Raw genomic sequence first — 251030 nt, 5'->3', positions numbered from 1 at the left:
ATCAATCAAAGAAACATAAAGAGCAAAGAAGGTCATTTGACAGTAAAGCCCACGAAATTCTCCTTCCTCTGGCCGCCATACCCGATGACCAACACATGTGCATTGCCTTCAATAGAACCACACTGACTAGCAATCGTTAACAAGAAAGGTGGGAAATAAAACAGTTAATGATCATATAATTTGTACATTTCAGTGGCCAGCTTGATATCACCTTTCTTAAATTGTTAATTCCAAGTTTCCTAAAAATGAATGCATCCCTTTGTGGTGATTATTGTGGTGATGGCTGTGTCAGTCATGGCTCTGGTCAAAACGATGTCACAAAATCACAAGAGTGAGGACAAACAACTGTGGATTTATCAGGTAGTCCGGTAAAGATGTTCGATGGCCGTGTCAGGAGATTTAAGAGGAATGTTTTCACCACAGCTGCTAAAAAGCTGTGATTTGACATCCCTTTCTTTGCCCACAGCACAGTGGAGGTGCTTGTCTGAGTACTTAGTAACCTCACAGCAACAGCTTGAACCTGCAGCTGCGAAGCACATAAACAGACACCAGTGGTGACAAATCATCTACCTGGAACTGTGGCGGCAGGGGTGAGAACAGGAACGGCGGCGTCCTCTCCTCCTGACAGCGAGCTGTCACTTGTCATCTCTCTAAGCCGAGCAATATACAGTACATAGCCAATCTGCTAATACTGCTCAGTGGAATAATCAGAGCGAGGGCGACGCACCTCATAAAGGTGTGGAAGCTGTAACTGAGCACAGGCCTGATTCATCCTTTTACCTCATGAAATGTTTCAGTTCCTATGGACTTGTGCGGGAAGATGCAGCCTGCGAGTTTGTCCAATCTATAGTGCAGTGGGCTGTGAAGTGTTTATCACTCCAGTTTTTTATCTTCACCCATGCTGCTGTAGTTAAAGTATAGCCAGTTGGAGCCTGATGCTTCACAGCAGAGAGGTTGGCAGGCGTTCTGGCAGGGTGTTAGTTTTATATTGAGTGCAACCGGAAACCCATTAATTAGTGCACCCAGTGGTTTACTTGCCAGGCCTTGTAGGAACAACCGGAGTTGTTCTGCTGTTATTTGGAGGAGGCCCAAATCGGCATCATACAGTCTTGATTCTCCCGTTAAATATTGCGATTCTGAAATCTTTCTCTTCCTGCAGTAATAATTTAAAGGACCATGCCCATTTTCTTCCATGTTTCTTGTCACTATCTACAGAGCTGATGCTGTATAATTTATAATAATGCTCACCTTCTCCAAAGCAAGCAGAGAGTGCAAGTCTGTGTTCAGCTAACACGCTGTCTGGCACTTGGTGGCAAACAAAAGCCAGGTCTGCCAACTCAAACAAGCCTGAGGTATCTGCATGGTGAGCTTCATCAATCTAAGGAAGGGAAGTCAATGACGGTCTGGAAACACAACCAAAAGAGAGGTAAAAGGCAGCGACAGCTGTACAGGATCAACGGATTCGATTTTTTTTATTTTTTTATTTTTTAAGGAAAAAAAGATTTGCTGAGTAAGACTAAACCACGTGTCAGAAGTGAAGATTACATCTATTGCTTTAATAATAACAAGAAGAGAACATATTTAAATGAAATCTAAGCTTTTCTAAAAGCCCGTCCTGTTAGTGGCTGCACCTTTTTTTTAAAAATGTCAACTGTGCATGATGAGTGGCACAAGGGAAAAGGCCAGAAGATAAAATAAATAAAAGTACATATAGATTCAATGGTTCATGAATATTAATCAGATTTAATAATGTTATGTGGGCTTACTTGAAGCAATGTACGTTCTATAAACTGACAGGAAGTTGCTTTAATTGACCCCCACAACCGTTATACATGACGATAATAACACTGTAATAAAAAAAAAGCAAAACGTCGGACCTCATCCGCTGACTGGCCAACCAAAACCCCTCACGAAGTCTGTGCAGCACAGAGAAGTACTCATGGGACAACAGCAACCCTGAAAACTGGCCTCATTAATTCTAAATGAGGTTATACACAATAACTAGGCTATTCCCACAGCAAACTTAAATCACAAAAAATCTTTCCCTCTGTGTCTCCACTCCTTACGTGTGACAATAAATAAGCAGTCCTAATTCACGTGTCCCCAAATAATTGTGTAATTCATTCCCAACCGGTAACCACTTCCCCCATTAGATGTCAGCCACTAACCTAAATCTTTCCTTATCACGTCTTCAGTGTTCTTCATCCGTTCCTGGCCGTTGACTGGCATTGATTTCTAGCCACTGGCATTTTTTCATTCCTCACTACTGATCTCCATCCATTCTTAGCCAATTACCTTCATCTATTCATTGCAACTTACCATCAGTGACCATCATCCAGTCCTTGGTATTGACCTCCACTCATTCTTAGCCATTGACTCCAACCCAATCTTTTCCAGCGACCTCTCTACTTCATCCATCGATCTCCAGCTGCCACTATTCACGTATATACTGATAACTTCCATCCATGCATGGTCTCTGACATCCATTCCTTTCTTCTGACAGCCAGTCAGCTTCATCCTTCATCCTACCTTGCCATGAATTGGAAGAGTAGTTTCATTCCCCAAACAAATAAAAATCACAGCCACTAAGTCAACCAGAGAGTTCTGTATTCCCACAGGATGGCCAGTGGGAAGAAATATTATAATTGTAACTGGTCAGGATGTCTATGTACTCTGTCTTTTTATGATAAAACATGTATGAAGTTGTGTATCCTTATCTATAAAATATCTTGGAGGAAACATATGTTATAGCATAGAATGCAATCATCTCTCATTGACTTTCTTCCAATTTCCCTGTGAGGACAAATGCTTCATTTCTGTTGCACTTATGCCAATGGGGTAAGATAGGCAGGCAGTCTGTCAGTGCATCTTCCAGAGCTGGCTCTTTGCCAAAGACTACTTCATATTCCCAGGCCTTTTTGCTGAGGACAATTTGGAACATGGTGTCCTGGTTCCTGGCCAACACACTGACTGATGCTGATTCACTTCTACTGACCTCCAGTAAGACAGGCAGCGGCGGTATCCAATGCTGAAACTGTTGAGACTGAGAATGGCATTTCTATGGATACCCTTCACATCAGTAAGTCACGGAAATAATATATTATTCAAATTATTTATGTGGTGATGGATTTTGCAAATTCTACAGCGCTCCCTTGGGAAGGTCATTTGTGCGTGTCTAGCAAGCCAGGTTTATGCATATTTCTCAAAGTCACCTACACTGTGTAATATTGGATTCACGGTAGGAACATTTGGCCTTTTACCTGTAACACCATTTCGAGTCTATTAGTTAATGGTCATGAGGCTGTGAATCTTTAAGATTACTGACACATTCAAAGGATTACCATAACGTAAGTATTTATTTATAAACTTTGAATATTACATATTTTCCTTTGATAAGGCAGATTATATGAACTCCAGAAAGATGATGCTAATGTAAAACATTCCAGCTCTCATAATGGCATACATTTACAGTGAACTCGTATAATTAATAACACTGAATTTCTATTCAGCCCACTATGATGTGATATGAAGGATCATAAAAGAAAAAAAGATTGGCTTGAACTGAAGCCCTCTGTTGGAAGGATTCTCAATTTATTACATTTCAGAGAATACATTAAAAATACTCATAAATAAAAATACTGTATTAGCGCAAAAACATACTATCTGACACGTTAAAGAAAAAAATCTTATGTGCATAACTACAGCAAAAAAGTCTTGCATCTTGTCAGGCTAACTAGAGCTACCTACAGATGTCTAACAGACATTGGAGGACGGTACTTTCTGCAAATATGCTAAGTCACTTAATTCAAGGAAAGAATACTATGCAAACAAATAAGCTATTTCTATAGCCTATATGCAGCTTTGCACTGCCTAACAGCACCACAACATCCATTATAGTCTAACTACATACTGGTAGTGTGTCAGAGGACATGCCAAGGCAGATCAGCCAGTCATTAGGGTCTGTATTGTGTCATCAACTCTTAACAATTGAACACAACTCTGTGTCACATCCCAGGGACAATTTAAAGTTTAAAGATCTTTGAGGTTTAAACAATGTTTTAGGCTTGGAAAGAAGAAGAGGTCCAAAAGTCAAAGCAGGCAATAACTTTATACAATCCCATAAAGAGTTATTGGTTGGCTAAATACTAGTTTAAGATGAAGGAGTGTGACCACATTGCTAACCTACAGACGGGTGACAAATGAAAGGAAAAACCAACTAAAATGGCCTCAGGAAGTTGCGGAGCCACCATGTGCTGCCAGAACAGCATCAACGAGCCTTGGCATTGTTTAGACCACTCTCTGGAGCTCTGCTGGAGGGAAAGAGCACCATTCTTCCTAAAGATATTCCTTCATTTGGCATTCTGACTATGGCGGTGGAGACGGCTGTCTAACACGTTGGTGTTAAGACAGCCGTCCCAAATCTCCCATAGCTGTTCAGTAGGGATTAGATCGGGTGACTGTCATTGTTCATGCTTCACATCGTTTTCACGCTCGTCAAACCATTCAGTGGCTGCTCATGCTCTTTGAGTAAGACTGCTAACCTGGACGAGACCCCTTCATCACGGGATAAAGGTGATCACTCAGAACAACCCTGATTTGATAGGTGGTGACCCTTCCCTCTCAGGTGACAAGTGGCCCCAAAGCATGCCAGCAAAAAGGGCCCCCCTCCCCCCAACGTCATAACAGAGCCACTGGATCCCCCTTCCTCTGACGGAGATGAGTCATCTGACCATATCACTCTTTTCCTCATCTGTGTGGAGCCTTACTGATGGTTTATGCACCACCGAACTCTCAAATGGGCATTTATCTTGGTAATGGGGGGATTATGTGCTGCCCTCAGTACATCCCTCTCTGTGGCTGTCTACAGACGGTTCTTGCTGAAGTCTGATCACGTCCTGCATTGACAGTCTCGCTCACCCGAGGCAGAGCAGCCGTCCCGCCTCTCCCTCTATATTGCACTAATGCACTAACGTCGCCATCCTCACCACCTGTTCCTACTGAAACTCCAACCAGCCGAGCTGTCTCTCTGACATCTGTGACACAGAATCTGAACCGACTAGGTCTGCTCGTCGCTTTTTAGAGCCCGGAGGTGAATTGAGGAGAAACGTCTGCATTCCTGAAGCGTCTCCGTTCATTTGTTGGGGTTTTTCCTTTAAAGTGTCGCCCATCTGCTGTGTGCCGCTGTAGTACTACTAACCTTTAGGCCTACTACTCTGCATTTACTATTTTTACATGTTTTCCTGCTGTTTCTAAGTCTACAAGCAGCAGAGGTGGGTGTGGGAGTTCTTTGTGCCTTATTGCTTTTCCTGTTAATTCCACAGTCTCATTCCCTGAAGTTGCACTAAGTTAGCAGTCCACAGGAACCGCCTCGTGCGGCGCCCGTTCGTCCTCCGCCTCGCCGCCGTCCGAGCTCCGGCGCGCGGGCTTCTCTTCACATCTCACCGGCCGGACGATGACGCACGGCCTCGCGGGCTCCCCGCTCGCCCCGGCGCGCGCGGGGCTGCGACTGTCGCGCTCGTATTCCTCCTGCGCGCGCTGGATCTTCCGATTCCGGAGCTTCCTCTTATGGAAGTGGAACGTTGCCAGGGAAACGAGGACGATCCCCGCGAGCACCGCCACCAGCACGAGGAGCGCGAGGGCGGAGGAGAAAGGCGGAAGGAGGCTGAGCTGCTCGGCGCAGGTGCCGTTGTTGGCCTGGAGAGCCCCGTTGCAGCGGTGCAGCGGCACCGGCAGTCCCGAGGCCTCGGCGCTTCTGGCTGTCATCCGGTCCGGCTTCCCCGTCCACGTCTGTCTCTCTGACCCCCAGTACCCTTCGTGCTCTCCGGGCTCAGCGCGGCGACACCGGCCCGCGCATGTGGTTACCTGCACCGGAGAGAAGACACATGACACTCACTGCTCCAGCTCCAGAGGAGACAGCCCCCCCCCCCCCCCCCCCCCCACCTCCACCATCACAAACCCCCATTTACTGACCCCGGCTGCTGAACACAAAGCAACGCGCCCCCTTTCAAACAGTCTCACTGATCCACCGGCTTCATGCTGCTGCTCCGTTAGATAAACGGAAGATCAGATACCAGCCAGGCACAAAAGGCTCCGCCGTCCACCGGAGCCTCACAGGCCTGTAAGATGTTACCCGGGACACGCAGCAGCGTTTAGGACCGGAGAGTCAGCTTTACGCAGAGGATCACGCAGCATCTGTCACATCGCAAGCCCCTTAGAGCCCGTTTCAGTAAAATCAGGAAAAGAAACACGGGCTTACCTGATGAAATAGTCAGTGTGGGGAAGTCCGTGAGTGGAGAGCCGATGTGTAAACGGGAAAACTGGATCTGGGTGACGTATTTCATACACTGTGATGCTGCTGCTGATGCTGAGCTCCGATCATCCAGGTCTGCCGCAATCCGCTCAGCGTGCATCCGGGACAGGTAGATTAGATGCTGTAAGCAAAAGAGGGGATAGAGTAAAAAAAAAAAAAAAAGCCTCCCAGTGTATCAAAGTGTGTTTGAAGAAAGGCGATTACAATAAGAGCCGTGTCTCTGGTTTTCCTTGAAATCCGTCCCTCCTCCGGTCATCCGCTGCTCCACTCAGCATCTGAATGAAGAGCTGCGGCTGCATTAAAGGTCCCGTATACCAGTCAGCTGGCAGGGCTGTGTTTTCTTTTTCCCTCCTTCTTTTTCAGATGGATTCAGTGTATTACAACGCCCCCCCATGTGGCATTATAATTGCTATATTCATAAACGAAAAATAGGAATTTCTACTTCATTGAATAAACAGAAGTGAAATTTGTTTCAATATGTCACCCTCATAACCATTAGTAACCACTGGCATTCCTGAGGGTGTGGCCAGTCAAATGCTGCAAACATGATATTCAGAATATTCAGCTTAATATTAAGCCATGCCTTAATTTGGGCCAAACTAGTGTAGGAATGTCAATGATGAACCTTTTCCTCAGAATCTAAGAAAATTAAAGTTAAGTAATAAATGCCTATTCACCATAACCACATCTTGTCTTGATAGGTATTTAGTTTGAAAGGCATGAGGGATCAGACATCAGTGTATCTATTACAAATTTACAGCAAATATTAATATTTGCAGTAAACAAAGCCAAAGCCAATGGTGCCTTTGAAAAGCCAAGCTGTCAGAGTAACCTACACCAGCTATTCTGAATACATGCTGTAAATTGGATATTGTTTAAGTTTTTCTAAAGCAGCTTCACAAGAGCTTAGCCTTTGTTGAACTCCATTAAAACGTCAGACTGTCTCAAACAGACATCACAGTTGGAAAAAGCTACTACAGTCTAGGCCGTTTTCTCATTTCCAGCCAGAATTTACTCAAGATCAAACTGTGGATTTTTTTGGCTTGATGATGATGAGTGATCTACTACTTGATAACGGTCCTCAGAGACTTAAGTCATGACATTCAGTGGCCTGTTGAATAAGTAACATGGCACTGTTAAGCAATTGGCTTCTCATTCAATCTAATGAAGGCAATGTCTATCTTATCTCTTATTTTTACAGAAGAGATTCAATGTAGTGGTAAAAAGTCATTTGAAATAATGAAAACCAGTGATTTAGATCGCCACTAAACTGTGCTCAGCTCCTCTCTCACTGGAAGATTACTGCAGGCAGTGTGGCATGCGCTCCAAATATAGAAGTGTGGGTGAAGGAGATCAGAGTGAAGTGAGGAGACGTTTCTACAATGAGGACACACCTTGACCTGCTGAGGGCTTAAAGTCAGTGACATCACCTTCCTCTCCATTTTGAGCTGTTATGACTGAGCATATCTGCAGTAGCTGATTTTCTCCATGTCATGTAAAGACGACATACTGAAAGGTTGCTCCTTCTGATGGACTATGTCTTATTTCCTCGTGCTGCATTGCACAGAGTAAGGTGGGGGGTTCACAGCTGTAAAATGTTAAAACATTTTTGGTGACCTGCAGGACCTGTGCTCTTTCTGTGCAGTCGACATATTGTCCCTGTATCTGCAAGGGTTCCCTCCAGGTTCTCTAGCTTCTCCCCACAAAATAACTGGTGTGAACAGAGAAATACACAGGAAAAATGATCTTCATCTTTTCATCTTTTTATGAACTGTATTGATTTCATGTAGGAGCCAACAAATTGTAATACAACATGCATCCTGCATGTTAGCTGTAACCAGACCAGCATGTTAACAACTGCAGCCCCCTCTCTTGGATTCATGTGAAATTGACCATTTCATTATCACGGGGACGTGCCAACAACACATTCATCTTCAATGAAAATTCGCCACAGGTTTCACTGCAGTACAATCCAGAATCATCACACATGCATGGCAGATTATCTTGTGACATGAACATCTTATGCTCACTTTACTTCGAGACTATCACGCTGACACAGGCTGCTGTTACTTTCCAAAGCAGGAAAATCTTATTCTTTTTTTAAATTCTTTTAAAATATTTTTGAGTTATAGCACATGGATGTATGTTTGTTATTGTATTGCCCCCTGAGCTCCCCACCTATTACGTTTATATACAATAATACTATATAATTATTATACCATTATAAGTCATGATTTGCAAACACATCTGATGATCTGTAAACCTCCTTAACTCAGACAAAATGTTCAGGATTGTTTTCCATCATCTTACCTTTACCTGAAGCAGCACAGCCCCATTAGCACATTACTTTCACTCAGGATGGGGAGGTGCTGTTAGGTGTTATCCTCTGGGAACATTGAATATCTGTGCAAAATGTCTTGGCAATCATCCTACAGCTAGAAACAAAAGCTATTGAAAAAAACAAGATTGTGCGCTTAAGGTTTCTTTAAACCTCCCTATTACTGTTGAGAACTGAATCTTTGGGTAGTCATCATCCATTGTTCAGGTTCTCCTCCAGACATTTACACAATGGAAGAAATACTCTGTTAAGATCACTATTTTAGTTAGCATGGTGAGGAGGGCATGGAACTCAGTTGTGTGTTTAAGCCTCAGTCAAGAGTTTATTGCGACTTTTTAAAGAAATATTAGACTGCTAAGCATAGTTGGATCTCAAGCACCTCTATATCCTCAATGGAAATGGAAGACACGTGATCCCTTTTTCTCCTCAAGTCCACCACCAAATAGTTGGCCCTGGTGATACTGAGCTGTGGGTGACTCATTGCACACCTCTGGACAACCCTGTTCACAACACTACTGTATTCAGCCTCTTGATCCTTGCTGAATTACACTGAAGGATCATTGTTAAACCTACCAACCATTTTACAGGAATGTCTCCTCTCTGACTTTTGATAAATGTAAGGATACTTAGATTTGTATAAAATTCTCCACCATTTTTTTGCACAATTAGTAAGAATGAGATTATTTAAGGACCGTGACCACTACAGGGCGATACAATATAAAACATATAAAATTGTAAAGCTTAAGTAACACGGAATATATCAGAAATTAAATCAGAATGCAGTTGTGATATCTGTCTTGTGTGTCCTAGCAGGCAACATATGATGACACAATAATAAGCTTGTTGGTGATTTGATCCCTTGCTCCAAACCATGTTTCAAATTGCCTGTACCAACTGTACCATTGTTATATGAGTGAGCAAATACGGTAGAAATGCTCCACGTTTAGATAGAAAGCCAAATGTGGCTTGTCCTTTAAGTCAGTGTGGATGGTGAAGTGTTATGAAGTTATCACTTTGAAACACTGTTTGCAGCAGCCTCAAACTGTCAGCAGGGAGTTCAGAGAAATGCTGCCCTATAGTAATGTAAGAAGATTTTTCCCCCCAGTGTCTTAGTTTAAGCAGATTACAATGTATGTAGCACAAAGTTGAAAACACTCACTTATTTAATCACAAAAAGGACACTGTGTGCTGTTTTACATTGGCAACACAGAGTGTCTAAGATTTTTACAGTAATTTCCCCAGTTCCGCTTGTGGACATACTCCATCACCAACGGGGCTTCATGAAAAATGAATGGCCTTAGAGGGAATGAGGGTCCTTAGATGATGAACTCACTGTAGATAATGTAGAAGTGCATACTGAAAGATTTATATAAACTATTCATGCACAGTTTAAAGCAGGGCATATGTTTGGGGGCTGTTAAACGGAGAGTGATTATAGCACTTATTTTAATATTCATACATGTCCATTAAACTGCCCAGGTCAAATGGACCCATATTGGATTGGAGACTGAACAGCAACCACAGAGGAGCCACTGTTACTCATTTTCATAACCTAGAAATAAATGAAATTATTTCCATTTTTATAAAATTTTCAAAGCAAAGGCATTCCGGCGCCCTAGGGTTGAATAAACTCAATATAAGATATAAAAACAGGCTACAGAAAACAAGTAGATGCATTTCCTGGCAAGCCTTGGTTTGCTACTGTGACAGAGAGCATTCAAGTTGAAACAAAGAAATAGTCCAAGGTCTTTGAAATTAAATTAAAGTTGCTCAGGGTATAATCCAGCCATATCAAGCAAAACAATTATTTATGTTGAATGTGCAAATGAAGATAATGGCGCAAATGTTTAGAGTTTCACTTTGAATTGGTGTTAACACTCGTGAAAAGTGACAGACAGTGATGGAGTAGTTGTGTAAAGAATTAAAAAAAAAAAAAAAAAGAAAAAAGTTTAAACCCTGTCCAATTTCACACCTCTGCACACTGTACACCTCCTGCTCAGCCCCTAACAGCAGTTGGTTTATCAGTGCTTTTTCACTGCCTGCTGGGGCTGGAAGCAAAGTTGATGAAAGAGTGAACCACAGTAAAGCTGTCAACTATAAAACCAAAACAACAACCTGAAAGCTGCTTAAACACCCCATCGAGGAGAGGCGAGACACAGAGTTACAGTAAGCTGTAATTCTCTGTTGGTTTTCACAACCAAACAATTTTTCCCACCACATGGTAATTTGATCGATTGTTAATATAAAAATATTGACTATTGCAGCTTGAATGGATCTCGACAGGATTATTTGGATACTAAAAGTTCATAAATACTTATACTTAAGATGATTAACAACTTCATTATAAACCCAAAGTCTGGCTGCAGCCACATCTTCTCTGTCTGAATGACACTGTACATCATGTGTCTGCATATTATTGAGCCTATTCTCCAGCGCCAGGCTGTTCTGACTGCAGCTTGTGTTAATCAGGATTATTAACTGTAATGAGAGGGGCTTGTGGGCCAAAATGCTTAACATATTGATATACACACTGCTGCCCATTCAGTGTGTGTGTGTGTGTGTGTGGATTTGTGTGACGTTATGCATCCTATGAAGGAACTGATATCTTTAAAGCTGCAGGCCATCTTCAGGCAGGAGCAATCTTCTTAATATTCATTCCACACACAGACCACGGCTTTCTCTGCAAGTATCTGTCAGCAGAATTTCTAATGAAATGCACAAAGACCAGTTTGCCATGCATGCACTCAAGCATGCACACGCACAGACACAAACACACGCGCACAAGACACAAACCAACTTTCCTTTCGTGCACTACAGAATTGGATTTAGCAAAAAATGAATGAGCATCCTGCACACACAGAGAGGAAACGTCTGGGATGAATTGATTTTCCCTTGTTCCTAATGATTGCTCTGTCCCCAAGCAATAGTGTGTGATGAAGTGTGTGTATTTAACGTAAAGATCTGACAGTGTTGTATTTTAAATGAAAACATACAACCTCCTTGGATGGTCCCTTGTGAATAAAGGTAAGTGGCTTGAAAGCAATTAATGTGGACTACTTAGTTCTCTAAAATTATTTTGACTTTACTGGATCGTAAAGTCTGCCAGCAGTAGTAGTAATTAGAGTGGAGTTAGAGACAGGAAACGTGGAAAAGGTGAAGGTTGTGAGCACATGCCACTGTCACTTGTTAAAGTCAATGTTGACAGGGAGAAGCCGTACAATGACCAAAATCTTTTCCAATTTCCATAAGGGTGGGGAAGAGGTGCTTGGAAATAGACTTGAAACAATGTGAACCTGTTCCTTAAATTGCTATTGATGGTTTGTCTGAGATGTGCTGATCGAGCTCAGTATTGACGAGCTCTCCAGTTGATTGGTTACACACATTTCTCAATATTTCTTCAATACCCCCTCACACAGTCCTCTGAACCAACTCATAGCCCTGCATGATAGTGACGCAGGCAAGACGTTAATACGTATGACAGCATGACCTAATTTCCCCAGATCTTTAACAACAAGGAGGCTCAGAAGACCATTAAAAAACATTCACTGCCTTTGGTTTACCGAACACCTTACCAAAAGGGTGATCGATCCAGGATTCCCACCTGCCTTCAAAGGTGTCTTGCCTAAGTCTGTAATCAATATAGATATATAATGTGTAAAATGACAATTGCGACATTGTGTAAGTGCTCACTTAGAGTGATTATCTCCTCAATGTGCTGCTCTCAGCTCCATAGATTTACTGTTATGGCTCTAAAAGAATGATTATGCTTGTGTGTACAGCTAGATGTGTAAATAGATAAGTACAAACTAAAATGATTGCTCCATTAATATACATAATAAGTCTGTGTTTTGTTTACAACTTGTCCCTTTGTGGCCAAAAACAAAGGAGAGATTGTAGGTCTGAATCAAATATTAACTTTTCTCGGAAATCAAATCTTGAATGGTCTCTCCGAAAAGGTCTTCATGGTGTTGCACACACACTGTGTTGAACATCTGTATTTATACACCTCACCAATCATTGTGTGTAATTGGTGGACTACTGAGATGATTTATTTTGGATGAGGCTGCTCAAGGTCTGACAATGCTGTCCACAAGAGAAAAGCCACGAATTCAGTAAGCAGGCATTAGTAGTCAGTTGTATTTATTTAATGAAAGTTCAAATTCGTATGAACAGCCTTCATTTCACAGTTTGCTCACTGACATGTTATTGATCTTTCCTTAAACTGGTGGATGGCACGTCAATAGCAGTTCACTTTTTACACACACCCCAAGGCATTATGAGCATTTTCGGGGCTGTTTCCATTTACACGCTAGTCCATATGAATAAAACCCACACCTTGCTCAGCAGTGATCACACCCACAGTTGATGAACAATTCTGTTCCTAAGCAACTGATCCTCTCTGAGTTGAGTTTGCATGTTGTCTGTGATTCCTCCAGGCACTCCACTTTCCTCCCACAGTCCACTGACAGCTGAGCCGGAGTGAATATTTTAAAGTGCCCCAATGTGTGTTTGTGGGTGGTCTGATAAAGCGGGTGAATATCTATAGGTGAGGGTCAAAAGGCTCCATCTCTCAGAGACAAAATAAATGTGGGCTGGTGAACGCATTTTCATGTTGGCCTCTTTTAGCAATTGTTCCAGTGTTAATGCATCTACAAAATAAGCAAGCAGGCTTTATATTGCATGTATATTCCTGAGTGGTTTGTACAGAAAAAGGAGGCTCAAATGGCTTTGGAAACCTCCCGTCCTTGAGAAATTCTCTCTCCTAAAAATGTGTAAAACCCTGACACTTCCCCTTAGAGGTTACAGAGTCCAATACGTGCCACCATAATGAAACTTTCTGAGGAAAGTCAGCCTGGCTCTGTAGAGTCCCTTACAATGGAACAGAAAACTCATCTTTTTTCCTTAATTTTTAATCAATTGTCCAATCTTTCTTCTTCTTCTTTTTTTTTTTTTTTGCTTTCTACTTCAGCAGAGTGGACAAAAACAAAAGCTATTGGAAAAACGGTAGTAAAACTTTAGAGGAGGGCCAAAATAAGTCAAACTCTCTCATACTATGTACTGGTTCTATGTACTGGTTATCAGCAGGATACAATACTGAAAAAACTCAACTCTAAAACATGAGAGTAGCTACTAAGAAATTATAGCCCACGACCCTCCATCTAAATCACACTATGAAGGCACCCTTGGAGTGTGGGTGTAATTGAGCTCCTTTTCTCCTACGCACCTCAATAACCTTTTGTTAATGCATAAAACTTCACATATTACGTTAGCTAGTCATGATTAGGATCATGATTTAGATGTGGGCCTAAACAAAATTTTTTAACCAGCATTTGCAAAACCCCTTTTTCCTCCCCTAAAATGTCCAGCCTACTCTCTTGTTTCTCTTGTTTCATTTTCTTTTCTTCCACTAGTTGGAACAATTATCTGCACTGTATTCATATAATGAAACAAATGAAGTGGTAAATTTTCAAGCTGTGTTACTGTCAGACAACATATCGGTGTCTACTGAACCTGTGTATTTGGTGTAAATATGAAATGTAATTAATTCATTCATCCATCAAATCCTTCCTTGCATGGCAGGTTTCATTTTGGCAAGAAAACCCATTGTTCTTGCTCTCAAATTCCAAAACTATGTGCACAAATTACTAATTTGTGCCAATGAATGATTTAATTTGTCCACATGATTTAACTGATGGGATGTGTTCTCTCTGTATTACTCATATGAGAGGAGAAGGGGATGGGGGGGGGGCAGGCTTTTTGTAATTGAAACACTGCCCATTAAAATGTCTGTACACGTCCCAACCTGTGTGGCAGTCTGGCCTGAAGGTGGGATCAGCAGCTCCTGACCAAAGTATAGGACAGAGGGACAGATGGAGCAAGGGACTGTCACAATCCCGAGGGCAAGGACAGGACAGGACAGGATAATTCCAGATGTGTTTTGGTTTTGTGCTCTGAGAGTTTGGTCCTTTTCCTTTTCTAATGGTCAGTGTTGTGGTGACATCCCCTGTTTGTCCTCTTGTTGGCATTCCTCTCCTGTCTTGAGCCTGGAGTCTTTCCATCCCACTCTTGCTCCCTCCTTCCCTCTCTCCACTATCAATTATGTTAACAGCAGCCTGAAGCTTCATCCTAGCATGTTGCTCCATTTTGTGACAGGAAGCCTTTCTGCTGTTAGTTTATGGCCTCCTGCTACATTATTGCACTGCACTGGTAATAGAGCTTACTCTCTATTCTACTCCAGGCTTTGCCCTGCAATCCAATTTGTCTTTCCAACACTACGCTTTTTCTGGTGACAATGAAGTATGTTTATGGCCATGCTGATGTCATCACATTTCTGTTTGTCCCTCATCTCCCAGGGTACAGCTTACCAGAAAATGAATTATACAACACAACGGAAAGTATGGATGTTCTGCAGTCAACTTGAAGCCAATTTCCTCTTGCATGACTTGGCTTATGTTTCTAGTTGGCTACACAACTGGGGATGATCTGCCCACATCCTTTAGAACTGATGTTTTTGCCTTCTCCGCTCATGTTAATTATATATTACCAATAAGAAACTGGTGTATTCGTGTTGTGTGTCAACTTTAGCCTTGAATGGCACCAGAGCCAAAAATAACACAAGCATTCCTACATAATTGTTACTCATATTTGAAGCCCTATATATTGTATACTCGCACACAATGTGACCCCATTGGTGAGCCACAGCCTTGAATCATTCATTGATTTACGTAAAGAGCTCAGACTGAAATATGTCAGGCAGGCAGTACTCATGCATGCAGTCGGGGGCTTTGAGCTTCCCACCGGCATAGTGCGAAGCGACTGGTGTTGTGCCTCTCTGTTTGCTTGGACATGGTGTTGGGGCTGCTCAGCTCAAGACATTTCTGTACATTTGAAATATTTAGCTAAACATTTTTTTCCATCATGCTGAAAATTGTGCTTAGAGGGATCTTTTCAAATCCATCACATGTTCATTGGAGCCCTGAAAAGCAAACCAAAGCCGCCATATTGATTTACTAGTTTAAGACAAGGTAATGCACAGCAGTTTTGGGTAATGAAATCAATCTGCTACAGTCTTAACTTCCAAACTTAGTCTCAGTGTTGTCAGTACAGAATTCTTAAATTGCTTCCCAAGACAGTGTTTTCTTGCTGAACGGCAGTTTGGTATGAAACATGAAATGAAATTTAATTTAAACAACTATCAGATATATCATTAAAATGCTCAAGCTTCTTCTTCTGGTCTTTCATGCAAACACATTTATTCTGTTACTATATATTTAATCTCATTTTTATTTTCATTACCACAATCAGCGATCAGTAATATGTGATTACAATTTCAAAACAAACTGAAGAATATACATTTACATAATATAAAGTATGAAAAAGCCATACGTCATTTTCTTCTAGCATATTTACAGGATGCATTTCAAAGACTTTTGACTATGCATCTAATTAGGATTCTATTAATCTAAGAAGCTCTAATTTAACAATATTTTACATACAATATAATATAATATACCAAGAATACACACCTATCAGATACTGTATCGCTTATATGTTTATATGATATTTTTCTGTATTATTTTGTTTCCTTTTTTTCTTCTTTTTTCATTAAATTGCTTCCTTGCCTTGGCTTGTCTTTTGTTCTCAAGTGAAATGTGATCTCCCACCCCCCTGCACATCTTTAGGGCTGTGGGATTGATGCACACTAGTATTTTATTCTGAAGTATTCCAGCGTTCAATTGAGGCTTTTGTTCTGAAGGTGCACTGCGGCCGGCGGAAGTGACGGATGTATGACGTGCTAGGAGGTCCGGTCTGGCTCGGTAGCTAAACTTTCGGTTTTCTTCGGGAAATCAGCGTTCATGGCGACGTTTTTTGGTGAGGTTTTGTCGGCGTACTCTCGGGCCGTGGAAGAAGAGGAAGACGACCTCGATGAAAACGAAGAGGACGAGCAAATCCGCGAAGAGCTGGCGCGAAAGAGGTAGAATTAGCGATAGCCGGCTAGCATGAATAGACAGGAAGTGAACAGTAAATTCAGAAAGCATGGAGCACAACGCAAGATAAATCACATTAATTAAGGAAGACTAAACTGCTAAATATCTGTTAGAGAGCTATTTAAACGTGGATTCCTGTTTTTTATTTTAGAAACAGTTTTGCCACCATTACAGTCATCGGTCTGCTCTTGTCTGTCATCATTACACACGACATTTACTACAATTATCATGGCAGATTAAACTGTATTTATCATAACAAAAACTGTAAATGAATGACATTCATACCAATTCCTACAGGTTTAAAATAAATATATGGTAAAGTGCAATGTTTCAAACTAATGTTAAAAGTTGAGGGGATCCATAAATCGCCTAAAACGTTAAGCTGGACCGTTATAATTTTTAATCATGGAAAAATTTATATTGGAATAAAAACATCAGCAAGTATCTACTTATTATGAAATGAGAATGTCAATATATAAGATCAAAATGTGTAGAGAACTACTCAGCCGGTGTCTCGTGTGATTTCCTGATTCCCGTTGCTCGTGTTTGCAGCACAGTCCTGAAGTTTTTCTGGCCTTCCAGTTGACTGTACTTTGTCAGAATGAGTTCAGTAAAAACCTTAAAAGTATACTTGCACTCAGTTTTCCTCCTGCTCTAACCCACATCATTGTTCATCAGGGAGGTTCATCTGCATTGGAGCTCTGAAGTTTCTGAATCGCTAAAAACTGGAAACAAGTTGCAGTGTACAGACTTCATCCTTGCTGTTGGAGATAATGCTGCTGGTAAGTGTCCTACAAATCCCTCAAGCAGCACACTCTGAGATATTGTAGATCAAAATGATCAAGATAAGAGGATGTGCAGGGAATATATATCAGTTAATATTATATATAGAACTTTTTAATCATAATCTGTTTAGTGCACTGCTGTATATAAATATCAGATTTAAATTAGACACACAATTAATATAAATAAACTCCAATATTCTGCATCTTCAAGATTTATTATATTCAATAGTGATAGTGTCACTCTATCTGTATAAATTGTTAGTCATCCACTCTTTATTAACTGTTTTCGGAAAAATTAAATGTGTTTCTTGATAAATGATTAATAGTGTTTTTTAACATCCCACACTTGTAGAAAACATATTGTAAGCACAGTTATTTCACAGCATTCATACCGTTGTTACAAATGTAAATGTGGCTTTGAATACAGGCTTTTGATTTTGCCAGTTGGTACAGTTGTGCCCCCTGCAGGTCAGTGAGGAACAGTATAATTTTTTCCATAGAAAATCAAAATAATGAAAGATGCCATAATTCGATACAGCTTCACATTGCTTTATATCTTGAACAGTCTGAAAGCTAAACATGTTTAGTTCACCCTAAAATGAGACAGAAAGAAACAGAAAGTCCTTACAGTAAAGGCTGAAACCAATTCATGTTCTCAATGTTTTTTCAGACAGAAATTACTGTCATGAATCACAAAAGTGAAGTCATTTCACAAAGTGAAATATGAAAAGAAAAAAACATGTTGGTGGAAACTAAGAGGATCTGTCTTCATAGGGTTTCTGTCAGTGTACTTTCTCTCCTCTGAAAAGTGGGATGAAGTTGGACATGCATCACTGTGGAATGAGAGGAGCCGGTCTGTAACTGGGCAAAGCAGTGAGGAGTCGGCATGTGTTTTCTACAGACACAAGGACAACCCATCAGTAAGTGACACACTGAGCAGAATACCTGAGGACATTACTTCAGAGTGTGTTTGCTATTTCATTCATCTCCCAGAAGGCACTAGTTTGTTGTAAACGCAATAATCATTCAGTTTAATGTGTTGACTACTGATCTTATAACCCTAAATCTAACTAAATGTAAAAGAGCATGGCGATGGCTATGCTTATTTCATCATCATGCTACAAACCTGCAGCAGATAAAATAAAATGGGTCATAAATTTATGGAGAAATATAAGAAATGTTTCTTGACAGAAACAATTAATGTGTTGAAACCACCTAAATCATGACATCAGTCAAACACTATTTCGGTGTTACGTCTACTGTGTCTCATTTTATAAATGGCCACATTATGTGTAACTGATGTGCTAGACTAACATTTGCATATTGATGCATTTCAAGAATAAAACATGAAGCCCCACTCCAGCTCTAAAAGTTGGAAAGTAGGCCATGACACACAGGATTAATGAGCCTTGGTAATCCGCCTTCTCAGCATTTCTCAGATAAACTGTCAGAAGACAGAGCTATAACTGACCAGGCTGATGAGTGCAGGGGTGTATGGGGTTATTTTCTATCAGCCTACTGTCATTTGCATGCAGTTTTATCTACATAGTGAATAGTTGTGTTGCACCAGGCTGCTGAGGAAGATTCCAATTATTTTATTTTATTTATTTTTACATTTCATCTTCTCTTGCCCTGACCTGGTTGCAAAGATTTCAGCTGAAAGACCATGCTTTTTATACATTTAAAGTATCTTTGGAGTGTGGATATAGTAACAGTCATCCATTCATTGAAACACTGCTGATATACTGAAGGACATGATATCAAAACCCAGAAATATGGCACAACTAATTTATTCAATTAGTCAATTGAGAGAAAATGAATCGGTATTGATTTTGGCAGTATATTTATGAAATTATTAACATTTACTTTTTGAGCATATATAGAACGATCAACTGATTACCTCATTAGGAGAAGAATCAATAATGAAATGAGCAGCTTATCTTTTATATGCATTTTAGTCAATGTGGGTTCCACTAGTTGGAGAATGATAAAATTGTTTATTTGTATTTATATATTCAGATATTAATCCATAATCATGCTGCATTTCATCCAAGTGTTCAGTTGAAAAATTTAACAGATGGTCATCTGAGTGATTTTTTTTTTTTTTTTTTTGCTGATGTGGCTGTGGTCCGTCTGTCCTCAACACAACCTCACAGCTTGTTTTCAATATACCACAACACTTTGGGCACCATGCACCACATGCCAATACCACACAGTCAGGCAAAACAAATGTCATCTCAGGAAAAACTATTTTTGGAAAGCATGCTTGAGCTGTTAATCCTGTAAAAATAGAACTCCTTTTCTTTGACGTACACTACAGAGACACAGTTTTGTCTTTGATGCATGAATGTTGAATAAAATGTCTCTTCCATTCTTTTCCTTGAAGGTTTTGATATGCCTAGTGCTTCAGTACATTGCAGAAGACCAGCTTTTTCAGTGGACGACAAAGGTATGTTAAATAAAATCATTTGGTTGGTTCTGTGATGACACTTTGTTACTATAAAGAGAAGTGTAGAGTTTTCCCTTCTTATAGCAGATTTGCATACACAGTGTTTCTTCTTACATTTATGAGACACAACCATCAGCAAAACAGTGCATGATCATATTATACACAGAAAAATTGTCCTTTACAAAATTATTAGTGTTTCTTGCTCAGGAAAATGTAGCGGCTTCACTGTCAACAGCCAAATTCCCACTTCATCTGCACTCAGTGGACACCTTATGCTTGTACACCAGCTTGCAAATATCTGATTAGGGAATTGTGTAGCAGAATCTCTGACTAGAAAAGTCATTTTAATTGACTTTGAGCATTGATTGCTGATGCCAGACAAGTTGGGTTTAGTCCCTCAGAAACTGCTGATCTCCTGTGTTTTCAGACATCAGTCGTTAATGTGACAATAGGCCTCAGTGAACAAATTTGCAGCAGCTGTGTGATGTCAACATGAGCCAGGATCTCTAATGCATGTTTCCAGCTCCTTGAATTCACACTACCAGGGATACAGGCTGATTTTGGGGCAAAGGGGAGTTCTCAGCCTCATTGTCTTATCACATAATAAGATTACAATGATCAAAGTCAAACATGCAGGTATTCTTCAGGGAGATCAATATGGTAAAAGTGAAGCTGTGTTGGACTGATCATCTGTGTCTATGTGTCTTGTAGGTTTTTGACTGTCTGCAGCATAGAGAGCTGACTTTGACTGTGCTGTCAGACAGCTCTGTGGCAGAGTACAAGACAGCAGACTATCTGTGTAGTAGCTCTGCTCCCTTCCTACGCTCTCTGCATACCAGCACTTTCAGTGGTCAGCTTGTCTGCCAGTCACTGGAGCAACCCAACATTGTCACTGGGCTTCCAGCTGCAGGTACTACGATTGTTTTACATTGGACAAACTCCTGTTGGAAACTGGCAATAATATTAGTACAACCTTAAAAAGTTTAAATTCAATGATAATATGATGATGTTGTGCATACAAGTTTAACCACAACCAATTTATAAATTGTTGTATGAGTGGACCTGAGTGGAGTTAATTGAGTGTGTCATTGACTCTTTTATTATCTGCTCCAAGTTTTTGATGCTGTTAAAGGTTAATAGTGAAGCAAGACAACCTGAAGGAAGTTCCAAAAAGGCTTTGAAATCTGTGTTTTCACTAACACTAATCCAGAAAAGATTACATTGCAGACAGTTCACTCATATGCAATGGCTGCTTTCTATGACTTAATGAACCAATAATTAATGCAAGCTGCAAATCCAGCTTTTAGCCAGGATTGATTCTCTACTCTTCCTTGAGCAACAGTTTCAGCCCCAAATTGCTTCTTGTGTGTGTGTATGTGTGTGTGTGTGTGTATGTGGGGAAAAAATTTGAAGTAGCTGACTGAATCACCTCGTCCCAACACTGACTGAAAAGGCTTTTATCCTGATTTGCAAATTTTCTTGCCTTTGCATTTTGGCAGCCAGGATAACCTCAGCAGAAGGAACTTAAGCCCTCATCACAAATGAGTGGCAGGTTACACACCTCACGTCAAACTGTCTGGTCTTCTTTCATTGTAGATTTGATTGATAACTTTGCATTCCATTTTGCATTTTGTCTTTCATCAGTACTGAACCACTGCCAGGTCCACCAAATCGCCGCTGTTGTTTACCAGTGTTACAGTGATGTCATCGGCCCTGACACCGTCACCATGGAGACCTACCAACGCGCACTAACCAAGACTGGGAAGTTTGTACAGGTGAGGTGCTTTTATTTTTATTTTATGATGGTTGTTAAAACGGTTGGACTGGTCAGAAAGAGGAAGAGAGGAGATGCTCTACTCGTTTAAAGTTTGCTAGTTATGTAAAGTGAGTAAAAGATAACCACAATAGCTGGCATCTTGAAAGAATTGTGTTGTTTCTGGCCACTACCAAGACAGCCCTTTTCCATCAATGCAAATCTAGTACTGGTTTTCGTTTGTTGCCTGTAGTGGTTTCAACCTTAAGAAGTCCGGTCATAATTAGGATTCACAAAAACAGAAGTGAACACTTCAGGCCAAATGTAAACTGGGAGTTAGTTTTTAATTCTCCCATTGTGTTCCTAGGAAGGGAAGCATGTAAAATTGACTTTGTATGAAAGGACCAGATATTTTAAAGGTGATTGAATTTGTTACTAATGCTTTTCCTGAGAGCTTTGTAGAGCCTCTCCAACCTTTCATCTGTCAACTTTTACTTTCATATCATGAGGTGGGTTGTGGCTGGAACAGCAACAAGCTTTGACACATTAATGCAATATTGGGTTGCTGTGTGTGCTGCACTTACTATTATATAGCCCTCTAAGAGTCAAGAGTTGTTATGAACAAAAGGACAGGGCCTGAGAAAGAAGCCTGTCCTGGCAAATTTTAAATTTCTGTACAATATAACATTTGAGTACTTTAATGTCACCTAACATAATAATGAGTAAACTGAATGAGGCCTTATTGAATCACTATTAATACACACCCGAATCACTATTCTGATTTCTAACATTTCATTCTCCTGCATTTTTTCTCCCTTCAGTTGTTCTCATCACCGAGCACAGATGTCCTCCGCAAGTTCATCAAAACCACCGACATCCAGAGTAATCTTTATATCTAAACATGATGTTTTTGTGCACTTAGTTGTGCATGTTAATTCTGTTTCCTGTCCTTGAATACTTTACATTTTTTAAAATAAAGAAATATGGTATGCAAAGCCTTTGGTTAATGTTTATTCACATTTTACTGCTTATCTGTTTTCTGGGTTATGGAGCCAATCCCAGCCCACATTGAACGAGGGTGGGGTCACCCTGGACAGGTCACCTGTCCATCACAGGGCCAACATACAAAGACCAACAACCACTCACACTCAGACCTACGGACAATTTAGCGTCACCAATCAACCTAAACATTTGTATCTTTGGACGGCAGGACGAAACCCATGCAAGCACGGGGAGAACATGCAAACTCCACACCTGGGACCTGGGAATTGAAACAACGATCTTGTTGTTGTGGGGCAACAGTGCTAACCACTATGCCACCGTGCTGTCTGGTTTAATATTTAGTGTTTAATTTATACATTACCCTAACCCTCATTATTTACCATTACCATTATTACCATCCATGTCATGGTGATGCTACAACAGGTCTATTGTTTTTTGTAATTTTGTACTGATCAACAATTATATTTTTCCAAAGGAAATATGCATTTTTGCAAGGCTAACATAAATATAATTCTGCTGATGAAAAAGATAAAAGATGAAAAGATATCAGATCCAGCTGTTAAAATCACCAAAAGCTTGATACTGTATCTTAAATATTTGTCCACAAAGCATCAAAAACACATCAGTGAGACACACCATTAAATTGGGTGTCATGCTTCAGTACATTCAACCCTACAAACTCCATCTCTCTGCTATGAACTGACTGGAGCATTAAATGTGTATTCACCTGAAAGTAGTCCCCAACAGATGCACAACTCATTCCTACTTCTGTCATGCTTGCTTAAATCTAGTGTTCAGCTTTTTAACAAAAATATGTTTGCTTTTCGTCCATCTTGAAGATTTATATTTTCAAAAGGAACAAATAGTCAGGAGTTAGAAAGGCTTAGGAGATGGTAAAAATGTTTTTGACATTTGTTCTAAATGCAGAATGACACACATCTAGAGGATTCTGTCTTTGGTAGAAAACAACAACAAAACAACTTGATTCCTTTACATCATTTATATTCAGGAGAGAAATCAGCAAGGAATGGAAATCATTTTCTTACTATACAGCAGCATTTCAGCTGTATTCATGTTTCTACCATTGTAAGGGTTACATACATATCCCAACGAGAAACATAGCTAGCACTGGGAATGTGCAATGAAAGAACTGATGTAAAAATACATATTTATTATTAATATGTGTTTATTGTAACTATGCAGTGCATATTGCATAGTGAAGTGTTGATTAATGTCCTCAAAGGCACTAACACAAAAACAAAAAGACAAACGGAGTCCCGCCGTGTCCTCCCGGCCTGCTCGGGGCAGTCATGAGCCGGAAAACCACACAAAGTTACAGAAAAAGAAACAAGCGAGCGAAACTTAAACAGACCAGTTGATGTTTGCCGTGTGTGATTGTTCCTGACAGGGATTTGACTGTTATTTTCCCTTTTTAATTGTTAAATTGGCAGTAAGTGTCGTTTGTACCATCGAAGAAGATACTTTAGCTCCGTGTTAGCACTGCAACGTTAGCCCCTTTACGACTATGAGCGCTAGCCGGGTTGTAGCTTCTACCTACGGCCGGGACCAAGTGTCGGTCCACCGGGGCAGGAAACCCCGGGGCCCCGGAGCCAACAAGGTGCTGGCTGAGAGGAACCAGGCGGTGGTGGCGGTGGGAGCCTGGGTGGAAAACGGAGCAGACTTCTCGGAGCACCCATCAGTAAGTCTGGGGATTTAATGCTAATGGTCGGAGCTAGTTGTATTTGTGTTGCCGGTGTGTTAACCGATTCGGTTCCCCCCAAGTTCCTGTTCCCCTTTACGCTGATTTACCGCTGAGTCGTGCGTAGTTGCTAAGTTACCGTGCGTACTTAAGGAAGAAGCACAAATAGAAACACAGCTGGGTGTACGGAAAGCGAAATGGAAAAAGCCAATGTGTAGGTTACTGGTGTGTTATTTATTATATAACAAAATAAATTGAGAATGCATTTGTTCGGCCATTCTCTGTCAATCTTTGTGTAAATGGATGCTTGCTAGCATATCTGTGCGAGAGTAGCCTACGTTAAGTAAACCTCACTGCCGGATCACTGACACTACGACTGCTAGCTAACTGGTTAGCATGCTCGACTGACGAATTGATGACATTATTTTTGACGTATAACGTTACTATAGCTTATCATTCATTTGGAAACGGGCGGAGCGCCTGCGAATGACATATTTCTGCTGCTTGGAAATACCCACCGGATAGTGTCCATATTTTTCATAATTCACGAACTCGTTGAACACAAATTTGTCAATTTATATATCAACTTTGAGCCCTTTGGGAAACTGGGTTGGGAATTGGGTTATGTCCTGGGTTAGTTCCAAGTAAGTGCATGATTTATACGTAAGTCATTGATCCATTCACTGAACACTTAAAATATTTTTTCCCTGAAAGCCTACACATCATCTGTTATCTCTTGCACGGCATGCAAGAGGAGAAAGGAAGAGACGGAGAGGGCTCCAACTGCAGTCAGGCCACAGAGAAAGTGGCATGGGGGGCAGAGGAATTTATTTAACTCGTTGGCTTTATTTCTGCACAAAGATATTGACCGCAAATGTAGAAGAAGTACTCCACCGGGACCGGGTTAATGTTTTGTGTGTGTGCAGGCAGACAGATCGGTATTCTGTGATTAGGAGTTGGACCTTTTTGTTGTAATTTGTGTTCCAGGTAATAATACGGCCACGATGTATAATGTAGAATGACCTGATCGTTATGGAGAAATAATCCAGGTAGGATGAGGATTATACATCGTGGCCGTATTCTTAACTGGAACACGTACAGACATATCTTGGCCGTATTATTACCTGGTGTGTATCACCACGTGTCTTCTTTAAGTACGCACGGTAACATAGCACCTACGCACGATTCAGCAGTAAATCAGCGTAAAGGGGAACCGAATTGGTTGACAGACCGGGCAGCGCAGACCGTGAACGGAGATTATCACCGAGCTGGCTGAGTTTAATCTTGTTTTGTTGACAGGAGCTTTTCTTTGCTCAAGTGCTGCATGTAAAAACAAACAAACAAACAAACACTAAAACCCTTTAAATGTCTTCAAGTGCTGCAGTTATACACAAAAACAGGAACTGACACTAAACAGTTATCACCCTGTTCTTACATCGTGTTATAAATCAGACTCTTATTAGACCATCGAGGACAACAATCAGTGTTTCTGTACCTGTAATTATTACTGTTTTTCTAACACTTGATCACAAGTGCTGTTTCAGTCAACACTGTAATTTATATGAAAGTTACATAGACAGTGGGGGAATTGCATTGTATGCTCTTTAGAGTGGCTTCAGAAAATATCGTTTTCATTTCTTTTTGCTTTTATTTTAATATTAGGTTTAATATTTAGTAGATAATAGGGCAGTTCCTTACTCTCCGTTTTAAGTCCAGGAATCTATCAAATATTAAACCATATCATCTCCAATTTACGAAAGTTTGCTGTCGCTCAGTTCAGTTTTCCCAAACTCATCCCCTGGTTTGGGCTTTGTCCTGGGGCTGAGTCAGACACATGGCCCTTTGCTGCATATCCTCCCCTCCTTCCCTCTCTCAACAACCTGTCTCATGATGTGATCAAGGTGAAAAATGTCAGATAACATAATGACGTCTAGTGCTTTGGCATTGAAATTGAAATGATTGGGCATACACTTCTTACAGACCCTTTCTGCCTAATTTGAAAGAACACAGGCGGATCTGCCACTTAAAACGGGATAAATCCAGACTTGTAGAGACTCACCCAAAAATATGCAAATCTTAATGGAAGTACTTAATGAACATCTGAGTGCTTTTCTAAATGAAGGACCAGAGCTAAGTCTTTTATCTGTTATTCAGCATAGCTTGATGGGCTCAGATGACAATTGTAATCTTTTTTAGGATTAACTCAAGAACATAAATTGTAAGAAACTGAAGTAATTTCAATACTTTAAAGGAACTATTTATAAGGCCCTAGTGCAAATACTACCTCATTACCCCTGCTTTATGTAATTACAGTAATTACAATGTCAAGTCACAAGATATATTAACATTAGCTGAACCCACATGTTCAAACCAAGTTGTAAGGAACTGCTTTTAGACAAAGACAGACTCACTTTTAAAAACATTTGGAACAAAACTTCTGATTTAGATTTTCTGTTGAATTTGTAAGTTAAGAGTTCCCAATTGTATATTGGTTGAAATTTATAAAGAACACAAACAGAAAGCCTTGGTATAAATTCTTCTTTTTCTTTTTTTTTTATTGTGTGACCAGTTCAAATGTAGGCAGATTGGAGTGGCTGATTCTTCCAAGCTGCATGAATTTAGACTGCTGATTGTAGTGTAGTCAGTCTTCCCATGTTTTGCTCCAGGCTCTTGCTTCATTAACTGAGGAGCTTCAGGCAGAAAGAAGGAGAGACAATGAAGAGAGCCTTCGACGATTTCAAGATGAGGTACGCCACCGTGTGGCGCAACGAACCCAAATCTTCAAGAAGAGACAGCAGCCTCAGGTAGAACAAATTATTGTAACATTATTTTTAAATTCTTAATAATAAAAGACCTGTCTGTTCCTATTAATAGAGCTATCAAATTATGAATAATTACATTCAGTGCAGTGTAAATTAAAATGTTTTCACAATTTCCTTATTCCTTAAATCGTATCGTTCAATCAACCATTCAAAGATTTATCAGATCATCACATTACTTTGATGTAAAACAGAAAACGAGCAAATATTCACTTAAAAAAAAGGTGTGGATTCGGCATTCTTATGTTGGCCATTTCACTTTCATATCCAGGTGAAACCTGACAGGATCCCACAACAACGGTATTACCAGCCTGTGCTTGCTGGTGAGAAGGCAACATTTGAGGGAGCCACTGTTCGACAGGTGATTGAGGGCAACTCTCATGAGGTAAAGAGTGTTTTACTTAACATTGACACCCCTAGGCATTTGCAAATATATTTAAGAAGAACCTTTAGCTAAAACTAATATTATAATTTGTTCACTGATGGTATTTCAATCTTCCAGAAACAGTATTAATGAAATCGTTTTATCAGATTAGTACTTTTTGGATTTATTGAGCTTAATATCATGATATAGACCAAAAGGCCACCAGTGTATTGACATATACCTTTGTGTACTATTTTCTTTGCTGCAACAGTGTAAGCAGGCCCCTTTCCTTTGTTAACGTGACAATGACCTTGCACAAAGTCAGTCCATCAAGAAATAGTCTTGGACCCATTGAACAGCAACACTCACTGCCAACTCAACTTTATCATCCAGTGCTGTGGTGTCTGAATAGAAGCAAATCCTTTGCAGTACAGTCTGAACCCATAAGAGTGGAAGATTTTATAGTAGCAAATTAATGCCTAGAATCTGAGAAAACATGTTTTCTATAATATCATATATAGGTGTAATGCTTTGTTTTATTTGAGCTAGTCAGAAGCTGCGGCTTCATTGCATTATTTACTCAGTAGAGAGCACAATACCAGAGAGCAGAATAACCAGAAGTATTTATCAAGATGGTGGTGTTAGGAGATTATCACTTAACCATAGAAATATTGTTCTTAGCTCTACAAAATATCAAAAGTTGCCCAGGAACCAAGAGAGGCTGCTGAGGTCTGAGTTGTCAATCATCCCCTTGGGATGTACAGTCAGCTCATATGGCCCTACTTACGTCTGTACCTGCGGTGCGTTTTTTTTTGTTTTGGTCACTGAGATTAATTCCATTGTTCCCTTCAGTGAGTGATAAAATAATGTGACAGTGATTAATCGGGATGGTTATTTATTTCCACACTTTTCCAGTGCAGTGAAGGCATGAGGCAGGTCAGACTCAGGCTGGCTGCCTGTCAGATGACTCCACATGGGGAAGTGATGACAAATCTTCCTGGAGGCAAATGGAACATCTCTCCAACCAGTCAAGTGAGCTCCTGTGCCTCACATTAGTTCCTCCTTTTTATAAATGCATTTTTCTTATTTCTTATAATTATGTACATTATTAGAAATAATTAATATGAAATAATGAAAGTAATCTTCCTCTGCACCCAACAGAAAGTTACATCTCACAGGCTTAGAGCAGAGCAGGATATGGAAGAGGAGGATGATCTTCATGGGGAGGAAGAGGAAGATGAAGGAGATTCTCAGTTCTTCAGCTGTCCACATGAATGTCCACTCGTTGAGCAAAAGGTTATTTTATATGCAGAATGCAGCATAGACACTTTTCATTACAGTTGACTTTTTTCTTTAAAAACCCCAGAGGCTTCTGTGAACTCAGGTCACTTGCAGACTTTTCTTACACAGTGTTTTTTTTTTTCCCTAACTTGATAGTCCATGTTAGGACCCAGGGGTTTTTCTAAAGTTAAAAGCCTTGTGCTGTCTTTCTGCATGTGTGTTGATAGTTCATACCATACTTTGCACTTAGTATGGCCCCAAATGAACTGAAAAGCATGAATCTTCTTCAGCCATTGATAATGCACTCTCACAGTTCAGAGTTTAATTAGGAGTTTGGAAACTGGGGCAAGAGTTTATAATACAAATAATGACATTATGGAAGTGTTCAAGGAGTAATAATTTCCAATTCCTCTGAAATCTTGTGAGGCAGCCCACAAACAGTTCAGTTTTTTCCATTCTTAATTTAGCTGCACCCTAACCAAAAAGCAGAGTGGTTAGGAATGTTTCTGTGTTGGTGTTTTGTTTTTTTTTTCCAGGAAAGTGATTGACCTTCCAGATGTAATTGGGTCTAACCAAAGTGCCCAGGGATCAAGAGGCTGCTGCTTTGTATTTTAAATTTGATCAGTGATTGCTGCATTCTCTGTTTTGCATAGTTTGCAAGTATTATTAGTTCTTCATCCCAAAAATGGCTATAGCCAATCTGTACAATTCATAAATTGTAGCTGAAGCATCTGTGTAGGATAAGGGAAAGAAAAGTAATAGCTGGTACGATTTCAACCATAAGTTAGATTTATTACTGGGTACTTATAAAAAACTATGGTGCTTGTTCATAGTAATTGACAAAACATGTAACAGTGGTGACCAGTTGCGACCTATCAGGGTTTGGCCATGCAGAAAATACTTGTTAGTATCAGTTCTTCTATGAGGTGTCCATTGGAACATTATAGGGTTTCAGCAGGTTCAAACCTCTGATTCCATCATGACTGTTGATATGTTTCAGGTGGTTGGATGTGTGTGGGATACTGAGAAATCGCATCCAGCTCTGAAGCCCAGCTTCAGAGACCCACAAATCCTGTGGCCCCTGTATGACCAGGACGAACTGAAAAGACAGGTAGCTCTTCATCTTCATAAACTTTTGACTTTCCTTGTTGAGACTCTGTTGATTCAGATGTTACAGACACATTTTTCTCTGCAGCGTCAGTCTCAGTTCCTGATGCATCGCCGTCATTTTATGAATATGGAGCGAGAACAAGTGAAGGAAAACAAGCAGAACAGGAAGCACCTGAAGAGAACAGCAAGGTGACAAGACCACAGCAATTTCTTCTGTATCTCTTCCTTTCGTATGTGAATGTACTGTAAAACATACTGTGAAATGTTTCTATGCAGAAATCAGCGCGAATTCAGCTCATTGTAATTAATATACAATATTAAAATGTGGCCAGTATCACTTCGTTAATCCAAAATATGGCTCAATACTATGTAATTTTGCTAACTCCAACATATGGTCTGTAAGAATAATGTACAGACTAACTTAAAGACTGACATATGAATGCAAATTATATGTGATCATTTAGCCTCTGAAATCTTTCTTTGTGCTTGTCCTCACCGAAGGATCAAAGCAGAGAGAGAACAGATTCGCCTGGAGGAAGAGAGAAAGTTGGAAAGGGTTCAGCAGCTTGCAGATGCCAGACAGAAGTTGGCAGAGAGGGAGCTACTAATTCAGCAGCGTCTGAAGCTTGAGGAGGATGAGAGAGCTGCAGAGCTACAGAAGAGAAAAAAGGTGGAGAAAGGAAAAATAGCTACAAGGTAACAAGATTAACTGGCGATTACGCATATGCAACATATGGTGAGACAGAAAGTAACAAGGGGCAAATCTTTTCAGTGTTGAACTACATCAGTGGTATAGTAATTCTGATTTATAATATCTCTTTGAAAGATGCTTATGTAAAAAAACTTGACAGAGGAGATACAAAAAACGTTCATAGTTCTGTCTGGTTTGGCCTGAAAGGTTTGAGTAGAAATTGTGTCAGAACAAAACAGACCCACAGGATTTGATATCAACACGAATTTTCCAGCTACTGCTGTTATATTTATTTGCTGATCACAACCCGTAAAGAGAGCAATCTAGATCTGAAGAATATACAGAACCATGTTGAATGTGGTGACACATATGTTAACATGAGTCCTGGATTTTTCGTGATACATCAGAGAGTGAAAAGGAAAAAAATCTGAGTTGTGTTGATGTTCTCCATTCTGCCACTTGTAATTTGGTAAACTCCCAAGAAAAAGTGAATGGAGAGAGTGAAATGTAGCTATGAGATTTGTAGTATGGTACTAAATGACTCTTTTTTTCTTGTTTTCATGTACATGTTGTATATACAATACAATATATTATTAGATTTTGTACTCTTTCATGTTTATGAATCTAGTGATGAGCTCTTTTTTGTTTAGCTCTTTGTGAACACCAGAGAAGAAACATGAACCCATAAGATTCAGGATAATGCAACATGAGTTGCTGTTTTCAATTTTCCCCATTCAGGTACATATAGTCCTGGTGATGCAAGATGATTTGACCAGAAAGGTCCAATAAATTAGAGCCATGACAGTCCATAGTCTGTTTTGTTTTAGTATAAACACGAGCCACACCAAAACTAAATGTAACAATGTAGGACAGGGTAAATCAAACTACAGGTAAACCTTAAACAAAGTGTAAGACTTAAATAGGCAGCATTTAACTCTCTGCAGGTTCATTGAGGGTCTGAGAGCTCAGATGAAAGAGCGACTGTCACAGGAAAAACTGGAGCTCCCCCCCCTCTGCTGTTGTGCGTCCTCGTTCTGGGATTCCCATCCTGACACCTGTGCCAACAACTGTGTCTTCCATAACAATCCCAAAGGTACTGCACACACTGCCTGACTCTCTGCACACACTAATATTGAGTTTCACTGGAATTATACATGAAACATTAAAAAACACATTTGTCTCTTCTGCAGCTTATGCCCAGGCGCTACATTCAACAATGCTAAATTTGGATTTGCGGTAATGAAGCTGGAAACTGCGGTTGAAATTAGCAGGTAGAAATTTGAATTGAAGAGAACTATACAGTCATAACTTTGATCATCCTTAGATTTCGCAATTTGATACAAGCAGGCTCACAATTTCACTCATCCTCTGATATATTGGCACAGAACCTGCCTCAAACATCATTGTCAGTTCATAACTTCCTTTGCACACATCTAATTACCTGAAAAAACAACAGAAAAACATTTCTTGATTGGTGATGAGCAGATGCTAGACTGGTAAGTTACTCAACTATTGTTGTTAAAGTGGTCAACATTATTCCTGCAACACTAGCATGCTAGCATTTTCCCTGTTAAAATGTTCAAGTATATTGATGTTGTACCGCTATTCCCATGCAGAAAATCACAACCACTAACATAACCTTAACCTTTTTGATACAATTTGACTCTGAAATAACTTTTATTTATTAGCAATTAAGGATTTGACCTTTAGGATACTATCTACATTTAATTTAATTAATTAATTAACCAGTTTATAAAATAAAGCCTCAGGGAAGTCTGATCATGTCTAAACCTTCATGAACATGTTTATTAAAAAAAAAAAAAAAAATAGACTCAATTGTTCTATCATTTTAATTAATGAACTGACATTTTAGTTTTGACAGATATGGTTCTGAAGGACTGCCGTGTTCACTATAGGAATATCTTCCCATAGTTATTTATTATTTAATGAAATTACCTTTGTATTCTAAATGCTTATAGTTATTGAATCTGCATTATTTTAATACTCACTAGTACTGCATGTAATCACATTGTTGTACAGTGGGTTTTGTACACTGGCTATATTTGTGTGTGTGTGTGTTACATGCTGGTCATTTGAAGTCTATAAAGATTTAAAAATTATGGATTGAAAGAGTCAGTTGTCTATTTATTATACTTTAGACGAATTGATTTACATCACAGTAAATTCATCATTTACCACTGTTCAGAAATTTGATAGGTCTGTACTGCATTACCCTTTACTAACATTTCAAATTAAAAGCACAGATGATATCCATCATGACATTAACAAATGAAAAATAATCTAATGGCATGCTTTAGGATATGATAATAGTGCGATAAACTGTATCTCATACAGTAAACAGGCTTGAAATCAAACCATGTTTATTTAGCTGCTCTGGTGGAGTTTAGATGATACATTTTAGCCAGTAATATGCTGTACTTAAAATTTTCCCATTTATTTCATTAAAGTTAGGCTGAAATACTTGTTATCAAATTAATCATAATATGACAGTCAGCGAACCCTGATGTTGGAAACCACTGGAGAATAAAATTGAATTGAAAAAAAAAAAGATTAAATTTGGCACACTCAGTTTAAAACTGAATGTGTAGACTTTATTCTGCTAAGCAGTTCAAACATTGTTCATTTTTTGGGATGCCTTCCGAGGTGTGACCTGGTGTTCAAACTCCTAAAATATGCTGCCCAAAAGCCCAAAAGTGGCCCATCTGTGGGCCATGTAAACACCTCAGAGAGGTTACAGACTTTGAACCAGTAGGTCACATGGTTTGGAAGATATTGAAGCAAAAAAAAATTTAACTAATTAAAAATATAGAGGGATTTAATTTTTTTAAATTCTAGTAATAACTAAACTAACATCCAAAGTTGCGCAGTCTCAGCTCCATTGAGCCGATGTGTTATTGTTGTTGACAGTGAACCTATAGTGTGTGTCGTCCATTAATCTGGGCTGTAATCCGCATCGGATCCGGTCTGGATCGGGATCGGTGGTCTGTACCGGCTGTCTGGTGGCTGTTTCCGGTTTTTCCGGTTGGGGCTCACGTCACGGCGGAGGGGCAGAGTCACGTGGCCACCGGCAGGCTGCGTCTGGAAAAGCGCCAGGAATAAACGCGTTGGTCTAATAATAAGTGTTAGCTTTTTTCTGCTCATGGCCGGCTCTCCCGCTCGGCCCTTATAAACTCTGCCGCCCAGCATGGAGCAGTGCCGGCTCTTCACGGACTCCGTCTCCCACCACGAAGCGAAGCGGCTGCGGCTCGGCTCCCGCAGCACTTAGCGTCTCCCGGAGCTTCATCCGCCACATACCGACCCACCCAGGTCTGTTTGACCCGCTGTCTGCCCTCCACAAGCCGGTTACAACAACAACACCCGGCCCTTCACTGTAACTACTGCAGCGCCTCGACTGTGCCACACCTGGAGGACATGCGTGGAAAAACACTGCAAGAGATTTAAACTGTACCAGCTGTTGAAAAGATCCACTTATTATTAATTCATTCATTTATTTATTTTTCAAATTTTTTGCTACAAACATGAGTTCGGCTCTGGCTCCAGGGATACGGCTCCTCACGTCGTTCTCTCGGGATAGCTGGTAAGTGGTCGGCTGAGGCCCGGGGAGCTGCCGCCTTATCGCCCCGCTGTCAATGATTGTCCGAGCCGCGCTGATAAACACATTCTGCGCATTTACACGGTGCCACTGAAACCCGATGGGTCTTCATACGAGTCCCTCGTTTTATCTTAAAAAGCCCGTTCCCTCCATTACGGCCGGTTTCTGCTGCGTTAATAAAAAAAAAACCCACAACAACAGAAGCAGTCATTTCGGAGCTTCCTCTTTTATCGACACAGATTTGATCTTTAAAGAATCGATGCGGTCGTCGACATTTTCAGAGAATTTAGCAACACGGGGGAGACTTTATTTTAATAACTTCTCAGACTGCTGGCTGAGCTGGTTTTTAGTGTTGTGTTACTGTGCGGGTTGTTAAGTCTGTATAAACTGGTACCTACACACAGGTTACAACCATCAGACAACGTTGGTAAGAAAAAAGACTGAGAATTTAAAAAGAAAGGATCATTTTTTATTATTCACCAGTACATCAGGTTTATAGAGCCCCAGAACATAATTTACAGCAAGTTGTCTTGGCATTGATCCCCCCCCCCCCCTTTAGCAAACATATAGATTATTGGTACACTTGTTGTTCCTTCAATAGTCCATACTAGTCCAGCAGTCAACTGCTTATACTAATGGATAGGTTGTGTTAATTGAAACTCTCTCTGTCATATCTTGAGTCCATGTGATAAAAAACACAATGTAGAGTTAATGAAAACTGACACTGAGGAGTCATTACCTTCGGATATACCATAACTACAAAGTGCCAGTCTGTCAGGAACACTGTCCGATCGAATTCAAACCAATAACACATGCAGTAACACATATTTCACATAGATCATATTGTTGCTATATCACATTTTACCAGATGTTATTTAGCTGATACTGTGACTTCCACCAATGCATTGGTATCATTATTCAGTCCTTAATAATGAACACAGTTGATTCATGCTTGCAGCTGGTTCCTCATGTTTACGGTGATGTTGGGTGTTTAAATTGAACGCATTCACTTATTTTTAGTAAACATCTTTGTTCCAATCATTCATCTGCAGGTATCGCAGTTTCATTCTCCTCCTCACCTTCCTCTTCTACACAGCCTACCACCTGTCAAGGAAACCCATCAGCATTGTTAAGGTGACTGGAACAATTAATTTCCTTTTCACATACAGATTTCTAGAGGATTTTTTCGTGAACACATTAATCTTGTCTCATTGTTGCTCCTCTTTTGTTTCTTATCTCTTTAGGTACATAGTAGAGTTAAAAAAAGAAAGAAAGAAAGAAACCAGAGAGTAAAGACATTCAGGCTTCCCGGTTAGAGTCCCATTCATCTGCCATTTAATTTTTATTTGGTGCGTTAGACATCATTTCTGCCTTAACAATCCTTCTTCCAATCATTTGATGTCTTTCAAGGTCAAAGACAAGTAAATCTGGAGTCAGGAGACACAAACAAATGTTTGTGGTAGATTTTCTGTCGACTTTCCAAGTCTGTAATTCTAAAGGAGCTTCAACATTTTGAATGAAGTTGTCACTACAACAAAAGATAAACCTCTTTGAAACGTACAAAAAGTAAACAAAAGGGCTTATGCTCTGTACCTGTATATCTCTGCTTATCTGTACGGATTGAACTGGTAGTCACAAACAGGCCCGTGAGAGATGATATTGCACGACCGCTGCGCAGCATTAATGTTTGTTTGTTTGTTTTGTTTTGTTTTTTTTTTTGTATCAAATGCTCTTCATCCTTTGTCATTGCTTCTTACGCTGGTGAAAAACATTTTAGTGGTTCAGAGTCTAGGTAATGATTGCTATAACTATGGTATAATATTTTAGGGTACTCTTGTAGATTGACAGAAGTCAGTTTTTGTTTTTTTTTTTGCAAATAAGTTATTTTGAGTTAAAATAGGAATTTGTATTAAAACAAATACACATCATTAATCAATTACTTTTTTCACAAATTTTTCTCTGTTCAGAGTGAGCTGCACAGAAACTGTTCCACGGTCATTCGGCCAGCTGACCTCAACATAACCAATAATGCTACCTGGTGTGACTGGGCGCCCTTTGGTAAGTGCTTGTCTTCTTGTTGTCAAAATTCAAAAGAGGTTACAGCTTAAAGGTTTCATCATGCAAGTTAACACCTTGCATAATTAACAAACCCAGACTGCAGAGAATGGTGGTGCAAAAACATGGTTAGTTAGCAGCCATTTTTAAAACTCAAAGTTTTGCTCACATCTAAAGCAGTCAGTATAAAATAGGTGAGAAGACCACTACTAACTGAAAAGGCAGTATAAATAGAATACTATGTACACTATGCTATACACAACACACACTGCGTTGTGTGTAGAAAGTGGTACAGAATTGGGACACAGTTCTCTCAAGTCACTCATGCCGAGAGACCATTTGTATAAGTGAGCCATACTTGTGTATTAAGGAAGTAAGACAGTAAGTGGGTTTGTGTTTAAGTATAAACCAACTAAATTACAAATTATTTTCCAAATATTGATTTCAAATTCTTACAATATATATTAGTATCAAGTTATCGGACACCAGGGAGTAGGAAAGCATAATTCTTCAGTGGTGTGTAAGAAAATTAGAGGGAGCTAATCATTTTATGTCTTCTCTCTAGACCAAGACAACTACCAGGCACTGTTCGGGGTTTTGGATAACTGTTTCCTGGTTGCCTATGCCATCGGCATGTTTTTCAGGTAGGTATATGCTGTGGTTGGTGCTTGAGTGTTTTTGTCTACATTGACTCATAATTAATTTCTTGTGTTCACAGTGGGATATTTGGAGAGCGCCTACCTCTGCGGTACTACCTGAGTGTCGGGATGCTGTCGAGTGGACTGTTCACTTCTCTGTTTGGCCTCGGCTTCTATTGGAACATACACTCATTAGGTTACTACGCTTTCATCCAGGTAAACGCACAACATTACTAACTTCTGGCATAGAAGGCAACTTTGACAGCCTGCTCCTGGCTATAATAAATATGATTAGGGGCTGTAATTTTAGCCACTCAGCTGTATAGTACTCTAGATGGAACAAATTTGTGGACACTCTAAAGCACCCTTTGGACTGATCATGACCATTACCAGCACTATAAAGCAAAGTTGGACACATTGGTTTCTGTTTTGTTTGAATGAGAATATTGAGAATGTGAAGTTCTTGTTGCTGTTTTCACTCATAAATCACCAGACTAAAAATGATTTATCAGATACGTGTCACGGAGTAGCAGTAAACATGGCAATAAACCATTGAAAAACAGTTTTGATAGACATCAGGGAGTAGCACACTGATTGTAATCTTTTGCTTGTTTGCAAGAATTCTCCATAAAGAATATATTCAGATTTGCAGAATAACTGATAACGCATGACGTATATTTAGCTTTTTTTAAATCTAGAATATAATATAATATAGAATCAAATTTCAAATGCACATCTACATCCACATCTAAAGCTCACTAATTAACATGTTAAACTTTAATCTGTGAACAAAGACAATTATTAAAACATCACCTGAGGCAAACAGCAGACGAGCTGTGACTATGAGCTTCTGTCACCCCAGCTTAAAAACCATAAGCGAATGCTGCGTTCAGGACTACTTCTGAAAACCTGCTCTGTTGTCAGGGACTGAATCCTGTTAAAACGAATAAGTTTCGCTATACTCTTATTCATGATTCATTTTAATTCCCCTCCAAATCAATTCCTTTATTCATGTAAATTACAAATGAAAATTAATTTAAAGTTAGCATGTGTTCTAGAAAGCTGTCCTTTTGGGCTGACAGCAGATTCACATCCTGTCTTTGAATTTAGAAATTAGGCTTTCAACCCATCAAGGCACTTTGCATATAGAGCAGGTCTAGACCAAACTCTTTATAAAATGATTATAAAATGATGACCCAAAAGATCCCCCCATGAGCAAGCACTTTTAACCCTGTGCAGAATTAGGAAAAGTTGAGCTGCTACCTGTCATCCATTTTGGCAAAACAACAAAATCATATGAGCAGAAAAAGAGAGAAGCACAGAGATCAGCTTGGCTGTTTATTGCTAAGTCATCACCAAGTGTGCAGCCATAAGGAAAACACACTAGCCATGTTTCATCGTTCACTTGCTGCCACAGGAAATGAACGATGGTCCCCTTGTGGATACACACTCGTGCCTCAGTATAAATAGAGGCACTGTCAGAGGACTTTTGTTTCACTTCAGTTTTAGTTTTAGTGATGGTTCAATTTGACCAGTAATAACTCCACCTTTACGCTGAGAGTCAGAGTTTGTTGCTGCAGTGACTTAAAGATAGGAATCAAGCTCAGACCTCTCACCTTTCACAGTGAGATATCAGTCATGTAAGAGCTGGATCCCTCAGGAAACCCGTTTTGGATATCGTCTACTAACCGTTATCACGTTATCATAACGTATCACAATACAGTGGACATTTTTTGTGAATACTTTCCAAATTCAAAGTGATTTCTACAAAGTGCTTGTTCCCTCTAATCCACAGACTCAAACCCAAATGCATTCAATATCCAGTCATATGAAGCAGATAAAAAGCAGCTCATTAATGTAATGCTTTCTTGTAGCTCTGAAGTGCCAGAGGAGTTTCATGCCATCACATGGCCCTTCCCTGTGACCAGATCCACATGTAAATTTGCAATGATAATTTCTTGCTATAAATAATAAGTCAAAATGAAACCAATTAGATTTGTAAAATGTTTTGTAAATACAAAATGTTGTATTTGATATAAAATCAAAAAAGGAGGGCAAAGACTGAAGTGCTGCCTTTAACAGTTCACATATTCTATTGATGAACAAACCTTCCTTGTACCCAGTTACAGTTGCAGAGTGATATCGGTCAGCCTTCTAGGTTAAACTAGTTGAGCATCTGTAGGCTGTAAAAACACAGAGATCTCATGGTAGCTTAGTCAGGCTCTGCTCATAGATATCACATGACTCACTGCTGCATCATATGACTCCAGGCATGTATCTGGGTTTTATAGGTTTGGTGTGGGAATGTCGACAAGCCCTGAAAACTGGCCCCAGCTTATTCTCCTTTAGATGTAGAATGTATACCAGGGATGGACACCTTCATGCATACATTAACACGGGCTGGTGTCTCCCTCTGTTTGCTTCGCTCTGCAGGTTATGAACGGGCTGGTGCAGACCACCGGTTGGCCAGCAGTGGTAGCTTGTGTCGGCAACTGGTTTGGAAAGGGGAAGTGAGTATCAAAGCGCAGTCCTGCTGACTGTGCGGTATTAGATGTCTTTTTTGTAGTCATACTCACACCATTTTGTCCATTTCCCTAAATCCGAACTGCTCATTTTAATGATACGTGGAAGCTGAAATTCAGGTAACAATGGTTTCTAACAAAGTGGAAATACAGGTACATGAGTTTGAGAGCACTGGACTTTGTAAACACCAGTCCCACACCTATCTGAACTAGTGCCACCCTTTTCACTGATTGGTCCACAGCCACTGATGGTGTTTACTTGGATTAATCACACAACCTGTTACTGTGCAGTGCAGTAACCTGGGCCCTGCTGTCTGTGTTCGCACAAAGTCGGCCAGATTAAAAATATAATTTCTGTGTTTTTAGAATTCAAATTCATTTCCTGAATTTATGACTATTTGTTTTTATACATTTCTTTTAGAGCAGAGGTGTCCAAATCCGGTCCTGGAGGGCCACTGTCCTGCATGTTTTAGATGTTTCCTGCTCCAACACACCTGATTCAAATGAGTGGCTCCTGATCAGACTTCAGCAGAGCTTGATGACGAGCTGATCCTTTGAATCAGGTGTGTTAGAGCAGGAAACATCTAAAACATGCAGGACAGTGGCCCTCCAGGACCGGATTTGGACAGCTCCGTTTTAGAGGCTAATAGTGAATTAATCATTGATCATTAAAGGAATTAAAAGGAACATTTTGGGAAACACATTTACACTTCAGTTAGATTGTGCCATGTCTGATTTTGTCTGAGAGTTTTTAGAACCCTCAGACCATATTTCGTAAGCAACAGTCATAGTCTAATTTTCCCACTTTGTTTGTGTTTTGATCTTCAGGCGTGGATTCATCATGGGTGTGTGGAACTCCCACACCTCTGTGGGAAACATCTTGGGCTCCCTTATTGCAGGAGTCTTTGTTTCCTCTGCGTGGGGAATGTCTTTCATTGTCCCAGGGATCATCATCGCCTCCACTGGCATCCTGTGCTTCTTCTTCCTTGTTGAGAGTGAGTTTCTGCTCATCACAGACACCAGCACACCACACTCCACTGGGGGACAACACACACATTTTTGTCCTGGAAGTTGTTTGCAGTGTCATTAAATGTAAAGGTTAAGGTCAAACTGAGCTACAGAACAGTTGCCCTGTGTAACCTAAACTCTCCCTGGCCTGGCAGCAGAAGGCAGAAGGCCGCAAACACACTTTTGTCCCCTTGTGTCCTCAAAAGTATCATACCTGCTATATCTGGGCTACTGTGCCTGACTAACAATTCTGCTTCTGCTGTGCAACACGCGTCAGTAAATGATGTGAGCCTACAAAGTGGTTAGTACAAATACTGGAAAGTTTGATATTGGCCAAACAAAATTTTTATGTTATCTTTTTGTTGATTGATAAACATTTATATATTATTTGTTTTGAATTAATCAAATCTAAAATCCCCAAATACACAATTTTTGGTGTAGATGCTGAATATATATGAGGATTAAAATTGTATGAAACTGAATAATTATTTTCTGTTGATTAGATCATCAATTCAAAGCCAGATAAATAAATCAGTTATTAACTGCTTTCCACATTAGAGCTGTGAATGTGTAATTTATCTTAACTTAAAATCTGGAAGCTGGAACATTAAAATCTCCACATTTTACATTTGTTGCCATGTAATCACCTTACAAGTAAAGTTTCAATGTTGTGTTGAAGCTCTTAGTTGCTGTAGAAAGACTTATCTTTCCCTCTCTGTCTTTGACAGAACCTGAAGATGTAAACTGCACTCCACCTCAGCACCATGTGAGTTACCTCATCAGTTATCTTCATTAGTCCATAACGGCGCGGGCTGTGCTCATGTAAGTGTGTTTGTGTGTCAGAATGATCAGGATAGTGGTGAAGCGGAGCCTCTTTTACAGAACCATGCCGTCAACACCAGTAACGGTGCCATCTCCACCGAACCTCAGGAGGTCGTTGAAGACCACACAGAGGCCATTAGCTTCTGTGGTGCTCTGAGTATACCTGTGAGTAAGGACGTGTTTAATCTGTTTGATGTCTAAATGTCTGCTTTGTTTGATTTGTTTCAAACAGCTATCGCAGTAACTGTCATTTTTTTGTTGTTTCTAAACACTACAGTAATGATGATTATGTGTTTACTGCTCTGAATTTGTACAGTATTTTGAGGTTTTTCTTTTTCTTTTAAAATGGCTGCACATGCCCCAACACTGTATCAGGAGTAATGAAATGGACTAAATGTGTCAAATACATAATCCTCAGTTAGATTCTCAACCTTTTTTACTTCTTGTTTGAATTTACCGATTCTTAAACCATTGTTTTAGTCCTTTACATTGTATTTTACAGATTTTGTGTCATAAGACAGCATTCATTATTTCTCATTGTGTTGTAACATTAACTGTGGAGTTGAATGGCTTCATTCTTCTCTCTTTACTTACTGTCTTTCAGTATATTCACTGTAAACTGTAGGAAAACACTTGACCATGTTTTTGTTTTGTCTCATATAGGGAGTGGTTGAGTTCTCTCTCTGTCTGCTGTTCGCCAAGCTTGTCAGCTACACTTTCCTGTACTGGCTTCCTCTCTACATTTCAAATGTTGGTCAGTGTTTACTTACACACTTTTTTGTTTGTCCTATGGATATGATATCAGATAAAACACTTTCGTCCACACCATTTAAAGCAGTGGTCACCAACCTTTATGAGCCCAAGATCCCTGACCTTGGCCCCGAACAAAGGCAAGATATACTAATTGAAAGTGTCAAGAAGAAAAAGCCCAAAATACTGCCACCTCAAGGCCTTTAATTTATTCCAGCTCTGGTATGAATGGTATGCTAATCAGGTCTTTTGCTTTCAAGACTTTATATCACACAATAAACATTAATTTGCATTAATTTCATTCCAACACAAGGAATAAAGGAATGTGGCGTATTTTCTGAATTATGTTCATAGGGATGGAAGAAAAATCTCCACATTTTGGGATAATCAGGTCACATATAGCAAGATTGATAAGAATTAAATGTGAAGCGTATGAACCTACTCTGTGAGTTTGGAGGCGTCACATACATATACACTTGTCTTTAACTAATTTAAAAATAAATTCTTCTTCCCATTCTGGCTGAAAATCTTTTGCTGACCCTCAGCCATGTTACTTAGCAAATGCAGCCTCTACACTGTTGCATAAAAGCTGAAACCTGCTTCTCTTCTCTCATCGGTCAAAATAATTGTACCTCTTTTTAATCTTATTTGTCACGCTCACGCTGCTATGATAACATGACAGCTGATTCAAAAGAGAGAAAGGGACTAACAAAATGCTAGAAAAATCAATCAGGCAAAAGGTGATTGTATACTATATATAGTGAGTTATATTGATTTACAGTATTATGAAAAGATAATGTGAGTTTTGTTTTTCATTTTCAGCACATTTTGAGGCCAAAGAGGCAGGAGACATGTCAACACTGTTTGATGTGGGAGGAATTATGGGTAAGCTCGGACACTGGACCGGTCATATGATGTAAAAGAAAGTTGGAAAGAAACTGTTTATGAAAGAAAAGAAAAACAAATGTGTAGTTAACCTGAGAGCTATTTCATCTATTGTCTTTTACAATTTTAATTTGTCACTGTGATGATGCTGACAGGAAGATGCAATGTGATTGGAGATATTTTGTGTGTGCAGGTGGGATTATGGCAGGGCTTGTGTCCGACTACACTGGTGGGAGAGCGACAACTTGCTGTATTATGCTGATTGCTGCTGCCCCCATGGTGAGTGTCACCTTACAGACGGCATAATAAGAACAATTTTCAACAGAGCAATAAGTGTTTTCTTTGTAGTTGTTTTCATGAATGTGCGACGTTGCTGATTGATGTTTCATGTTCTAGCTTTTCCTCTATAATTCCATTGGACAAAGGAACCTCGGTACTACAATTGGTAAGACTCCTTTACTAACTTTTTTCCCTCTTAAACATCTTTACATGGTACTTTGTCAATGCCTACACGGTTCACTATAAAGGTCAATTGCTCAGCTGTGCGATATATTGCTATTTGAAATTTATATTTGAGTAATTGTTATATTTGAAAAAGTGACGTTCATAGACCAGGCTAACAGAGAAAAGTGGGATTTTTTTTTTATTTTTTATTTTCATGTCGGATGTCAAACATGATTAAATTAAAATATATACAGTAACAAATTACTCCTAATCTCTCAACATACAAAGACATACAAAGACATTGTGTGCATATTGCCACTTATTTTATTCATTCAAAACTGGAGCATGAGTTGTTGACAAGTTTTATGTGCTTAACTGTCCGGGCGCCGACTCCTTCATACGGCATTAATATCTCGCTCAAAACAAACAAATTGGTCACCACATAAGATGGATGTAGATCCTATGTTTTGTCCTTATGCTATTTTAGGTTGTGCCTATCATATCATTGTCTCTGAAAAAAGTGGTCCTCAAAATGAAAAGAAAATGAGTTGTGTACTATGAGAAATGAATGTCAGTACTGAAAAGTGGATTTTCATTAGAAACAAGTGTCCTTTTTACTTTTATCTTTACGCAGGTATGCTGCTGGTGTGTGGAGGCCTGGTGAACGGCCCATACGCTCTAATCACTACTGCTGTATCAGCTGACCTGGTAAGCATCATGGGAAAAATGTAAAACATGAAATAATCATTCAACATAAGCAACAAAACATTTCCTTTGTGATATGTTTGCTTTAATAGGGAACACATGAGAGTCTGAGAGGAAACTCCAGAGCGCTCTCAACAGTGACAGCAATTATCGACGGGACTGGTTCCATAGGTATGTGTCAACTTTATCAGCAGTTCTGATTGTGCTGGACCGTACTATCACATCTGAAGATTTAACTGATTGATGAAGTTGCAGCTGCAGAGATGTTAGTATTTTGCTCGTTTTTAAAATCAAAGGATATTAGTTACATTCTACATTCTGTTTGGTCAGTGTGATACTGAAGAAAGAAACTCCGACGCTTCACTTCACAATACTACCATTTTAATAATTACTTACCTTCTCCCTCCTTCAGCATTTAACATTTGGCTTGTCTGTGTAAATGTGTTGGAAGTTGTTGATGTTACATATTAAAAGGCGTCAGTGTTTTAATGTTGTTCTCTCTGCAGGAGCTGCATTGGGTCCTCTGTTAGCTGGTCTGATCTCTCCTACTGGATGGAACAATGTCTTCTACATGCTCATCACCGCCGATATCTTGGCCTGTCTGGTCAGAAACACAACTTTCTCTTTTCTCACATCACTTTAATCTCCAACAACAAAGCAGTTTATCGCTGCAGTTTGTCCCAGTCATACATTTCATTGTTGAATCGTTTTGGTTGATGGTGTTCCTGAATTCGGGTAACGACACTCTGACTGACAGATTGTTTGCTTCCCTTCAGTTTTTGTCCAGACTTGTTTACAAGGAAGCTCAGGGTTGGTGTGGACGGGCTCCTCGCGTCAGGGGGTCAGTACTTTTTTTCTCCATTTTTATTGCCTTGCTGTGTTCGTCAAACTTTATCATCATTAATATTAATCTTAAGAAGTCCCTTGAGTTTTAATGCATATTTTTCAACTGGACCTTGGTTAGGATAGCCATGGTAACCACAGTAAAGAATGCTGGTCAATGTTGATTTTTAACCAAACAATTACATTTGATTTATTCCACAACTAAACAAACTGAAAGCAATTATAACTTTTTTAATACTTTTTATTTACTTAACTTTACTATTTATTGCAGGTTCAAAGAATTCTGAATCACTAAACTGGGATCAAATCACATATATGAGGGAACATCCTGAAACTGACCTCACTGTACAGCGGACAACCTCTATCCTTCCATTGTGGCTGAATGAAAACTAAACCATCAGTGGAAGACTCAGGCACTCAACTAACCATTGAAGCCTTCTTATTGTAAAGCAGAAAGAAATGTTGGCTTTATAGAGCCGAAAGCTTTTTTATGACTAATCTCATTCCACTGTTTTCTTATTCTTTTATCATTAAAGTGTACTGTGCCTTTTCTTAATTTAGTGTCTTCCTCTTCAATCCTGCATACTCACAGTACTCAGCAAAATATTACTTCACATGATGGTTGGATAGCACTTACAGTTTGGTCTGAGACTAGACTTGACTGACTATTTCATTTAAGATTTAACTGTGTTTACAGTAGTTCAACATTCATGGGTATGCAGAATGAGCCAAATGAAAGTTATTGTTTTGATGCCTGATAAAATGATAATATCTAAAAAAGAGTGTCTTTGCAGTCTTCGTGGACGCGGTTATGAAAATCCAAAAAATGTGACTTCTTGTATGAGAGGTAAAATGAGAAGTGGCGTACACTTTTAGCTTTTGTACACTGAATTTTTAAAAAGGCAAAAATGTCTTGATAGAAGAATACAGCTGGATATTGTGTTAATTTTTTTTAGCTCAAGTATAAGTTCTGAATACTTTCTCTACCACTGCTGTTATATATAAGTATGTTCCAGCCTAACAATCTTGAGTGTGTCAGATTTGAGGTAATATCCAGATCTGCCCTCACATACAGTACAGGCCAAAAGTTTGGACACACTTTCCTGTTCATTTGAATGACAAGGTGTGTCCAAACTTTTGTGTACACAATCTCAATCTCAACACAATGATTTTTTTAAATCAATTTTTACTTTGAAATATATTATTTTCAGTGACTTTGGTGTTAAAAAGTATTAGTAATAGTAATGCCATACCAGACGATACTAACAAATGAAAAAAAAAAAAAAAAAAGTCAAACCCAGGACTTATGTGTTGTGTTTAATGACAGTAAATACAAGTCGATTAGGGTCCCTGGAGTTCGAAATGAAAACAAATAATTCCCTGACACACATGGACTTTTGGCACTGTAACAAAGTTGAATCTCTACCAGCTTCAGTTACACCAGTAAGAAATGTATAATTGACTTGGAAAAAGTAACAGTTGTAACATAAAACATTGTAATTACAGTGGTTAGGTGTTTTATTTGCTCAGGTTTGTACCAGTGCAAAATGTTTCTCTAAAATAAAATATACAAAGGACACTCAAAGCAGAAGTTAGTTTAACAAAGATAACTAAAAAAAAAAAAAAAAAAGCAAACAGTAGTAAGACATTGGCCCAAAGTCTGAAAGGCAGTTTTGTGATTTTCTGCATAAAACAGAACATGAATAAGCAGAAAATCAAACAGGCCCAGAACCACATGAACAGGGGCTGTGGGCTGAACCAGCAGAAGTCAACATTTTCTAACATGCAGATTAAAGGAGAAGTCTGACGATGTTTTATTCTTATATCCTTCCTCTTAACAAGCCTGATGAAAAGCTATGCATTTCTAATTCAACTGAGCCACAGAGCTTCATTTCTTTCCAAAAAGGTTTTTAGGTACAATGAGCAGTGGAAACAATCCCATAGTCAGACTCAAGGGTGGGTTTACACGTTTGAGGCTCCAGTTTAATGAACAGAACATGAACGAGAGCAACATCATGGCTATTTTCATCTAATCCCAGCAGCTATCCATTTGGCTTTGGTTAACTGTTGTTTGAGGCCCTTGAAACTTGGTTTGAAATTTGAAGTTTTTCTGTCTGAAACAATTTTTTGAAGAACAAAAACACATCAATAGTTATGAAGAGTTAAACAAACAACGCAACAAACAAAAGTCCAAACTAACTTGTTTTGTTAGAACTGCATGGGTGTAGATTAGATTTGAACCATAAAACTGTAGTTTTAAAATCAACCTCAACAGTTTCGACATTACCAGGAAACTGTGTATGTCATTTTCCAAGATTTGTTACTTCATCATCCATTCCTAACAGTGAAAATAGCAACACCTCATCATGTTGACTGCTCAGATCTGGGAACATAACAGCAACATCACTGAACAAGAAGTCAGATCAGACCAGTTTGGTTAAAAACAAAAGCTCAAGGTTTGACAAACTTGCTTAGAAGAGAGAATGATAAAAAAAAAAAAAAAAAAAAAAATCATGACTGTTGTAAATAAACATTGCAACTGCCTGGTTCAACATTAAGACCCTATGTATGTCATAATAACATCCACACAGTTTTCTATTTCCATCAGGCCTTTGTCGATAAAATGTAACGATTCCTCTCATTTTAACTATTATGCTGATTAAAGTGAGGTTACAAACCCCAAAATATCTTAATTATCCTTTAAAGATCTACAATGACCAAATCAAAAGCCTGCAAAACTGCCCACTGATGGAATAACTGTCAGTAAAAAACACTTTGCCACCAGCTATGAAAATTCTCTTTAATCCCATTTGACTGCATATTTATTTAGACAGGCTAGCAGTACGCAATGAAGCTTTACATCAAAATAACTAACAATATCAACATAAAAACACAGCAACAACAGATTATGGAAGACGGTGTAGGGAAAAGTTTTGCACATGATCTTAGTGAAACCAAACTTGAATCCTTTTGTACTCAAAGAGACATTTAGAGTCTTGACAGCTAAAAATCCAAACGATGAGTTTATGGGAATGAGCAGAAGAACTCCCGCCAGTGTTTCTCTTATCTCTCATTGTGTGCTTTTCTGTGTGCAGCTGAACTGAGCAGACTGAAGAGTCACAAGAACGCAAATCAAACAGCTCGACGCCCTAAAGACGTGTGAGAACTTGACTGTTGACAGATTTGTGGCGCGTTGCAGTCCCGGCTTCTGCTGCTGGTTTGTCTCACGGGTCCATTAGTCGTTTAGCCTGAAGGTGTAACCCTGTTCATAACAGGCATATTTTTCCAAAAAAAAAAAAAGAAAAAAAAAAAAAAGCTAGAAGAGCTTCGTATGGTACAGTTCAGGTTCATTATCAGTGATATGCAGCCGGATTCCATGTGCGGTACCAGGAGCTGAAAGGCCAGAGGGAGGATCACAGGATTATTTACTCAGAAAAATAATCGGAACAGTAAACTTAACCTCTTGCAGTAAATAACTCTTTATTATTTTAAGAAATAGTCCAACAATTTAGAAAATATTCTCCTGTGGTTTAGGGTTCGAGTTACATGAGAAGACAGATACTGCTTACAAGGCTGTCCTGGTGCTTGATGCAAATCAGCTCTCTTTTGCACTTATTTCCATACAGAGTCAATGCATTGGAGGTGCTGGTGAGTGGATTTTGTTACTGGATTTAGTGTGCATTTATTGTACTATATTACTCGTTTATCTGCAGCAGTCTTATTAAATCATATATAATAATAATAATGTCTCCTAAAGCTCAGCGCTGTAATACCTCTCTGTAGTGCCATTTGAAGTAACCATTGCCAGCCTGCAATTGCTCTCATTAGACCTGTATTTTGTATTTATGTTTTTTTCTATAATCTACTGGCTACTATTATTGTTTTTTCATCTGCAATGAATAAAAGTCCAGATGTATGATTCTAACTCGATTTAAGAAAGAAAGCGACTAAATGAAGTTGACAAAGTGTTGAACCGTTCCTTCAGTTTGGCAGGTCGGAAATGCATCATGTTGGAACAAACTGCAAGCTGAAAGGCTACCAGTAAGAGAGACATCAGCCTGTGGAGGTGGGAGGTGAAAGTGTCTTACCTTGGTGTGCTGTAGGAAACCGGATTGGCCTGAGACGTTAAAGAGGCGGAGGCTACGGACAGGCTGTTGGGGGAAGTTTCACGGCTTGCACTGTTCGGAGAGGAATTTGACGAAACTGAAAGGAAAAGGTCAAATATTTGCTTCACATCCACACACATATATATATATATATATATATATTCTTATGTTTTGGAATCATATGCAAATTAGTGCTGGACTGTAAACTAAGGCTTGAAATTGTTGCTGCGTGATTAGTAGGTGAATGTAGGAAACAAAACTTGCCTCCACCTGAAGTCAGAGGGCTGTAGGATCTGGATGTTGAAGCCTGAAACATGATAAAAATACTTGAGGTAAAACATAATATGCATTTCAACACTACAACCTATTTGCTATACAACCAGCAATTGTTGCAAATGGCTCTTCAATTATTAATTTCATGAGCCTAGGTGGCTCAGTGCCCCCAGATCTGTTTTTCCATCTGCTGCCATAACATAAATAATTAAAAGGTCATAAGGTCTCTCCTTCAGTGTGAAAAAACCTTATATCTAGATAAATTATTAGAATTTTTTTTTTTTAAGCAATTTTGTGGAGTGGGCTTTTTTTCCTGAGTGGGATGAGAAAACGGTGACACTTGCAGAAAAAATTGCAGTATTTGTTATAAGTCTAACATCTCCAGTGATGACATTGTAATAAAATTCCCATATTTTACAACAAAAAAAGTGGTTGGAAACCACATCAATAACATGCGTGTGTGGTTAAAAAAAAAAAAAATGTAGATAAACTGTAGGTGAGAGAGACAAGCTCACCATCCTGGAGTTGTAGCTGTGTGATTTGACAGGTAAACTGGCCACTGGACAGAAGATCCTCTTTTCTTTCTGACGCCGATTACAGAACCAGACTCGAACCACCTCCTTCTCCATGGACAGCTGCTCGGAGATCAGAGTTATCTCCTCAGAGTTGGGCTTGGGGTTCTGAAAAACAAACGGGTTCATGACTCCATCCTTTACAGATCTGTACAGAAAGGTTAAGGAATCTATGTTCATCATTGCATCTTTCGTTTGGGCCGCACACACAATTAGGTGAGCATCCAGAACTAAAGTTTTAAGAGTAAAATATATTTTGTTGTTTTATTATATTAATACAAAAATGCAGAGTTTCTATATAAAAAAAGTCTAAAGCATAAAAAGATTCACTGACTCACATCAAGGAACCGTTTCTCCAGAGTCATCTTGATGTTCGTTTCAATGCTCGTCCTCTTTTTCCGTTTGCGTCCGTAGCCCTCCATCAGTGGTGGCAGAGCGGTGGGGTTGCTCATCGCATCAGAAGGGGAGTTCTCTAATTGAAAAAAAAAAAAAAAAAATGGATGCAATATGCATATTTCCTATCAATTTTCAGCAGCATTTACGCGACTTGAGGGCAGCACGGTGGAATGTTTTGTGGAAAGTTTGCTTATCTTCACCCCACCTGTGCGAGTTCCCTCCAGTTACTCTGGTTTCCGGAGACATGCACGTGTGGGTTAACTGATCTCAATCGTCCGGAGGCGTGAGTGCGTGTGAGTGTGATTGTTTGTCTATATATGCTCACATATATCAGCCCTGAGATAGACTGGTGGCCTCTCCGGGGTGTACCTCACTCCTCACCCAGAAAGTTAGCTGGGATTAACACACAGCACCCCCTTCCAACCAAACAGATAAATGACTGAAAATAACTGAATCAACAAATTGGTTGCAGCTGCAGTACATAATAATATTTCATTAGTCATTTGTTCGGATGAGAGGGGGATGTGGGGCGATGTAGGGGGCTTCTGGAGAAAACAGAAAAACCTGCTTCTTTTATTGTATAAAATTTCCATTATCTTCAATTGTTACTGACGAATATGTGTATTTATCTGTCCACCCATTTAACATCAAATAACACATTCCTCATAATTGATGATACTGAAAATCAGGCCAATGTCTAGATTGAATTATTCATCATATCTTGGCATATTAGTTAAAATTTCTCGGTTTCTCTTCCTAAGATTCTACTTAGATTCTACTTATAATAATAATAATAATATAAAAAATAAAAATGCACCTGCGTCACTCAGCCATTTCTCCAGAAGAGGTTTGAGCTTGCACATGTTTTTGAAGCTGAGGTTTAGAGCCTCAAAGCGAGAGATTGTGGTCTGGCTGAAATCATTGCCATACAGTTTTCCCATTGCAAGGCCAACATCTCCCTGTAGAAGAACACACGGAGATATATCATCATCTTTCCATGGAAAAAACCAAAGGAGAGCTGAGCCCAAAACACTTGATCAGTTGAACTAATAAAAATAAAATCTTAATTCAAAGTGTATGAATTAGCTTTTTTCCCCAGGGTTTCCAACCACATTTCCTAGTCATCCATCAGACACAGTCTGTCTGAAATGATGTAGTATCGCTGCTGGTCCAGCGTGAGAAACAAACATTTACCCCAAAATAGATCTGAAAGTCCTATCACTGCAAACATGAAGCCATCTTTATAAAAAAATAAATAAATAATAATAATAAAAACCCTGACAGCTCTCTGAGAGTTAGTCAATCTGCATTTTTTTTTCAACATAAATTTTGGAGCCAAGAAAAAGCAGCACCAAATGCACAGCAGAAAAAAAAAAAACATTTATCTATCATACCCATTCAGCTGGGCGGATCTGAAAACAAAGTGGCATTGCTGCAGGTGCAATGTGGCAACAAACAAGCAGAAGAGTTTACAGCAACAGTTGAACCGTTTTATTTAAAACCTAAGGTTCATAGTCAGTTATCCCTCACTCCACAGAAAAACTCTCTGAGCACGACTACAGCAAGAGCAGTCGACTCAGACATTGTGGGATATTAAACCTTCGTTCCTGCAAGCCAGGTTTTGCTACAGTAAATAAAACCAAAGTCAATCTGCTTCATGTGGACGGAGTGTCCTTTTAACATAAGCAAGCACCCACACAAAACTGTCATCACATTTTTGTTCAGACGGTGCTGATTCCTGATTGGCGTGTGGATGTGAATGCATCAGTATTTGATCGCTGCCCATTTCACAGGGATTTGAAAAAAAAAAAAAAAAAAAACCCACAAATACTGAAAAATGTCACGTGATCTCAGACCAAAAACGTGTTCATGTGAGACCATATGCCGTAGAAGGAAGTTAGATTTATTTTATTTTATTTATTTCTTTATTTTTCAGTTTTTAAGGCCAGTGTCTTTCCTCCTCTAAATTACCTGAGTGAAGCCCAGTTTGATGCGTCTTTGTTTGAAAGCTTTTGCGAATTGTTCCAGTTCCTCCAGATCACTGGGTTCCTCCTGCGGGGGTAATGACATGTGTTTGGGCATCTGAAGGTGAGACATGTCCACGTGGTTCTCCATAGATGATCCTGCCAGACCAGAGCGACTCATAGCCTGGTTCAAACATTACCAAAAAGCAAAAGAAATCAGACACTTTCCACACGCTCATTACATCCATTTTGATATTAAACATACTCATTATATCTGCCATCCCTTACATAACGTGACTTTTTGCAACATATAACACTACACAGATGTGTGAATAGAGAGGAGTGGTCTGAACTCACCTGTGGAGTAAGAGCCAGTCCAGGCTGGTGCTGGAGAAGACCACTTTGACTCTGACTAGGAAGGGACAGTAAGTTCTGCTGCAGAAGAGCTGCAAAGGAAAAAGGGATGATGCTGATCAATTATCTGCTTGCACCAACAAAATTCTCACATATTGTTACAAACTGCAAGCAAACAAGGTGCAAAATGAAAAATGTACAGCTTTGGAGGTGCTGGAAGGTTCGCTCTTTTTTTACTTTACACAAAAGCAGGCTCGTTATTTTGCAATGCTAGTCTGGACTAACAGCTTCATTACTCCAGCTCTGCGAAGAAGTTGCAGTTAAATGGATAAATATCAAGACGTTTGAACCATTTCTGCCTTCAATCACTGAAATGAATTCCCACAGCAGATCTTCTGTATTGAGTCAGTGGAGGGAATGTAAGACTCCACCTTGGTGACTGCTGGGACTCTGGGAGAGCAGAAAGGAGGAGGAGGACGAAAGGTGAGACGGTGGCATCAGGACCAGCTGCTGCATGGTGTGAAGAGAGGTGAGCTCCTGGAGCGAAACCAAACACAGAAGAAGAATAAGGTCGATTAAAATGTTACTTGCCCACGGAGCCATCTCCAATCACAACTCTTTCTTTCACGTCATAAAGTGAAGTTAGCAGGTTTGCATGAAATAATTAAGGTGTACAAGTGACAGACGGTGTTTCTTTGTTATTTGGTATTTGGACTTTTCCCTTTCAGTAATTTTACACTGTTGTATGCTGTATTTGTGGCGATCGTCTCTGAAGAAAGGCTCTTTTACCCTGAGGAGACAGGCTCAGATGTAAAGTAACATGGCAGTCTGTCTTACCCCAGTCAGCTGACCCCCATGCACTGGAGTGCTCTGTGTCAGGTGACATGTCTTCAGAGAGGAAACTGTATGATGTGAGTCGTTGACGTCCTCAGTCTTTATCTAAACCATCGAAAGCACAAGTACTCAGCATTAACTTAATCTTTCTTAGGAACAAATTCAATTATTTCTTTTTAAAGAACATAATCGGTTTTTTTTAGCACCAGCATTTTTCTTTGTGCTTTCTTTATCTAGTGCTCATGAGAGATTATTGGAAAACCTGAATATATATATTCTTACATTGATGAATATTAACATTAAATGATGAGAACATAAAATAATAATTCGTTTTAAGAGTCACAAATACATTAATATACAAGTCTGTGGCTGATTTGTATCAGTTTCACACAAATGCCTACACGTAAGTGAGACAACACACACACACACACACACTAGCTCCAGGACCAGTTTGGTCACTAAATATTACACAAAGAGTGACAGAAAGGGAGGACTCCTTCCCTTCCCTTGGGCAAGCCAGTATGCAAATTTCCCTCCCCCTCTCCCCACTTGCTGCAACCCCTCAACCCCTGAAAGCGATGGCACTTCCTGAAAGCATGAGCTCCAAAGAAAGGTACAAAATCAATGTTTGGAGAAGTATCCAAATAGCTGCAAACCATTTGTGGTGTTTTGAAAGCGGTGTCAGTCATTATTGACGGATTCTGGGGCAGGCAGGGAATTTTTCCTAAGGATGTTAACCATCTAAAAGTCAGTTAAACTTTTGGAAGGTTAACAGCCTTAGTCTCTTAGTCTTAAGTGTAAAGGTACACTTCATTTCTTTTACATGGCTCTGGGGTATTTATATTTCAACAGAGCTTCTCTGTTAAACCTTTGAAGAATAAACACGTGAACTTTTCTGGTATTTGTTATCCTCAGTAGATAAGTGATCCCAACAAATATTGTCTATATGCTGAGGTCCTCAACGCCAGAACTCCATTTAAAAAAAACTGAACCGTCTTTCACCATTCCTGTAGTTCTACCACTTCAGACTGTTAAAAGCCGTTAAACTGAATAAAGTAAAAAAAAAAACAAAAAAAGCATAGTGAGTTTTTGGTTAACCTTTTTGTCACCCCAAACATAGGGGTGAATTGAAACTTATTTGAGTCACCTTTACTGTCCCTAAAAACAACTGTAAAATTATAGAGCCTTATTGATCTTAAATACAAGCAAGACATAAAAAACTGATGGTGGCAAATGGTGTTAAAACAGGGCTATAAGTCAGATCATGTTCTTGCCAAGAATTAAGAAGTGAATTTAATCCATGTGTGTCCTTCAAAGCCATTCATCACAGGTGGACCGTTCTTTCTACAGAGGGAATGCGGCCAAAACACATTAAGGACGCACTCTGATCTGATCTGATCGCTCAGACCACATGCAGAGGAGATCTGGTCACATTCCCTGAGCAAATGTGTCCTGAGTGAATGCGACACTCAAGAACTGTCTACTCAACTGAAGCTGAAGTATGTATTCATTTCATTGGTAATTTCATATCGTCCGAAAGTCTTGAAAACCCTCGAGATAACTTGATTTCTCTTTCTTTTCTCTCTTTTACATTTTTGGCAGATTAGACACAGGAAGTGCGTTGTGGAAAACACCAACATTGTTGGTCTGTACAAACAGAAAGGGCAAACATGTCCATTTGCATATAAAGCAGGAAAGTGAGATCTGATAACAAATGGTCTCAGAGACACAGAGAGAGGAGTATTCTAACGCCAGATGTTAAAAGACTAATAGCTATGCGTGAACAGCCCAAACAAATTTAGTAAACAGGAAGAGCAAAAAGATCATTATAGTTCACAATTAGAAATGTAAATGTCATTAATGCAAATTCTTATTCATTATTATGAACTCATTATTTGGCCACGGAAAGTTGTTATAAAGTCTGTTACTCACTTGTCGATTAAAGTCGATTCCGTTTTGCTCTGGATGTCAGAAAAGAGAGAGAGAGAGAGAGATTCACGTTATGAAAATGATGTTGTATGACAACTAGGAAAAAAAAAATCAATAAAAATCATACTCCACCTGTTAGCATACAATATTAGCTGCACATGCTTTTAATAGTAAATCTTTCTCTTTGTTTAGAGTGAATCAGTAGATCACCATTTATTATTTTAGAATAGATTGAAAGAAAACCAGTAAAAAGTAGCTAGTAGAAGAAACAAGCCAGCCTTTTTCTGCCTTTGGCTGCAATTCTCACTCTTTTTACTTATTGATGGACAAAATACATGACTGACCTGTCTCTCAACGATAATCTTTCATTATCTTACTTTTTTTCATTTAACAATTCTCGAGTTAATCAATTAAATGGTAACCAAGTTAAACTATAATGAATATAAGCATTAGAGTCAGTCATATGTTAAATATTTTTAAAAACTGGCTGCAACTAAGCGCCCGTAAAATACTTTGCTCTTGTAGTGACATTGTATGTGCATTTTGCTACTTGAGGAACATTTTTAATAAAGGATTTCTTCTCATAATAGGACCTTTTACAATGTGTTATGACTTGACAATGGATTTTTCTCACAGAGAGTTGTGTCCATAAAAAAACACTATTGAGAAGTTAAAGAGGCGCCATTTTCCTTCTTCAACATGCAATATTTGGTAGTGGAGGGTATGTGGAGAGGATGGGGAGGTGAACTGATAAAGGAGAAGAGTTCATAAAGCTTGCATGATTTGAATGTCAAATGGGGCTTTTGGGAGTGTGTGTATGAGAGAGAGGCAGTGCGCTGCTGGAGACACACAATGCAAATGTACCTATAACCCCCGCACACTCCACTCCACATTCCCACCCCCACCTGGACACACACACACACACACACACGCCCTCCTCATCACCTAACTATGGTACTGCTCTCCCAGAGCACAACTAGCTTTACAGCCAAACTTCCAGTATGGAAATGACCAAGTCATGCAAATCAGCCCTGAGCACAGGAAGCCTGTATTAAAGCTCTGTCTAATACTGAGACACAAAATGTTGTTTGCAGCGCTGTAGAAATTCTCAATTTCATCTAGTCATCTAACGCATTACAGCTGTTATCTGTTCTGTGCGATAGATATTTGACAAAATATCGATGAAATGCACCAAAATAGTTTGGTCTGATATAATCTCTTTGGCACTCATTAGTGAGTTAGTCTTCAGGGCTGAATATGACATTTGGAACAGTCACTGTACATGGAGACACGCAGTTATGATACGAAAAAAAAATAAAAGTCACAGTTTTTTTTTTTTGTATTAAGTGTTGCTGCTAATCTCTATTTTGCCTGTCTGTGCTGCAAAACCACAAACCTGTTGGTTTCTTGTGAATACATCTTAAGTAATTTCCTAAAACTGCAGAGCACTGGGGTTTTTAGCAAACTCTATTCAAACAAAATTGACTATGCTGAGTGAAGGATCAGTACACAGCCAGTATTTACAGCAGCAAGCTAGTGTATATGGTCAAAAATGAAGCACAGCATGTTTATGATAATGTAGGAAGAGATTAGCAGTGTGCTTTGAGAAGTACGGAGAAGAGCAGTGCTGTTGGATGGCACAGAGGAATCAGATGTCAGTAGCTATCAGGCTTTGGCTCAACAGGACCTGAGCGTGAGGGTCTCTCAATGATCTGTCTCATATGAGACTTGCTCTTCTGTTTCCTTTGAGAATTACATCATATGACAATAATGTTCATCATCAGCGTCCTCATACTAAAGTTAATGACTTGTTTGCATTACAAGATTCAGTTAGAACACGCCATGTACTCAAAGCCTGATACTGTTGCTATAGAGAAGAGGACAGAGGAAGATTTAGAGCACAGGCTCTCCAGTTTTTCATTCTGGCTTGGTCACATGTTCGAAGCTGAACTACCGAAATATTTTGTGAGTGGTGACTATCACTTTGATCAGTTGAATACTCAGTTTTCTGTGAAAATTGTTGCTGTTTTATTGAGAAGAAAGAACGAAGCTATTCTATTCTCTATTAAAATAGTCTCTTCTGAATCACCACTGTCTAAGAAAATACACAGTTGATGGTGTATTGCACACCAGTAAAATGAAAGTGAATTGATCATCCACAATCGCCTGTGGATAATCAAACAAAAGCTGGAATAGAAACAGTAAGACTTAATGTTTTTTATGTTAATTTTGGTTGTTCAGAGAACCACAGGCTCGAGTCCGTTCAGCCCCATTATATTGGATGGAACCATAAATGTCAGACAGAGATATCTCCAAACACAGACGCATAAAACTGAAAATATCTGGACTTAAAAGACACCTGCAGAGGTAAAGGAAAGTATCAATATTTTTAATTATCCATGAGTCGATCAATCATTAAAATGAATAAAGGTAAGTATTCCAAAAAAATGGAGTGTGACATGACTGCTGATAAGAGCTGCATCGGGCAAAATGCTATACCTGGTTGCACAAGTACTGCTGGTCGTATGTTTGCAAAAACATACACTTTCAGAACTTCCATGAAACAAAGCTCATCACTTCTCTCACACAGACATTGTCTAAAGAAAAGTTCCACATTTTCTGTTGCTTGTTCCTGGTTTTGTTTTGTTGCTGGTTGCTGTCCTCAGCCCCCAGGCAGCAAGCAAACAGCCTCAGCATCCAACTGCCACAATGTCTACACATGCAGGCACACACGCTTTCAGAAAAATGGAAAATGCTGCTGCCGTAGACTTTATTTTCACCACACCTGATGTCAGTGTGAGGAATGACGTGTTGTTGTTTAAAACAAATCAGATGGAGAATCTGTGAAAACTTGGACGTGAAAACAGCGGCAAGGATTCTACTCTAAAACTTGATGGAAATTACAGCATCAAACATCCCTGAGCAGTCATAAACCTGGAGCTAAAACCTCCTCACGAACTAAGACTTTTTTAATTTTTCACTGGCACCCCTGAGCCAGCAAATATCCTCTCAAATAATCCAGGCTATATAGTTTGTCATTTTTACGGCTTTTCCAGAGATCTTTTAAACATTATAAACTGACGCACAAGTAAGCTTTGTATGGTACTCTTGATGATGAAACTCATATAAAATTATCCAATAGAGTAACAAATCAAATAAAAACTAAGCAAATGAACCTTTAATTGCTTTAAAATCTAAGCGCAATAAGCAAACTCTTCCCATTAAACTGCATCACTGCATCACCAGCAGTGAGAGAATAAATACAGACACTTGTTTTGTGAGTCCTATCTACTGAACTTATCTGCTTGTTAAGATGAACTGTCTGTCTTAATGTGCATGACGATAATGATGATGAAATGTTCTTACCTGTCTGTTCAGCTGGAGCCTCCGACTGTTCCACCATGTCTGTGCTCATCTTAATATCTGTAATGATAAATACAGCTGATTTTCCTACAGGATTATAACTTTACCAGGACAATGAAGCACTCAGGCAACCCAGGAAAATGATCTTGAGTTTATTCTAATGTGCCCTCCCCTCCACACACACAAACCAGTACCTAGTGATTCCTAGTAGTAATATTCATAAGACAGGCAGATATATCCATAAAGCACCATCAGAGACATGGCATGCAACACATGAGCACTTGCTAAAACATTAAGTGGTGATAATATTAAAAAGCAATTGATGAGCCAGTTTTGGAGAAGCGACCGACCTCAGGTGAAAAGTATGTCAAGTTCCAGTTCTTGTCCGTGTCACAAATTATTCAGAAAGAAGCTTGTGTTCGTATAAAAAGTTTTGGAAATCCACAGCTGGCCATCTGCATTTTCCTAAGTGGAGAAACGTTCACTTCTGCAGCAGCACACCCCACACCCACTGATGGGCTGATTTGCATTTGTCTCTGTGCGTCCTATCGAGCTTCAGACTGTTTGCATAAAACAACAATGGGGTACTGCCTGTGTGTGAGTCCATACCAAAAGACTGAGTAGGGTCCTCAAACTACTTTGAATAACAAGATAATGTGTAGTGATGGGTAGAGCAAGGTTATTTTGACATATCAAGTTATTTGACACAGTAAATAAAAATGATGGAATGAAAGTCAAGTTACTTGTACATTGTGGAAAACATGTTAAGATTGACACATCCAGTTCACACACATCCTATTTGCAACAGAACTGGTAAAAAAAAATCATCTCTTGAGTCATAAATATTAAATTGTATTTTGATGCCTATATTCATGTAACCTTCATCAAAAGCAGCAGCTATGCCCAACAAACATCTTCCATTAATTTGATTACGTCTTAATTAATGTATTTTCCAAGGACTAACGTTGAATTTTTTATTTCTGTGTTTGATTGTGTTGTCCTGGTATATGAACCTCGTTTTCCCTTAATCATTAGTGCTAGCCCATATGCAGCTGAGTTGAGTTCAACTAGACTAATCTAAACACAGAAAACAAAACAAACTGAGAAACATAAACCAGCGTTTAATATATATATATATATATATTTGTTTTACTTTTTTGTAAATGGATTTTGTAGTTGTATTCGTCATTAATTGATTGATTAGCTCCTGCTGCTGTCGAGTATCAGACGGATAAATCAAAGAGTTAAAATTGAAATCAGTTCGCTTTCATAGAAAACTAGCTTATGATCATTTCGGTTCATTAAAATATACTTCATCAAGAATCTGTTATATTTTCTTTTATCATTTTCTGCCTGTTCAATTACCGGTTTACTCCGAACGAGACCTCATCCGGGCCACACGAGGGCGGAAGTGCCTTAAAGTGTGCCTGGTGAGCGTGCAGCAATGAGAGGCGTAGAAGAAGAGGAGGAGCTCTGTGATTGGTGATTGCTAGGGGACGGACGGCTTCAGAGCAGGCGCCCCCGCTGCAGCTTCAACTCCGGGCGAAAACACCAGCCTTCCTCCATCCCCTGTAGACCGTCGTGCCAGGCTTTCCTTCGCCCCACCGAGCCGAGCTTTACCTCAGCCCGTGGATGTAGCTAAGGCGGCGGACGCCCCCTGCGCTGTCCGCTCGGAGCCGCCGAAGATAATGAAGCAGCCTGTCTGTGGGCTCCGACCGTTTGTCCATCAGGTGTGACGGACCGACCCGAGCCAGGAGAGGTGAGGGAGCCGTCCTGCTAAAGCCAGCCTGCTAGCTGGCAGCATCTTCCATATCAGTGTTTGCTGTTTTCCGAGCCCACCCCGCACGTTTGTATCGACACAACATAAACGCTAAGCTGCAGGAGGTTCGCTGTCAGCCTGCCTGCTGATGCTGGGCCTCGCACTGTTGGCTGCCACCGACCACACAAGCTAGCGGTGATGACAGCACCTTTAGGTGCTCAGCAGCTGCGATATAGCAAATATTCACCTTAACCAGAGCTTCTCTTCAAGGAACAGACACAGATATCACACCCCCCCCCCCCCTTTCTTTGACTACTAATTATGTCCACATCAAGAGAAAGTCCCGCAGATGTTATTTCATCAGCCGTTCAAGTACATTCATAAAATCAGGTCATGTGCAGATAACAGTGAAAGTACTCGACCCAGAAAAAAAAATCAGTGATTGTCATTAGGATTACTCAAATGCATGTTAGATTAATAGAAAACCAAGATTTAACTGTGTAACTTTTTTTTATCACATGCAAAACAAGACAAAATGGATTCATGCCCATCACAGTGACTCAGTGTCTGCACATGTTGATCGACATTTAAAAAACTAAATTTATAAAAAAAATTAATCATGTGATCTAGAAGTAAAGCAGAAAATCTTGCCAGGTTAGAAGCTGGAACCATCAAATTTTGGTCATTTGTATCAGAAAACAATCAACAGCATTTATTCAATTGGTAATTGATCATCTGACAAACGCAAATGTTTATTAATAAAAATGCTAAAATATTTACATTAAAAATAGTTTTGAGCATGAGCAATGAAGCACATTCAAAAACCAGGTGAAAAACTATTAAAAAAAATTAAAAATCATGCCACCATTTTTTTTCCTTACCAACCAGGCAAGTTTGAATTCAGATCTTTATGATATGAAATGTTCTAAGTGATCAATTGATTAATTAATTTTGTGGGGCTTACTAAGATAGTTTCGTTTTTTTGGTTGTGAGCATTTTCTGGATTTGTATGTGTGTTTTATGAAAGTGAAGTTAACATTTCTCACAGTTTTCTTGCGTCATGTATGCACAAATTACATTGACAGGCCAGCCTGTAATGAAAATATTTTTGTTGCTATTGCAGAAAGAAAACCTCTGTTATCAAACAAAAGAATGATGAGGTTTTTGTCAAAAAGTTTGAAACTTAGAATTTTTAATTTAAAAGCACTAATAAAAACTGTGTCTTATTACTTCTCTTCTCAGATAACTGGCTACAACTTCATTGATTTGTCCTCTTAGATCAAGAACGTCAAACTGGCTGACATGGATGAACAAAGTGTTGAGGTATGCTTGATACTCATCAGTCTTTGCAGCCGGGGATCCTCAATGTTTACAGCTGCTTGTTGCTCTAAAAGCTGGACAGTGGATGAAATGTTGAGACCAGTGAGTCAGTTGGGTCTGTAAAATAGTCAGAGATCCTCATCCCACATCTCTAAAGTCACATTAATGCATATGTGGTGTGTTGCAATGGTCCAGTGCTGATGTGTCCATGTAAATATATGCAAATTTGTTGGACTTTTCAGCTCAGAGGTCAGCCAGCTGCTAAAGCCGACTGCACTGCCATTAAAGAGTCGATTAACTGTGTGTGTGTGTGTGTGTGTGTGTGTGTGTGTGTGTGTGTGTGTGTGTGTGTGTGTGTGTGTGTGTGAGTAACTATACAGAAATATATCATGTTCATTTGGAACTAAACTAAAAAGCATAAGATAGAAGAAAAATAAAGATTCATCAGTTTCGTTTTCATATTTTGAGTTTTGAACTCCTACTACTTTAGTGTTGTGCTTCTTGTTGTGCTTCTCTCTAGTGTTTGGTCATTTTCCATAGCACAATGATAAAAAAAAAAAAGGTTCAGATTGATGGGGTCATCATTATTTTATGCATTTTTTTAATTACAAATCTGATCAAGTGAGCTCACTCAAGAGCTGTACTGCACTAGCCCCCATGCTCCCTGTGCATTTACCAATATTGCATTAGGCCAATAACAAATAAGGAAGAAAAAAAAAAATTATGCATTTGTCCCAAAACCACACACCAACCAAGCCACAGCATGCCATTTATCTCTCATGATGATATAAAGGAGACAGCACTAAACCTCACCAAACTGTTTAGTCAGTTATACAATATTGTTGATCTCTTGCCAAAAGCATAATTTATTGAAATAACATTTTGTGATGAGAGTATCTGTTGATTCTGATGAGGTTGAAAAGTAAGATTATTATCTAACAAAATTTCCAGGCTTCTATGCAAATGAGAAACATCAGTTTCAGCATCATTATGCATGCGTCTGGCAGGAAGATGTAGGATTGTGTTTCTTTAAAGATAGATTGTACCCTTGTTGGGAAACCTTGGGAGTTGGGAAAGAGCCATGTGCAAACAAAATGTAATATTCTGTTTAAAAATGGATATGGGTTTGTTATAATCCTGTTTTACTCAATGCTTATCAAGTACAACACAAGCCACTATAATCCATTAAGAAGACTTAATCATACCTGTAAAAACTCAAATGATTGGTGAGTTTTTACTGACACTGTCCAAGTGGTGTTGACCGGTGCATCTGGTGGTGTCTGCAGCTGTAATGACTTGTCATTTTGTCTTCTGTTCCTCTGCAGAGCATTGCCGAAGTTTTTCGTTGTTTCATTTGCATGGAGAAACTGAGGGATGCTCGCCTCTGTCCACACTGCTCCAAACTCTGCTGCTTCAGCTGCATACGAGTAAGAAGATGGTCTTCTCACAGCACATTGCATTTAATTGTTGTGTTTCAGTGTCAGTTTTGATCATCATGGGACTTGGTAATAATGAGAGTATTCCTGGATGCATCTGAAACAGGACCATATTTATTAAATAATGGCAGTGCTTGTGCACTGATTTACATTAAAGATACAATTATAATTCAAATTTCTATTTTGACAGCGATGGTTGACAGAGCAGAGAGCCCAGTGTCCACATTGTCGGTAAGCTGCAGCTAGCAAATGTCTGCAATCCTCCACACCACCTGACAGTGAAAAAATGATCAAAATTCCTTTAAAGACCTGCACACTGTTATTTATCTACCACCCACACAGACACATTCTCTAGCATTACAATTTAGATATAAACAACGTTTAGAAAACATAAATTAAGGTCATTTCTGCTGTGAGGTGTTATTAGGTAAGGTACAGAAACGTTTGTGCCCTCTTCTACACACAGTGCTCCGCTCCAGCTTAGGGAGCTGGTCAACTGTCGCTGGGCAGAGGAAGTCACCCAGCAGTTGGACACCCTGCAGCTCTGCAGCCTCACCAAGCATGAAGACAATGACAAGGACAAGTGAGCACCATCAACTGCTGTCACTCTGTCAAACTGCAAAGTGAAAGTGATAAACATATATGTTTTCTTATATAAGAGGGAATGATTAACATGATGCTCAGGTGCTGCTCAGGTGTTCAGGTGTTGTCCTGTCAGCAAAGGAATTCTGTATGACCCATATAACTATATATTTCATCAAGGAGAGTCATTTTTTATTTCAGAGAGATTGAGTTATGTTATAATGAATGTTGAAACGTTTTAAAAGCTTTCTCTTTCTCACTGATGAAACTTTTGTTGGATGGACACAGATGTGAGAACCACCATGAGAAGCTAAGTGTTTTCTGCTGGACCTGTAAGAAATGCATCTGCCATCAGTGTGCTCTGTGGGGAGGCATGGTAATGTTTAATTTTTTTTTGTCTCAAGATTACAGTTTGCATGCAAATTCACAAATACCCTGTAACTTAAATAATCACTTAAAATGAACAAGTTCACACTTATGGACATGTGGGGCTGTATTTCCAGAAAATATGTTTTTCAAGCAGGCAATTAAAACGAAAATATCGAAAAATGTCCATCTTAGCTTCCTAATGTCCAAGGTGCATTCCTTGCTTTGCCACAAAATGCACAATATTCAATTTCCAATTGTATAAAACTGGGACAATTTGCAAATCTTTAGATTGAAAATGGCAACATAAAGTAACTGGTGTGTTTGTTGTTTGCAGCATGGTGGCCACACCTTCAGGCCTCTGGTTGAGATCTATGAACAGCATGTGACCAAGGTGAAGGAGGAGGTTGCCAAACTTCGCCGCCGCCTCATGGAGCTTATCAGTCTGGTGCAGGAAGTGGTGAGGACTGCGCGTTGCTTTTTTACAAGATATGTCAAAATCTAAAAGACCAATGGCATTTATTGGGTAAATTCATTTTCCTCAAAGGATGAGACATTTATCTTAAGGACACTATCAGACGGACACAACTTTCTGTAGTCTTATCCTAAAATTCAAAATCTCTTCTGTAAGATTTTTTTGTCACTTTATCTTAAATACACAAACTGGCTGATAACTCTAGCAATTTCTTGAGAGGAGGTGTGCATCCATGAGTTTCAATCACTAACACAATTGATGCCCTCATGCATGATTAACAGAAAAGTAAAAATAATGATATATCAAAGCACTTGTATGGGCATTTAGAAAATGCTAAGGCAGCTGTCAGTGACACAGATGTAAAGACAGAATGATTTGTCAGATTGGCTACAAAAAAGTCTTATTCTTAAAGTAAAGCTGTCCATAATAAAATGGGAGGCAGGCATGATTAGTGACAGCAACTTGCACTTTCACAAGGCAGCTGTCAGCCTGAAAGTTTATTTTTTTGTAACACATTGCATATCAACTCAAATTAAATTGCTATTATTCCTCAATAAAACACATGATTTACCACACAGTCAGACAACAGGTTTCAACCTTGACTTAAATTCATTAGGAAATTGCTGAAAGCGATGAATTGTCTTCAAACACTCAATTGTGCTGCCTAAGAGCAAATCTCATATGAGACCCAGTGTCTCATAATCTATGTGGTTTCCATTGAGTTTGCTTATTTCAAACAGCAGTGATAAAGAAGAATCAACAGCACAGGGTTAAATGAAGCTAGAGAGATCATGCATTTACATTTTCTGCTTTTGAGAGACAACAGTGTAAAAAACACTTGTCACCAAACTGCATGTCACTAAATGTCAATAAAATAAGAAAAAAAAAAAAAAAAAGAACAATTTTTATTTAGCATCATGAGGCAGCTCAGGAAATACATTCCTTTCATAAAAGTGCACGTCTGAGTGATAGATTTTTAATTTTGTTTCAGAAAATATTAAGTATAGGTTGTATGACTGTTGTATGGATTACATCCACTAGATGGAAATAGCATGTTAATATTTCATTCAAGACTTGATGTCTGGTCAAATAAACAAAAACCTTGTTGTTGTTGTGTGTGCATGCGTGTGTATGTGTGTGTTTACTGAGTCAGGAGCGAAACGTAGAGGCTGTCAGGGGAGCGAAGGACGAGAGAGTGAGAGAGATCCGAAACGCAGTGGAAATGATGATCGCTCGTCTGGACAACCAACTCAAGAACAAGCTCATCACCCTCATGGGTAGGACTCAAGGACACACCACTGTCAGAACGTAGCTGTAGCTGTCATTATTAAACATGTTTGATTGTTGAATGAAACACAGTTTTTACTTGAATAATTGAAGTAAGTAAATGTTTATGATGCTTAATAGATAAAAACTAAAAAACACATTGTCCAAGCACAGTGATAATGAGACCAGCTGTCCCTTTGTAGATTTCTATCTGTGCCAGCTGCACACTCAGTATGGGACCAGTGATGATTTGAAATTAAACCAAAAAGCACAAAGGTGCTCAATGCTGTGCAAGCATGTGGCTTGTTCTGTAAATGTCATCTAATGACAACTGTAAATATAACCTAAAAGACCATTTGTGACAAAAACACCACTATAACAGATCAACGTAACTATGATTGTTGACTATCCGATGTCTAAGAAGGGCACTTGTTGGCGTAAGATGTCGTAACTGGCACTCAAATGTGCCTGAAGGTCGAGAAACCAACAAACTATACAGACTCCTTGCTGAAAGCTTTGACATGCTTTTTATAGCAATGGGTAATATACACATAAAATATTTATCTGGACTGAGTGAATGCATGGACTCACTGCCCACATACACAACTTTCGCCCATACACACACACACTCACGCTCACTAACCTCGGTCAGAGCTGACATTCAGTACAGATATGCTGAAAATAGAAATGCGGTCCTCCCCACCAGGCCAGAAGACGTCCTTGACCCAGGAGACAGAGCTGCTGGAGTCGCTCCTGCAGGAGGTGGAGCATCAGGTTGGTAGTCTGCAGCACCACAACCCTTTTTCAATTAACTGTACAACATATTATTGTTCACTCTCTTTTTTTTTTTTTTTTTTAATCGAAGACATTTAGTGGCATGTGTTAAGATTGATAAAACAAGTGATAAACATGTAGCTAAAAAGTGAAAACAGTCTAGCTCTGTCCAAACTGACACTCATTGACATGTTACTCTAAGGGCTAAAAAAACAACAATTCAAGGTTATGTGGCAGATTATTCTGCCAACACAATGGGCCGCTATCAATGTTTTAGCTGTGTGTTGGGGGCTAAAAATTATGATTATGATTATGATTTTAATGTTTGTGTGTGTTGAACAGCTTCACTCATGCAGTAAAAGTGAACTTATCTCCAAGAGCCCAGAAATCCTGCTCATGTTCCAGCAGGTCCATCGGAAACCCATGCAGTCCTTCGTCACCACGCCTGTCCCACCAGACTTCACCAGGTAATCAGCTGTAGGAAAGGTCAACTTAAGTCTCATTGTCCAAAAGGTGTGTAACAAAGTATAATGATCACATTTAATGAATATTATCATTAATAGTTATTTTTATTATTTTTGATTAATCTGCTTATTATTATGAATTCTGATACAGAGGAAAAGGCCTTCAGCATGCCTTGTGTATAATTATCCTTATATGTGTTTCAGTGAGCTGGTTCCTGCTTATGACTCCAGCACTTTTGTTCTAGTCAACTTCAGGTAAAGTCTCCCTTAGGTTTTATTTAGCCTTAGCTGCAGCAGATAATATAAATAAAAAATAGCCCCGCTGGAATTTTAGTTTTTTCCGCCGTGTTTGTATGTGTGTATTCGTAAATAATTTAATTAAGTTTTCTGTTGTGATCATAGATTCAGACAACTCTTTCAATCTTTAAACAACATCTTCAAGGGGCATTTACACCAAAGATTCACAATAAGTTTTGGACTGTGGCAGAGAAAAGCTACAGTAGTGGAAACAGGCCCATTTATTTTTGAAATGTTTTCAGAACTGTTCTCACAAGTCAATCCCTTTTCCCTTCATACAAAATGAGCTAGACCATGGAGACCAAATTAAACAATTTATATAAAAAGTCAGGCCTTTATGAAACAATACTGACCTTTGTCACATTGTCTGGATGTTTGCGCCTAAGTCTTTTTATTTATTTATTTATTTTTTGCCTCTTAAGTAATGCTGCAACTATGGCAAGTACCCCACTGTCACTGCCGCATCTCTCATGACTGAAAGATTAGGGTCTGCTGGTTGTAGACAAAGAAGTTAGGGAGCATGTTGAGGTAGTTCCAACCACCACTAAGTTTCAAACAATTGGAGGGACCCAGCAGCATCCCAAAAGATAAAACATGACAGGAGGAGAGTGGAAAACACTAAACAGAATGTTGCTGCCCTCACTTTCTTGAAAAATGACTTATTTCCAACACAGCATCTTAGTGTTGTTAGAGCTACCTTGTTATTCAAAAGTTTTGATACCCGTTTGTTTTTTGTGTGTTTTTAGCACCCTGAGGCAGAGGGCTGACCCAGTGTATAGTCCTCCTCTACAGATATCTGGGCTCTGTTGGAGACTTAAAGTTTACCCAGTGAGTAAAGCGTATTGTCTCACATCTCTCCCATGCCGAATTCTATCCAACATTTAGGAAACCGATTGATCTCTTTTATCCATCAGTGATGCTACAGTCAGTGGCCTGTTAGCTCAGTAGGGGTGCTATGCTAAAATTTGCTCTTCACATGAGCATTTCTGGTTTGCTTGTGGCCCCTGTAGAGGAGCGTAGTTTCTGCAAAAAAAAAAATTGCCTACAGGAATGGTTGCATGGGTGCACTGTGAGTCGCTGTTAGCTGCTACCCACCACACACTGTTAAAAGAAATAATGTTTTTTTTGCTGCACGTGCTTTCTCTTGAATTGTATGTTTTCAGGATGGTAATGGCGTGGTCCGTGGAAACTACCTGTCTGTATTCTTGGAACTTTCTGCGGGACTTCCTGAAACATCAAAGTATGATGAACACACACATATACCTACATTTATGATAAATATTTCTCTTTCTATGAGCTTCCTTTTCAGCTAAACTGCCTTTTTAATTTCTCTCATGCTGTCAATCACCAGCCACTCTATTAAATTAGATAAGTGTCTAAACACAAGATTAGTGTCCTTAGGAGACAGGGAGCGTCACAGTTAATCCAGTGTTAAATGATTACTTCTGCTTACATTTCAAATGACACAGGAAGTATTCACCATGCATAGTTTTTTTTAAGTGGAGCCAGGAGATTCTGTTCAGACTGAGCAAAACTTGGATATATGCAGTTGTATAGGAGCATGTTTGTGGTTGGGGTATTACACAAACTCAGATGCTTTCTGCTCCTGACAATTCTAATGGTACAGCTTCCCCCTGATGTAATCTTGATTCTGTGCAGGTATGAGTACCGTGTGGAGATGGTCCACCAGGCCTCCAGCGACCCAACCAAAAACATAATTCGGGAGTTTGCTTCAGACTTTGAGGTTGGTGAATGCTGGGGCTATAACCGCTTCTTCAGACTGGACCTTCTGGCCAGTGAGGGCTACTTGAACATGCAGACTGACACACTGGTCCTCTGGTAGGCTCTCGAGCACCTTCATTATCCTGTGACACCTGTTCACACTGTGACTGTGTAGAAAACGGCAGGTCTGTCATTGATTTTCATATGTGCCCTACAGCTACCAGGTTCGCTCACCTACCTTCTTCCAGAAGTGCAGAGACCAGTACTGGTACATCAGCCAACTGGAGTCGGCACAGAGCGGCCACATACAGCAAATCAACAACCTTAAAGAGGTAGTGTGTCTGTGCATCTGTCTCTGGATTGGTCATCACATCTAAACTCCTGGTACACAAACTTGTGTTGTGCATCCAAACATTGTTTGAACACTTTGGTTGTGGTGCTCAAGTAAACCATATGCCACCAATTTTAGGAGCTGCAACCTGGAAATGTATCATGTTTGCTGCTTTTCACTTCAAAAATCAATAATCAAATATCCTGGGCTGATCAATCAGTCGTCCTAATGGATTAACATTTCTGCATTCAGAGACTTGCCATTGAGCTTTTTCGCCGTCAAACATCACGTAGCTCCTCGCCTCCTGACCTCAGGCTCGCTGCAGGCACCACAGCCTCTGAAAGAGATCCCCGCTCAGTGAAGAGTGATGAAGACATCCAGGCCACTTTGACCAACACTAAAAAGGGCGAAGAAGAGGAGAGGACCCAGCAGGATGACTCTAATGTAAGGATGGCACATACTGTACCAGAGTGAGATAGCAGCTAATTTGTATCTTTTATGAGGGAACCTGCCAAATGTTTATTATTTGGTAAATCAGACATACTTCTATTGGTCATTGGTTTGTGGTTCAGTCAGTTGCACATCTGTGAAAAAGAAATAATACCAATAGTGTCCAATAGCCGGATTTCAGTTGCTTGGTTGGCAGGTAGCTGACAAAAATACTTTGTTGAACATAATACTATGAAATAGCTCATGGTTATACCTATCAAAATCAATTATTAGGATATTTTACTGAAGTCTATCACATATTTTTGTAGGTTAAAGAAATATGGTAGCAGCGTGAGGCTGTGCCTGTTACCCTATGGAGATTTCTGTCTCCCACAAAGTCTTGAGCTTGATTAGATGATAGTGTCCATCTGTTGTTCAGGAGCTGTCTGACGGTGATTTGGAGGTGGACTGTCTGACAGAAGAGGAGGTGAACCCACTGGATGGCAGCAGCACCTCAGGGAGCTCAACAGCCACCAGCAACACAGAGGAGAATGACATAGATGAGGAGACTATGTGAGCAAAATTTCTAACTTTCTCTTTTGCTAAAGTATTGTTGACATTACAGAAAACTAAATAATTTTTTGCTATGACACTTAACAATTATATGTTAAGTAGTTACTAGAACAGAAATTTTCTTTACCAAGCTGCAGCAGAGGAATAGTAACACAGGAGACTTACCTGCCTACAAATCATCATAAAATGTTCTAAAATAAAATTCAACAGCTCCATATTTCCTGAATACTTTCTGTATTTTGTGTATATCTTCACAGGTCAGGAGAGAATGATGTAGACTTCATTGGGAACCTGGAGACAGAGGAAGGCGAGCTTCCTGATGACTTGGCCGGAGCCTCAGGTGCAGTTTATACAACAGTATACATTTATTTTCATGATTTATTACTGAATATACTTTATGTAAATCCTGCAGCTAACAGCTTTACCGTTCCTGTGTAGGAATAGATTTAAGTGTTTACCTATGCAGAGGTGATCTGTCTCTCTTCTTATTACCAGATAGCAGGCCTCACTAGTCACCATAATTCAATGACACTTGGTGGAAAGTTTGGCTTTGGGTCAAGGAATAGGGTCCAAATTATAGCCTCAGGGGCCTGTGTGACATAAATTGTTTAAGTTGGTCTCCATGGTCTAGCTCGAACCCATCAATTTGTGTAAATACATTTTTTTTTACTGCCATAATATTGTCATTTATTGGGAGGTATCCACAATTTGGTTCATGAATCTTGAAAAGTGACACATGAGTGTAAGGTTGCTTTAATGCATTTCAGAGGTCAAGTCAAATCTATCAGTTCACTTCCATTTAAGCTCAAAGCAAACAGTGAATCACTCGTAAGGAAGTGAACAGGAGAACTCTCCAGCCACACATGCTTTACCCTGGCGTCTATTGGAAGTAGTTTTATGAAACTATTTACATTTCTGTTAAATATCTCAAAATAAAATTTTCCTTTGGGGAGTTGAATGGACCATTCTTCTAAAGGAACAGCAGAACTGCTTATTCTGATTTTCATCATTAAATTTGTCAGTTTCTCAGAAACTAACTTGACATCTCTAATTTGTCCAAATAAAACACACAGAGACAAAACGTTGCAAATGTTTGCCTTTGTAAACCTGGAACCATTGAATGTTAAAATGTTCTGCCACAGATATAGGCCTTTTTCTGTAAATATTTAGGGCAAATAAAAGCCTCAGCCACTATTTGACAAATTTACAGAATCAAGTCTATTTGTGCCGTATGACAACTGAATAACTGAAACATAGTGATGTGATGGTGTGCCTCGAAGGCGCTTGTTCAGTGTTTGGCTGTGTTGGTGTTGAAAGGCATGAAGAGGATGAGTCACTGTTGGTGCAGTGGACCCCTTGCAGCGTGCTGATATAGAAACACTTGGTGTCTCTATTTGTACATGTGTGGGGAGGTTATGTGCATTCACTCTGTTAGAAATAAGAGCCAAGCTCAACAAAATACTGCTGCACATCTTTTATTTCCTGCAGTGTAATTTTATTATTAATGCCAATTTAGCCTTGCAAGGCCATCTTAAATCTGTTTATTTATTTAGTAGTAAAATAGCTGAAACTCTTACTTGAAGAACTGAAGCATCCTTTTTGCTTCCTGGCGTGCATCCTGTCATGCTGAACATGACAAATGTTTAATCACAAAAAGGTTTAATTCCTTGTTAAATAGACACAGAATACATCATAAAAATATATTTGCATCATCTCACCATATTAGCTTTTGACAAATAAATTAATTGGTAAGAATATAGACCTACATAACTAAAAACAGTAAATCAATTACCAATAGACACTGTAAATAATGAAACTTGTTTTAATTAACTTTGTATAGAAATTTTTGGAGTGAGAATTTGGCTGATTTTTTTACTGCAGTATTGTAGAAGATAAATTATTATCAAAATCATACCATATTATTAAAATTTCCACTATTTATTTATCGATTGATTGATTGTGCCATGGAAGTTTGAAAATTCAATTAGGTCAAAGCTATATCCATGGCTGCTCTCTCAGGTCTATGGTTTTTCATAGTCCCCATAATGAACATTGCCCCTGCTAGCTGTTCCATCAGTGTATGTGTGTGCTGTATGGATATATGAATGAATGGTTGAGTGGTAATTATTATAAATTTCTTTGAGCAGTTAATGAGATCATATAAGGGCCGTATAAGTGCAGACCACTTACTATAATTGTGCATCCACCTGCTTTTTCTGCAGGTGGATCCAGCTCGGTTGGGCGTTCGTCACATCGCAGTGCTACTGCTGCTGCTCGTAATGCGAGTACTAGCAGAGCTGCTGCTTGCGGTGCTGTTGGGTCAAGCAGCAACAGCCTCCTGGAGATTGACCCAGTCATCCTGATCCAGCTGCTGGACCTGAAAGAGCGCAGCAGCGTGGAGTCTCTGTGGGGGCTTCAGCCTCGGCCCCCTGTGTCTCTCCTGCACAGCCAAGGTCTGTAAACACAGCTCTCAACTCAGTAACAACAAATCATTGCAGCTAAACTGAGAATCAATACTGAAAATCCCACACAGAGATATTCTTTTGGAGGTTCTACAGCAACTATATAAGGCTTGTCTTTAAATGGGACACACTGACAATGCTTTTTTTTTTTTTTTTTCCACTACCCGACAGATTTCTAAAAATGCTAATACATTTTTAATTAAAATTCTCTACAGGGATTGTGACCAGACATTAGAGACATTATATATCTGTTCTGCTGTAGCAGGTTTGTCATGTGTATGTTTAGTGAATGGGTAGTAGTTAGAAAACAATGGGCAAAACACAAAATATCTATTTTTCCTTTCTTCTCTCCTCCAGCTCATCCTCACTCAAGGAAAGAACGAGAGCGGCGTCCTCAGGTGGTGAGGCGATCAGCTCCGGATTCAGGGGTCCTTATCCGTCTCAAGGCTCAGATGGCAGAGGTCCGCAGCAAGATGTCTGATGTCAAGAGCCAAGTACTAGAGGCTCGAGGGTCGGCAGAGCCCAGGCCTGGCCCATCAGGGACCTTCAGTGTGGAGGAGGTTCCCTCTCACCATCCTGATTCAGAGTTGTCAGCATGCCGTAAACCCAGTGAGCTGGACCTTCTTGGGAGAGCAGCCTCAGCGCGGTCCAGACCTTGCCGCCCTGGTGAGAACAGCCACACTGTTAATACTAAAGTTAAATACTAAAGTTTCTGAAGTAGCAATGCTACAGTGATGTTATAATTTTTGTTGAACTGTACATGAATACCAGATAGGCTTCACAATTCACATTTAACCCCTTTTATGATCTAACTACCTTCATGTCAAACCATCGGCATAGTTTTCATATACTTTCTTTTTGTAAGACCTAACTGAATAGGTTTGTTTGGATGAAATTTTAAAAAAGACCTAAAAATGCAAAGCTGTGTAAACATGGCTTCTAGAAAGCATCCCACTGATGACTTCTTACGTTCTCCTATTATCACTATACAATTATAATAATGACACTTAATTTTGACTGTGAAATCGTATAATATTAATTATTAGCACTGAGTTTGTCGCATTTCGGTGCCTCCATTCTCCAGTCACAGCTGCTCCTGCAGCAGTCAGCACTGAACATTTTGCCACTGGAGAACAGACACCACAACCATTGTTGCTTGTTTATCACTATAAAACTGTGGAGACACATTAAAAGGTGCAAAAATACATTTTCTGAATGCAGTGTAAGTCTGAGTTACCTGGGCACTATACTTTGTATTACAGATGTCTGTTATTGCAGTGGTCAGATCAGGATAGCTTTGATAACAGCGTATTTGTTTGCTTTTTGTTTGTGTGTGCAGCCAGGAAGTCTCTCTCCCCCGTCCTGGACAGCAGTAGTTCCCTGGTTGTGAAGAAGAGGAGTCCAGAAGACATGGTGAAAGACCTGAGAGGAGCTGAAGCTGCCCCAGAGCTGACCCTGCATCCTGCAGATGGACTGGGAGGTGCAGAGGGTCAGCAGTTGATTAACTTTGGTTATTAGTGAATTTGCATGCCTTTTTTTTTTTTTTTTTTTTTGTGTGTGTGTGTGTGGTGGGACTTTGTTGAGGCAGCAGAAAAAAGCCATAAATACAACATCAAATAAAATCTTTTAATATAGCCCCATAAAGTAACTTTAAGGCACTTTACATCTAGAGCAGGTCTGGGCCAAACTCTTTATAGAATTATTAAAAAAAATGGAGATGAAATGTCACCTCAATCATCACCTTAATCATCCAGAAAAATCTGCTGGACCTGCTGTAGTTTGTGCTTTTCCACAGACACCTTAGAAAAAGGTCTGAGTCTTTAGCTCCTGAATTTGTCTGCTTGATGCTTTTGACTGGAATAATTATACAGAATTGTTTTCCCAGTTTAGTTACTCAAATCGTCTGCAATGGGCTTGGCTGAAAGGTTGGGATTTGGGACACAGTTAGGCGCTAAGTGTACTTACCTGGATGAGGGAACTACTTAAATTTGAAGGCTCTCCATAGAGGAGCTTAAAATATACTGTTCCAATAACATCAACTTCACCTTGCATTACCTTTGTCCTGTTCCTCTGTGGTTTAAATAGTTCCTGAGGCTCTGATGACTGGTCTATGATAAATTGTAGGGTTTTTTTTATGTTCACTGTATGTCTTCTCTCTAAAATACTTTGACATTGTCAACATTTTACAATTTTTCATTTTTAACACTTGGCTTATACTTATATATTGTGCATAGTTCACAACTTTCTACACTGGAATCAAATGCATCCATGTTTAATACAAGTCAAAATATTATATGGATGAGCTACATGTGTTTTATTGTGTGGCTTTGTTCTTCTCCCTACTTCAGGAGTGCTGAAGGCTGATGGCACCCAGGGCCCCCTCCTCTCCCTTGGTGGCTCCTCATCAGAGCAGGCCTCCATCTCCAAGCAACAGTACTCAATAGAGCAGCAACTGCATGGGACCTCTGGTCCAAAGGATGACATCTTCTCCTTGGGGGGGCCAAGCTACATGACTGCCAGCAAAAACTGTAGCAGTAGGACCCTCGGGTGCGTCTGAGCTTCAGCATACAGAAAATGTAGCCGACAGCTGTGTTGCTCAAACCACAACATGTCTCATGTCTTACAACTCTTTCATTTCTTTTTAACACAGGGCGACTATGTTAGACTGTGAATCTGAAAGCTCAGGAACCTCCCACCAGTCTCTGCTGGAGGGAACCTCAGCACACTCACAGTCAAATGAAGGTCAGTCTGCCTGTTTCTTCAATTATGGAGCAGTCAGCCACGACACTGTATTGTTAATGCATTTAAGACTTTTTGTTGAAATACTGGAGATTTAACAAACCTGAGAAGTGCTTCTATAGAAAAATGTATGCTTTTTATGCTTAGTGTTTTCACTGTTGTTGTGGATTAGTTATTTATTTAAAATAATATTAATATTATTATTTGCTCTTTTTGGGAAGAGATGTTTGTTTTCATAACTTTTCATTCGAAAAATTGTCTTTTATAGATAAAGTTTATTAAATAATATTCAGTTGAAGAGCAGATAGCTACAGTGGTCTCATCCTGTCTTGTCTTATTCTGTCTTTAGATCAGGCGGCATCTGTCATCGTGGCAGCAACAAGCAGTGACAGTGACACTGAGGATGAGGCCCTGCAGAGCAACAACTCTCGCTATGACAACCAGACTCCTCCCTGTGGTAACACACACAAACGGCTAAGACACATCCACCAGCAGCCAGTTTCAAGTTTTGGTGGAAAAAAAATACATATCAAAACAATGTCAAATGCTAAGGACAAAAATCTTGCAGTGCCGCTATAGCTATGACTTTGGTTTAGAAACCTGACACAGAATACAGCGGTGAACCAGTGTCATGATACAGATAAAAACATAAACTACAAATAGTAACTGCATTTCATGTTTCTGTCTTGTCTGTGTCTGGAACCTGTTTACACTGCTGGACAGCTGCTTCTCTGTTAATGAGCAGCTGTCAACTCGGGGTCCAATATTCAGCTCTAATTTCTAAACATGACAGTTGAGCAGCATCTATGACGTTTCTCTGTTAGTGCCTGTTTTTATTTATCTTTTCCATTTACTCATTGGCACTATATTAACTTTTGTACAGCCTGACAAAGACTTTAGGGCCATGACTTTCTTTGGCCCATTCTATAAACTGTGTTACACAAAAAAATAGTTTGACAGGTAAAATTGGGATAATTTCCATACCCAGATCTTATATGCTTTATGCACTAATAAGGAACATATTTCTGCTCTTCTTTGTTCCAGGAGATCAGCTTCTGTCTGATGACATGAGTCTCCCTGCTGACCGATGATTTCCACTCAGCCAGTCAGACCTGGCAACCCACTGCGTTATGCTCAGTGATGCAATAAATGGCCAGAGACGACACAATGTGCTAGTCACACAGATCTTTAGAGTAGAAGCTCCTTTTTTTTGTTTCTTTTCTTTTTTGCGTGAAATCAAAGTGAAGACAGTTCAATAGCCTGATAGTTTGATCACTTCTTATTCCAGAAACAGGAACCTTTATTTACTTTTCAGATGACAGACAAACATCAAAGTCATTAATATTGTGTGAATCAACTGAAACTCACTCTTAAAGAGAGACAACCAAAATTTCAATTTCTTGCCAAGGTGGACTTTAATGGTATCTCTGTCTACACTCAGTGTCTCAACTTCATGTTAAACTCAGAAGTTCCATTTCTTGTTATCAAATTTCATGGATGCAAACACTTTTGCTTCTGTCTTGGTCAGTAAAATACATCAAAGGAAAACATAACACCCACACAGGCATTTGTGCAATGACTAAATCTTTAAAGCTGTTTAGGGCATAAAAATTCGTTGTCTATCTTGTTACTTTTATTTTGTAAAGCTGACTGATAACATTTTACTTGGACTACACAGCACTGAATCACTTGAGCATGAATCTGTTACCTTCAGTGTGTGAATGCTTTTGTAAGCTTGACTGAGCCTACAAGTCTGAGGATAAATTGTACATAATCTGTAACCTGTCGATAAGAGCCTAGTGTTTTATAAATGCGTTTAGTTGTTTACTTTTGGCTTCATTTCGACCTCTCAGTTTCCATCCTGTCCCTGGTGCTGGTGCCTGAAAGACTTAAATCGTTCCACCAACATTTAGTTTCAGAGACACCACAGATTTTCCATTGCATTAAGTCACTGCTTCCTCTCCTCCAGCAGCTTCTCTTTGGTAGAACAGCTACCGTGCTGCTTTTTTAAACCTCACAGATCCTAACCATGGTCTTACAGGAGCTTTGACATCCCTGACTGAGGGCACAATTATTCATCATTATTATGGTTTTCATTAGTACTGGTGTTGATGGAAAATACTTTTTTACTTTCTGGAGGAGTTGGATGAAACGACTGATGCTGTTGTCATATCTTTACACTAAATATAAACTTCCAGCAGCCTGTGATCTTAACAGAGACTGGAAACAGGCAGGGACAGATATTTTAGCTTAGCTGTGTCCAAAGTAAACAACCTGCATCTGCTCCTCTCCTCAGATCCTACAGTGTTGACATGGAGGTACAGTTTCTCAGTCAGACTGGAAGTTAACACTAATCGAACAGGGCTGCTCCCTGCACATGGAAACTTTGAAGTATGTCACTCGTTTTCCATTTGCTGTCAAATTGAAAAACACCTGGAATGTGACTTTTTCACAGCAGAGTAGGAAAAGTACTGCTGACTGACGCAGTTTCATTTATAACCTGTGCCGGTGAACCAGCACGAACAAAGCCCAAGACTCTGAAACTCAAGGAGATAAATTAAGTGTTCAGCTATAAAATAAGTTACTAGTTTAGTCTGGTTTGATCCACCAAAGGCCAGCTGTGGTCTGTAGCTGCTTCTGCTCGTCATATGTTCTGTTTCACCTCAGTTCTGCTGATCAAAGAGCAAACATGTCAAAGGCTGCTGCAAAACAGTGCTCACATGATGAGTGTGAAACACTAATACCTTACTGTGTTAAAGCTGAGGTAAAGAACTAAAGAACATTCTCGAGCAACTTTTCTTCACTTTGCAGTACTATTGATTAAGTCCGACCTGCACCCTGTCCTTTTATTGAGCCACGTTTTATTTTGAAGGCCCCGAATGCTTTTGATCAAATAAATCACATTAGATTATTTCCCTTTAGTTTGCACTGTAAATATCTCGGCGTATAAACTTGCTCTACATGTGCCTGGAAGTGCATGGCTTTATTGGCTGGACTGAAGTGGAAGGAATTCTTGTTTGCACATCAACATGTCAGCTCAAACACAAACATGAACATGATGTTTGAAATGTTTTCACCTCTACAGTTCTGCTGATCATGTGAGTCTGACCCTTTGTTATTATTGCTTCCACTTTCTGCTTGTTGGGTCAAAAGTTGCTTTTGTTTTTAACATTCACAAACTGCACTCTGCATTATTTGTGTAATAAATAAATATGTTTTCTGATCCATGAAGTGACCATGTTCATGTCTCCTGTGTTACAGCACTTTGTAGAGTGATTTTGAAGATCAAAATATTCTACTCATTATAAGGAACTAACCATTTCAGATTGGTGTAGCTGCATTATAATATTAGATTAATCATTGATGCAGGACCTGATGTCCCTGATGGTTGTGATAATGAGGAGCTAAATGGCGCCCACACGTCTCTGGGCACTGGACGCCACCCAACGTCCAACAGTCAGGAAGAAGCAGGTCAACGGTTAGTTAAACAGCAAAGTGATTTAAAAAAAAAAAAACAAAAAAACTGATGGCTCAAGAGCACAAACGAAAAGCAATTTACATTATTTTCCTACTGGGGGGGCACAGATAGCCAGCCAGACTCACAACCATAAAAAGGATCAGCAGCCACAGAGAAAGGCTGTGTCCTCTGACAGGTTGTCTTATCTGTCCTTACCTGTTCATTACACAGATTTCATATTCATATTTCAAATTTTGTTCTTATTTACTCATTTTAAGACAACCATCCACACCACCACCATTAATACCCACACAGCCACACTTTCCCTAAATGCTTGTCCTGAATCAAGTCAAACCCCTTTTTGTTTCTTTGTTTCCGTCTCATCCTTGGATTTTGATCTTGCTGTTTCTCCTCCGAGCCCAAACTGTGATGGAGAGAATAAAGCCAGGCAATTATGAGTGAGGTGAAATGATGAGTCTTTTTATAGAAAGAAAGTGGAGGACTGTTCACTTTTTGTAAAACAGTTTATGTAACAGCAGACAGCGCTGCTCCACATGAAAGGTCTGTTACAGCATCACATCACTCCTCACACTGTGTGGCTTCTGGCATTTCGCTCTGCTGCAGGAGAACAATTTGTTCAGGTTTCCTGTTCACCTCCACATAAGAAAAACACAACATTCCTTCTGTGTGCTTTGGAGCTGTTTGGCCAACTGTCTTTATTTGTATATGATTTAATCTAATATTTGTCTTTGTGAAATTTTGCACAAATTGACCTTCTTGGATTTCAAACAGCATTATGATGTTTTAGATATAAGATAGTAACCTAAATGGAAAAATGACTAATGCTGATGTTTACTAACACTGTCAGATAAAGGTAATGGCCCAAAAAGTGCATTTCCATCTGAAATATGTGGACACCAGGTCCTAGGAGGTTATGTCATTTTGAAAATGACTGTACATAGAGGGTTGAGTGGTAGCAGACTGAAGGTTCACTCATTTTCTCATTTTATATTAAAATCACAACCATTTTTTCCTGAACCTTTCTAAAACTACCCCTGTGGGAAAACCAGGCGCACCAGACGTTCCTACAATGAACACAGACCAGAAAATGGAGGAAAAAAAATAAGGCATCAGCCAAAGACTTGGTCTAATCTTTATATACATGATTATTAGTCACCAGTTACGATACACATATTATATTTACTACAGGAACACAGATAATACAGGTACTCAATGTGTCTTTTACTGTTGTTGTTGTTTTTTTGTTTTTTTCTTTTAAACCTATCCTGCATGTTGACTAAGAGCCAATCATTGGGTTTGTCTTCAGGCCCAGAGGACAAAAAGGAGAGGATGGCTGGCTCAAACCAGCTTCAGTCCTCAATGATCATATCCCCCTCATCAGCACTGGCCACTGGCCTACATTTGAACAGAGTGGATCGAAGTTAATCTAAACTTTTCTACAGACTTAAATCCAAACTCCAGGCAGGCTTTTGCGAATGTACACAGATGTCCAAATTGCTGAGGATTGCCCAACAACTGAAATTTCCACAGCTTTCTTTTAAAGAAATAAATGTCACATTCACTTTCCCACAACAATCCAAATTGATCAGGTTCGGCTTTTAAACTCAAACTGCTTGGCCACACACTTGGCCTCCTTTAAATCACACTGCTGTGATTTAAAGGAGGTCCCTGTTTCACAAGGAAAAGGTGAATTCACTTCTTTTAGGAAGTGCACTGGTCTTCACCACAGGCAGTGTGTTATGAGTCATAATCCTACTCTTCATGGGAAAAGTGAATGGGAAATTGACTTCCCAAACTCCGCATTTATGCTCTGTGACCTTTCAAGTATGGCTGACAGAACTATGTTTTGTTGCATCCTCAGCGGAAGACAAACCCTCAGAGAGCCTTTTATGCAACGTCATTATTGCTTACAGAGAAAAAGAAGAAGCTTTTCTGTGTACACAGACACACAGTGCAGATTCATGGAGGGCCCTATAGTTAGACAGAGATTAAGGGAGAGAAGATCTGAACTTCTGCTTGCTTTGATCATCGGGACAGGGAGATATCCGACTCAAAGGAACCTTAACTGCAGGCAGCAGAGTGTGAGCCTGTGAGAGTTTCTCAAGCTTAGGTAGAGGATTTACCACGAGGAATGACGGTGAACATTTTTACTGTTCACACAGTGACGACTTCTGGCAATTTCCACGGTGACAGCTAACAGCGTTGAACAAATACACTCGGCCTGGGTGAAGGTTTTGGTGACTGCAACCCATGGATCCTGGTCACTGAGCACTTTAGTGGTACATCCTTCCTTGAAGTGCAGAAAGCACAACGTCAGACCTGACGTGGAGCCACGTCGGTGATTTAAGAACCGAAGCAGTGAATCACAGGGGGAAGAGAACTACTGCTGCGATGCTCAGAAGCTCTGAGACATGGCCACAAGTACGACACGCCTCATCAGTTCATACAGAGCAGGTTTCCATGAGAGGACAAAGATGTCACTGTTACAAATCGATACAACAAATCAAAAATGGATTTCGTTTGGTCATGACATCATCTCATCATCACACACCAAAAACAAAGATCTTGTAATAATGACAAATGTGTTATCATGACAAAGCATCTCTTGATAAGACAAAAGGAAATCATGCGATAATAATAAATCATGCGATGGTTTGGACTGAAGAGACTCAATATGTTTTAATCAAATCTTCTATGGGTGGATGGTAACAATTTTTGGTTTTCAATGTTATTCTTGACGGACAGCGAAGGCATTGCCATGAAATGTGTCAGAGAAACGAATGAATTTTAATGTAGGTGACCTTTCAGTCTACTTCAATTCACTTTGTGTGTTAAGTGAAAGTTACCTTCAGGATATGACCTATAACAGCTCAATACTAAATATTATCACTCTTGTGCAACTTGTTTTCTTTTCTTTTTGGCAAAAATGACTTCAGTGTCACTGTGAAGAGAACACATTAATGTGGGGTTTTGAGCAGTTCTATGAAAATTATTAATAATTGTTCCCAGAACTCAGCAGTTGGCTCAAACGAGGACAATATGACCAAAATTGTACAGATTTTTTTGTTTCTTTTTGTTTTTTTGTTTTTTTTTTTGTTCTAGAAACACAATAACTAGATATGGTGTCCACCATATTAATTCACTAAATAAATTTTAACATGTAAACACTCAATTTCTATGCAGAACTGTTACTGTATGATGGCTATGTTGTTATACAGAAGCAAATATCTTATGAGAGTATATTACTAATGAAAATATCAAACTTTTACTAGCTTGTTTATTGAAATGAATGCCTCCAGCTATTCACAGAAAGTTATCTTGTGAAGGATACAGAAATACAGAGTGTCACGTCCATTTATAACAAGAAATGAAACTGTCAGCACCTTTTGATTTTGAACCATCCACTTCCAGCTCTCATGATAACAACTTTACCCTCCTAGCCAACAGGAGGAAATTACAAAATTTAGATAACTGAATGATTAGTTGTTGTTTTATTGGTGAAGAATGGCAGACTTGTTTCATTAGAACAACTTTGATTTCATTCCCAGATTTTCAGAAAGTAAATAAAGAATGACAAGAACCTGACAAAGGTCAGCTCTATAATTAATGTCTTCCATGTAAAGATTCCTGATATCAGTTGAATTGAAATCTTTGTCATTATAACAAGATCCTGTGAAAACGTTAATTCTGAATGTGGCACTTTTGCTTCTCTACAGTTTACTGCCCTGTATGATCTGTGTTGATCTAAACCACAATCTCAACAAGAGAGCGGCTCAAACTGAGGCCCAAATCCGAATCAACCCTCTCTACTCATCTAACACCTGCAGAGCTGGAATAAAAACCTATAAACTACTGATATAATCTGATTGGCAAAATGTTTTTTAAGGCTGATACTGATTTTTAAAAAAAAAATGAAAAAAGAAGAAACAAACAAACCCAAAACAACAGATTGGAGATGCAGTACTTTAAGCTAATAATATATTTTTTTTTTATGGATGTGCGTATTTCCCGAGATTTTTATCCATGAATTGGTGAGCGGGTGAGTTAGTTAGGCCATGAGAGGACACCTTGTAAATCCTCAAGCAGCTGAGTGAGCTGACTGATTCACATCCTCACCTCCACCTCTGCCTGATGGTAGGAGACTGTGACAGTTAAAATCTGATGGGCCTCATGGAGAATGGATTAAAACCATTGATTTACAGGACGGCAGTATTATATGTACACTCCTCCAGCACTCGCTCAACCCACAATTAGTAACCTTAAAACACACACACATCCATGGCTGAGTGAAAAGGTAAAATGACTGATTTTCAGTCAGACTGGTACTTTTCCTGTTTTCTTCAGGTGTCAGTATCAACCAGCGTTTCTAGAGGCGACGCCTGCAGATACTTCCACAAAGGGATCCAATGGCTTTAGTTTGTTGAGCGTCTTGACAGTACATTCCTCTTCACTTGATGCCCCGAAGAACAACCTCCCTCTCAAAAAAAGATCAACCCCCCCCCCAAAAAAAAAAAAAAAGAAATACCACCTCATGTTGACCTACTTCACTGAGGACTTTAAGGGACATGAGGTACATTCTGCTCCACTAACAGTCTGATGTTCGTCACTTCTCAGTCCACAGGAGGGTTACAGGAGGCTCTGAGGTGGGTCCCTGTCTACCGGCGGGACTGAGAGAGGAGGCGATGACCCTCTGTGTCAAAGCTGACGGATAAATCAGCCGACTGGTCCAGGAGAGTGGAGGCCTGAGCGACCCAGTTATCACTATCATCGTGCCATTTGGAAATTTACTGCATCAACCAAAGAATGGAGGATGACAATGTCTGGGAATGTTGGGACATATTCCACTCAAGGTAAAGTTCGGTAAAACCCACCCCTGAATAAAGACTGTCCAATCACAGCTTAGCAACGGCACAGCATAGTGACCATGTGTTTGTTCGCACAAGAAAAAGGCGCCGGGGAAAGGTTAAAGACTTTGTGTGCAAGCTCTTACATAAGCTGCAAATGTACTGTATCATGCTTAGAGTAATATTAACAGCTAAATAACTCCAGTTATTGATCTTTACCTGAGATCTCATTACATCAGTCAACCATGTCAGTTATTCTTCATTTTAAGAGACAGACAATAAAGCAAAACTGTCAAACGCTGCGTTTTTTCCATAAGCTAAGGATCCAAACAGTCAAACAGCAAAGGGTAATAATTGTCTGATTTTTATCTCAGGTGTCAGAAAGTAAGCTGTGTAAGACTGAGCAATGCTCTTCTACAGGGCTCATCATGTCTCCTGCAGAGGAAGCTAACTTTCGGCTTGAGACTTGTAAGATTGGCCCCAGATCTTTAGCTGATACTCCATGCGTTGACTCTTTAAACACTTGAACTGCATCAGCTTCAGAAACTCATTATATCCAGTTTGTGAAAATAAGACATATCATGATATGATATTGACAGTTGTCATTTCAGCTGCAAAAGTAAGGTGTTGATGATCAGCTATGAAGAGCTGCTTTTGAGAAATCGAGGATCGATTGTTGTAAAAAAAAAAAAAAAAAGACCATGAATTTAGTGTAATGTGACCAAAGGCCAGATAAGTGAGTGACTGAGGGGGGTGGAGCTTAGCTAACATCAAATGTGCACACATGGAAAATATAGAAGTAAGAAGGTGAAAGTATGTTAAGGATCTTATAGTGTGAAAGTGACCTATGGATTTTAAGGAGTAGATAGTTTACTGTTATTGAGCAGGGTTAGATATAGTAAAGATATAGTGTAGATATAAGATATAGTGTATTTCACAGAGTTACAAATTGAATGACAGATGTGTTTCCACTGATCAGTTTCGCCAAGCTCGCTGTTGGTTTGCGTCCCATCAGCTTTAGAGGTTGATATGGATATAAAATGGTGCCATTATTGTATCATATTAATCAAGGGGAGGGGTAATATTTGATCATTGCACAGTTGAGTTGAATCGTGATTAGCAATTAGCTTAAAGAGGACTTCAAGAGTTAGGTTATGGTTCTTCAGTCAGGCGTTGGAGAGTGGCAGAAAGACGGAGTATGCTACGACTGAAGCGGAATCAGCAGTGTCAGAGAGTGGGCACATCCAATTAGGAAGGTACTGCGGCAGCGTGAGATCACACTGGGACGGCGATGACTGGCGTGCTGGCTGAATAATGTTGTTGCTGTAACGCAACAATGTTATTTCGAGTAGAAAACTTATCTCATGTTTATTCAAATGACTCCGAATATTAAAGGAGTTTTTGAGAAGACCACATTAGTGTACTTCTGAAAAATGTGCAACTACTCATCTGAAAGCAGAAGCCAGGCCTTTCCATAGCGGTGATATTAACCCACAATTTAATGAGTGAATGTGTGTGTGAGGGGAAAAGGCTTTAGTTCATATGGAAGGCACGTATTCTGCAGCGTTCGACTATCCTGGTCTGACATTGAACGGCTGTGCATTCATCAAGCCTGCTGTTCGAAGGGGGTTAGTGTAAAGGTAAATAAACTTTGCAGTAATAGCAAGTGTAACAAAAACATGAATACCCCTCCCCAAAGAAACCCATTATCCCAGGAGCATCTCCCCCATCTGGAATAATAGACTGCATGAAGCATTTATTCAGGTAAATGACTGCTAATCTTTTATAATCCCATGTTAAGTGCTTTTATCTGTAGACAAATAGTTGCTGGATAATGGCTGGGTCATTGACTTCATATTAGAGGGCAGAACATCATGTGCAGTTAGTCCCAGAAACCAGCAGCGACAATGTTCCAGCCTCCTCTATGAACTTTATTCATTCACCACCGAAGCATCGCTGAGAGGACAAAGAGGCGGGCTCGGCCATCAGAGCTTAACATAATGCTCAGTCGCTTGACAGTCCAGACAGTCTTAAGATGAAAGATAACGGATGGCTTTTATCATTTCGCCCTGTATTTATACGCAGGCAACATAAAATAGGAGGAAAGGGAAAGGCTAAACGTGAGTGATCAGATATGCAACTTTTTTTCACTTGCTGGTGAGGCGAAAATGCTGTCCGTCCTCTTTGATGCAGAGAAAAATATTGAAAAATGCATCAAGGGGGCCGTTTAGGTGATGATACACAAAAGTTACGTGTGTGCTATTTTTAGGTTTGTTATGGGACCTATTTCCTCCATTGAAGGGAAAACTTAATGTACCTCCGCTCTCATACTTGGGATGCCATTTAAAGTTTATGATAACAGTTTGGCTAATTAAGACATAATTTGCCAGGTTCCTAAATCTTGAATTTAATTTTTGATGTTCTTCTGATTCATGCTCACAGTGACACATTCAGCTGCAACACGAGGGTGTAAAGTTAAAATTCACATTGTTTTGGCCAAGTCGTGTATCTCCTCACTTCTGTAGGTTTAAAAATTGATAGATTTCGTCTTCCTGGTTGTCCTGAAGAGGAATAACAAAACTCTTCTTTCCCTGCAATAATCCATATCTTCTGTCTAAAGAAACTGCCAAGATTGTGGAGCGACTAAGCATCTAAGTAAACTTTAACAAGCGTTCGGATGAATGAAAATGAACCGCACTTTTTTCCTCTACACTGTCTCATTCATCCTTGTTGAAGAAGTGAAGTCACACAGCTCAACGTGGGTGTGACGTTTTCGTCTTTCACTGAAACGTGTTTGAATCTATATTTGCCCCCTCGTGTTGTTTTCAGATAAGCATCGGTTTCATTTCACATTCAGTCTGAACGCATCTGCACCTCCAGTTCTAACTTTGTGGTGACTGACTGATGATCACGGTGGCAAAGATGCAGTTTCAGGCATTTCTTCCAGCACTAAGGAGCAGGCCTTGTGCTCAGAGGGCCAGCTTACATCTGAAAACAATTCGGCTTAGTACAGAGGGCACCACTCTTCTGACAGAGACTCAATAATCACGTAACAACTGCAGGAGCCACAACTACCTACTATCAAAGAAAGACGTGTTGTTGAAGGCAGAGGTGGGTGGGTGGGCTGGGGGGAGCAGGAGTGGGAGCAGGACTCAATAAATGGAGGAGTTGGTTTGGTTTGGGTCACTTCTTCAGATGGTGGCATCATAGGGCAACTGAGCCACCGCCACTCCAGGCTTCCGGTTGGAGTAGCGCTGCACGTTGGGCAGCAGGTGGCCAGATGTTGACAGGCCTAGCAGCTCCCTGGATCTGCCTGGCCACCTCCGGCTCCATGCGCGACTACCGTAACCAGGTCTGCGGCTTCGTCTCACTGCCTGGCCTAACAGCATGGCTGTCTGTGGCCAGAGTGGGTCCGTGAAGCTAGAGATGCTGGCCTCCTGAAAAGGGATACAGGACCTGCGCCTCAGTGGGCGTTCTTCTTGGTAGATGTGGGGGGGTGTGAAGAGGTTGGGGCTAACGTTGGAGCAGGGCAGCCATGAGCCCCGGATCAGGGAGATGCGGCCCTCCAGCGACGGCCCCAGCAAGCTGAGACTAGTTCTGTCCGTGAACGAGTCCGTTCGGTCTTCATAGCCGAGGTCAGCAGGGGCAGAGCACTGCTGTAGGGGCCACCCTCCGCGACCCTTCCCCCCAATGTCCGCAGTGCTGCCTCCCTCACCACCATCCCGCTCTGCCCTAACTACCTCGTCTTCCTCCTCCTCTTCCTCTTGCTCCTCCTCTTCCACCTCGGCTTCCTCCTCCTCCTCCTCCACCTCTCCCTCCACCACTCCCTCTTCCTCGTCCTCGGTGCTCGTAGGTGGTGGGGAGCGTGGATCCCGCAAGAAGACCACTATCACAGTGATATTATCACTAGATCCCGCGTCACGGGCAGAGGCCACCAGCTTGTGCGCCACCATCGAGGTGTCTCCGGCGTTCTCCTGGAGATGATCACTCACTACCCGCACCGCCTCATCTGGACCCACTGTATCCCAGAAGCCATCACAGGCCAGAATCAAGTAGTCTTCTGAACCGTCCAGTGGGAAGATGTTATGGTCTGCATCACCACAGATGTAGGGTTTATGCTCTGAGTCCCCTGTTAACACAGGCAACAGATTAGCCAGCAGTCAAAGAGGCAAAAGCTTTCACCCTGCAACAAAACTTGAAGAAGTTAAAGAAGTGAACTGTTAGTCAGCAGTCAAACCGGTTTTAAGTTTTCTGGGCAAACAATAATGAATAGTGTGCCAAGTTTTCGTATTCTATTCATTTAGTTTTTCAGATACTTAAATTTCCATGAACCCTTTTTGTCCAGAAAAAACACGAATAACAAGAATAAATATCACCGTGTATGAATATAGCATGCTGATTTGGTAGTTTACCTATTGCTCTGGACACAGACAGACTGCCATTGACCCTCCATGTGCCGAACCAGATCACACAGCCGCCCAAAGCCTCGATTCTCTGTTTCTCATCCTATGCAGAGACACAGAGCACAATGGGCTTTAGTGGTTGGTCATCATACTGATGATTTTCACATAATGCACAACTAGATCCTGCATAATACAACCCAGTGCAATCCGTCTGCCTCCCTTTTACACCTAAATGCAGGTGGTGATGCCACAGACCGTCAACTAAAAATGTGAATGTGATTTTTGTGCCATAACAAAACAACCAAACAAGAGCATCAAATCATTGCTTCAAGTTGAAATAATAAAAAAAAAAGAAGAAAAATTTATACCACGTCATTGTCATTATGGAAAACCAGGCGTGTTTATTCATAAGTTCACTGCTGATATGATTTATTTGACAGTTGATTTAAAAAAAAAAAGCCACATTCAATTCTCCCATCCTGCAAACAGCAGAAATGATTGTATGATGTTCCATTAAAACTGACCAAGATAAATACATAGAAAAGTCCAGGACTTATTTCCACTGTGATCTTCTTGAAATGTCAGGAAAAAACTTTTCCCCGAATGGCTGCTTATTAGATTTTCTTTATTTAGAAATAACAGACGTTTTCAATGAGAATCCAGGGGATACTGGAAATACACCAAAATTTCCAACAACCTGATGTGAAAGGGAAGTCCCTGATTTTAAACATGACTTTATCTACGTGGAATAAATGAAAGTTTTATTTTGGCCTGGTTCTGCTACTAATCCGTATTTGTTTAACTGAACCTGTTTTTATGTGGTGATCAGATAAATTCAAGACAAACTACTGTTCTTTGGAAATGCATGTTGCAAATTTTGTGAATATGAAAATGACACTATATAATGTTTAAAAAATACCAGCCGCAGCCGTAATTCTTCATCTTAATCCAGTATGCATATGGTGTATAGCCGTGGGTGAATGTGTAAATGTTCACCTCTCTGTCTGGTTTATGTGGTTTCATCAGCTCCACAACTTGTCCTCTCCTGACCAGGATGACCTGGGAATCTCCCAGCCAGGCCACATGCAAAGTCTGTCCCCGGAGGAAGGTCACCACACCTGTGGTGCCACAGCGCAGGTTCTGCCAAAAACAGATACTCATTACAAGCATCCAGCGCGCAGCAAGCAGCAGCTGCATCATCGTTCACACAAGAATTTTTTACTGGATCAAGGTTGTAATTTTGCTAAAACCTTGACCTTAACCGCATCTCCAAGACTCTCAACTGATCATCACCTCTGAACATTGTTGGGCTGCGTTAGAAAACATCTGTGTGGGCACAAGAGAGGAAGCTCCAAATAATTATTGAATCTTAAGTCCAGGAGGAGCAATGAGGATTCTAACCTGAGTGTGCAACAGCGGACGCTTGGAAAGTAGTGTAATAGAGGGTGTAAAGTTAAGGTTCACATTCACAAAGCAACAAAATGTGTTTTTGGGGGCTCTGAGCTATCCAGCCCTTATATAACAGGAGTGAGTGCAATGTCTGTTTCCTAAGCAGGATGTTGTTTCCAGTGTGATTTATCAGATTTATCTTCGCCGGCAGTCATTATCTTTGTGTGGCATCAAAAACCATGAGACTGTAACTAAAAGCAGCTGAAATTACTTTCCTTTGTCTGTGGTAAAGATCTCAGACAAGCACATCTAACTGGTAGAAGACCTGACAGTGGACCCCAAACACACAGCTGATCTGTCCTGGAAACACCTTGTGATCCCTCAGATGTAGCTGGACTATTTTGCTGCCGCTGCTTGCATTATTTTACTCAACCTGCTACCACCATGATCTGACCAGGTAGGCAGCTCAAAATAGACGGATGAATGTAGCTGTGCGTGTATTATGTAGTACTATGTATGTAGTACAGTGCTGACAACAGCAAATGCAGCAGATGTAGCAGTAAGCGAATAATAGTAGGATTAGTAAATAAATGTGACTTTATTATCAAGAGAGATTATGACAGTTTAAAACAGGTCAGTGCTTTACTGCATAATAACATTAAAAGGCTATGGCTCTTTGCCAATGTAGTTACCTCCCGTGAGGCTTTCTTCACAAAGCGTTCATCAGTGAGTTTGAAGGCCCTGCGGAGTGCGTCGCCGGGGTCCTGTCTTAAGGACTCCTGACGAGCTAAGTTGACGTGAAGGTGATTGGCGGCATAAATGGCAGCATCCACACCACCGTGACCATCAAACACAGCAAAGAAAGCCTGTTCTTCCTGATCCTGAAAGACATTACATGTCAGTCATCGGACGGCTCCTTCCACCGAAACTACTCCATCTTTGCAAAATAGTTGCTGATTGTAAATTGTGACTTTGATGCACTGATAGCCCAAAAAAAATGAAAAAAAGACAAATTTAACAATGTTGGATGGGAGATTGAAACCATCAGAAATTCAGTCCGCTACATTGTAAAGGCAGCCTGTCATGCTGCCATCTGCTCACGAAGCGCAGGGAGTGTGACGTTGTGTCTACCTGAACATTGAACAGCGTGTTGAAGTCAGGGATGATGACGTGCTTGTCCTCCATCTTACGCCTCATGTTCTTGATGGCGTGGATGGAAGTTTCATAGTATGGCTGTGGACGGCAGCGGAAGGGAAACTCCTTCAGCCAGAGGACGCACATCTCAAACAGTCTGTTAAACACCAGCCGGGCCAGCTTCACAGCTTCCATTTCTAACACACACACACACACAGACACACAGACACACACACTTTTACATGTCAGATACGTACAAAAAAATGATTTCATTTTACTTCAGCTGTAACTCAGGTCAATCTACCACCCAAAGTTTCTGCTTAATTTTTCTGCTGTGTCAAAAATTGAACTGTAAAAAGTCCCCATTCCCAAAGGAAATTATGACATTGTGAATAGTAAAAGCCCCAAGGACGTGTTATACTTCTACAGAGAGGCAGATGAAACAAACCCGCATTGAGACATTGCACTGGGTTACAGAAGTGAGTGGAGCAGAAACTGTGCCCGGAGGTGCAATTTAGGCTGCAGCTCTCAGTAATAACCAAGACGCAGACTGTGAGTCCATGGGTGTGACCTACTAATGTTAGCTGCAGGTATAATAGTCTATCCTGTCTTGCTGTTGTCTTGTCTCTTGCTCTGCTCTCAAGGTAAGTGAGTCAGAGAAGAACCAGCTGGAGCTAGAGTGTCCCATTTCCTCCATTCACTCTCACCCCTCCACCTTGTGAAAGTACGGAAACACGAAACAGTGTGGCCCACTACAAAACTTCACAGTGTCAACTGGCTGCCCAGTCCTTCCCCTGTAATGCACCAAATGGAGATATATCAGAGCTGAATCTGAGATAAACAGTGACCCACAACATCCTACAAACAGCTGAAGCAAGAAAAAACAGCAAGTGTGCGGTGAGGCAGCATCGAACAAAAAGTGATCAGCTGCTACACAGCACAAAAACCCTTAAGTTTGAGAGGGCATGTGAGCTTTAACAGTTGATTGGAATCAACACATGTTGCAGAACCAGTTGAAAATCTAAGGAGAAAATGATGAAGAGCTGAAAAATAGGTTAACTGTGACACGACATGTCAGATGTCAGAGTTTTTGGTTGCATTTACAAATGCAGATGAAGTCAAGTTGTTGGCTAATCCTCCGGAGTCTGTCTATGAATTTGTAAATCCACGGACTAGATTTACATATTTACTGCAACACAACTTGATTTGTATTAGCAAGAAACATTTACAATATATAATCCATATCTGAAAACCATTTAAATCATGTGGAATAAAAGTCATGTTAAATGTAAATAGACTGATGTGTAATCCAGTATGTTTCATAATGTTTGTTGTTGTATGTTTTTTTTTTTATTGTCACGGAGTAATTGAACATTTCAATAGGTCATTTGCATTCACTTACTCTTCATTCATTTAAAAAAAAAAAAAAATCAGACCACTGCATACTGCTGAACATTTGTTGGTAACAATTTTCAACAGTGGATTAATACACATTGAGTGTACTTGTGGGTATTTCCAGCATGGCAGGAAGCGTTAAAATAAACTTTTCATTATGATGAGTGACCTCTTTCAGATTACATATAATCCTTTGATCAATTGCAAAAATACAGATTAGAGCCACTTTAAAAGATGACTGCTGACTATAATACCCACACTGTATTTTACACAAAAACTTTCACCAATTGAGCATTATCTAAGTCTTCAGTCTAAAACCCCTTCATGTTCAGTGTTGTTGGTGTATTTACAAAGCAAACGAATAGCCCTGGTTTACCACTGTAATGAAAACATCATGACCATTTTAATGGAACTCCGTTGGCCCATGTTGGATGTGGTATATCCTGGTTTATGCTTTCTGCCCTCTGGTGGTCAAATACCACCTAATGCAGCTTTGTGGGGAGAACTGGGACAAAGCCCTGGTGGTTACATGCATGTGTATGTATGTGTGTGGGATGAAGTGAGATAGAGACCTCATTTTTCTGTACCTCTATGTGAGTGAGTGAAAGGGAGGGTGCAGTCCCATGGGCCCCCCCCACCCCCCACCCCCAACTGCCGAGGACTCACGTGGTAGTGGGTCAGCTCCATCTTCTACAGCTTTAATAAGGTGGTGGATGGAAAGGTCAGCCTTCAGGACGCTGTCTGCTGTGGCTCTGGCCAAGGCTGCAGCCAGGGAGCACGGACAGTTACTGTGGTAAACAGAGACGGCACAGTAAGGAAGGGGACAGAAATTAAAATCATATTGCAATAATCAGCTGTGGAAATAATCAGAGTGCTCTATGTAGATATACTGCAGGTCCACAAAACACAAAGGTATTTGGCCGTAAACCGGAGCACATCCAAATATAATTTTCACCAGGTGACGGTAACAGAAGATCAGGGTGTTACTGACATTATTTCTATGCAAATTTTATTGAAAGCCATCAAGTATTTATCAAAGAATTTTCCTTGCACCACAAATGTGAACTGAAGTCAATGGGATACATCATTTGGGATCAACTGACCTTTGACTCTCCTGTGTTTCTAAATTAAAAATCAGAGGATCCCCAGAGTCAGTGGGCTTCGTCTTCTGGAGACCATCAATATCTGCACTAAATGTTATTGCAATCCATCAAATAGCTGTCAAGCTATTTCAGCCAGGACTGAACAGCTGATCGATGAAAACTGCCTTGGTCAATATTTGCAGAATGGCTAGAAAAGAAAATCAGCAAATGCCTGATCCAGTTTTAAGTAGAAGTATTTGCTGCTAGAATATTAAAATACTGAAACAGCTCTGTTTGAATGTAGAAGTAGATCATCGCATCTGTCCAGAGCTGTGTGGGATCTGTGTTAAAGGAGGAGCGTGTCCTCTAAAGGTTAAGGTGCAGTAAGAAGAAGGAGGAGGGAGAGTAGGTAGAGAAGGGGGGGGGGGGTCGTTTGAAGGACTGAAGTCCTTCTGTACATGACTCACTAAGATAAATAGGCCACCTCCAGATGCAGGTAACCATGGTAACCCAACTTCTGGCTGCTCTTCATCACACTCAAATTAAGTTACACCTGAGCTGAACTGATGTTAGAATAATGGCATCTTGATTCGGGAAGGGGGGCCAAAGTGCCGCGGAAGATTATTATTACAAATCCGTCAGCTTTAAAATTCCTTGACAAAGGCGTTTGGATGTTCTGCAGCCTGTCCAATCATCGACTCTTCATATCTGTCCAATGGCAGAAGATTTACCTGCTAAAGTTAATACTTTGGTTCTGGCCTCCGTCCATTTATTCAACCGTGTAACCCATAACGATTCAGAATGGAGCTGTGTACCGGCCAAATCCTCACAGACATTCTCTGAAATGTTCAGTGCAACAATAAGTTGTTAGATAATGAGATGCTGCGCACTTGAAACTGTTTAATTTGCACTAATGAACGAACTGGGGTTGGCTGAGTACAACACAGGGACATCGTCAACAATTAAATACCCGAACTAAATGTGAAAGCACCTCTGTGACTTTTATGTTCAATGACATGGGCTCAATCAATGAAAAGCCAAATGCTGGTTTATTTCAGAGGATTGTGAGGATTTCAAATTCAGCTTCTGGCTTTATTATCCAAGTGCAGTGGCTCTAACCCTGTGTGTATTATTTTGCACTTGTACTTGTGCAGCACTTTATTAAACAACACCATCAAACCTTGTGTGTAATTGTAGAGAAGCTCTGACATGACCCGGGTTTCATAAATCCTCCATGTTTCTCTTCCCAGGGCAAAAATAGCAAAAGTTCAAATACATAAAATAAAGCTATCACCCAAACATTATGTCAAAACACAGTCTTGCTTTGCGTTTAGGAATGTCAGCAATAAACTGAGGGTCACTGTAGTCTCTGCCCCCGAATACGTCTTAATTCTGTCAGTCGGTGCCTCTCCATGCCACCAACACATTACAAATGATGATCATAGTTACATGAATTGCTCATTACGCCTGGAAACTGGACTGATGTATCCACATTTTCTCTAAACAGGTTCAATCTCTGCTCTTTTAAACAATGAAGTCAGTCAGACAGTAAGACCCAATTTAATGCTATTAAAACAAACTGAGACAACCAAAGTTGATCAGAGATTTATTAAAATAATGATAAATAGATGGTGCTTGTATATTTATCTTTGACGTAGAAAAGGTCAAAGGTTTGGCTTCCTGCTGGTTAGCTGTTTTTAATGAATACAAAGTAAACCTCCACCTGTACGTTAGCGCACAGTGGGAAGTGGCAGGCTGCTGCCTAAGGCACGCTCAGGTAGGGGAAGCGCAGAAGAAGCACCCATGGCAGACTTCAGGTGACACCTCTCTGGATCTGCTTGTTGCCTTCAGTTGGCGTCAACATGTCTCCCGGCAGCGCTGTCAGAGTCATCTTTGATTTCTCTGGTGCCTTTCGCCCAATAGAAGAGAAGCTGCATGCTGCAGGAGGCCTTAACAATCTCCTGACATCCTGACACACCGACAAACCACAGGCTGCGAAACTGCAGGGATTTACATCGGCGACTGTCAGTACAACTGTCATCTGCAGAGGCTGTAGCAGTGGAGGATAGGAACACAAAAACCTGGTGGACTACTACGTGGTGTATTGTGGCAAGACCAACAGCTGTTAAAGAAGGACAAAGACCACGAAACAAAACACAACCCTTGAAGACCGGGGAGGAGGGGAGAGGTACGGGTGTGTCGAAATTTGTTCCGACAACAGACTCCACAGGAAAAGCAATGCAGCGGCTTGTTGACAAGAAGGGACAGAACAGATTCGGCTTCTTGAACTATCCAAAAAATGTCTGTAAAGGTTTAAACCGATTCTTTCGTCTGCTATTTTATTATCAGGAATATTTGTATCCAGTCCTGCAATTCCTCTCCTCTCTTAGAAAGTACTTTTTCATCCGGTCCTTGATTTTGTTCTCGAACTGGGTCAAGGGCTACAACCGTCAGGGACAGAGTAGTTAAAGCATGGCCCCATAAAACAGTAACCATAGCAACCTCTTGTGTAAACGTCTCCTTGAAAATGTGGCAGCTGTATTGGTGAAATATCTTGCTCCCCTTCTTAAAAGGCTCTGTCAAGGCGTTATGTAACAAATCTGCATGAAGTGAATTTTCACAGGACAACCTTGTGCTTTTCACCGGGAAACGTTTTCTACAGACCATCTGATACAGATGAAGCAGCTGTTTGTTTCCCCATCTCATGTACTGGAAAGGACTTCTGCAGTCTCTCTAAATCGGCCAGATAAGGCACACAGCACGAGGATATGAGCATTGTTTTAATGTATCCCTTAGGGTTCAGCCTTTAAGTGCATTTCTGATCTGTTATGAAGCGTCCAGACCTCTCAGATGGTCTGGGACAGATCTGGTTACTGTTTTCAGAGGTCTGCTACAACTCTCATCTTGTTTTAATCAGGGCCCGAAACAATTCTAGCTGCCACTAGATTATATTTTGGTGTATTAACAAAGACTGTTTGTTCAGACTTTGCACTACATGTTCTTGTTCTATATTATCACCCTCTAATATTCTACTTTGTTTCCATGACCTCTTTTAAAAAATATTTAAGTATCTTTTCTAGGGTCTTGCATATTGTGTAAGCTATTGGTTTGACCCCATGTATGAGGGAGTTTGTCTGAGGGCATCTCATGGTCTAAAAAGTATGATCATATTTGATATTGTTTTATTGTAACTATCAATAAAATAATTGTCTGAGCAGCATTTTCCTGGTTAAACTGGTCCAATTTATTGATTCGTTGAGACCAGAGGCTCCGGAGATTCACCAGATAAAAAATAAGAAAAAACAAAAAACAACAAACATAAAACTGTGTTTTATGCTTTTAAAAAAAAAAAAAAAAAAAAAAACTTTTTCGAGGGAAACATCTCAAATCACAGTTTTTTACAAAAACGAAACAAATCCAAGAGTTGGCCGGTTTGATAAAATGTTGTGGTTTCTATGAACAGTTTATGCTTTTTTTTTTAAATGATAATGATGTTTAATGATGCAATGGCATCTCATGTCAGATGAACGTGGAGGTAATTCTATTTCCCAGTTAAATGCTCTGAAGGGGACCATGGAAGTACAATACTCAGTTACACTTCACCTGCGAAAAACAACGTAAATGAGAGTGAAAAGAGATAAAAGACAAAATGAAAACAGAGAGACCAAAGAAGATGGAGATCAGCACTGACAGTATTTGGGTTTGCTCCTCATCAGTGTCCTCCCTCCATGTTTCCATTCATAGAAACCCCCCCCCCCCCCCCCCCCCGCCCGCTCTCTCTCTCCTTGCTCACTCTTTCCAGAACTGACAGCCTGGTGGGGGTGGATGCTGAGCTGAGGAGCTCTGATTGGCTGCAGGTCACACAGGACAACGCACGGTGCACCAATGACAGCTTCCGGTGGCTTGTGCATCACAGTGAGGTCATGTGGAGCGGAGGAGGATTAAAGAGCTTAATCTCACTTCACACCATCACACTGCAACAGCACAGCTCACAAAAAAAAATGACCAGCGCTGGTTACATTGGCGGTCCAAAGTGTTAATTCGTAGTAAAGCACACAAGATGTTCCTTTTGCACAGAAGTGTGCTTTTCTTCTGCCTGTCGCTTTTGAAATGAACAAATAAAGCACATTTACATATATACATCTACATACAAGTCTTCTGCTGCAGTTTGATAAAAGCTGAATAACAGCAGCATTTCAGCTGATATTTCTGACATGGCTTATTCTTTGCATTGTTAAGGTTGAAAATGATGATTTGGGATGACTGCACAGCGCCAATTATACGTGATCTGCAGGTATTAAGTGATAAATATTTAGCATTTTAAACCTGCAAATTCCACTTTTGTTGACTGGAGCATTTTACTTTGATCACACTGCTGCTTTCGAGAGGGAGCAGGGAGCAGGTGTTATTTGTCCAAAGGAAATAAACTGGTGTGTATGAGCAGTCAATAAAAGAAAACAATACCTGAAGTGACTTCTGGATTTTGCTGTTTTCACCTCTGATTAAAAGGTCTGGAATTGTTTCACAGGAGTAACATGAGTCTTCTGGAGCTTTTAGATGTGCTAAAGCTTCACACTCCCTTTTTGAGAGTTGCAAAAACTAATCTCTACAAATGACACATTTTTCTTTTAGTGATTGCTGTTCTAAATATTTTTCTATTTTTGTCTTTGTTGTGTGTTTTGACACTTTGTCCAAATTCAAGTTTTATTCCTTTTGACGTCACATGATTTACCATTGGTGGTGTGGCGGTAACAGCATGTTCTCCTGCCGCCTGTGTGGATTCATCCCCCAAAAGATACATGTTGAGGTTAATGCACAAAGGAGGAGTTGGAATGGTTGTGTGTCTTTGTTTTGTCTATATATCAGTCCAACCAGTCCAGGGTGTGCATTGCCCCATGTCAGCATACCGAGGACTCTATTGTCTCTGGGCATAACTCTAAGCTCTACTGGTTATCTCTGCTAAACCACACCTAAACTCCTGCAACAAGGGGGTTGCAGCAAAAAACACTGTTCCAATGTAAGTGAGCCACTAACAAAATCTGAAACTCCAAAAGGATGGTGCGGATAAAAACAAATAAAAACCTTTGGTCATGTAGAAACTGAGGCTGGAATGAGAACTGGTACTGGAAAGCATTACTAGTGCTTGTAGTACTCTCCCACTCTCATGTGTGAAAATGTGGTGGGAAGAACAGTAGGAACACCTTTATAAAAAAATAAAAAATAAAAATCCCTGTTCCCAGAGTCCAAGGTGATGCCTTCAAATGCCTTCAAACCAAAAGAAAAAATGTCGACTACAACACAATGGAAGACTTGCTTTATCGTTCATGATGGCTATTAACATAACCCCCACCTTAGTGTTGGTGCAGTTTAGAGCTGAAAATGTGGATATGCTGTAGTCAGCGGTGATTACTGTGGTCTTTACTTCAGTGTGGTGTAGGATTTATTGTCTCGTGTGGTCTCTGCTGTGTTTAGCTACAATCACGCAGGGAGCTTTGACGGGCTGCTCACTGTGATAAAACTGGAGAGATCTGAGTGTATGTGTTAGTGGATGACTCATGCATGCAGCCATGTTTTTCTTTTTTCTTTTTGTTGTGTTTTGTGTGATTTATTTTTTTATTTTTATTTTTATTTATTTTATTTTATTTATTATTTTTTTTTTACAATTGCTTTATGCAAGCTGGTTCCTTCCTACAGAATTAGCCCCAGAGTCATGCAACAAGGTTGTCTCCATAGCAACACAGAAGCAAGTGACTGACAGTCAATGGTGTCAGTCGTCCTGCTGCCAAACCCGCAGAACGAGCTCCCACTTCATTATTCTAAATATTGAGCCTTTTCTGGGCCAAGTGGAGGTGAGAATGGAGCGCCACTGGGACTATTGATATGTTCTGCTCCCTCGTACCAGGAATTCCTCACTATCAAACCTGGAAGACTGCAGAGCCTTTTCTGGGAACAGAGAGAGAGAAAATCCTCTGGCTATTTCCAGCCTCACATTGGGTTTTATGTTTTATCCAATTTTCCAAGACACGATCAAAAAGAAATTCTGATTTGTTGTGTTTCTAACCACTACTGTTATGTGAACACAGTACTCTCAAGAGGGCATAACAGGATTACATAATACAATAGAGAGCCAGTAACCCTTAAATCATGGCAATTCACTGCTGCCTCTCCCTTAAGATGGCTTTCAACTGGCTTTGATTAATTCATTTGTCTCCCCGGTCCACACACACCATGTGGCACTTCAGTCTTTTGCCGGGCTTTCTGGCATCTAATAGTGAGTGGCAGGGATTCACTGATGCTGCTTCCCAACTACTGGAAATAAGCCTTTATTACATCTATTACAATTCAGCCAAGGGTAAAACCTTCTGTTCTTTCTTGTCCATTCAGGCCTTTATGTTTCAATTACAAATTAAAATGCGGCCCGTGGACAGAAATGGATCCAACATTACTACATTTTACTGGAAATGTTCTTTGACCTTTCACATCCCTCCGACATCTATACATGTACAAATGTCAAGTACTGAATCATTTTAGAGTAATAACAATTAAATTTAAACTGTACATTCAATGGCAATTACAATTTTGGAAACAATATGTTCCTCACTGTCAGCAAGACCAGTGACTCTCTCTGACTCTCACCTCCAAACCATTTCCCTCCTGATGAAGACTTAACTTTCAAATATTACCTAATTTTATCAGACAGCGAGGCCACAACATGACAGTGCGTGTCAGGCCAAATGATCTCTTACATTTTCTATTGTTTAAAAATAATGACCTGATGGTAGCCTGCTTTACTGGCATCTTGCTGTGCGAACCGTTAATAAATTCAGAAGGAAAATTTTTCACTAGCTAATAAATCATGTGGGCCATTTTCACATAGTTTGTGTGCAAACATTGGGCTCACCCCTGATGGTGGTATGTTGGCAGCATGTTATTTTTTTTAATTGTTCCTGAGGTTACAGAAATGAATATGGAGCGCATTCTGCACTAGTCCAGGAACACACTACGCTGTAGTGAAGGTTGATTTAACCTCATGCATCAGGTTTTCAACAAAAAGGCATTTCCAATAAAGACTAGATCTCTTGTTTGTAACTACATAAGCACAACATCGTCTTTGCACCGTTGATCTAAATTGCTCAATACTGCCCCCAAAAGAAGTGAAAGAAGTGGTATATATTTTTCACTTCTGATCTCACAAGACTGACAGTTGAGGTTTGTGAGGCTAAACCAAGTGTATGCACAGCTTTATAAACCCAGAAGAGAGCCCCATGAATATTTCTGTGTGCATACAGAGTTTTATGCATCTCGCTGCAAGATGGTGTACGTGGGATTGACTCAAAATAAACTACACTGTGTGTCTGTGTCTGTGGTGATGAAGAAACCTGTCATCCAGCGCAACAATGTTGATCACTTTGGACAACAATGGAGTCTATCGCACACAGAGAAATCAGGCTTTGGCATCACAAATAATACATTCAGTAGCATTTTCAATTGTTGCGTTCGCTCTTTTCATTGGATTTGTGGACAGCGAAAATATATACTGTAGATTATCATGAGACTTTCTTTCAGAATAACAGCACCTGAAATGTTTTCGTCCGGTATCTGCTGCAGACTCAGTAGAGCTGTAGCTGTTGATGCTAACAGAATCACCGTTTCATTCTCAACGCTGTATCTGAGAGTGCAATGACCATAACCATGGTACTTTTTAGTGCGTGATTGTTGACAAAAAAGTGATTGTGTACAGATGTACTGTCTCACTGACAAGATCCTGCACGGTGAACAGTAAAATCCGAAGGGTGTGAGTAGCCACCAGCTGAAGACGAGCAGATGCAAACAAAAAACACAGTGTTTTGCCCTCTCAGCAGTTCTACCTCAAGTGCACCCCTGGATGTTTTTCTGAGCTCTGCTGACGTAACACAGAGCACTTCAAATAGTGTGGAAGTGATGGAGCGACTGTGACTGCAGACGTCACAGAGTGCTGCTCTATGCATTTGGTATGCCGTGTTCCACTTACAACAAAGTGCACAATGTTGGCTGCAGAGAGGTGTGTCTAATCCGTCATAAAATTAGAAAAGCCTCTACAGCTACAGAACTCCCATAACAGCCTTCAGTACATCTGGGACTGTCTACTGTTTCAACAGGACATTGCGGCGACTGGAGACTTAAAGGTAACACGCTCCCTTGCATGTGTCATGTGTCTGAAATGGCTGTGTATCTGGTGAAATGTAGTAAAATTTCCAGATTAAGCCTCCAGCTCTCTCAGCCTCCACAGAAACACCAGAGAACCTTCAGTAAATTCCCTCCTGAGGTTTTTGAGCAGACTTTGAACAAGGCCTTAAGGCAGTATTATGTAATCTACCAGCTGTATCACTGGTGGATTGGTGAGAATCTATAGAGGAGTCACATCATGTCCTGGCTCGAACTAGAAGCACCTTTAAGTTCACATAACAACAAAAACACTTGTTCTTCAGCGGTGTCATAACTGGTTTACCAACACTGCAGAATGGGAGGACAGATCCAATATGATTTACTGCTACAGTTGAGGCCAAACACGGTACCATGGGAGTCAAAGTCAACTAATCCAAACATGTTCGTTGGGTACTGAGGCCGGCACCTTCCAGCTTTCAGCAAAGAAGCAAATACATTTTAACATTATATTTTAGAAACATTTCGATCTTGTCATGACTTTTTTGTACTGGTGATGTTATCGGGAGAGTTTCAAGCAGTAGAAGTGCACAGAGTGTGAATGGCCTAACAATGCCAAAGGTGGAAATGAACTGCATTTTTACAAATATTCTTTGGGTAGTATATTCTGTTGCATATTTGGACCAGAACAGTCTATAAAAAGTGTATCATCATAGAAAATAAATTCAAGGATCAGTTGAGCTCTTTGTTGATATTTCTTGGGGTTTGATGACCCCCCCCCAAAAAAAAAAAAAAATAAATCTTCTGCCTGTTCTTCCTTTTGATTAACAAAAACAGCCCGTGTGTTTTCTTAGTAAATGACCCGTCATCATTTGTCATGTCTCTGATAATCTTTTACGCCCTGCTCACGAAAGTCAAAGATTGCTTTCAAGGCTGTCAAAAGGAACAGGCCTCAACACGCTGACTTGATCTTCTGACCATCTGTTTTTACAGAGTATTAAACTGCTTAGAGGATGAAATGCTGGTGATTTTGAACTGCATACTGGCATGGCACAATGGCACAGAACAGCAGCTGTTGTGAGACCTCGCCTAAATAAATTCAACGTCCACCCAGTGGCACTCAAGAAATTTAACCCTAACATAATAATTCAAATCATAGAAATCAGATAATTTCTTACTTAACCTTTTCAAAGCAACAGTTTTTATGCTCATCTCCTAAATGAATTTACTTTTTCACAAAACAGCATTATTTTGATCTCAAAAAACGAACACACGAAACATCAGCTTTAGGGTTAATGAGAAATCAATATAATTGATAACTCATTTTTATTCTCATTATTGACACAAGATTAATTATAGTTACGTACCTTTTTAGTGTGTAAAGTATCAGACAAAAGTGGAAAAAATATCTGTGACAGTTAGTCTGAAAAACCAAGACCTTCAGTTAACAGTGAAATACGACACTGTCTCCGTCTCCTCCAATTAGAGCTTTGATCTACAAGAGAAAATTTGTCCTAATATGTTCATTGCACAACTTGCTGTTATACTGACATTTTGGAGCTTTAAAGATCATTTCAGGCCTTTGACAAAATATTAAATAACATCAACATGTGCCCCAGGACACTGTGATGGTAATTTTAGAACAAATTACTTGATTAATAAGAACAGCCAAAACAATGAATCAACAATGAACTCAGCTGTTTCCATAAAAATCAGGATAAACCCATAAAAGTTCGTGCTGATATTCACAGGATGTTTCATAGCAAAAACCCCTCATGTATTCAGTGAGCTTCTGTGGTGGGATCATTAAATCATGAAAGAGCCTGTGATTAAATGTACAGACGGACGATGAACGTTTTCCCATCAGATCACAAACCCTGAAAACTAAAGTGAAAACACTCACAATCTGTAATATAAATCAAATTTTCATATAAGAGGTTGTGCTGCAGCAATTATATAATTAATGATTGATTCGATGATTGACAGATCATGCAATTCTGGCTCCAAAAACTTGTGATCAGTGTTTTGCACCATTTTTCCATATTTTCTGTGCCGCTGTCTTTTCTTGAGCACCACACCATTTTTTGGCTGTACGTACAGCTAAATATTCAATATTTTATCAATTTCTCACCTAAAATACTGCAAAAATAGAAATAAATAATGTATGAAGGTGGGATTTAAGATTTAGCACATTCAACCACACAACCATTACTTTCATACTGAACAGGGTAATTTAGGTCTACATTATTGTTCCATATACAGCATTAGATAATATACGAATATATGAATAAAATGTTTTTAAATTAAGTTTGGTAATCATGAAGTCCTTCCAACTACATGATATGAAACCTTTTTTGACTTGACCTTTTCTTTTATTCTTTTTTTTGGTGGATCACAGATAAATTAATCACTCTATGTGTTGCTGCCTTGCAGTCATGTGGCCCACAGCCCTGACTTGCCCTTGTTTCTACCGCTCAGCAGCTCAAAAACACACTTTTCAAGGTCAGACAGGAAGAGATACTGGTCTATAATGTGATCCTAACTGTTTTGTATTCAGCTCATCTGCCACAAACATATGACTCATCATTGAATTATGGCCTTGTGAGAACAAATATACGCCCTGCACTTAGCAGACAGGAAAGGCTTCTGCAAAAGAGTAACCATAATGCGCTGAATGGAAAAGGAGGACACTGCACACTTTTGAAGGTCACTGCACTTCCAAAAATGGGACCTCTCCAGAGTTGAAATTAATTAAGGCGCCTCTTTTAGAGACATCAATGTGAGCCACTGCTGGAAAGACTAGTGATTCTTCTTTCTTTACAGTCCAGTGTTAGAGAGACATGATGCGAAGGAGAAAAGCCATGTTAAGATTCCTGAATAGAAGAATGTGGCGTGCCAAATACTGTATTGAAGTTTGGCAAACCCTCCCCTCCCCTGAAGCAGCAGGACGTCGGCTTTACTACAGCCGATAAGCCAAACGTGTTGTTGCACTGAGACAACGGGGCAGTTAAGGTTTACGACTGCCTGGGTTGTTCATCTTTTGCATGCAAGGCGGATTAAAGTGCAGTGCAGGCATTTAAAAACTTATTTTGGGCCATTCTACTTTGGCAGTCCCTGTAAGTTTTTCTATTCTTAGAATTAGTAGCTGTCTCAAAAAAATTTTGCAAGTTCATCACCAAGCTTCACAAGTTGTCTATCTTTCCTTCTGCTGAAGTTAGCATGCTAACCAGTTTCCTGTCTCTTCACTTTTCAGTGCGAAGTCTCTGTAGCCTCAGAGGGCATTTTAATCCCTTGTCTTGTAAACTTCATGATGGCTGAAGTTTCTTCTTCTCTTGTCAAATTATATTGATTGACCATCAAGCACTATCAGTTTCTCCTCAGATGAAAGGCTGGTGACAGCTGCAGTGCTGCAATTACTCCCATTAAGTTAGAGGAATCACGGGAGACAGATTCCCCAGAGCAAAATAACTTTTAGTGTCTAGTGTAGTTCCTCAAACAGCCAGTCCTGTACATTCTGAAATGAGGATCACTGATATAATGATCACACTGGATAAAAAAATAAATAAATAAAAATCCAGCCTCGGAACAAATATGTTTTTATAAAGATGAAGAGGTGAAATAATTATTTTGGGGAATGAAAACTTTGAGCACCTTTTTGAAGCAGCGCTATGGGCAGCATGGTATGACAACAGGGCTGTAGTTTGAAGTCTCTGTCCTGTTTGTGTAGAGTTTGCATATTCTCTGTGTATTTGCATTGCTTCCCTCTGGGCACTCTGCTTTCCTCCCACGGCTTTGGTGAACAGGAGACTGTAAAATACTCCTGACTGACGGTTTATCTCAGTACTGTGATGGACTGTTCCTCATTGTTTTCCTGCCTTAAAAAAACAAAAAAAAACAAAAACAGTCTTATTGAGGGGCTTTAGATTGAAATTGAAAGATGCATTAGTCATTGAGACATGCAGCATCCATCCAGTTATTATGATTTCAATTTCATCCTGACTATCCTCAGAATCCCTAGCTGCTAGTTTAGCCAAAACACATCACTGCCCTCTTATCCGTGGCTTAACTTGACAAATATGACAAACTGTAGGTGTCAGACACAACCATGAATTAACCAAAAGCATGATGTTTGACCAAAAGAAGACATAGGAAGGACTAATCAGAGTGAATCATGGCGCTCTGAGGAGCACTCCAATGACGGCCGTTTTGCATTTTAATTCGCTGCATTAATATAGATGCTGCAAATTAAAGTCACTGTCACTGTCACTGTCAAAGTCATTTTTTATTTCCTGCCTTCTTCTTCTTTGTCAAAGCCTACATTACCCACAGTTCAACTTTCTGGGCCTTCTGGTTGTTTTGGTTGTCACTTATGTTCGTTTCAAACTTCAGCCAATGCTAACTTAACTCAGAGGTAGTTCATTTGATGTTATAGATGGACTTATTGATTAACACATTTTATTGTTATTATTAATATATTATATTATATATTATATATAGATTATAATATTTTTTATTAAGGAAATAAAAAATATCGTAAATATTGCTAAAGAAAAAGAAAAATACTTTTAAATCATTAGATCAAAAACCAATTCTCACACACTGATGGATGTATTAGCTATAATCAAAGACTCAGATGGTGTGTAATGCATCAGACAATAATGAAAAATGGTTGGTACGATGAGTCCAAAACCCTGGATGTCCAGTTTACTGACATGTTACAGAGAAAAACTTGTCAGCGTTTGGCATTTCAGCTTCAAAATGATCAATCACTGAAAAAGCTGAGAACAAATATCTCCTCTTACTTGATCATTTAGAGTAGGAAACAGTTGCATTTTCTTCAATCTTTCATGAAGTGATATAAAGTTCAATGTGGTTCACTTAGAAAGACATTGCCGACTAATCAATCATCATCATCAATCTTCTGATATTTTTTTATCAACAAAAGGAAAGTAGTTTGAAGGGTTTCATTGCATGAAACATGGTGCTGCCGTTGCAAAGGCCACATTAGTGCAATTACTGTAGGCTCAACAATTGCCAGTGATGGTGGAGGCAGTAACTGAGGCTGCCCTCTCTGGTAATCCCAGTGAGACACTCTGATTAAAGGATTACCCCGACAACTAATTTCAAAGGGATAGACTAGACCAGAGCGAGGAAGCATGGAGGAGAGGAAGTTATGTTGGTGACTGCACTGAGAAAAAACCTCCATCACATAGATGCATGTAAAACACCCCAAACATGTTGAAGATAAACACTTTCAAAATGTTTCCAGCACTGATGTTTTGCAGGTTCTGCCAGGTCTGCCTTTTCTAAGGCAGGATGCCTCAAAAGTCACAGAAAAACCCCTTTTCTTGAGAAACCAGGTTGACAGAACCTCACGCAGCTTTTCAGAGGCGCTCTAGAAAGCCATTCAGTTACTTCCCAGAAGCCTCAGAGGATGTATATCTCCAGGGGGATCAAATCTCCTGGCTTCATAATGCTCTGATTAAACAGTGAAAAGCCAGTAGACAGACAGATGGTAGCGTGAAAAACTAGGCCTTTCAAAAATTCTGTGCCGGAGCACATGTTGACTTTCATTTAAGGCTTGGCCTGCTCACAGTAATGCTTCGCCCTGGGAAGAGGCAGCAATGACGGCCGTTATGGATACATGACATGTTGTTTCATGTACGTTGAATATGAGGAGAGCTGTATTCATTCTCTTTGAAACTAGTTCAGCCCAAAAGGAGGTCACTTCATTCTGAGATAGTGCATGTGGGACTTCAATGGATGGTCTGATTATACAGCTGTGAAGTGACAAAACCGTCTACCATTTGCTAAATGCAGATGAAATCCATTTTGAGTTCTGGACTGCAGCTTTGTTGTGGATGGTCGCTGTGGTGGTATACTCGCTACATTCCTGTATGGCATAACAGTACCTTTGTATTGACGCGTCTCCTATGGCTCTGACCTTTGATGTTCTAATTAAAGCAAAAAGACGAGCATATTGTCAAACAGGCTCAAGAGGCTGCTGCACGAACACAGCCTCATCCTGCTTGTTGAAAGCTACTGTTCCTCTTTCACGAAATGAAAAGCTTGAGGTGTCCTACTATGAACCACAATGTGGGGGACATTTATTGTATGCCATTTTCCTACCGTCTCTCCCTTCATTTCCTACCATCTTTGCACTGTTGTTTCTAAAGTATCTCGTAAAATATTTCATAAAGCTGAAATCTTTGTGAGACCATTGTAATCAAGGTTCATGCCTTCCCTGACTCGAACACTTGGTTGAATATTATTAAGATTTTTATTATTATTATTGCTGTCATTATTGTGTGTTTTTTTGTTGGGTAGCGTTGTTGTTGTGTAGCTTAGTGGTCTTGCTTGCTCTCTTTCTCTTATCTATCTATATCGATGGATAGATAGATAAAAAGAGAGAGATTCATTTAATGATTAATGGATTTCATTGCAAGATGAGTAACTTTGAAAAAATAATGACAGGAACGTTTGAGTGATAAAACACAGTCAAGTACTAACAACAAATATAGCATCGTATTTTTCTATCATTCAAACTATCCTTACTAATATAGGCCCAAAAAACAACAACAACAACAACAACAACAACAACAACAACAACAACAACAAAAAACAAGCTGGCTGTGCAGATGTGACCTTAAATATTATAGGATAAACAAATGTGTTCAGAAATGATAGCTGTGTGTGGCTGTAATTATAAGATAGAAGAAAAGAAATTAGACATTTATATTTAGATGATTAAAATCACGTCACTTAATGTTAAAACTGCCGTATTTTCATCAGTAAACAACTCTGTCATCACTATATGGTTAATATCGGATTCATTCTTATCCCTTTCGTCACTAATCAGCCCCAGCTTTGAAGAGAAGGTTTCAGTTATCCTCAGGTGTAATGCTATTTTATTGCTCAAAATGCATTTATGGGTTTTTATTAATGATCTGTCTTTATTCTTTACAGACTATATTACTACAGCTGAAAGGGTCGCTAATTTGGAGATGCACCAGTTATGTGTGAATACAGACCCTGAAGAGTGGGAGTGATAAGAGTGTGTGGGCCCTTGGACATAAATGCTGCTGTACACTTCTGTATTGGCAATATTTCCTCTCTCCTGTGCAGCATCCTACTTCTGCTGGATAGCCTAAGGGAAGTTCTCATTAATAAAGCCCTCGAGGCTTTTGCTTGTTCTAAGCAAAGCACTCTCGTCCTTGAACCAGACGGTTAATAATGGTTATTGTTACCATAGCCAGAAGGAGCGATACTTCAATCAAGGAGTGTTGATGTTGATAAATGACACAAAGTGAGCGCGCTCAAGGAAGGGTGGACTTCACTGCTGCTTAAAGACTACTTTGTTTTTCAGGTCAAACATCTGCTTCATTTTAAAATGAAATGCATTGCTTTCATTGATCAATGATGAAATGAAAGTTTTGTGGTTCTTGGAGATAAAACACTCCAAACCTTTGACAAGCAACTAAAAGTGGTTCACAGCCAATTATATTCAACGTCTCTGTCCTCAGTTGAGTGGGGTGTTCAAATTGATCATATATTGTTGATTCATATTATGTTAGGCAGTTGCGTACTGCACATGCCGAACATGCTTACCAGCTTTGGTTTACAAGACAAGGACTTGAGGAATAAAGACTAACCAGTTCAAGATCTGCCAATGTTCACTTTCATAGGTGATGATGATGATGTTATGTTGGCAGTGCATTTCTTCCTGCTGTTTGTCCGGTAAATTTGAGATATTAGCTATAAAAGCTAATGCAGTGCAAAATGAATGCAGCGTCTGTTAGAGTTAAAATGGTGGCACTTATCCCGTAGCAGTATGACTCCAATTCAAGAGAGGTAAGGAAAAAAAAGGGGGAGACTGGAGAGACAACAAGAAGCTAGAAGTGTCATTGAGTCCGGAGATGAGTAAGTAGCTGACTACCAGCTAAAGCAATCACCCTTATAATCAGTACTGTGGCTATTACGGGGAAACCACTCAAGACTCTTTCTGCTGCAGGCTGCAGGCTGGCAGTTCCTACAAAGACGAGGCGCTATCACCATCATGAAACTATAATGCAAAAAAAGATGTTAATTTCACCCTCTGTAGTATTGATGCACAGTGCTTGAAGAAATAAGATGATGCATGTTACAGAGCGGATATGTATGACACTGTAGAAATTAAATGTTAGATTTCATTTCAAATGGAAATGTTGTCTTAGTTCATTCAGTATAAATGGGGGTTGCTAGTGTTTTGGGTTGATATTATTGAATTCACTGCCACGCTTGCTTGTTTCGACAATTTGTGAGAAAAGAAATTCCCATGTCGCATTTGTATTTTCCACTGGCATGGTGACATGACTCTGTTTCTTTCAGTTGAAAGCTTCCATTTCTCCCAGAGTCACCATGGCGTGAACACAGAGATGTGATTTAACATCTGTAAGCTGTAGTTTGCGATGCTGCTGCACCTGAGCACCACTTGTCCACAGAACTGTAATGACAGCCGAATGAGTAAACCTGCCGCTTTCCAGCACGCAATTCACACAATAATGTTTTACCACTTTAACTGTATGAGAGACAACAAATTTCAAGTTTCAGCTCTTAAACCATCACATATTTCACGTGATGGAGAGTCTATTAGGATTAAGATTCAGTTGGAGCCTTCACGTGATCGCCAGTGTAATTTAGAAGGCAGCTGGTTTAATGTCTTTTTCCCTGGCAAACATAATAACATGTAATTTTGTTTTACATCAACATAATTCATCATTGGTAATCATCATTAAACCTATAACTGATGCTAATCTCATACAGGAGCTGTGAGTGCAGTCAGTCTAAACAAAGATGTGAAAAAATGCAGCTAAAACAGAAAAAACTAAGGGTAGTATATATATTAATCGTATCAATAAATATAAAGATACAAATAATTCATAATAATAAGATGATCCCCAACAACACAGTCACTTGTGGTGATGTCGTAGTTTCGGTCTGAGGTTTATCCTTTAATAAACCTGTCATCAGCAGTTCCTCAAGCACCAACTCCTCTTTTATTCTGTGTGTGTCTGTATGTGTAAATACTTGAGTGCATCATGTGTGCTGGAGGAAGCCGGATCTACCCCCCTAGTTCTCTACAGCTGTGGGAGACATCTCTGTTTAATGAGGTCTAGAAAGGCTCTCCTCCCAATTACTATCTATCAGCTCTTAGGGTGAGTATGCGGCGGGTCATTTAACTCCCCCTCTTACCCCTCTTCAAGTAATCATCAATTCACCAGCAGTCAGTGAAAACAGACAGCGCTAGCACACCAGTGCCAAGATATATTTTTTTTTATCTCAGTCAGGATGACTGCTTAGGACAAATCTACCGTGCAGTCAATGTTTTTTTTTTGTTGTTGTTGTTGTTGTTGTTTTAAGCTCATTATGGGTCAATTCTTTTTCTTTTCTTTTCATTTTTTTTCCTTTATCAGATTAAAGACAATATAGAACTGAGGGTAGATAAGCAGTCCAAAAGATACATTGGCTGATCCAACTTCAACGTGGTGAGCTGTAGTCCTAACCTACTAAAAAAATGCACAATTAGCATCTTTTTTTTTTTTTTTAAACACATTTCTAGCATTTAGTCACGACACTGCGTCTATTCCGAAACAAGTGCATAGAAAGGGCAGTCTTTAAGCAGGTGCTGCTACTGAAACGGCCGTGTTGTCTGCCACTCAAGGCCTTCGGGCGAGAGCAGCAGGTCAGTCTTCAGTTTTTCATATGCTGCCACTCTCAGCTACATTTGATACAGTAAACAATCACACCACAGCTCTCAGCCTGCCTTTCTGACAGGAACACCACCTTTCACCTTTCCAAATCAACCCAGCCAATCCAATATGTCCCTAATGTTGCTTTCTTTTATATAACATGAAAATCAGGCCTGACTTGCCTCAGCACACGGTGCAGCTCTTGGTTAAATCTCACCCTGACCATTACAAGCCTACATCTATCTGCTGTTCCCAAATGGTGGAAAAAGCTCCTGAATCCTTTTAAGGCTTCAACAACCTCTTGAAAACTTATCTTTTCTCACACTTCTTTTTTGTTACTTTCTGATAAAACCACCTCCGCTTATTTGAGTAACTGTAATCTAATTAGTAAGTTAGTAAGATACCAGATATGCCACAAAACGAGTGTTGTGTTACTTCACACCTACAACAGCTTGTGGCAGTTTTTATTGTTTAAATAAAAATGGAAAATCTGCACTACACAATAAAAACTAACAACAGATGAAGGTGATCTGTGTGAATGTGGAATTCCTGCTGAAGACTCTGGTCTGAAATCAGTGAAACGTGTCTTGGGGAAAATAGAACATTAACATACAATAAGGGTGGGCGGAAACTAAATAAACCTGGCAGAAATGAACTAGTGTATGATTAAAATGATCAGAGTTTTATCACTCTGAAATAGGAAAGAGAGCACTGTTTAATTATGAGTTGAATTGGGCAGCAAACAAAATAACAATGTATGGGGTGGTGACTCTCCATTGGCCCCGTGCTGACAGATCACAGCTCAAGTCTCTTTTGGGAAACCCAGCATTAAACATTATGGCACTTTTGACTTATGGTTGAAAATTTGTTTACTAATGAGGTGCCGGTTCAGGGCAAGGCAGCGTACTTACTTCTGTCCTTGCTTCATATATGTCTGCTTATGTTATTCACACGGCAGCATAAAATCCCAGACACACACCTAAAATCACATCATGTTTAGGTGGGAGTAGATTGCATCCTCCTCTTCTCAGATGTGATTCCCAGCTGCCTGGAGGCAAATGGATTAAAACCACACTGGCATTATTTTAACACACACACACACACACACAGACTCTGTCCACACCCCCCAAACTCGTTTGAGCACACCGAGTGCTTCATCCACCCCCTATTAACACACACTCACACAGAGAGGGGATCTCTCTCCTTGCAGAAGTCTATTATTAGCTGTTCAACCCAGAGACAAACTAATGACATGTTGGGATGAATCACCAGAGCTGCTGCCTCCAACTATCATTACACTCACAGCAGAGCTACTGTAGACAGCCATGTAGGACGGTGGCCACGACATATACTCATTCCATCAGTCTGCTGCGAGAACCGCAGTGAAGGTTCTCATCCACGAACCACTGAGACCCACGTGCCAGCAGGATTTCACTGCAACACCAGATTCAGCTAATATCTCGTTAGCACTCGGAGCCCAGAAGCCCTATTTTATACCGCACCTGACAACCAACATCAGTGTATTCAACGGCAGCTTTTATTTGGGACCGGGTATTTAACGGGAACACTGTTTTGTGTAAGCACCAATGGATGCCTGGATGTCTGGTTAGAATGGCGATCTAACTTACTCTGATGATTTAAAGCAGCAAAGATCAATATTTTTTACATTAACATTTTAAATCAATGAACTAACAGATTCTGCAGTTCATCTCATCTCATCCTCTCATCATAAACGTCTTTAAATTCTACTTACTTCCCTGTTTCAGCTTTGGCTCAAAATACAGATGCACTGATTGATGCTCCAAATCACTTTGTTTTAAACCAGCACATATAATAATGCCTGGTCTCATGTTACTTGAGATAAAAATAGCCCCAGTCAGTCGGAGGCAGTGAGGTATGAAGAGTTTACATTCACATGGTCCTGCAATGACCAGACTCGTTAAATGGACAGATTTTATTGATCAATTTAAATAATCTCATGCTTCTTATTATTTATTGCCATTTTACCCACTTTATTGAGCGTAGATAAGCAGCAAAGTAATGGCAACTTCAAAAGCACTGGTGTGCTGCTTGTATTGACTCTGATGTTACCTGTTATCTAAGTGCAGCTAACAAACTTCCACATATAAAAAAGGCTTACTACAACATAGTCAGATGCTGCTGCCAGCTGCATTCAGATTGACGACACAAAACCATTATCACTTCATGCACGGATGAAAGTGCGGTTTCTATGACAACCAGATGTATACAATGAAAGGATGTGTCAAACAAACACCCAGTTTAGACCGAGTCTGTGTACGTTTTCACTGAGTGCTGTGAGCTCAAATGCACCGAGGCAATGTTAATGGAAGAATAAGTACATACATTCAATGGTGTAACAGCTCTGAATAAGAGCAGATACCTGATCTGTGCTCGCTGCTACTCCTGAGCCAGAGCAGATTTGACTCCAGCCAAATACTGTAACAGTTAATTTTACACATTAAAACACCAGACAAACCAGATTGAACTGAAGTCTGTCAGATCAGCTGCCAAAGTGATGGAAGTTTCTTTATTTGCTCGAATAGATGTTGCTTGTTACGCAGTTTGTTTGCCTGTTCTGTGTTCAAGTCCAGTCCAAGATATCTCAACCAGCTAGGCGGGCTGCTGCAAGATGGTCTCTAAATTAACTAAATTAACTCTGCTTTGGCACCAAAATCATTGAGAAAATATTATATCTTCAGCGAAGAAGATGCAGATTTTGGTGATCATTCTCTGAACATTCATCCCCATGAGCGACCAGTTCAGTGTTGCCATGTTGTTTTCTCATCGTCAATTTATAGTGTGTTAAAACATTATTATGCTTCAAATGACAAGTCTGAACCACATTTTTAGTCAGTTGGAGTACCACTCTTTGTTGAAACATCCATCCCACAATACCCATTCCCATAATACAATATTTCCTCTATTGCTCCTGATGAACAAGTCAGTTGCTTTGCTATATGACAATAAACATCATCATTTGTTTTGTTTTTTTTTATGTGGGGAAAACGTCAAGAAATTCACAGACGTTAGAAGCTTTCAGTATTTACCAACTTGGAAACTCAACTGTGCACATGCAACAACAAAAATGAATGTCTCTTTTGACCTTGTGAGCAAAGAAGGCGCCAGCTCCTGATAGCATCTCCTAAGATAAACTGCACCGTGGAGGAGAACCAAAGAGTGATTCATCAGCTCCAACAAGCCAAACGTATAAGACACTAGCTGAGCCAGAAAAGAGAGACAGTGGGATGTTACGATGCGAGGCGGCAATCCGCAGTTATTTTGGTGAGTTTGGCTAATAGCTGTTTCCCAAAGCCAGATTGGATGGACTTTAAATGGCTGTGGCACCTTCAGCTTTCAGCCAAATCTGGTCATGAGCAGTAGTAACACTGACATTTGGAATCACACACCAGTCTGACTGTTCTCCTGTGCTTTGGAGAGATGGCCACAAAAAAAAAGTTACAACAACCAGCGGTCATGCTCACATCTTGTTTCATGTTTGTTCAGCGCCAGAAGGTGTGTAGTTGTCAGGAGTTGTTAGAAACAATTTACACAAATTGTATATTCCACTGGTGTAAAAAAAAAAAAAAAAAAGATTCTTTACAAAATACATAAGACAAAATGGATGAAGAAATTTTACGGCCAGAGAAAATTCTTTGAAAATGGTTTGAGAAACAGTTAATTGGTAAAATGAGATGTGTATATTTATTGAATACCTAGTATATTTAATGTAACGACATAAAAAGGGACGAATGCTCTAATTGAGATTGTAAAGAAAACGTGTTATCTCAGAGAACTGTGTGCTGATTAGTAAACGCTGCAGGTGTTGGTATGCGAACTATTGACAGAGAAAGTTTTTTATACTAAACTAAGCCAAGATAAGCAAAACATTTTCTCAATTGATAAATTAAATTCATAGTCAATCTGAAGTCAAATGGCTGGAAATGGAAAAGCTTGGCTTCTAAAAATAACTTTAGCATTCTTTAACGCCAATTTCCTGTCAGTTGACTAATTGAGCGATCGATTAATCACTAAAAGGACTAAAAGCCAAGACGACCCCAGCTACATATTTATGCCAAACACAAGAGCAGTATTGATCCTCTCTGCAAGACAATGGATAAGCATGTTATGCTATTCCTTTAATAGTCAAACATTATAGTTCCCGTAACTCTTAAGACACAGACATGCTCAAAATGCACGGGAGCACTTCAACTTTGAAGGAGCTCAAATCCTACACCGAGTACACTGAGAGAACGGGGAAAAAAAGATCAGGTTTCAATACAAGACTTTAAACCATTTCTTCCAGCGTTTGTCACCAGACGTAAATGTGCATTAGCTGCAGAATTGAAGAATGTTGGATGCTGATCAACATTAAATTCTCCAGCCACTCAAACCTGGACATCATGGCAGCCATATGAATGTTGCTTCTACAACAGGTGAACTGTATCGACCAACACCTCACAGCGCTACCAGTAGCTGTATGAGATCCATCTTGCCACCAGCACATGCTCTCCATCACTGCTGAAGCAGCTGAAGTACGTCTTGACCTTCTGAGCAGCACAGAGTATATATGCCTGCAGGGTCTGTGTTCAAACTGACCAGTAAAGTCATTTTGGAGCGTACTGTACATGCAAGCAGCGGCCCCCTTGCCACTTTGTGCCCTAGATGAGTCCTTCCATCCTGTTTTTCCCAGCACAGTTTCTGCACCTATTTTGGATTCAAAACCAGGCCAGGCAGCAAAGCTCAGGTCAGAGCTCTTCTCTTTTTTTTGACTGTTTCTGCCAAGTTTGACCACATCTTTAACACTGGCCTCTTGATTTTTTGTTTTAACCTGTCAAATTCAATTTTTTTTTTGCCTATGGACCGATTGTGCTTTCTCAGTAAAATATATGAAATTGATTGTAAGAGCATGTGAAATGTCTGAGCTTAGTAAAAATGTCTTCTTTGCATTGCAGACCTTTGGAACGAGCTGCGGTGGGAGTCAGGGATAAAAAAAATATTAAAAAAAACCCCGCTGATCTGCACGATGTCACAGCAGCTTAGAGTCATACTGTCAACTGCACCAGTTTCCAAAAAATGCAACATTTCAGTCCGTGTCTCGCATTTTCAAGTGCAACGATCAAGACTAACAACGTAACCGGCGAGGTTATTTTTAGCCTGCATGAAGACGAGCTCAGCAGTGATGGCGATGGCTTCCTCCCCCCCTCCTCCGCCTCCTACGCCACGATGACGTCGTGCTGTTACGCAAAACCAGGGGTTCACCTTTTGAGGACCTCCAGCTCTGTCACCGCTGGCGTCAATCGGTGGCAGGAGCGGAATTTAGAGGCAATAACCAGACTCATAATAAAAACACTGATACCACAGAGCCTGGCTGAATGCTGCGCTGAGTCGCTGTGTCCGCTTTTAACTTCTGCTTCAGCTTTAATCCCCCCCACCCCTATTAGGCTTCAGCAGAGACACTTGTCTAAACTTGATGTTGGACACACCCAGCGTGCCGTGGAGCAGGTAGCCGGCAGACAGGTTATCTGAGGCGGACCCAGCCCGGGGTCTCAGCCCGCTCACCTCTGCACCGCGCATCCCCCCACAATTAAAAAGAAACCCCTCCAAAATGAACCGTGCATTTCAACTTCAACCATACACACAATGTAAGCAACGTGCAGTGAGTGAAAAGTGCACACTTAACTATTTGTAGAGGTGTTGGAGACACAGGTCGATGCACTCCCCCTCCACCTCGTCCTGAGACACCAGGTCCGTCAAGGGGCGCATCGGCACCGGGTCGGTGTCCTGCAGAGGCATTCTCATCTCCCGGAGAAAGAGCTCCAGGAACCGTCGGAAGGTTTTCTCCTCTGCTGCAGAGCCGGCCATCATTTCTCATTCCTGGACAGACAGAGACAGCTCCGCCCGTCAGTACACTAACTTGCCGGGCTAAGAAGAGAACAGTCAGTGCACTAAGCAGACCAACAGGGATGTCAGTGTGCCAACAGACCAACTCAGTGAGTGTGTAGTACCGGAGGAGCAGTGCCGTGGACCACCGGTGTGTCTGGAAGCAGCGGGTCGGACTGGATGAGAGATGATACTACCAGAGGAGCTGTCACAGGTTGGACCAGGTCCCCATTCAGAGCCGAGCGAGAGCGCGCACCGCGTTATCGGGGATTTCGGCCGATCAGAAAGCGGTGACGTCAGAGACGACGCACCTCTTTACATTTAGCTCATGTACGCGGGCGCCGCCTCCTGTCTGACGTCCGGGACCCGACTATGTGAGGGCGGCTCCATTTAGGAGCACTCTTACTGTATATGGTAAATGTCTGTTTGAATTTTTTATAAGGGCACCGTGTATATATCAATTATAGAAGGCAACTTAGGATTGGACTCATACAGACTACTCCACCAAGGGCTGTATAACACTGTGGGTTCTAATGAACCAGTGATATTTCTGCTGAACATTTCTCCTGTAAATTATGTTGCACTGGACTCACACGCCTGTATTTAAGTTCTCTCAGCTGTGGAGGTGGTTACCATGGCTTAATCAGAGCTAAATATACATTTTGTTTGTGAAAATGTTACAAACATGACCTGTCAGCAACAGAAGAACCGAGTCAAAACAAGAAACTGAACCGATGAAGACACAAGAAACAATAAGATTACAATAAACTAATCAACAGCGTTGTCCCTTTTATCAGACGAAGGATGGATGTCCAAGCAGTCTCCTTTCTGGACAAATAGATGACTGAGACAAAAGACAACACTTTTTTACATCCCCCTCCCCCCTAATGTGTTTGTCTGCTTCTATATTCTGTTTTCATTTTCTTTTTTGACAGGGAGGACAGAGATGTGGGCACATGAAGTTATTGTACAATTGTTGTTGTTGTTAAAACATTGTGAAATCAAAAGGTAGAAAAATTACTTACACTTCATAGACCAATGCGGCCCAACTACACAAATTAAAACTAAATAAAATAAACAATCGATACAAATTACCATAAACAGGAGATATCTTACAGATGGCAGTGAGCTGTTGTCATTATTATTATTATTATTATTATTATTATTATTATTATTATTATTATTATTATTTACTGGCCAGAAATATCTGTCAGACTATCAAATAGACGGCACCTTACCGGGAGTCAGTCTGGCGGTTTTTGTATCTACTCGGACATTTTATAGTCACGAGCCCGGAAATAGGTGCGTCGTTGTTTTTATTCCCCTTTCTCTCTCCACCATGAAGGAGGTGAACATGGCTGTTCCCATGAGTTTAGGGGCTCTGCTTCAGTCAGACGTCCAGGAGGACGGGGCTTACCGGGACGACGGGCTGTGTGTGGTCGGTATTTTCGGAAAAAGCAGCTTGCAGCCCGGGCCGCTGAAGGAGTCCCTCATCAACAGCCTGGCGGACAAGCACATCTTCTCCCTGTTCGACGGACCGCAAGACGGCGACACGGCGGACAGCCACATCCAGGCTCTGTACCACCAGGAGACCCGGGTGCTTTACCTGCTGCTGTCCTCCGTCTGCGACAGCCGCCAGCTGCTGCGGGCCTGCCAGTCTCTGAGCGCCGGCGCTGGACACTCCGACGCCCACGACTTCTGGAAAGGTCTGGACCGGCAGCACTGCCTCCATCTGCTCTACATGTTTTCCGTGTGCCACGTCCTGCTGCTCGTCCATCCCAGCCAGACCTTTGACGTGACCTACGACCGGCTCTTCAGAGCACTGGACGCCCTGCGCCAGAAGGTGCTGCCCCTGATCCGAGCCGCCATCAAGGACTGCCCGGTGTCCAAAGAGTGGAAGGTGAACTGCCGGCCCTGCCCTCCGCGCCTGCTCTTCGTCTTCCAGATGACCGGCTCTCTGAAGGTCCTCTCTTTTATGAAACTGATTATCAGCATGTTCATTTCCTGCTTTGACATGTGAAAACGCAGTAGTAGATTTAAATAGAAACAGTTGTGAGTTAAAGAATAACTGCAAACATGGGACGGGGTGGAGATCCACAGTAATCAAGAGTTTTACATGAATTTTAACGAAGCATCCTCTGTGTGTTATTCCACAGGTTTCTGCAAATGGCTCAGAGTCAGGAGGAAACCCAGACAAACCCAAAAAGCACTCCCCCAGGAGGAGGCTACAGCACGCCCTGGAGGACCAAATTTATCGCATCTTCCGTAAAAGCAGAGTCCTGACTAACCAAAGTAGCAACTGCTTGTTCACGGTGCCCGCCAACCAGGCGTTTGTGTATGTGATACCAACAGCAGACGAAGACCCGGTTGGTTCTCTGCTCAGTCAGCTGAGATCCAACTGCATCTTATCTGACCAGGACTCCACCACGTCGGTGTCGGGACCGAGGCGTTACCAGCAGATGCGACGTTCAGCCCGGCAGTCCAGCTGCGGCAGAGATTCGTGCAGCGTGTCAGTGGGTGCTCAGCTAGTAGACTGCAGCTTGAAGGAATTCCTCTGGCAGCATGTAGAGCTGGTGCTGACCAAGAAAGGCTTTGATGACAGTGTTGGACGAAACCCACAGCCTTCGCACTTTGAGTTGCCAACCTACTCTAAATGGGTCCAAGTCGCCTCCAGACTCCACCAAGTCCTAATTAGTAACTCAGATGAAGAAATAGCTGAGCTAGCCTCAAAAGTGCAAAGCCAGCTGAAGGTATTGGAGGGTTTCCTTGATGCTGATACCAAGTTCTCAGAGAACAGGTGTCAGAAAGCTCTGCCACTGGCTCACAGCGCTTACCAGTCCAACCTCCCCCATAACTATACGACTACGGTCCACAAAAACCAGCTGGCGCAGGCTCTGCGGGTGTATAGCCAGCATGCTCGCGGTGTGGCTTTTCAGCGCTATGCACTGCAGCTTCATGAGGACTGTTACAAGTTCTGGAGCAACGGCCACCAACTGTGCGAGGAGCGAAGCCTGACTGACCAGCACTGCGTTCATAAGTTCCACCTACTGCCTCAGCCAGGTGAATCCTCTGTCTCTGCTCTCGTTTCCTCAGTACAGGCACTAGTGAAGATTATCTCCACATTGGAGTCTCCTGGATAGTTTATGTTGACAGTGACAGGTCACGTCAGGTCACTATGGGTTTAGTCTGCAGGGCAGTTAGTCATATTGTGCAAAAATGAATAACACAAAAGCACAAAATCTGAATCTTCGTTTCTGCAGGAGAGAAGCCAGACATGGATCACAACCCACCTATCCTGAACCATAACAGCAGGGGTCGCTCCACCAGCTCCTGTAACTGTGGCAGGAAACAGGCCCCTCGGGAGGATCCATTTGACCTCCAGGCTGCCAATTATGACTTCTACCAGGTCAGGATTCAAACTACACTTTGACCACTGCTGAGTTGCCTCTGTTGACTGGCTGTCAAACACCACACATTTATCTTTGATAGAGTTATCAGATACATCTTATTTAGTGTGGAATTCTTACCGGTAAGCTTTGCTTGCTCTGGTGTCTTTGCTCTTCACTTTCTGGAGATTCTCATGTTTTTTAAATGAATGCAAAAAGATGTATTCCTAAAATAATTTAGTTTCCGTTGTCTGAGTGAAAAGTTATCTTCCGATATCTATTTCCTAATGTGTCTTGCTCAGCCATGGTAAGTGGCTAGTAAAGAAAAAAGGGAATTTCATAGTGATGACTAAGATACCCTTTAGGGGTGTGCCAAAAAATCAATTCATATAAGAATTGAGATTCTCATTTGCTACGATTCAGAATCGATCTGAAATGTCCCAAAATCGATTAAAATAAAACAAATCTGCAGGCTGTCTGCCTCCATTTTGTATGTGAGACATCCTGACGTCATCACAGAGCCAGTTCTGTAACAGATGCATGTGCGGTAAGCACCAAAACAAGGAGGAAACTACAATAATGGAGGAAAGAGAGATGCAACGGACCGTCCTTCTTGAAGGCAAAGATATGGACTCAATTTGGTTTTTACTTAGAGCCCTATAAAATCTGTTTTATTTTTTCCCCCAGTTTTTAATTTTTGAGTATTCATTTTATGCAAATTTAACCCAGAGACAGTGTTTTAAGTAATGAAATATAGAGCATTTCTTCAGTTATAACTGATCATTTTAATGCTTCCACACAGCAAAAACATAACAATAAAACAATGAAACATACGTCCCACAACTTTGGTGGAAATACTGTAAACTTTTTAATTTCTTCAGTTTTCCACAGATTACTGACATCTACATTGTGTTCAGCTCAGTAAATCACTCTCGTTTGACTTAGCACTCAGCGCTCAGACGGCTGCTTCGCTGGTGGGGGGCGTGCATTATTAGTGACACCCTCGGACAATTTTCCCAACAGATACGCTCCTTTTTATTCCGAAAAAAAGACCGGGGTTCAGTCTCTCAGCTAGTCTCTGGAGGGGGGATCCGGTGTTTCGTCTAGTTTGGTCTAGACTTGGGGTGAATGAATTCCATTTTTAATGTCTAATCCTGCGATTCCGTCCATGATTCCGTGATCATGGATTTTATAGGGCCGAAAAACCCAGTTCCCTTACATTATCATCTAGGTTATATCAGTCTTGGAGTGTCAGCCGAAATGTTTTCAAACAAGATAAGAAGTCCATTTTCCCACTAAACACTCCTTCCCTTCAATTAGAATTATCTTAAGAATAATTAGGAATATCAACACACCTTTGAGTGTATATACAGTCTGTGAATGTGTGTATATTTTAAAGATTTCAGAAGTATTCTTTCACACTATGGCCACCTTGTTATAAACACCACGTAAAAGAATTTTGACTGACATTATTCCATCAAAGCACCATCATAGCACAATCCCATCGGCTCCAGCACCCAGAATTCAGAAACAGATAAGTGGTAGAAGGTGAATGAATTCTCCCATCATCATTGCTCAACACTCTCAGATATTACTTTTAATTATTATTATTGTAATTTTTTAAAATATGTTCTTGAACTCCACCTAACCAGATGCTGGAAGAGAAATGCTGTGGCAAATTGGAGAGGACTGAATTTCCAGTGTTCCAGCCAAGCACTCCTGATCCAGCACCAGCCTCCAATCAAGCTCAGCGACTCCCGTGTGAAGCCTCAGGGTCTGGCGAGGCAGAGAGGCTGAAAGATCCGAGCACCGTCCAGAGTCATACACCTGGAGACACCAGCCTTAGCTTGGCTCTCAGTCTGGGTCAGTCCACAGACAGCCTTGGTGCCTACGGTGATGGAGATGGATCAGAAACCCAAGTTCAGCAAAAGAGACCAAGCCTTGTAGATCGCCAGCCATCCACAGTGGAGTACCTCCCAGGTATGATGCACTCTGCCTGTCCTAAGGGCCTGCTACCCAAGTTCTCCAGCTGGTCCTTGGTCAAACTGGGCCCAGCAAAGTCATACAACTGCCACAGCGGTCTGGAACATCCAGGCTTCCTCCCCGGGTCCTCCTTCCTCTTACCGTGGGACTTGGTGATCCGCTCTCGATCCGAGGAGGATACTGGCCTGACGGAGCCTTTGGATGGAGGCACGTCCTCGTGGCCCGTCCCCAATAAAACCCTGGTTGGAAAACGAGGGAGCACTGGAGGGCTGGGTAGGAGTCGCAGGAGGGATGACATGGCTCGTGCGTTTGTGGGTTTTGAGTATGAAGATAGCAGAGGAAGACGCTTCATTAGCGCTGGACCTGATAAAATTGTGAAGGTTCTGGGGCCAGGGGGTGCCAAAGACCCCGCCACCAGGGTGCTAAACACAGATATGCCGCTGTACATTCCCTCGCCTTCTCAGGGCCGCGGCCTGAAGCCTCACTACGCCCAGCTGGCTCGCCTTTTCATTGTGGTGCCTGATGCTCCACTGGAGGTTACACTCAACCCCCAGGTAAACAGCTAAATGTGTATAAAATACCACAGTACAGTATTCTGAGCAGATTATCTGGCAGTCAAGCAGAACCTTTTAAGTGTAGGCAGGAACATGATGCTGTATGGAATCTACATGAAGCAGACAGCATCACCTGGATACTGGGATGCCCAAAAATGTTTATTTTAGTTAACTAATTTCATTTGTTTTGGCATACCGTAGTGTTTAAACATCTGAGACCGCTGTCCCATCCCAGTGAGAAGGCGTTTTCAGACTTCACCGTTTATATTTGAGCTCTGTGAGATGTACGCTATGAATAGATATTTTAAATAAATAAAACTGTCATATTAATCCTTACAATGTTGTGTTTTTAGGTCCAGCCTGGTCCTCCTCCCTGCCCAATTTTCCATCCAGAGCAGGCAGATATAGTGTTGCCCCCTGATGGTCTTTGGGTGCTACGCTTTCCTTACTCCTATGCAACAGATCGTGGCCCCTGCTACCCACCAAAAGAAAATCAACCACTCAACAACTACAAAGTGCTACGAGGCATCCTAAAAGCCACCACTGCTAACCCTCCACCACAGTGACTTCACCTTTCTGGATCTGGTCTCATTTATTGACAACAGCTCATACAGACTGAGCAATGGCAGGGTCAGTTATCCCGCTCCAAACCTCTCTAAGGGTCTCAGAAATTAATTTCTGGATTCTCATTAAAAGGAGCTTTGAATATTCACGATCTCCATAGATTTGTCCTATTGATTCTGAAGAACTTATGACCTTCCTGTTTTGAGCCTAATGCACACCAAATTGCTGATTGATTTCATGTTGGAGGAGGAACACAGTAGTTGCACTTGGGAACAGTTGTTCCTATATAATCATCATGAAAATGTCACTTAACCTGAGTCAGCTATGTGTTATCAAGTTTTAATTTCTGTGTCAGAGCACTTCCTCTTTGTAAATGTTTCCCTTTTGACAGACTGTAAAAATCAAGCTCAGCGGCCATTAAAGGTTGAGGTGAAAGAACAGTAATGGGGTTGAACTACAGTGTATTCTGTTTCCAGTACAATATCTACAATACACACATCTCCAAATATCTACTGCAACATTGATTCCTGCATGCAGTCCTAGATCAGAGCTGCGGTGGAAAATGTTCATGATTTGTTGTAATTAAAAATAACTACTGTTCCTCCTGTTTTATTAAAGTCACGTGGTGGAGCTAAATACTAATGTGAACAAAGTATTGATCTGATTAGTTATTGTTTTAGGAAATCAACATCATTATTAACTTTGGCGATGAAACCAATCACTCTGATCTAGATATGGAGTCATAATTCATTTTGTTCACTAGGTGGGGTTGGGACCATAAATTTTAAACCAGCTCATTATTCCCTGATACAGAAATAACACTTTCACAGCAGAAACCAAATGTAAATGTGTAGTTACCAAGAAAGAGTGGGGTCATATTGGTCTGTTTTATTAATTATTGAGGCCATTGAGACATATTCTTTTAATGGATGAAAGAGTGGCATACTGAAGGTGTTCAGTTTGTATACTGAACACCTTCACTCCAGCTGTGTCAAAGATTCAATTCAGTATTCAAATTCAAGTACACGTATTTGTGTGTTTTAGAACATGTAACTTTGGAAAGCTGACTCTTAAGTAACAGGCCACATCAGATAAATCTGCTAAAAATGAAGATCGACAGGATCGAACATATAAGTGTGTGAATAATTTATTTTTGTTTCTCAAGTTTATCCAAAGTTCTGTTTTACTGAAACACCATTGATATTCTTTATAACATGAAGGAACCAGGAAATCAGCTGATCTCATACCTGACACACACACACACATCTAGCCGCCAGGAAAGAGCGTAATAAAATGGCGTTAATAACAAGTGAAGGTGTGTGATTCACGGTCATAAAGTCAGGACTGATAAAAACATTCATTGTATTGTAACAGTTTGAAATTGTTCATCCTGTGACCTGTCACATCAACTTAAACTCAATAAAATCATTTTTAGGTTTTTCGCAACATCCAGCACTTCAACTTCAATACAACTAATTTCGGCCTGAGATGATGCTTAATCCGCTTCCACTTCAGTCAACACCTGAATTTCATTTATTGCTCATATTTCAAATGACATCTTTCAATTTCTGCCTTTTATTTAACAGCTGCTTCACATTTTCCGCTCTTCTATCATTCACATTATTAAGTTTATTTCAGTTATTGAACTTCACTTAACTCAAAGTTCCTTCAGCACTTACACCTACAGCAGGTTGCCACTTCAACTGCTTTCATTAGAAACAGCTCTTTTTTTCCAAAGTTTGATCTGCTTTACTTGTGTACTTTGAGTGTTTTTCAGTTGCCATGTACACTGTGTGCACAATTATTAGGCAAGTGATTATTTTGACCATATAATCATTTTATCCACAATTTCTAACTCCAAGCTGTATAAACTTGAATGCTCATTGGATTTAATGCATATCAGGTGATGTGTATTTATGTAATGAGGGAGGGTGTGGCCTAAGGAGATCAACACACTGGTACTGTCAGAGGATGTGGTACCAGCCTCCCATCTTGTTTTTTTTTTTAAGGTTTCTTTATAGTGTACCCACGACACCGTTAGCTCCAGTAAGGGAAAGCGGCTAACTGGAAGTGCCGCACAAAAAGACGGAAGTTCGTCACTATTTACTTCCATGTTTGAAAATAAGGTGGATATCAGGGTATGCATAATTATTAGGCAGATTCCTTTCCTCAGGAAAGATGGGCCAAAAAAGAGATTTAACTGACGATGACAGTCAAAAATTGTAAAAAGTCTTTCAGAGGGATACAGCACTCGTGAAATATCTAAGATATTGGGGCTCGATCACAGAACCAAACGTTTAGTTGCAAATAGTCAACAGGGTCGCAAGAAATGTGTCAAGAAGAAAAGACGCAAATCAACCACCAAAGACGTGAGAAGAATCAAACATGAAGCTACCAAGAACCCATTATCCTCCAGCGCTGCCATATTCCACAACTGCAACCTACCTGGGGTGTCAAGAAGTACGAGGTGTTCAGTTCTCAGACACATGGTCAAGGTAAGAAAGCCTCTGAACAAGGCACATAAGTTGAAACGTCAAGAAATATCTGAAGACAGATTTTTCAAAGGTTTTGTGGACTGAAGAGATGAGTGACTCTCGACGGACCAGATGGATGGGCCCGTGGTTGGATCAGTACCAGACACAGGGCTCCACTTCGACTCAAGACGCCAGCAAGGTGGAGGTGGGGTACTGGTATGGGCAGGTATTATTAAAGATGAGCAAGTTGAAATTGGACTCAAAATCAACTCTCAGACCTACTGCCAATTTTTAGAAGACACTTTCTTCAAACAGTGGAACAGGAAAAAGTCAGCATCTTTCAAGAAGACTGATTTTTATGCAAGACAACGCTCCATCACATGGATCAAAGCTCCACTGCGTGGCTGGCCGGTAAAGGCCTTAAAGAGGAAAAACTAATGACATGGCCCCCTTCTTCACCTGACTTAAACCCTACTGAAAACCTTTGGGCCCTTCTTAAGCAGGACATTTACAGTGAAGGTAAACAGTACACCTCTCTGAACAGTGTCTGGAGGAGGCACAAAGCTGCACAAAAAGTTGATTCTGACCAGATCAAGAAACTGACAGACTCCGTTAATGGAAGGCTTGTGACTGTTATCAAAAAGAAGGGTGGCTATATTGGTCATTTTTCGTTTGTTTGTTTGTTTTTTCATTTCAGAAATGTCTATTTGTAAATTTTGAGTTTGTTTATTATTCTCACTTCAACAGGTGAAAATAAACAAGTGAGATGGCAAAATCTTTTTCATTTAGTTGCTTAATAATTCTGCACGCTAATAGTTGCCTGATAATGGTGTACATATAGATATTCTCTTAAGAAAGCCAAAACTTCACTTTTACTACTTAAATGTTCAGGTTTGAAGGTTTGCTAACATTTTGGATTGACCAAGAGCACTGTAGTTGTACAATAACAAAAATAATCCTCAAAAACACAATTTGCCTAATAATTGTGCACACAGTGTAGTATGTGATCTTTGGAGACAAAAATGCAAGGTTTTACATCAAACTACACTTCAAGGCCCTTTAAACTGACATCATCTTTTTCCAACAATTACACCTAAACTCCTTTCAGTGGTTGAATTTTAACTGACTTTTCAACTTCAGCCTATTTAGTCTAATACTTAAACACTTTTCAGCCGATTACATTTTGTCTTTCAGCACCTCAACTTTTGCTACCATGTGAACTTATTTCAGTGTTTCCCTTCATCTTCAACAACAGACGCTCCAAAGACTCATCCATTTATGATTAAACTGGTGTAATTGTCAGTGACAGTATTCCACCAGAATTCAGGCTACCGTTTACTTGTAGTGACACCAAAATGTGTCTGAGGAATTCAAAGTGCCCTTCAGAGAACAGCGATAAATCTGGGTGTGTATAAAGCAACAACAACCATAAAAGGAGGAAAACAAACTTAAAGTGTTTCAGGTCACTGTGTCCACCTTTGTACAGGTATGGGAGGTGGGGGAATGAAAGCCAACCCACATGTGGATCAGAGTTTACAGCTTAGCTTTGTCTGTCATCTCTGTTCTTACCTGAATACCACCGTGCCAAAGTTCAGCGCTCACAAACCAGGACAATAGGAGAAAGAAGACACTGAACTAGATGTTCTAAGGCAGCTTCATTTCATAAACTGTGTGTGACCCTGAGATAACTCAACACAAACACCCGAAACTATTCAACAAGCTCAACAGCACAGCAGGATGTGAGTATAATACCCGTCAGTTTTATCGACCGATCAATCATTATTTAAAATGTCCTCGGACTCCTGCAATGGTTTACTACAAGATTAGCTTTTTGTCCTTGTGCTGAATGCTTTAAGTGACATTCGATGTTATGCGGATATTGGTATGTATGTATATTGCACATATTGATTTTGATCATTAGTCACCAATGTTTTACTTTTCAAGATTGTTATTGGATATTTTTCTAAGTGTTCTCATGTGCTTTACGTGTGTGTTGAGGGAGCTTATTTAAATTTTTCATGTTAATGCAGGAGAAACTCAAATATGCTCACAATATGCTGTGTTGTATGTAATGTTTGAGAAAAACACTCCAAATATTACTGTTGTTGCAGAGAATCTCCTGCACAATATTTGAGGTCCTTGAAAAGAGGTATTGCGGAAAACATAAAAGATAAGAAGCGGTGGTGAGAACAGAAAACCAATGATTTGTGTATTTTTCTAAGCAGTTTTAAATTTTATTCTTTGCTTTTTTGGAGGGGGGGGGGGTTAAGATTTATAATAAAAAAGATCTAATAAGCCCATTTTATAATATACTTATCTGGATGACTGTATGACTACCTTATTTTCTAGTAGATAGGTATTAAGCATTTTATCAACTGACGTCTAATTGGAGAATAAAGCTAGGAAGCAATCAATTTGTTTTCCCCTGTTTTGTCTGTGCACACCCTTAAGTGCCACTAGACAATGGAAATACAAATACAAATGGTATTCCAGAAGGCTAAATCACTCCGAAGCACAACAAAGAAACATTGGTACATTTCCACTGGACAGAGCCCGCCTGTTGTCCTTGTTTCCAGTCATAATGCTAATCTACACAAAGCCGGTTTTTGTGGTAGTTTTGTATTGAATGAACACCTGTGAGAATGAGACCAACCTCCTCATCTAACTCTCAGTAAGAAGTTTGTTGCCCACAATGTAATGACTCTGTTATGTTTATGCATGTGACTGGTAGAAAGTAAGTTAAAAGACTCAGAACACTGATATGGTTGACACAGCACCTGGAAAGACCAGTTGACCTCCACATATTAAATTCCACCTCAGTTGTTCATCTCAAAATCTGGTCACATAAAACCGACTGTATCATCGTGGCTAGACACCAGAAACATTGTGTTTTTGGTGTAATGACACTTAAAGTGTATGTGTAAATACAGAGTATTAGCTAATAGATGTGAAATGTTAGTCCTATCTTTTCTGTTTTTCTTGACAGACCTTGCTTTGGCAATGCAAAGCTGAGAAGACACTGTTGATCTACATCGACGCAGAGTAACATGACCAACAAGAAGGCACAGGTCCTGCGAAGGATTGTGTCCAAAGATGGACACAACAATGTACGGATTGATAATGTGGAGGGCATGGTCAAGCTGTATCTCCATGACATCTGGACCACTGTGGTGGACATGAAATGGCGCTACAAACTCACTCTGTTTGCCTCTACGTTTGTCATGACCTGGTTCCTCTTTGGGGTAATCTTTTATTTCATCGGCATGGGCAATGGAGATTTTGAGGGCAATTTGAATTCGAACCACACACCCTGTGTGATGAATGTGGAGACGCTGACTGGAGCCTTCCTGTTCTCTCTGGAGTCACAGACCACCATTGGCTATGGTTTTCGTTATATCTCAGAGGAGTGTCCCCTGGCTATCTTCACCCTGGTGGCTCAGCTCGTCATCACCGGTCTGGCTGAGATCTTTGTCACCGGTGCCTTCTTAGCAAAACTGGCTCGGCCGAAGAAGCGAGCAGAGACCATCAAGTTTAGCCAGCAGGCAGTAATCTGCAGGCACCAAGGAAGGCTGTGTCTGATGGTGAGAGTGGCTAACATGAGGAAGAGCCTTCTGATTCAGTGTCAATTTACAGGAAAGCTCCTGCAGTCCAACGTGACAGCGGAGGGGGAGAAGACACAGGTCCACCAGACCTCTGTTGATTTCCACATGGACTCCAGCGGGGAGTGCCCTTTCCTTATCCTCCCGCTCACCTTCTACCATGTTCTGGACGAAAACAGCCCACTGGCAGGACTCAACGCAGAAAACCTTCACACTCGAGAGTTCGAGCTGCTGGTGACACTCAATGCCACGATGGAGTCGACAGCAGCCACGTGTCAGAGCCGCACCTCCTACGTTCCCCAGGAAATCCTCTGGGGCTACGAGTTCAAGCCGGTGCTGTTTAGCACCACAGGTGGCCGCTATGTGGCGGATTTCAACTTTTTTGACAAGGTGCAAGTGGCCAACGATGGAGCCCTCCTAAAAAACAACACAGAGAAGCTGAAGATTGAGGAGAACTATAAAAAACAGTAGAGGCTAAATTTGTTGTTGTGCCAATCAGTTCTTCTCACACTTACGGCCCACACAGTAACATCTTATAATTTCTTTCTGTTTAACATTTTGAAAAAATTAACTGTACAAATGAAAGTTGTGTTTTCAGGAGTAGTTTGTACTAATATTTATGATGTTCAGTTGTTGATGGCCAGGAAGCATTTATAGCAAAGATATTCATTGTGATGTATTCAATAAGGACACACAAGGCTTAATATGGCATGAAGGGGCTTATATACATGGTAGAGGATTCTTATTTTGGTTTGTAAATAAAATGTTCTTTATTAAGTAAAAATAACAGTGCCATGTTCATTTTTGACTCAGTGAACATTGGAAGATAACTACTAATCCAGTAGAAGGACAGCATGATCCTCTAAGGCCATGTTGCATCAGGATTTGATTTGTTTTTGTTTTGTTTTTTTTAAATAGGTTTTAAATGACTGCCTTTACATGAGGCAGGTTTTGAATACATTTGTATTGTGATATTGATATTAACCTTTATACATGATGCCTCGCTGTGAGTGCTGACAGTAAATGAAAACGAGCCAAGCCATTTGAAGGACAATGCATTCAGCCTGCAGCTCCACTGCTTTCAGACGTCAGCCCATGTTGTGGCAACACTGCCAGTTGATCTGACTGCAGGTGGCTGTATCTGGTAAAACACAGGTGATCTTTTACTTTCAGAGACAGAGCGGAAACATCATGACAAACCGGTTGCTACTTAATTAAGAATCTTTAATTTAACTTGACAAGAAATTTTTTGTGCTTGTGATAATCAGAGCACCCTATGAATACATGGAGATTACCACATATATGTAAAATATAATATTGAACAACTAAAATACAAATATTGTGACTGTGAACACTGAAGCTTCAAGATATCACCGTTATACAACAAATGCTATCTAACGAGACAATTTATGTCAATTATATTAAAAAGGAAATTCACGATATGATGTAGTTTGAATGGTCTTTTTCAGCTCAGTTACACAATATGGCACATTTCATTATTTTTTCACACTACAGTGCGTGTTGTTTGCATCCTTTTCCCTTTTAGAGATTCAATAACATTTCAGCTGCTGCACAGACAAACTAGCAACACAACATTACGTCTGTGCATCAAGCTGAAATGCACTGATTTGTACGGGACACTGATTCTTTAAGGCTAAATCGTAGCGACTGGTGGATTGTTTTTTGCTCCAGTTTGTGAAGTATGCTGCTCTTGCTTCGCGTTTCATTTGCAGAAAGTACGCTCTTACTTTGAAGGAATTGCATCGGAAAGGAAGGGAAGCTGACATGCCGCTTTTATTCTGAAACAACCAGACCGGACGTTGTGTTGACGCTGCCTGCAGCTGAAGAAAAGAAGCTAGTTTGGCAGATATTTAAGGAATAAAGACCCTTTTTTACTAGATTAGCGAAAACCAAGGCCTTACAGCAGTTGTTTAAATGTCTGTCTGAGGTGTCACTGTCAGATATGAGCGTCACTTTGGACATAAGACTGAAAAGAGCAAACAAAGTTTATCATGAAGGGGTAAGTCAGCTAACACTAACCGCTCCTGTGCTCCGGTTAGCTAGCACGGTCACCGGTCTGTTTGTGTGTTTGTGTTTGTTTGTGTGTGTCGCCAAAGCAGTGTACCTACTGTAACTAAATAACTGACTAGTGGCTTTGTGAGGAGTCGGTGTCATGTGAGCACCTGACCAGCTGATGAGCTAACACACATCCCGGTCTCTCTGTTCCCACTCACTCTTACAGTTTTTTTTTCATTTCGGAAAGTGGAGGAAAAATGACAGTTTCTCCCCTTTTCACATCTGTATCACAAACATTACACCCTACAGCTCACTTCCCATTGTCACCGATTCTTCTCCCCTACTGCTAATATTTAGAAATACCAGGTCGCATCAGTCGTGTGTTTTCTGTCTGTTTGGTTTGTATTTTTTGTTTGTATGGCATCTTCTCTTCTGTTCCTGTTCTTTCTCCATATCTCTGCCTAAAGTGCCTCAATGTAACTGTTATATAAATTAAACTGATTTGATTTTGACATCAGGCATGCTCTCAGATTCATTTAGATACTTGGCATATGTTAGTTGATCTGGGATTTACCAAGGCATTGTGGTGAAGGTGATGGAAATGGGGTTCAAATGTAACAAATGCTTCTTGGGTTTCTGCAGCAGTGACCTTCAACCTCATCTGTGATCAAATTGGGGAAGTAAAGAATGAATCTATTATGAGGGCTGTGAAACCTGGGCATTTACAGCAGTGACCAGTACCTCAGGAGTGTGTGTTTGTGTGTAGGAAGTGGTGGCTGGGGTCATCGTGCTGGTGTGTAAGGAGACGCTGCAGCACCACGGCATCTCTCTGAGCATGGAGGGATTGGTGAACCTGCAGCTTAGCTCCAAGAGCGTTGGCGTCTTTGAGGCATTCTACAACTCTGTCAAGGTACAATTTTGATGAGTATTTGGCATGTAAACCATGACAAGAATGGCAAAAAGTCTCTCATTTCAGATGTGACAAGTTTCCATTGTATAAAAACTGATTTGTATAAAAGCACACACAATTATACACCCCCCCCCCCCCACCCCACCCCTCAAAAAAAAACAAAACTTTTTATTAGCAAATACAGAAATACAGAATTAGTTAGGGTAATGTATTTTTAAGATAATTAAATTTCAGCCTTATAAAGCCAAGGGAAGGTGAAGAGGTCTCCAGCCATCTACTCATAATTTGTGGCAAATGTATTATTGAAGGGCAATAAAGTATTTACCTCTCGGATACAAATGATAACTAGTTTAACTAAAGATTCTCTTAGTCCATTAACTAAACAGTGTATTGTTATGAATATTAATCAGACATTCCCATCACATTTTCCAGCCCATTCAGCTGATTAGCAGTAACATTGAAGTGGCCAAGGCAGGAAAGATCCCAGGAGGCAAAACTGAGATCCCTTTTGAATTCCCTCTGCTTGCAAAAACCAACAAAGTGCTGTATGAGACTTACCATGGTGTCTTTGTCAACATTCAGGTGAGTTTGAGTTTCTGTTTCATTGGATTTACTTGTGGAGACTGTAAGTGGACATTGGTTATCATGGATAGCTACAGATAACCATTTTCTACTCTGACATTAGCTTAGGACACTTAATTTCAATGCTGCCTTTCTCTCTTTGCACTGTGTGGATTCAAGCTTCACACACCTTTAAACATATCAGGAAAGCACATAAAAGGCGACAAACTAGAAGAAAACATTGTTTACTTAACAGTTGTGGCTCTGCGTGTACATTTAATACAAATTCATCCCCACTGTCACAGTTTAACATTGGTCATCAAATTCTACACAAGCAGCTTTCACATGAACTCAGAAGAACCAAACTAAATGGCAAAATAGAAGTGAACAGGTTCGGAGTGAAGGAACCTTTTGTTTGTATTATGGTTGAATTATTGTGAAAGATACATACATATAAAGATGTATGACGAAAGACTCATGTACAGAGGTATATAATATAGAGCTGATGCTCAGAAATTAATTTCTTCTGTTTAAATGGCCCTGTTTGTGTCTTCCCATCAGTACACTCTCCGCTGTGACATGAAGCGCTCCCTGCTGGCCAAAGACTTGAGCCGGAACTGTGAGTTCATTGTCCACTGTCAGGTGAGTGAAACATATGTGATTCAAATAAACAGTGATAGTGTAAATAAGTAGTTGAGACAGCTTTTTTGTTTGTCTTTTTTCTCAAAATAGTAGTTAATTAGTGTACAGTAACAAAGGAAGTGCTGGATTTGGCTTAAATGAACTCAGACTTATTATTATAGGCGAACCTTTCACTCAAAAGGGTTGAAATGTCCTGGTTACTGAGACCACATTATAGTGAAGGCTTCTGGTGTGTCTGCCAAACCTCACTGTCTTTCTGGCTGTATTTGAGAGCAGATGTAGTTCCAAAAAAAAAAGAAAAAGAAGTCACTCACTCCAGGTTTTTTGTACAAATGAAGAAAAAAAAAAACCTTGATGACACAGACAACTGTCAAATCTTCTGTAGTGTTGAAATGTTAAAAATCTGTTCCTCTGTTTGATTTTCAGCCACAGAAAGCTAAAGTTGCCCCAAATCCAGTCACCTTCACCATCACTCCAGACACTTTGCAGAACACGCGTGAGGTGAGAACATATCGCTTCCTGTTTTGTTGCTATTGCCATGATTTTGTATTTCTTACAGATGTACTGAGAGGAAAAACTCCCTTTCTCCCTTCAGAGGAGTTCACTGCCAAAGTTCCTAATTAGGGGCCATTTAGATGCCACCAATTGTGTGATCAGCCAGCCACTGACTGGAGAGGTGGTGGTGGAGAACTCAGATGTTCCCATCAAGAGCATTGAACTGCAGCTTGTGCGCGTAGAGACCTGTGGTGAGTTTGTGCGACTGGAACCACCCATTTCCAGCCAAGGCGCTGCAGGTTTTTTAAATGTCAGCTGTGTGCAGGTTGTGCTGAAGGCTACGCCAGAGATGCCACAGAGATCCAGAACATCCAGATAGGTGAAGGAGATGTCTGCCACGGCCTCTCTATTCCCATCTACATGGTCTTCCCCAGACTGTTCACCTGCCCCACACTGGAGACCACCAACTTTAAAGTTGGTCAGTAAAACCTTCCACTTTGTTTGAAATGTTTTCATTTATTCCTTTCTGCAGTTCTTTTCATGGCGTGCCTTATTCCCCCTGAGCTGCAACGCCGTTATTTCAGTACTGGTGAATCAGGGAAGCTTGATGAAACAGGTTGTCTATAAAGGTCAGGAATTAGTGAAAGGAATTATGCCATTATATTTCAAAGCACATTTCAGAATGTACTGTGACATTTGGCAAAGAATGAATGATAATGGACTTTTTGCAGCTGTACATTGCTGCTTAGAGCTCCATTAGTAATGTTGGCACTTAAAGGGTAACTGTCATTTGTCTCCCTGAGTCCATTTCATGGTCATAATATATAAATATTGGATCCTCAGAAGAATTTTGAGATGACTATCTTATTGTATGGGAACAAACTTTACCTGCAAAGACTATAACAGGGCACCAGCAGACTATAGCTAATGGTGCCAGTTGAATAATGGTCAGCACATAACCTCCTTTTGTTTGCTTCTGTTCTTCAGAGTTTGAAGTCAACATTGTGATCGTGCTTCACGATGATCATCTGATCACAGAGAACTTCCCGCTGAAGCTCAACAGAGTCTGAACCTTATTCTCACCCTGCAGGTCTGCTGACTTTAACCCTTTACACAACAAGCGTAACTGCTGATGATCCTGCTCTAGTTCTGTGGAAATCTGGACTGGTGTTCTGCTTCATGCACCAGCTCCTAACCTGGAAAATGCAAAAAGGCCCGGAGAGAGAATCACGTGACTTAAAGAGCCCAGTCAGATTTCAGATTTGCCTTCACATATGTATAATAGGGTAAGAGTGTCACATTCGTGTAGACTATAATGATCTTTGATGTGTCACTAAAAACTGCTTCTGCTTTCAGAGATTTAACTTTGACCATCTGATAAAAATCAGATCAAACATGAGTTTTTATTTCTTCAGGCCATAAATCAGCATCTCCTTGCACACCAACAATTAAATGATACTTAAAAAAAAGATTTCCATTAAGAAAAATTAAACAACATAAAAGCAGACTTTTGAATGATAAAGAATATGAGGATCAGGGTTGAGATATTAAGGGGCCTGTCGCCTTCTTCCAGGCAGCACAGGGAAATCATCAGGGAGCAGGGCGTGGTCTCTGCAGGTAGGGCAGGTGCTCTGCTCCTTCAGCCACGACCTTATACACTGAACACAAACAGAACGAAAGCAGCACATAAGACCAGCTGCAGTTGCCATCCACACACAGATTCTCCTCACAGGAATAAGATATAATGTTGGATATTATGACTTCAAAAAAAAAAAAAGCAAAGACAAATGTTTAAAAAAAAAAGTCAACAAAAAATAATGGCGTTTGAATTTGACAGCTTAAAATCAGTACTTTTACTGTTGCTATTATTCTTGGTTGAGCCTTAGTTGTTTGTTTCTGATGATGTAGATGAATTGATAGATTCCTCCCTTGACAGCCCATTCAAATGCCTGTTCTTACCCACCTCATTGTGGAAGCTGTGTCTGCACTCCAGCACGCACATATCATCTGGACTCATGTCATCGTGGCAGATGATGCAGGGATCCTCCATGTTGATCTGCAGTTAAGATACACAGCGCTTTGTGTCAGCGTAAGGAGGGTGAAATGATTTTTGAAAAATCTGCCAACATGCTTCATGTTTCCCTCAGGATGAAGAGTGACCTGTTTAGTTTAATTCAAACACCAACATCAGGTCAAACCTTTAATTCATTCAATACTTCGGTTCAGGACCAAAAACCTAAAACGAACCTGATGATGTTCCTGTTGTCCTCAGCTGTACTTTATGCTTTGAATTTATCAGGAATAGTTAGCATGTTACCATACAAACCACCAAATGTTGTCCAAAGCTAAATGGCTAGTTGTTTTTTTTTTTTTTTTTGGATACTTCTTTTTAATCACTTCCCAAGTGCCATTTATGATAAAGCTTACACTGCTTTTTTTTGTTTGCTGTAATTTTCTGTATTTTTAAATCTTAATATTGTTGATGCCTGTTCTGTTGATGTTGTGTAACACTGACCTATGATTAAAATTTGGAATTACCAAGTTGGACTATGCTTAATTGTAATGGGAAATATTAGATTTGGGAATTTTGCATCTACATGAAATGCTTCTTGAAGTGGCTGGTTGTCTTATAAATGCACACAACTAGCAGCCTAGAGAGGCACAGACAGCAGGTTTATCACATTGTTAAAGTGTTAAAATGTGTAATTCTCCTCCAGAGTCATGATCGACTGTTTTCTGCAGATTCATGTCAGTTAACATTTCCTGCTGCTTCAAGTCATACCCTTTGAATGAATTCCAGTGAGTTTTGTCCTGTGGGAGGATTTGGGACTTACTGCGTTGGGATGTGTGGGTCTCTGGGATACAACTGGCTGCCAGACTGGAACTGGGTTCACCAAAGGTGGAGTTGGACACTGAGCTGGACTTCTGCGTCCCACAACGCTGGATCTGACAGCATTAAGCTTCTCCTGAAAGACAAGAATAACATTTAGCTGTCAAGCTTCTGACAATCAACAGTGTCACTGTAGGTTATAATTGAGGAGCTCAGACGAGCTGTAAAATTGGCAGAAAATTGGCAGAAAATGAAGGCGTGTCTTCATTCAGGTACAGTAGACGTCTCAGTTCTGTGTGTCAATGCCTTGCTTAATTTAATGAAGAAACTGGTGGTTAATCTGGCCTAATTAGTCAGCGGTGGCCTTTTAAGGATTCAGGCAAAAACTTTGACAGAACCACACCTACCTGATGGTCCAGGATCCGTTGGGTCACTCCACTGACCACATCCTGCAATGCCATGTTGCCAAGGCTTCCACCACTTGATGAGCGAAACTCCTGAACGAACCTCATTAAGTCTGACCTGAACAAACACACGCACAGTTTACAGATTTGATTACCTACATTTGTTCTCCAAGTGAAAACGCCCAGTGCTGTGACGTTTACCTTAACTTCCAATATCAATATTTGTGAGTCAAAAAATTGGAAATGATAATTTTTTGAATTTCTTATAAAAAGACCAAGCCTAAACTTTTTGAGAAGTGGTTGCACCCTTGCATGTTTAAAATTTGTGTTACTTTGTATAGTCAGGGAAGATGGCGGACAGGCGCTCCATGGACTTGTCGAACACCGTGATGGGTGGAGGTTTGTGTTGTGTCTGAGCTGAGGCAGCCTGTGGCTCAGCTGCAGACTCATGGATGAGTGGGGGAGTTCTGTGTGGTGGCTGCACTGAAGACGGTGCTCTGGCTGGCGCAGAGAGCTGCAAAATTCACACAGACCAGGGAGAAGTTCACATGAATTAGTAGCACGTATCAGCTGCTTCTATTCACTTAGCTGGTGCGTTAAAATGACATCTGCAGTCTAAATCTTAAACCACTGACATGAAGTTGAATGCGACTATGAACATGGCGTCATGTCTAGAAACACATCAGTCGAGGTATTTGTTAGAGAGAAATTAAAGTGGCGTTCATCTGCTGAGACATCTTACTGTTGGTGCTGGAGCTTTAGGCTGGTTGTTGATGTTGACTGGAGGCATCTCACACCTCAACTTTGCTTGATCAATCTGTTCCTGGTACTGCGTCTGTGGACCATACAGAACAAAGACCTTAATAGGTCATGTTTTTTACTGATATTCTTAAAAAGAATGAAGCACGGTAAATAATCACACTGTGGTTAGGCTCACTGTTTGTACTGTTGCAGACATGAACTTCTGGAGTATAGTCACAAGTGACACTGTTGTTGCACAAATCAATCCTACTTTCTGATTAAGTACATTTAGCGTTCATACCAAAATTAAAATGTGTTCAAGCACTTTCTAAATAGTATAGAAAGAAGCTTTATCTGAAAATGGCACTTCTGTTAAACTGGGCCTTCTGTTCGGCATTTGTGCTGCATCAGTTGAAAAAAATTCAGCGGTGCTCTCTGGCTCCTTGGACAGGGACACACTGGGAATTCATTCTCACTGAAAAGCCTTTTGGTAACGCACTCATGTACCTCAGCAGTGGAGATTTTCTTTTCAATTTCCTGGACGTTGGCTCTGCAGCTGTTTCTAGTTATTTCCAGGTCTTGGTTTCGGAATCTGTAAAGATGAAGGAAATTGCACATAAATCTGATACCATCTGGACCGTCTTAGTTCACCCTGTTACAGGACTGAGCCTCTTACTTCTGTACTGCTTCATCCAGTTTGGTCAGCAGAGACTTGGCGTCTGCCAGTTCTCTGTACAGGCTGTACAGACCCTGATCCCGGCCACTCTCCATGACTGACAACTGCAGGAGCAAACCAATCACAGTTCAAATTCACGGTTTTTCATGTCTTTCTAAGAACAACTAGTGCTGTTTTAAAGGCAAAGTGTGGTCAAATGATGTAGATACATGTACTTTATTTATCCAAACAATGCAATGCAATGCAAACAATGACAACTCTTTTGGCTTGTGAGCGATATTACTTCCAAAAATATATATAGTTTAAAATGAGACAAACGTATTAAATGCAACTCTTTCAAGATGGCCCAGATGTAGAACTTACCTGAGCATTGTGAGACCTCCTGGTAGCCGAGGCAAATAAGTCCCTGCAGTGCTTGATCTCGTCCTCCAGACTCATTTTTTCAGCTGCTGACTGGTTGCTAAATGAACAAGGCAGAAGTCAACGCAAAATCAAGCATGGTTTTCGTTTTTGCTTCGTTATCAGCGCTCTCTCTCACTACTCACCCCAGCTCTAAGAAATCCCTAAATTTTGTGTCATAGCTGGCTTTCTTCTCTCTGATGTTTCGGACCAGACTATGTATACGGAAAAAAGATTTACAAATATATTACACCAGACGCAAAATTAAAAGTGTCCAGGTGATCCTTCCTCAGTGACTACAGTCTTACCTCCCCTGCTCCTCCACCAGCCCTTCGATCTCCAGCTTGAGGGACTTCAGCGTTTCCTGGTTGGCTTTCTTCTCCTTCTGGTCTTTCTTCACCTCCTCCTCCAGCTTCTGGTGGAACAACGCCAGCTCTTTGTTGGTCACCTTGACAGGAGAAAACCACCAACAACCGACACCTCATTTAGAGTCAGCTCACCTTTTATAAATCTGCTGTAAATGGACTGGTTATGGACCTACTTGGATGTTGACATTGATTTTGTGTATGTCTTCCTCGAGGGAGTCGATGTCTTCTTTGTGCTTCAAGTTGACTCTGTCGCAGCCGCCTATCATTTCCACAATCTGCTGCTCCAACTTCCTGTTGTCTTTCTCCTTTTTGTTCATGTCACCCTGGACAAACGCAGAGGGATGCAAGGGTCATGGGGGAATCAAAATCTGCTGAGTAACAGATTCTTGAAAGCCACCGATTTCACTTTAAAACTTTTTAAAGTCTGGGTTAAAAAGTTGTTGTGTGCGTGTGTGTGTGTTAGAGGTACAACAGTTAGAGATGCATGAAGGCACTTGGCTCACCTGGCAGCTTTCAAAACGTTCATGAAACTCAGTGTTCACTGCTACACTGCTCATGGTCTCTGGACATGTCTGAGAAAATGGCAATTTAAAGTTACAATCGATCACGCATTTACATATAGTTTATGTAGAAAATGTTTTGTTACAAACCTGTGCTGCTGCATGTTTCTTGAAAATGTTTTCCTCAGTTGTGAATGAAGTGGCACATCCTCCAAAAACTCCCTCATCAGACTCATAGACAAGTTCATCCCACAGCAAATACTCATTATTTGGAACGTAAGGGCCTAGTTCACCATCATCGTTACTCCAATTAGAGGATGGAAACTCTGCAGAAGCAATAACTGGCTGGCAGGGAAACTGATAAGGATTTGGGAAAATGTGATAGGCCTCAGTCTGTGTAGGTGGAAAAGTGTCCACATAGTTTGCATAGTTTGTGATAGGTGCTTCATACAAATCAGGAGAGGGAAAGTTTGTGTCAGGATCCAGAATGATGTCCAGGTCATCCAGGCTGGCTCCATGCTCTCCCTGCTGCAGGGAAACAGCATGCTTAGCCAGGCCAATAGACCTCCCCATCTTTATGAATCGAAGGGACTCCAGGAGGAAGGACTCGAAGCCGCCTGCTTCTTGGATTTTCAGCTGAGCCATATGGGGGAAGTTTTCAAGTTCGCCCACTAGTAGCGGGTCTTCGGCAACAAGGGGTCCATGCTCCTCCAAGATCTGGGCAAAGTAGCTGCCGCAGTAAAAGATAATAAAATATTCAACTTAAAATGAGACAATATTTACAAGGCACCTAATTATGTTGTAATATGAGTAGCAGAATTCTACATGTTGCAATTAAGTCTTTTTTTCTTTATTTCTCTTCTAAACCTTTTTATAATTTTTTTTTTATTGTCCTTCAACCTCAAGAAAGACACACTTGAAACTTCTAAGTGTCACATGACTGTATTGCAGTGGGTTATTAAATTTCAAATGCTATACATCAAAGTAGGAAGTATACACATTCTAGTGACTGATGACTGTGTACAAATCAGTCCAGGCCAACACAGCGGTGAATCATTCTAAGATTTGATACACATACATGTAGCTGTAGAAAACTTAGTCATCCAGTTTTTTCACACACTAGTCTTTGGTCCACCAGGTGCCCCTGGACAAAATCAGCCTGATGAGCTACCTGCTACCTGTATCACGGCTCACTGCTAAATGTTGTTACTTACTCATACAAACTCTCTTTTGTTGGATCAGGGTTGTTGTCCAAAATCTTTTTATATCGACTTCTGTGTCTGCTGCTGTTGTATTGGTCCTCAAAATCTGCCACTTGGTCTCGAAGGTGACTGGGTACACTGAATGAATCAACAGGGTGAAGGAATGATCTGTTGACAGAAAGCTCACTGTTATCAAAAGTTAAAATTAGAGGTACAATACAATGAGTGTATAAGTGTGGAGAAGCCAGCTTACAAAGAATCATCTTCAAAAATGTCTTGTTCCCACTCGTCTCTCGGCGTTGGACCTCTCATCCCAGACAAAACAAAAACGCCCTGAGCAGAAGAGAAGAGGAGACGTTACAGACTCACATTACAGAACCATATGCTCTTTTCAAGCAACAGTGACCAGTTTAACGTCCTACCTTTTGATTCTGTTTCTTTTTCCGACCTCTACTTTTACCCTTCATAGGAGAATTCTGGAAAGAAAACAAATGACACTGAACTTTGAAGGAAATTTTGGAAATGTGCTTATTCAGTTATGCAGCAAAATCTAATTTGCTGTTTCATAATGATATATATTTTTTTTAACCTGCCAAGCACCCCATTTTTTAGTTTTTTTACATTGTTTAAATAGATGAGATTTTATATAGTTATGATGTATTTGGAGTAATGTTATGGGGTTAAATTGAATTTCATAGATTTTTTATGGGAAAAAAGAGTAGTCAAAATATTGTCTGACCTGTAACCTATTAGGACCGAGAACTGGCATATATAATCACTTTTAGTAAAACTGCCCAGCTGCTGTAGTGATGCAATAATGCCTTGAAATATAATTACTCAAATACGTTGACCTAGACTGAGTTAAATGGCATAAATACTAACTAAGACTAACCAAGTGTAGTGTTTGGTGGTCAGCAACATTAGTCTCCAGGTAATGGGATATGCAGTTACGCACTAAATATTTTTGCTTTCATCATGACAATCTAATTATTGAGTGATTAAATAAAAGATTCTTTACAGATGTACTGCACTGAGCAAGAGTGTGAAATTTTTGACCGATCCCTTTGTATCACATCTCCTGACAACAAGCCCATACATAACAGTATAACTGTGGTAGCTAAGATAAAATATAGATGTTTGTAGATGTTTGAGGGATCTCAATTTAAGACGTATTAAGACTTTTGAGGACCTGTAGTTACACTGTCCTTGCCATGTCCCTCTGTGTCTTGTCTTAATGCTACCCCACAGCTTCCTAATTGTTGGAGATTTTTATTTTACACTAGAAATGTGAGAATTTATTATCAAACTATTAGAAAGGCAGTAAACAAGGGCATTTCCAAGTTATTCTTATTACCTGTAAATTGTAAACTATTCTAAACAATGATAAAATGCTCTTAGAGGGCTAAACACTTACATTTTCATTTTCATCTGACTTTTTTAAGACTGAAAATTGCCCATCTGAAAAACACAAAATTGTTAGTTCAATCATTAACTCGGGGCAAACACCAGCAGGAAATGGCCAGGCCATCAAATGAAAGTAAACATCCATACCCATCATATCAAAATATTGATCCAGTATAGAATGGCAGGAGAGATAGTCATCTCTATGCTCCTCCATAGTCCAGATGAAGAGTCTCATGTCATGTGGTGAGGCCTGTTTTAGGTAATCAGTCACACTCAAGCCAAGGCCTGAAAAAAGCTCCGGCTTTGTACCAAGCTTCTCTATAATCATTTCCTGCAACGGGCCAAAGTTGAGTAGAGGAGCCAGGTCCAGCTGCTCCAAGTCTCCTGCGTAACGTTCAACAAACAATTTGGCTGCGTTCAGACCTACAGGGGGAGAGAGCAAATGGTCAGACTTCCCGACCTCTCATGAATCTTTACACCTGACCACACAGTTTAATCTCACAGGTGTACCCTCCAGTTTTCACTGCATCTTATAACACTGAGGTTGGTCACAAAAAAAAAATTAAATATAAATAAATAAATAAATTGCACAGGCATTTTCAATGAGATGATGACTGCTGACCTGCATCGTTGAGCCTGCATGCCCATTTGTTGAGTTTGGAATTTATATCCAGACAGCTACTGAGCAACTGGATCAGTACACGAGCCCAAACTCGGTTCTTCCTCTCAAGCAGAAGTTCAACAGCCTGGCCAAGTGACTTGAGCTGCTCCCGCTCCCAGTTTAGCACCTTCTCTGCTAGCTGGTTACCCCTAGTGGAGTCCAGCTCCAGCCAGGGCCTCAGATTGGTAATCAGGACAGACACATGCAGGTTCGTCTCCTCTCTCAGTAGCTCCATGTTCTGGCTGATCTGCAGCAGAACTCGATCCCTGTACACCAACCAGGCTGACAGCAACAAAGGGAACAGCAATATACAGATTTCAGTCCCCCTGACTTTGAGTTCACTGTTTAAAAGATCTCTTCAGGCTGAGAATCCAGACAAAGCACTTAAGACAGGCTGGATAACTATGACAGAAACAGTACCTTTCTGTTCACTCTGAGATGCAGACGTTTCTTTCTGCTGCAGATTCTCATCGCTGATATCCTGTTTATCTTGAAAGGACTGCTTATGCTGCTTCCTCTTGAGCCGGCGTGCCTCCTTTGACTTTAACTTCTTCAGACTAAAATAAAAAAGGAGGTTATTTGGGAAAAATACCAGTCAGTCATAATTAGTGATAAAACCTCTTCGGCTGCAAGTTGAAATAAACTTAAAATCTTCCTCACATGCTTAATTCTTCAATGTAGAAATTTTCTACATTGAAGAACAAGCAAGTTGCCAGATGACTCTGTGTGGCTCGTCTTGACTGACATTAGACTGGGTCATTAGTTAGATTAGTTAACTCATGTAGCTCAAGCTCAGTGAGGCTGGTGTGTGCTACATGCTAATCAAGGTTGCCAGGATGGCTCGACAACAACACATGGGGCTTTGTGATAATGTTCCATCATCTGGAGGAAATGAAGAGTGGCGAGTAGTTCCACTGTGCTATGGCATGGTAATATTTTCAGTATGTTGGGTACACACATGTATTCTTACCAAACAGCTCGGGATAAATACATGTACAGCCCTAACCAGAACCTTCACTAATTCATTGGGCAAGTTTCGAGGTGTTCCCAATAAAAATACATTTTTACTCACTGCGAGTCAGTAGCATGAACTGTATTGGACTGCAGCCTCACCTTGTACATTTCTGATTCAGCTTTGGCTTCTTAGGGGTCTGTGCTTTGGGGATGGAAGCTTCAAACTGAAACGAGAGAGAAATCAGCTCAACATCAGTTCTAGCTTTACTGCACACAGTGAAGCTTAAATGTCTCTTAAACTTCAGAGAACCATCTCACCTTGCATTTCACAAGACCTGTTGGACCATAGATTTTGATGCTACAGATTTGGCCGACACAGTCAGGAGTCAAACATGGCTCTTGCAAGAAATCCTTCCAGATAAAAATAAACCAAAGGTAAACAGGATTAGACTGGGAACAGCGATTAACATCCAGCCCAGAAAAACAGAGCGAGTCATCTTTTAAGAATGCTGTGCCTTCAGTGTACCTTTTCATTCTTTTCAAAGAAGTTTGATGTCTTTAGGGTCTTCCAACACATGATGTGGTATTCAACTGTGCAGCTCTGACAGCAGCATATTTTAATGAAGCCCTGTTTAAAGACGCACATACAGTTAAAATGAATTTGTATAATTTGTTTTTGGACACCAAGGCGCTGTCTGGCTGGGGTTAACTGCTGCAACTTACCTTAAAATCCGGGTCAGTTAAGTAGATTTCAGTTTTCAAAGAGCTGTGGCATTTGTTGAGACGACAAATTGCATCAGGATTAGGAGGAAATTTGCAAAACTCTATAGCACACTCCAGAATTTCCTTAAAAGAAAAAAGAAAAACTGAGGATAAGCCTTGTATTTTATACTCCCGAATCGCAAACTGTAATCTTTGACAAATATATGAGGTGAACTTCAAAACATAAATCTAATATGTAATTTTACTTCCATTCTCATTAGATTTTAATAATTAAAATGTATAGGGAGAAAAAGATAACGTAAAAGACTGCATGTTAAAGCACTATGTAAAGTTGTTTGTAAGAAATGAACAGACCTACACTGACAACATACCTTGAAATTGTCAAGTTGTGTTTCTTTGACAATCTCTTTTGTTAAGGGCCAGGTGAGTTTACCAGGTGTTATTTGATTCTTGACCATCTGGAGGGAATCTGAAAATTGCTCCAGAGCAACTGCAAACCTGAGGGAAAAAAGCACGATGCATGATTTTAAGTTTGAGACTACAAAAAGAAATGAATCAGCAACACGACTGCTAAGACTGAACTGTACCTGTTCTCTTTGAGATACAACCTCCCGGCAGCATAGTAAACCAGACACTGAAATGTCCTCTCCTCAAATGATTTCATCTTCTCTATAAGTTTTTGTGCTTCTGAAAGCTCCTGTTTTACAAAACAAACACATGCAATGATTGCATTACTTTTTGTGTTGTATTACATTTAAATTAATAACTTATCCAATCCATCTGATAACACCTGGATTTAAAGCATAAAACCACAAACGTGAAATTAAATATGAGTACAGCATCATTGTTTTACCAATGGATACCTAATACAAAAGAAATAAGACCTGCATTTATAAAAATGTATCAGGACTATCCTCATTTTTGTTAAAACAAATTGTTCTATAGAGTGAAAACAAAAATAATGAATAATTTATTGTTAGTAGTCATAACTAACTTCTGTTGCTTTTCCAGAAATTACCTCAGACTGGCCTATTTCTGTCAGGGTGGAAACACGGCCGTACAACAACAACAGCAAGTCAACTGTGGAAAGACCAAGCTCCTGAAGAAGTGAAAGGAAAACAAAACATTTTTAAGTGTTAACATCTCACACAACAAACAAACAGCAGATCATTTAACACAAGATATATAAATGTTGACACATAAGTAACATAACTGAAGAGAACAACAAATTGGATCACTCACAAATGAAACATACAGTCTCAGGTTTATAACAAGTTTTGATGGATTCAAAAGTCCCCTGACTGATATACATTTATATAGACCAGTGATGTATTTATATGGATATATGTAAATATACACACACATCAAGTAATATTGTAGACCGTACAGAGATGGCAAACTTTAACACCCAATTCCACAAAGCTGACTCATGAGTCATCCAATGGCACTGAGCTCCTCAAGAATGACCCTGTGTTGCGTATGAGGCATAATCACCTTGGGTGTGGTGGTTTCCAACAGGGCCAGGGCCTGGCTGAAGGCCTGCTCTGCATTGCGGCTTCGGAGGTCGGCCAGAGCAGTATGTGCATCCTGCACCAGAGATCGCAGCTCTCTACACACAGCTGCTTTATTATCTGACACTTTCTTGTTCTGAAGAGGGGAAGCATAGTTGTAGGTCAGCCATTTAATTCACTGAAACCATCACGACTTAAAAGCTGTAATATCTCGAATATTCACATGCTCTGCTAGGCAATGCTCTAAAAATACAAACCAATAACACAGGGTTTTAACAACGTGTGAGAGTAACTCTTTTGGTATGTAGGACGAACCATAGCCTTAGTGAGTCAGTGCTTCTGGCTTTGTAATCCTAGGTGTGTCTCCAGAGTTGTGCTTATCGGACATTTTTATTTCTGTTTTTATTTATTTCCGTGCACTGGAAAGGCTTTTATAGTCTAATAAATGAAGATGGATGACAAAATATCAGTAAAGTGACACAAAGAGGGTTCCCAAGGAAAAATTATGCAATTGCATTATTTGATAGGTGAGCACATTCTTACGTCATTTTCAGACTGGATATCTCTGTTCTTTCTTTCCTTCTTCTTTGTTGTGGCTGTGTGCTCTGCTTTTCCATCGTTTGAAAACTCACTGGAAGCACAGAATTTTTAAATCAGCCTTAAATTCATAGAAACATCCATACCGTAGAACAACTGAACAAAAGAGCGACAATTCCCTTTTGTGGTTGAAACAATGGAGGAAAAGCCCCAGTTTGAACCGCTGTGTCCAATAAACACACACGAATGTCAAACTTGTCTCTCTCAACTGAGCACAATTTTATTTTAGTGGAGTAAAAAGATCTACAACAAGTAACTCTAACTTTCCTTTCCTCAAGATCTGTGCATTCATATGTGTAACTGCACTGGAGGTGTTGAGTATCTGCTATAGCTGCCAGCATTAAGATGCCTGAACACAGAACATCTGGAATGCTTTGGCATGTTGGCATCTGCCCTATTTCTCCATATCTACCATGAGCTCAGCTTTTTCTGAGCACACAATTTGTTCTTAAATGATAAAAGTTAGAATAATCATAAACAAATTATTCATACTGATTGCACTTTATCTCCACACTACCTCACATAAGTGTTTTATGTTACATTATGTTATTTCAAAATTTTCGTGTTATTTATGTGTGCCTTCTTTATGCTGAGAGTGTTAAAAATTTCGTTATGCTTGTTCATAATGACAACTTAAGACTCTTGAATGTTGAATTTAAACCCTGTATGAAAACTGGTTAAGTTAAAATGACTTCCTCTCACCTTTTCATGGGTTTAGGGTCTTTAGTGCGCTCCTTCATCTGTGCAATCCGTTCATTTTTCACTGTGGAGAGAATATGAATCGTGAAGAAATGCATCACTCCTTAGAACATATATACATGACAGATACGGAGACAGAAGTCGGCATGTACTCAAAAGGCACAACTAACGCAACTGATCCAGAGCCACCACGGAGCTGAACCCAGGTCATACACACAACACGTAATAATGGGAGGCATTAGTAGTTAAAAAAAAACTAACTCACCTGGTTGGTTCTGCATTTTATCTTCTGGCACCTGTCAGCACACAAATTCTAATAAACTTCACATTCATAAACTCATGAACTGCTTTATTAATCAGACCTCTCACCGATCATGAGTAAAATAATATAGATAAGATATTGGTTAATCTCCTTTTTGTAATTTCTAGAAGTCTTTCGTTGCTAATACGGCTGCTATCTGATTAATTAATCTTCAGGAAGCGCAACAAGGACAGTTTTGACTTACCTTGTTCTGCGGCATTTTTTTTGTGTCGAGACCAACCCTGAAAACACATGGCGTATCACATGAGCGCAACAGAGCCTCTTTGGCAACAACTATTGGTTCACAGGTTTGTTTGGTTTTCTTTTAATAGGTAGCACACACATACCTTTTGTTCTTACTCGTTGGCTGTGCCGCTAAAAGCAAAGCACAAAAACTTGTGTCTCAGTGAGTGAGGATTTCAGCAGGCAGGTAAACTTAAACATGTACACGTTATTATTTTGATGACCTTGCTTTTCTCAAAATGCATACCCTGCTTACTTTTCACTTCAAATTCTAAAAATGTAAATTCTGTAAATAATAAATAGTTTATAGTTTTTCCCCAAACTGCCATTTTCCCATGATTTTTCAGCTGAATATAACTGAGGACGTGGACACCCATGAGAGTAGAAACATTGTGGAAACATTACATTTGGGGGCATTTTAATGAAAATCTTTTATGCAATTTATTATTATTATCATATTTTTTTTTATTTGGAGTTCAAGAGAGTAAGGAAAATACCTTTGGGATCTGCCATGGAAGATGTGAATTTGAAGAATTGTTGTTCCAGATCTTTGAGTCCTTCATTGTCATTTTTACACAGAATCTGAGCCGACTTGTTGGCATCAATAGCCTTCCTGACTGCTCCCATCGAGAACAAAGCATCACAGTAGCGGTAGTGACCCTGCAAACAAACCATGCATCAAACTCTTAGTTCAAAACTATTATTTGCTTATCAGTGACAGACATTACAGTAACATTGTTCATTAATCACATGCATATAGAGTGTATTTGTATAGTTTCTATTTGTGACATCTGAGTTTATCAATGTACTATTAATGGTCTGTCTTAAAGCACGTTCACTTCAATAACAACCCTGTTATTTTCATAAAAATAAAATATTATTTTACAGGGGTATTTAACAGTGTTACAATTCATGTACAATACACGTTGACTGAACAGCAGTCAAATTTTCAGGCCTCTAGAAAAGTGTAGCTCTCAGCACCAGTACTGATACTGCTGCTTTACTTAGATATCCCTAACTTATCTCAGATCAGCCTGATTTTATCTCCTCAAATGCACAACTAACACGATGAGCAGACAATGATAAGTACCTTTGCCCAGACTGGCTTTATCAGCATGGCACGTTTTCCATCGCCAACTGCTTTTCTGCAAAATCAAACATTTTGATTTGTATTAAACATTTCTTAAACCTTGGGCCCTTGATGACCGCCACCATTAAAAACTAAAAAAGTCCCTCCTGTTCTTGTGCATGACTTATATTCATCAGTGAGCATTTATCAACAGGCATTAGCTTAGCCTTGAGGGTTTATGACACAAAGAGGCACAATGTAAAAACTTTACGTATACTTTATACATTTAAGATTGTAACATTTTCTTGATGCAAAAAAATAAAAATGTGAATGGTCTTTTTTTTTTTTATGTGAATATCACCCAATGCAGACAAGAGCAAACTGCAATGTAAATAGATAAAATGGATAAGTTGATTCTTTCACTACTATATTACTAATAATATTATCAGAATTAGAGGCACTTACAGCCACATCTCACATTTGATATAGCAAAGGGCTCTGTTTCCATAAATTAAGTGGTTGTCAGGCCTGCATAGAGAAGAAAGAAATGTTAGTTTGACTGCACAAATTCACAAATTTGTATACTGTAAAACTGGGAATGATCATTATGGTGAAGTTTGAAATTTCATTTAAAGTATCTCAGAGGTTACAAAAGAATAAAAAAAATTGTCAGAGTCAATTCAGATTTAATTTTAATGTTCATGAGAAAACAGGTCTTAAGAAATAATAAAATGTTGCTTACCAATATTTTATGGCTTTGGAATAAAACTTCACAGCTTCTTCATACCGTTGTTCACTGAATTTTTCATTTCCTTTTTTCTTCATTTCTTCACATTTCTTAATGAGAAACAAGACAAATATACTTAAATGTTTAGGGACACGTAAATTTTTTTTTTTTTATATGTTCATTTTAATTTTGATCCACGAACAACAGTAAGTTTTTTGTCTGCACTCAACAAACTGATGCATACAGGTTACATCAGCTACATGCTGTTGTGTCTTACTTCTATGTGATATTGGGATGGTTGAGCCATCAGTGCCTTCATTGTCTTCTCCAGTTTGGATCCCATGTCCTGAACATACTTTGCAACTGATAGAAAGCAAAAGAAGAGTGTGTGTGTTACACAATTTTTTTTACAAATTCACAAATTTTAAAGAAATTCTCTTCAGATGAATTATTGTGGACTACAAGAAACAGAAAATGTATCCATCAGGTAAGCACTGGCAAACGGTCTGTGTGAACTGTGCTGTGACTCCGTCTTACACTCAGTGAAGATGAGATGCAGAGCTGTGTAGCAGGTGTGTGCATGACCGAGCTCCATGACACAGCTGCGAATAGCAGGTTCTCCTGTTCGCTCCAACCAGCGAAGTGCATCATCCAACACCCCGTGAGACCGCTGGGGAATGGCAGAGTCACACAAAAGTCAAAGCAAAAACACTTTTACTATGTGTATTTACTAATGCACATTGGTATTGAGTCACCTTCATGATGTTTTGGGAGGTCTGAAGTTTTGATGCATTGCAATTTTAAATCCACGTATTATTATAATTTGTAATAGTTTTTTAAACATGGTGAATATTGACAGGGGAAGAAGGTTGCGGATTCAATTCCTGGCCTGGGGCCTTCCTGTGCAGAGTTAGCATGGTCGCCCTGTGCCTGCATGGGTTTCCTCCCACAGTCCAAAGACATCATGTTTGGGTTAATTGGTGACTCTAAATTCTCTGTAGAGCTGAGTGTGATTGTTTGTAGTTGTTTGTCTCTGTCTGTCGGCCCTGCGATGGACTGGCGACCTGTCCAGGGTGGACCCTACCCTTTATTGCGACTACTAAGTGGCAGAGAGGTGGACAAGAAACGGAAGGAGAGAGCTGCAATAACATGGGATGTGCACCAACCACTCAACCACCTGCACTGTCAATGCCCCTCAGTAAGACTTACCAAGTTAAACATGTTGCTTAATGAGAAAATATGCTTTGTTTGGTTCCTTTCCACCTGAAACAAAGAAAACGCAGTTTAGCTCAAAAATTGTAAAATGTTAACTGCATCAATATCTACAACAGCTAGCACACTGAAAGTTTCGGGTTTTCCAGTATTGTACTGAAAATCCCAAGATGTGCTCAGCAGAATTGATTGATCAAAATGCTTCATTGTTGAACATAATGAACTGCCCATTTGTTTTCTCAATAAAGTAAAAAGTACAACAAAAATACTTGAGTTATTTGTCTCTTGCAGTCAAAGAGTAAAAATGTTTACAATAAAGCCAAACTACAACAAACTGATTTACAATATTGATCGGTTGATAGCCAGCCTGTAAATTTAACAACACAATATCAAATACTTTAGATTGAATCACTACATCGTCAACTTACACTTCCTCTCTCCATGGCTCTGAGGATGGCTTCTAATATTTCTATCTTGTGCAGCTGCTTCATACTTATATTGTCACTGTTCCTAAAAGTGAGAAATTACAACCTCCTTTAGCACTCGAAGCATTAAAGATGCAGGTGTTATTAATTGGGAGGCTACGACTGATTAAGATCATAATTGTACTTACTTGAACTTGATCAGACCTATTTCTACTGCCCAATTAGCAGTAGTGCTGGAGACGTCAGGCTGCAGCAGAATGGGAAGCCAGAAGGCACAAATTTTCATCCGCTGTCCAGCTTCTCTTTTGGTGTCAGCACTGATTTTTAGCCATTGATCATATACCTCCTCTAAAGAGAGAGAGAAGAAAAAACATAGCTAAAACATACTTGGTTTCAACCAGCTGAGAGCAGCAGATTTTATCATTTTTAAAACTGCAAATATTATAACATGGCCTATTATTTTCTCTTTTTATTTATTTATTTACTTGCTTAGTTGCATTTCACTGTGGTTTCTTTACAATTTCACATAAACCTTTTATGACTCAATTGTTCCTTACCTGATGGTCGGAGCGCAATAACTGTGTCATATCTCTGAGTGGCCAAAAGGGAAAAAAAGGCAGGTTCAGTGACACACAGAAATCAACAAGTGGCCCAATATTTAATAACAGTTTTGAGTATTCATTGACAACTCACTACATGTGACCGGTGCCTGGAGTCTTCCCAGCAACAGTCAGCATCAGAATCGGAACCCGACATTTTGTCCAACTCTGTAAGAGAGTTTGTGTAAATCACGAAAAATCCATTTACATGCAAGAAATATCATGCATCTGTGTGATGACACACTGATTTGAAAGGTCAGCACTGAGGTACCATTCGAAAACAAATAAACAGACCACAGTTGTTACTGTTTGCTGATTACTGTTAGACACCAAACCACCATAACCGATTGTGTAATACTACGAGGAAAGATGTTACATCTATAAAAAACTATCAAAGTCTTGGGAAGGTGTTCTGTTTTTTACATTACAAAGCTGTAATTCTGGAAACGTGAGTTCCTGGAAACGTGAGTACTCCATCACAAAACAGCAAAATAAGAGCTATTTCGCAGCTTTTTGCCCTTGTGAAAAATTGTGAAAACAGTGTCTTAGTGAAGTGAGTGCCTGTTTTCCCTTTCCAGCAATGACACCTGTGTGAACAAAGTCAAAGGAAATGTTAAACGGAGACTCCACCCTCAACCAAGCTGCACGTTTCCTGATCATTTCATATCTTTTTCCCCCCGAAGGATGCAAGACAAATAAATATATATAAAAATATGGACAGATAGATAATACAACAAACAATTGTTTCCCACACATACATTGATTTAGCATTTAAAAAAACAGAAACAGTTAATGACACATTTCATGAACACACCCTATGTGGTATCCTTATTTAAGTTCCGCCTACATGTCCCCCCCCTTTTTTTAAATATCTTTAATATCGATCTATACTGTTATGTTGAATATTGTATGAAAAAAAATATGAATGGCTCTCTTTTAAACTCGCTCCGAGCCCGCGTGCTTCGTCGGAAACACACCGGGTTTGTTTGACTGGTGGATCTTACGCACGACTCAGGTTTGACCGAAGGGATGGCCGATAACACGAATACAACTCAACTGTGAACGCCACAGGACGGCGTGATGGAGTTAATAGTGTTATCCGTGTCCTCTCCAAGTATCTCAAAGTGCCGCTCGTCTAAACAAACCGATCAGAGTGTGAAGGTACGACGACGTTAGCATCTTAGCATAGCTGCTAATACTCGTAGCATTAAAACGCAGCCCGACAAAAGTTAACACATATAAGTCCTGTCGTCGGAGAGCCACCCGACTGTCTGTCGGACACATCATGTCGGACACACTGCCTGTATTTCTCACATTTCCACACTACGTGGCACAGGTTCTGTGGCTTTTGAACAGCGCCATGACTCTCTGCTCCTACTTTGTTTCAGCAGCGGACCTCGGCCCGTGGCGGTGTGAGCCGGCTCAGGGCTTCAAACGTGACAGAAATGGACGACGATGAGGAAAAACTCACGCCGTGTCACAGATTATCAGCGTTTTCTGGGCTGAGGCTGCTCGTCCTCTTCATAGTAATGTGCGGAAGTCCGGACTGGGGTGATGCCGTCAGTGTTTACTCTGTTTACTGTGTTCAGTGGCGCTTCACCGCCGCCGTGTGGTCACTGATAATACTACTAATGCTACTACGACATTTACTGTTGCTACTGCTAATATTACTGCTATTACTGCTGCTAACAACTACTAATACTGTCACTGCTGGTACAGAAACTACTATTCCTATTACTTCCACTGATATTTCTACTTTGTGTATTGTACTATTTACTCTGGGTACAACCAGGTATCACCATAATGTGACTGAGGTTTTTCACCACTTTCCAATTCCTGTTGCTCTAACTTTCCTTTTATTTCTATATAATCACTTTCTATTCCTCTTTCCCTCACAATCCATCTTTAAACTCATTCTTTTCATTTCTGCTAAATTGTGGTCTTATCTTGACTTCTCTGCAAAGGAATATAAATGCGATGATGATGTGTGGTTGTCATCCCAACCATTTTTGCTGGTTAATTTCCTGAATTCCAATATACACTGAGTGTATGGGAAACTTTTAGTATGAGCCTTGATTGGATTTTAATATGATGATTAAATAATTTTAATATTTATTATTAGATAAGAGAAAAGATGCTGAGAGTGCTGAGAAAGAGCCTGGTTAACATGCACAAACACTTCTTCATAATGAACAGCATCTTTGTCAGGTATAAACAGATAAACATTTTCCCTTAAACATGGAGCAGGGCATGTTATTTACAGCACAGACTTACATTTAGTTTTCTCAACTAACTAAGGCAAAAGACACAACAGTCTAGTTCATATACATAAATGTGGTTTATTAAAGGAGAATGGCATGAAAAGAAAATGTGATAAAACCACGAATGAGGAAGTTGTTTTCTTAGCTAAACAATGTTAAGTGCTGGTAGAGGATTGATGAATTCACTGCTCACTAATTTGGATTTAACTCAAAGTCATTCCTCTGTTTGAGCAGCCTGTGGAAAACTTTTTCAGGGTTCAGAAAAAAGTTTCTGCTCTGATCCAGGTCCTGGGCATTAATGATATGGGTCACCAAAGCTTGCTGTATGGCTGGAGACTCACAGGGGTGATGCTGCACATTGTGGCTTACATTCCTCCCTGGCTCAATTACTAACAGACCCATCATGGCAGCTTCCCCCTCCCTCCTAAGTCCTGTTGAATTATTGAAGGTCTTCCTGTCTACCATACCAACAGTGATTTCATCCTTCCCTTTTAACAGATCAACTCCCTCTCCTCTGGATCCACGTGTTTTACAGTTATCATTCATTTCAGCTGTTGCATTGGCTGCAATAGTATCATTAACTTTGACATGACTGACCTGACTTACATCAACACTACCTGACCATGTCGTATTGGTCACGGCTGTTGTATTAGTTTGTCTCAGTCCACTGGCTGTCTTGGTTCTGCGTTTTCGTTTACCAGGACCTGGAGTTTCCTGGATGTTTTTACGTAGATAGGCTGTATAGCCCTGGAGCAGGCGTGTTAACCCTGTCTTGTATGACAGACGCAGGGACACTGCTGTTCCTAATGGCACAGAGTGCAGCCTGACCTGTTAAAACAGGAGTAGAGGTAGTTAAAGATCAGTTCAAAATTACAAGGAATTGTTTTCATATTAAATGATGCTAGACTTCAAGAGTGCTGGGATTGCATGTAAAAACATGTCGTGATTTCAAACTGTTTTTCTTGACCAACTTTGGCTTTCCCTGATGCACAGATCAATCAATTGATGATGTGAGCATGGTGCAGTTGTGAACTGCATTAAAATATCCTCCCCTTTTTAAATTATGACAAAGTAGCCAATGACCATTTGGGAGCAATTGCATTTGGCAGCTACAAAGCAAAACTGAGAAAAAAAATCATGTTTATGTCCTGAATGAATCTAAGTCAAATATTGATTCTTTACACACTTAAGAAGGTGCTATATATTTTTCTGCTCTGACCTGGTGGATTCTTATGTGCAGGTGAATTGCAGCTCCTGTCAACCACTGCTGCATGGACACTGAACTCATTCTCTTTTTAGTAGTCATCCTCTCATAATGGTCAATCAGCTCAAGCTTCAGCCAACTGTCATAGAGCTCTGTAGTCTCAGCCATCTTGTCCTGGTTGTTGGCAATGCCAGGGACCAGGCTGAGATAGCTGTGGATGAGTCTGCCAATTCTCGAGGAGCCACTGATGCCAAAAATCCTCTTAGCCTGGGGTTTCTGATTCGATAGGTCACTCTTTGCAGATTCTTGTGCTCGCATCTGATGAGAGACCAATAAATCTTGAATTTTGAAATTCAGTTCTGTTGAAGTGTCATGATTCAAAAGAAAGACCACAACATACAATAAAAATGTAATTTGAGATTGAAGCTGTGACATTTAGGCTTCGGTCATGTACACATTTAAACAGTATATATGATTAATGCACTGTTTTGTTTGTGTAAACAAATAAAAAACTGATTGGAAAGCACGACCAAAATATATTGAAGATACATGCGTCAAAGCAAGTGCAGAAGAAAACAATGCAAGAACACCAGTTCGAGCACCAGTGAGAGAACACTTGTGTGCCCACATCACAGCAATGATAATGTTTACATGGTGATGATGGTGAAGTGTAACTCTTATTATGGTCAGCTTACTTTGTTTTGTGTTTTGGCATGCTCACATGTAGTGCTGCTAATTAGCACTAGATACAATGCAGTTTACTGATGATGCCACTCAGAATGGTATTGGTTTTGCAGTTATTTTCTCATTAACCTGATAACAGCAATAATAGAAGGATCTTCAGTTATTACAATTCAGATAGTAATTGGCATCAAGTCTACAAAAATGGGACCCTGACACTGCCAACCCTTAGGACAGGTTTCTGGTTTTATTCAATGTAGAATACATTACAAATAAACTAAAATAAAACATGTCTTTTCTTTCTGGTGCTGGAAGAAAAGCCTTGTGATCATCAAAGTCAGCACAAGCTTCTATTTATTGCAGAAAACTGTTAAGAGCACTCCAGAAACCTCTGAGAAATACAACCATTAAACATCGGACAGAACAGTCAGAGATATACCTACTTGTTGGGCAACTTGGTCAAAAAGAAAGGAAAGAGCCAGGGCAACAACCCCTACTCCTCCATAGGTGACTCTGGTGCTGCCTCCCAGCTCTGCAGTCAGGTTGAGGTTGAATTTCGCCTGCAGCTCCCTGCTCATACTGCGCTGTAGGAAGCCATATTGATGCTGCAGCGCTGCAGAGGAGTCCAGTGATAAGAAGGTGGTTAGAACTGGATCCAGGGAGATATCAGGGATGATGCTTGCATCTCGGGCCACAGAGAACAGCTCCTGGACAGTCGCTGAAGAAGGAAGACACAAAACGCGACCCATCAGGATCATGGCTATAAGCTATTGGTCTAACCTGTTGGTATATGCATGTGCTTGGAACAGGTCTGCTTGTTATTTCAGCGTCTGACCTTCTGTCTGTTTATTTGCCCCCGTTCAAATTATGTTATCAGAGTAGGCCAACAAAGCACTCATGCATACATGCAGCTAATCATATTAAGAGAAATGAGGCTTTGGATAGTTGTTACAGGAACTTCTACGTTATCTTCTAGCTGCAGCAAAATGACATGTTTTGCATTCAACCGTAATTTGTTTTCTGATAAGACACCATTCATTTTTTTGTATATATATATGTTTATATGTTTTTATAAACTGTAATAATAATGTTTCACAACCTAGTTATTACAGATAAAGAGATACTAACAATGTTTGGGTTACCTGCATGTAGAAATTACTTTTATTCTTTTTCTTCTGCCAAATGCTGAAAGTGCCTAAGACACTTTCAAATTTAAAAAATCCCATTTATAATGTTGCCCTCAGTGGTATTACTTAAAAAAAGAGCAAAATCACTGAACAATAAGCACTGCCTCTGCAAACATACAATAGCCATCTGTCAGTGCAGCCTATGCATTTTTTTGTAATTAAACAGACATTGAGACTCAGTCACAACCACTGAACATTAACCTTAAAGTCAATATACAAGCAGTCAGCTCTCTGTGAGGGGCAGATTTACTCTGCCAGCTCTTCAGCAAACTTAGCTTTCAGTAACTCGGGTATGGTGTCAACAAATATATAATTTCCAGACATAATATCAAAGCTTGGTGTTGTGAGATGCTCCACCTCCCCTGCTGCTGTTTAACCTGAAGTAATCTTCCTTTGTTGTGTTAATCAGGAATCTGTGAGACAGCATCCAGAAATTTCCCAACAAGTATTAGAAGTTTAGAATTTTTCACATTCATAACAAGTAATTAAGCAATTCTTTTCTGCTTTAATCATAAAGATTTTAAAATATCTAGCCCCATGTTTCTAGAGGTACAAGTAGAAAAGTAAGTAAGACATAAATGCATGCTTTTATTATAGTCTAATAGTCTTATATTTGTACAAGACTATATGTATTTTTAATTCTTACACTGGATGAGTTTCTTCTGATGAACTCTTTACATTCTTCAAACTTATTCACGCATGTGCTTTTTCGATGCATTTATAAAATCGAAACAAATAAGAACTAAATGTTGGCCTAATTTCACCCCATGTTTGACCCCATGATTTGACCCCGTCACGTTTTCCAACATGGTGAGTTTTTATCAATCCCTGAAAATAGTCCTTGGCGCAGAGATGAACAGACTACAAATTTAGCTCTGTTCTCGGATCGTTTTCTGATGTTTTTGATCTTTATATGAAACCGTAAACCGAGCCAACGCCGGCAGTCTCGCTGTGGTGACGTCATCGCCGGAGTATCGCGGTGTCGCGCTGATGACATCACTTTGTGCACCTTCACTGCCCGCTGCGGACGAGGGGAGGTCTGATCCTGCTGCAGCTCCGGAAAGATACCTGTGAGTATCTGTGCAGGTGTGTGACATGTGAGAGTCCAACATGACGAGCCGGCCTTTGAGCTGAGTTCATTACTCTGGTGCAGCTGAATTAGACGATGCTACTTGTTTTAGCTAACTGAGCCACAGACAGGCGACAGATTTGAGGAAAACCTCGAAGAGATGAGAGCAGGCACAACAGGAGCGGTGTTTTCTGTCTGTATGCCGGATAGGAGACTCACTGAGTGGTCTGATATGTGTTAAAATGTCCTTAATCAAATGCTTTGACCTTCACAGTCTCAACTTAACCGAGCAAGTAAATGGCGTGACAGTGCTTACTCATCAAAACGCAAAGCGAGTGAAAGTCTACTGGGATTAATCTGTTATCCCTCCAGTTTCGATTCAGATCAAACCAGACTTGCATATATTTTTCTTCTACTATTAAAGTATAACATATAAGTACAAAATAAACTGTGTTTTAGCTCTCTACTACCTCCTCAGGTAATATCTGTCATTTTAATTTAAATGTTCATCAGTTATGTCTTAATTCTGTTTGTGTTTTGGGTTAAGGGTTAGTACCCTTAGTTTAATATTGTTTAATTTTGCAGCCAGAAACCACATCAGTGAAGTTGGCAACCACCTCACCTAAACTGAGGGGAGCTGCACATTCAGGGGTTAATCCTCTGTAGTTTCATTTCACTTCGTCACTTTATAACCGATAGAGCAAACCTATGAGGGCCCATGGGGTCAGGCTGTCTCTGAGTCAGACTGAGGTGTTATGTTATCAATATATAATAAGGTTGTGGCGCTCATGCGAAGGACTAAATATGATATCTTGATCTTTTCTGTTTCCATTATGGTCACTTTTTACAATCTGTCTTTTGAAAGTATCTGAACTTTATAAATGTGTAACACTGAAATCATCATTCATGTCCATTTATTAGCTTTATGAGGTTGGCTTAGGTTCAAAGTTCCTTGTTACAGTCATGCAATACATAATGAAACACATTCATGGTTCCTCTGTATACATATCAGAAATGTATAAATAAAGATAAGTAAGAATGCAATAAATAGTTTCACTTCAGCAGACATATTAAAATTTGCTGACATGATATGGAAAGACAGCTTTTTGCCAAAACTGCGAGGCTTGTGTATAAATAAGGTGCAATGTTATAATGATAAAGACTGTGTGTGCGGGCAGCAGCGCTGATATGAGTCAGTTCTGCAGTGCATACAAATACAGCATCCAGATGATGAATTTTTCATTTCGGGTTTTCCAGCATTATGAGTCAGCGGACAGAGCGACGAGGGATACATGTGGACCAATCAGACCTGCTGTGCAAAAAGGGATGTGGTTACTACGGTAACGCAGCATGGCAAGGTCTGTGCTCCAAGTGCTGGAGGGAAGAGTACCACCGGGTTCGGCAGAAACAGATTCAGGATGACTGGGTCTTGGCAGAAAAGTGAGAGCTTTATTATTTTATGCCTTCAGTACCCAGATTTCCATCTAATAGTCTAGCAACTGTATTTGTTTTTGCATAGTTTGTCAAACAATTGTAGACTCAACAAAGTTATCAGTGTTGTCTAAAATATGTTTTTTCTCAGTCGATAGTTTTTTGTTATGACAACAATATATGATAAAATTTTTGGTCTGCGTGTTTTAAAAACATAATGTTAAATTCCATTATTTAGGCTCTGGACAAAGGCGAACGAAGTGTATCAAATCTTTCTACTGATTATCCAATGCTTTTTACGCTGTGGGCCCTTAGTATCACCTGAAGCATGCACCAACAATTTTCTGTCTGTTTGCCAGTTATATAACAACTGTGTCAGTGACATTGTATATCAAATTGTCAAGATCTGGTAACTTGAATTGTGAATTTTAATTTGTAAACTTGATTACTGACATATCAATTTAACTTTGGCCCTAGGCTGCAACGAGAGGAGGAGGCAGCATATGCCAGTAGTCATGGCGTGCAGGCCCAGTCCCATGCACAGTCCACACCACCACACCCTGGGCATACCTCTCTGGGACCCTTCTCCAAGTTTGAGGAGAAGAAAACCAATGAGAAGACACGAAAGGTGACTACTGTTAAGAAGTTCTTCAGCCCCTCATCACGTAGTGCTCCTAAGAAAGGTATGATGTTCGCTCAATTTACAACTCAGTATGAGATCACTACTAATGTAGATGAGATCATCTATCTTATATCTTACTATATGAATCATCAATCATCAATCATGCTCTGTATGGAGGACAGACATTGTATGACAGAAGTTTGTGGATATATGTTGTGAATGCTAAGAAGATGTGTAAATGTGTCACAGCAGGAAATGCACAAGCGCAAAAAATTTGAATGAATTATGACTGGATGTAGTTATGTGCTTGTGTTAGTAACATTCTATTAAATGGGGAAAAAGTAATCAAATTATACAGCATAAGCTATGACACAAAACGCATTTCTTTCTCTGCATGTGGTTCCTCCTCATCAGAAACCCCAGAGGGCAAGACAACCAGTCCATCCATTAGCCGCCATGCCAGCTTTGAAACGGACCAGGTGTCCAGGGACTTTGTGGACTTTTTAAAAACCCTCCAGAAGCCGGGCAGAGAGATCCATAAGCAGTGTCGATCCTTCATAGTGAACATGTCCAGCAAGAAGGTCTGTTGTACTCAGAAATCAGTCTGTGACTCGAATCTCACAGTCACTGACATAGCTGCTGAGAGAAGCATGATTTAAAGACTTTTATCATTAATGCCAATGTTTTTTTACGAATGGAAGTTTAATATAAAATTAGTGATTGTGTTAAGATTTGAAATTAATTATATATTAATAATAATGAAGACAGAAACACAGATAAATTCAGTAAGTGATTTGCATATTTGGACTTTGATTTGATGCTGTTATGGGAATTGATGTGTTCATGTGATCAGTCATTTTCAGGAATCGGGGCTCAGATTGAGTCACTGTGATCTTCTATCTTCTTGCCTTGACAGGAACTCGGTGCTGATGAACTGTCAGAGTGTGTTCAGGACTTCTACCAAAACATGGCTGACCGCTTGATGAGTTATTTAAAAGGTTAGTTCAGAGAACCTCCTCTCAGGACATCAGCCACATTCCACAATGATATCACATTAATTAGTACCCATTGAAGTGAAATCCATCTCATTTCATGGGCACGCACCTACTGATAAGCCTGGAGGTACCAGAGTAAGTTTATTAACAGTTTATCCTGGAGTGTAAGGACACATGTCATGCACACCAGATGGCAGTACAAGCAGGTTTTTTTCCACTCATTTTTTTTTTAACTTGCCACTGCAGCTCTATCCTTGTTGTTCGCCAGGCTCTTCAGATTCTGTGGAGCAGGTGATGGACCAAGTGGAGAAGTACATCATGACTCGTCTGTATAAGAGTGTGTTCTGTCCAGAAACCAGTGACGATGAGAACAAGGATTTGGCCACTCAGAACAGGATAAGGTGGGCTTCCCTGGATCCAAATCAGCTAGCGATGTTTTTCTAATCATCACATAAATCGGTATAGTGAAGGTGATGACGAGGAGTGCAACACTATGCACATTCAGACTGGTTTGACTGTTGCATGTAGTGGTGGCGTTTGAAGGAATGAACAACACTCCCCTTTAATCTGCAGCAGTCTGCATGTCCTTCTGTCTTTCTGTTTTTGCAGATGATTGCACAATTGCCATTTTTAGCAGCTTTCTTCACGTTTCATTCACATTTGACTGCACAATGGCAGCTGTTAACTTCTCTCCCAGGGGGCACCGACTGGAACAAATGCTTGTGGTTACGTCATTGCTCCAGTGAACATACACCTGAATTTTCTGTTTTAGGGCTTTACACTGGGTGACCATTCAGATGCTCTGTGTGTCTATGGATGAGGAAATCCCTGAAGTCTCTGAGAATGTGGTCAAAGCAATAACAGGTCAGAGAGTGTGCTTGAAATGTGTGTGGCCGCAGCTAATTAGAGTTAGATGGCATACATATTTACTACACAACGTCACTTATTCACTCACACAAATACAATGTTATTGGGGTGGAGGCAGAAATATTTGTAGAAAAATGTTATCTATTTAATTTTTAAAATTTTTGAAGTAATCTTTTTTTTTGCAGTTTTGGGTTTTTGGAAGAAATGACTTGGTTACTCAGAATGACTTGGCGAACTGCCTGAAAATCTGTGACTGTGTCACCCCCTGACTTCTGTGTATGTATATCTGACTCTTGCAGATATCATTGAGATGGATTCGAAGAGGGTTCCTCGAGACAAACTTGCGTGTATCACACGCTGCAGTAAACACATCTTCAGTGCCATTAGGATCACCAAGAATGAGCCCGCCTCTGCTGATGACTTTCTCCCTGCGCTTATTTACATTGTGCTCAAGGCTAACCCTCCACGCCTTCAGTCCAACATCCAGTACATCACCCGCTTCTGCAACCCCAGCAGGCTGATGACCGGAGAGGATGGATACTACTTCACCAATCTGGTCAGTTTATTTCCCTTCTCGTCACAGCCAGTTTGAGTAAGAAGTCTCTTGTCCACACTGGTACTTTGTGTGAAAAGCCTGCAGCTAATGAGACTGAATAAGCTAATGGGATCCTACGTATACTCAGTACTTTCTGACGAACAGTTTTGCTTATTTCATGTTAGTGGCATTATGTTCTACTACAACAGAAAAAGAACTTTGAAATATGTGAATGTGATGGCAGTAACAACTAGTTGATCAGTGGATAAGTCTATAAACTAAATTGGAAAGAGAAAGGATTTAAAAAGAAGTTTGCTAAGTGATTGTTTTTTTTTTTGTTGTTTTTTTTATCCTTATCAAAGCAAAGTGTCCAGACATTGTGGATAAGAGCTTCTTAAATTAGATGATTAGTAGGTTTGTTTGTCATATTTGATTGCAATATATTGTACTTTGTGGTGAATAGAATCAGCTATTGACTACATCATTTTGGGCTATTTTCTGACATCGTATAAACAAACAAACTTAAAGTGAGCTTTGAGAAGTGCTGTCGACAGAATTTGTTATTTTTGGATAAAGCCACACGCTGTTTCAAGACATTATGCTAAGCTATGATACCAACTGCTACCTTATTTTAATAATGTACCTATAAGTAAATTGGCCCAATTCCCAACATGCCAGTGAACCCATCTGGCTCAGTTTGGATCGCGTTTATGAAAAGTAGCTGTCATCATTTTCAGTTGTCGCTCTCCTGTGTCTTGTTTGTTTGTTTTTTTTTAGTGCTGTGCAGCTGCCTTCATTGAGAAGTTGGATGCTCAGTCTCTCAACCTTTCCCCGGAGGAATTTGAGCGTTACATGTCTGGCCAAGCTTCACCACGATGCAACAGCTCAGAGGTTGACTGGGCCCACACTGGGTCGACAGTTGGCGTGACCGCCACCAACCCAGTTTTGGCTCAGCTTAATCAAAATCTGGAGCTACTGTCAGGCCTCAGCAGCAAACAGGAGAAGCTGATGGAGGCTGCCCAGAGCCTGCAGGCCGACGTCCTCGCCTGGCCCAAGATTGTAGAGCGGGAGGTCCAAACCATCTTGGAGAAATATCCTCTGGAGATTCTGTCTTGCACAGTTTCTGCTATTGATGCCAACAACTTGGACGACGACAACCTGCCGCCGCCCCTCACACCCCAGGTGTTTGCTGGGTAGTGGAGTCTATGAAGGGAAGCAGCGTTTCATACACAAGAAAGGTAGCGATGCATTCAGATCCTTGCCTGTGTTTTCAGTTTGATTGTAACTTCCCATATGCACAAATCTTGTAAATAGTATAGCGCTTCACATTGACGAGCTTCCTCTGCACCTTAAATGCCCAGGTTGTGTCTGAAACCACTCCCTATTTAATATGTAGTTTGGTGGATATACGACTCACCATTTCCTTTATTATTCACAGTGTAGAGAAAGAAGGAAACTGAGGAAGCTATTGTCCTTTTAGTCTGCCTCTTCAAGGCAGGAATGTTTCACTAAAAGGTACAAACATATCTTTATCGAAGGGAAAACTTGATAAGCTGTTGCTTTTGCCATACTGGTTAATATATATAATGTAATATAATATAAAATCACCCATTGGGGGAGCATTATGCAGACATTAACATTAGCTGTTTCACACCAGCTCACCAACCAGCATGGCTAACTGCATTTACTGTCAGGAAAAAAGGTTATTCTACTTTGTGGTAACTATGAAGAACACACTTTTTATGTTCCCATATAAAAATGATATATGAAACAAATTGTAATATAATATATCCTTTGGAATATAAGGGAAAACACAAACCTCTTGCGTTAGCGACCGTTTTTTATTTCAGTCTATCATGTGCCTAAATTCAACTTATATTTTCATTGTATAAAAACATAGTGGTACAATTTTTGTCAATGACAAATTTGAAAAACAAAATTGAAAATTTGTTAATTTTTTTTTTTACACATTTTAAATTGCTATAGGTAGCAAGTTATAAACATCTTCCAAAAGAAGATAAGTTATAATTATCTGTCGTGGATTTTTATTTCAATGATCATTTTGGTGCTAAAATGGTCGGCAGCAAATACAAACAATTGTATAGAAAGATTTCTGTTTGTAGCCTGTGTGACTTATTACGTAGTGAAATAATCCAACTACTTTATGTGTCTGTGGTGCAGTAAGCAGATGAAATCCTGCTGTAACAAATTTAGAAGGAACAGGTCTAATGACGTCCAAGTCTGAAGTTAACTTCAAGAGGCCCTTCAGTTTTCATTTGTAGTTTTATACAACACCATATATTTCAGAATTTGCTGTATCTTGGCAGATCTACTGCATATTCACCTCTGTAACAAATAACTGGGAATGCGCTTGGCTTCTTATATGGTAAACACTGCATTTGAAGTATTAGTTTTTGGTTTGTCATGCTGTGATGTACTATATAAAGCTATATAACAAGAGCCTGGTGTTGCCTGCTGAAGCACTGATGACCCTTTACGGTTTTTCATGTTTTTGATTCATTAAACAAAATTACATTAGGATCTTTTTAGTACTACCATAAAGTCACATCTAGAGCGGAGTGGACATAAATAGGTCTATAAAATAAGATCACTGTAATTTGCCACATTTACACAAATATAAAGAAAGTAGTTTCATTTGTCATGCAAATGGTTTAACAAATGAAGAGTAGCATGATGTTAACCTTTTTAAAATTATAGAGGTAGATTGGATGTGGACAGACCTTTTTTTCCTTTTCTTTTTTTTAATAGCAAAAGGGGCACCCATTTTAAAGATTAAGTCTAATGATATAATTTTTCGTACTAGGATCAAAACCAAGACAGACATCATTTTCTTTGTGTAACAAGTTTTCGTTATTGTCCAAAAACTATTAAAACTATTAAGAACTTTCATCTGTTTCATCATTTATTATAAGGAATGTGATCGTAAAAAGTTACAAATTTTTATCATTTTACATTTATGACATAATACAATTTCATACATTTGTGCTTGTGCTTAACATCGAAGTGTTGAATCAAATTGCAAAATTAAACTAGTAACTACACTTTTCTTCAGGCAAACTAAGAAGTAGTAAAGCAATTACAATTGTGTAAGTGCCCAAAGGTGGATGATGTTGGAAAATCAGACTGATCAAATGAAACGGACATAGTGAATTGAAAAGCAAATGAAGTCTAAATATATATGTATATATTTTTTACAGACATATGAAGAGACATAACTCTCATAAGACAAGTTTCTTGGAATTTTCTCATGGCATCTGGACTTTACTTTTAATGTCTAAAATGCTTGTGCAGTGCTGCAGCGTCTGTATTTTAAGAGTCTAAATTTAAAGCCAAACTTAGATCAAACCTGCTCTGCCTGAGATACATTAGCACCATCTGTTGATCATGTCAAGACTGACGCAGCAGAAGGCAACGACACACCCTGACTGCTGCAATTCACACCAGGATTGTTTCGTTTTGTGGCAAACAGAAACTGCAGCAGTGGAAAGTCATGACATGCACTTATTTACTCAAGTCCAATTCTGATTCTTTTCTCTTTATGGTACTTTATATGTTTAAGCAACTCTCAGACATTCTGAACTTAAATTCTAAATTGTGATTCTGAAGATTTTACATTTTGACACCTATTGTATGCTTTTGTGCAAGCGTAACACACATTTGGCCTGTGGGCTCTGGTTGGCCTTCTTGTGAACTCTACAGACACAATTATTTTTATTTTCAGAATTCTTTTTAAATACTAAGTATATTTTACAGATAATACCACTGTGTCTTTACTAAAACACTTTTACTTATAATCAAATACTTTTAATTTTCCGACAAAGAAAGACTCCTCTACATGCTCTTCTGCACACAATGTGACTGTTACATCTAAAATATTCTAAATGTGCTGAGAAAAAAAAACCCTCATCAAGGACATAATATGGAGTTTACTGTTTATTTATTTTGGATACTGTTAGGTGACATGAGAGGGATTTCTGGAGACTGAAATAGTGACTAACTTTGTCCACTAGAGGCCTCCAATGTGCAAAAGTGACTAAATGCAGTTTTAAAGGGCCATTGTTTGAAGTCACTCAGCTGTAAACAGCAAGTCATGGCTTCTCAAGGAGTAGCATCAAAGACATTTAGTACTACCTTCAACAAACATCTATCGTTGGGAAATTATTTGTCATTGGTTTAAACTAGACTTGCATCCATTGAGATGTATGTTTAACTTATAACGTTTTCATCATACAGTATATATACAAGATAAATTAACCGCCGATAATGTTTATACATGCTTATATATTTCTGAAAAACAAATGAAAGCTTTATACATACAGTAAGGCATAGAATATATACAGAACTAACCTAAAGGAATTAGTATCAAACATCTGTCAAATATTCACACCGCAACAAAACAAAGAATTGAAAACATTTTATAGTATGTACAAAAATACTTATGCAAATGCCCCTAGGAATATTTTTAATAGAAAAAATAAGAGGAATCTCATCAGGAGGACATCACATTATAATTGAAACATGCACTTGCCGCAAATGGTTTTCAGTTCAGCGGTGGGTCACATGTCTACATGTTGTGTTGTTGTTTTTGGGGTAACTGTGAATCACTGAGAAAACGTGGTTCTTGGTGCAGGGAAACTTAGTCTACCGTGCTCATTGGTCCTTAGTACCTCAGATTCTCACCTGTGCTTCCAAAGTGTGTGTGCATTGTCATCTCTCCCTCCTCTATCACGCCCCGCTAGACTTTGGACTCGCTCTCCATATTGGCGATGTCGCCATTCCTCTCAGTCTGCGGGCTCCTGTCCTGGTTGTCCAGGCTGGTCTTGGTCTCCTGTCCCTCCTGCTCAGACTCTGGCAGCCCTTGCTGGCTTAGCTTACTGGCCAGAGACCAGGTTAGGGGCAAGCGGGTGCGGCTCATCATGTCAGCCAGCTCTTTGGCACTGCAGGTGGGTGTGTTGGTTTCGTAGATGTCATGGAAACTGTTGTAGTCCACTTCATAGAAGCCGTCTTCCAGGGTCAGGACTGGAGTGAAGCGGTAGCCCCACTTGATCTCACTGCTGACATATGAACTCCTCGCCTGGCACGTCATACCTGGAGACAATGCAGCAAAAGGATTACAAGATTTCGGGCATCTCTTTGGGTCAATACAGCCAAACATTTTTCCTACTTTGCTGTGATGTTACCTGCCAGTGGTTTTGGTTTCATTTGTTCCAATTTTGGAAGAACTCTCCCTTACATTTCTGTCTCCACCCTAATACAGGACGGAAATTTGTCTGCACTCACTGGACACTCCACAGGAACGATAACTCTCTGGAACTGTATCCACTTTTGTAGTTTATCCTAAATTGGTCATCAGTCTATTTTCTATGATGGGTTTTAGACATGTGAGCATTGTGGCCATATCAGTCGCTCATTAAATCAGTTTTATGCGTAAATAATTATCCAGACATTAATGCCACCTTCAGAAGGAAATGTAACGACATCAAACATTTTACATTGGTTTTTAGGAGCAAAATTAAGAACATTTCCATCAGACTCAGCTGCACTCTGTGTTAATGCTAGCACACAGTAAACAAAAAGGGTGAACATGATAAACTAAGATATATTAATAATATTGTAAACACTGTTCGCACACGATCAACCTGATTAAATACCTCAAAATTATTTCAATTTGAGATGAGGAAAAGCTTTTTTTTATTGGGGGGGGGGGGTGGGGGGGCAGCAGTGAGGGGGTTGAGTGTCTATGTAAAATGGGTTTATGTAACAATTCTTGCAGTATTTCAAACTGGATTTATGTACTGGTAGTGCGGCTATAACAACTGCCGTCCCTAAAAATGCTGTTTTTTATTGTTTGTTTCTGTGATTAATATTAATAAAAAGTAATAATTCAATAAAATGACAAAGTTGATCTGCCAATGAAAATCCAATTTGAAGTAATTTCATTAATCATACATTAAACTGATTTAAACTGAATCATTTTGTGGTCAATATTTTGTAATATATGCATCATAAATGAAACGTAGTCAGAAAACCACTTAATGGACTCACCGGTGGCCTCGACCATCCCCTCCAGAATCACAACAATTTCCAGCTCTTCCTTGGCCAGGTGGGCCTGTGAGATCTCCCAGAAAGGACTGTTCTGGTTTATCTCATGGCAGATGATGAGTGGCGACACGAGGAAGAGCCTGTCGTCGCCTGTGTTGTAACCCACATTTATGTCCGTCTGGTTCAGGGGGATGAACTCCCCTTCCTTGGTCTGCTTCGACTTGATAAGCTTGGCCCTGATTGAAGCCTCAACGATGTGCGAGTTTCTGAGGTCTCCGACTCTGAACATCAGGCACAGCCGTCCATCTCTCATCGAGATGACCGCGTTGGTGGAAAACACGAGTGTCTCAGCTCGCTTCTTGGGCTGAGAGATCTTAACGAACATACAGCCCACCATGAAAGCATTCACAATAGATCCCAGCACTGACTGAACTAAAAGCAGAACTATCCCCTCGGGGCATTTGTCCGTAATGACCCTATATCCATAACCAATGGTGGTCTCTGTCTCAATGGAGAAGAGAAAAGCTGATACAAACCCGTTCAGGTTATTGACACATGGAGTCCAATGATTGTCTGCTATATGGTCCAGATCACCCCGGAGGTAAGCAATGAGCCACCACATGAAGCCAAAGAAGAGCCACGTCACTGTGTACACCAACACAAAGATGAAGAGGTTGAACCTCCATTTGAGGTCTACCAGAGTGGTGAAAATGTCTGTCAGATACCGGTAGGTCTCTCGAACGTTGCCGTGATGGACGTTGCACTTCCCATCCTTCTGGACGTACCGCTGGATCCTCTTTGCCCTGTCTAGCTCTGCCAGCTGTTTCGGCAGGTCCTCGCGGGCCTGCTTTGGCAACTTGGGCTGTCTGGAGATGGCCGGGCTCTCCACATCCTGCTCCATGGGGTTTCTTAGTGGATTCAAGCCTAGGAGAAGAAACAAGGCTGTAATTATTAGTTATAGTTGGTGAGAAAGCGAATATTTGCAGTGTTAGCAGTGTGTTGCAGTCTTACCTTTACTTAAATAAAAACTCTCTACCCCCTGAAACTGCCAATTATGTCTTAAGCTCATGTCCACAAAGGAAAAACAGCCCCTTGGCTCAGACAGAGATTCACAAGAACAAGAATTTTTGTAAGAGAATGGTGTGCATTTAAGGCTTGTTATTGTTTCCAGGGTGTATCAGTCGACACTAACCACAGTAAAACAACTCAAAATGATCTGAGGACATAATACTGCTGAATGTCTTCTTCCACAAAACTTGCATCACGGTCAAGATCTGGCGAGAAGAGAGACAAACAGCCCAGAGGACCAAGTGGTTCATTCTTTGGTCGGGAAATTAACAATTGCCATTGTCACCACATAGCTGTGTTGGATTTTTGAGGCCAAAAAGATGCCTTAACCTTAAAAACGCAGTCTGTGACCCTCACTGAGCAGCTGGAGTCGTCATTTTGAAAAGCTCAGTTTAACAGGCTGTTTCCAGATCTGCACACTCTGAAAGTATTTTAAGAAATGCTCCATTTTGGGAGGGAAACAAGCTCTTTTCGTCTGGACTGGGGGATGAAACTGATTAAAAAATGTGATGATTTTGCCAATGAAACAGTTTAAGGTGATCACACTCTGACTGAGTGGCAGCTACACAAACAAGGCATGCATGTGCATTATATCACAAATGATAGACCTCATACCTCATCTAAGCCATTTTTTGTTTTCCAGCATTACTACTGCATAAGCCGACTCCACTCCAGTTTTAGCATTAAACTCCAGATGCAGTAGGGAGAATGTGTTTCCACCCACACTGCCAAAAGCGAGCTCCACTTTGTAACAGTAACTCCTGCAGTACAGAGTAGGTGTGTGTCTCTGAATTAGGTTGTAATGCATTGTGGGATCTAGGGAGGTCCTCAGCACCCACGGGGAAATCGTTCTGAGGTGACCATATCAGACGAAAAAGATAATTATTCACTGGAAATGAATTAGTGTCACAGAAGAGGCTTTCCTAATGTGACCTAAATTATGTCCAATATTTAAACATGACTGACTGTCGCCTTTGGCCATCTTGAGGTCTCATAGAGCTCGCTGATTTGTAGCTGCTGTCATATGACTTCACAATCACACAGACCGTTTCCAACTCTGTGGTGTGCGTAACATATACCATCGAACAGATAGGCTTTTTTATATTGCCACAGCCGCAACAAGCTTCCCTGTGTTGTATCCTGACGGTTTGGTCAGCATTCAAGCCGCACCTCTAGCATGAACAAAACAATTTGAATGCAGCCTTTAAATAACAACAGCATGCTCGAAATACTTCATGATATTTTTTAACTATATTGTTTGCAAATATTATTGTTGTTGTGTTTGGCCTCAGCACAGTAAGTGGAATAGGGAGAGCTGTGTCTGCCAGTTTCTGCCGATCCAACAACACTAACTCAATGCCCTGACTAGCCAGCTGCGAGGATGTGAGGAATTGAGCTGGTAACAGCTCCATACACATTGGATGTCTGCTGAGTTCTTCTTTTGGATCATAACTCAGTCCTTTATGACTAAAAGACTGGACCCATTAACCAGCAACAGCTTGTATCCTTGACAGTATCTTTGTGAGTTTGTAGATCTCCCAGAAAATGCTGAATTGAAAACCAAATAAATGCAATTTTTCCAAAGTCACTGCTGCTCTGCATTGTTTCTCCTTGCTGGAAAGTACGTTGGGTTCACTGTGCTGCCGCAGCACCGGCTGGTGCAGTCTTGCATTACTGAATTTAATCTACATTTTTTTTAATGGGCATGTTTGCCTCTATTACAGAGACAGCGAGAAAGACAGGTCGGTGAAGAGAGAGGGGGTGATGTGCAGCGAAGAGCCGCAGGCCTGTCCTGAACCCAGGCCACCAAGACCGAGCTCCAACGGTTGAGCTCTATTAAAGCTCAATCCACTGCATTGGAGAAAAAAAATATGGAACATTTGAAATACCTAAATTAAAACAAAGAAATACTTATTGAAACATCATACCGATAATTTTTTAGTTTTTTTATGTTAGCATCGTACTTAATGGAAAACATATCTTGAGTGTCACTGATCTTAATTGATTCGAACCAGAAATTCAATTAAACTGATGAATTGAAAGAGTTATCTGGTGATAACATGGACGTTAATTAGCTGCAGTCGTAGATGGAGCTGTTATAGATAAATTACACCTAAATCAGCCATGTCAAAATTTTCAGTTCCACTATTCTGTTCATAATTACTTTAACAGCACATTCTTTAATTCAGACCATTTATTCTGAGTATTTTTTTTTTTTTTTTTTTTTTTTTACAGTGAAGTGACACTGATCCTTTTTTGATTTTTTTTTTTTTAAGTTGGGGATCTGAATACTTGGATGTTCCTCAAAGTTGGACATAACCAGGATAAAAATAAATCCATGAAACACATCAGACTGGTTACGTGATCTGTCTGATGCAGCTGTCACTTCCAGAGCCATTTTTATTCCTGCTGCGCCCGTGGACTGTCCTGAGATCAGGACAGGCTTCCTTTTCTGCGCGCACAGCCTGAGCCACCATCAGTGTTTTTACCACTGGAACAAATGGTCGTGGCAAAGCCGTTCTGCTCTCCATTCACGGGGGAATATTATGAGCTTTGGCAGCGCTGGTTTCCATGGAAACGTACAGCACCGTCTACCAAGTGCTCACAATATAGCAGGAATGTACTGGATGAGGCCACAGCATTGGATAACATTTGTCTGTTTCATCTCGTTTCAGAAGGCCTGGGGAAGGACAATGTACCGTATCTGCTTTGTGCATAAACCTGTCATTCATTTCCCATCTGGGATTTTTTGGGGCTCCAATAGATGAATAGCCGTGAATAGCAACATATTAATCAGGGGGTTTTAAAGCACATTTGTTAGGATGTTACTGACAACAAAGAAACAATGAAAACCAAAAGTAGTTCTATTTGTGCTGTCTTTCAACGTTTATTGATTCTTTTAATTTGGATTATCACATCACTTTTGACTGCAACGGGCAGTTTAGCTGATTAAAAGCTGTGGAAAAAAAAACCCCAAAGACTTTCTTGGTTCTTGCATCAAAAAACAGTTAAAATAGTAACAAGCAGGTGAAGAGAGAACAATTAGTCGCAAAAGAGCTACATTTTACCGAGTAAAAGTTAAAGTTAAAAGTTTGGAAGAAAACATGATCCCAAATTAATGCTAATGTTACTCTACAACTTCAAATAAGAAACAGTTTGCTGGCTACAGATAAAAGCAGCAGATTTAACACTTGATTTTAACTCGGGGGTAAACAAAAAGTTTGTTTTGTTTCTGACTGTGACTTTGGCTGACTTTGTTGGCTATGACACTCTCATCCTAAGCAGTTTTTGCCCTCTTGTAGGTTGCATGGTAATTAACAGTAACACCATGAGTTTGTTGAAAACTGTCCAGAAGCGCTCACCTTCCAGAAAATTTAAAAGGGCTTTAAATCTGAACATAATGGTTATGTGGTTGTGCCAGCGCTGGTGTTATAGTAGGTACATCCAAGGTGAAACCCATTGTTCTTTTCTAACTTGAGCACAAATATGTATGTATGTGTATTGTTAAAATTTTCTACCTGTATGTTTCGCTTTCATCAGAAAAATGGATTTGAGAGTGAGGACCAACTAAATACGAAGAGTAAAAGTTTCATTCATTAGGAATTTTCTTTCTAAGGAGAATTAATATCTTTGAAGAAATTATTCAACTATCTTGTGCCAGTTCTTGAACTGTATCTTCCTTTAGATTTTATGTTCATCGACTTGTCACGTTTTATCGAGAGCACAGATATTTCCTGCACTGATCATTTAGCCAGAAGAGTTTCATATCTCTTTCCACCACAGAGGATCCAACTCTGAGTAATGTCACAATGTCGGTGGCAAAAAAAAAAAAAAATCAATGAGACTTTTACTTCCGGACTGAGAGACACCCAAAATAGCTCCTCCAGCAAACCAAAGGCCACCCCAGAAGTTAACAGCAGAAGTAAATTGAATCACTCGAGGTTAATGCATACGGGATAATCAATTTCACTCATGGTTATGCAAGTGCTTGGTCCGCGGCAGGATGTGATTTATTTAAACTTATTGTGTCAGACGAGCCTCAACTCAAAGGATAATCTGCCAATGGGGACGAAATGTGTGAACACAAGTCAGACCGTCATATTATGGGAGTTCATGATTCAGCTTCTAGTGCTCATTTTCGTTATTTCTGCCAAATGAGGGAAATTTTCATCCAGGTAGCTCGATCCAGATGTGGCCAAAACTGATTCCACAAAGGGAAATTGCTGTTATTTTTAGGCCTCCAAACAGCTGAGGAGAGGCAATAAACGTCACATTCAAACTAATTTCCAAATCTTACCACAGTTTATACCCAGCTCTTTACGGCTCAGGTGAGGAACGGGCTAACTGGATAAAAACAAATCTCATCATACAATAAATATTAGTGTGTGTGTTGTGTTGTTGTGTGTGAAGACAGCGTTTTGTTGCCTTTCCGTTCCCTGTATGGAAATCAGTTACCTACTCCATCCACTCTCACTGAGGGATTAAAGGATCAGTTTACCTTAATTACACAAAAATAAAATGACGGGGCAGCTGAAACAGAAGCAAATTTCACAGCGAGAATGTTTTTTGCTTATTGCTTGACGTGATCAGCTTATCAATATTTTTGTCAACTCGAACTTTTAAAAATAAGAATTTGTTACACCATGTGAAGCCCTTCTGGCATTTTAAGTAATTTCAATATCATGCAAATTTGAGCTGAAATCAATTTACGATTGTGTTGCATCGGTGAAACAGTCAAAAAAGAAGACAGAGTATTTATGTGTGTGAATATGTAAATCTGTTGCTAGGAAACATTTCTAGCACTGCCAGTTGTCCATCTAAAGAGGAAGTTACTGCAGCATCACTAACTGTAATGTAACCTTGCTATGGTCATGTTTACAACTGGTAGATAGATGAGTAACATCAGTTTCACCAGCTGTTTGATAGTTCAAACGCAGCCTGTAAGTGTGAAATACACAGCATTTTGATTTCACATCAAAAACTAGCTCTTACCTAGAGATGATTCACTATTTATGCTCAGTAGCTGCAGTAAAATCTCTGATGGTTCCAAACAGGTCAGACTCAGCAGCCAGACAGACACAGGTAGAGATGTGTTGGGTGTTAATTCATGTCAGCTGCCTGGATACTGTGTTACTCGCAGAATCCGTCCTTCGGAGAATGACTGTGATACGCTACAGAGTGGCTGTCAGGACACGACAGCAGAGAAGGCATCAGACTTCACTGGGTAGCAGAAAATAAAACTGCGGTTTGTTTTGGAGGAGGAAGCTTTTGGCACAGATAACAATAAATCCGTGCAGCTAACCTTTTATTGGATATGACTGTGGTTTTGGTAAGGATGATTTTATTGAAGTGACTCTAGTGGGGAAACTTCTACACTGGAACTCATTTTATTGGAGAAAAACTGTATATTTGTCTAACTTGTAGAGTTGCTGGCTTTACAAACAAACTGGTGTAAGATAAAATCATATTTACTACTAATTTTATTGTTGGCATCAAAAGAGACTAATAGAATTCACTGGAGATTACAAGCAAAAGAGTAACTGGGCTGATTTGTGATGGTGATATTTGTCGGTTTTAATAGTAATTAAATACATACAGGAGACATTAATAATGAGGTTTGATATCTTAATCATCTGAGAGTCTCCAGCTCCTAATTACACTTCTCTTGCTTAAATCTTGTAACTACACGATCCAGTAGCTCCCTGACCATCGATAACTCGTGCACATGCTGAACTTGGTTTCAGGTTTATGCAACTTTTAATGACAATCTGTTCAAAGGATTTTTGATTCTCGTAATAGTTTGCAGTAATCTTTTTGTTGATTGTTGTTGCTAGCCTTTGTTGTATGCAGAATTATAAAAGTTTGTTGTTCTAGGGTCTCTCTTGAAAAAGAAATCGCACCCTTATAGAGGCCGTCTGATTAAATGAAGTTAAATAAATTTGCTTATCATTGCGGCAATACCAATTCATGATAAGGTATATTTATGTCCATTCTTAATAGCTTTAAGCAATTAAAAAGATCCTTTGTGTTGCCAGGTTGTGAAAACCAGTTTAAAGTCTTTAGTTCACGACGGATACCACTTGTCAACTGGCCAAAAGTCCATTAATAAGCTACTTATTCACATTTAAGGTGACATATTTATGATGGTGCAATCATTCATTAACTGACAGTTTGACTCAGCTGTACATGCGTAAAAACAGATTGTAAAATGTAAAATGTAGATGAGGACGATAAGGTTCTCTATAATATAAAATGCTTGAAACTATTAACCTTTTAGAAATGTGGTGCCTTTTTAGAAATCTCTATCAACAGGTCTGTAATTTGTGATTTCGCCTCTATGGAGGTTGTATACATAATTCAAAACAATAGCTGATTATATCAGAAAACAACTTATTTTGATAGAAGCAAACCTGAATAATCCAATCAGGACAGTTTTAAGTCTTTGGGCATGAGTGTCGTTCCAGGTAAAGAAGTCCTGCTGAGCACGGTGAGGTTTTATTATGGAGCAGGCTAAGCGCAATGATATACATTTATATATTTATTTATTTATTTTTTCTGGGATCAGGTGCATCCGCAGGAAGCGGAGAGCAAACTAACAGGCTGGAGATTTCCCGTCGTCATGGAGACGAAGGGGATCCAGATGATAATAATAAGAGGCTGCTCTGATTGCAGGTCATGATCAGCCTTTTACATGCACACCGGGGTGGCCCGACCAGCACCGCGGTCCTCCGGTGATGTGAGGCCGATTGGGCCTGCAGGCTCTTACAGCCTGAGAGCTTTTTTCTTCAGCACCTTCCCGTTTCCTCCATCATGTCACTGGAGACCATCGGGATCAGCTACCCTGATCATCCATGTCCACATCTGCGCTTAGCTTCTTTTTTTTTTGTTGTTGTTTTTTTGTTTATCCCTGCACCTCATTATCCTCCTAATTAATGTCTGATTCAGTGTCTCTGCTCTGTTATGTAACTCTCCGCCCCCGTATAGGATGGTTAAATTAAACAGGCTGTCAGCAGAGGGAGGGAGAGGTCTTACCTGGTGCAGCAGATCGGTGGTGGTCACTTCCCGGATCATTTTAGGACGCTTCGATTTCCATGAAGATGGTCCGAGGCCGGGATCGTCAAGTCTCTCCGCGAAAAGCGACCGAAGAATAGCCCAGCTCCTCCATCCTCATCGGCCGTCAGCCTCCACCCCTCAGCTGGGAGAGAGACGTAGGTGAACACTGGGAGAGAGAGAGAGAGAGAGAGAGCGAGGGAGGGAGGGAGGCGGGGAAATAAGGAATAGTACGCGATGCTGGGTTATCAAATGATCAGAGACCTCTGAAGACCCTGGATTCACTGGATATCACTGCTGTCCGCCCATTAAAAGTCCGTTTGTTTCACATGTCCCACATGTCCATCTTGTCCCGTCTTACATGGACTCGTGCCTCATGTGTTACGTTTCAGTGGTAAATCATTTATTTTTACTGTCAAACACTTCTGACCAGCTGGTTTCTTTCGTTGTGAAAATGTTGGCATTTTATTTTAAAAATGACAAAATTCATCATTTTTTAAATTGCTACCAATTAATTATCATTAATGAGTTTTAATGAAACTAATGAGTCTGTTAAATTGGGACAAAGACACAAATTTGTTATGTAGGAGTTCACCCCATAACCAACAATGCTGTATACATATGGTTAGGGTTACACATATGGTGAATATATGACTGTTAAGATAGTCATGACAACATAATAAACCCAATATACTATGAATCGCATAATTCTTAAAACATATTATTTAAAAATGTTAACAAACATTGTGAGCATCATACTAATTTTAGGAATGATCACTGCTGTCATGTAGACTCAAGGTGAAATAATACAATATTTCGGCAGTAAGAGTAGCTATGGCCTTGATGTGGGGAGGATGCTAGGATGTGATAGCCCATGTGTTTTTGGAAGCAGTGCTCTTTATGTTTGTATCAGTACTGAAAAAAGACATATCAGGCAAAAGTGAAACCTTTTCTTAGCGGCTGTGACGTTGAAGCCATTTAGGCCTCTCATCAAAGGAGCTTCAGCAGGTCCGGTCTCCAACGGTGGTCAAATGCAGTGGACAAATGTGCATAGCTGTAAAAAAACAAAAACAAAAAGATCAGGCATCTTTTTTTTTTTTTAGTAACAGGAAAAAGTTTCTGAACTTAACAGTTAAAACCGGCACTGTACATCACGTGTGCTGCTCAGTGGAAAAGGATTTGGTTGCGTCAGCATCCAGACAAGCTAAACAGTTAACAAAATGAAGAGGGACATGTTTAACCTTTCATCTTTAATTTGACCATAAATAATAAAAATCACACACTGCTTTTTCCACTGCAAATAAAAATCAACAAGGACTATAGATCTATAGCTTCCTAGAAGCTAACAGAACAAGATAAATAACAATATGAATATATAAAAAAACTTTCAAAAACATTGCAAACATAAGAGAGTAAATCAAGATTACAAGTGCTCCTAAGGAAGAATATGGCATTATCTGGTAAAGTTTGTCAACAACATAAGCATGTTGGCTTTCTGATTGAACATTTATTAACTGATGCTGTTGGTGCTGTTACTTTCTACAGTTGGTAACAATGGAACTGTTTGACGTAAAAAATATATATATATATCTTGGTTACAATCGCAAGGTGCTCAGACTTAATCATCAGGGACAGTAGAAAACAGCCACTTGTCTTTAACGCCCTATATTGCAGCTTTAATGAGTTGCATGTTGAAAAGGTGAAATGGAGGTTGACATTAAATAAACCACCTATTAAGTTTTAGATTCTCTCTATTTCTGCAAATTTACATGAACGCGCAAAAACATAAGCTTCCTTCGTATTGATACTACATAATCATGTAAACTGTGAAATGGATACCACCCAACATCTCTAAAATCTAAAAACGCACTCCTCAGGATGTTGCATAATTAAAATATACTCTTTATCCAAAAGAAATGGGTTCAGTTAATCTGTTTCCAGAAACAAAGCTTAGTCCTAAAAATACAATTTTGACTTTAGTATGCTTACTTACAATATTCAATATTGACTACATTCTTTGAATGTTAGTACTGGAAATGTAATGAAAGTATCAATCCACATCACGGTAAAGTTATACTGACGGGGATACGTTAGTCATGAATAAATTAATCAAATAAATAATAATATGACAACAACAATAAAAACACAAACAATGCTTATCACTGGGTAATGGGCAGAACTGGCTTTCTAATAAGACACTTCTGATGTGACAATCATCTCAGGCTTCAGATTTTTTGTGTTTCGTTCTTTTTTAAAATCAGCTGCATAGCAAAAGTGGTGCGTCAGCATCAGTTTTGATTCTTTGTTTGGTTGCATTCAGCCACAGTGCTGCTAGTTGGTCAGATCAGTCTTGGCAGACTTTGCAACAGTCCAACACACAGTCACCAGTTGCACAATAAGAGAACAGATTATAAGCCTCAAAAGACACTTTGGGTCAAGGTTACACATTTTAAAGCATAGTTATATCTTACAAATGAGAATTTGAATGCAAAAATATGCAACAGTACAGCTATACTTTGTCAATGTTGCACATAAAAACCACATTTTAAAAAGAAGCAAGATGGGTTTGGTTCTGTGACTTCATGCAGCTCCAAAATGACTGAAAGCAGCACGTTAAGGCTGAAAGTTGAAAGAAGGACTGGCTTAAATTAACTTTCAAACCACAGATGACTACAGAGATTTTTATAACCAAACCTTTAGCACAGACACACGAGTTTATGCCTGAGGAACCAGCTGAGGGGGGGAGGGACGGGAGCAGGGACACTTGACTTGGCATAGCACGGCTTAAAGTGAATCAACACGCACTAAAAGACAAACTCTTTGACTAACTGTGCTCTACTTGTGCTGCTGTTACATCCATTTCAACATTTACCCACATCTCTTGATAAGAGAATTGACAGCTGCATTGATTAAATAAAAGCAAAAAATGTTCTGTGAAATCCACAACTGGATGGCAAGACAAACCTGCTTCTTTTTAATCGACACAAGCTGCATAATGATTCACACTTCTCAAACCGTAGCTGTATTTTGTTTTGTAGGAAACACTGACGGTGAGATGGGTTCTGAGTGCTGCCAAAACCTGCCTGATCACAGAAGTGCTACTGTGTGAAGTCCCCGAGAATATCACTGAAGCTAAACCACTTTAAAATATTAGTAATAATTTCATTGGCCTGGTTACCAATTTATTGGGTACACTTTGCTACAGCTGTTCAGTGCTTATTGAAAACATTTCAGAGAGGTTTTTATTTAACTGTGTGCCCATTTTAGAGGTTGAAGGTTTGTGGAGTGTTGACCTGTATAACATTTTACTGGCAGGGATTTCTATTACTTTTTCTGCCCTGTTTATATCAATGTGTTCAGGTCACAAAACTAAATAAAGTGCTACACAATTCAGCAGCACAACAGTTGACAGACTATAAAATGATCATACAGCTGAATCAGCATCTCTCTGGAACAGTTTAAACAAAACCTGAACATTATAACTTTTATTGCAGCACTGTATTAGCTTTAGATAGGTGCACCTAATAAACTACAAGTGTGTGTATTTTGTTTGCTTCGAACTGTCTTTTTTTCTTCCCCCATTTTGACAACACAAAAGAAAAACATCTGTGGGGAATACAGAGCAATTAAATAGTGAACCATATTCTAGGGGTCATATTATAAGACATCAGCACAAAATATTGGCAACTTCGATACAAAAACCAATACCGGCTGAGTTGTATAAAAAAAAATAAAATGGACCGTCCATCCTTTTTGGTCCTGTCAGCCAAGAGAACATCCTCCAGCTTCACCACCATGTGATCTTAAACTCGTATATGGGTCTCTTGCAGTAGTAATGGTTGATGAGGTGCTTGTCACAGACACCAATGCACTGCTGCTCGGCAGTAATGCCGCGCTCGGCCAGGTCACTGACGATGCAGTGCAACAGGTCATAGACATCTGCCACTGCCTCCCAAGGTCCAAAGGAAACATCCACTTCGCAGTGATGCTCAAAGAGCTTGGCCTCACTGTCAGAGCGTTCAAAGCGCAGAGAGTTAAAAAGGGGACGCTCATATGGCGTGATTGGCATCTCCTCCTTGTAGACACAGATTTTCAGCTTGGCAAATCTTGCCTTCTTCTGCATTGCCCTCAGTTTGGCAATCTCCACAATGCGCTCCAGGTTGTCTGCAATGAAAACAATTACAATTAATAATGATAATATTTACAAGGATTAAAGTTGTAGTTTTATTTCTTCTTCTTCATACCTCCATCATATGTCTATAATACAAGTAATTGGGGACAAATGCAGTCTTCGTCAGTCCTTGTACTATGTGAAAACATATTCCAAATTCACCTGAACTCAATATGACACTGCAGTAGTTCCTTGTTTAGCAGTCATGGAGTTATAGCAGAGCAAAGTGGGGTTTTTGTGCTTAAAAAAAAAAAAAAAACTTTAAATGATATCCAGTCTCTTTAAATCTAATTATGGTAAATAGCTGCCTACCTATAGCGAACAAAAATGCCCCTCACAGTAGACCACCAGGTCATGTGCTATGCAGCCACACTTAACAAGCGTTTGTTGCCGTGCAATATGCATGGACAAATCACGACCTATCTGTCAGTTCTTTCCTTATTTCATTGTTTTTGCATCTCTTCGTTGTCAGGAGTTAAACTTTAACCTGAAGATGACACAGGTTTTGAATAACCATTAAACTGCCTGTCAAACCTTTCTGTCTTTTCAGCAAACAATTTCAATTTTGAGTTTAAGTTATTTTTACCTTTGCAGAAAGCTTAACCATATTTGATGGAATACTATTCACCCTGTCAAGGCAGTCTCACAACTCTTTGTTCACTATAGATATAATAAACAGTGGAGCAATATAGTGGGTGCAGTTTGTTCACTGTGCAATTCACCAGGAGACCCATTCGGGGCTAATCAAACTATCAGTGGCTCCTCTGGCTTGTGTTCGCATATAAATATGTGAGTTGGTCTGACCAGAGTAGCTTGGTTTCCCACCTTCTACCTGGAACTCACAAAACTGAATTCATGTTCCCTGAAGTGAAGACTGCAACTGGACTGTATTACACTAATAAGCTACTATGTCATCAAGCAAAACAAAATCCCAGGATTTATAGCACGCACAGTTACACCCTCAGCATTTTGAAACAAAAAATGGCCAAGCAGCAGATGTTGAGCTCTGTAGTCAGCAGAAATCTGTGTAAAACAATGCCTTTACAATCAGTATAACTTATGTGTTGGGTGCTGGTTTGCTGTGTTGTTGTTGCAGTAATGCCGAAGTTTTCTGTGAGGCAAACGGGGTGTGCGAGGTGAGACTGATACTGTAGGAGGTGAAGGCAGGTGCTATAAAAACAAGTAATTTGGTCCATTTATCGATACAGACACCAGCACCGCTGACTACAACTCACAGCTCATGGAGAAATCAAGTACTTTAATTACCAAGCCTGTAGTCCTCAAGTATCAGAATCAGAATATTTTATTAATCCCCAGGGAAAAATTTGTATGTAATAAGTCAGTGGAATATCAACACAAACACGAGATATTTTTACATCAGTGACTTGGTTCTTCTGAGGATATTATCTCTAATGTCCATCACAAAATAAGCATCCATAAATGCACCTTATACCTGCAGAGCCTGCCTGGACATGATGAGATTTTTAAGTTTTTGCTTGTGAAACCATTTGTACAATATAGTGTAATTATTTTAATCTGAACAAATTACAAGCAAGAAAATGGGGTTCAAGTTTTAGGCCATGTTACTCAATTATTGCTGAGTGCACTGTGTCAAAACCACTGAAAAAGATGTATAAACCTAGACAGCTTTGATGCTCATTTACATTTTGTAATATTGTTCCTAGTTAATGAACACTAACACCCACGTTAATTTCATTTACCTTTGTAGTAGGGCAACAGATCGAGGAAAGCTTGTCGCACTTTCTCTCCTGTGAGCGGTTGAATTTCCTCCAGGCTGTCCAGCAGCGGGCCAATGGCGTAGTACTCAGCCTCTCTGTGCACTGCTCTCACTCGGTCCCTGTGGGGAAGCTCAGCTTCTCTGAGAAAGTTCAGGATGTCCCTTTTGGATGGAAAACAGCAGGACTAGAAAATGTGTACACAAAACTATATTCCTACCTCATGAATCCAACTTGAAACAGCTCTGCTTTGATGTAGCAGTCTGGCTCTATTTTAAAACTGGTGGGATAAAAACAGATCATAGCAGTGCAAAGGTGATTAGTTGTTCTACAATGATGCATTTGTTAACCTTCATTAGTATTGCATTTACTGATATTTCACATTTCTAATTGGCTGTGAGGAAGAGTGGGCTCCATCTCTGGGTTTGTAAGTCTGTATAGGAGTTTAAACTGGTTAAACTGTAGGCTTTGTGTTAGCATCATCAGATAAAACTGACACCTTCCACGTAGTTGTTGATGTTTAGGTTGAATCTTTAGGTCTGGATACATCACAGTCAAATACACTGTGATGATCAAAATACAAAAGTAGATTTTTTTTTTTTTTACCATTTTTACAGTGGCATGTAAAGACCCCATCCTGTAAACACTAAAGACAGCTGGCAGTTCAGCAACACACAGTGTTATTTTATTTTAACTCAAGTTTTAAGTCACAGTTTTAAGATGCCTGCATTTGTTTCACCCAGCAGAAAACGCCTGCCTTATGGAAATACTGCATGTTCAAGAGTTTGCATCAATGTAGTTAAATCTTGAATTGTGAAGTATTTAATATGCTGGATAGAGCAAAGAGAGATATTCCCGCCTACTCTATCCCTCAACAAATAGCTATCCAATTTCCTAAACTGTTTCACTGTCACTACTTGTATTGGTATTGCCATCTTCAATTATGTATAGTGACAGAGGATTAGAGTAATTTTGCTGACATCTATCTGGTTCAATATCTCACTTTAAAATAACTTACCCTTTGAAGCAGACTGTATAGGGTTAAAACTGTAATTAGGTGATCATCCAACTAACTTCCACCTGCAGATCTTTCTCACACATTCCCAGCTGATGTGACTCACTGGGCCTATTTTTGTTTTTTGTTTTTTATGTGTTCCTGACATTACTGACACAAGCGAAATATTTGGCCTTGGTACATTTAGATCTCTGGATGACAGAGTGTATAGCCTTTGTGGGATGCCACAACTTTTTTTTCTGTTAAGATTCATGTTAAACCTTTTTTACTTTCTTGACATCACTCACTTTATAGATTCACGTCTACCACTTTATTTAGCTGTAAATATGTAACTAAATCATCTGATAAAGTCTTTCTCAGCACTGTGGTCATATTGAGATCTACTCCCGTCTTGACTCAAAATCCTTGTGTGTGAACATATATCCTCTAAAACTGATCTTAATTCTGCTTCTCTGTCGCAGAATGTGAACAGCTTGTGAATGTTAAAGATAAAAAAAATGAATGCAGAAAAAGCTGCGGCATTGTACAACACAACATTTTCCAGGAAGGCAATAGGACCACAGACACCAGCATTAGTATCCCGAATGGAAAAGCCTCTTCACAGAGTGTGCACTTCCGCTGTGGGCCAACATCATCTGAAGGATTTTTGTTACTTTATATAGCCAGATGTCTTCTATTGCTCATTCTGTTAGCTCCTTGTGTTTAAATCTTTAATGCACAGCCACTGGGGCACTCATACAGAAGCGAATTTACCCTAACCCATTTCTTACATAAGTCATACATCTTCACTCTGCTTGTTATCACATTCATATTCAAAGCAATTTAATTTTCCTTTTAGCCATGCTATCAGCGTGGCTCCAGGGGCCGCTGAAGCTGATCGACTTGGATCCAGACTGAAATAACTTACGAAGCTCAGTACAGACATTGTGGCCTCCAGGGGATGAATCCCACTGACATCTGCAAACCGTTCACTTTTCATCCAGCACCACCATGAGGTTGACATTTGTGAATGTGATATTTGCTTGTATGGGACGAATCTGGAACAGTCCTTCCTGTTGTCAGGATGAGTTTAATTGCTTTAATGCTGGCAGGTGTTATAGCTCCTGTCTAATAAAACTTCCATTGTTTCAACAATTAGGGTTAGGGTTAGCCTAACCTCTGACACATGGTGCAAGCCCATTAAAATTAAGTGAGAATATATACTAATTGGTGCAGACAAGCCGAAGAAACCAGTTGTTTTCATAGTATACCTAGATCTGATGATTTTTCATCAGATCAGTGATTTTTCTTCAGCAGCCTCAAAGCCAGTTTTAAAGTGTGCACATTATTTTATGTACAAAACTTTTTGTCCTGTGCTATCTTTATGCAAGTTCTACTTCCACACATAGCCCTCCGTTCCCAAGTATTTCTGATCTAGATATTTGATATTCTGCCAGCTCACCCAAAATAGGTTCCATCCCTATCGATGAAGTAGCGTCCTTCAGCATCACGTGGGATGTAATGCCGCCCGCTGAACATGGCAGCTAACATGGTGTCCTCATATCGCCGCAATGTGGACAGGCGAGTGGTGAAGTACATGCCTCCAACGTTCAGTGAGATGACTTCTGGAAACTGAAGATGAGAAAGGAAATAAATCTGGTAAATTAAAAGACACAAGATCATCACCCTTGCTAGTGACCATGTTAGACTCTAATCATGTTACACACCATAAAATACAGCTGCTATATGAACATTAGAGGAAGCTGTTCAACTAGTTCATATTTTAAGACATTTTCTGTTTCTGTTCATTTCTGAGAATTCTGTTTTTAGCATTTTACGCAAATTTTACCCTGAGACAGAGTTTTAAGTAATGAAATAGAGACAATTTCCTCAGTTACAACTGAAAACTTTAATGCTTCTACACATTTAAGCAAAAACAGAACAATAAAACAATGAAACATTCGTCTCACAACTTTGGCGGAAATCTAAAATTTTTTAATTTCTTCTCTCCCCGTGCTCTTTGGTTTTCCACCGATTACTGACATCTCCATTGAAGTGCATGATAGTCAACCTCTTTGTGTTCAGCTCAGTGAGTGACTCTTGTTTGACTTAGCACTTCGCACTCAGCTGCTTCACTAGTGGGGGGCATGCATCAGTGACTTGGGAGTGTGTTGGGAGAATTTTTCCGACAGATACTTTCCTTTTTATTCTGAAAAAGACCGGGGTCCTGTGTCTGTGGAGGGGTCCAGTCTCTCGTCCGATCTAGTCCAGTCTGATCTGGTCTAGTCTCTACTATCTGCAGAGGTCCGGTCTCTGGTCTGGTCTAGTCTGTGGAGGGGGGGGTCCGGTGTCTCATCTAGCCTCTACTCTCTGCAAGGGTCCAGTCTCTGGTCTGGTCGCCGTTCCTTGCTGTAGCCCATCACTCGTTACCAATTAACCCAACCAAGAACCAAACTGCGCCCTTTCTGTTGCAGGGCAACCTAGACATGTTCAGGTGCCCCCACTGGGAATCGACCACTACGCTCAAGTCACCACAATTCATTCATTCATTTTGTATTATTAGTGACCCCTGCGGAGCATTTTCCTGACAGATATGTTATTATATTATAACTTAAATAAAATCATCCCCAACACACTTGTATACATGCACACCAACGATTTGGTTTGTTGTTGATGAAAAGACAGCATCTAGCAGGCCATCTAACAAACTGAATAAAAAGCTCTTGTAGCATCTTCAGCAGGGTAAGCCTGTGAAGAGGAATGTGTCACTCCATGTTCCTCCAGTCTTTACAGTCTGACCACAAAAACTATAAGAGGATTATTCTTCTGCAGCCATGTTTAGACCCTTCAGTGGGCTGAGACTGACAGGTCACATGTTGTTCATTAGCCCAGGTCAGGTGACCCAAGTGACTTAACCTTTCCCAACAAAAAATTGACTGGTTTAAGGTTCACTTGTTGATAATCTTTGAAATACAGTCTGCACATAGAGCTACCACATGTATGTACAAAACGCTGTGTACATGGTCATATATTATAGGTTAACTGAATGTGCAGTTACTTGTGTTTAACCATTATGGATAAACATCACTAACTGAGTGCACAACTTTTAATTTCCTCCCATGTTTCCACCAATGTACACTGTTCAGTGTAAATATCAAATATACTATTTGTTCTCTCCATAGATCTATTTTAGTTTTCAGTTGCAACAATGCATCAATCGGTGGATGAGCCAGAAAATGCATCAGATAATATCATCAATTTATCAAACCAAAGTGAAAGACCTGTTGGGAAGACATCCTCAACCAAGGAAACATTTAGGTTTCTTTTTTTTTAACACAAAACGGTTAGTTGAATCAGCTTATTAATGAAAAGAATCGTGATCTGCTAACATACAGTCAGGAAGCAAATAAAGGAAAATCGATAGTGTCCTGTGAAGGTGTTGTGGCTCCATCTATCTCTCTCCATATGCAGCGGAGGAAAGTCTTCTGTGGTCATCCTGATTTTTGTTATATGGAAACTTAAACAGTGATCTGAACTTGAAATGTTCAGTGTTATTTGCTCATTTCCCTGCTCTGGCGGACGACAGCTGCCCCCCGCAGAGGGAAATCTTACCCTCAGGTGTAAAATTAACGTGTTTTTAGTTTGTTAGCTTGCGTGTGGAGCGGCGCTGTGCAGAGGCCGGGCCTACCTCCTGCTCCGCGGCGCCGAGCGATGCGCGGAGCGGCTTGCTGAGGGCGAGGCTCGGCGAAGGGGAGGCCGGCTTTCGGAACTCGTCCTCCGCAGAGTCCGAGCCGGACATGGCATCGCTCGGTTTCTCGGCGTCGCCCGCGGCCGAGAATACCACCATCACTCTGGGTAAGGGCAGCGTCCGCCTCTCCTGGATGAAGCGCCTCACCCGGGTGGTGGCGGCGGCGGGCAGCGGGCTGAAGGACAGGGGCTGGCGCTCCCTGCCGCAGCCATCAGGACCGCTGGACCCGCTCGAGCCATTCTGCTGCATGCGCGCGACGAGCCAGCTCTCCGCACGAGCCGGAGAGGGACAGCTCGAGCCACGGCGCGCGACTGCTACCGACCCCAACAGCTGAGCGGGAGGGGGCGGAGCCGCCACGGGGACACACCCAGCCCTCAGCCCGGCGGCGGAGACAGGACAGTCCTGCCCGCAAGAATACAAGGCTAAAAAAAAAAAAGTGAAAATAAAGAATGAAATCAGGAAATCACAGACAGTATTTAATCCAAGGTGTCAGCAGTCCGAAGCGAGCCCGTGCCGTCTACGGCCTTACGTGATATGACGTCATGACGTCCGCTGCCATGATGGGGGGGGGGGGGGGGGGTACAATACGGTCTTTGGGCCAAACAGGACAGCTCATCCCTGCACACACACAGACACACATCCAGGAGCCTGACCCTGAGTAAGGATGGCTGGGTGATTAGCAGCGCTGGGAAATATAATATGATGGTTGTAATTCCTGGATAAATGCACACCTTGAAGTCACCAGTAGTCAAGGACACTGTTTTGTCAATCAGGGCGCTCCTACACTTGCACCTGCTTCCTGGAAATAATATAAGGTCTTTCGGTTACATGCAGTCATGTGGAAAAATTACGACACCACATAAAGGCCTGTATGTGTGTGTGTGTGTGTTATTTTTTTTAGGTAAGATTACCCTTTATTAGTCTCTCAGTGTGGAAATTTGCACATTACAGGAGTGAGGAATAACTAGGATAGCAAGATGAGGGAGAAAAAGTGAACTTAACAGCTAATATATAAAAAAATTTATAAAACCAAAAATGAACCCATATATGTCTACAAGAGACATATTTGGATATATGGATATTCAATCGCTTATTCATCATTGTGCAGTGTGTGTTTACATGGAACACAAATCGCACACACTATAAATGGATATGAAAATATACTCCTGTTTTAGATGACATCAGATGTCATCTAAATCATGCATCTCCAAAGTTTCAAGGTTGTGTGGTCACAAGCTAGAGGTACAGCTGTGAGACATAACCACAATGTCGAATACAAAAAAGGAAACCTACCCCAACATAAATAAAATATTCATCTGAGCACATTCTCTCATTACTTAAGAACTTCAGCACATGCTTGTTCCTACAATATACTAAATCTATACATTTTCTATACTTTTGTCTTTTGTCTTCTATAACTCGTGTGAAGTTTGACATGAAATTTTAAACAAAAAAGAAAACAGCATAAAATTAGCAAAATGTAATGCAATAAAAAAAAAATGTTTGCTTTGCCTGCAAAGGTCACAGTAATGCTGAGAGTTCCTTTGAACACAGAGGAGTATTATTTCATTATGAAGCTTGTATGGGTGCTACAGTGAGCTATGATTAGCCTGAATGAAGCTTTAAGTATGAGCATTTGTCCCACACACTCCCTGTGCTGACAGCTCCCCATCTCCACAATGGGTAACAATAGAAATTTTATAGCTGATGAAGGTGGGTGTGAAGTGCTCAGTCTCTATAAGGCAGGAATACCTGAGATATTGATCCACCCCCATTTGTCTAAACTTAGCAAAGGTGGCCGATATGGTTAGGTCTATATAACTGCACAGAGCGAATAAAATTTGTCTCTTGGGAAGTCTGAACGTACTGAAAAACTCTCCAACATGGTAAGACTGTCTTCTTGTCTTTTTTTGTTCAGGTTGATTCTCTTGGTTTGGTTGGAGGAAGAAAGGTATCTAGTGTTACGGCTAAAGTTTATACATAAAGATAGAGGAGCCAAGTTACTGTAACTCTGCGTGGAGAAAAATACTGTAATTGCACAAGGACACAAGAAAAGTCAAAGGAAAACGTGATTTTTTAACCTTCATGTTTTTCTTGAAACTGGTCCACCCAATTGGAGGATATTGGGGCATTTTCTTTCCAATCTTCTTCAGCTGAACACACACATGATTTGCCTTCTTATGTTTTAACTTCATAACATTTCAATGGGAAATATTGACTCCCAACTGTAGCAGTGGGCCATTTGTCATGTTTCGTAAGTTGTTAGCAGTTGCAACTAAGAGATAGTTCTTCTTCAAATTGTCAGACGGTTTATTTGAAATGGATATCCACGACCCAAAGTAATAAATGAACCATTATTCAATAAGCACATGACACTGCACATCAGATACTTAGGCAGTAAGGCTCAACTTAATATACAAACCATCTCCCATATTTTCCCATCAGGCACCGAAGAAAGCCAAGAAGAAGACGTCCGAGGCTAGCTCCAATGTCTTCAGCATGTTTGAGCAGGCACAGATCCAGGAGTTCAAGGAGGTGAGACATTTATTTTAATTAACCTTGTATATATATATACATATGCTTCCGTCTGAATTTGCGTGTTTTCCCAGGCCTTCACCATCATGGACCAGAACAGAGATGGTTTCATTGACAAGGGTGACCTGAGAGACACATTTGCTGCTTTAGGTGAGATGTCTTACTGTCCAAACACTCATACACACTTTGTTTTGTTGGTTGACAGATGACCTGAGGTGCAGGCAGTGCCGTTTTGTATAGTGTTTATATAGGATCAGTCATGTTGGGAAAGCGAACCACAGAACTGTTCAAAACAGCGAAACAAAATGCCAGGAATACAACCAACCGCCTGAAAGCCATACTGTAATTGTTCAGACACAACAGCACAATTTTTTTTAAATGAAAATGCTTAATTGATGTCCTAAACACAGGTTGAAACCTTCAGTCACTAAGTACAATGCAAACACCATAGCAAGCTCCATCCACAGAGGTTTCAGTATCATTTAGCTGAGATTCTTGCTGTAATCTGATGGCAGCCTTCATCCGACAACTGCAGGACTGATGTGTCCTCAGGTGGACTCCTCACAGCATCAGGTGTACATTACAGTCATTTTTTGTTTAGTGAATTATTATTTTGTCTGCTCTTTGTGCAGGACGTCTTAATGTTGGCAACGAAGAGCTGGATGAGATGATGAAGGAAGCTCCGGGCCCCATCAACTTTACCATCTTCCTCGCCATGTTTGGAGAGAAGCTCAAAGGTTAGCAAGGCTGTGTGACAGTTGGTTTAAGCTATAGAGGTGCATTGATGGATCTGATATACCGCAATGTTTTATTTCCAATATCCAAGCAATCTTCTTGAAACATCTTTCATCATTAGGAACTGACCCTGAGGAAACCATTCTCAATGCTTTCAAGATCTTTGACCCGGAGGGGAAAGGCATCCTAAAAGGAGATGAGTAAGTACTGCACTAAAGGGTCTGCACTGTCATTCTCTGTGCTCCATAACAACAGCAATCTACTATGTTCACAGTAACGTGCGTTTGCTGTGTTATCAATCACAGGACAAATTAGAACTAAGCGCAACTATTGGAAGACAATTCACAAGTAAAAGTCTTGGACAAATTCAGACACTGACCTGATGATACATTAGATAAAAATGAACTGTTATCTGTCCAACAGTTATCTATTAAAATTACTTTCCATTTTTTTCACATAACTACTTTTACTATTTTCACTTGTGCTTTCCCATCACGCTGTGATGCTGTGACGTCAAAACATCTTCTCTGCCAAAGATCTGTACCACAACACAGGGATTTCTGGAACTTTAATAGGAAAAATGTGTTCAAGGTTTAGTAAAAAGTAATTTTTTTCCCCTTCACAGCATCAAGTACAACCTCATGTCTCAGGCAGACAAGTTCACAGAGGATGAGGTAAGGCATGGCCATCTATCGCTGTTTAAAGGTACATGTTATTCTTCTTAATGTTCTCTTACAGATCTTATATTATCATCTAACTGTGATTGTTTCAGTTTGAATGTCTTTAAGTGTTGATTTAAAGCAGATCTGCCTTTCCTATAAAAACCCATCAAATGAAAACATGCGGTGACATTTGGTGAAGAACTCACAGACAATAAACTATTGAACCAGATGCTCCATCTTTGTTTCGTTTGTCTTGTTGTTTGTCTAGTTGTTTAGTAAAATTACGTCTTCATATTTTGTTTTTATTCCAGACCAACACTGTTATTATAGTTTAAATGACTTTGAAAAACACAAGTACTTTTTCTGTGGCTGCTTCTCATTAAAACTATTTAAGTGAAAGGCTCTCCATCTTTTAGGTAAACCAGATGTTCACAAACTTTCCCCTGGATGTTTCTGGAAACCTGGATTACAAGAACCTGTGTTACGTTATTACCCATGGAGAGGACAAGGAGCAGGAGTAAAGCAGCCAATGAGAGCCTTCAAATCCAAAGCCGATCACATGCCATCTGAAACCTCAGCCAAAAATCATAGCACATATCTTGTGTCATCGACAGTTTCAACAATAAACATTTCAGAAGAGTCCTGTCACCATTGCTACTGTGTGAGCTGGTTTATCTGGATTTTAAGTGACATTTTATGTCCCATGATTGCCAAATACCAAAAGAATGACCAATCCACCTTGTTCTGATACATGGCATTGTTTAGAAGGAGAAGGTTAAAGTTGTTTCATTACAATCAGTCGAACGTGGATTCAAAGTAAAAAAAGAAAAAAAGGAAAAAGTAATATTAGCAAGACGTAGTTTAAGTAGTATCAAAATTGAAGAAAGGCCCTTGAAATATATTTTACTATTACACAGTTAAAATGAATGCAACAATATAAATGCATCATTTGACTGTAACAGAAGGCAGCAACAGAGCCAAAGCAGCCAAGAAGTTTTGGCCACAGGTTTTTACGGCGGGGTCAGGTCCTCTTGTCGAGGAAGGATAGTGAATTATTTAATGTGCTACACAAGAACAAGAGATAAAATGTAAGCTGCTATACTACTTTTAAAAAAAGGACAGTTTTTGATAGAACAGCTGATGACCCACTTTTTTGTAACATAAACCTATTTGTCAGAGGGAGTATTTCATACTACAAACAGTTTACTGTACAATTGCAAGACTTTTATAAAATGTTAGAAAGCACTGGTTTCATCTTTATCATTGTGTTGTATCTTAAAGCTTGTTGTTCATTACTCAGTGCAGCAAATCATTATCTTAAAGTAACCAGTAGCTAAAGCTGGCAATACAGTGGAGTAGAAAGCATATAAGTTCCCCCTGAAATGTAGTGCAGCAGCAGTAAAATGGAAATTGAACTTATTTGAATAAATGTTAGCTTGGTTTCACCTCTGTTCTTTACCTATAGTTTGGTTGCTATTTACATTTTATAGCAAATTACAGTTTCATGAAAAAGGAAAAGTCTTACCAGGGTCAGTTTTAACCACTGAGCTAGATAGTAAGCGCGTTTTCAGCATTTTGACTTTGCAGAGCTGAGCAGTCACATACAATAAGAGTTAAAGGGGAACATTTGTCAGATCACTGAGCCTCATTGCTGCAGAAACTTCTACAATAGGAAACCACTCATTAAAATACCAAAGTGTGGAAGCAGTTGATCAGTGCTGTATTTTTCTGTCCAATTCAAACCACACAAAGATTGCAGATGTGCGTTTCTGAGAGGTCCTCTCGGTCTTCAGTGTGACGGATGTGGCGAAGTGTTGAAAGAGGAAGCACAGTTTCTGCTGCTGTCACTGAAGAATGAAGGCAGCCGGACCACTGAAGGTAACACACCAACATACTACATATAAACATGTTATTTCTTACTTGCAGTGCATTGTATCAGCAAAACCCATTAATCGTCTTAAATGTGGATAGTTACATTTGACCTGGATTTGATGGTTAGAGTGACGATGTTTTGAAGTCTGACGCCAAATTCATAAACACTCCAAAACAAATACACCAAATGTAGCTGGTGTCTTTTCTTAATTCTTAATGTAACTCTATTTCACACCATTACACGGAGAATTATTGTCTTGTCTTTTTATTCCTCGACATTAATTGACAGTTGTAGCTGTTAGTTACTTAGCAGATCAGGGTTTTAATAATACATTTTATTAAAACTATGCATTGAATTAAATGTGTATCACACTATTTCTAAATGCACTATCTATAACCCTACAATCTAGTCCATATTAAACACTTACAACAAACGGTCAGTTGACCAACACAATGTGTTACAAAAAATGATAGCCGTGTTATATAATTACATTTTAAAAGTAGTAATTCAAGTAGGGTGAAATTAACAATATGAAATTAGGCCACGAAATACAAAATCACCACCCCACCCCACCCAAAAAAAGTAAATATCTCTGCTATATTAAAAAAAAAGTAAATATAGTAACATAGTTTGTATGTTGCAGTCATAAACTAAAATGTGTTCGATGACAAAAGTAGCATGGACGTTTCAAAGACTTTGAATCCATTTAATCCACGACGATCCAACCAATGTCACACTAATGTGTGTGAATGCATCAAGGTTCGATCAGAGTCTGCTTGACTTTGAAAGGGCACCATATCAAACAGAGGCTAAAACTATACAATTAGACAAAGATATTCAATTTCCACATGGCACATATTATCCTGTATTCAAAAGTGTGTCTTGCGTTTTAATGGACCTTAATAGATGCTCTTGTCTTTGTGTTTATTAATAATAATCTAATTCAGTTTAGTGCATTAGTCCTCCAATGACTCCCTCCTGCCCGATGCTATAATGTTCAATTTGACGCTAATAGTTTTACAAACACTCTGAATAAATGTTTGTGGTCATTTCGGAGGCTGCAGTTTGCAAGCTGATCTGTTGGACACTTTTTAGGACTCTTTGCTTCTTCACAGACCTAAAACGTAAACAGAACCTCTCCCCAGCCTTAACCGTTTGCTCGCCATTTTAAAAATGCTATGCTTTAACATAACCCGAACTGGTCCTGACTGATGTTGTCTGGAGATGGAGTTGTATGCAGCATCTGTTATGTCCAGTTCAGTCATACACAACTTGTTGACAAGAGACACAACCTTTGCACTAAACATGTGGCTGTGGGCGTCTTTGTTACATGAGTACAGTGAGGCAGAAGTGTGGCTGATGGAAAACTGCAGCACATTGGAACAAGTTACTTCATGGAAAGATTTCATTTCCATTCAGACCATTTCCATTCCACAGTAACACTTAAAACCATAACTTCAGAGCTTCAAAACAAGAATGTTCAAGTTCAATCCTGAGTCCAAACCAGACTGTGTAGCAGGACCTCAAAACTACCATCCACACACAGTCATGTTGCAGAGGAAAAGAAAAGTGTATGTAATCAAATAATCATCATGCTGTAGAATGGAAAAGCAACGGCATCAAACACCAACCAGTCCGCAGTAGATATTTACCTACTGTGGATTTTTAGGTGGAGAGAAAGATTTTTTTATTCTCTTTACATCTCGGTCTCTGATGTTCCTGACACATGAAATAAAATGACCACTGCTATTATTTGGTACTGTCTGCCATTTTTGAAATTTAATGATTAGGCCATGATTAGATGGCCATACATGGCCATGAACGAGCATGTTCGGAGAGCCAAACGCTCTCTTCAAATTCCTTGTTTTTTGAAAACCAACCATCCCAAAGCCACAAATATTAAAATAATAATGGATTGTACAAATAGTTAACAGTACAAAATCTGACTGAACAAAGCAATGATTTTATGTCTGTTCTAGTCATACTGGGCTGCAACGTAACAGCCAGTTGGGTGACAAAAATTCAGATGAATTTATGGAGATTTATTTTAAATTGAAAACTTTGTTATGTATTCTGATCCCAGTGTGTTTTGTTCTGGCCAAACCTGAGACACTGTAACTTCTGCAATGTCTCCAGTCTTTGCCAGCGTTCTCACTCACTGCCCTGTTGTAGAGGTGTGAATGTTCAAAGACCATTCAAAAGCTCAGCCTGCTGACCAAGCAGAGAGTTGCAAAAGAGACCAAAGATGAAGAAATACAACTGTTGCGACATTGTTGTTTTGTTTTGTTTTGTTTTTTTTTGCTGTTGTTTTTTTTTTTTTGTGGTAACATTATCACCTTGGGAACAATGTTCTTATGTTTAAGATGATGCAGAAGTTGAGTTTAGGCCTTCATCAGTCTCAGAGATAAAGCTGCTTTCAGAAAAACAGTCAGTTTAAGAAACCTGTGTGAAAACAGACCTACACGTACAGGTGGCATTAAAGGGGGAATCATTTCTCTTTACAGTTATGTTGCTCTGTGAAATGCGGTGCCTCTTAAATGGCAGCCCACAGGTAAACACATTTTTACACATTTGACAGTAAGTTTCAGTTTTGTTTCGGCCAACCACATCCTGTGATTCACACAGTCTTGTTAAGAGGAAAAGCTACTTCAGCTACGTGAACCATGACAGAGTGAAAAAGTAGCCCGAATGTTGACCAACAAAATCAGCATCAACATAATTTCCATAACTTCCTCACTGAATGATCAGCAAATAAAGAAAAGCTTGAACTGGTTAGCAGTCACTGAGCACACCTGGACTGTGTCGCTGCACTTTGAGAGTTGCTTTGTGTTGATGTAATTCGTTTGTGTGTCTGTGTGTTTTTTTTTAGTTATGATTGGAAGCCTGAATTTTTTGGCTGTAATGCTGACCGTCACATTCACGGCGTCAGTAAGTCTGCTGTCTCTTCTCTGTCTGCGCTGCAAAAGGAGGTCAAGTAAGTGCATTTATTTAGTAAGAACAGTGTTTTATTTTATATACAGTATGACGCTATCTCCAGACACCATCTTATATACCTTGGTCAAAAAAATTTTACAGTACGCCACAAATGTGAGCCTGGCTAGAGGTTGTAAAGTTAAGTGAGGCAGATGCTTGAAACACAACCAACTGTTAGGTTGTTGTGGTTTAACTGCTGTGAAGGATTATAGGAGAATTAATGAACTTTAATCTCACTGAATTATAACAAAAAAGACTGCAGTCATTGTCATGAATGGATTAAAAACCTGGAGTGTGGAAGAAATGTGACGTTGGACCCAAATCAGCTGCCACAGCATATATAAGTTTCATTATTTACCCAGCAGCCGCAAACAAGCCACTACTCTACAGCAAAATTTAACAGATTGATTAGTCAAGAGAGCATTTAGGACAATTTTAACAAATATCTAATCAAGCCGTAAATGCCAAAAATGAATTGGCACCAGCTAAGATACGAACAAAAATCTTTTAGTTTTTGACTGTTGGTTTAAAATGTTTGTCTATAGTCATCTACAGAAAGCTATTAAACCTGACTCCTAGAAATATTGATGAACACTTTTGGATATCTTTTCGGTGGAGGTTGCCTTCTGCTGAGTGCATAAAAGAATGAAGAATAAAAAAGACTAACATCTCCAGAGACATGGGCAGTCACTGCATAACATGGATGTGATTGTCGGATTTACAAATTAGCGACTTGTTGGACACGTTTGATCTATAACCTCAAGTGTACACACCCGAGGTAACCATTTACTGTATACTCAGCTTCCGTTGCACGCTCTTCATTTATTCACAGTCCATTTCCATTGTCTTTGTCCCTTTTTTTTTTTTTTCAACAAGACACCAATTTTTCTGCCTCAGTGGGGTGTAAAAAATAATCTTTAGGATTTCCAGTCACATCATTTTATGATATAAATTAAAAATATACCTAGAAACTTGAAGTAAAGGTTTTGATCTGAAAAGCCATTTGTTTGATGACATTTTCTGTTAAATAGTTGTAGTGGTTATAGCCTGTTAACTATACAATTACTTCTTGGTTTGTGAATTTAACTCTTATTACTTAGTAACAGTTCCTATTTTTCATTAAGCCAGGATCATTTCTATAATGTCTGTGGTGGGGTTTGTTGTAAACAGCCTAGTTTAAACTGTAAATACTTGAATGCTATTGTTTTTCTTCCCCTTGCAGAAGTTATACAAGAGGAAAATCAGACATACCACCTGCAGACATTGTGAGTATTTAATATTTGGTCCATATTCTGAAGTCAGGTTGGCTGCTATGCTCATCATTTTAGTTTTAACAATGTGCTCATCGTTTAAATGTAGTCAAGACACGTTCAGAAAATACAATCAAAAAGACCCCTCAGGTTAGACAAACATTACCAAACTCACAGTTTAAAAATCATGTCAAAACTAAATTAAATATGACGTTTAACGATAAAAAAAATTTCTTGCAAATATATTCTATCTTGACAGCCAACGCGGGGGAAGTGTTTTTGCTGTGATGCAATCAAAAGCCGGTAAAGTAAACCAGCTCTAGCTCTTGCCACTGTCACTCACCGACGCCGCATATACAGTGCCTGTTCTCTATTGGTAGTCAGTTTTAATCCACATACATAATAACTTTCACACCCTTTCTTTCTCTTCAGTGACCAGAACCAATCACATCAGTTCAGCCACAGTGTATGTATATTATGCTACAATAGTGGGTGTATGTGTCTGTCAACTGTCATGTCTGATTTTTTTGCACATGGAAAAAGTACTTTTTCTTTTTGAATAAGCAAACAGCTAACCAGACTGTGTCCAAAGTTCAAACACACGCCTCTTCACATTTCTAAAGCTGAATGATTAATTCATACATCACAACTTTTCATAGACAACCAACCAATATGTTAAAAAAAACTTAATTTTTTTTTAAAAACAAATTCATATTCTGAGGTCACACTATTGTCTGGGAAGTGGCAAATAAGTTGACGCGGAACAAAACTGCACAGGCAACATATGTGTTGTTTACGATCAGAGCCCTTCAGTTTCAGAGAAGTCATCTGCAACATGATCACTTATCTTGAACCATGGTCTCTCTTTAACCTTGAGCAAATTTTTTCATTTTGTTTAGTCTGGTCCATCCTGAGCAGCTCTCTGTTGTTCACCAAGAGATAGTTCCAGTAAATCTGGATAAATCCACAAACTGGTTTTTTATTTGTCTTTTATGTAATTATCAAGCAAGTAGAGGTGTTTTGGTTGTAAAACTGTTCATTGTAACACACATATTTATCTGTATGGAAGGGGATCTACACATGAACTCAAAGGTTTTAACTTTACAGTTAACAAAACTACTCTTTCTATGTTTTTCAGTGCATCCCAAGAAACCTTTTCACAAGGTAGGCACGTATTTACCAGGTTTTCGTCTATAAACTATTTAAATTTTATTATATAAATAAAATATAAAAACTTTTCAGGACTTAAAACATTAATGGCTTTTGTTTTACATAAATCTGTTTTATCAGAAACCTTTACAGAAAATTGTGTGACCATTGTGTGTTACAGATCTCAACGATGATCAGGCAGACTATGAAAATATCAGTCAAACTGGTACCTTTACATAACACACTGTAAAATACATTGGCTACTTTTCAGCTTTTTGCATTTTCGTGATATATTTACCTTTGAATAACTGCATGATCTCTGTGTCTTTGTGTATTCCCCATATAGCCATGGCTCCAGCAGAAAGCTTATATGTGTAAGTATTTCAGCTCATCTCATTCACTTTCTAATTAAAAGTACAAAAATAAAGAAAAAGCTATGCATGCTTCATCCCAACATGGACCCACTCCCCAATATTAACACATGGGCATTTTCTAGATTTTCTTCTGTATTGAGTAGTTGGCCAAACTCAAATAACACCAACAGACTAACAGTTGCAGCGAATGTATACAGCCAACAGCATCATAAGTGTGAAAGATCAAAAGTGTTAAGGCATCTGTCTTAATTAAGAGTGAAGTTCATGTAGCACTAAAACCATCACAAAGAGTGTTAGCGGTTTTTATTTTAGCGCGTGTGCATTTTTTTGTGCAGTGTTGAAGATTTTGAAGTAGATCAACATCACAGGGTGAATGGCATGAATCTGTTTAACATAGCTGGATGGTTCCTGTGTGACACATTGCAGACAGAAATTAAACGCATTCCTGCACCTCATCAACTGTAGGCCTACTTTTAAGAAGCTGTGTGAGCGTGTAACATCATTATATCCTCTTTTGTTGTTTGGATTGTTTATTGCCATTCACATCTTTACACATATTTTAATAGTGCAGCCTAATTTAGTAAGTCAGTAGTTTCAAACCAAAGAACTGAGGCAGGACTTCATAATAAATAGCTGGTTCAAACCAGTCCTGAGGTCTTAAATGGTGCCAAAAATTATTCTACTAATAAACTGAAACATTGTATTTAGTGTTTTGTTTAGGACATTTTGTGCCTTAACTGTAGTGTCTTTATGGACAAAGTGGAGCATTTTATCAACCTCTTACACTGAAGCCCTTAAAAATTTGAGATGTTCTCAAATTCAGATGATGTAATCAACAATATATCTGTGTGTGCTTTTTTTTTTAATAGAGCACCACTCCCTAATGCAGTGTATGAAAATGCACAATCAGAAACAACTACTAATGGTTTGGATATTCACATGTTCTTTCTATACCTTTTTAAAAAATTAAATTACATTTAACACAAGTCTCCAACTTGTGATGGTGTGTTTTAACATTCATTACATGCGTTACTTGTGTTTGCCCAGATGCTGAACAGGTGCAGGGTGTCTATGCAAACTTTATCCAGTCACTGACAATAGACGAGGGTATGTCCAGTAACAAGGTTGCCATTTGTGGAATATACGATAAATTAAAATTGCGGGTATTAATGCTCTACTAATTTAAACGTCTCGCCAAACAGACAAAGAAGACTATGAGAACTCTGAATTTCTGAGCCAAGTAATACCAGAAGATGGTGAGTGGAAAATGAGCATTTCTAAGTGAAATGCTCAAATGCTAGACAACGTTCTGATGAACTTGATCACACGATCAATGATTTAATTAAAAAAAAAGAAAAAGCTTTTAAGCTTTGGTTATGAATTGCTGAGACCAGTGTTTATTATGTTGGGTGACAACAGGGACTGTGGAAAACAGGGAATGGACAGGTAATGTAAAGTGATGTGGCCTGTGTTATTGTGGACACCTGACATCTGGTTTATTGTAGCGGATTATAACCTTGAATATGAAATGGCTTAAATATGAACTCTTTTTCCACATGTTTTGTAACAGATGAGCCAGATTATGTGAATGAACTTGGGGACTGCACCTGACATGACTCACCAGGAGACATCTGTGAAAAGAAGCAAACAGCCTGTACTGTCTGTTGTCTATGACTGAAAGTACACGTTGTTTTTATTCCTGCTATGTGTGATGTGCAAATTATGTGGACAGCTGTGTGAATAAATACTCATGAAGCTCGATTTGTGTTGAATTTCTGAAAAATTGAGGCTGCCATCTACTGGTAATACAATCCACTTCACTATTTTAACTATTTTAACAGGAATTCATGAGAGTGATTGTTGTTTTGTCGTCTTGTCGCCAAAACTGTAGCTGCGCAGCCTGTCAGAGTGAAGAGGCCATCGTAGAAAAGTGCTACACAGACATGCTTTATTAAACAGATCAGCTGAGATTGACACCACATCTCAGTGTGACGCTGCTCAGATACAGCCAGAGATGACAGAGCCAGTGTTAATGTGGACAGACATAAAATATAACATCTAGATACACAATATCACACACACACACATACATACATGTATGTGTGTGTGTGTATATATACTGTATGCGTACACTCTGTCCAGGGCGGTGCAATAACTTCCCAGGTTGGGCTTGGAAAAGTGACGCTGCAATACGCGCACACATAAACACACAAAAGCCAGTGCTTCAGTTATTTTGGGGGGGGGGGATGCTGACAACTCGTCTCACAGCAGGAAGAGAAAACAAACAGGGAAGTAAAGCAGAACTGAGAGCTGACAGGTGCTGTTTGAAACCTCCGATGACACTAATGTTGTGATGGCTGTTTGCTGTATTTCTGTCATCCATTCAGCAGGTCAACAGGAACTTCTATCACCTACACAAGACACAACTTCCACCTTTACAAACCAACTGATTGTTTTCTGTTCTAATAAGTGATGACTCAACTCCTATTTCAAGAGATTCATCAGCAGGTTTGCGTAAGGCAGATGGCTCTACTTGTTACAGACAGTATCAATAGATCTGAGGCAAAGGAAATTATTCCCTCGTGAATCACAACTAACAATACTTACTTAACAATACAAGGCCTGGGTACAAGATAACATTGCTGATAAAGCAGGTGTGGGAGGTTGCTGGAGTAAACAGGAGTCTGACTGAGTAGCTACCCACCTCTGATTCTCTCATACACAGTCAGACATACACACATTCATTCACACATGCCAGTGGGCTGATGGGAAGTTTAGACACTGCTGAGTGCATCCACACCAGGCAGGACTTTACCTGAGGATACAAGAGAATGAACAGTCAGCTCCATCGTCAAGCCTCAATACAGCACTGACATTATTTCAAGACCCGCGAACGAGCATCATGTTGCTTGTCTGTCACTCACCCTCCAGCAGCTCCAGGCTGGCGCCGCCTCCTGTGCTGACGTGGCTGACCTTGTCTTCTGTGTTCCACTTGGCGCAGCAGGTGGCAGTGTCACCTCCACCTGGACATGGACCAATATGCATCAGCTGAAAGTCTTATTTCAAAGAATTTGGCCATGTTATACAGCTGGATTGGGTGAAGTATGGTCCAGGAACTGATTTTATCGTATACATCAATAATATCGGTATATTTAAATTTACAGTTACATTTAGAGTCAGCCTTTATGTTATTCCACTTTCCAGCGACAGCCTTTTGAAATCTTGTCAAAATCCTTTTATTTTTTTAAACGAACCCTAAGACTTTAGGCCCAACTGTCTTTGCTGCTACGCGTTCTTCTATTTTTGCAATAGCTGCAAAGTTGACTATTCCTGCTTACACCATCATGTGCGCACAAGTTTTTCTGATAGGGAGGTAACACTCATCCTGACTGAGATCTCTTTCATTTTAAAAAGCATGCAAATGTGGATGTAGCGGGAAAAAAAACAAAACACACACAAAAAACACAAAAACCTCTGTCCCTTCTTGTCTTTCTTACCAATGATTGTGATGCACCCTGCTTTGGTCACCTCGACCACTTTGTCCATCAGGTTCTTTGTCCCTTTGGCAAAGTTATCCCATTCGAACACACCGACTGGGCCGTTCCACACGATCTGCTTGGCCCTGCCCACCGCCTCGGCAAAGGCCTTAGAACTCTCTGGTCCACAATCCAAACCCTGCACAGAAGAAAGAATTGTTTAAAAAAAAAAAAAAAAAAAAAAGCATTCGTTGATTAAGATATTAATCTGTTGTTGATAAAAGCATTGTTTTTATCTTCTCACCATCCAGCCAGCAGGGATGCCAGCAGCGACAGTGGCAGTGCCGGTGGTGGCTTTCTCGTCAAACTTATCAGCGGTGACAAAGTCGACGGGCAGAGTGATCTTGACGCCGTTCTTCTCAGCTTTAGCCATGAGGTCTTTGACAATACCAGCCCCCTCCTCGTCGTACAGGGAGGTACCGATCTGATAAAAACGAGAAGCAAGGAGAAGACCAATGAGAAATTGACTACACACAGCAAACTTATGTTGTGTTAGGTTTGTAATATTAGTAGTCAAACATAGTAGTTGAAAACTGGTATTCTCCCTGGACACCAATATTGAAATATTCAGTTATTATATTAATTATTATTTTAGCTTGTTACTGGGCAGAAAAAAAAAAACATGCCAGGACTGACTGATAGGTGAACCCTGAATAATTTACAAATGTTTAAAAAAAAAAAAAAAAAAAAAGAGCTGCATTCTGGAGTGATCAAAATCAGCCAATTGCATTTGACTAACAAGAGGGAGGATTTTTTTTTTTTACTGATAAAGCAGTGGTGACTTTCAGCATCTAGAAGTTCTAAGGTCCAAAGGTCATGGACTGCCACCGAGAGAGATAAGAGACATGATGGTGCTGGAGTGCAGCAGATGGGGTAAGAATGCTGGCTTTTAAACGTACTAGTGAAACCGCTTTGTTTTGTTAAGATCACAGCAGAGACTGAGAATAATATTCAGAACCAAACAAGACGTGGATTAACTGACCCATATTTGTCAAAGTAAAATATTCCCTCACTTGAGCTATTCTCAGGTAAACAGTTTCATTTTCAGAGATTTCTGTCCCCTCTCCAATAAAATGGAAGTGAAGGGAATTCAGTTTTCAATGCTGTGAGCACCACAAACTAATCTGCTAAATTATATACATACACAAATGGGGACAAAACTGTAGATTATCCTGTAATGAAGGTAACTAATGTGTGAAACTGCAGATTCAACTATGGTGTTGTTAAATGTTAGTAACTCTACAGGTCTCTTCAGCCTACAGCTGTTGGTTTGATTGGTCCACATTCAGGTTTTTTAACTTTTGCAACAGCAGCAGCTGTTCTCAGCGAAAAATGTGTAAAATCATTCTCTATACAAGCAGCAGACTTCCTCACCTCCATGTTGTTGAGGACTTTAAGGAAGGTGAAGGCCATGCCGCCGCCAATGATCATCTCATTGACCTTATCCAACAAGTTGTTGATCAGCTGGATCTTGTCTTTCACCTTGGCTCTAAGAAAAAGAGAAGAGAGGTGGAACACATCAGCGTAGATGAGAAACATAAATGATGACAAAGCTATTCACACCTGTAAAACCAGATCTTTGCATCTATTAGATTTTCTTTCAAAATAATTGTTGTTAATCAGTTTGCTGATGAATTAACCAGCAGCTCTATGCTGGTATCTTGTAATCATCACATCAAAATATCAATAATTGCTACTATTACTTTCAGTAGTTGTGAAATATTGTGTCATAGTATCATAAAACACTGATATTTAAGGCTGCCCTTACATATTTAATCATAGTTGATTTCCTTCATAACCAACTATGACCAGTTACTTTTTTTTTTAAATAGCATTTTTTTTCCATCCATCATAGAAACAAAGACTCCACCAACACTGACTAAAATCTTTTCGACTGTAAGATCCACCACTCCTTTAAACTGCTGATTCACCTGTCATGCTGCTGTCTGAACAGCCGTTCACTGATCATTGCAGTCTAAAGGTCCTCGTCCTCAGTATGCGAACTGGGGGACAGTGATTGGTTACACTGGTCAGCGCTCAGTGGAAATGACAGTTGCACAATGCACTCAGCTTAAAATGGACTCTTGACACCAGACCAAATGTGTCCATTGGTTATTTCACTCATTTGTTAATTTATCCAACTGTGGTGCTGAAACCTGAATTAACACAAGACACAATAAACCACCTACAGCACCATAGAAACATCACAGGACGTTCTGGCAGCTCAGTTTGGATGAACTCATTACCTGCTGAACACTCATCTGGATATTGTATTTGACACACTACTGACCTCCTCATTATATTTTAAACTTTCTGTACTCTGTGTCTTTGAATTTGTGTAACATCCCATGAAACAAGCTGATGTTGACAAATGTTCTTAAGGCTGTCAGTCTGTTTGGGCAAATAGAGAAAATACCCTTCACTGACGCATTCATTCAAAAAGGTTTGAGCTGTATGAGAAGCTCAGTGGCATCAGTTTATCATATCACCAAGCTATTAAAATATTCCTGAAATAAGAATAAAGTGGAGAGTTAACTGTTGAACAAAAGTAAAGGGTCCTCTCCTCTCTGCACACTAAGCTCTGAACCGTGATAGCAGTGTCTTGAAGAGAGAAGTGAACTGTGACACCACAGATTACATAATGAGCTTACAGGCTCTATTCCTGGATGGTCACCTGGGTCTGTTAAAGCGAGACAGCGCTGCAGGAGAAGGAGATGACAATGATGACTTATAATTATAATTTTTTATGTAGACTCAAATAGATTTTAGAATGAGTTTTAGTTGGGTTTAGTGGGGTTTCATCTGGAGAAGCAAAACCACCTAAAATCAAACCAGTTGGTACATAATAAAATTAATTTCAAAAAATTAAAGCTTAATATTAATGTGAGCATGTAAATGTAATTTAATATAAATATATATAAAAATCTAAAAATATAATTGCTTACTTGGTCTCAACACAGGTTGAGATTTAAAGGACCTGAAAACACATACACATCAAAATATGACCTTTATAAAGAATAAAATGGTACAAACCAAAAGGTTTGCTGCTGAAATGTTACCAGCAGAAAGTTAATTGGCAAAGAAGGCTAATCCAGCAAAAAAGTTGTCTAGCTTCATTAATTGCTGAAGGAAAAAAAAAAAAAATAAAAAAAATGTCCTCACCCTCCAAGGATCGCCAGGAAAGGCTTCTGAGGCTTCTCCAGAGCCATGGCAAAGTAGTCGAGCTCCTTCTTCATCAGGAAACCAGCTGCCTTCTGAGGCAAATTCACTCCGACCATGGAGCTGGGAGAGAGGAATGAGAGGAGAGGCGGTCAATGGCACAGTTTACAGACATTTTAAGATCTTCATACCAAATAAAATACTTTTCACTGTTCAGGAACAAACAGAAAACAAGTAGATGGATTAAGCAGCCGGGGTCCTGCTCACCTGTGGGCTCTGTGAGCTGTGCCAAAGGCATCATTCACGTAAACGTCTCCCAGTTTGGACAAAGAGGCCCTGAATGAGTCAATCTCCTCCTGAGAGGCCTTGGTCTGTGGGACAAAAAAAAAAGACAACTTGATAAGAGAAGAATATGGCTAGAAACACTCTGCCTTCCTCTTCCTGTCTCCACTTCACACACATATCCATCCATGATGAATGTGACTGGATGGATATCCATCTTTTTTTTTTTCCTTTTTAAGCTTTAAAGCACACGTTACTATTATTATTTTAATAACATTGTTGGACATTTTTCAGATATTAATTAATTATATTGCAGATTGCAGCTGCTGAATGTGTTGCATTAACACCCTAATACGAGGTTCAAATCCCTTTTCCCTTTTTCTGCCTTTCATTGATAATTCCTCATATCCATAGTTTCTTTGCATGTGCCGCTCACAGGACTATCAAGTTATTTCAAGATAGCACTGAGTGAAATATTACCTGCAGTTGAGAACATTCATGACTGTATCTAACAGCAGCCTAATTAAATCCCTAACTGTTTTTCTGCACTCCTACAATACTAAATTTATTTGTCATAGTGTGCATGAACAAAGGATTTATTTAATACTAAGCTGGTTAATAAAAAGGTATGATCAAAATGTGGCCAAGGTTAATATGCAGATCACGAGGTGCTTTTTTTCCCCCACCACATACTGTAAATGTAGCATTATCTACACATGTACATGGCACAGACCAGATTGCTCAACATGAACATACTGCTGCCATCGCTGTTCAGCCTGTACATTGTGTATCAGGTTCTTGCTGCACTTTAACAGGCAAAGGTTGTAACTGTGAGACTGGAGGGCAGAAAAAGGTCAAGAAGGCTCTTCAGTGTCATTCAAATGTCAGACATGAGTAGAGTCTCTGCTTACTACATTTCCCCCTTCAGGGCCCAGGACAGACTATACTTTCAGAAACTTTTCAGAACTTGGCCCTGCATTCTTACTTTTTCCTAAAAACAAGTTAGAGAGGACATCACGCTTGCGTTTGTTTAACAGTTTAACAGTTTCCCTTTCATCCTTCATGGTAACCTATCAAAATATGGGGACACTGTTTTTTCTGCTCCAGTCAACAAAGTTTGACTCAATCAGTGAAATGATTTCAGTCTAATGAAACATAAAACAGTGATATATGTGTGATGCAGTGCAGCAGTACAGTAGAAACCAACCGAGAGAGGCTGCATACCATTGAGGCCTCTCAGGATAAGAAAAGCAACACATTCGCCCAGGACAGCCTGCTGACCTTAAAGATAAATGTCAAAAGGACAAGGCTGCTGCCCCTGGGATCAGCATTTAAACTCCTCCCTGGTCAGAATCTGATTTTATATTGGACTGTATGTATCTCAGCATAAAGACAGGCCTTCTTTGTTATCCATAAGACATGATGGCAGTGATGGCCCCTTAAGGATAAGGATAAAGACTGGAACAGACAGGGCTGTGACCTGCTGCTTACCAAGTGACAGTAAGGTTGGTTAACAATCAAACTTAAAAAGCCAGAGATGTGACAGACAACACAGCTTGGGTTGAATCCTAGCAGGCACTGCAACAGTCCTTATCATGACATCATGAGACGGTGACGCAGCTCATTCAGAGGGACACTGCAGCTGTAGTGACTGTGCATTTTCCTCCAAGTGACCCAGTAGTGAGAGTCCGCTGAGCATAGCCTACAACAGCCGACCAACAATCAATGTTCAGCATTGACTAAACAGAGCATGGACCCACCCAGTTTTGTTTTGTTGTTTGTCCAACATGAAATAGGTATATCTTTATTTTCTTTATTATTATCAAATATAATAAAAATTGGTGATTCTTGAAAAGAAAAAAGAAAAAAAGCCAGGCAATTAACCACAAATTTCTCAAAAACATTTTAAAAAGGAAAAACAAAATACTGTCCTTTCTCAAGAATAACTACCATGAGAAAAAACTCTTAGTTTTGGTCCCTGCAACACAAAAGGATAATTTTAAACTGGATGATAAGAACATGCAAAATACCTGCACTTTCAAAAATGCTAACTTAAATGCTGATTATTGGCATGAGACTAAATTTATGTCATATCTCAGTGGCACAAGCATCAACAAGTTATGCATTTGCTGATTTTCACAGCAATTTGATGTAAACCGAACCAAATTTTATGTCCACAATCAGAGCACGCTGGCTGTTGGGGGACTCACCTTGTTTCCAGAAGCGTCCTTGCCTTTTCCCTCCTCTGCGACGTGGAAGCGGAGGTTCTCCAGCAGGATGACGGATCCATCAGCGGGGGCAGCACAGGCAGCTTCCACCTCCCCACCGACACAGTCCTTCAGGAAGGTGACATCTCTGCAAAGCCCCAGAAGACCAGTCATGCATTTCTGAAGCTGTTTTTAATGTTCAGGTCAATTTCTGCAGTGACTTTTGTGTCTTGTAAGTTCTGAATTTGTTTCTTTAAATCGTAACTTAAGGATTTTATTCATATCTAGATCTATTTTCAATACTGTTCATGGCGGGATTTTTCTCTGGCACAAGTCAAGCAAGACTTAAATCTAAAGGTTTATAATTCATTTCTTACTTTCAGAAAAAATGTATTAGAAGTGTGAAGTTGAGGAAAAGTCCAATTATTCAGACCATCTACTCACTTTCCCAACAGAGTCTTGAGCTCAGCAGCAACAGGCTCCAGGGAGTATTTATCAGGCACAAAGTTTCCATCGGGACGGCCTAGATGGCTCATGAGCACCACGGACTTGGCCCCATGATCCAGACAGTGTTTGATGGTGGGAACAGCTGCCTTGATCCTGAATATCCATAAGCAACAGAGTCCTTCACTCTTTCTTTCATGGAACTATGTGCTACTGTTAACATAAACTTTTTATTTTAAGAACACATTTGACTAAAGAACATTAAATACAGACAATTTATTTTTTTGTGTGTGCATGGGAAACTTTAATCAATTTGAGTTTATTTTTACAGTGAAAACAGAAATGAGACAGCATTTACCTCTGGTTGTTTGTGATTGTCTTGTCTTTCATGGGAACGTTGAAGTCAACCCTAAAAGAGAACACCAGAAACAAATGGACTTTTTGTGATTTTCCATTTTGTACAACCTCTAAAGTCAATGTGCCATAAGGTTAAAAACATATCAGATATAACTTGTCTACAAGCTAAGGTCTGTGATTTTCATTTCCTCCAGGGTGCAATAAATATTCACTCCCACCTCGCTGGTAATTATAGGCACAGTAACATATTTTTTGGTGACCCTGTTGATTGTCCTGTTATTTAAATCTCACCTCACACTCCAAAATGATGGTGACACAGTTTCTCATTTACATTAAACCTAGTTTGTGATATCCATGCTGTGATTTCTTGTTAATTACAGGCTGGTTGAGTTGCAGTTTCTTATATAAATGCTTATTGTCTATAGATTGGCTGAGTTAATGAGGGAGAAAGAGAAGCAAGAAAGCTCTGTGACTGATTTTGAATAACAAATGTTGTAATGTTCACTCTGGCCTTTTATCATTAAAATTAAAAGGGATGATGAGTGAGAAAAACTATATGCAGCAATAATTCAACTTAAAAAGTCACTGCTGGCAGATTGTCAACACAGGCATTTTCACACAGCTCCATTAGGTGGAGTGCTTTCATCCGTTTTCAGTAGCAGCATTAGCAGCTAACATCTGCCCAATGAACTGGTTGCACTTCCATCAGCGCAACCTTGCGAGCTGGAACATGCTGCATCCCTTGTACACCAAATGGGTACATCTACACCTTCCTCCTCTCTCAACCTGAAAACACACACACACACTGCATTCACTGCTATAATACGGGCAATCCATGGTCTTAATCTAAAACCCGACAGTCAGCAGTTCAGCGGCTCAACAGCACCCGTTCACAGGCAGCATGCAGCCATCAACACTGTTCTTAGATGGAGTGGACCTGCATGTCACTGACGGTTGTTAGCATCATTTGCACAAAGTAACAAAGGCAGTTTTTCAGGGTCAGGTCTGGAGGCTTTGAGAGCTTGGCTTCAAAACATTATATTGTCTTTCCTACTCCTTTTGTCGTTTTCTCTGGACTTCAGTCAAAGTTTTTTTAAGAAAGAAAGGGGGTTCCTGAGGCTGCTTCTCTTCCTTTATTCCCCTGCTGCTATTGGCTGTTGAACAAATTTCTGTCAGGCACTTCTGAATCTCTATAGCTACTTCCCTCCTTTCCTCTTTTTAATTCTGGACTAGCAGCTCACACACCTCTCTTGCACTCTGCATGCTCTGACAGGCCCTGGAGTGATACGAAGTAACTCAGTGAAGCACACTATCCAGATGAGGCCAATTCAATATGAAGTTGACCTTTTAACACCAAGCAGTGCAAGCTGGTGAACCTTGTCCTATGATGGTGGTTGCACCATCAACTTGAGCAAATCAAAATGACCCTCTGACATTTCCACACACTTGGTGTCGGTTTCAAGTGCACTTCTGTTGCCATAGGCCTTTGCAGTCTGCAGAAATATCTAACAAGTAAATGGCAAACTCAACAATAAAAATGGCTCTGCATTTAAATTGTACATTTTAGCATTGCAAGAGTGATTAAGCTGTTTTAAACAAGGCACAACATCCTAGAGGCCTATAGATGAAGAGGATTAATACCCACATGGTCTTTACCACAGCACCAATCAGCTTGCACTGGCGTTCACTCATGTTGTACAATGTTGTCAACAATAAAATATAAAAACGATACAATTCAGAGCATTGAACTGATATGTCTGACTTAGTAATTATTAACGTTTTCGTTAATAATTCTAATTTTAACAGACATTACCTGGGACTCAGATCAGTGTGAATTGTGAAGGGAATACACGGCCACATCAAATATTTGCCATTTTGATGGTAAAAGGAGAGCTGATGCTCGGGGCAGTGTGTGGTGAGGCTGGATCACTGAGTCTGCTCCAACCTAACGGGCTGGATGGAGCCAAATGTGGGCTGACCCCGGCGGCTCAGTCGGGTCCATCCATGCAGCATCTCCTGTCGGGCACGTAACACGGTCGGAAAACGTGACAACTAACAAGATCACTTCCTGTCCTCCGTTCAACGCTGTGAACCGGCTGCCTTCCCCCTCTCCGGTGTCTTCACAGTCCCGGCGGAGGACTGAACCGATCGGTGCAGAAATGGGGACACCTTTGGGACCGTAAATGTCTCTTATCTAACTACAGACGATCACATTTCCGATGCTCCCCGTCGGCTCATCGAGCTAACGCGTCGACATTAAACGCTCACCTCATGATGACGCGCTTCCCCTTGACGTCCACCTTGTCCAGGGTTAGTTTGTTGGACAGAGACATGTTGCTGGTTGTGCTGGTTCTTCGCTGTACCGTCCTGGCTGGGGATACCTCCGCTTCCTGCCGGTGCAGAGTCAGTGAGACACCGAGTAGCAGCGGTGACCTTACAGACGTACGGATGGACGCCGGAGGGGCGGGGCGAAGCACACTCCCCCGCAGCCCATTGGCCGCAGCGGGATACTAGCCTTGATTTTCATTGGATCGGGTTGCTGTCAGTTCTCTGACGTCACACTGCCTTTGAGCCCGTACTCCGGCTGTGATTCAGCAGTCACGAAGAACGATGCAGCTTCTGATCTGCAGAAAGCGTGATGTTGCAAGCTTGTCTTTTACCTAAGAAATACTGCATTTTAAACGAAGATAAGGAGGTATATTTTAAAATGATTGCATTTTCAATGTGACATGTAGCTGCTATCCAAGGGATGCTCCCAAACGAAATTTCGTTGTATTCTTTACAATGACAATAACGCCTCTTAAATTTTAAATGTTGCATTATTTGTATCCTAATAACCACATTATTTCCAAATGTTCAGCCATTATTTGCATTTTCGTAAACATGATTTAGAAATAACTTCTCATGTTTTCGACCATATTATATTTCCTATAGGTTTTGGAGGGTCATCTTTTTGAACCTATTTCTCTTGCACTCTAAAATGTTATTTGTTGCATACAAAAATAAAATAAATGGCTATTTATTTTACTCTAATGGTTTAAAACCATTATCTCAGTATCTCAGGTCCTCAGGTTTGACTTGGTGTGGGACAAAGTTGCTTATAATTTATGACCATGTCTTTTTAATTGAACGTACTGTCATATTATAAATTGTGTTAAAAGTTCTCTTTCATGGATTTTATATGATGTAATTTCATAACTTTGAACATTAACATGGCAATTAGTTACAAAAATCTACCAAATGACTTACTGACTGCTAGAGAAACCACTGTGATGGAGAATAGTAGCTACCGTGTACAGAATTCAAATCAAACAATCATTAGTAGAATCACAATAAATTTATTTGAACACAGAAACACGTTGGAATAAACACAGGCATTCAGTGTCTGAACACAGATATCCATTATTCATCTGTACAACCAGAAGGTTTATTAGGTGAAGCGAAGGTCTGTCCTGATGGCTCTTCACTCTTCAGCCTCTCTCCATGGCTTGGGTGTAACCTTTCCAACTGGTGACACATTCCAGGTGAGACCAGTCTGAGTCCCCACCTGCACAAAGATAGGAAAGACATTTTATAAAAACCTTGATCTCAGTTCTGATTTGTATTTGTATGGAAATTCAACTAACATTTAACCAGTACTTGTGTTGCTCTTTATCTGACTTTGCGAGCAAGCTTTCTAATCAAGACAAACTTTTATAATAATGTCATGGACTGAGAAAACTGGACTACTTACGTATGCCCACACAGCTACACAGGAGACAGCTCCACCGACCAAAAGGGCAGTGCCGTACTTGGAGTGGAAGTCTTCATTTTTGGTGGACCCATGCCTCACCTGCCGCATGGCCTGGCCTGGGCAAACACAAAACAAAGTCTTGCATTTATATATTGCATTATTTTTTAACTTTATTTATGTCTTGGCTTCAAAGCATTCCAACTTTTCTTAATGATGATTATACACAAAACAAATACATGAAGCTGAAAATAACACCACTTCATGCTAAAACTGCAAATCATGTAAGGAGATTAATGAGAGAAAGTCACAATAAATGTAATTCTTACTATAGCCTTTTCTACACATTTCTCATTCAGATCATAAAATCAAATCTAATGTTTGTTTTCAGGTATTGCCTCTAGAGTCAAATGATCTCCTGTGGTAAAATAAATTAGGATGCACAGTTACAGAAATTTGACAAATTTAGAACTGCAATGATTATTGGATTGATTGATCAATTAGTTGTTAAAATTGTGACTTCTGAAATGTAAATATGAATCACCGTAACATTGATACAGCATACCCTTGTGTGCCCCCTTTCACATGGAACTTTATCAATTATGATAAAAAAAAAAATAGCAGCATTTGCTTTTGCATTTTGGAAATATTTGAAACTTGAATTGCCAGTTAAGACATCACATTATGTTTTAGAATTTTGTGATCATTTCAATTTCAAGTAAACGTCACCTTTGCAAAAATAAAGAGAGTAAAAGCAATTGTTCTTTTGCTTTTCTCAAATAAGTAACGCGTCCATCATATTTTCTTTGTTATTTTTACTGATCATACAAGAGCTCGGACATAATTCTTTCAAAATTGTTACTGGAGCAGTTTGCGAGGACGTTCATCCAACATCTGTTTATCACACAGGCTAATCTCATTGATACATCTGGACTGTTTATTGTTAGGGTTAGGGTTTCTCTCCGTGACAAATGCAGATTTCCCCAATTACGCTAAAAGGAGTAAATATTAAAAACAAGTTAGCTCATCGTCAATCAGGAAAATGTCCTGTGTCGAACTCTCAACACATAAGCCTTTTACCAATGCCCCTTGCAACTAGATTAGTAGACTAAGTTACTGAATATATTGTGATACATTTTTTATATATTATATATATATATATATATATAAATATTTATTTATATAGGAATAATAGTATTTTAGGACATCTAACCACTTCTTTGGTGAGATGCTAATGTTAGCAAGGTGTTAACACGCCGACCGCGGTCACCGACCAAACAGAGGCCGGTCAAGCTTGTGCACAGCTAATTAACTGCTGACCAATCTAGTTACACACATATAACATGTATTTCTCTGAAGTACCACTTTCCTTACCAGTCACTTTGACTGCAGCTCTGGCAAACCGGTACATTTTGTTTCACCTGGTGTCTTCAGATACCCTTGAAGAGCGGAAGTGTGATGGCCGCCGCACGTAGACACAGCGGAAGTGACGCGAACGTCGATTTGAGCATGCGTCAACGAAAACCACACAGTAAATGCACACCAAGATAAAACTGATCCAAACACACATCAACATAAATATTGATATATGTGTCAAGTACAACAACATTACTACATTATATGACAAGTTAACACAGACCTGTAATGTAAGATCTTATATATTAAGACAAACAGGTGCACAGATCCCGCAGCGTGTCAGGATGGCCGAGTGGTCTAAGGCGCCAGACTCAAGGACGCGCTCCTTCCGCACTGCCGGGACTTCTGGTCTCCGAATGGAGGCGTGGGTTCGAATCCCACTTCTGACACATACCTTTTGGTCACACTTGGTTCAGGCTTATGTGTCAAAAACAACCACAATACTGATGAAAGTCATCTCTACGTATTTTGGATATACAAGAGACATATTTCCATTTACAGAAGGTCAAATTACAAAGTGATTGAGCATTTTACTCAGTCTGACTCACATTTCCTAAACGAAATTCCACTCTGCTTTTTTTTTTAAAGCCACACATTGTGAATATAAATAAATAAAAACCAGAAGTATATTTTCTAAATATAGAATAATTAGAATAATAATAGAATAATATATAGATATAATCTTAAATCAATGTTGTCAATCGCACAATTGCTGTGTAACATTTCTCATTAGATAAAAGGTTTCAGTGATTAACAGCAGCAGTCTGAGCAAGTAGACATATCTAAATTGATGTTGGAAGTGTGGGAAAATCTGAACATTATATAGTGAAAGAAATGTCATGGTAACATAGATGTTTAGCAAGAAATAATCAACCAGCACCTTGATACAAGTAAGTGTAGTTTATTGAGAAAAAGTACTTGTTTTGCTGTGTTTATGTGATGACATCATTGCAGCTCACCAGTAATTGGTCCAATTAACTGCACTGGCTCTCCTGTAAAAGGAAACTTAGGATGTATCCCCCCCCCAATCTGGGAGTTTATTGTGCTAATTCAGTATTTGTACTACCAAACTTGCAGAGATTCAGGAGACATGATGTAAGCAAAATGTAACCCAGGACAAATGGTATGAACTTCCAGAAGTTTTCAAAATGAACTTTGATGTCACAAACATTATTTCAGGTTCACACATTTGTCTGAGATTGCAAATGAAACTAAAACTCTTATAGTGTTAACAAATTAGCGTTTGATTGGATTTGAGGAAGATAAAGATCTTAAAATGATATCTTAAAATGATTTCTATGAAAAAGCATGGAGGAGCTTTTTTTGAGTTTGCACATCCTGAATCTTTGCAACAGCATTGTCAAGTGCAAAGTTAGCAAAGCCCAACTGTGAAAACTGATAGGAAACATGAGAATAAAGCCGAAGCTGAGAAACACATCCATTTCTCTTGAATCTGTTGATGCAACTTTCTGACCTAATTAATTTCAACGCAAGCTGAGTCGAACCATGCATGAAAGGAATGTATACAGGAATGCAATAAACCTGCAGAAATTGTTATCGAAGGGATCTCAACAAAGTTAATCTCCTTCTTTTGAATACAATCGCCACAACATGTAACTATCAGCAGCTTCATAAAAATGATGGAACTGGTCCCTGATTTTCTAGTTGACTTTCCGCAACAATCCTCGGATCCATGTTAACATCACAGAAAATGATCTAAACTAACAATGCAGGGCAGCTTTACAACAAAAATCTGTATATTTAACCGTTAATGCTATTTCAATTTGACATAACATTAATGAAAAGTTCATATGGCATTAAAAATTCAGAGTTGTGATGATCCAGAAATAGTAGAATTCAAACTGAAGATGCAACAGTTTTCTCTGAAAGGTTCTAACAGGAGGGAACCAGCATCAAATTATAAAGAAATATTAAGGCATCTGCAATTTCTTCATGTTGGTCACTTTTCATTTTCTAGTCCACCTTTTTGTCTCCTTTTCCTTCTTCGTCGTCTGTGTACTCTGTGGGCTCTTCTCCTGGTTTCAGAAGCTTGCCAACATAGTCATACTTAACTGCAATGGACAAAAGTAGTTGATGCTTCAGTAAATTTTGTAGGTCACCTTTTCTACTATTCAGTTATATGCCATTAATTCCCATGAACCAAGTCAAAAAGTTAAACATTTAATTTTTTTAAATGGATATAGAAACATTTGTCTGTTTATTAACTTAAAAAGAAGGACAAAATTAATACTTATCCCCATCATTGATGAAGCCAATTTTTTTCAGTTAAAAGTTATGAAAATGTCAAGCAGAGAACCCATAGTAATTAAATTAAATAAATTTAATAAAGTAATTAATTGAATTAAAAATATTTACATTTAAGGTTATCTCAATAGCATTTATGGAATTCACATTTATATTCCAATTTCTACTCACAGGTAAACTGGGATTCCCACTCAGAGAGGCTCTCCTGCTGCATGGCATTCAGGTCAGACAAGTCGTCATGTTCATCTTTTAGGGCCTCTTTCTCCAGAGAGAACGTAGCCATACCTCTGGATGCATCTCTGCCAGCAAACACTCCATACGGTCCCTCTGCACGGCAGGTAAAACACGAGGTAACACACAGTAAGGTGAATGCAAATATGATAATAGCAATAAGAGCAGGACAATACATTTAACAACTGATCACTGTGAGCATTGTTACATTCTCCTCAGCAGGCTGATGTTTGAGGTACTGTATGCATGTGTTTTGAGGTTTTTGATGATCTTTATTTTTCTAATGAAAAGAACAAAACCAACACTGTACTACTAACCTCAGTAAAAAGCATGGCTAATTTATCAATCTCTGATGTGTGTTATTCCTTTATGTCATAAAAAAATATTAAAAGAATTAAAAACACACATATCCACAATTACTTCACAGTTTTTGGTGGCCCTAATAACATTGGGGAGGGGGGGGGTTGTTCTGTAAAAGAAAAACTGTAATCAGTTCATTTAAGCTTAACAGCCTGTAGCAGACACAAATACTATTGGTTTCTTTCAGGAAAACAGTGACCGAGTCAAATTAAAAATTAGTCAAAATCCCGATAGACAGCAAACAAGAGCAGGATTTCAGTGGGTGTGCTGTCATGCAAAGTAAAAAACGTTTGCATGAGAACCAGTTATCATGATGGTCAGAGGTTACATGCAACAGAGGTTACAGTCTGAGATAAGATAAAAACATAGAGGTCTAACTCTGAACCTGTTTCTAACGAACACGTTCCTGTTTCAGGGAATTTGATACAATGGAAATGTTGCAACGCGCCAGTCGCTGTGCCAAACCATATGTCTTTTTGGCTTCTTCTCTGTAGAAACAATCCCTGAGAGACATAGTTTTAGTTAGGCCAAAAGATTAATGGGCCTTTTACAGCTATACAAGTAATGAACCAACCAACCCACTGTTTGGTCTCTTCGTTATTTCGATGAAGCCACCTGTTAATGCTTTGGAATAAATCTGTGTTGAAGTAACTGTCCCATTCAGAAGTCCAGTTTCTGCATTTGTTCATGTGCCTAAGTAGAAGTGCAACAGTGTAGCTGATGTCAGATCAGTGGATGTGGTGACGCAGACATCTTAAAGGACAGATATTTGTAGTTTTGTCCGTTTTATAACTGTTAGGTTAAAAAAAATAATCCTAAAATATTGTGAATGAGTGAAAATCAGCTTCTTAAAATGGACCAAGGGTGATGGCTGATTCCTTCTGAACTGGATCAATGAAATCAGTGTTTAGAGCAGTTCCATCACAGTCCATCGTGTCTTTGGTCCTTCGTGACACCCGTAGACCTGCTACCTGATCATCTAAGGGGAATATAGCATATTATCAGTGACCAGGGAATAGTTTCGGACAGTTGGAGCACTTTAGTAAACGGAGTGGCTGATCCCGCTCCATAGACGATCTCCGGCTTCAAGGCTGCAGCTCCTCGGTGCTGAAACGGGATGAGTCCGGAGGGGGCGTGGCGTCCGCGTCCATTACAAACACACTGTTAAAAACTATTTTACTTTTATTCGATATTATTAACATCGAGTTGCTAACGTAACACAAACCCGGCGGTGGTTTGGCGCTAGCAGCTGTTAAGTCCCGCTGAAAAGACCGTCGTTAGTTTCCGGACTCGGCCGGAGGTCAGGACTTTACCTGGCCCGTAAAACTTCTTCCCCCGGGTCACGTCGAAGACTTTCCCGTTGATGGCCATGAGGATCCTCGGGTTCTCCAGCCCGTTGTAGGGCCGCAGCTCCGCCAGAGTAAAATCCCTCTTTTTCATCTTCGGCAGCGGCTTTTCCGTCTCCACGACTTCCGGCGGTCGGTCCCCGCGGAGGATTTTGTAGAGCAGGAACAGACAGAGGCCGAGGAGGGTCAGGTTCAGAGGAGAGGTGAAGATCTCCTGAAAAATACGAGCAGAAGTTAACTCGCTTTCCTCCGACTCAGCCATGTTGCTCCCTCTCCCCCTGGTGTGTGTCTGTGTGTGTCGGTCTGTGGTGGGGGTGTGTGTGTGTGTGTTGGGTGTGACCGGTAGACCTCATGGATCCGGAACCAATCTGCTGCGGCCGCACGGCAGACTTGTAACAGCTTGATCTATGGGCTTGACCTGAGGGCTGGCATTTTCTAAAACTGATCAACACCCACATGTGTTTCCATCTTTTCTGTTTATCACGCAGTTCTACAAAAGTTTAGATGTTGAATACAATGATCCTCATTCCCGACGGTTCCCTGATGATCCAGGAACTAGTCAAAAATACAGATGAAAGAAATTAGAAATTAGATAATAACCCCTTGTTCATCTCTCACTGGGACATTTGCACATTACAGTGGCATCAGACATATGAGAGAGAATAAAAGAACACAAGAATTATTAGATGAGGTAGTAAGTAGAAGTTTATAGTATGCATAAATATAAATATATCTAAAAAAACGTATCAACAGATGTAAACAGAAAGTGGGCAATTGAATTATTCCTTATTATTAATGCATAATGCTGATTCATTTAATGACTAAGTGATTAATAAATATTGCACCGTCAGTCCATGCTGTATTAACAACAGTCATCAGTAAGAGTCAGACACCTAAAGATAGTTGACTGTTAATGGAAAATCAAGAGAGCAGAAAGTACAGAACAACTGCAATGGGAAGCAAAATGAGAAAAAACTGAATTTCTTTTCATCATTATCTGTCCTCACTTTCTCCTTACTCTTATTTCCTCCTTTCTTTACCGGTCTTAGTATTTGCCTTCTTTTCCTCCTTTTCAATCTTCACCTGCTCTTTGTCAGTTTTTACGGCAGGCTCCTTCACACAAAGTTTTAGGATCCAACAAGTCAGTATTCAGTGACTTCATTATAATTCAGATCCTCCTTTCCCCTTTCCCTGGATGACCTGGTACAGCCCCGAGGCAGTTTTCAGCTTGGTCGCAAGAATTTGTTGGTTTCTGCCTCTTCGTACTGAGCTGAGTCAAAGCAGAAACGTTTCACATGTTTACCCTGTCATACAATATTGTTTGACCTTCTTGGTCTAAATGCACTGGGGAAAAAACAGACTTACCATTTTGGATATCGTAGTCTCCTCAGTCTCCTCTGTTGTCACAATCTGCTGGTTTAATGAGAAAGCTTAAATAGACGATTCACAGCTTCAGGATGTGTGGTGCAAAAGAACACAATACATACGTATTTTGTGTTTTCCAAGGTGTGTTGTGTTTATTCTAAATGTTTATTTAGAAATTAGGGATTAGATATTTGTGAGACAATGGTCAGATGCCTCCTGTCAGAGAGAAACACCAGGACAAGTGTCAGTGTGAAGAAAAGGATTAGTGTATTGAGCCAAAGAAATATTAGATAGTGCCTGCATTAAAAGGTTATATTGTGTATTTCATATTGGAAGGTTGAAACAAGAGACGAAACAGTTTCAATAGTTACATTAGTTTCGATCTTTTTACTTGGTTTTACTTGGTTAACCCTAACCCTTCACTCTGGATTTTCTCAATATTGTGATTACACACAAGCAGGAAGAGCCAACCAAATTTTTCTGATACGAATCTTACAAATGTATGTCTCGCACAGATGAATTATTCCTCAAAACATTTCTTATCCAATTCATGTTAGATTTGTGTAGATTTTGTTTTGATGCAGAAGAGAGAGAAAAAAGAAGAAGTCCACGCCATCATTTTAAGAAGGAGTGCGGTGAAGGGTGGCTGACTCCGGCACGGGCCGCTGCTCTTCCTAACATCCGGTGGTTGTGTGGTGTAAGTCGGGCACTTCCTGCCTGTGGTTCCTCCCAAACAAACAAAGCTCCGGTGGATAAACCTCAGTAACTGTGCCGGCCGTGGTTAGCCGGAGGATGGAGCTCCTGTGAACCTCACATTCTGTTTGTTTTTAGGTTTCATTTATTTTTTTTTGGATGTTGTTGTTGTTGTTTTTGTGGCCCTCACGTCATCGACTGTCGCCTTGTTTGTAATTCCAGCCATTGCGCAACAGTGTCGGAGGGCTGACGGAGCCGAGCTGCCTCCCTCCAGCAGCCGGGTTAGCCTCGCCGGGCAGACATGAGCAGCGGGCCGGCGGTGGACGTGTTCCCCGTGAATGAGCCGTGGTAGCCGCGGATCACAGCCCCGGTTCGGCTCCAGGCGTGGACGGACATTTGATAAGTGAAGCGAAGCCTCCCGGTGAGTTGAGCTCATCGGTGTGTGGGGCTGAAATTAGCCCGGCTAGCTCCGCGACCCCCAGTCACCATTAACACCGTCAAAAGGTGGATTTATTTCGATCACATGAACAACACTAGCAGAATTTGGTTCTTTTTTACTGTCAGATCCAACCTGCCATTATAGTTATATATCCAATCCTGCGTGTTGTTTTCCAGTGAGCTCACTCATTTACCGATGTGTTGAAACTAAATCAGTAAATTAAAACATGATATTTCATGAGCTGATTTCTTTGTGAAGTTCAACCTCTATGACTCGTGTGTATCTTTAAAGCACTTTTCAATGACAAATGCCAAGTATGTATTTTCACCCTCTCACGTAATGAGGTGACCAGCTTTTATCTATTTTGAAACATTGTAATTGAATATCTTTCCAAAGAGATTCATGTGTAAAGTGTGGAAATGCATTAACGTATTATCATAAAGGTTTCTGATTGGGTCTTACATTTTTATTTGCTGTTTCCAAAAAATTGCAGTGTGTTTATGGCTTCATTATTGTAGTCACTCACTTGTCGGGTCCCCTCCCTTATCATCACACAGTACACTGAGCAGCCCCCCAGCTGCCTCCTGAATCAGCCTCCTTCACTTTGTTTACATCGCCTGAGCTTATTGAAACTCACTTACTATGAGTGCAATGCGTGTGGATGCCAAAGTGGTGATGCTGGGAAAGGAGAGTGTAGGAAAGACCAGCTTGGTGGAGAGATATGTTCATCATCGCTTCTTGGTCGGCCCATATCAGAACGTGAGTGTCCAATTTCCACGTCGGCTCATGGCTATCATCCCATAACATTTGACTAAAAGAAAAGCATTATTTCTATATTCAGTCCTGGAGACAGTGATCATCAACATAAAAGCTCTGATTCAAACCCTGATTGTAGTGACTACGCTATGTTTCTTTTAATGCATATTGCATTTGACAAGAATTTTTGTAAGAATCGTCCATATTAATATTGGAACCATTAAGTCATGCCTCTCTTGTGACCTGTTTAAAAAGAAATCACTATTATTAGTCTTTCTAGAAAATTGACAGTTACTTAATGTGATGTATCTTAAAAATGTTATTTACCTTCTAGCGCAATTCACTGTTACAGGTTTTATTCAGAATTTGCTGATGGGAATTGATCTCTTCAATAACTCACAGATTTATAGAAGTTTTGGAAAATCCACCTGAAACAGAAATCCCTTATTTACACACTATAAGTACACAATAGTTTGCAGTGGTCTAAAATGATCAAGGTAATCCTGACTCCCATTAATGCCCATTAGGTTTTGGTCTGTGAAAGTTTAGACTGAGATCATTACTCACAGTCTACAGGGACTACATGGCTGTCTAATGCTTTACTGCCCTTGTTTTCAATTCCTGACAGACTATTGGTGCTGCTTTTGTTGCCAAGCCAATCCAGGTGGGAGAAAAAGTGATAACCCTTGGCATATGGGTGAGTGATATTGTGTCATATCACATATCATGTGATATGAGTGTTTGTTGATGATGTATCAATCGAAAAGTGTGAAGGGAATAACTAGGCCAGTGACTGCTGCATAACTGTAAGTTAGAGAATTAGAATTTTCTTTTTTTCTTTCATTGTCTAAAATAAACAATGATAATTTTGAGTGACGCTATTACTTTGTGGAGACAGACTTCACTAGATTTAAGCCATCCAATTCAAACAGGAAGCAAGACCTTCTCTCATTTTTGTCTCTCAGCCTTTCTTTCATTGGTCTCACTCTTCTCTGTCACTCACCCAGGACACAGCTGGATCAGAGCGCTACGAGGCCATGAGCAGAATCTACTACAGAGGAGCCCGGGCAGCTATAGTCTGCTATGGTAAAACTGGACTTCTGGATCATTTCAGTGGAAAACCTTCAAATGTCATACTTCAACCTCTTGATGTATTTCTAATCTAACAACTTTACATGCATACAGATTTATCTGTTTTCATATCCTTAAAATTATTTGTTAGAATTACAGTCCCTGTGGAGACTGATTTATCCAACAATGATCTGATGTGGGTAGAAATTCTTGATAGTGAAGACAAGATGGAGCATGTTGAGTAAAGACACAGTTATCTTCAGTTTTTCCCCAAAATTGGCTTATCTGCTCTCACAGTCCTATATCACAAAGTCAATGAGGTAATGCAGAAAAGTTATAAGGGGATTACAGCATTATATAGCCTGTTATATTGCCAAAAAGCTACCTCGTATGGCTGTGCTATTTTATCCATTTTGTGAATTGTTCGCCAGTTGGGGAACTTTGGCTGAGCCGGTGGCATTCCCCCTCTGGATTACTCACACCGCTGTCATGTTTTATTTGTTATTTTCATCAATTATATGAAAGAGACCAGTTTCAAAGTGTTGGTAACTTATAATGTTTTTTTTTTTTTTTTTTGGCCGTCTTTGGCTTTCAGATCTGACTGACAGCAGCAGTTTCCAGAGAGCTCGGTTCTGGGTGAAGGAGCTGCAGAACTGTGAGGAGGTAAGAAAGCTCTCTAGTCCTAAATGGAATCTGACACACCTGACAGATATTATTTATCAGTAATATTCATAGGACCGCTTCCACCCTCCCATTCCGCTCATCATTATAAGAAGCTTCGTCCCAGTTCATGAAGCTATAAGTGAAACAGTAAACAGTAGTGAAAGTGTGTAACTGGATTTATTAGTTTTGTGGTCTGCCATGGCTGTGGTAGATGTGTTCTAAAATTTGTTATTAAGTACGTATAACACTGGGTAACATGTTAGAATAACATATGGGTCATGACTGGATACTGAATTTATTTAACAAAAGAGGACCAAACTTTTTTTTTTTTTTTTTAAATATAAAGCAGTAAAGAGTATGTAGAAGTAGCTATGTAACCTTGTGTCCTACCTACATTTTATTTTCTCCCTGTTGTTCACTCCAGCACTGTAAGATCTACCTGTGTGGCACTAAGAATGACCTGGTCGAAGGAGATCGTAGTTTGCGCCAAATCGACTACCATGATGCCCAGGACTTTGCTGAGGGTAACTACAGCCTCACTGTTACTCTGACTTTTCATATTTATTCATGGGACTATGGACATGCAAAAAAAAAGCTCACATGTTAGAATTATGTTTTGGTCTGAGGTCTGTTAACCAATTGTTGAATTGTCATTGATTAATTGTTTGAGGTTTCAAATTAGCACTTATAGAGCAATAATTTCAAGTCTCTTTTTGGAAATATTTCTCGCAGACAGGAAGCTTCATTTGCTCATTTACTCTGGCAGTATCAGCTGCTGTTGTGATGTTTCTCGTGAGCGTCTCGGGTTGTGGTGTGTTTGTGTCAGCAGATTGCCAGTTGAATACTTAAATTATTTGGAACAGTTGGGTTCCCCCTCTTGATCCCAAAACCTGCAAATCTGGACCACATCTTCTTACTTGTCACGTGTCAGATTTTTCGGTCCTGAAAAAAATGGAAAGGAGTTTGTCCTGTTCATGGACTTCTCTGAAATTAAATAGTATATATATATATATATATTTTTATTGAATAGCAAGTGACATCACCAAAAAATGTTGAGTTTGTGCCTCAGCCTGACTGAGAACTGACCTGATTATTTTTGTTGTTTTCACAGAGATTGGAGCACAACATTTTGAGACTTCCAGCAAAACAGGAAATAACGTGGGTGAGTCAAAACTTCAGTCAGCTGCACGCTGCATTTAACATGAGTGTTTGGCTCCAGTCACAGCTGTATTTATTCATGGTCTGTCTGTTGAGGGAAAGGGGATTCCTCAGAGTTACAATAGTGTAAAGCAACACAGTAGTAATGACTTGGTTCTTGAGAAAAAGCCGTGATTCGACTCTCTGCTTTCTACTAGTGTAGGGTGTTGCAAGTTTTTGTGCAGTTAATCTTCATTGTTTTTCTTTGTTCTCTTTCTATGGGCAAACTGAGTCAATCAGGCATTTAGGGCTCTTGAAAGCTCAACTTAACTGCTTCACAGTAAACCAGCTATTAGTAATGTCAGTAGAGCGGTCTTCATCAGGTGGTGCTGTGTGAACTGACAGGGTTCATCCTTCCTCTATTTGCCAGATGAGCTATTTCAGAAAGTTGCTGAGGATTACAACAGCACTGCCTTTCAGTATATGTCGGGTGAGTAGTTTCCGTACAATTATTCTTTCATGAGTTCATTTACAAGCATTTCAAGCTGTTTAAGTGTAAAATAGGGGAGCTGAAGAAATGGATGGCTTAATGTAAAAACAAACTGAACTGTATGAGTAACTTGTTGGTAGTTCCCAATTATATGTCCTAATTCAAATAAGAAAGTTACTATAATGAATAGTCAGATGTTGAAAAGAAAAAAAAAAAAAAAACTCCACAGAAATGCTGCATTACTGGATGCAAACTAAGCTGACCTAGTTCAGATGCCAGGAAAAATTATTTGAACATTTTGGAAAATTGGAGAAGATCAGTACAATCTGGCAAAGCTAAATATGGAGCTACAGTCAGAGTCTAGTCTGCTTAGTTCAGCACAGATAAGGAACAAGGAAACAGCTCTGGAGTTCAGTTATATATTCTTATCTATGCACATAATATGTAAAGCCACTAAGTAATCTGGAAGCGCTGTAAGGGAATATTTTTCTCAGTGTAAAAGAAACAAAATCTCTTCCTGTCTCAACAGAAGAAACTGGCGTTGACCTCGGCCAGAAGAAAGACTCATATTTCTACTCCTGTTGTCATAACAACTGATGTTGAGGAGCAGGAAGAGAAAGCGATGTGGCCACGTTTCCTCAGCTGGAGTTAGACCTGGACATGCTGGATGGATGTACCATGCCTTTGCTTTGGATCTGGTATCCAAATGAGAAAAAGAAATCAAAGAGTGCTTTATACCTTGTTAAATACATTTATTTCTTTTGTGCCATGAAGAACTGTGGGCTGAAAGGCTTTAGAAGAGGATCAGCTACAACAGTTACTGGGTGAAGAAGCATTAAAAAAAAAAAAAAAAGCAACACTATGTCCTGTCACATGATCCCATGTTTTGTTCCCACATCCGCTGGTCACTTTGCTGTAGCTGTGAGCTGGACTGTTTCATGGATGTAAACAAATCCCTAAAGCTGCCTGAAGATGTGCTGTGGTGAAAAGATGATCTGCAGTGGTGTGGGAGTTAAAACGGTGCTGACAGAAAGGGGGGATCTGACAAAACCTGCACTGGCGGAGAAACGTGATGCTGTTTATTGTTGTGGCTAATGCCGTGCTCCAGGGGTGGTACTGGTCCGTTGACACGACTTAACTTTTGTTTACTTTGAATTGTAATTTACCTTGTTGTGGAAACCCATCTGTGAGGCCTGCACATCTTCAATGAAGCCTACACTAATGGAGCGAAGCCAATGAGGATATGTAAAGAAACACAACAAAACGCTCCGTTGTTCTCAGCTTTACTTCATTGAAATGACCCTTTGTGAAGCTTTTGCAAATCTAGTATAACGCATGAATGAAAAGATACCAGTCATTTGTGTAAAGGCTTTTGGATCCACCACAGAAATTGTATGACTGTGTGTGTGTGTGTGCGTGCGCGCGTATGCCTGTGTGTGTGTGTTACCACACTATTACAACAACTTTTGCCATGTTACAAGTATGGATATATTAAGAGAGATGGTATGTCCCATCACTGAGCCCATGGAAACTGCAAAGCAAGAACAGAAAGCGGCTCAAAAAGCATTTGGACTCCCCATTTTAAGAGACTTGCACTGCAAACAAGTCCACTTCAATTAAAATCAATAACTCAGAACAATGAATGTTAAAAACTTGTAAAACAGTGACACTACTTGTGTGGTACCATACCAATGTGATGTTTACAGGGCAAGTGAGAGAAACGCTTAATACTTTTGGCCTTTTCAATGAAACAGAACGGTGTGGTATCCAGTTCTTAATATATCCATTCTGACTGAATGTACAACATTTATGTGGTCAATTATCTTTTGCAGCATTAGCTAAGATTCTGTCAAAAGGAAACAAACAAACAAAAAAAAAAAAACACTGCGGAAATGCTTCGATCTAATACAAAATGACCTGACCCCCTCTGACTGGAGGAAAGTTGACGACCATTTCCCTCATGTTCTAGTTTTTATTCTATATAGATAGTTCACATATGGAGACATCACACCATTTCAGTCATTTTTAGTGTTGAAATCTTCCTTTACTGATGACCTGTGAATGATTTCAGGAAAAAAAACTCCACTGGATGAATGGATGAAGCTCCCCTCAGCTGTGGTGACAAACTGCAGATTTAACCAACACTGGAAAAGTCTTTGTGGGTGAACGGTGTTATATGGTAAAGCTGTCATCTCTTAATTTTCTCAGAACAATATATTCATACATTTAAGAGTAAAGTCACTAATTTATTGCCTTTTAAGTCTTGTTGCCAGATGTGGGGAAATAAATAGACACAACCTCAGTTTCCCTGTGTTGCTGCTTTGATGTGCTCATTTCATGTTTGTGTTTATCTTTGACGCACAACATTTTTCTTATTGAAGTCTGTTTAAGAGAGGGAGTGGTGTAAAATCCAAATATGTTCTGTGAAATTAAAAACTGAATGGCATAATGTCTCAAAGCTCTGGTAGTGCTGAAATTTTACAGTCATTGACCCACATTTTTCTGTGCCTATGTACAATATCTAATATCTAACAGCAATATATGGTGAAAGGTAAAATCAAAGGGTGTTGCATATCATTACAAATCCTAGCATTAACCCATTGTGGCCTGCACATCTGAATATGGGTATTGTAAAAAACCTTCGATATGATCCACATGATACAATCATGCTATTGTCACACTAAAAGAAAAAAAAAAAAAAAAATCTTGTGCCTCGAAAAGGGATGCCACCATCAGCCAAAATAATTCCCTTCAACCCAGCAGAATTTCTGATGTTACAGTTCAATTTTCCATTCTGTTGTCTAACATAATTTAGCCCATCGCCTTAGCTCTCTGGTTTCTATTGGAAACCATTTTCTTTTTGGCTGCATTTGTCCTCATATGCATCCTGAGATTGATGCAATTATAGTCTTGCAGCTATGTATTTTATTACTTCAGTGTGTATGTGACGATCACCAGCCCTCCCTGGAAGATAGTTTGTGGATCAAACCATTAAATCAAATAATATCAGATTAAGTCATTTTCAAAACTGTCCTTACAGGCCAGTGTAGGGACACTAGGAGATGGTACAAAATGACATGAGTTTCACATGACAGAAGGAGTTCTATTCTTTAATGTACTGTAGGTTTGCAGGCTGGCCAACAAGTCATTGCTGTGAAGTACAATAGTTATGAACACACTGTCTGATATTGACCATGTTTCAAAAAACATTAAATGATTAATTATTTTTCTAAATAGGTAGATCCATTTCTCTGTTTTCCATTTCTTTTCAGGGCCTGCATCATATGTTCACTCGATAAAATGTGAATGAATGAATGAATAAATAATTTTAGGCCATATTTTAATACATTCAGATACACTGTGTGATTTTAATGTTAAAGAACACTCCTGAAACCCTGGATCACACAGTTAAAACTGAAAAACGCTTTGTAAAAAAAATGTACATATCATTTTCTGAACAACAGCAGTGTCATGATCGCCATGTTTGCTTATTATGTATTTACATCTTCTGAACTGGTTGGATCACTGAATGTGGACAAACAGGACCTCTGGTGCCTTCTCTGGCATTTCATGAGATTTCGATGTACTTTTGCTTTTCCTGTCTGGTCATGGTGAATTTGATTTAAATCTTCGAAACAGAATAATAATGAAATCTCCCCGAGAGTTTCTAAATGCGAATATGTGGCATACTTTGGCTCACCCATGAACTGTGTGGGAGTGAACAAAATGTTTGGTTCTCCCTCCCTCTGTCACTCATTATTTGTGGCACCTTATACACGGGACAACTGACAACCGCCTCTCCTAATAGATGAATTCTAAAGCTACTGTACTGCTGGGAAACATGAAAAATAAATTTAAATCTACTAAATCAACTGTGTGCCATGTTACAGCTTAATTCAAAGTTCAAAGTGATTTATCTGTAAGTGTTCTCAAATGAGACATTATATTTCGTAGGCCCCTTCTGATCTTGCTTAAGATCTTGTTCCCCCAAACAATAAAAATATTGTTTTACAACAATAATTAAAAAGACCCCCTTTGATAAATTTGAATATTTTAATAACTCTGCACCGAGAGGTCATTATATAGATGTCATTTTTACATATTTTCTTTGCTACCAAACACAGACCTTTTGTGGAACACTGATAACAGAGCAAATTCTTCTCCAGGCGGAAGTGCGTTTTCATCATTTTATAACAGCTAAACTTAAAGATGCTTGTTAAGTAAAATGGCAGCAGGTGGTTTGTCTGTTCCAGGATTTCCCAGGTAAACCCTTCACCTCCTGTCATCTTTCAGCTTTAGGAAGAAACTGGAGCTGTGGCCACTGTGTTCAGAGCTCTGCTGTTGAAAAAACATTTTCCTTTGATATATTTTAAAGGGCATTGTGGAAAACTAACTACATTTGTGCACACTATACTTTCCTCATGTGCAAATATGGGATATGAAGCCTCTGTTCTAAGAGTTGAACGTATTCAACCTTCATCAAAATAAATAGATGCTATGGTAGAACAAGTCTGGCTTTAATTGTAGGAATGTGCACGTATAGGTTTTCTATGAAGCTTGACGTTGGACCAGCAAATGAAAAAAATGAATGAGACCAGCACAAAGTGCTTATTTCATAACTTCTTCTCATATATTTATATAGCAGTTTACTGGTCAATGGTTGAGATCAAACTGGTCATAATTACACTGGAATGAAACATTGCTTGTTGGGCAACTGTAAAAAGGCATTAGTAGGGAAACTTGGCTCTCACAGGTGCCAAACCCTTCCTTAAAAACATCTCCAAAGAAATACACTCTAAGGCATTGGCAGATAACACACAGACAATAGTATAAGCTTGAAGACAGAGCAAAACGCATGTGGCGAGAACACATAGTGAAGTGCAAGCGTCCGTCGTTTTCTTCATCCGATCGTAGACTTTGTTTCCCCGCGGTAAAGAGTCAATAACAAGGAGAGCGAGTGCTATTGTCCCTGCTGTCCTCCACCATCATTTGTGCGTCACAGAATAATATATAAACAGCAAACACACGTGAATCAACTTAGTGCTATCTTTGCTTTTCGACCACCAGCAAACACAAGGGAAGGACTTTTTATTTCGTGTTGCCCATTTTACTGAACCAGCATCAGGAGCATTAGTCCGTGCAATCCGACCTGCCTCAGTTTGACTCATGGAGCTGTTAAATAACCTGGTTTCATTATCAAACACTGAATGTCTGTAAGTTTAAGATCCTTTTTTTGGCATAAAACGTTCATGATTTCTTCCTTGTACTCACTATTAGCAGCTTTGATCCAAATCTATCACATTTACGATCTGGCACTTTCACTTTTTCCTAGATGGCCCAGTCTTGAACCACCATCTATTGATCTAATGAGGTGTAAAGAAGACGAAGGGGAGAACGCAGTGAATTGAAGTGATCCTGTCCATCCTGGTTGGGTTGGCAGGTGATTTCCACACATGTCCAGTAAAATCATTCATCACTGAACTGTGGGCACAGGCCACATGGACAAATGTCAGTCCAGAAGAGACTGGCTGTGTTTCATTTGGAGCGGCTTCTCTGTCTGAAAGTATTTTATTTACAGTCAAATTCCTGTTTTTTTCTGGTACGTCTGTAATCACATTCACCATCTGACTGCAACGGTTTAAAAAGGGGTCACAGTTTTATTCCAATGTAACCAAGCCATTTACCCAACTGAGCATGAACTGTGATTGTTGGTAATCCTCGTGTCCCAGGATTCACGGCTACAGTGCTTGTGTTAAATGCCAACACATCACATACAACGACTGTCTCCAACTACATTAAGCTTTTGCAGGTGGACAAGCTGACATATTTGACACCGGAACTATCACTCAAAGTAATACCCGACACAAATCAGCAGGTGAAACCGGTCGCAATGAGGGAAAACAAGTATACTGGAGTGAAATATGTTTACAAATGCCAAGTTTCATGTCTCAGCCCCAGCACATTTTCTTCATTTTCAGATGTCCCAAATGAAGGTGCAGCCAGTTTGTGCAAAGTCACTGTGATGAACTCTCCGTGTACGAGGTCAGGGATCACACAGGACAAAGCCAAATCAATGAATCCTTCATCATTTATGAATTGCTGTCAGTCTACACAGTATCTATTTAGTTTATTTGTGGATTTAAGAACTACACAGTGTTTTTTTCACTAATTTAGCTTTGTCCTGAAAACTCCTCCACCCATCCACCTGCGCACTGGACACACACAGCGACAGACTGGTCTACTTGTGAAATGCGACTGGTTGATTGCCGTTTGTTTCCCCACTGCAGTGACTGTGATTAGTTGTCAACAGCTTCCTCTACATCCATGTTTTGTGTCAGTATAAATAATAATGTACTCTATGTCACTCCTCTTCCTCATCTTTGTCTTCGTCGTCATCGTCATCATCGTCGTCGTCATCGTCATCGTCATCATCGTCGTCGTCGTCCTCCTCCTCCTCCTCTTTGATCTCCAGGTATTCCAGCCCGACCTCTTCCATCACTGCCTCTCCATCCTCTTCGTGAGATTCTGATCTCTGCCTATTCACCTCACCCTCTTCCACTAACTCCTCGTCCACTTCTGCCAGCAGCTCCTCCTCCTCTTCCTCCTCCTCGTCTTCCTCTTCTAACACATCCGTCTCCTCCTCGTATGAAGAGATAGGTGAGTAGTGTGGGAGGTCAAAGACATGCGGGCTGCTGGGAGCATCCAAGCTGCTGGGGGGAGGTGAGGGGGCAGGAGCAGTGACAGGAATGGTGATGGGCACTGGGATGGAAAAAGCAGGAAATGACTCAGAAGCACACACACTGGCGCCGGCACTGATCTCCTGGACCCTCCTGCGAGTCTGGTTCAGCCCAGCGGTCGTGTTAGAGGCGGCGGCAGGGATGATGGCCATGCCCAGCCCAGAGGTCAGGGCTCGGGGTTCAGGTATGTACTCTCTGATCTCCCCGGGCTCCAGTGGTTCAGGCCCACAGGGGTCGTGCTCACTGCAGGACAGCTTGCCATCTAGCTTGGAGATGAAGAGCAGTCCGTCACGGTGCTGGCAGCAGTAAGAACTGGGGCACATTTCACAGAAGGATGCTGCCTCTTTACCACATATGTCGCACTGGTGCCACGGACATTCCCATCGGCCTGTAATAAATACAGAGTTACAAGCAAAAATGTTATAAACTTTTAGATCATTTACAAACAGTTCATCAGTATGGTTAGAACATTAAGAAATAAAATGAAAATGAAAATGAAATCAATATTTTAGCATAGGATAAAATAACTTTAAAAGACAAAATTAAATGAAATAAAATTGGATCTGGAATTACTCTTCACAATGTGCAGTGCTCACTGACCTGCAGGCCTCTTGGTGAGGTTCAGGCAGTCGGCGTGATAGACTTTAGGACATCCAGGCCTCTTACAGGACACCATCTGTCCTCCGTCTCCGCAGCTGAAACACTCGTCCTCTCTTTCCTTCGTCACCACCACCTTCTTCTTCCTCCTGCCGTGACCTCTCCTCTTCAGCTTCCGACCTTTGTCTTCGGATGGAGGGTTGTTCTGCTTGCAGAGAGACATTGGTGGTGAAAGAACTGTAGTGGAACTTCTTCTGTGGATTTTGAAAAGACTTTTTAAGTAGCCTGAGCGAATCCTTCACTTTTTCCTTCCCCCACTGGAGAAAATAATTGCTGAATTAAAAATAACTTGTACTTAAATTAGTTGTTTAACACATTAGGCAGAGTAGTATTAATTTCATGCCACCCTCCCTCACCTTTGGCCTGACGCCCAGAAACCCGCTGCAGTTTGGTGCTCCACATTTACACACTGTCTTGCCGTTCCCTAAACACTCCAGGTTGTAGTTGAAGGTCAGCTCTGTGCCTGAACACATGCACACAAACAGCTGAAATAAAGAACTGTGGAAGACACCAACTTCATCGCAGATTCAAGCTACAGAGGCCTCATCGTCAAGCCAGCGGAGAACTTTTCCCCTTCATCAGCAGCACATATCTTACATATTCTTTCATGTTTGTGATCCAGGAAAAGTTGTTGGTCTTTATTTCAGCTCCAGAAGAAGCAGCTCACCTGCAGCAACGTCGACCAGAGCAAACAGTCCCACCCGGGTGTCTCCGCTCACAGTCCACTTCTGGGTCTCGCAGTTTGGCTGACAGCTGTGGTTCATGAAGCGAGCCTCGTTCCCTTTCGGCCCAGCATCAATGATTCGGTCCTAACACACACGCACACACATATGTACGGTGAACAATACTATCTATTCGCACTTTTGCACTCATTTTTAAGGCAGTACATTCATTTCTGAACACGCATGAACTGTTATGTATTCATTAATTTTGTCCTTACTGTCAAAACAGATTTAAATTTAAACGTTAAGTTTATAATCCAGCACACATCTGGGACTCCGGGTTCTTAAACACACTCTCTGCTTTGGAGCTTTACCTTGTCCAGAGTTAACATGTAGAAGTTACAGATATCGTTCTCCTGCGCATGTCTGATCCTGGACCTGCACTCCTCCTCGTCAATCACCTCCCCCACATACTCACTCACAAACTGACCCTGGGAGAACAACAAAGGGAGCATTTATTATTTAGCCTGATCCAGTTGACTGAGTGCAAGCACTAGTGTCAGTAGCGTGCTATTAATGATGGTATTGGATTTACCTTCTTGATGTCATGGACACAGCGCAGCCCCCAGCCTCGGGACAGGGTCCTGAAGATCTCCACCTGGCTGTACTGACGCTTGGTGAACGCCTGGTTGAGGCAGCGTTCCCCTGCGGGGCAAACCTGCAAGTTCAGATGATCAAAATATGAGTCTCGAAGGACAGCAGGCAGCACCACAGTCACCCAACAGTCATGATCACAAGATTCCATGTACAGACAGAGTGTGTATGTTTAGGTACACACATTGAGGAGATCTTGGTGCCAAAGAGATGTTTCATTTGGATTTTTTGTACACTGCAGCTCAATAAAGTGTATTTTTTCTGTTAAATTGTCTGGGGCAAAATTTAATAGAAACATTTGAAAAGAAAAAATGATTTGGTGCAGTGCAGCTTAATGATGCCATTATTTTAACAATTTATCATTTCCAAAGAAACAGAGCTGTAAGAAAGAAAACCCATCCCATGCCTTCACCATGTAAAATAAATACCGTCCACTTGACTTCGACTGTCACAATGAAGCAATTCAGAAGGTGGGGGTGGGGGTCTTTCTGTACCTGTGGGTGGCATTCATACAGCAGCATGCGGTTGATGCACTCTGAGTCATTCCCACACGGGCTCTCATCCGTCGCCTTGCAGTTACAGCGCGGGATCTCTGAGAGGTCGGCTGTAAAGATCTGAACCTTTCCTATTGGTCGATTCACCTGAATGGACAAGAAGGTTGAAGCAAATGTGAACTCTTGTATGTTTCTCTATGGTATAGAGAAAGGGATATCAAAGTTTGGGGCTCAAACAGACACCATGGCTTCACATTTAACAAGAAAGCATGAACATTGCAGCATTTCCACACCTTAATGTGCTTGTATGGAGGAGGCTTCCTGTCGTTCTTTCTGTCCTCCTGAAGCTGCCGAAGCTCCTTCTCAGCTTGAAGCTCGCGAAATCGCACAGCTGCCTCCTCCAAAGCTAAAGACGATGATCGACAGTCAGAGAAGCCAGATCATTACTCCATGTAAAAATTGGAAGCACAACAAATGGGATGCACAAAATATAAGTGACTACATAAAACAAAGAATCATATAAAAAAGCAAATGACAAATGTTGCTTCAGGATCTGAGAAAGAAGGCATTTTACTGAACACACTGATACCTTTCTTATAGGTGGCATCAACGCCTTTCCCCATCTTTTCTTTGCTGTTGGCGTCCACATCCATGTAAGGAAAGACTCTGGCCTGGTAGGTCCACAGATAGTCGTTGGAGCCAAAGAAGTGGACAGGGAACTCTCCAACATCGTGTCTCATCCGCTGGATATTCTCTGGGATCGTTTTGGGATGGCTGACCTCCGCTGGCCACCACCTTTATAGAGATGTGAAGAAACACAAAAGACATAGAAGCAGAGGACAAGAGTCGACAATGAATGAAATGAAAAGTGGATGAGCCTGAATCTTTCTCCCTCCGATTTATGCCTGCTGCAGACACCATATTATCTATTTATGTCACATCTGTGGCATAACAGCAAATGTTTGATTTGTGTACATGCTGCTGTACACCAATCTATAGCAGCAAGCTGCAATGTTCAGTGATGTGCGTTAAAAACGACAAAAGCTTTTGGAATGACGGGAAGTAAAACGAGCTTCTTTGTAAAATCTAATAATTTAATGTGTAAACAATTAATTCTTTTACTTCAATTAATTGATTAAGAGTGACATAAACAAATAAAATATTTGAATATAATGCAGACAACAATTTCCAGAAACCAAAAGTAATGTCTCTAAGATGTCTTTTTTCTGACCAACAGTTCAAATATCCAGCTGGCCACTGACCTATACCGGCCAACTTTCACCCAGAGGATGTCCTTGTAGCGGGGCTTCTTCCCAGCCTTGCAGTCGTTGCAGTACCAGCTGCCTTTGGGCATCTCAATGTTCAGACATTCGCGGTGAAAGGCAGCAGGACAGGACTCGCAGCAGAGTAGACTTCCCCCTGAAGCACGGGAGGAAAAAAAAAAACAAAACACAGTTTTTACTGCTGGTTATTTTAGACTGTGCTTTTTCTCAGTAAAGTTGTTCATGTGCTTAAAGTAAAAGTTAAAGTTGATAGCCTTTCTACAGGCAGCACTTCGTTAAGAGCATCAATATGTGCTGATAATATTTAATTGGTCATATTTTGTTTCTAACTAATAGTTTTTGTTTTATAGTATTTCATATTTATTTCAGTTCATCATCTCATGACAGACATACAGCTGGTGACCAGCTGGAGAGGAAAGTTAAACATTAGGTGGCCAAAGAGTCAAATATGATAAACTTCTCATGAGTTGAGCAAATATTGGACCGATTGGGTGGAAATATGATGGACATGGATGGAAAGACGATTTCTGCACAAATTCATGCCAATAGATCTTTTTTTTTAAAGTGTGTGAGTAAAGGAACAGAGGCAGATATTGAACCTACTATAAGCAATTTTTACAGGGAAAGAGAGAAAAAAAATACAGATTGAGGATGAAGAAAAGTCAAACTTCTTTCCTCCCATCAGCAAAATTACATAATATTCAATCTTTTTAGGCCTCTTCTCACCCGAATCAGTTTTTTAAGATTTTGACCAAATCTTCTCTGACTTTGGTCAGAACCAGCCGAGACTGACTCGAAAGCCACACCTACCTTCTGTGCAGACAAAGCACCAGCTGACGTTGACGTGTTCGTGGTTCTTGACGCCACGGCGAGGGGTGAAGTGGTTGGGACAGATGATGCTGTTGTTGGAGAGGATGACACTGCCGGCGGCCATGCAGAGGTCTGTAGCGTGATAGGCCACTGGGCAGCGCACGCAGCGTACCAGACGACCTACGGACAAAAACAGCAGAAGGGGCAGTCAGGGCACGAACATCTGAGAAGGTAAATGTTACGGGCGGATATCTCAGCGGCTTCTGTTTACCTTTAGAAATGGACACACTGTTGGGATTGGCGATGAAGCATGTGAGGCAGACATGGATGGAGCAGCGGAAGCCTCTGGTCACGGGCGCGGTCGGAGCATAGCTGGCGATACACTCACCGTGGTAAAACTTCCCACACACGGGAATCATACAGCGCCGCACATCCTCACTGCGCTTCTTACACACAAAGCATGTGTGGATGCCTGAAAGAAATACAGACATTATATGATTAATTTAATACATAAATAAATATTTAGCTGACAACTTAATTTCATTGTTCAAATGAAAAATGAAAACAAAATCATGATATATTTACATAATATTAAAATCATATATTGTTCCACTGAGCCCGGACCTTTCTGAGGTAACCAATACTTAATTTCTGTGGAGGAGTAATGGTGACAGATTAATTTTCCATTGTCGGGCGTAAAGTTGAAAGTGTAAAGCTGAAACAGAAATGCACCTGATTTGCATTCAGGACAGACAAACTTCCCCTTCGGTGCCTCAGCCAGAGAGATGCAAGGTAGGTGGAACGCTCCACAGCACTGCCCCTCACAGAGCAGCAGCTCGCCTGTCTTTTCACACACCTGAAATGAAAAAAGCAGGCTTTAAAAGACACAGCATAATAACAGTGATTCAGAGTAGCTGCGTAAGACGTGTGGTTCCATTTCCTGTAGTCTGACGGGTAAAGGGTTGTTACCTCTGGGTTTTCACTGGAGATGAGGCTAACGCAATATATACAGGGTGCAGGAAGCCACTCTGGATGCACTGAAGTGGTCTTACCTGACATATGTTCTCCTTCATGGAGGCAGGGCCTCCTCTGTCCCCGATGATCTTCCTTGAGGGTAAAAATGGGTCATCGCACAGCGACAAGTCATCCTTAACGGAGGAAAAGCTGTGAGCCAAGCTGGATAAGTCACCCTTATGACACAAAGAAAAATTTCAGCACAGTGCAGCAATAAACCATTGTCCAAAAGCCTCACAGCTCTCTATGACCAAGAGAAAAGGAAACGATGTCTGACCTCAGACTCTGTGTCCTTTTTGCCTTCCTGTGCCTTAGTGTCCTCTGACAAAGGAGCATCGACCTCTGTTGGCGCCCTCTCCAACTGGCTGGGTTTGGATGGTGTTGGAGGAGTGGCAGGTGCAGGAGTGCTTGGAGTGATACTGGTCTGAATAGAGGGTGTAGGTGCACAGGTGGAAGCCTCTGGGGTCCTCAGTGGGGAGGTGGATGCTGAAAGATGCTTGCTTTTTGATTTTAAAGATGGTGCTCCTGGATCTTGGTGAGATGAAGAAAGATGTGCATTAAAGAAAAGATGGGAAAAGAAGTTAAAGAGAGTTAAAACAACCTTTTAATTTTCATACCACTCTTTCTTTCTCCTCTTAAATCAATGTCATTTCTGAACAATCATTGAACAACATTTTTCTTATGCAAAGCAAAATCTTTCCAACAGGGTTTTTCTTCATTTATCCTTTGTTGGGATACATGGTTTCACTTTGCTTCATTTCAAAAACACTTGATAATAAAAGAAACCAAAGAAGTTAGTTTTCACAAAAGAAAAGAGATGAAAGTTTAAAAATGTACACAGTAAAAAAAGCTACTCCAAAGTAAAGTACACAGTGTTGTCAAATAGTTTACTGACCTGATTGTTGGGCAGGATTTGAATTGTTCTTCAGTGTTTTGACCTGTGAGAAGATAAAAAACATAAATATAATGTAACGTTTTGTGATAGGTGACCAAGTTGTTTTCTGACCTGTGTAAGCTAAAGAGGATGTTTTTGAAGTGTGGCACCGTGATGACCATGTTGGCTTTTTCAGCTCAAGTCAGATCTAATAAATTTTCCTCGTCTGAAGCTGTAAATTCTGAGGTTTCATTGACACTGTGTCAGAGGAGCGGATCTGGTCTTTTGGAGGCAGCAGCTCGTGTTACTGTTGCACTGCTCAGCCTTAAAACAAACTGAACTGAATGTGCACCTTGCTGCAGAGCTTGTATACACACAACACACCGTGTCCATATTGTACCTTCTTCTTGGGCCCCGTCGCGGCCTCTGCCTCCAGACAGTACTCCAGGATCTTCTGAGTTGGTTTTCTCTTCCGCTTCTTCTCCAGCAGAGGAGCATTTCCTGTCAAACAATTAGTTACGAACATAACAAGACTTTTATTTACAAAGGTACACTAGTCTATGAGGCACTTTTTTGCAAAAAAAAAAAAAAATAAATAAATAAAAATAAAAATAAAAAAATATATAAATAAATAAAAAATATATATATATAATGGTCACAGTGTGCAGTACAAGGCGACACACAGGTGTTTTGTTGACAGCAAATACTATCAGGTGCACCAACTACAGAGGAACAGCACAGGCACATTTCATTATACTAAGTAAAGAAAAAAATCTTCCTTGAAGGAAATCCAGTTAAGTTTAAAAATAACAAAAAAAAGAAGCCTCACCATTGCTTTTGACAGGACCATCTGACAGCGCGGGTTCAGCCTCTGGAGGAGGGGTCAGTGTGTCGATGGAAAGCACCGCTGCATCTTGGGGATGTGTGTTTTCAGTGCTTGGAATTTGTAGTTCAGAGGGCATTGTTGTAGTGATTTCCTCAGGAGGTGGTGTCTGTGTTTCAGGAAGTAAGTTCAAGGATGCTTCATCATGTGCGTTCTTGTCTGATCCCGGGGGTTCTGACATGGAGGTAATGGGTTGAGCGGCCTGAAAAAACAGTATGATTTCATTGCCAATCAATGAGTAAAGTTTTATGGGAAGTGTAGTGATGCTTTCTGCCAATGCCAGTATTACTGCACATATATCAACTTGTAGTTACAAGAGATCTTACTTTGGATGGTTATTACCTTTCCAATCAGCTGGAGAGGCTTTTTGGTCTTCTTCCTGGTGGAGAAAATCTGATCGTACTCTTCAGTCCATTCAATCAGCCTCTTGCTTGGTTTTCTTATTCGCTTGTGTGCTGAAAATGATTTTCATTGTGATCAACACAACCCTTTATCAATTTACTTTGAAGTTGGGAAAACTGATTTCAATGGGGCAAAAATGAAATAAACAATGATATTCAACATGGATTCTTTTCATTTCTATATTAAACCACAATCTAAATTCTGATGGTTTTGCGTATAAAACCAAAGACAAATCCTTTGTGCTGACTTTATTTTTCAAACTAGAGAAGTGAACACACTCACTTTGAATATATTGTACAAATGGTTGTTAGCCTCTCTGTGTGTTGGTCTTTGCTCATCCTTCAAAGAGTCTAGTGAGGTGAAACATGCTTCATATTTAATTGAGTAACTATTATTAAAATATGTGCAAACATTTTTGCTGTTGAAATAACTAAATAACTGCTACTTTGCTCCACCTGTTACTGGCTGTAACATTCACCCTGTTCCTGTAGTCATGGGTACAGTGTTTTCAAGTCTATGTTGTTTACATCAAGGCCAATGGTCACTCACACCGCCCATATCAATCTCAAACTAAGGGTCCAGTCGTTGGATGTGACCCCCTCACTCATATTTTTCACTGGGCAGTATGTGTTAAATTTACTCTTTACTATTATGTGATGAATGTGAAGTGTTTATGCAAGTTGTTCTCGAATTCTGAGTTGGATCATGCTTCATTGTGGTTTTAGGCAGAAAGTGTCTTTACCTGTTGGAGCCTTGTCATGTCCTGCAGCGCTGATTATTAAGTTTGCGTTAGTCTCAGTGCAGTCTGCGACTAGGCCGTTCGGCTGTCTGGGACATAGTGAAGTATCAGAGCCCTGCTGCTCCAAAGGATTTGTGTCCTGTAGATTCTCATTAACTCTGCTCCACCTCTCCTCCTCCTCCCCAACTGCTCTTTCACCATCTCCTGCCTGCCGCTTCCAGCTGCTGGCCTGCATGCCCAACAAGGACTGGACTCCTGATGTAGAGTCCCCCGTTGGTAAAGGTGCCATTCCATGAGAGGACTCCACTCCTGGGAATCCAGGTCCAGACCTGGCAGGACGACAAGGCACTTTGCGATTGGCTTTCTTTTTCCCTCCAGTGCAGTTACCTCTTCTGTTATACGGCCTCTTTGACATCTTTCTTGTGCGGCCTTCAGTGTGTATGATCATGATTTCGTCTGGACTTGACTTTGAATTGTTAACGACATCGTCTTGGCCGGTGGGTTTAGTCCCCCCAGGCATCACTAAAGGTTCCTCCTTAACATGTGCACTTGGTGGCCCGATCTCCAGCTCTAAAGGGGCCCCCTCTCGCTCTCTAGTGTCATGCAAGTCCTTCAACATCATGAGAAAAGTGCTGAATTTGTAGTTTGTGTCTGGTTTGAAAGAAATGGGTTTGCCATTGGCATCGTTTGGAACAGACTGAAAGGACACCTGTTCAACGTTTTTAAAGGCCTTCATGAAAGAGAAAGGTGAGGAAGGTGAGGATGAGGAGCAGTTGTTAGAGGACTGATCTTCCCTCTTTGCCTTCACCTTGGAGGTAAGGGGAATGAAGTCCATCGGTGGAGTTGAGGATATTGAGAGGTATTCGTCTTCACTCTTGACATCAGCTTCAATGTCAGTTGAATCAGAAAGCATCAAACGGGGGCTGCTACAGCTAGAGAGTGTGTCGCGATCATACTCACCATTGTCTTTATATTGAGATTTAAGAGATTTAGTTTTAGTGCAAAAGCCTAGCTTGGTTTCTGAAGTCCAAGTGGAGTTACGCGCAGAGTGGCACACAAGGCCCTCTGCCTTTTTAAATGGACTGACGGTTTCCTTCTTCTCGGCCTCCTTCTTCTGGGCTTTCCCCTGCTTCTTCTGCTCCGCCTCCTGCATGGCCTTCAGGGCTCTGGTCATCAGCCGACTGCTGGCTGGAAGATGTGCAGGCTGCTCCTTTATGACTTTTTCCAGTTCGATGGCAACCTGCTTTGATTTGTGGACAACCTTCTTGGATTTTTCAGAAGTCAGGCTTTTGGAACCATGAGCGGCCGTAGATGATGAAGTCCGTTGCCTTGCAGGAGTTACATTTTCAGCTGTTGTGTGCAGTTGGTCAGCAGACGTGCTTATCGCATTGGTAGTGAGATTCTTCTTCTTTTCTGACTGATTACAGGAAGTGGAAGTGGTCACATTGGTTGGGGTTACATTTAAAACTGGTAGGCTTTCTGTCTCTGGGCTCCCTAACTCATCAGTAGAGACACTCACCACATTGGAGGCCGGTACAATTTTCCCTTGTGATGATTCTGGTGAGAGACGGAGCACACCGTTCCCACGTTTAGCTTTTAATTTCACAACTGAAACCTTGATAGATTCTGATTTGAATGCCTGACCTAAGGAGACACTTGGCTTGCCCTCCACTAAGTCTGATTGTTTAGAGGAAATTCTGTTATCTGGTATCTTTTCTTTTTTTGTGCGCTCAGTTTGGTCAATGGTTACATTGGACTTTAGTAACTTCTTAGACCTAATGTCTTTGCGTATTAATTTGACAAAAGGGAGCCGACACTTGGAGACCAAACTAGTTTGTTTTTCTATAACTGCTAATGAGGCAGTAGTGTCAGCATTTAAACTGGACAACGTACTTTTGTTACTTTCCTTTGGCTGAATGGAAATTTTGTCAGTGACACGGACCTTTTTATTAACCGTCATGTCAGCATGTTCAGTTCGACTGAAACTCCTTACATTTTCTGAAAACCTGGATTGCTCACTGAAATCAACTTTCATGCTGGGATCAAGTGTCTTTTTAACATCTATGCTACCAAACTGTTCAGATGCCGGGCCAGTAACAGTGTTGTCGGGTGTATTACTGGGTGCCAGTCTACGCTTGGAGTATCCACACTTGTCAGAGGGAACACCGGCCTCAACAGAGACCGGAGACTTCTGTTTGTCTGACAGTCCTGACTGGTCAGCATCGCTGCCAGTTACGCCGAAGGATCTACTGGCAGGTGGGCTATTTTTACATTTATGACTTCCTGAATGTTCAGGAGGCAGATTTGCTTCAGCAGGTATCAAAGTCTTATGCTTGTCAGACAGCCCTGCATGGTCACTGGTCCCACCGCTGGAGGAGACACTTGTAACCAGCATCTTCTTACTAACAACTGACTGGTTCTTCTTCTTACACGATGCCTTGCTAAACAGAGTACGGTCTGGCATTGGACTGGTTGTTTTAGGTCGCCTGTCTTTGCCTGATTTACTGAACCAAAGTCCACTCTGAATTTCTGGCTGCTTCTTCACCTCTTTGACAACTGTCACAGACAGCTGAGTAGGAACTAGCTTAGGCTGACGTTCAAGTGCTTTAGGACACAAAATCTTAGGGACTGAGTCGAGGTCTGAGTATGGGCATTCTCCATTCTCTCTATCTGACTGGTCTGGGCTATTGCGCAATGTCTTTTTAGAGTGTTTACTACACTTGTCTTTTGATGATTTACTTAGTTTCTTCTTTCCAGAAGATTTTCTTAAAGTGCTTGGCTTTGCTGGAGCAGTTATTAGGGATGAAACGGACACATTGTTGATGTGTGATGTCTCAGGGTTCGGGTTAGAGACAGGTGAAGGGGAGGGAGTAAATGTTGGATGGGCCTTGGTCTTTCTCTCCGGTGTGGTGCTGTTGTGGAAGACATCATCTATCGATGAAGAAATAGAGGAAGCCATTTTGGGTCTCTGTGGAAGAATAGATTCAGCTTCTGCCACACTGGATTTCCAGGAGTCCTGATAACGCTTAGGAATCTATAAAAAGGACAAACAAAACAAAAGCAGTCTGTGAATTTATGAGTCTAAATTCTGTTTTAAAGAGAAAAAAATATATATTTTTTGGTGCGCAAGCTCTCTAATATTGTCCAACACTATGATCACCCAGAAGCAATGACATGGACGAGATTTTATTAAGGCACTGAAAAAATATTAATTACAGTGTATTTGTAGTTCTGCTCCCTTTGCTTCCCCCTCCGACGCAGTAGGGGGAGCTGTTCAAATTCAAAGCCTCCATGGAAAGTGCGAGTTGATTTTTCCTCCACCCAAACGAGCTCCTTAGGCTCACCAAAGGTCCTGACATGGTACAGCCTACAGGGCCGATCATTGGGCTCTGAGACAACGACAAAACATCAGCCTTAATCTCATGAGCTGCAAATTGAAATCACATCAACCTGCACAGGAAGTACAGTGCACAGAGTGAAACGTCAAAGTACAGGCAACTTGCTAGAAAAATTGAGCCGTACAAAAACTCTGACGTTTAAATATCACAAAGTATTAATCACTATATAAAAAAAATATATATAAAATTAATTTGTTCTTGAATATTTAAATTCACATGGTTGTTATGATAGGATTTTACATGTAGATGTCAGTGAATACAGCTGACATATAGAGCATCATTAAATGAGGCAGGTCACTGATGAATTAAAGCCATTGGTTGAGAGTATGATGCAATTTTTGTGAAAGGTCAAATTCAATTCTGGAAGTGAACGTTTTTGAAGTTCGAGCACAATACTGACCCAAAATGGCATACCAATAATGGGATAGTGAGTAAAAACAGCAATCCAAGTCCCACCTTTCTCTCTGTGATAGTTTCCCTGTACAGGGTCAATGATCACCTCACAGGGCCACCAGGGTCTTCGGCTGAACTTTGCCCAAATAATCTCACCCTCTAAATGCTTCACAGGGGGCAAAGGCTTTTTCTTCTGGCTGTTCTGCTGAAGACAAGATGACAATGGAGAACAAAATTGTAATGAGATGTCTGAAAACAAGATTTGCATTCCACCAGCTGTGCTTGAAAATAACATCCATCATGACCCGTTGCATTTCAACGTGCATTGAGAGTACAGTCCAAGGCGTCAATGTGCAGATGTTGGATAATCTAAAATATGATAATTCACTAATTATTGTGCCATCCTATTCAACAAAGGTGCGTTCAAAATCCTAATTTTGACCTTGTCACACTTTTCCAGGCCTTTGTAAGTCTTAATGTAAACTGTTGTGGCAGGAAATGTGATTCTACTGTGAAAACATCAAAGAGGCTGGAGGCAGCAGTGCCGGGATATATAGAGAACTGAAACTGAACATAAAGATCCACTTAAAAGTTTTCTCCATTCAGTAGTGAATCTAAGTTGTGACACACAGTTGAAAGCTACACGCTCGGTTAGAATAATTTCATGATATAATATAATGATATATGATATCATTTCAGGAAATACATGTTGTGGTTTGCTTTTTATCAATGAATTTCATCTAACCTAAGAGAGGAGCAAACAAACGAGATGATGACACTGACAGTGGCAAAGACAAATGGTGAACCGTAGTGTTTCAAATCACCTGCTCTATGTTTAACTGTCTTTTACGTTGTGTTCATAGCGGGTCAAAGGTTTCAGCATCCTGCTGAGGCTTCCTGCAGACTTTTTTTTTTTTCTGTGATCTCAATTAAGCTAAAAGCGGACTATCAAAATATTAGAAGTGGAGGCTCCTATCTTCCCCCTGAATGTAAACATTGGTATCTGCTCACAGCAGCAGGTTGAGCGGACTGGTGGAGTACGCTGGCAGGCCTGAGTTATGACTGGTATGTAGCTCGACAGGCCAGAGGGCCAATATTGACTGCTGCTATGATCTGACCTTGGTGGAGCATTTTGAAGGAATTGTTCCACATTTTGGGAAATTGACTTTATGATACAGAGTTACAGCCGCCTTACCTGTCTCTTAAAGGAGATGCATGCCTGTTTTACACACCAGAGTTGGAGTATGACAACAAATATGAAAAAAAAAGTGCAAACAGGATGGCATCCAACAAATAGTTTGTTTTTTTTTTTTTAGTCAGTTGCTTTAGTAAGGAAATGATTCAAACAAGGGCAGCTAGCTATGAGTTTATTTTGATTTTGCTCATAATTTGAACTCCTCATTGCTTCTGTGTCCACATTTGGACGTTGGAGGGTATTGATGGATGGCAGGAGAAGCAAAGGTGATGTCATTAAAGTCAGTGATGACGAGTAATTGCTTCACTCATACATCTGCTCAGGGTTCTGCATGGCAGCTCACCTTCACACTGTCATGGCTTACCGGATGTGAACACTATTACCCGATATTGACTGGGGATGTTGGTAATGTTATTAGTGTCACCTCTGCTTTTCCTGCAATGAGAAGTCAAAATAACTGCTATATTCGCATTGGCAACCCTGTAAACTCATTTATTCAAATCCTCTGTACTGTCATTGAGTCATACAGTGTATTAGGTATGATGCTCTCTTCTCTTCCCTTAAATGTTATATAAGTCATAAAAAGGTTTTGAAGTTAACAAAAGTAAACAAAAAAAGTAAAGTGTCAACAGAAGCAGAGCCTTAAAAGAAAAGAAAATCTAACATAGCCAAAATTGAGTTTGATTAAAACCGTCACGCGCTCTTGTCTTCAGTGTTTTCAGTGATTCAGTGTTTTAACTGTGTTTTTGATAGAAATAGAAGCAGCTGGGCACTTGAGGTTTTAAAGTACCTTGTTTATCTCCATGAATAGGAGGTCACAGCAACGGCATTACCTGCTGACAGGTGAGCAGACCGAGTCAGGGAGCAGTTCATGGCTAACTTCTGCTGTAACTTATTGTAGCTCAGCTCCCCCCTCCGACCCAGCCCTTCAACTCAGTGTGCCACAGCGTGGGAAGTTCTGTTATATGTGAACGTTTTCCTTCAGTTCTTCGCAAAAACAAGATCATTGTGTTTATCAGTGACAGAGCTGTGGTTGTGGAAGCAAATCTTCCTTGTATTTATAATGACCAACATTGTGTTGAGAATAGTTGAGATGACAAACGTGAAAAAAAAAGTTGTGATCCCACACCATGACAATTATTCTCTGGGCAGGTGAAAGTCAGTCATCTCACATGAAGCCATTTTGAAAATGAGTGATGTTGTCAATAAACTTAAAAAAAAAAAAAAAAAAAAAAAAAAAGAAAATTAAAAAGCTGTATGTTTGTGTAGTAGTGAGGCTGCTGTTGCTAAAAAACCCTAAAGACCAGTTAATGCGTGCCAGGTTTTACTAGAAGTAATAAGGGTTAGACTTGCCAGTGAATGCCTTGAGGGACTATCCATAAACAGGAACAGATCAGTATCGCTCTCCCACTCATCCTCAGAGCCGTCCCAGTATCTCCTGCGTTGACCCGAGGATTGCGACCGTGTGACCACCTTGGCTGACGACAGGTTAACATCCTTAGAGTCCGAACTTAAGTGTCCAGGAGTGGACTGAAGAGCATTCCCCACCCTGTCATGTTTGTCCGCCAAGCCCACCATTGGTGACACTGTCCCTCGCACTTGATCATTGTCGTCATCCTCAAATAAAGACGATTCAAAATGGAGGAAGCCATTGGCGAAGGGACTGTTGCTGTCAAGGGAGAAGGCCGGGCTGGGTGGGCTTGAAAAACAACCTTCTGACTTTTTTTCTGAGGTGATGTGATCACGCCGATTGACTTCCACCAAATCTCTACTTCCTGTTTGGACCTGGGACTGTTTTTGTGAGGAGTGTTCAGAGGAGTTACCCAGGCTCTCCTCCCTGCCAGTATTCTGGGTGCCAGAATAATCCCTGCAAGTGCCATCATTCCACGAGTCTCTCTCCTTATCCTTCCCCCTCTCCTTCTTCTTATGTAACCCCCACTCCCAGCTCCTCTCCGGTTCCCTCACTGGCAGGACCAGGTCAGGCTGGCTCACCATGGTGGTGAGATGTTGCAGCCTCCTCAAAGGACTGTATGTAGAGGAAGAGGAGGAGGAGGTGGAGGAGGAGGAGGAGTGGTCCCTTTGTGTGAACCCAAATACGGACGCATGCTTGAGGGAGGAGGTGGCAGCAGACATGGTTAGGCCAATCCTCTGGTCATGGTGTCTAGGGGAGCTGGTGTGGCTGGAGAGGTCACGGCCAGGGGTCAAAGGGCAGCTGGACTGATGAGTCTCTCTGCCAGGGCCTGCATAAGGCCCGCTCATGCTGGCATGGTTCCTTCCTGAAACAGACACGTTGCCATCAGTGTGGTACCTGCATTCTTGGCACCAAGGACAAATACGTTTGGATGATTTTAAAACATTAACTTCATCACTGTTCTTAGTCCCTGGAATTTGCTTGGAAAAAGTCTTCCACCAATTGGCACCAAGTTGTAATTTGGGATATTTTCATTGACCCTTATTTAGCATCTCTTCAACAAATTACACTTAGTAATGTGTCATAGCACGTTTCCACAATCTGTCCCTCATTCAATACCATGTCACAACGTTCGTGCAGCTTAACTAAAGTTAACCCAGGCAGCTGGTGATGAGATATTTTTAAAAGTGACAGAAGAAAGGCACAGCTCAGACATCAGATCCATAAGCACAACACAGTCTGCCGTCATGTGATGTCAAAATTTAAGCGTAAACGCACTCACTGAGAAGAGCGGAGCGACCTAATGTGACATTTCAGGAGAGATTCTGCGCCAACACCGCAGACCCGCTGAAAAAAGCCTTTTAGGAAAAAATTATCGCGATATGACGAAGATGTCATTAAGCCCGTAAGGTCAGCAGCCTGTAAACTCACACACATAAGCACAGGATGTGCACACAATAAACCCTGTACGATTATTACGGCGCATCATGTGAAAATTCATCCCGATGTTAAAAGCGCCGGCGCTGAATCCGACCTGGAATTAAAATGGACCCGCTCGCGTGCGTGCGCGCGCGTGTGCCTAACGCGCGCGTGCGTGGGTGTGTGCATTCGCGCTTGTGTGTATAGGTGTTTGTGTGCGAGTGTGTGTGTGTGTGTATAGGTGTGTGCAGCTGTGTGACTTACAGTGGGTCCATGATTGCACGAGACAGAAACACAAACGCCACATAACATGCAGAGACAGCGACACACACAACGGGTTCACGCACACACACACACCGACTTGACACTCACGGACGCACACGCGTACTTCTACAAGGCTTCCCTCCGACAGATGCAGGGCTGTGTGCATCTAACAACAAAATCACGGAGAAAACGCCAAATGACACGGGATCTGTCGCGAGAATCTTACCATTCCGGTGTCGCCCACCGCACAACGGACCCTCAACCCGCTCATTTAGGCGTTTAAAAGTGCCAATTTCCAATTTTTTGAAAGCGGATGAGGAGAGTCCCAGCGGCAACACTACTAGGCCTGGATCCTGTGAAACGTACTCACTCACCCCCCCTCCTCTCTCTCTCTCTCTCCACCTCCCTCCCTCCCTCCTCCTCCTCCTCTCTACATGCGCTAAAGCCTGATCCAGCGGCCCCTGGTTTGGAGATTCAGGCGCGTTGTGCTCCTCCAGCGACACTCCCACTTTCACTTTGTGGTCAACTACAACTTTCTAATGCACCCCCCCTCCCGTTCTGTGGATTTTTGCTCAGGTTTTGCTGCCAGCAGTCTCTGCCTGCCCTCTGAAAAATCAGTCTCTGCTGTGCGCACTGCCAGTCGTCACCACTGCCTCCCTCCCCAGCCGGTCCACAGCATTGAGCACAGAGGGGGCCATCAATCTCTCTGAGGGTAAAAAAAAAAAAAAGAAATAATAATAACTTCATCTCCCCCCCACCACCATAGAAAATAATAATAATAATAATAAAATGCTCCGGATCACTCCCAAAATAATCGCCCCGCCCCACTACTTAATTAAAAGCATCAATTATTTACCAAGTCAGGCCGCCATCACCAATGACATGCCACATAACAAACTTGTGCCAACAACTGGCATCATCATCATCATCATCCTCACCACCAACACCAGCCAGGCACGCACTGGGGCAGCACACATGGAAATGAGGCGAAAAAAATAAATAATTGAAGTGTCATTAAAAAAAATATACAAAAAAAAGATGTCCTCCACCACTGCTACGTCTGAGGAGCAGTGAAATGGAGCTGCAGGCTTTACCCGGAAAAACAGCTGAGTTTCCCTCCCTGAGACGAGTTGCTGTATAGTCTCTGGCTGCTCACCCGGTCCCTTCAAAATGGAGTCCTCCAGCCTGAGAGGAGGAAAAAAAAAACAGGCCACAAAGTGTTAATATATGCTCGATATAAAGTTCACCCAGCCACGGAGGAACTGGGGCTCAAAGCGCACCTCTGCTGAGCCGTGGAGGTGTTTGTTGGGGGGTGGGTGGGTAGGTGCAGGGTCCGGGATCAGCTCTGGATCAGCAGCAACATTTTCTTTACATGTTGTGCCTCCCAAAGTCACTGAGCGTCTCTGCCACGACAGGGCGACTGAGGCACAGCCATCCTCTGGTGTGCGTGTGAATGCCAAAAAACCGCACATCTGAAAGCATTACCCCCACCCCCACCCCCCCAAAAAAAAAAAATAACCAACCAAAAAACAAAAAACACAACACTTGATGGCACTTTTAAGCGTCGACTGTGCTGGTGTGGTTTCTGGTTTTATCCCCATAAAGAGAAAACAAACGCTGAGCTGCTCTTTTTGTTCAGACTCGGAGGGCTGAAGGAAACTGCAGCTCTCGGCCGGTGAGACCGAGCTGACAGACATGCGAGATTTTCTGCCTGTGGTGTGTTTGATTGTCATGCTCAGGCTGTGTAGATGTGTCACGGTCATGGCGGGCAGGGGGCTGGGGCGGGGGTGGTGGTGGTGGGGTTTGTTTCAGGTGTAGGAATATCTCTGACACTCTCCACCGGGTGTCGGTTTGGGGGGGGGGGGGGGCGGCGGATGTGACCGACACGGCCGCCGTACAGCAGAGCCTGCTCTCCTCTGGGAGACTCTGCAGAAATAAATGTGACATGCAGGGAAATAAAAAGTCCACCGGGTCCC

The 251030-nt window shown here is 40.3% G+C and overlaps 21 protein-coding genes and 1 non-coding gene across 44 annotated transcripts; 12 read left to right on the top strand and 10 right to left on the bottom strand.

The window, feature by feature from the left end:
- Positions 1-5346: 5346 nt before the first annotated feature.
- LOC115054749 (uncharacterized protein C11orf87 homolog) lies at positions 5347-5771 on the bottom strand. The gene has a single exon (XM_029520110.1). The coding sequence runs from the start codon at positions 5761-5763 to the stop codon at positions 5347-5349; it is 417 nt and encodes a 138-aa protein (XP_029375970.1). The 5' UTR covers positions 5764-5771.
- Positions 5772-16432: 10661 nt separating this feature from the next.
- Positions 16433-22618, top strand: psmg1 (proteasome (prosome, macropain) assembly chaperone 1). Its single transcript, XM_029519561.1, has 7 exons — positions 16433-16623; positions 17315-17418; positions 18196-18341; positions 19808-19870; positions 20582-20780; positions 21515-21645; positions 22445-22618. Exons 1-7 carry the CDS (start codon positions 16505-16507, stop codon positions 22520-22522), a joined length of 840 nt encoding a protein of 279 aa, XP_029375421.1. The 5' UTR covers positions 16433-16504; the 3' UTR covers positions 22523-22618.
- Positions 22619-23992: 1374 nt separating this feature from the next.
- On the top strand, positions 23993-32447 carry ccdc15 (coiled-coil domain containing 15). The gene is made up of 10 exons (XM_029518857.1): positions 23993-24324; positions 26991-27128; positions 27415-27528; positions 28423-28539; positions 28669-28803; positions 29789-29899; positions 29984-30087; positions 30400-30594; positions 31534-31682; positions 31780-32447. The coding sequence occupies exons 1-10, from the start codon at positions 24151-24153 to the stop codon at positions 31827-31829; spliced, it is 1287 nt and encodes a 428-aa protein (XP_029374717.1). The 5' UTR covers positions 23993-24150; the 3' UTR covers positions 31830-32447.
- Positions 32448-33645: 1198 nt separating this feature from the next.
- slc37a2 (solute carrier family 37 member 2) lies at positions 33646-46182 on the top strand. 3 transcript variants are annotated; one of them, XM_029518855.1, is made up of 18 exons: positions 33646-34187; positions 35255-35336; positions 36170-36260; positions 36823-36901; positions 36976-37111; positions 39329-39405; positions 40246-40412; positions 41154-41191; positions 41278-41412; positions 41911-42001; positions 42820-42882; positions 43076-43161; positions 43279-43327; positions 43961-44034; positions 44124-44202; positions 44538-44635; positions 44808-44872; positions 45146-46182. In XM_029518855.1, the coding sequence occupies exons 1-18, from the start codon at positions 34129-34131 to the stop codon at positions 45159-45161; spliced, it is 1485 nt and encodes a 494-aa protein (XP_029374715.1). In that variant the 5' UTR covers positions 33646-34128; the 3' UTR covers positions 45162-46182. The 3 variants fall into 3 exon arrangements, with proteins under 3 accessions (XP_029374715.1, XP_029374716.1, XP_029374714.1); XM_029518856.1 differs by having other exon boundaries at positions 41308-41412; positions 45146-45425; XM_029518854.1 differs by having other exon boundaries at positions 41269-41412; positions 45146-45425.
- A 1-nt stretch (position 46183) lies between these two features.
- On the bottom strand, positions 46184-59157 carry pou2f3 (POU class 2 homeobox 3). Of its 2 annotated transcripts, XM_029518858.1 has the most exons (13): positions 59016-59157; positions 58669-58725; positions 55306-55334; positions 53377-53478; positions 52971-53076; positions 52543-52631; positions 52193-52369; positions 51039-51180; positions 50164-50297; positions 49769-49933; positions 49245-49287; positions 48963-49077; positions 46184-48267 (listed from the first exon to the last, which is right to left on the bottom strand). In XM_029518858.1, the coding sequence occupies exons 2-13, from the start codon at positions 58715-58717 to the stop codon at positions 48228-48230; spliced, it is 1191 nt and encodes a 396-aa protein (XP_029374718.1). In that variant the 5' UTR covers positions 58718-58725; positions 59016-59157; the 3' UTR covers positions 46184-48227. The 2 variants fall into 2 exon arrangements, with proteins under 2 accessions (XP_029374718.1, XP_029374719.1); XM_029518859.1 differs by lacking the exon at positions 53377-53478.
- A 1028-nt stretch (positions 59158-60185) lies between these two features.
- On the top strand, positions 60186-78876 carry trim37 (tripartite motif containing 37). Of its 2 annotated transcripts, XM_029519707.1 has the most exons (25): positions 60186-60424; positions 61667-61747; positions 63070-63171; positions 63371-63411; positions 63647-63763; positions 64051-64138; positions 64466-64588; positions 65757-65880; positions 66576-66643; positions 66986-67110; positions 67312-67362; positions 68151-68232; positions 68568-68644; positions 69064-69243; positions 69344-69458; positions 69710-69901; positions 70326-70459; positions 70717-70799; positions 72682-72912; positions 73279-73587; positions 74261-74410; positions 75270-75468; positions 75572-75663; positions 76010-76117; positions 76705-78876. In XM_029519707.1, exons 2-25 carry the CDS (start codon positions 61727-61729, stop codon positions 76749-76751), a joined length of 2859 nt encoding a protein of 952 aa, XP_029375567.1. In that variant the 5' UTR covers positions 60186-60424; positions 61667-61726; the 3' UTR covers positions 76752-78876. The 2 variants fall into 2 exon arrangements, with proteins under 2 accessions (XP_029375567.1, XP_029375566.1); XM_029519706.1 differs by having other exon boundaries at positions 76010-78876.
- Positions 78877-82167: 3291 nt separating this feature from the next.
- Positions 82168-117417, bottom strand: ppm1e (protein phosphatase, Mg2+/Mn2+ dependent, 1E). 2 transcript variants are annotated; one of them, XM_029518834.1, is made up of 8 exons: positions 117282-117417; positions 116957-117150; positions 92949-93091; positions 90906-91105; positions 90467-90655; positions 89382-89525; positions 88395-88488; positions 82168-88111 (listed from the first exon to the last, which is right to left on the bottom strand). In XM_029518834.1, the coding sequence occupies exons 2-8, from the start codon at positions 117139-117141 to the stop codon at positions 87174-87176; spliced, it is 1893 nt and encodes a 630-aa protein (XP_029374694.1). In that variant the 5' UTR covers positions 117142-117150; positions 117282-117417; the 3' UTR covers positions 82168-87173. The 2 variants fall into 2 exon arrangements, with proteins under 2 accessions (XP_029374694.1, XP_029374695.1); XM_029518835.1 differs by having other exon boundaries at positions 92970-93091.
- A 1078-nt stretch (positions 117418-118495) lies between these two features.
- On the top strand, positions 118496-124947 carry smg8 (SMG8 nonsense mediated mRNA decay factor). The gene is made up of 5 exons (XM_029518833.1): positions 118496-119119; positions 119313-120216; positions 120417-120562; positions 122195-123079; positions 123433-124947. The coding sequence occupies exons 1-5, from the start codon at positions 118496-118498 to the stop codon at positions 123643-123645; spliced, it is 2772 nt and encodes a 923-aa protein (XP_029374693.1). The 3' UTR covers positions 123646-124947.
- A 2726-nt stretch (positions 124948-127673) lies between these two features.
- Positions 127674-130500, top strand: kcnj15 (potassium inwardly rectifying channel subfamily J member 15). The gene is made up of 2 exons (XM_029518634.1): positions 127674-127856; positions 129104-130500. Exon 2 carries the CDS (start codon positions 129165-129167, stop codon positions 130185-130187), a length of 1023 nt encoding a protein of 340 aa, XP_029374494.1. The 5' UTR covers positions 127674-127856; positions 129104-129164; the 3' UTR covers positions 130188-130500.
- Positions 130501-130641: 141 nt separating this feature from the next.
- Positions 130642-136160, top strand: vps26c (VPS26 endosomal protein sorting factor C). 4 transcript variants are annotated; one of them, XM_029518635.1, is made up of 8 exons: positions 130642-131736; positions 132499-132642; positions 133075-133224; positions 133765-133845; positions 134272-134346; positions 134441-134591; positions 134666-134818; positions 135328-136160. In XM_029518635.1, the coding sequence occupies exons 1-8, from the start codon at positions 131680-131682 to the stop codon at positions 135408-135410; spliced, it is 894 nt and encodes a 297-aa protein (XP_029374495.1). In that variant the 5' UTR covers positions 130642-131679; the 3' UTR covers positions 135411-136160. The 4 variants fall into 4 exon arrangements, with proteins under 4 accessions (XP_029374495.1, XP_029374497.1, XP_029374496.1 ...); XM_029518637.1 differs by lacking the exon at positions 132499-132642; XM_029518636.1 differs by lacking the exon at positions 133765-133845.
- Positions 135725-154155, bottom strand: ttc3 (tetratricopeptide repeat domain 3). Of its 4 annotated transcripts, none has more exons than XM_029518629.1 (46): positions 154057-154155; positions 152680-152753; positions 152544-152577; positions 152175-152334; positions 151990-152071; positions 151559-151612; positions 150887-151019; positions 150627-150712; positions 150365-150459; positions 150088-150150; positions 149644-149698; positions 149051-149213; positions 148658-148685; positions 148516-148552; positions 148275-148305; positions 148013-148073; positions 147257-147344; positions 146697-146849; positions 146221-146301; positions 145790-145899; positions 145574-145700; positions 145203-145325; positions 145006-145107; positions 144798-144890; positions 144639-144703; positions 143946-144082; positions 143487-143807; positions 143012-143287; positions 142875-142918; positions 141883-141936; positions 141714-141793; positions 141473-141628; positions 140409-140988; positions 140262-140330; positions 139932-140081; positions 139699-139838; positions 139537-139605; positions 139355-139451; positions 138992-139095; positions 138823-138907; positions 138317-138409; positions 137907-138088; positions 137578-137692; positions 137175-137306; positions 136304-136396; positions 135725-135998 (listed from the first exon to the last, which is right to left on the bottom strand). In XM_029518629.1, the coding sequence occupies exons 2-46, from the start codon at positions 152740-152742 to the stop codon at positions 135888-135890; spliced, it is 5175 nt and encodes a 1724-aa protein (XP_029374489.1). In that variant the 5' UTR covers positions 152743-152753; positions 154057-154155; the 3' UTR covers positions 135725-135887. The 4 variants fall into 4 exon arrangements, with proteins under 4 accessions (XP_029374489.1, XP_029374491.1, XP_029374492.1 ...); XM_029518631.1 differs by having other exon boundaries at positions 153964-154097; XM_029518632.1 differs by lacking the exon at positions 154057-154155 and adding an exon at positions 153900-153925.
- Positions 154156-158932: 4777 nt separating this feature from the next.
- On the top strand, positions 158933-166324 carry rabgef1 (RAB guanine nucleotide exchange factor (GEF) 1). 2 transcript variants are annotated; one of them, XM_029518764.1, is made up of 9 exons: positions 158933-158988; positions 160245-160427; positions 160896-161101; positions 161455-161621; positions 161957-162038; positions 162304-162436; positions 162808-162899; positions 163202-163458; positions 164215-166324. In XM_029518764.1, exons 2-9 carry the CDS (start codon positions 160249-160251, stop codon positions 164632-164634), a joined length of 1536 nt encoding a protein of 511 aa, XP_029374624.1. In that variant the 5' UTR covers positions 158933-158988; positions 160245-160248; the 3' UTR covers positions 164635-166324. The 2 variants fall into 2 exon arrangements, with proteins under 2 accessions (XP_029374624.1, XP_029374625.1); XM_029518765.1 differs by having other exon boundaries at positions 158951-159004.
- Positions 166325-167414: 1090 nt separating this feature from the next.
- On the bottom strand, positions 167415-170401 carry kcnj6 (potassium inwardly rectifying channel subfamily J member 6). 2 transcript variants are annotated; one of them, XM_029518767.1, is made up of 3 exons: positions 169504-170401; positions 168306-168546; positions 167415-168254 (listed from the first exon to the last, which is right to left on the bottom strand). In XM_029518767.1, exons 1-3 carry the CDS (start codon positions 170399-170401, stop codon positions 168194-168196), a joined length of 1200 nt encoding a protein of 399 aa, XP_029374627.1. In that variant the 3' UTR covers positions 167415-168193. The 2 variants fall into 2 exon arrangements, with proteins under 2 accessions (XP_029374627.1, XP_029374626.1); XM_029518766.1 differs by having other exon boundaries at positions 167415-168546.
- An 8462-nt stretch (positions 170402-178863) lies between these two features.
- kctd7 (potassium channel tetramerization domain containing 7) lies at positions 178864-188581 on the bottom strand. 2 transcript variants are annotated; one of them, XM_029519210.1, is made up of 5 exons: positions 188208-188581; positions 185982-186151; positions 183746-183805; positions 183511-183647; positions 178864-181782 (listed from the first exon to the last, which is right to left on the bottom strand). In XM_029519210.1, the coding sequence occupies exons 1-5, from the start codon at positions 188514-188516 to the stop codon at positions 181406-181408; spliced, it is 1053 nt and encodes a 350-aa protein (XP_029375070.1). In that variant the 5' UTR covers positions 188517-188581; the 3' UTR covers positions 178864-181405. The 2 variants fall into 2 exon arrangements, with proteins under 2 accessions (XP_029375070.1, XP_029375071.1); XM_029519211.1 differs by lacking the exon at positions 183746-183805 and having other exon boundaries at positions 183511-183689.
- A 1547-nt stretch (positions 188582-190128) lies between these two features.
- On the top strand, positions 190129-192785 carry myl10 (myosin, light chain 10, regulatory). Its single transcript, XM_029518702.1, has 7 exons — positions 190129-190153; positions 190713-190802; positions 190877-190952; positions 191435-191539; positions 191659-191737; positions 192163-192211; positions 192616-192785. The coding sequence occupies exons 1-7, from the start codon at positions 190151-190153 to the stop codon at positions 192718-192720; spliced, it is 507 nt and encodes a 168-aa protein (XP_029374562.1). The 5' UTR covers positions 190129-190150; the 3' UTR covers positions 192721-192785.
- A 1093-nt stretch (positions 192786-193878) lies between these two features.
- Positions 193879-201579, top strand: LOC115053875 (uncharacterized). 3 transcript variants are annotated; one of them, XM_029518732.1, is made up of 13 exons: positions 196575-196623; positions 196942-197046; positions 198268-198310; positions 198405-198445; positions 198555-198598; positions 198728-198761; positions 199434-199459; positions 199626-199670; positions 199791-199818; positions 200688-200743; positions 200866-200925; positions 201021-201074; positions 201389-201579. In XM_029518732.1, the coding sequence occupies exons 1-13, from the start codon at positions 196610-196612 to the stop codon at positions 201427-201429; spliced, it is 591 nt and encodes a 196-aa protein (XP_029374592.1). In that variant the 5' UTR covers positions 196575-196609; the 3' UTR covers positions 201430-201579. The 3 variants fall into 3 exon arrangements, with proteins under 3 accessions (XP_029374593.1, XP_029374592.1, XP_029374591.1); XM_029518731.1 differs by having other exon boundaries at positions 199776-199818; XM_029518733.1 differs by lacking the exons at positions 196575-196623; positions 198405-198445 and adding an exon at positions 193879-194077 and having other exon boundaries at positions 199776-199818.
- A 170-nt stretch (positions 201580-201749) lies between these two features.
- pgk1 (phosphoglycerate kinase 1) lies at positions 201750-212263 on the bottom strand. The gene is made up of 11 exons (XM_029518730.1): positions 212072-212263; positions 209805-209855; positions 209447-209602; positions 209006-209150; positions 206781-206884; positions 206517-206636; positions 204729-204843; positions 203599-203778; positions 203316-203493; positions 202743-202841; positions 201750-202633 (listed from the first exon to the last, which is right to left on the bottom strand). The coding sequence occupies exons 1-11, from the start codon at positions 212134-212136 to the stop codon at positions 202593-202595; spliced, it is 1254 nt and encodes a 417-aa protein (XP_029374590.1). The 5' UTR covers positions 212137-212263; the 3' UTR covers positions 201750-202592.
- An 858-nt stretch (positions 212264-213121) lies between these two features.
- On the bottom strand, positions 213122-215043 carry cox7b (cytochrome c oxidase subunit 7B). The gene is made up of 3 exons (XM_029518734.1): positions 214908-215043; positions 213537-213652; positions 213122-213350 (listed from the first exon to the last, which is right to left on the bottom strand). The coding sequence occupies exons 1-3, from the start codon at positions 214942-214944 to the stop codon at positions 213267-213269; spliced, it is 237 nt and encodes a 78-aa protein (XP_029374594.1). The 5' UTR covers positions 214945-215043; the 3' UTR covers positions 213122-213266.
- A 184-nt stretch (positions 215044-215227) lies between these two features.
- trnal-caa (transfer RNA leucine (anticodon CAA)) lies at positions 215228-215338 on the top strand. Its single transcript has 2 exons — positions 215228-215265; positions 215293-215338. It is a non-coding gene; the product is annotated as a tRNA-Leu (tRNA).
- Positions 215339-215830: 492 nt separating this feature from the next.
- pgrmc1 (progesterone receptor membrane component 1) lies at positions 215831-219502 on the bottom strand. Its single transcript, XM_029520104.1, has 3 exons — positions 219119-219502; positions 217386-217541; positions 215831-217021 (listed from the first exon to the last, which is right to left on the bottom strand). The coding sequence occupies exons 1-3, from the start codon at positions 219411-219413 to the stop codon at positions 216924-216926; spliced, it is 549 nt and encodes a 182-aa protein (XP_029375964.1). The 5' UTR covers positions 219414-219502; the 3' UTR covers positions 215831-216923.
- On the top strand, positions 218960-227688 carry rab24 (RAB24, member RAS oncogene family). 3 transcript variants are annotated; one of them, XM_029520103.1, is made up of 10 exons: positions 218960-221213; positions 221432-221630; positions 222206-222407; positions 223033-223101; positions 223412-223490; positions 224071-224138; positions 224563-224662; positions 225250-225300; positions 225706-225765; positions 226295-227688. In XM_029520103.1, exons 3-10 carry the CDS (start codon positions 222291-222293, stop codon positions 226360-226362), a joined length of 612 nt encoding a protein of 203 aa, XP_029375963.1. In that variant the 5' UTR covers positions 218960-221213; positions 221432-221630; positions 222206-222290; the 3' UTR covers positions 226363-227688. The 3 variants fall into 3 exon arrangements, with proteins under 3 accessions (XP_029375963.1, XP_029375961.1, XP_029375962.1); XM_029520101.1 differs by lacking the exon at positions 218960-221213 and adding an exon at positions 221223-221335; XM_029520102.1 differs by lacking the exon at positions 218960-221213 and adding an exon at positions 221243-221347.
- A 2025-nt stretch (positions 227689-229713) lies between these two features.
- Positions 229714-250447, bottom strand: nsd1b (nuclear receptor binding SET domain protein 1b). Of its 5 annotated transcripts, XM_029520098.1 has the most exons (25): positions 250335-250447; positions 250149-250239; positions 247314-248236; positions 244829-244970; positions 244191-244363; positions 240978-244008; positions 240176-240288; positions 239780-240035; positions 239351-239451; positions 238972-239014; positions 238354-238607; positions 238115-238252; positions 237795-237918; positions 237334-237534; positions 237063-237242; positions 236232-236388; positions 235559-235764; positions 235263-235375; positions 234970-235116; positions 234417-234539; positions 234196-234312; positions 233827-233968; positions 233516-233622; positions 233103-233307; positions 229714-232890 (listed from the first exon to the last, which is right to left on the bottom strand). In XM_029520098.1, the coding sequence occupies exons 3-25, from the start codon at positions 248217-248219 to the stop codon at positions 232127-232129; spliced, it is 7743 nt and encodes a 2580-aa protein (XP_029375958.1). In that variant the 5' UTR covers positions 248220-248236; positions 250149-250239; positions 250335-250447; the 3' UTR covers positions 229714-232126. The 5 variants fall into 5 exon arrangements, 4 of the variants coding, with proteins under 4 accessions (XP_029375958.1, XP_029375957.1, XP_029375959.1 ...); XM_029520097.1 differs by lacking the exons at positions 250149-250239; positions 250335-250447 and adding an exon at positions 249281-249404; XM_029520099.1 differs by lacking the exons at positions 250149-250239; positions 250335-250447 and adding an exon at positions 249281-249404 and having other exon boundaries at positions 233103-233304.
- Between the last annotated feature and the right edge of the window lie 583 nt (positions 250448-251030).

This window comes from Echeneis naucrates, chromosome 14, assembly GCF_900963305.1.
Source record: "Echeneis naucrates chromosome 14, fEcheNa1.1, whole genome shotgun sequence".
Classification (NCBI taxonomy): domain Eukaryota; kingdom Metazoa; phylum Chordata; class Actinopteri; order Carangiformes; family Echeneidae; genus Echeneis; species Echeneis naucrates.
Note: the sequence above shows the minus strand (reverse complement) of the source record. Positions and strands in the feature narration are given on the sequence as shown.

Coding starts and splice junctions, on each gene's coding strand:
- LOC115053875 (XM_029518731.1), top strand. Junction 200,744..200,865: donor ATCAGAAACAACTACTAATG/GTTTGGATATTC, acceptor GTGTTTGCCCAG/ATGCTGAACAGGTGCAGGGT. Junction 200,926..201,020: donor GTCACTGACAATAGACGAGG/GTATGTCCAGTA, acceptor CTCGCCAAACAG/ACAAAGAAGACTATGAGAAC.
- pgrmc1 (XM_029520104.1), bottom strand. CDS start 219,413: ATGGCTGAGTCGGAGGAAAGCGAGTTAACTTCTGCTCGTATTTTTCAG. Junction 217,542..219,118: donor GAAGAAGTTTTACGGGCCAG/GTAAAGTCCTGA, acceptor CCTGCCGTGCAG/AGGGACCGTATGGAGTGTTT. Junction 217,022..217,385: donor GTGGGAATCCCAGTTTACCT/GTGAGTAGAAAT, acceptor TGTCCATTGCAG/TTAAGTATGACTATGTTGGC.
- nsd1b (XM_029520098.1), bottom strand. CDS start 248,219: ATGAGCGGGCCTTATGCAGGCCCTGGCAGAGAGACTCATCAGTCCAGC. Junction 236,389..237,062: donor GTGCTTTGTCTGCACAGAAG/GTAGGTGTGGCT, acceptor CCCGTGCTTCAG/GGGGAAGTCTACTCTGCTGC. Junction 233,308..233,515: donor TTCTGGGCGTCAGGCCAAAG/GTGAGGGAGGGT, acceptor TCTCTCTGCAAG/CAGAACAACCCTCCATCCGA.
- LOC115054749 (XM_029520110.1), bottom strand. CDS start 5,763: ATGACAGCCAGAAGCGCCGAGGCCTCGGGACTGCCGGTGCCGCTGCAC.
- kcnj6 (XM_029518766.1), bottom strand. CDS start 170,401: ATGGAGCAGGATGTGGAGAGCCCGGCCATCTCCAGACAGCCCAAGTTG. Junction 168,547..169,503: donor GGGGATGGTCGAGGCCACCG/GTGAGTCCATTA, acceptor CATTGTCTCCAG/GTATGACGTGCCAGGCGAGG.
- vps26c (XM_029518635.1), top strand. CDS start 131,680: ATGAGCGTCACTTTGGACATAAGACTGAAAAGAGCAAACAAAGTTTAT. Junction 132,643..133,074: donor CATTCTACAACTCTGTCAAG/GTACAATTTTGA, acceptor CACATTTTCCAG/CCCATTCAGCTGATTAGCAG. Junction 133,846..134,271: donor AGTTCATTGTCCACTGTCAG/GTGAGTGAAACA, acceptor TTTGATTTTCAG/CCACAGAAAGCTAAAGTTGC.
- smg8 (XM_029518833.1), top strand. CDS start 118,496: ATGAAGGAGGTGAACATGGCTGTTCCCATGAGTTTAGGGGCTCTGCTT. Junction 120,563..122,194: donor CCAATTATGACTTCTACCAG/GTCAGGATTCAA, acceptor CCACCTAACCAG/ATGCTGGAAGAGAAATGCTG. Junction 123,080..123,432: donor AGGTTACACTCAACCCCCAG/GTAAACAGCTAA, acceptor TTGTGTTTTTAG/GTCCAGCCTGGTCCTCCTCC.
- rabgef1 (XM_029518764.1), top strand. CDS start 160,249: ATGAGTCAGCGGACAGAGCGACGAGGGATACATGTGGACCAATCAGAC. Junction 160,428..160,895: donor GACTGGGTCTTGGCAGAAAA/GTGAGAGCTTTA, acceptor CTTTGGCCCTAG/GCTGCAACGAGAGGAGGAGG. Junction 161,102..161,454: donor ACGTAGTGCTCCTAAGAAAG/GTATGATGTTCG, acceptor CCTCCTCATCAG/AAACCCCAGAGGGCAAGACA.
- ppm1e (XM_029518834.1), bottom strand. CDS start 117,141: ATGATGGCCGGCTCTGCAGCAGAGGAGAAAACCTTCCGACGGTTCCTG. Junction 93,092..116,956: donor CTCCAACACCTCTACAAATA/GTTAAGTGTGCA, acceptor TGTTTACCACAG/TAACTGTCCGTGCTCCCTGG. Junction 89,526..90,466: donor TGAAGAAAGCCTCACGGGAG/GTAACTACATTG, acceptor TGTTTTTGGCAG/AACCTGCGCTGTGGCACCAC.
- pgk1 (XM_029518730.1), bottom strand. CDS start 212,136: ATGTCTCTGTCCAACAAACTAACCCTGGACAAGGTGGACGTCAAGGGG. Junction 209,856..212,071: donor GGGAAGCGCGTCATCATGAG/GTGAGCGTTTAA, acceptor GTTCTCTTTTAG/GGTTGACTTCAACGTTCCCA. Junction 206,637..206,780: donor ACAGCTCACAGAGCCCACAG/GTGAGCAGGACC, acceptor CCTCTCTCCCAG/CTCCATGGTCGGAGTGAATT.
- kcnj15 (XM_029518634.1), top strand. CDS start 129,165: ATGACCAACAAGAAGGCACAGGTCCTGCGAAGGATTGTGTCCAAAGAT.
- kctd7 (XM_029519210.1), bottom strand. CDS start 188,516: ATGCAGCAGAATGGCTCGAGCGGGTCCAGCGGTCCTGATGGCTGCGGC. Junction 183,806..185,981: donor AGGGATGGAACCTATTTTGG/GTGAGCTGGCAG, acceptor TTATCCCACCAG/TTTTAAAATAGAGCCAGACT. Junction 183,648..183,745: donor TTTCAAGTTGGATTCATGAG/GTAGGAATATAG, acceptor GCTTCCCCACAG/GGACCGAGTGAGAGCAGTGC.
- ccdc15 (XM_029518857.1), top strand. CDS start 24,151: ATGAGCGCTAGCCGGGTTGTAGCTTCTACCTACGGCCGGGACCAAGTG. Junction 28,540..28,668: donor ACATCTCTCCAACCAGTCAA/GTGAGCTCCTGT, acceptor TGCACCCAACAG/AAAGTTACATCTCACAGGCT. Junction 30,595..31,533: donor AAAGGAAAAATAGCTACAAG/GTAACAAGATTA, acceptor AACTCTCTGCAG/GTTCATTGAGGGTCTGAGAG.
- ttc3 (XM_029518629.1), bottom strand. CDS start 152,742: ATGTCGGGTTCCGATTCTGATGCTGACTGTTGCTGGGAAGACTCCAGG. Junction 140,082..140,261: donor AACGTTTTGAAAGCTGCCAG/GTGAGCCAAGTG, acceptor GCGTTTGTCCAG/GGTGACATGAACAAAAAGGA. Junction 135,999..136,303: donor GACACAGCTTCCACAATGAG/GTGGGTAAGAAC, acceptor GTTTGTGTTCAG/TGTATAAGGTCGTGGCTGAA.
- rab24 (XM_029520103.1), top strand. CDS start 222,291: ATGAGTGCAATGCGTGTGGATGCCAAAGTGGTGATGCTGGGAAAGGAG. Junction 225,301..225,705: donor CAAAACAGGAAATAACGTGG/GTGAGTCAAAAC, acceptor TCTATTTGCCAG/ATGAGCTATTTCAGAAAGTT. Junction 225,766..226,294: donor TGCCTTTCAGTATATGTCGG/GTGAGTAGTTTC, acceptor CTGTCTCAACAG/AAGAAACTGGCGTTGACCTC.
- myl10 (XM_029518702.1), top strand. Junction 190,803..190,876: donor AGATCCAGGAGTTCAAGGAG/GTGAGACATTTA, acceptor GTGTTTTCCCAG/GCCTTCACCATCATGGACCA. Junction 192,212..192,615: donor ACAAGTTCACAGAGGATGAG/GTAAGGCATGGC, acceptor TCCATCTTTTAG/GTAAACCAGATGTTCACAAA.
- psmg1 (XM_029519561.1), top strand. CDS start 16,505: ATGGCGACGTTTTTTGGTGAGGTTTTGTCGGCGTACTCTCGGGCCGTG. Junction 16,624..17,314: donor GAAGAGCTGGCGCGAAAGAG/GTAGAATTAGCG, acceptor ATTGTTCATCAG/GGAGGTTCATCTGCATTGGA. Junction 20,781..21,514: donor CACTGGGCTTCCAGCTGCAG/GTACTACGATTG, acceptor GTCTTTCATCAG/TACTGAACCACTGCCAGGTC.
- pou2f3 (XM_029518858.1), bottom strand. CDS start 58,717: ATGAGCACAGACATGGTGGAACAGTCGGAGGCTCCAGCTGAACAGACA. Junction 53,479..55,305: donor GAATCGACTTTAATCGACAA/GTGAGTAACAGA, acceptor TCGATGGTTTAG/ATAAAGACTGAGGACGTCAA. Junction 49,934..50,163: donor TGGAGAAACGGTTCCTTGAT/GTGAGTCAGTGA, acceptor TTTGTTTTTCAG/AACCCCAAGCCCAACTCTGA.
- cox7b (XM_029518734.1), bottom strand. CDS start 214,944: ATGTACCGGTTTGCCAGAGCTGCAGTCAAAGTGACTG. Junction 213,653..214,907: donor AGCTGCAGTCAAAGTGACTG/GTAAGGAAAGTG, acceptor GTGTTTGCCCAG/GCCAGGCCATGCGGCAGGTG. Junction 213,351..213,536: donor GTGTAGCTGTGTGGGCATAC/GTAAGTAGTCCA, acceptor ATCTTTGTGCAG/GTGGGGACTCAGACTGGTCT.
- trim37 (XM_029519706.1), top strand. CDS start 61,727: ATGGATGAACAAAGTGTTGAG. Junction 63,172..63,370: donor GCTGCTTCAGCTGCATACGA/GTAAGAAGATGG, acceptor CTATTTTGACAG/CGATGGTTGACAGAGCAGAG. Junction 73,588..74,260: donor GTCCAGACCTTGCCGCCCTG/GTGAGAACAGCC, acceptor TTGTGTGTGCAG/CCAGGAAGTCTCTCTCCCCC.
- slc37a2 (XM_029518854.1), top strand. CDS start 34,129: ATGAGTTCGGCTCTGGCTCCAGGGATACGGCTCCTCACGTCGTTCTCT. Junction 34,188..35,254: donor TCGTTCTCTCGGGATAGCTG/GTAAGTGGTCGG, acceptor ATTCATCTGCAG/GTATCGCAGTTTCATTCTCC. Junction 43,162..43,278: donor TGATTGCTGCTGCCCCCATG/GTGAGTGTCACC, acceptor TTCATGTTCTAG/CTTTTCCTCTATAATTCCAT.